Genomic DNA, 288358 nt, shown 5'->3' on the forward strand with positions numbered 1-288358 from the left:
GCTGGTTGTGCTCGCGAGAAAGGGAGGTACTCGCGAGTGGGAAAGTACACGAGCATCAACGCTCGGTAGTGTGAAATAAAAAAAGTAAAAGAGAACGAGAAACAGTACGACAGGAGTATCTCTAGTGTGAGATTTTGGTAGCGGCGAGAACGCCACTTGGAGTATCGCATGCTTTTTGCGAGCGAGTTTAACAACGCTGCATGTAGGACTATTCAGAGTCAAAATAGAATAGTATCCTGAAGAACAATCATTGAATAAAATTTTTCCATTAGAATTACTTTGAGAATTATTCCATGAACGATGTTTAGCGTTAAAATCGCCGATTATAAAAAATTTCGAACGATTTCTGGTGAGATTTTGTAAATCACCTTTAAAATAATTTTTGTGCTCGCGTGTGCATTGAATGGTAAATATGCTGCGGCAATAAATAAAATCCCAAGTTCAGTTTGAACTTCAATTCCCAAAGTTTCAATAGCTTTCGTCTCAAGGGGAAGAGCACGATGTTTGATTCGGCGATGAATAACAATTGCAACTCCACCGCTGGAACCCTGAATCCTATCATATCTATGAACCACGTAATTGAAATCATATTTTAATTTAATGTTAGGTTTCAAAAATGTTTCAGTAATAATTGCAATATGCACATTATTTACTGTTAAAAAATTAAAAAGCTCATTCTCATTGGCCTTAAATGAGCGAGCATTCCAATTCAAAATTTTGATTGGTTTATTTAAAATCATTGCTAAATTTTAAATTAGAAACAATTTTAATTGTAAAATTTATACCTATTTGGATGGCTTCAAACATTGATTTTGCCTGCAACATGGCGTTCATAAGATCGAACATTGCCTGTTGCAAAAAAGAAAGTTTACCTGCCGTAATAGGCCCCAGGCAGTTGACATTAGAAAAATTATTTTCGGCAGCAATATTAGCTGGAGTAATAGGTGTACAATTATTTTCTAGCGTGTTTTGCTTACCCATATTAGCGGTCATTTTCGAACTACCAACATCAGGCGGTAGAATGTCCGAACTACCTGTAACCTGTGCATATGTTAAACGAGTATGCAAAGGGGTAGAAGAAGTGGGCGTTATTGGTGCGCTTGGAGGATTTTGTTTTGAAGTTTGTTTTGAATTTTGTTTACCTTGCCTTGCCTTAACAATTGCTAAACGGGCTGGGCATTGATAAAAATTCGACATATGGTTGCCAATAGAATTCGAAAATTTTTACTCTCTTTCACAGGACATGTGTCCTTTTTGTCTCCACAAATGAGGCATTTTTGGTCCATGTTACAAAACTTTGAACCATGGCCATAACGTTGGCAAACACGGCATTGGGTGATATGCTTTTCACCTCCGCCGAACTTTCGATATAATTCCCATTTTACACGCACGTTATATAAAGCATGTGCTTTTTCAAAAAATTTTAAGTTATTAACCTCACTGCGGTTAAAATGAATTAAATAATTTACGAGGGAAATTCTAGTTCGCTGAATGTTTTCGCCTCGTGATTTTTGTTTCATCAGAATTACTTGGGTAGGGGCTATACCAAGTAATTCTGTCAAAGTAATTTTGATATCATCAACGGTTTGATCGTTGGTGAGACCTTTCAATACGACCTTGAACGGCTTGGCGCTCTTCGTATCATATGTAAAAAATTTATACATCTTTTCAGTTAAATACTGAATAAGACGATTCCAATCTTTCAATGTTTGGGCCAGTAAACGGCATTCGCCTCTTCGGCCAATTTGAAAAGTAACTTTGACGTCGGAGAGAAACGTAGAAAGTTCTCTTTTGAAAATATTAAATTCAGAAGCAATAGTTACCACAATTGGTGGAACTTTCTCCTTTTTTACAGAAATTTCACTTTGAATAGTTTTACTTTCGAACATTTCAATTTCGCCGGCTTCTTGCTCAGGCAGAATATCATATAAATTTTCACTGCATAAGCTAGTTTCAGAAAGAGATGCCTCTCTTTTCCTCCCCGTAGCGATGCGTGGTTTCTTTTTTCGTCCTGCCATTTCAGGTTATACGAAAAAAGTTCAAAAATAATATCAAATTGCAAGTATTGAGAAAGAAAGAAATAGGTAGTCTTGAGAAAGACTGATGTAAGTTAACTTTCAGGTAATCTTTAAAAGACACACTGACAAAACACAAACTTTGAAGCTATAGGCAGTCAAAGATCAGTCCACAAGCAACCGAAAATACGTCTGATCTGTCGGGCCGCTCAAGACGGACTGACGAATTTAATGATATTTTTCCGCTTTCATGTGATAAAAATTTTGAGATTTTTAAACAAGTAATAAAGTTGTTTTAATATGAGTTTTGATGTTCTTGCATTTCTTTCATTATTGATTGCTTTCATTATTGTAGCAATCGGTTGGAAAGTTAGCTACGCGTCCACCACCAACATGTTTTAAATTGTGATATTATGGTGATAACCTTTATACTATTGACAAATATAGAACCTCGTTTTAAACGCAAATTTTCACCAATCAGAGCTGAGAACAAGGCCATAACCATCCAAAATGGGTATTTTTTTTGGAACCGTAATTTTTATCGACCCCAGGCGCCATTTCGAATTCCAAGATAGTAACTTCCTGCTTCTGGGAAACAGTCTAAAATGGTCGAATACCATCCAATATGACAGGCCGAATATTACCTAATATGAGTATTTCCGGAATTGAAATGATACCCAGAAACAAGAAATAGCCCCCAGACTCTATTTTGAAGTTTAAAATGGTTACTAACGTTTTTTGAAAAATGACCAAATTCCACCTAATATTGGTAGTTCTAAAATCGAGATGGTGCCCAAAGAACTTTCGGTTTCCAGAAAACAGCCTAAAATGATCAAACAGGATATAAGTACTTCTGCCACTTTACTTCAACTTGCTCTTGATTATCGCCCAATATTTTTCAATTGAACGAAAATCTGGGCAATTTGGTGAGGTGATATGATTGGATGGAAGGCAAAATCCGGCACTGTTCCTTGTACAACTGGCCATTCATTGTTGATCCGGTGATGAAAATCTTGTTTTTTCGCCACAATTGCAGATCCCCTGCTACCCTCCCGAGCGAACTTGTCAGTAAACACGAATTTAAACCGTTTGGCGACATCACCCTTGCGCTTGGACATATAGAAATTTCGTCCTGGGAACTGCGTGAAATCCATTTTCACATATGTCTCATCGTCCATCAAAATGCAGCCGTCGAATTTGGTCTAGACTTTCTCATACAGCATCCTAGCGCGGCGTTTTGTAACGAGGTTCTGATTTGTCTTGTTGGTGTGCTTGCTGGCGTGGAACGACCGCAGGCCTTCACGCCGACAGATTCGTCGAACAGTGCCGTGAACTTCTTAGCCAAATCGCGCAGGTTGAACCCAGGGTCTTGTCAATCGTTCCACTTCTGTGGTTGCTGTGATCAGCGCGATCCAGGGTTAGAGTTTGGGGGAGTTTGAAGCACTTCACAATTTTTGCATCTGATCACGTCGGATTTTCAACGTGAATGTGCAAAATTTTCTCGCGTTTTTCACGTTCTATCGTCGAAAACTGACTCGAATTTGATGAAACTTTCATAACTATATAAACAAACTTTCCTTATTGCTGCGCCGTTATTGTTTTTTTCGTAACCGCCACTAAAGGCGCCACAGTAAATAGAAAGCTGCGACCAAATATTAAGTGGATCTAACTTCACTAGCTAATATGGGTATTTCCGGAATCAGAGTAATGCCTAAAGTGCAGAAATCGACTCCAGATGCCATTTTGAAATTCAAGACTAGGGTTTGCAATCCCAGGAACGATTTCCCGGGAATTAAAATATTGATTCCCGAGCTCTTCAAAAAGTTTCGCAAGATTCAATATAATATCCCATACAATTTGGCAATAAAATTTTATATACTATCAAAACATGGCGGTCAATATTTACTTGCCGAGTACTATCAATTTATTTGCTTCGGGTATTTGTCGAAAATATTTGCTGTCTCATTCAGTAAACGAAAAATTAGGTAAATATTTGCTTCGTCCCATAGGCGTAGCCAGAGGGGGCAGGGGGGCCGTTGCCCCCCCCCCCCCCCCCCCCTAAATGTTGACATTGGTGCAGAATTTGTTTTCAATAATTCTAATAGCACAAAACGACATCTTTAGCCCATAGAAACATTTGTGTAAAGTAACAGCCAGATCAAAAATAATTGATTGAAATGCTTGCGCTATGTTGCGTGGGATTGCTCAGGTTTTTCAGTTGATCCACCAAGGATATTGCAGCGGCAAAAGTACCGGGCAAATCAGCCTGCATCAACTAGCTTGGAGTATTGGAACCGAGCTGTGACAATTCCTTACCTTGATTCTCTTGTAACCTCACTGGAAACACGGTTCGATAAAGATAGTGCACCTGCCTACGCGTTGTCCTTGCTGCATCCCGCTAACGTAATACGCATGTCGTTGGAAGAGTTCACGCGCAAAACCGAAAATTTCGTAATTTTTTATGAAGTTGACAATTTGGTTGGAGAGGTGGAAGTTTTGTATTAACATTGCAGCAGTATGAGAGCAGATCGTAAGAACTTGGAAGAGTTGAATCTTATAGACCTGCTAGCTAAAGCCCGTTCTTTCTCCCCTGCGACTGAGAAGGCAGTTAAAATTGCACTCGATCTACCATGGATTACGATTGAACGCTCGTTTAACACATTACGTCGGGTGGAAACCTGGCTGAGGTCAACAATATTTGAACAGCGGTTGAGTGCTTTCTGTTTGCTGAGTGTTCATCGGCAGATGGTCAACAACAATCGTTGAAAAGACACATGAACCGCTTCCGGAACGTTTGACGTTTGATGCCCGAAGATTTTATTGAGAATCTTGACGGTGTCTTCAATCTTCACGTCCTTGGGAAGCTTTGACAGGATGTAGTTAAGATAGCGGCTGTGTGAATGGGTATCCAGCTTCCGGAGAAGTAAACCTACCTTCGCCGCATCATTCAGCTGGTCTGCATCGTTCTCGAATAGGTCCTGGTAGCGGTTAAACAACAACGTCCGAACGTCCGAGAGGGACTCCAAAATCTGCTCCGGGGTTTGATACTGACGCTGCTGCTGTTGGATTCCTATCCAACGCTGTACAATTTGGGCCATCTTGTGAATCATATCTTGAATTCCCGGTTGCGGCTTGAACAAAGAATAATCAAATTTTCCACTCTGATGTCAAGGACAACTTTCCACTGGTTGCCTTGATGTAACAATCACTAAAGTATTTATTTCTATTTTTCAAAACACGCTAAAGTCGCTTTTTACGCGGGGGATACGTGCCGTGTAAAAAAACGCGTAAATTTCGAAATCCGTGTAAAAAAAACCGCGCAAATTCCAGAATCCACATAAAAAAAAGCCGCGTAAAAACAACCGCGTGAAAAGCGACCTTAGTGTGCCATTTTTTACTTCTAAAATTTTGAAGAGCTTGCCCCCCCCCCCCCTATTTGAAATTCTGGCTACGCCCATGCTTCGTCCAATGTCGTTCTTGGACAGTTAGTTCACTACTGAGTGAATAGTGATTTCTTTCTTTATCCATTGATAAAAATTAAATTAAATTGTTTAAGAAAATTTGAAACCCGTGAATCAATGCGACCAGAAATAATTAATTTAATAAAAACTCAGTCAGCGTAATTTGGGTCGTGGCCGCGATTTCACACGAAAAATCATCTTTGAGATTAATTACGTGTACAGTACATTCAAATGCTCTGTAACTAACATATTTAGAGTCATATTGAACAGATTATTGATTATTCTATCATTTCCTTCCAGCTTGTCTCGGCCTTTCAAAGAAAACTACTGAGAGGCTAAATAACGTTCTAGTTGAACAATCAAAATTCTCACATGGAATCCTACTCTCTAATTTCATTTTTTCAAAAGGGTTTTTTATGCCAATGAAAACTAGATTTACTATGCAGTTTATTTTTTGAAAATAATTGGCATCGTGTAATGGCATAGTTAATATATTAAATAAAAAGTAGCGAAGAGGCTCTGATGTAAACTTGAATAAGTTTTGTTTTGTAATTCGTTTTTCATGCGAATTGATAATGAAACTGTAAACGATTTTTGGATACTTTTTATTTTTAAACTTTTTTTGAAATCTCATTTTTGCTAAGAAATTTTTTCATTCCCGGTTCCCGGGAATTCCCGGGAAATGAGAATATTGCAAACCCTATTCAAGACGATGGCTTCCGGTATTCGGAAAAAAATGATCGAAATATGAATATTTCCGGAGTCGAGATGATGCCCAGAGATACGTCATTTTGAAGTTCAATATGGTTATTTTCGCCTTGTGGAAAACAGCCTCAAATGAAGAAGATGCTGATTTTCGGTGGCTGCAGAACAGTTCAAAATGACCGAATATCATCAGGGCGCATCGAAACATAACAAATCAACTGAATATTTTGCACAGTCATTTCAATTTACATACTGTCATCAAATCACGATGAACCTTTTCACTGTCAAACAGATTTGAGTACGGGTTTATTTTCCGTCTGGTGTTCATTGCGTTATTTCAAGTAAAACTGATGACTGTCACAATTGACACAGACACTGACGCATATTATGACACATTCGTTTCCTTCAGTGTGTCATTCAAAGCGCTCATTACCATTTTCAATTGACAATCGTTAGATGAGAGTAACGCTGTTAATCTCCGCTTTCAATGGAAAGCCATTTCTTTCTTTGACAAGCCCTTCAGCTGTCAAAATCAATGCAAGAACATTCGATTCATTTGGCTCACTCTTCATTTGTTTACCTGATAATTGAGTTGTTTAGCCAGTTTTTCATATCATCTGAAAGAGCTGCATTTTCTAAGCAAAACGTCAAAAATTTTATAACGTTGTCCTTCGGTTTTAAATCGCGACTTGAAACTGCTCTAAATATACTCGAAATCGCTTTAATGACAATTCGCCTATGTACAAACTGTCATTGAAGCGATTTAGAGCGATTTTCATTTTTTATTGCATCAAATTTAAAAGTATCAGGTTTTGCTCAGAAAATTACGCTCTTTTAGCTGATATATAAAAATCAGAAATCCGTTAATAGCTAAACAACCCAATTGTCAATTGAAAATGACTGTGTCAGGCTCTGATCTAATGTGAATATTTCCGAGATGATATCCGGAGGCCGTAAATTAACCTGAGACATTAACCATTAACCATTTTGAATCTTGTCAGGGCCCCATTAGAGTGGGACAAAAAATAAATGTTAGCTCCCATGCACTTTTCGTGATCCTTATGGGTCCCATAACAAATGTGTAACTTTTCAGATCGATCGGTGAAACGCCCGATTTTTAAAGTTTCCATACGATTTTATATGGGAAAATCCACTTTTTTAATACTTATTCTCTAGAGATGTCAAGTTGGCTCTTAAAAAAATATCAATACATGATATTTGTAGGAAATTTTCTTGGGAAAAACTCTTCTGAAGATCGTAGGGCGCTACGATGCTTGTAGAAACAGCTATTCACCCCAAACTGATTGAATGTCTGACGGACGGCTCACCATTGAAATTTTCCAGCAACACTGCTACAGCATGCTACTATTGCAAACTTGCTTAAGCATGAGAAACAATTTCGCGTGGAATTAATTTTCTAAGTGTGGTTTTTGCTCATAGTATCTTCTGGGAAGCCTCCAAGATAAATTTAAGCGATATCATTTCTCATCACATGGTTGAATTTGCAACAGCAGCATGCTGCAGCAGTATTGCTAGTAAAATTCAATGGTGAGCCGTTCGTCAGATATTCAATCAGTCTGGGGTGGATATCTTTTTACACAAGCAAGGTAGCGCCTTGCGGTCTTCAGAAGAGTTTTTCCCAGGAAAATTTCCTACAAATATCTTGTATTGATATATTTTTAGGAGCCAACTGGACACCTCTATAGAAAAAGTTTTGAAAAAGTGGTTTTTCCCATATAAATTCGTATGGAAGCTATGCGCAAATCGGGCGTTTCACCGATCGATCTGAAAAGTTACACAGTTGTTATAGGACCCATAAGTAACACGAAAAGTGCATGGGAGCGAAAAAATAACACCATCGCTTTTTTCCATATAACCGTGTCCCAGTCTAACCACCATATCGTCTATGTTTTGCTCCGTGGAAGTTCTTGACAGCGCGTCGTTTTCGATACTTTTATATTTTGTATGGTAACCAATGAAGAAATTGATGAAATATGGGAAACACACATTATTCGAATCGTCGACTCCGTGAAACTTCAGAGATTCTTCATTTCAGTTGCGACTTCGGGAACATTTTCGTTGTCACTACCAGCTGAAACGTCTTCATCCCTCGACTTTGCTGAGAAACGACCAATTGCTTCATTCGAATTTTTTTCAACCGACTCGACTTTTTGACGAAATAAAAAAATTTCTTTGTCTAAAAAAGTGTTAGAAATAATGAAAGTGATCTTCTGTCAGCGGAGAGCTGTTATAGCAACAACTGTCAGTAATTAGTAACAAAGCTACCGAAAATCACCGAACAAACAGATCTTTGTAAATTTACGTTTGTTCTTGTAATTAGAATTAAGTAAGGTAGTTAATAAAGTTATAGTACGAGTACAGCGTTAAGTTAAATGAAAGAAAATGTTTTCTTCACCAATGTGAAATCCTGTCTACCGCAAGTGCTGGAAAATACGTTTGGCTGGAAGTCGTTTTATTTCTCCGTTGGCTGAAATCTATCCAACTAACTGCGGATCCTTAACCCTCTAGTGCCCAAATTAATGTTTGAAGCTTTTTAGAAGTTCAACTGAAGACCGTCTAGAGGCGGCACAGGACAATAGAGGGTGAAGAGCTGTCGTAAAGGGCAAGTCGATGTTATTTATACCGATCCAATAGCTGCCTTTGATCATATCGACCATGGTATGCTGCTGAAGAAAATATCCCGATTGGAAGCTTAATTGCGTTTCGTCACATGGTTCGAATCATTTTTGTGTAATAGAACGTTGCAAGTTAAGCTTGGCTTTGTTGTCTCAACTTGGTGTACCGCAGGGTAGTAATTTCAGGCCACCTCTGTTCATATTTTTTTTCAACGAGGCGGCTAGCACTCTAAGAATTAGTTGCAGACTTGCTAACGTCGATGATTTGAATTTTTTCGACGAGTTATTCTATCGAAGATTGTTACCGTTTACTGCTTTGTGACGTGGTGTAAACTAAATTCCTTGATACTGAGCACAGCAAAATGTGAAGTGTTTACATTTCATCGGGTCCAATCACGAATAAATGATCTTGGCACCAAAAACCGCCTTTGAAAGGCATCGTATGGCGATCAATTCTAAAGCCATAGACAACTCGGTTTTATCGCAAAAATTGAACGTGATTTCAAGACCCTCATTGCTTAAAAATTATATTGCTCTCTGGTACGTTTTATGATGAAAAACTGCAAGCGTAGTGTGGACTCCTGGAATTTGAGGTTAGAACGTGTGCTGAGAAGATTTGTCCGTTTGTCCTTTGAGATTTACCTTGACGTGATCCAGGTAATTTGTCTCCTTGTCCGGATCGCTGCCATTTGCTTGGATTCGACATGCTTGAACGTCGCCGCAAGATACAACAGGCATTATTTGTTGCAAAAATTTAAGGTGGTGAAAGAGATTCTCCGAAATAGAAAAATACGTGGAGTCAAAGACGCGCATAATCAATTCGCCTTGTTTCCAGTTTGCCTTCTGCTCCAACAATTTGTTCTAGAACTACAAAAAGTTTCCGAAATAAGAAATAGCTTAAGTTTCTGCAAAATTGATTCGTGAACAGCGGTAGTAATTAAAATTGAACGTTTCCTCGTTTCATCCAACCATTAACATTTGCAGAAGTCACCGCACAAACTTCGGGGCGAAGTTGTCACTTGCGGAGCATTTCACTTAGCACCGTTAGTGAATTTTGATAAACTGCAACTGCCATCCCCGAGGTGGGGTGGCAAAACTTTTCGTTTGCGACGCGCGTTGGACGATTCGTCCAACAGAATTTAGTTCGTGCTGCACCTGATTGCATCCGGTTGCTAGAAGTATTTCCATTACACCCGCAAGTCTTGCCAAGCCCAGTGTAGCGCAAAAACCAAATTTTCACTTCCGCTGTTACTGATAAAGAATGTTAATCTTTTTTCTTATCGCGATTGTGAACAATAAAAAAGGTCTTTACTTATGTCAACTTTTCACTGTATGACGCTTTCCGTGAGTTTACGTGGTAACTTTTCTTATCGAACGATTGAATGAAATTATCCAAAAATGGAAACACAAACTGGCACGTTGAACATTATTTAACTTGAAGATGGAACATATGCAAATGTTAAGTCGCTAACCGGTGGCAGTCAGCGTTAACACTATGGGTGTTTTTATTTCATATTATAGAAAGTTTTCCCACAGCGACGTTGATCTCAATGGAGTGATAAAGAGAGGAAATTGGTAGAAATCGAACGTAATAAAACCGTGACGATGCCGGAGGAAGCGAAATCTAATTTGCACTTCAATCTAAAAGTTAGTTCAGTAAGTGAGAGCGATGAGAAAAATATGGGTACAAAGTATTCTACTTGGGCTGGAATCGAAGACTGGAATTTAGTTCAGAACTGTGTTTACTCTATCAACATATTCCCATGATGAAACTAACTTTTATCCTTGTTTAACAATATAACAACGATTAAATTATATGCGTTTCTAAAAATAAAATAATATCATGTTTGTAGCCAAAATTCTGAGAAGCTAGAAGATGCTATCCTTTTATGAGTACAATCTGTTAAAATCTCCCTGTAACCCAACGTGGACAAAGGGACAACGCTAATAAACCAACTTATCGTTGCTGTTTATTTACTCCGTTGAATTTTACGAACTCTACTTCCACCGTGGATTCATCAAAAGAACAAGTGGCTAGAATACCAGCGCAAACCGACATTGTGTTAGTTTATCGAGGCAGTAAAAAGAAAAAAAGAAAGGCAGCGGAACTTCAATATTTATGGAAGTGCTGTGATTTCTGGAAGAGACATACCGACATTTTTCCCTGGTCATCTGCCGTAATCTGGTGCCCGCTGGCTGTTAAATAATGTGGAGCTGCTTGGGTCGACCAGACAACATGCCGTTTTATTTTTTATCCTAACAGTTGTACCTAGCCGGGGATCCGCAAGTATAAAGAAAAATAAGTACTGATTTGATATCACTCTCTTATCTGCTTTACGCAATGAAAGTATTCTAGCATGAGCATGAGAAGCTGGTTTAGCAGCAAGAGCCAGTCGACCGTTCGGTTGGAATAACTCGCTTTTAACTCTGCTGGGGCTAAAGGGTCTATTAAGCAGGGAGCAAGGTTAACAATGTTAGGCTGTCAGCTTTAATCACCCATCTCGGGAGCAGCCTAGCACTGTGACTTGTCCGGCAGGAAAAGTGAGACCGAAAGGGTCAGGTCGCAAGGGATGAAGCATGGGAAGATTATCACGTACAGTCGGTAGATTACAGCGGGTTGGGTTTAATCTGCCGAAGGATTCTTGCTGCTGTAAATTAGCCCGGTACGATTGAAAAGGGGGAGCATTAAAGGTCAGCGTGGAAATTCGCTTTTTTTTTTCTTTGTACGTTTCAGCTAGGTTTTACGTGATCTTCATCGGCAGCGACGATGCCGTCTTACATTTATGATTTCGAGATAACATTACATTTTTTTCAGTGCAACGTGCACAATACATAGTCTTTTCATTCGTGACGAGTAAGATTTATCATTGAGTCATGCAATGTCTTCGATAGAGAGTAAAGTGTTAAGGTATCAGCGACTGGCACGCTTCTTCATGTATAGAAAACCGTATAGTCTAGGGAATCACAAATGATTATTCCATTATTCCTAGCTTGACTAAGCCGTTCCTACAACAGGGCTTTCACCGATGGTGCCTCTGGAATACATTGTACTGTTACCTATGATTGTATTTATAATGTGAATCACAGTACATTTATAGAGTTTGTTTGAAAACCAAACTATTCACGGTAAACCTTTAATTTATGGTGGATGATTCATAGGTCTGTTTATTTCTCAGGAAAACAAGTTCTTCGATTTAAACGACTTCAGTGCAACACTTTTCAATTTCAATTAATCGATATTGATTTAGTATCATCGATAGGTGTAGAGATTTTTTTTTCACCAAAAATGGGTTTGAGGAGAACGACTATGTTTAAAAGTAACAGAAAATACTAGTTGTTTAAGATTTAAGAAAAATGTTTTAAAATAACTTTGCGGGTCCCGTTTTGCAGTATTTTACGAATTTAGGTTTTAATATTCAAATAATTGAACAGAATACGCATTTTTTTAAGTTGATTGGAGAATGTATTTAGAAGACTACGAGAAAAAAACCGATTATGAAGAAACGTAACTTTATACACAACAATTTCTAAAATTACAATGTAAATTGTGATCAACATATAGGGGAAAGTAGGTAAAGACGGACACTGTGGGTAAGATGGACACTTTTAATATTTCACAAACTACAATGTATTATGATAGTTGAGTGATGCGAATACCTCCTTCTAGTGTGTTAATGCTTTTGAGTTGCATTATAGGTTTTCAGCAAGCAAACTGTCAAATTTGTAAGTAAAACAAAGAATATTTTCGTGAACGCGCAATTTGATGTAATTTTTATTCCACGGAAAATAGTGAAAAACTCGTGAAACTTACGTGTTTTCATTTGTTCACAATAGTAAAGTGAATAATTAGTCTTTCTTCGGTTTTCTAGTGAAAATCCAGCAGATTTTCGATGTTCCGATGAAGAGCTACGATCGTTCGAAAAATTTACAACCAGGTCGGGCAAGACGGACACACTAAGGTAGGGAAAGATGGACACACGGATTTTCCAAGAATTTTCACATGTAGCATCTGTTGTGTACTATAGATGTTCACAAAGTACACCCGCGAGAGAAACCAGCAGATATTAATCTCTGAGCAGTTAAAACAGGCCATATAGGCGGAGAATTTCCGCCTTCATCGAAACCCATCCTCTCAAACTGTTCACGTGATGTATAGACGGACTCTAATAACGTAGAGTAATGTATGGCCATCACTTAACACATAAATCAAAAGAATACTTAACGTACTACATCTTTTTTGTGAGTGTCCACCTTTACTTTCGTAGTGTCCAACCATGTCAAAAAAAACAGCAATTTGTATTCTTATTTTTGAAGACCCAAAACACATAAAACTTGGAGGAAGTTCACTAATACCAAAAATGATTATGAAAACAAATGACCTTAAGTTTCAATTTGTATGACTACTGCTATCTAAATAGCAATACCTAAGTAATTATTTAGATTAAACCTTAGGGTGTCCGTCTTTACTTACTTTCCCCTATACTTACTCATCAATATTTCAATTGACAAACTGGTTCTACAGTTTGTGCTTGTGCTGACGACACAGGAAAACAAGATTTTTTAAATGCGTTTTTCGGGATAGTTTTCCCCGTAACCGTTGTAAACTACGGAATGCTGAAAAAAAACTAGTGTTTGTCAACAAACCTATCATTTAAACTGTACTCACCGCTTATCGGTGAAATACTAACTCCTCACTTATAGATGCCAGATTTTTAAAATGTCAGCCCCTATTTCAATTAACAATTCTTCTATATAAAAACTGTCAAAAGTATGCCGAAAGCATGCTGTGAATATTTCAAAACCGGTGATCTATTTGGATAAATATTTGGTACGTCTTCAATATAATTGATTTAGTATAACGACCAGCGAAAATATTTTTTTTTCACTGTAAACTCACCTAATATTTAAACGAACCCATACGGCAAATGAGTCGTTAAAGCTAACTAGCCGTTTTATTAGACATGTAAATACGAGAGACAGCACACGCGACCGATAATAACTGTTATACAAACAACCACCGCATGCTTCGACGAATGAACGCGCGCCGTCGTACGAACAGGGGAACTCCCGCTCGGCTGGGTGTTTGTGAGTTCATTCGCGAACGACTCACTACCGCCGGTTTCGGTTCGATGTTATGAATCAGCACAGCGAAGCGTAAATCACAAAATTCTAGCACTCCGATGCGCCTCGTGCCGGTAGTGAGCACCCAAAACAAATGGTAACCCATCTCGCGTCGCGTGCGTTTCTTTCCTTCCGGTTTGCATCGCAGCAGACCGCTTGCTTGACCCGAAAAGCAACAGGCCGTTCGGGCTTTGTATGGCTGGAACTCCCGATGCCATGTGGGTGGGATTCTGTACCGTCGTCGCCAGTCGTGCTCTCCCAACCACCCCCTTTGGAATTGAAGCGGTGCGTACGCGGTGTGCTCGTGCCCGTGGATAGATACAGCATAGAACTGCTGCTGGTGGGTCGCCTGCGCCTGGTGCGGTGGGTGGTTTGGGCGGTGTGCTGCTGAATCCTTCGCAGCACAAGAATTGAGTAAAATACAGAAATCTTTGGGCAATTTGGCCAGTAGCCTTGTGCAAGCGGTAGCGTTCACATCGCGGCTTGAAAATCGGGAAAGTTCTTGTTCTACCTTTCCTATTTCTCTGTCTGTTTTATTTCATTGGTGATTTTTGTGCTGTTGAAAAAGTGTTATCAGACGAAATAGTTTTAAAGGTTCAGAAGTTTCTCTATAATTATATAATCACTTTGTGAAACAAAAAAACCGCGTTAGTCTTGTGTGGAAATATAAAAGAATAATATGAATTTAAGAGAATTTATAAAATAACAAGTGTGCTAACGGTGTATCTTTAAAAAAGTTTCAAACGAAGGTTAAAACTGTGAAAAACGAGAACGACGAGATATTGTGGTAAAATAGGAAATAATATATTCAGTAACTTCAATATAGGCAGATTCAAGGTGATGTTTCCCATTTACGTAAAGTACAATTAATGTGTTAACTTTTCCGTTTGGGTGTCTGGTGGAGATATTGCCGAAAGAACAGTTCAAGTTTGGAGGAAACGTTGCTGAACGGTTCGAAAAAGTGCGACAAAGAAAATAGCAAGAAAAAAAACGGCTCTCGTTACTCGTATTAAAGGGAGACTGCATCATTTGGCGACCGAAAGCGTTCGCTGAACTGTTGAAAGCTGGGACGAAGAAATTACACAGTTTCAACGGCAAAGGATCTTTTCAACAGGTTAGATTCGTTCCACTCGAGTGTTCCTCATTGCGATTCAATGCAGTTGGTTGAGCTTCAGCTAACTTCGATTTTAAATTTCAGATTGGTTTCGATTTTAAATTTCAGATTGTGTTTTTCAGAAAACGTGTTGAAAACGTATTATTTTGGATAATGTTTTCGTAAAGTTTACTGGGCCCCTTATTAATTAAATGTTAAAGCTGATAGAAAATAATTTAACAAAATATATTATGTACATTACATATTTTAAGAAAAATAATCAGAGAGTTATGTAAAAAGTGATACGATATTGAAATGTATAGGTTTCAGGTGATACGATATTAAAATGAGTAGTGGCAGTTTAAAAACAACATTTTAATTTCCTAACTAAATTTTAATCTCCTAAAAATAATTATCTCTAAAAAAATCATAACCCATATGAATTCGTCAATTAAGACAAATGGTGTATGCGTAAACTTCCTTCCAAAGAACACCGTAATTGAATAATTCGGTGAACCTGGCAGAGAAAAAAAATTATCAGAAATTTGAAACTCTGAGTGTTAAATTCTATTTCTTTTTGTAATAAAACATCAAACATGTTTATTTTGCGATCATGATCATCATGGTTGCAATAAATTGATTACCTTTCTACAATCAACTGATTTGTGCACCGTGATTTAAACAAACATATTTGTATATTATCAAACTGTAGCTTATAATTTGGCCGAATTGAAAATAAAATATATAAAGACGAAAAAAAAACCTGTTATCGCTACGAGTAAATAAATGTTAGTTATACAATTGTTTGATTACACGGAATACAACTCTAGACAACAAACAAACAGCTCTAAGACGAATTTTTTATCGTTATCGATGTTCAGTTATCGTCGCACATTACAAAGTGGGAGAATCACACCAGGAAATTGCTTTTAGTAATAAAAAGAGCCAAATCAACAGTTGAGTACATCGTTGAACGATTCGTAGAAGTGGAGTGAATTGTCGATGCACCTACAAACCTAACCGAGAGAAGGTTGACATTGCAAGATTAATAATTTGTGGTCAGATATTTCCGATATGTATGCTAAAAGTTTTACTCGAAGATGGCTAGCATTTTAACAAATAAGTTTCGAATTAGGTGTGATTGAAAACAAATTTCTTCGATTGTTAGTCATTTTTTCTTGAGAACAACAACGATTTCTACTCTTCTAAGTATGACATAAATACCGCTTTGTGGCGCTTTGCATATTTTTCGTTTAGTTCAATGTAATAAAATAAAACTCGAGTCGTGGAGCAATTATGATCAAGGGCATAACCAGGGACTAAGATGCCATTGCTAGTATCATGCTTTCGTAAGTTGAGCGACACTATTACAATTTTTTATTCTCATGGCCAAATTAGTAACATAAAAATGTTTGTTTTGTATGATATTTTTTAAAATGAGCCTTATAACAATTCACGGACATGAAAAAAGCAAAAAAAAAAAAATGCTGCCCTAAAGCCAAAATAGTTGCCCCAGAAAGTTTATAGCTTTTTAAAAATTCTTGTGAAATTTGGTGCCTCTAGCCATTGTCAAACCGCGTCAACCTACGTCGAATGGTCGCATAGTATTTGCTCGCCGGGTTCGTCGCTTCCACGTTATGTTTGAAAAAACTCTTCTAAGTCTCTGAAAAAAAATTGTTGGTTAGAGGCACCAAAATTCACAGGAATGGTTTAGAACCTAAAATCTTCATTTTTTTCTAGTTTGAGCTTCAGGACCACACCTGTGTTGACTAGTGTTATTTAAAAAAATAAATGTACAGCTTGCGGTTTGCTCCATCCTCATTTTTCGGTATTAAGCGAATTGGCGATTACCGTCGCTACCCTTTTCGTGAGCTGTATTCAGCCGGTTTTATTTTCACTTTTAAAGACTATGAAAAGAAAACATATTCTTCCATCAACAAATCAATTTGACATTGTGCTAATATGTAGTCAGTATTTATTAGGGGTTTGCATCACACTAACACTATTAAAATCTATCTGGCAAAGCGCCACCAGTCGAATAATTTTAATATTTTCCGAGCTCACGTTTTTCTTTTTATCCGGAGTTTGAAGAGTGCATTTTCAGTTTTAGGGATTTCTCAGAAATGTCTGGAAATTGTTTAACAGGCAACTCATTTTTATTGTTTCGTTTGTTATTTTATTCATATAGTAATCTAAATCTCTATTGGCAAATTAGAATCAGCTTATGTCTACAAATGTGCAAATTAGCTAAACTCCCCTCCCACGAATTAATTTCAAACTTTTTTTACGAATTGAGTACAAGATATTTCATTCCTTGGGTAGATATTTTTTCCCGAAGCATATACCTAGTTCTTATTTGTTTGATTTCATAGCATTGATTAAGAGTGATTCGAGTATTCACAATAATCAAACTGATTTAAAAACCATTTTTGAGATGATGGCGAATCTCAGCAGAATGCGAAATAAAAGCAGATAATATACTACTCCTTTCCTCATCCTCTGTGAGAACGCCGTATCGAATCACCCATTCCCATTTTAATTAGTTCCAATAATATTACTGATTGTAAACGCTGTATTTGAACCTTGGACGGCAGTTTGGTGCTCTTAAAATGGAAGCATTTTTTCCTATCTTTTCAATTACATAGTGATTTATTTTAATTTTTATCAGAGCGAAATTATTTGACTTCACCGGCAGACTTGGTTGGGTTTGGTATTGTAGCAAACAAAGTCAATACGAAATATAGCGGATAATCCGCACTCAGTAGGGTCTCATTCAAATATGAAAAGCTCAAACCAAAATAACGAGTTTTTTTTCTGCGTCCCGAGCTGCGAATACTCTTGAGTCAATAAAACAGAAACTTAGCGTTCGTATTTATACAACGTGTTTGACTCTCGTCGGGGGCGACATTTATTTATAAGGGATAATTTGGGATGCCAAAACCTAATCAAATATTCATAAGTCCCTTAGGCTTACGCGTTGCACATCGAGGTCTTCTGGGGCGATAAACTCTTCGAATGTTTCAGTTTGTGCTTGACTCGAGCAATATTTTGACGGCGATCCTTCTCCACTTCGCACGATGAATTCGTTTGTTCTGTTTCCCGTATCAACATCAATCAATAATAAATCTAATAAACCAAGAAACGGTTTTACGACTGTTTAACCCATGCCACGATTGGGAATCTGGAAATATTCCAGTCACAAACTTATTTGTATGGTCTCGAATATGGTTAATAAACATTCATACCCCGTTTGAAGTTAAACCGAGTTTCATCTGTTCCAATAATCACTACTTAGTAAAAGGACTGGCTAATCATTTGACAAACTGTAGTCGACCCTTTTTTCTGGTCGTGATTTGTTGAATTCGCTTTTTGCTTCCTTCACACATCGAGCGAGAAATAAAAAAAAAAAAACACTGGCAATCCCCGCGCACAGATTTTGTGAATATTTCAAACTCTGTTGAAAGGTTTTTTCGACTCTTCCACCCCGTGAAAGTTTCCCACGTCGTCGACCCAAAGGGGACGGTTGCGGTTCGTCATCGCCGTTGACAGCACTGTCGGCAGGAAAAATTGCTTATCGGTATGAATAAATTATGCCTCAGAAGGATCGATTACACTTTGTTTGAGAAAAGATTTTGCTTTCACGGAAAACCGGGTGCTGGGGCGGTAGTAAAAGTGTTCGTGGGGTTTGTTTTTATAGTACCCTTACCTTCAGCATATTAATGTGTGTTTTTTACGAGAGAGCAAAAAAAGGCTTGGCATATATTCCAGGGATTACACCCCCAATTTTTAGGTTTTATATTCAATCAAAGTTAATCTCGTATCGTACTGTTTGCGGCTCAAACTGCTCCGTCACCACACGTCAATTTCGAGAGATTGCTTCAAAACTGCTGCTCGCTGCAACATTATCCGCAAATTAGCTGCGAAAGGTAACCACCCGACAATTAATCATTGCATCGAGTGTAATGTTTTTTTTTTGCTACTCATTAAGTTAAGCAAACAGGGATGAGCTTTTGCGGTGAGTAATGGTGCTTACGGTCTAAATTGTGTTATCGTTTCGGTTAGGTTTGACTGACACCACAACTGCTGCAGTCATTCCCATAGATTAGTGGTAAGTGGGGTCGCTTTTTCCGCCTAGGTAATTACAGGATGTTACGTGCTTTGAAACCTGCTTCAAAATGTTGCATGTAAACTGGGAGAGCGCGTTTGAAGCCAGTTTTCTCTTCCGCCGGTGACGCCATGAATGAGATCAGGTGTGTAATTATTAGATTAATCGAGTTACGGTGTTGGGTTGAATTTTTTTCTTACTTGAAACGCTTTATGCGAAACATGAGCTCACTCGAAGAAGGGAAATATTGGCATTTCCAATCTTATTTTAGGTGCTCTGATTGAATATAGAAAAAGATTTAGGCACAGCTGTTTTAGCTTGAATCAATCATTGTTAAGTAGAGATTATCTCTTGCGGAAATCGCGAGAGGTTGTAAATCAAAAACAATGAGATTAGAATCCATAGCTTTGAAAGGTTTTTTTTTCGCACCTCATGATAATGAGTGTAAGGTTGCCTTGTAAAACGGATAGCTCTCTATAGAATGTGCATCTCTCCGTTGCAGAAAAATAATCTCAAGTGTGCTAAAGCAAAGCAAAGCTTTGGACCCTTACATTCCGATTCGGAACTCAACCTAATTATACACAGACTTCGCAGCCAACTGTCAATTGCAATGGACAATGGCTAGGTTAGTGCTAGTTCCTGCTGACACTAACAGTCTCTACCGAGCCGAGACTCGAACCTACGATGACTGGCTTGTTAGGCCATCATCGTGCTTCGAGACCAGCTGGGAGGGTGCTATTGGGAATAATATCGTCGCAATCTTATCACCAACTGAGATTTAAGACCGATTTTGCAACTTGGCTTTTATGTTCAAAAGCATTTTTAATTTTTTATGATCCATAACAACTTTTAGTATTCATCAGAGTTTGCACATATTTCACAAAATGTTGACTTGCATTTTTATGATTGATGACTATTAAGGTTCGCCAACGCTTGTCAATATTTTTTAAACCATGATGTTATACATTACACAACGCTCAGATTGTTATACTTTATCGTTTGAAAATCGCGCAGTATTTTTTTTTATTCTGACATAGATCTACGTCTCTAAGAAAGTTCCGCTACAGGGTTGTAAATTAAAAATTTAACTACGTAACAGTGGACGAAATTTATCCAATTTCAAATACCTATCACTCAGCTTGTTTTAACGGATTTGCTTCGTTCTTGCAGCGATCGATTGCAAAATTAGCTACGCATCCATCAAAATTGAGAAAATTGTAATTTGAAGTTTTGGCCGATAGCGGGGGCCTAGTGTGGTTGGTAACGTCTCCGCCAACCACGCTCGACGCCTGGGTTAGAATCCCACCGCCGACATAGGTGTCGATGGTTGTGAGGTGGCGTGATCCACTCACAACCAACCCAAACTGGTCTAGATGCAATCCTAGCCGACACCGGGAGATTTTCTGAGGCGAAAAATCTCTGGGATCGCGCCTTCCATCGCATGAGGAAGTAAAGCCGTTGGCGCCGGTCCGTTAATAAACGGGTCGTGAGTTAGGGACCTGGGTGTGGAGTCGCCTCCCTGGGCGGGAAATAGACCGACGGAAAATAAGCAAGAATAAAAAAAAAAGTTTTGCTGGAATCAGGCTTGTAAATGGTCTTCACTTTTATTCTATTAGTTTCGTTAGTATACGTCGTAGTTGGCATTCACTTGTAAATGGAGAACGACTCGTCGGCTTTTTCAAAACGACGGGGAATAACACTCAGGCACATCGAAGAGACATCAAATGTCATTCATATAGCGCACTTTTTTGGACTATATAAGACTCTGCTCGTAGCTCAAATCAACATCATACCAAATATACTTGAGCAACAGCGTTGCATGGTTGAGTATGTGGCACCTCTTATTATCTGCTTCCATCACGACACGAACAGAATTTTGTCCTCCAGCCGCATAGGTGTAATATGCAACACGCAACACCGTAATAAACTGTTGCGTGGCTGAGAGTTTCTGGCAGTCTTGCTGTCTGATTGATTGTCTTCCTTCCAAGCCGCAACACAATACAACATGTTATTACATACAAACAGACGTGCCCCTCGATGACGATTTCATCTACCAGAAAAATAACAACTATTTGTGCACATTCATTATCAAAGAAAAAAACCGTCAGTAATGGCGCTGGTATTGATTCAAGGGGTAATATCCACCAAATGCTCAAAAAAAAAGGCTTTTTACATGATTTGTATAGGACATTTGAGGTGTAAGGTATATGAATATCATTGGTTTAAGCAACTCTTGGAGAATAGAAAAAAAAAATGTTGCTATTATTTTTTACAAAATGGCGGCTGTGCAGCGATTGTCGTGAAGCGCTGTTTTTTTAAAAATTCTTCCGCGGCGAGAAGTAGAAGTCGTGCCCAACTCCACCAATAACAAAAACAATTTTTTTTCATTATCTTTATAAGTGTCGCTAGTGAAGTATACATGATTATATTTTTAGAATTTTCTTTTTCGACAAAAAAATCAACTTTAATTGTTTATAACTTTTGTTGTTGTTAATCAATCGCTAGAATCTGTGTACTACAGCAAAAAAAATGTATGAAACAGTAGCCGAAATCGTTTTTCCAATCGATTTTTAGTTCATATTTTAACTGGTTTGCAATTGAAAAGATATACTGGTTTCAATTGAAGATATAAAGATATCATGCCAAAACTATGGGGAAAACTTCACCCATTCATTAAGATACTAGGGTTCCAAATCTGTTAAGTGAAAGTAACAATGTATGCATTAAAAACGACACATGGCACCATTCTTTTCTCAGCTACATAAGTGAGCTGATGATTGGTTGTGAATACTGCGAAACTTAACAAAAAATGATTGATTTTAAACTCAACTTATATTCATCAGCTGTATAGTCATCCACTGTAGCCGCAGGATGCCACATGCAGTAGCGTGATATACTGTTGCTTGGCAGCTAGTGTGCTACACCTTCTGCTATCTACTTCTATACGACACGAATTTTGTCCCCCTGTCGCACAGGTGCAATATGCAACACGCAAATATATAATATACAGTCGCGTTGCTGAGAGCTCTGCAGTTCTCTCTATCTGCTTCCGTATGACACAAAAAGAAGAAATCGCTTATCCTTTCAAGCCGCAACATACGTCTTACATTGTTGCGTTGCGTGTGTGAGAACATTATAAGTCTGATGGTTCCGATGGTCGTCAAGATTAAATGAGATTCATTTTTCGCATATCTTATAACATAAAGAATAAAATCTCTTTGCATTTGGCGAACCTGGGATAAACATAACTTGAAACTTTTTCTCAATTCATGGTCACAGCTTTGGCGCAGTTTTGGCGCTGCGTCAGAATGTAAAAATCGCTCTTATATCTCAGAAGCTATGAACATAGTTGAATTCAAATTAATGGGCTTTTAAACCCTTAAACAATGAATTACATAATGCTTAAACATGTGGTTTGAAAGTTATAGAAAGAAACGTTACCCGCAGACTGTTTAAAACTATAGCTACGATCAAAATATGTTGCCTCAACATCATTTCAATTTGATATTGTACTATTTCAATGTTTGCGGCCTTGCTCGGGATTGAAGTTGAAATCAAAAGTCATTTCTATCATAAGTCAAAAACAAGTTAAAATGGCCCTCAATTTTTTTTTAAAATATTGTTAAGTATTTTACTACTTTTTTTATTCTTTTTTTTTTGAGCCATTATAGTTGAACCCGTTTAAGAATTTGTTGTATGTTTCCTCTCAACATTCTGAAAACTTTTGCTTACCTTAGTTCCCTCCCAGTGCTCTATTTTTTTCAATATGCCAACGTCCGTTCGTTATGTACGTTTCGAAGCACTCTTACCGCAATAATAATTCCTCAATAATTCTTACAATGCTTATTCAGATTTACGTATATCTGATTTTTGCCTTTCTCCTAGAAAGGTATAGCAATCACTGGGAAAACCAAAGGTATAAAAGTGGTCCCAATGGCCGAATGTCATATACCACTCGACCTCTTTCGACGAACTGAGCATTTTCTTTATGTATGTATGTATGTGTGTGTGTGTGTGTGTGTGTGTGTGTGTGTGTGTGTGTGTGTGTGTGTGTGTGTGTGTGTGTATGTGCAACTTTTTTTTCTCACTCACTTTTCTCAGAGATGGCTGGACCGATTTTCATAAAATTAATTGAAATTGAAAGGTCTAGCTGCGCCATAGGTTGCTATTGAATTACATTGTAATCGGGTTTTTAGTTTAGAGGTTATGTATCAAAATGTAAAAATCATGAAACATCAATATCTCAGAAACCACACAACCGATTTCAATAAAACTGGTTTCAAATGATCGGGCTGACTTCAGAAACCTCAACTTTTAAATTTCGTTATGATTGAACATATGGTTCAAAAGTTATGTAAAGAAAAGTTATCCTGAGGTTGTTTAAACTCACTCATTTTTCTCAGAGATGGCTGAACCGATTTTCACAAAATTAGTGTCAAATGAAAGGTCTAGTTGCCCCATAGGTTGCTATTGAATTTCATTATAATCAGATTGTAACTTTGTCCGTTGTTCACAAAAATGTAAAATCATTTAATGAAAGTAAACATATTGACATTCGGCTAGCGATCACTGGCTAATTAAAAGGTAGAAAAGTGATCCAAATGGCCGAATGTCACATACTACTTGACTCAGTTCGACGAATCGAGCATTTTCTGCATGTATGCATGTATAGGTGTATATGTTTGTGTGTGGGTGTGTACGTGTGTATGTGCACCTTTTTTTCGCACTCACTTTTCTCAGAAATGGTCTGACCGATTCTTTCTAACTTGGTGTCAAATGAAGGGTCCGTTTAGGTTGCTATTGAATTTCATTGTTATTAAACTTTTAGTTTTGGCGCTGCGTCAGAATGTAAAAATCGCTCTTATATCTCAGAAGCTATGAACATAGTTGAATTCAAATTAATAGGCTTTTAAACCCTTAAACAATGAATTACATAATGTTTAAACATGTGGTTTGAAAGTTATAGAAAGAAACATTACCCGCAGACTGTTTAAAACTATAGCTACGTTCAAAATATGTGGCCTCAACATCATTTCAATTTGATATTGTACTATTTCAATGTTTGCGGCCTTGCTCGGGATTGAAGTTGAAATCAAAAGTCATTTCTATCATTTCACTTTTTGCCTTTCTCCTAGAAAGGTATCACTGCAAAATATAAAGGTATAAAAGTGCTCAAAAGGGCCGAATGTCGTATATCACTCGACTCAGTTCGACGAGCTGAGCATTTTCTGCATGTGTGTGTGTGTGTGTGTGTGTGTGTGTGTGTGTGTGTGTGTGTAACGCTCTCCCAATCTCACTCGATTTTCTCAGAGATGGCTGGACCGATTTCAATTAAATTAATTGCAAATGAAAGGTCTAGTTGCCCTATAAGAACCTATTGAATTTTATTGTAATCTGATTTCTAGTTTAAAGGTTATGTATCAAAATGTAAAAATCACGAAACATCAATATCTCAGAAACTACACAACCGATTTGAACAAAATTGGTTTCAAATGAACGGGCTACCTAAAAAACCCTTTCTTTTAAATTTTATGAAAATTGAACATGTGGTTCAGAAGTTATGAAAAGAAACGTGTTCTGGAGACTATTTAATCTCATTCATGTTTCCCAGAGATGGCTGGACCGATTTTCATAAAATCAGTATCATATGGAAGGTCTTGTTGCCCCATAAGACCCTAATGATTTGTTTTGCAAACGGATTATTACTTTTCCTGTTGTGTTTAAAAATGTGAAATCCGGCTATGAAAAAAACATGTTCCGAAGACTGGTTGGACTCATTCACTTTTCTCAGAGATGGTTGACCCGATTTCCATAGAATTAGTATCAAATGAAAGGTCTAGCTGCCTCATAACACCCTATTGAATTTTACTGTAATCGGACTGTAACTTCGTCTGTAATGTATCGAAATGTGAAAATCACGAAACTTAATTATCTTAGAAACTACACAAGCGATTTGAACAATATTGATATCAGATGAACGGGCTAGTTAAGGTTTAACTGATGAATTATGTTTGAACACGTGGTTTCAAAGCTTGGCTGCCCTATACGTTCCCTTTTCATTCGATTGTAATCGAACTTAAGCAACCGTTATGTTTTAATTTGTAAAACAACGAAAGTCTATTATCTCAAGTATTACACGACTTTTTTGAACATAACTAGTGTCCTACAAACGAGTCATCTCTCAAACTTACAAATAACAAACTTCATAACAATTTGATATGTGGTTCAAAAGTTATGGAAAGAAAAGAAATTCAAAGGCTATTTAAAACTATACCTGATTTGATCAATATAAATGGCCTCAACATGATTTAAATGTGGTATCGTACTAACTGAACGTTCCCGGTATCGCTCGTGATTGAATTGTTCGAAATTAAGAGTCATTTTATTTATTTCGCTATTTCTTAAACACTAACATTACATCAAATTTCATATTTTATACTTTAATTACAACATCAATATTTTAGAACCCAAAGAGTGAATATACCCCTTGATTGGAATTAAGCATTCATGTAAATCTATTTTTACAAATAATAAGTTTGAATGAGAAAGGCTGAGTCTGACCGCTAGGTGGATTAATTTAGGTTTTTTAGTTTCAAATGAAGGCACGTTTATGAATTTTTAAAACTTTTCCTCATTGACAGTTCATTTAATTCAAACTCTCTATTAAATATTTTTGTTTTCATTTCTAGACTGTTGGCAACGTGGTAAAAATAAACTATTTTTTATTATTGATAGCTGTTTCTTATTGAAAAGCATTCAGATTGTAATAAAATCGTCTTCTCGATGTTCGAAAAAAAGACTGTTGATGTAAAAAGTCATGTGACTTTAACTGGAAATTAGGTAGAAGTCTGACGGAGTTTTGTGATAATCAAACGACAAAAACTGCGAATTTGATTCGTAAAATATAAAAAGAAGGCTTTTGATATTGGGTACCGCTCTATCAAATAATTCATTTTTTCTTACTACTCGTTTCTCACTCGAAGTCCATGATAGAATGTAATAATTTTCTTACATGATTGAAAAGTATAGGAGGCGGCTGGTAGATTTTCAAAAGCCATGGGTTGGAATACAGTCCAACAATTCCATTCTATTTGAGTGAATAAAAGGCACGGAATTTTTCCAGCTAACTAATTAGTTGGCTACGGCGATAATTATCCGCAAACATATTTGCATAGTGGCGCATGTACACATAAAATATCCCAGTGATTTCCTAGGGGGGATATTATCTGTGTTATGATAGTGGCCGTGGTTAGTGTCATGTTATTAGCAACTAATTGAGACTTGTTAGCTGGTTGTGGTTCGCGTATTTAAATTATAGATTGAACAGAAAGCACCCGTGAGAAATCTATCCTGAATTTTCTTTCGTTTTGTTCACAAATCAAACCGTGTGTCGAAAAGCAAAAGTTCGTTCAACAATTTTCGACACCCGTTTGACCAAAATTGGCATGCTCATACGAATGGCTGTCCGGTCGGATAACGACTAGAACATAAACACAATCATCATCGTCCTTGCCAGCAGTTTACCTGTTTGCTGCTGAATCAGATGTTTTGGTTGAAAAACTTTTTCCTGTAACTATTCTATTACTGTTACCGGTGCTTCGCCGACGGGGTAGGAGAGACACAGAACCGTGAGAGCGACGAAAAGGTAAAAAAAAAAAAAACGAGCAAAATGGTTTAAACGAGTGCAACAGCAGCAACCGGCTCATCGGGGAGTAGGACAACTTTTCCCGTGATGTCAAACCCGACCAGGTGAAACAACTCAGCCAGTGAAATGTGATTGTTGACTTTTTGATTTCTCACTAGTGTATCTACTAGAGCACCGAGGATAATTCGAAAGTACTGCGAGTTCGAAAATTTTCTACCAGCAACACGTTAAACTTTACTGCCCTGGTAGCGGTTGTAGTAGCATCCTGTTATCCTGTTTTCGAGTTTGTTTATTCGAAGAGCTAATTCACTTGTTAGAAAACAGTTCCGGAAAATTTAAACTTCTGCTAGTGAGATTTTCGGCCACTCGATTTGATTTTGTTTGAAGCTTTTGATGTCATCTCTATTGGCACTACTTATTTCGGCAGTTGGATTCAGCATTGAAAGCTAATTGCAGCCTCAGTCTAACACTCAATTTTAACAAAAAGCAAGTTTTGAGCAAAGCTGCCTTCCTGAAAAGCCGAGCTTTGGGGAGAATGTGGGACCCGTCGCTTCTGGCTAGCGAATTTAGTGTACATTGTCGGAAAGGCTGCTTATCTTGAAATTGCTTCCACTTTGTCTCGCTGGGAAAAGTTTAATGATAATTTAGTTTTCCTGCTGTAAGTTAAACAGTTTATCTTCCCTTCACGCCGGAGAAGTACAGGGGGAACTTATTACGATTAAGAATTTTCCACACAAACTACTCGCCAGCGATAAGAAAGGTTGTTAAGAAGAGAATTTTTCTAAGCATGTTCATTCACGCTGACCTTCTGGATGGTCTTTGATCCTAAGAAATACAAGCCCCACTCCGTGAGCATTGAATTTGTTTAATTCATTCCAGCCGGCAAGGTGTAAGAATTCGCTTTTGAAATATTGTATCTCAGATTCTGGTCTGGTGGCGAGGGTGGCGGATCAGACTACTGATGGCTATTAATATGTCAGAACATCAAAAGTTCTTGGCCACGCGTTGGCCTTTGTGTTGAAATTCCGTGTAGCGTACTTATCACGAAACCATCATCATCACCATCATCGTAATTTGGACGCCTTGTACGGTATAATATTCCTAGCTGGTATCAGTGCTAAGTTTCATTATCTTTGCTCCGTTTCGGTTACTTGACGGTCCTTCTCAACATTCCGAATGTGTGTATAAACGAAGCTGCTTCGCTCCGGTGTCTGCTCGAAATTATCTTTCAGTAGGCGTTTTGAGGGATGGGAAAAGTTTTCCACTCTTGGCTAGAGCCTAATTCATTATCACTTCATCGTATCATCATCATCACTTCTGGCTTAGCTAGTGGGCGCCTGCTTGGAACGGCGTGTTTACTGACATCGTTGATAAACGTGAGCCGTTCTCACCTATCAGTAAGAGTTTTATTAATCGAGCTCCGTTGTCAAACAGCAAACGTTTTTCACAATTCGTTCACGTACAACGCTAAATTGCGGAATCCAGTTTTTTGTGATATATAAATCGCTCGTGTCTTTGTGTTACATCATTTTCAAGGCTCTAGATGATTTGATGATATTGATGATGATTTAGTGATCGCGAAAACGATAACACATCGAATAATCCCTCGTCAATATCATCGAACAAAAAAGGGCAAAACTAAAACCAGCTTACTATGATGCACGGTTGATTACTTTGATTACCATGAGTTTGCGATGTTTCAAGGTTTTTCCTCAGAGTCAATTCTTACTACCATTTTTCTTGTTTACATTCACGCAAGGTAGACAAGATATTGCATCACGTGTAGAAACTCCATGCTTACTACGATAGTTTCTTACTAATTTTTTTCTTGTTCAACATATTTCAATAGGTACAGGTTGCACGGACACGTGAACGGGACCAGACAAAGTGTTATTGCTTTTACTCAATATTAAGGTTAACTAAAGTTGGACATCACGTCTCGTCCTGTCGATGAACATGATAATGCTCGAAACCGGTCGACGTTGAAAGGTACATTTCACAATTCAGCCGTGATAGTAAGTAAGATTAAAAAGTGTTATTGTCTGGTCTCGTACACGCGTCCGTTCAATCAGTGTTGTATTGTGAAGCTCCTTTATTGCTTGTATGAATCGCCGCTCTGATTCTGGGCAGAATTCAAGTTGGAGAAGTTTTTTCAATTCCAAAACAAATATAAATACATACCGTGCTGGATCGAAGCCCGTACAGTAACGAAATCCGTACACCTTGATGTTTTTCGTCAGTTTTAAGCATTATAAAAATGAAAATTCATATGATAGTCACATGTACATGTCCGTTGAACTGTTGGCCTTCTGTTAAATGAAACTATGCGTCAGTAGGCCATGAAATTAAAATATTAAAAATAAAAATAAAAATTTCGTCGAATCGTTAGAGAATTTACTAAGGAAATGTTCTTCAGATAAAAACGTTTTTCAAGTGGAATGTAAGTGTTTTACTTTGTGAATCTTTTTGAAATCGATTGAAACGGTAAGTCCTTGTCATTTTCAAGCTGTATATTGTTTGGTGAATAATGTAAATTGCATTTATTCAGCAAAAACTGTGCCGTACGGATTTTGATCCTTGTTAATCGCCTAAATCGAAATCCGTACAGCGTGTGTATCATGCATGTATTGTTGAGCTTTTACTCTTGTTTTCAGAATATTATGGATGAAAACAAGCATAAATATACGGCAAACAGTTCAGAAAGAGCTGTGACTGAGTTGCGCGAAGGAAAGTCGTACCGGGAAGCTTCGAGAGGTTCCGGCGTTCCGGTGACTAAAAAACATTTTTTAAAAATCGTGTTTTGCACAGAAAATTACACTATTTCAGCTGAAAATTTGTGTAATACTTTAGGAGCCAATTGACTCTCACAATATATTTTTTCGTAAATTTTAAGATAAATTGAAAAATACAATTCATTTTTGTACTTCTATATCTATGCGGATTTTGATTCATTGCTGTACTGGCTTTGATCCAGTCTATATCGCGTGCGTGCGGGCTTCGATACAAAAGTGTACGGATTTCGATTCAGACAAAAAGCTGCATACGGATTTTGATTCAAAACATGTTCTATTCAAACATGTTTTTACCGAGTTTCAGAGTGATTTAAATCATTTTGCTTGGAAATAGTGATGAAATATAAGTAGGTAGACCTATAAGTAAACATGTCTGTTTAAAGCAATATGTGATTTCTTGATTATATATTGACCGTCAAAGATTGTTATGTGCTTGGGTGTACGGATTTCGATCCAGCACGGTACATGTAAGCGATTCTATCTGAAAATACGCGAAATACAATCGATCATCAGATATGAATTAAGCTTTGCACATTTGACATAGAAAAATGAGTATTTTTCTCGGTCTGACCGCTCATGTGCGATTTTATAACAGTAAAACTTTTTTTGAAGTAGAATACTTCTTTCAGGAAGTTCGGCTACATAGGGATGTGAAATGAAAATCTAAAACCGAAAAAAGTGAAAAATATGTCCAATTTCAAATGCTAATAAATCGGTTAGTATTCGATGGATTTCCTTCGTTCTTACAGCAATAGATTGGGTAATCTTCTAAGATTCTTCCCAAATAAAGATATTTGTTATTTTATTATTCAAACTATTGTGCTATTGAAAATAGTCAAGCCTTGTCAAAACGAAAAATTCGTCCTCTGATTGGTCGTTATATGATTGCTTCCCAAGCACGGTCGACAGAATCATATACCTTGCAATTGAAAACATGCTATTTGGCCTATATAAGAGCTTGTTTCAGCCAATGCCACTCATAACAGTTCTAGACAGCGACAACAGCAGTCGTCCTTCCTCAGCAGCAGCACTAGCCCTGTGGTTGGTCACGACGTCTCAGGAGCAGCGCGGTTCTTCTCAGTGTGTGTCGCCAGACTGCCATTATTCCCCCCGTGTTGGGGCAGCATGAAGGAAATCCAATTTTGAAAATCAAAATGCCTTTTCCAAGGCAAATAAACAAGTCATTGAAAGTTAATAATTTTTGACAGCGCAAGCAAAAATTCCGTCGCACCCGTCTAATTCACTGAATGTGAAATAGGTTCCACAGTGCATGTTGTGCATGTATCTTAATTCCCCCAATGTTAGGGCAGCTCAAAGGTTGTAATTAGCAACCGATTTTGAACCTCAAAATGCTTTTGAAGTAGAATACGTTTCTCAGGATGTTCGGCTACATAGGGATGTGAAATGAAAATCAAAAACCGAAAAAAGTGAGAAATATGTCCAATTTTAAATGCTGATAAATCGGTTAGTTTTCGATGGATTTTCTTCGTTTTTGCAGCAACCGATTAGAAAATCTTCTAAGATTCCTACCAAATGCAGGAAATTGTAATTTTATTATTCGAACTATTGTACTATTGAAAAATCTTAAGCCATGTCGAAACACAAAATTCGTCCTCTGATTGGTCGTTATACGATTGCTCTCCCAAGCACGGTCGACAGAGTTATGGACCTAATAAATTGGGAATGCAATATTTGGCCTATAAGAGCCTTCATCAGATATTAAACAGATATTTAATCAGATATTAAATTGAACAACTGGAATTTGAAGAACACAAATGAATATTTGAAGAGATAATATTTTCTCGTTTTGCGCTATAATACAAAGTTAATTATCTTCATCTACATGCATACTCTGACTATTATTACGTGTTTGCGTCGCTTAGTGTTTGGCTACGGTTATGCAGAATGCAAATGACGGCGCGATGCGATACGGCAAGACGAAATGTGTTGAAATGTATAACTCTACTTCGCCGTAAAAAGAACTGTACATTTCACCACGGTAAGGCAAATCGCATCGCGCCGTCAGTCGCGTTCTGTATGACTGTAGCCTTTGTTCCGTTCAATGATGTCGTATTAAATGTGCATATTACAATTCGGCAGCACTTCAACTGCTTATTTGCGCAAAATTTTAAAAATATTCAAAAAACTTCATTCAAAATATCAAACAAAGTGAAATTACAATACTGCCAATGAACGGTCAACGTTTATTTACTAGAAATAATGACTGACACACAAGCAGCCGGGTTAACTTTCTTGTAAAAGTATTCTACATCAACCTTGCGGTCGTGGCTTTGCATTCAACCTTCCTGTGATTTGTTCTTTTGAAGTAGAATACTTCTCTCAGGAAGTTCGGCTACATAGGGATGTGAAATGAAAATCTAAAACCGAAAAAAGTGAAAAATATGTCCAATTTCAAATGCTAATAAATCGGTTAGTATTCGATGGATTTCCTTCGTTCTGGCAGCAATAGCTTGGAAAATCTTCTAAGATTCTTCCCAAATGAAGAGAATTGTAATTTTATTATTCAAACTATTGTACTATTGAAAATAGTCAAGCCTTGTCTAAACGAAAAATTCGACCTCTGGTTGGTCGTTATATGATTGCTTCCCAAGCACGGTCGACAGAATCATATACCTTGCAATTGAAAATATGCTATTTGGCCTATATAAGAGCCTATTTTAGCCGAAGCCGCTCATAATAGTTCTAGACAGCGACAACAGCAGTCATCCCTTAGCAGCAGCAGTAGCAGAGCAGTGGATATCAGCGTTAGCGGATAGCGACCACAGCACAGCTGTGGAGTAGCAATGGATAGCGCACTAGTTGCAGCGGATCTCAGCATCGATAGCAGCTGGACCAGCTGATGCAGGGACAGCGGATACCAATGGCAGCGTATAGCGGCCACAACTGTGGCATGGCTACGAATAGCGTAGCAGTTGCAGCGGCCTTTTTCAAGGCTACTGAATGTTTTTGGAAGAGCATAGTGAATGGTTATTAATAAACTGCAACTGAGGTTTGATGCTGCTGCAAATGCACAACAATGTGATGTTTATTACGATTTGTTGATACTGTGCATAACAAGCGGTATATACACTTCATTAACAAGGATGTAGCGCCTTGAAGAAGACGGTTATGGTTAGACATCACAGCAGAATTTCGACCTTTATACTCATGTCTACCATCGGCAATATCAAACACGCAACAATTTACTTCCATGCGACACGGGGACGGGAACATTTTCTCCTTCCAAGCCGCACAAAACGACACAATACATATTATAGCTTAATGAATTGCCTTAATGAGAGCTCTATCGGTCCGGCTCGAAATAATGTCCACAAGAAATCGTTTTTGTATATCTGTGTTGCGAAACTGAGAAAATCTGTAGGAACTGAAAATAAACTGAAATGAATGAGATGTATTTTTCGTTCATGAGTATTACGCCATAGGAAATAAAATTTTTCGGACGTTGTAGAATGGTATAACTGGAAACAATTTAGCCACACCTATTTTTCCAGTTATATCATGCAACTGAAGTTTGATGCTGCTGCAAATGCACAGCAGTGTGATGTTTATTAAGATTTGTTGATACTGTGCTTAACAAGCGGTATATACGAAACAAATCCGATTTCGAAATGACTGACACGCAAGCAGCCAAGTTATATTTCTTGTAAAAGTATTCTACTTCAACCTTGCGGTCGTGGCTTAGCACACAACCCTCCTGTGATTTTTTCAAGGAGATTTTCAGCCTTAGGCTGGTTCACCTCCGAACAGTAAAACCTTTTTTTTTGTGCGGTGGATACGATTTTTTTAGGTGCCAGTTGAATTAATTGTGTTGAACTAATTTCAGCATCATTATTCAGTTTATCCTGATCCAGAACAAGAGCAAAGATTGCTGTGTATGTGTGTATGTATGACCTTCTAGATTCCACTGTCTGGCAGTGATAGGGTGAAAAAAGACAATGCTGTTGATTCTTGTTTCTGCGTCTGTCTTGTTTTCGGAACCTAGAAGGTGTTAGCTCTACCGACCTTCCAGGACCCTTTGCAGAATGACTGAGTACTTGCAGCGCATTCCGAAGTCAATTTCCATTCGGTAAGCCCCGCCTCAAAATAATATTAGAATCTAATAGATTCTATTATTATTCTCAGACTTTCAATTCATTTGACATATCAATATCAAAAGAATTGACCCGTATTTAATATATATTATATATAGGGTAACTGACGGCTTCATCATGTGATATGTATTGTGGGCAGGATTCAGTTTGCCAAGCTCTACTGCTTTTATTCCACTCAGAAACTCAATGTGTATTAACTTACCTTTGACGTTGAAGTTTTTCTGTTCGCATGAATGAATCACTCCATTAAAAAACTCAAACATTTTTATTGTTTTTTTACAAAATTTAAACTGCCACTTTCACACATTTAGATATTTTTCCCGGCCGAAGAAAACTTTCACCCAACACATCTTCGCCGCTAGCGATATTTGGTTACGATTTTCTCTTGAAATATCAGGGCTAGTATCAAAATATTAGTGACTTTAGTGACTTTTGCATTAAAATAGTGACCAATAGAGTCCATATAGTGACCAAAATATACAAAAGAGGGTTTTGAAATTCATGTTGAATCATAAATCAACCAAAAGTCTAACTAAAATCTGTATCATAATTATTCAAAATGCATCTAAACTATTATTCACTTAAAGCTTAATATTAAATCTAGAATTAGTTAAACTAAACCCTGATCTAAACCTCAACCTAAGTTCTTGAATTTATCATATTTACTTACACTACAGTATAACTAAAATTAATTAAATGAATCACCCTAAAGATACGATACGATTATAACGAAACACATCCCAGAAAACACGAAGCCACGAAGCAGATCAAGCTCCAACTGACTGCTATCATACGGTCTCGATCCCAAACGTACACTGCTGCGCTTGAGTTCCTCATACTCAAACGAGAAAAGGCCGAAAAAGAAGATGATCCCAAATTGAGCTCAGAATGGCCGAAATCGCCTTCTAAAGGCCAAAAAAGGCCGAAATAAGAAATGATCCCAAATTGAGCTCCGAATGGCCGAAATCGCCTTCTAAAGGCCAGAAAAGGCCAAAAAAGAAAATGATCCAAAATTGAGCTCAGAATGGCCAAAATCGCCTTCTAAAGGCCAGAAAAGGCCAAAAAAGAAAATGATCCCAAATGAAGCTCAGAATGGCCGAAATCGCCTTCTAAAGGCCAGAAAAGGCCGAAATAGGAAATGATCCTAAATTGAGCCCAGAATGGCCGAAATCGCCTTCTAAAGGCCAGAAAAGGCCAAAAAAGACAATGATCCCAAATTGAGCTCCGAATGGCCGAAATCGCCTTCTAAAGGCCAGAAATGGGCGAAATAGGAAATGATCCCAAATTGAGCTCCGAATGGCCGAAATCGCCTTCTAAAGGCCAGAAAAGGCCAAAAAAGGCCAAAAAAGAAAATGATCCCAAATTGAGCTCAGAATGGCCGAAATCGCCTTCTAAAGGCCAGAAAAGGCCGAAATAGGAAATGATCCCAAATTGAGCTCAGAATGGCCAAAATCGCCTTCTAAAGGCCAGAAAACACCGAAAAAGAAAATGATCCCAAATTGAGCTTAGAATGGCCAAAATCGCCTTCTAAAAGCCAGAAAAGACCGAAAAAGAAAATGAGCCCAAATTGAGCTTAGAATGGCCGAAATCGCCTTCTAAAGGCCAGAAAAGGCCAAAAAAGAAAATGATCCCAAATTGCGCTCAGAATGGCCAAAATCGCCTTCTAAAGGCCAGAAAAGGCCAAAAAAGAAAATGATCCCAAATTGAGCTCAGAATGGCCAAAATCGCCTTCTAAATGCCAGAAAACACCGAAAAAGAAAATGATCCCAAATTGAGCTCAGAATGGCCAAAATCGCCTTCTAAAGGCCAGAAAAGGCCAAAAAAGAAAATGATCCCAAATTGAGCTCAGAATGGCCAAAATCGCCTTCTAAAGGCCAGAAAAGGCCAAAAAAGAAAATGATCCCAAATTGAGCTCAGAATGGCCAAAATCGCCTTCTAAAGGCCAGAAAACACCGAAAAAGAAAATGATCCCAAATTGAGCTCAGAATGGCCAAAATCGCCTTCTAAAGGCCAGAAAACACCAAAAAAGAAAATGATTCCAAATTGAGCTCAGAATGGCCGAAATCGCCTCTAAAGGCCAGAAAAGGCCAAAAAAGAAAATGATCCCAAATTGAGCTCAGAATGGCCAAAATCGCCTTCTAAAGGCCAGAAAAGACCGAAAAAGAAAATGATCCCAAATTGAGCTCAGAATGGCCAAAATCGCCTTCTAAAGGCCAGAAAAGGCCAAAAAAGAAAATGATCCCAAATTGAGCTCAGAATGGCCAAATCGCCTTCTAAATGCCAGAAAACACCGAAAAAGAAAATGATCCCAAATTGAGCTCAGAATGCCAAAATCGCCTTCTAAAGGCCAGAAAAGGCCAAAAAAGAAAATGATCCAAAATTGAGCTCAGAATGGCCAAAATCGCCTTCTAAAGGCCAGAAAAGGCCAAAAAAGAAAATGATCCCAAATTGAGCTCAGAATGGCCAAAATCGCCTTCTAAAGGCCAGAAAAGGCCAAAAAAGAAAATGATCCCAAATTGAGCTCAGAATGGCCAAAATCGCCTTCTAAAGGCCAGAAAACACCGAAAAAGAAAATGATCCCAAATTGAGCTCAGAATGGCCAAAATCGCCTTCTAAAGGCCAGAAAACACCGAAAAAGAAAATGATCCCAAATTGAGCTCAGAATGGCCAAAATCGCCTTCTAAAGGCCAGAAAACACCAAAAAAGAAAATGATCCCAAATTGAGCTCAGAATGGCCAAAATCGCCTCTAAAGGCCAGAAAAGGCCAAAAAAGAAAATGATCCCAAATTGAGCTCAGAATGGCCAAAATCGCCTTCTAAAGGTCAGAAAAGACCGAAAAAGAAAATGATCCCAAATTGAGCTCAGAATGGCCAAAATCGCCTTCTAAAGGCCAGAAAAGGCCAAAAAAGAAAATGATCCCAAATTGAGCTCAGAATGGCCAAAATCGCCTTCTAAATGCCAGAAAACACCGAAAAAGAAAATGATCCCAAATTGAGCTCAGAATGGCCAAAATCGCCTTCTAAAGGCCAGAAAAGGCCAAAAAAGAAAATGATCCCCAATTGAGCTCAGAATGGCCAAAATCGCCTTCTAAAGGCCAGAAAAGGCCAAAAAAGAAAATGATCCCAAATTGAGCTCAGAATGGCCAAAATCGCCTTCTAAAGGCCAGAAAAGACCGAAAAAGAAAATGATCCCAAATTGAGCTCAGAATGGCCAAAATCGCCTTCTAAAGGCCAGAAAACACCGAAAAAGAAAATGATCCCAAATTGAGCTCAGAATGGCCAAATCGCCTTCTAAAGGCCAGAAAACACCGAAAAAGAAAATGATCCCAAATTGAGCTTAGAATGGCCAAAATCGCCTTCTAAAGGCCAGAAAAGACCGAAAAAGAAAATGAGCCCAAATTGAGCTTAGAATGGCCGAAATCGCCTTCTAAAGTCCAGAAAAGGCCAAAAAAGAAAATGATCCCAAATTGAGCTAAGAATGGCCAAAATCGCCTTCTAAAGGCCAGAAAAGACCGAAAAAGAAAATGATCCCAAATTGAGCTTAGAATGGCCGAAATCGCCTTTTAAAGGCCAGAAAACACCGAAAAAGAAAATGATCCCAAATTGAGCTCAGAATGGCCAAAATCGCCTTCTAAAGGCCAGAAAAGGCCAAAAAAGAAAATGATCCCAAATTGAGCTCAGAATGGCCAAAATCGCCTTCTAAAGTCCAGAAAAGGCCAAAAAAGAAAATGATCCCAAATTGAGCTAAGAATGGCCAAAGTTGCCTTCTAAAGGCCAGAAAAGGCCAAAAAAGAAAATGATCCAAAATTGAGCTCAGAATGGCCAAAATCGCCTTCTAAAGGCCAGAAAAGGGCAAAAAAGAAAGTGATCCCAAATTGTGCTCAGAATGGCCAAAATCGCCTTCTAAAGGCCAGAAAAGGCCAAAAAAGAAAATGATCCCAAATTGAGCTTAGAATGGCCAAAATCGCCTTCTAAAGTCCAGAAAAGGCCAAAAAAGAAAATGATCCCAAATTGAGCTCAGAATGGCCAAAATCGCCTTCTAAAGGCCAGAAAAGGCCAAAAAAGAAAATGATCCCAAATTGAGCTTAGAATGGCCGAAATCGCCTTCTAAAGTCCAGAAAAGGCCAAAAAAGAAAATGATCCCAAATTGAGCTCAGAATGGCCAAAATCGCCTTCTAAAGGCCAGAAAAGGCCGAAAAAGAAAATGATCCCAAATTGAGCTTAGAATGGCCAAAATCGCCTTCTAAAGTCCAGAAAAGGCCAAAAAAGAAAATGATCCCAAATTGAGCTAAGAATGGCCAAAGTCGCCTTCTAAAGGCCAGAAAAGGCCAAAAAAGAAAATGATCCCAAATTGAGCTCAGAATGGCCAAAATCGCCTTCTAAAGGCCAGAAAAGGCCAAAAAAGAAAATGATCCCAAATTGAGCTCAGAATGGCCAAAATCGCCTTCTAAAGGCCAGAAAAGGCCGAAAAAGAAAATGATCCCAAATTGAGCTTAGAATGGCCGAAATCGCCTTCTAAAGGCCAGAAAAGGCCAAAAAAGAAAATGATCCCAAATTGAGCTCAGAATGGCCAAAATCGCCTTGTAAAGGCCAGAAAAGACCGAAAAAGAAAATGATCCCAAATTGAGCTTAGAATGACAGAAATCGCCTTCTAAAGGCCAGAAAGAACAAGAGCAAAGATTGCTCGGCCAAAATTCAGTTCAGTTTATTCGATTCAGAACCCGTAGTCATCTGTTAGTTATGGTATAGGAAATTAACGGGACTATAGTTCTACAACACTATTTGCTTCCCCAATCCGGCAATCCCAACATACGCCGTCTGGTTTGTTAGATCAGGTATCATACTTCGATGCCAGCAGGGAGGTGTTACCGAAAGTAATCTACAACAAAAACGCCATCCCACCGAGGCGCCCTCACCGGCCAGCCAGCCAACGGATACCATTTAGTCACGCAGAAGCCAGTTACGGCTCTCCCCATCCGGTTGCTGTTACGCATTGGCTGACATCACCAGTCTGTGGCATTTTGATGTTTTGATTACATTTTGCCTTGCCCGGCCCTTCCGTCATCAGATTTCTAGAAGATTGTATTAGAACATCCCTCCCCCTAGGGGGAAGATGTTCTCGCAAAGTGCTGGCATCAAAATTCATGTTCGTATCGCTTGCAGCAGACTATTCGGGCAGTTGTTTATTCACGCTCCACGTGCTGGGTCGGGCGGGAACATGTTGGACAACATTTGACCGTGGACCGAAAGTCTGAATACGAAATTCGCGGAGGAGTAAGTTTCGCAGCTAACGACGACTGTTATCGATTAGGGCTCATCAATTCAACCGATCAGTGCTGTTAACCTTACAGGCTGTAGATGGTTAGCTTTCCGATCGGTATGCTTTCCCGCTTCGATTGGTTGCAGAGGTTTAAGGTTAGGGTCTGCAAGTCGGTAGTACGTGAGTTGTTTGCTAAATAACCGCAACACAGCTGCGGCAGGGGACAAAGATATTCTCCGGTCTCTCTGTGTGGTTTGATGGATGTTTCTGGATAGTCAGATATAATTAACCCTTTTCCACTCTAGTTAGCCAGCAGGATGAGTAGAATACTCAAGTTAGATGAGAGTGCAATGTTTCGTCGTGGAATAGGATAAGCAAACAATTTGTACTCCCACTTTCATACTTCGTGTGCTATTGCAATCTAATTTTCCGCTGTGACCTCTGTAATTTGCCCTTCACTGAAACACTTTTGACGAAGTAAAATAAAAGGCCATATTAATGGGAACGCAATCAAGTAAAATTGAATCTAAAAGTGAATTCTCGCGAAGAAGTTTTGAAAAAAATTGCTTCATAAAATTACACAGCACAAAGCTCTAATCCTCTGTTACGGCTGGGTGGCTTGGGCACTAAACAATGGCGAAGTTTTCCACAAAGTGCAGTTACGTCGACAGTTTGTACAAGTATTTTCATACAAGTCAAAAAGTGTCAAAGTTTTGCTCCTGTGCAAAATTCGTCTGATAGCATCATTATTCTTCTGGCGTGAGGGTGCGTGTTACTTCAGTAGGGTGGCATGCTGTGGAAAGTGCAACGAAAGTGTGCCCTCTTCAAATGCATAATATGTCTTTATGGAAAGACTTGAAACTTGTCGTACAATAATTTACATATCTTTACGATAGTAGATTAGTGAAAAGTTGAGTTGAAAATCACTTTTTCCAGTTGAAAGTTCGCTACTTTCAACCAATCAACGAGCTCACTTTCTGTAACTGCAACAGGTGTTATAATATCGTTTTCAAGTGCCTTTCAGATTACCACAACTGCACGGATTTTCAATTTTAAAAACTTACCCAAGATTGTGTTGTAATAGTTGGAAAATCTCTTCAATTCAAAACTTAATAAAAGTTGAGTTAAAAAACGTGCACATTCAACCAATTCTAAGTTCACTTCCGTTTAGATCACTTTCGGCTGCTTACTGGCCTGCAATAATCGATAAAGTTTTCATTAAATTGAATGTCTATTTTAAATTAAATTTCAATGTACAATTTCTCTGTAAACTGTAAACCCTCATCGTTACTATTCGTATCAAACTAGAAAATCTTTATGTACATCTCTACTTGGTAGCTAAGAGATTCAGACAGTCAGACAAAGAGTTGGCAACGATAATTTTTTTCAAGACGTTATATTTCTACTAAATTGCACTGAGATGAGATCTCTACTTTTGGCGTATTTATGAAAAATCGACCCTATTGAGTTGCGAAGGTATTTATCAATTTGAAATCAATTGTTTTTCTTCTAAACTATTGTGTTATAAATAAATCACAAAAAATAGTAAAATATGATGCTCTCGTAGTAATATGTCAACCATGCGGTCGTATCTTGGATACCAGCTAAAGCGTGCAGAGCGTGCACGAAAAGCAACGAACGAACGCAGTAAAAAGTTTGCGACTTTTTCGCCCGCCTGCTTTGGTTTGCGTCAATTTCGTGCGCGCCGTAAAAAGTACAAAGCGAAAATGATTTCCAAAATAGCCCAAACAAGTTTCGGATGACAATCGATTCGTTAGCTGAGATTTTATCGTTTTTCGACAGCTATCAAATCAAAAGAACACGGGCCGGAGGTTGAGAAGGGTTTCCTTCCCGTCCCGTCGTTTCGAATGTTTCAGCACATGTTATTCGTCGGTAGGACGATTTTGTGATTTTGCGGAGCGAACCCCACTAACCGACAGGTTGGCTCAACAAGTGGCTACATGTTGAGTAAGGGCAATTCAGGCCGACTTGGCGGTTGGATCGGGTGCCAGTTTTGGGGTTGAATCGGAGCGAGTGGACTGGCTTGCGGTAGAGACACAGAAATGTGTCACGGATGTCAAGTACAATCTGTCGGAGAGCGGAACATTATTCTGCCATCCTTAGCAAGTGTGGAAGGTGATAGTGATAGTTATGTTGCCGAGCAGAAAGGTTTAGCGGGAAATGTGTCAATAACGGTGCTCTGGTGGTGATATTTATCCGGAGTGCGGTATAGAGGCTTTCCGACTGTTGTAAAAGTTGCGCTTCTCAGCAGAAACCTTCTTTCTCCCTTCGGTTAAAGTATATGGGAAAATTAATGATATAATCGCTGAGGAAGATGTTTGTTTATCTTGGCTGTGTTTGTTTTTTGATTCTAGAACTGACAAATAGTGATAATCTTTTTTGCAACGCTGGAGAAACTGAGATTTTAGCTGGTATTTGGTTTAAGTCTCGAGTTTGTTTTCAAAGTTCAGCATTAGTTTTTCTAGTTTGAATAGTGGCATGAAGCTAGATCCGGTTAGAAGATCGTAGGTGGTCCCTCGTGTTGCTTCAACAGAGGAAGCAAACGCATCTGTAGACACTCCTTGAGCTAGATCTTCCCGTTTACAGTCCCGATAGTCACACACGGCGTACTCCGTTTACCACATGAGCAGATCACTTGCCAAATCAGGTATTCCTTGTGTTTGAATGTTTCTACTTCCTCACTTTCTCCGGGACGTCAAACTTGTGCTTGGCAGAGAAAAACCCTTGATGAGACAATGAGGCTTTGTCAGTATCTGGGTATACAGTAGGGTGGCAGCCTAAAAACATTACCTGTTCAAAATTTTGGCTCAACTAGACATGATTTAGGGGTGATTTTTGACCTTCGAAAATCTACCAAGAGGGAAGTACATGAAACTAGGAAAATCAAAAATTTTCTTTTGATGCCAAATGGCTTAAAAATACATAAAACATCGAGCTTCAATGTTATCTCGAAGAAACAATTTTTGGCCGAAAGTCGACTTTCTGGGGTTTTTTGGGCAATCGAGAGCGTAATATGGGATATTTTAGAATTGATTTTTAAAATGACTCACAACAAAAAAACAAAAATGTAACAGAGGCTGTTAGTTTGTTACGGGAAAAACCTTATAGACTGTGTTTTCAATTTGATCCCGTTAGGTGTTAAAATAATAGAAATTGAAACCGTCACACTGCACAGTGGTTTAAAAGTCGATTTTGACGCGCTAAATTGATAACTCCATGTACGTTGGATATACAATTATGACGTCTTCAGCAAAAATGGTGGGTAAGACCTCCTGCATCTTTCGGTGCTATGAGATTTGTGATTAATCTCCCCATTTAAATTTGATATCACCATTGGAAAGCTGAGAAAAAATGCTTTAAGATACATTCAAAACATTAGGTGAGTATTGAGTTTACCTTGTCATTCTGGTCACTTTTCAAAATCGACCTTCAAACAGTACAACGCATGACGTGCGGCCAACATCAAATCATGCTGAGCCTGTGGTGTGTGTCTGTGTGTAGTGTATATTAAGGGCCATTCATGTTCCTTGTGGACAGATTTTTAAGGATTTTATTACCCGCCCCCTTCCTCACAACTTCTCATATAAATTCTCAACATGTTGTATGGACCGAGGATATCACACAGACCCCCCTCCCCAAAGTTGTCCACGTGGAATGTGGATGGCCCAATGCCTGTGTGACTTTGGGTCTGTTCACAACTTACGTAAAGCAAAAAATCGTATCTTTGATCACTTTTCACTGCATTCACATTGTTTATTTTTTCACTCCCTCGCTCCTCCTTGAGTGCAACGTAATTTGTGTTTAAGCTTCTCTACGATTTTTTTGCTAGAACAAAGTTTGGTTCCCTGTACGGAGGACAGTTTTCGCATGTTTAGTAATTAAACAAATTAATGTTAGATTTTGTTTTTGCTACTGTTATTTACTGTTGTATTCATGCATTAAAATACTATCAACAAACTGCATATATCAAGATGGCTTGACAAAATAATTGTTTTTAATTCTTTTATCACCAATATTTAGTGGTTAATTTGTGAGCTCGAAATCCAATTTGTGGTAATTTGTGGTTAAGTGGTTTCCGAGCAATTTTCAAAAAACTGAGTCAAGCCATCTTGAAACATGATTTTGCTTCAAATGAATCGGACGACGATGATATATACATCAATCGAAAGCTCTTGATTTGTGGTTCACGAAAATGTAATTTTAAGGTCATAATTACTAGTGTTTGTACGGAAATTTGTGTTTTATTGTTCACGTAGTTCTACGTTTTGTTTATTTGTTGATGACGCTGCTGGCCGCTAGTGGCGTTGGCTGTTTGCGGTGTTTGTCATTGCTATTCTGAGCGTGCGTGTGGGGAATATGGTAAATATCGAGATTCGGGGAACTTAGCCAACACACTTGCTACTACAGGTAGCCCAACAGGCGCATAATGGATATGCGTAAATTTGTTGTCAAAAAGGATACCGGTAACGAAATGCAATCCAAATTCGACGGATTATTTTTCGAGCGCACAGAGAAGTAACTCGAGTGGAAACCTGGCCAAAATTATTTTCGCTACTGTTTAGTAATATGTTGGAGAATATTTGAGTGAGAAGTGAAAGTGACTGGTTCGAGTATTGTATCAAAAAGTAACTAAATATCACGTACATAACTTGATGTTTACATTTACTTAGCCTATGTGCAGAGCCGGATTCAAGGGGGGGCCCCCACATTTTTGGGGCCCCCACAAAACGAGAAAAAGTTCTTTTCTCTATCAAAAATGAGATTCAATCAAAAGTTCAATTTACAGTAAGAAAATTTGAACAGACCATTTCAATCTGAAACTTTCCTTCAGTGTTATTTTTTCGCGAGCGCCAATATCACAACCACATCCATAAGATTTCACCTTCGATTCTCTTGGAATGACACACATTAACACACCATTTGAATCGAACCAGCGCGCATGGGAAATCAAGCAGGAAAGAAGATAATCCACAAGTTTTTTTAATACATTGCTGTTGATTCCGAAAATAAGTTTACCTATCCGAATCAGGGATACTAGATTTGCGTTGCAAAATGCAGATTTTCAGAGTCCGTGTGCAGATTTTATTGACCTGCAGAAGTGTGTAGGGGTAAACAGGGTAAGACCGCCCTGCGGGGTAAGACCGCCCACTGTAGTTTTACTACCAAGTTATAAAATAATTGAAAAATTTCTTTAACGTGTCTATCGCAGTATAATTACATAACATTTTGCACGTTTTTCTGTTCTGATAGTGCGCGAACGGTCGCAGAAATAATAAAAAACAACCTTTCAGCTGGCAACCAGTCAATGCGCTATTGTTTTGCGGCAACGGGACTTAAGGTTTTTCAGTCTAAAAATCTATTGTTTTGTTCGTGAATATACGTTTAATCGCTTGCCTGAATCTATCTTCTTTCGGGAATATCGAAGGCCGTGAGTAATCTTGTAATTTTGACTACTTTTTCGGTCAAACATGAAAAGTCGCCCACTATACAAGGGGTAAAACCGCCACGTATCCAACTGCTTGTTGTTTTACTTCACGACCCAAATGCCTCGACACTACAAAGGGAATATTTACAGGATCAGTAAAGCAACTTCAAGCCACATAAGACATCGATGTTAATCGACCATTTTCGATTTGGTTGAAGCTTTTCTAGTAATATATTTTAACAAGACTTATTTTTGAAAAAAGTAAACCTGTGTGAAAATGGTGTTAATGAACCAAAATAATTTTAGAGCCATGACGGTTTGTTTGATTGGTATGACGTCTACGGCAGAATTGAAAATAGTAGTTTTTTACTTCCGAAAAAAATACACACTCTAAAAAAATTTAAAGAAAAGATATAAAAATAGAATTAAAAATATATTTTTTTTTCAAATTTATTTGAAAAAATATGTTTTTGCCTGTAAAATCTACAAAAGGTAAGCTAAAATTTTATGGTTGTTGGATCATGGAGTAATAGAAATATTAATAGCTAAATTTTTGTGAAGAATTTTTATTTTGGTCGGTTTGTTTGGTGTATAGAGTCGTTGATAATTTTGTTCTTCAAAAAAAAAAAAAACATAGAAAATTGAAAATATAAATAAACGAAAGAATAATTATTAGTATTTTTCTATACATAATAAGTCTTCAAAAGAATCATACAGACAGGTTTAATGAGTTTTAATTTTTAGCTTAAAGATAGGTATATTATGAATTCAATATCTTGAAAACCCCCAATTCTGGAAAATCTATCTATTTTGAAAACCAAAAAAGTTACCTAAACATTGATCTGAACTTAAATAATCAGAAAACAAAATAAGTTGAAACTTAGAAATTTTTTTTTTCAGATTTTTCACAGTGTATATTTTATTTAAAAAGAAAAAAAATACCATCCACAACTTTGTCAGAGACACTATACCGATAAAATCAACCGTTTCGGCCCTAAAAATATTGTTTATCCTCAAAAAATGGTGGGCGATCTTACCCCGCTGGTGGGCGGGCTTACCCCGCATGAAAAAGATCTGCACATTTTCAATGAATTTTTAAAAATTGAAAAAAAACTTTTTCAAAATTGAAAAATAAACAAAAATATTTCAGTTCTTATTTTTCAAATGCGGGTGTTGAATAGAAGAACCTCTTAGCGAAGAAAAAATGAAATTGCAGCCGCAACTTTTTTTTCTATAAACAGAATTGCTTAAGGGGGCGGTCTTACCCCGCTTACCCCTAGTTTTTTCCTAGGTTCTGTAGATTATTGCCAGCGTAGCCTTATATTTGCGCAGTCTTTCTCAAATTGTGTGCAAATTTTTGCTTGCGGATCGCATTTTTTTCGAATTGCGGTAGGTTTTTATTTTTCAGATATCAAGAAAAAAATTCCGGATTTCGAGCAGTTGCATACATTTATTTATTTGAGCCTAATGATCTCGAACGCAACTGGAGAAAGGTCTTTATCGAAGATGAAACTGATTGAAAATAGGTTGCGTACGACTATGAAGAGTGAAAAGCTGTCAAACTTAGCATTGTTAAGTTGAGAGTACAATATTCTGAAGGAGCTGAATGTTGATTATTCAATCAATAAGTTCTCTGCAAAAAAAAACTCGTAAGAAAAAATTCTAGCAAATTTTTGGTAACTTTTCAATGAGAAATAAGTGTTTTTAACTCGTACGATAAAAAAACGGGTTTGTTTTATTCTGGGGCCCCCACTGTAAGCTGGGTCCCGGGCCACAATCGTAAATCCGGGTCTGCCTATGTGGCTTAATTAATGTTATTGAATAGATGAAGAAATACGCTCGTATAATTTGTGTTCGCAAAACGGGCAGCGAAACAAATCGAAATGTTTGAATTTTATGATGTAGCAAAATGTCTTTATTTTGAGATTCATTTAATACGCGACTCGTGGAACTACTGGTGGTTCTACCAGATACTATTTTTGGAGGAATTTAATATGAAGTAGAATGTCAATATTTGCATAAGATTCTCCAGCATCTTGGGCAGCTATGCAGTGAAAATAGTATTTTTGTGCCAATCGAGTCCACGCGTTAGGGGTTGAATTTTATTAGGCGGTTTATCTGGTTGATAATGTGTCACTGAAAACTGGTAGGTGTGCAAAAGAGTAAAGGAGTAAATGTGAATACACCAGCATCTCAGTGTTACAATACTGCGATCAGGGAAAACCATCAGGATTACTTGGAATTTATACGGTCATTCAGATAAGTACCAGATTAAACAAATAAATAATTGATATCATCATTGTATTGAATAGGAAAGAGCTGGTCAGTCTGTGCACCGGAGGGGCGTCGGGGCGCTCGCCGTTGTGGCGACTGTCTCACCGAAACGGATAACGGCGTTGTGTGTCTCGGCGTCTCTCTGGTGTATAGGCTGACTAGAAAGAACGCAGTTTTTAATGCGTTTGTGTGCATCAGTTGTGTACCGGTTGAGTGAGACAAGATTAATTTGTTTAATTTGTGACACGAGCTCACGACAATTATATCCTGATTGTGGCTAGCCTGGCATTTTGTGCATAAATTTAAGGCAATTTGGTGAGAATATATGTTTTTTTTTTTTGAAATTTTACGGCTTTGTATGCATGAAGATTCGCCAGTTTTTCTGAAATCTTATGATTCAATTTTTTCGATTTTTCTAGCTTTTGAGCAGAGGTTTCTGTATACTATGTCCCGATTATGACTAGTTTGGCATTTTGTCGACAAACTTAAGAGATATATTTTGGTTAATTTGCATATCTGCATTTTTTAAACTATTGGGGCTTTGGATGCATGAAACTTTGCCAATTTTTCTATTTGATAGGCAACACTCGCATCAATAGCTAATAGAGAAACGGCGTGAAATATCGTACTCCCGAGCGTCTCCGTCGGTAGGCGTGGATTGAGCGGTCGTGCATAATGCTTCGGTGTAAACGCGTCTCCGGCCCGGGAGAGTTCTGCTCATATAAATGTTTTCGAAATGTAGTGTAATATACCACACACACCTGTACGTGGCTTTAATAACACTCTATCGTTTATTTCTGCTTTAAATCGGTTTCAAATCAGGAAATCGCTTTTCAAGAACAGACGAACAATTTACAAGAAACGTCGTTAGTCGACCTGTTAAGCTCAAAGCTAGATGTCCGGGTCACCGAATAACTAGAGACTTCGCGTCGATACCTTTCATGAGGTCGTATTTTCTACAGATTGGTTATAACCGTGTTATAATTTTCGGTATAAAGAGGAACACTTCACGAAGAAGTGATAGGAGTAGTGAGGCGTTAACGTAGGCTCAACTCTCATAGCTTTCGTAACATTGTGTAGTCAGCTGAGATAAATCAATGAGAGATACGTTTCGGTAGTTGCATAATGACTTCATAAACAGATGTTCGAATATTTGAATCTGTCTTGATTGAGTCATAGGTCCGGTATCCTCGCGTGCGCTTTATTTTTGCGATGTTACATCATCAACCGGAATGAGTTCGGATCGCGTTATGATTTCCGTAGAAGATATAATGAACTCGTACGCGCGATATTTTAATTATGAACCCGGTACTAGAAATCAGTGCATCGTTTACCAAAACGAAACCTGCTGCAAACCTTACCCTTCTCTCCCACATCCCAGTGATTTCTCGTGGAAGTGCAGAGGTGTTCTCGGCTTCCAATAATGCGAGTATCACGTCAACATATTCCTATATACACTCCTTCTTTGACCTGCATTCGGATGCGGCCGGCGCTGGTATTGCCTAATATAAAGATTAAGGTCACCAGTTTTTACACATTGAGGATGAATGTTAATCCCAAGCATCATCCATTGGTTCTTTGTGTAATTACAGCTGATCTGGCAATAACGGAGTAGCAACCGCGGGCGGTCAATCATGCTCATGCTCATCATGCTCATGCATGCTCATGTAGCAAAATATCTTTATTTTGAATTTTTATATTTGTTGCTCACAGATTATATGATGGCTCGTGGGACCTACGTAGGTTAGAAAAAGGCTTTTGGACGGAGTGTTATTTACCTGAATTATTGATTCTGTGCATCAAGTTAATTTTAAGTTAACTTAAATTAGTTGAAGTTCATTCACTTAACTAATCTCATTTCATTTGTTGAACTGAAACTCTGTTTTAAGCATGAGGCAGGTATTTGTCAAAATATGTCATGAACAACTTTTTTCAAACGGGTCGCAAATGTCAATCTGGACGTTACCGGCTGAGGTATTTGCGTGGATGTGATGTTATGAACTTCCATTCCCCCGATGATTATATGATCGGATCCCGCGAGATTCGATAATTTTTTCAATAATGAAAACGCTCGAAAATACGTAAAAATCACCAATTTCGAAAACTTCTTAAGAGTAGCTATAAATTTTAACATCAGAATTTTTATCAACCGGTTTATTAGCATTGAACATAAAGAATTCATTTGGTGCATAATATTGATCAATTGTCTTTTTTTTGACGCCTGGCACAACTTGGTTCGATTCTCAAAAAATGCTTGAAAATTTGTCAATGTTTACAGCGCTCCCAGCATATGATAATACCGTTTAACGTTAATCGAGTGATGATATATTGTGAAGCATTTATTTAAGCTGCAGAAAAAAATATAGCGGCACCAAAAAGCGACAAAATTTTTTTTCTTATTTTGGCCAGATTTTTGTTCTATGTACTCCTCTGTGCGACGTTGCCACTAGTAGCTTAACAGACCCGCGGACAGCAGACATCTTCTTTACAACTTTGCTTATAAGTTAGCACATATGCATGAAAAAATAACAGAAGAGCAACATTAAGTTGGATCCCGGCAGTTTATTTGAACATTTGTTTGAATATTTCCGAAACATTTCTCAGAATCTAGGTGATGAAAAGGGATAATTATTGTTTGCCATTCAGTGCGTCTTGAACTGTCCTACAGATCAGACGTTTTTTCGGTTGCTTGTGGACTGGTCTTTGACTGCCTATAGCTTCAAAGTTTGTGTTTTGTCAGTGTGTCTTTTAAAGACTACCTGAAAGTTATTTCCCATCAGTCTTTCTCAAGACTACCTACTTTTGAATTTAACATTTGTTTTACCTTTTTTCGTATCACCTGAAATGGCTGGACGGAAAAAGAAACCTCGCATCGCTGCGGGGAGGAAAAGAGAGGCATCTCTTTCTGACACTTCGAGTGTCTGTAGTGACAATCCTTTTGATATTTTGCCTGAGCAAGAAGCTGGTGAAATGGAAGTTATGAGTAATGAAACTATACAAAATATAAAATCTTTAAAAAAGGAGAAAGTTCCACCTATTGTGGTAACTATTTCTTCTGAATTCAATATTTTCAAAAAGGAACTTTCAACGTTTGTTTCTGACGTTAAAGTTACCTATCAAATTGGTCGTAGAGGCGAATGCCGCTTATTGGCCGACTCTATAAAGGGTCGTAAACGTCTTATTCAGTATTTAACTGAAAAGATGTATAAAATTTTTACATATGACACGAAGAGCGCCAAGCCGTTCAAGGTCGTATTGAAAGGTTTTTTTTTTTTTTTAAAGGGGGGATCTGTTAGTAGCTTAAGTATTTATGATAAATATTAGTAAATAATGAGTATGTGTGTCCAATCACAAATGGTGACTTCTCAACACTGTTAGAAATTTGTAATTTTAATTGTTAGGATTTGTTTGCTTTCGCAATTAAGACTTATCATTCGTAGGGATTTAAACCTACTTGTTAGAAAAGGGGAAGTAAACTTACAACTAACTTAATTGCTAACTTATTGGCTATAAAGAGAGCTTATCGTAGCAATTGAGGATTGCAACGATTTTTGTCGAAAATTGTTAATAATTTTATTTGACATAGCTTCTAATGGTTCAACACCAGTAAGTCTATGTAATTCGAGTGTACCAAACCAAGGAGGACGCTTCAAAATCATTTTCAGAATTTTATTCTGAATCCTTTGAAGCGTTTTCTTCCTTGTTGAACAGCAACTTGACCAGATCGGTACAGCATAAAGCATTGCTGGTCTAAAAATTTGTTTGTAAATCAAAAGTTTGTTCTTTAAACAAAGTTTAGAATTCCTGTTAATGAGAGGATATAAACATCTCGTATATTTGATGCACTTGGCTTGTATACTCTCAATGTGCTCTTTGAAAATAAGTTTTTTATCATAAATTAGTCCCAAGTACTTAACCTTGTCGGACCAACTTAAAATAACCCCATTCATCTTGACAACGTGATTATTGTTTGGCTGGAGGAAAGAAACCCTAGGCTTATGCGAAAAAATTATCATTTGAGTTTTAGAAGCATTGGGAGAGATTTTCCACTTTTGCAAGTAGGAAGAAAAAATATCTGAACTTTTCTGCAATCGACTGCATATGACACGAAGACTTTTTCCTTTTACGGAAATGCTTGTGTCATCGCAGAACAATGACTTTGTGCATCCTGGAGGCAAATCAGGAAGATCTGAAGTGAATATGTTGTACAGGACTGGACCCAAGACTGAACCTTGAGGTACACCTGCTCTGACAGGAAATCTATCAGATTTTGAATTCTGGTAGACAACCTGCAGAGTTCGATCAGTAAGATATTTTTTTAAAATTTTGATTAGGAAAATTGGAAAATTAAAAGTTTGCAATTTCGCAATCAAACCTTTATGCCAAACACTGTCGAATGCTTTTTCTATGTCTAAAAGAGCAGCTCCAGTGGAATAACCTTCAGATTTGTTAGCTCGTATCATATTAGTAACTCTGAGCAATTGATGAGTTGTGGAATGCCCATGGCGAAATCCAAACTGTTCATTTGCAAAAATTGAATTTTCGTTGATGTGTGACATCATTCTGTTAAGAATAATTCTCTCAAACAGTTTACTTATTGAAGAAAGCAAACTGATTGGTCGATAACTTGAAACTTCAGCAGGGTTCTTAATGGGAGTAATTTTTGCATTTTTCCATAATTTGGGAAAATATGCAATTTTGAAGCAGCAATTGAAAATTTATACTAAAAATTCCATTGTGCTCTCAGGGAGATGTTTGATTAGTATATTAAAGATTCCATCGTCACCAGGTGCTTTCATATTTTTGAAATTTTTAATAATTGATTTAATCTCATTCAAGTTAGTTTCAATTATTTCTGCAGGTAAAAAATTCTGGGAAGAAATTAAATCAAATTGACGTGTGACTTCATTTTCAATTGGACTCACAAAATTCAAATTTGAGTTATGAACACTCTCAAACTGCTGAGCAAGTCTTTGAGCCTTTTGTTCATTGGATACAAGAAAACGTTCACCATCTTTTAAAACTGGAATAGGCTTTGAAGGTTTCTTAAGAATCTTCGACAGCTTCCAAAATGGTTTTGAATATGGTTTCAATTTTTCAACTTTAGTCTCAAAATTTTGATTTCTCAGAAGAGTAAATCTATGTTTAATCTCTTTCTGTAAATCTTTATAAATAGTTTTAAAAACAGGGTCACGAGAACGTTGATATTGACGTCTGCGGACATTTTTCAAACGAATTAGAAGTTGAAGATTTTCGTCAATTATTGGTGAATCAAATTTCACTTGAGCCTTTGGAACAGAATAATTCCTGGCATCAACAATTGCACATTTTAATGCGTCCAAAGCGGAATCAATATTCACTTCGTTTTGCAAATCAAGCTCATTATTGAAATTTCTCTCAATATGAGTTTTGTATCTTTCCCAATTAGCCTTGTTATAATTAAAAACAGAGCTCATAGGGTTTAAAACTGATTCATGTGATAAAGAAAAAGTTATTGGAAGATGATCAGAATCAAAGTCAGCATGTGTGATCAAATCACTACATACATGACTTTGATCTGTAAGCACCAAATCAATTGTTGAAGGGTTTCTTACAGAAGAAAAGCATGTAGGACTATTCGGAGACAAAATAGAATAGTATCCTGAAGAACAATCGTTGAATAAAATTTTGCCATTGGAATTACTTTGAGAATTATTCCATGAACGATGTTTAGCGTTAAAATCGCCGATTATGAAAAATTTCGAACGATTTCTGGTGAGTTTTTGTAAATCACCTTTAAAATAATTTTTGAGCTCGCGTGTGCATTGAAATGGTAAATATGCTGCGGCAATAAATAAAATCCCAAGTTCAGTTTGAACTTCAATTCCCAAAGTTTCAATAACTTTCGTCTCAAGATGGGGAAGAGCACGATGTTTCATTCGGCGATGAATAACAATTGCAACTCCACCGCCGGAACCCTGAATCCTATCATATCTATGAACCACGTAATTGGGATCATATTTTAATTTTATGTTAGGTTTCAAAAATGTTTCAGTAATAATTGCAATATGCACATTATTTACTGTTAAAAAATTAAAAAGCTCATTCTCATTGGCCTTCAATGAGCGAGCATTCCAATTTAATATTTTAATTGTTTTATTTATAATCATTGCTAAATTTTAAATTAGAAACAATTTTAATAGTAAAATTTGTGCCTATTTGAATGGCTTCAAACATTGATTTTGCCTGCAACATGCCGTTCATAAGATCGAACATTGCCTGTTGCAAAAAAGAAAGTTTACCTGCCGTAATAGGCCCCAGGCAGTTGACATTAGAAAAAATATTTTCGGCAGCAATATTAGCTGGAGTGATAGGTGTACAATTATTTTCTAGCGTGTTTTGCTTACCCATATTAACGGTCATTTTCGAACTACCAACACTAGGCGGTATAATGTTCGAACTACCTGTAACCTGTGCATAAGTTAAACGGGTATGCAAAGGAGTAGGTAAACTATGCGTCACTGGTACGCTTGGAGAATTTTGTTTTGAAGTTGGTTTTAATTGAGAAATTGAATTTTGTTTACCTTGTCTTGCCTTAACAATTGCTAAACGGACTGGGCATTGATAAAAATTTGACATATGGTTGCCGTTACAATTCGCACAGCGAAAATTTTTACTCTCTTTCACAGGGCATGTGTCCTTTTTGTGAGAAGAGTCTCCACAATTAAGACATTTTTGGTCCATGTTACAGAATTTGGAACCATGGCCATAACGTTGGCAAGTACGGCATTGGGTGATATGCTTTTCACCTCCGCCATACTTCCTATAAGTTTCCCACTTTACACGCACATTATACAAAGCATGTGCTTTTTCAAAAAAATTTAAGTTGTTAACCTCATTGCGGTTAAAATGAATTAACTGTTTTCGCCTCGTGATTTTTGTTTCATTAGAATTACTTGGGTAGGGGCTATGCCAAGTAATTCTGTTAAAGTAAGTTTGATCTCATCAACGGTTTGATCGTTGGTGAGACCTTTCAAGACAACCTTGAACGGCTTGGTGTTCTTGGTGTCATATGTAAAAAATTTGTACATCTTGTCAGTTAAATACTGAACAAGACGATCACGACCCTTTACTGAGTCGGCTAATAAGCGGCATTCACCTCTACGGCCAATTTGATAGGTAACTTTAACGTCAGAAACAAACGTTGAAAGTTCCTTTTTGAATATATTAAATTCAGAAGAAATAGTTACCACAATAGGTGGAACTTTCTCCTTTTTTAAAGATTTTATATTTTGTATAGTTTCATTATTGGTAACCTTCATTTCACCAGCTTCTTGCTCAGGCAAAATATCAAAAGGATTGTCACTACAGACACTCGATGTGTCAGAAAGAGATGCCTCTCTTTTCCTCCCCGCAGCGATGCGAGGTTTCTTTTTCCGTCCAGCCATTTCAGGTGATACGAAAAAAGTTAAAACAAATGTTAAATTCAAAAGTAGGTAGTCTTGAGAAAGACTGATGGGAAATAACTTTCAGGTAATCTTTTAAAAACACACTGACAAAACACAAACTTTGAAGCTATAGGCAGTCAAAGACCAGTCCACAAGCAACCGAAAAAACGTCTGATCTGTAGGACAGTTCAAGACGCACTGACGTATTGAAAGGTCTCACCAACGATCAAACCGTTGATGAGATCAAACTTACTTTAACAGAATTACTTGGCATAGCCCCTACCCAAGTAATTCTAATAAAACAAAAATCACGAGGCGATAACAGTCAGAGAACTGGAATTTCCCTTGTTAATTATTTAATTCATTTTGATCGCAATGAGGTTAGCAACTTAAAATTTTTTGAAAAAGCACATGCTTTGTATAATGTGCGTGTAAAGTGGGAAATTTATAGGAAGTATGGCGGAGGTGAAAAGCATATCACCCAATGCCGTACTTGCCAACATTATGGCCATGGTTCCAAATTCTGTAACATGGACCAAAAATGTCTTCATTGTGGAGACTCTTCTCACAAAAAGGACACATGTCCTGTGAAAGAGAGTAAAAATTTTCGCTGTGCAAATTGTAACGGCAACCATATGTCAAATTTTTATCAATGCCCAGTCCGTTTAGCAATTGTTAAGGCAAGGCAAGGTAAACAAAATTCAATTTCTCAATTAAAACCAACTTCAAAACAAAATTCTCCAAGCGTACCAGTGACGCATAGTTTACCTACTTCTTTGCATACCCGTTTAACTTATGCACAGGTTACAGGTAGTTCGAACATTATACCGCCTAGTGTTGGTAGTTCGAAAATGACCGTTAATATGGGTAAGCAAAACACGCTAGAAAATAATTGTACACCTATCACTCCAGCTAATATTGCTACCGAAAATATTTTTTCTAATGTCAACTGCCTGGGGCCTATTACGGCAGGTAAACTTTCTTTTTTTGCAACAGGCAATGTTCGATCTTATGAACGCCATGTTGCAGGCAAAATCAATGTTTGAAGCCATTCAAATAGGCACAAATTTTACTATTAAAATTGTTTCTAATTTAAAATTTAGCAATGATTTTAAATAAAACAATTAAAATATTAAATTGGAATGCTCGCTCATTGAAGGCCAATAAGAATGAGCTTTTTAATTTTTTAACAGTAAATAATGTGCATATTGCCTAATAATTGACGAAAATCTTCAACTTCTAATTCGTTTGAAAAATGTCCGCAGACGTCAATATAACGTTCTCGTGACCCTGTTTTTAAAACTATTTATAAAGATTTACAGAGAGAGATCAAACATAGATTTACTCTTCTGAGAAATCAGAATTTTGAGACTAAAGTTGAAAAATTGAAACCATATTCAAAACCTTTTTGGAAGAGTCGAAGATTCTTAAGAAACCTTCAAAGCCTATTCCAATTTTGAAAGATGGTGAACGTTTTCTTGTATCCAATGAACAAAAGGCTCAAAGACTTGCTCAGCAGTTTGAGAGTGTTCATAACTCAAATTTGAATTTTGTGAGTCCAATTGAAAATGAAGTCACACGTCAATTTGATTTAATTTCTTCCCAGAATTTTTTACCTGCAGAAATAATTGAAAATAACTTGAATGAGATTAAATCAATTATTAAAAATTTCAAAAATATGAAAGCACCTGGTGACGATGGAATCTTTAATATACTAATCAAACATCTCCCTGAGAGCACAATGGAATTTTTAGTGAAAATTTTCAATTGCTGCTTCAAAATTGCATATTTTCCCAAATTATGGAAAAATGCAAACATTACTCCAATTTTAAAACCGGATAAGAACCCAGCTGAAGTTTCAAGTTATCGAATCAGTTTGCTTTCTTCAATAAGTAAACTATTTGAGAGAATTATTTTTAACAGAATGATGTCACACATCAACGAAAATTCAATTTTTGCAAATGAACAGTTTGGATTTCGCCATGGGCATTCCACAACTCATCAATTGCTCAGAGTTACTAATATGATACGAGTTAACAAATCTGAAGGTTATTCCACTGGAGCTGCTCTTTTAGACATAGAAAAAGCATTCGACAGTGTTTGGCATAAAGGTTTGATTGCGAAATTGCAAACTTTTAATTTTCCAATTTTCCCAATCAAAATTTTAAAAAATTATCTTACTGATCGAACTCTGCAGGTTGTCTATCAGAATTCAAAATCTGATAGATTTCCTGTCAGAGCAGGTGTACCTCAAGGTTCAGTCTTGGGTCCAGTCCTGTACAACATATTCACTTCAGATCCTCCTGATTTGCCTCCAGGATGCACAAAGTCATTGTTCTGCGATGACACAAGCATTTCCGCAAAAGGAAAAAGTCTTCGTGTCATATGCAGTCGATTGCAGAAAAGTTTAGATATTTTTTCATCCTACTTGCAAAAGTGGAAAATCTCTCCCAATGCTTCTAAAACTCAAATGATAATTTTTCCGCATAAGCCTAGGGCTTCTTTCCTCCAGCCAAACAATAATCACGTTGTCAAGATGAATGAGGTTATTTTAAGTTGGTCTGACAAGGTTAAGTACTTGGGGCTAATTTATGATAAAAAACTTATTTTCAAAGAGCATATTGAGAGTATACAAGCCAAGTGCATCAAATTTACGATATGCTTATATCCTCTCATTAACAGGAATTCTAAACTTTGTTTAAAGAACAAACTTTTGATTTACAAACAAATTTTTAGACCAGCAATGCTTTATGCTGCACTGATCTGGTCAAGTTGCTGTTCAACAAGGAAGAAAACGCTCCAAAGGATTCAGAATAAAATTCTGAAAATGATTTTGAAGCGTCCTCCTTGGTTTGGTACACTCGAATTACATAGACTTACTGGTGTTGAACCTTTAGAAGCTATGTCAAATAAAATTATTAACAATTTTCGACAAAAATCGTTGCAATCCTCAATTGCTACGATAAGTTCTCTTTATAGCCAATAAGTTAGCAATTAAGTTAGTTGTAAGTTTACTTCCCCTTTTCTGACAAGTAGGTTTAAATCCCTACGAACGATAAGTCCTAATTGCGAAAGCAAACAAATCCTAACAATTAAAATTACAAATTTCTAACAGTGTTGAGAAGTCACCATTTGTGATTGGACACACAAACTCATTATTTACTAATATTTATCATAAATACTTAAGCTACTAACAAATCCCCCCCTTAAAAAAATAAAAAAAAAATTGTTTGCCATTCCTACTGGTTCTGAAAAATAATCCGTCGAATTGGATTGCTTTCCTTCGAAAGTGCATTTTCGTTACCGGTATCTTTTTTGACAACAAATTTACACATATCCATTCTGCGCCTGTTGAGCTACCTGTAGTAGCAAGTGTGTTGGCTAAGTTCCGCGAATATCGATATTTACCATATTCCCCACACACACGCTCAGTATGGCAATGACAAACACCGCAAACAGCCAACGCCACTAGCGGCCAGCAGCGTCATCAACAAATAAACAAAACGTAGAACTACGTGAACAATAAAACACAAATTTCTGTACAAACACTAGTAATTATGACACTAAAATTACATTTTCGTGAACCACAAATTAAGAGCTTTCGATTGATCTAGGTATATATCATCATTGTCCATTTATTTGAAGAAAAATCATGTTTCAAGATGGCTTGACTCAGTTTTTTGAAAATTCCTCGGAAACCACTTAACCACAAATTGGATTTCGAACTCACAAATTAACCACTAAATATTGGTGATAAAAAAAATTGAAAAAAATAACTTTGTCAAGCCATCTTGATATATGCCAACAAACTTAGGTATGGCATACCAAAGTATAGTATGAATTAGAGATGGTCGGGTATGGGAAATTTGTTACCCGTACCCGACCGGACCCGTCTAATCGAAAATTTTTAAACCCGTACCCGACCCGAACCCGATGCCTGGTTTGTTTAAAATACCCGCACCCGACCCGAACCCGAAAAATATCTATTCCAACAACCCGTACCCGACCCGTACCCGAATGAAAAAAACGCCGAAATTGCTTGAACCCGACCCGTACCCGACCCGTCCTGGAAAAATACCTGGGTACCTTGCACGTTATACGCACTGATTGTCATATGTGGTTTCTCGAGATGGTGGCCGAAGTTAGACAAGAACCGAGGGTGAATGTGAACGAATGTTAATGAACCCAGAGTTCCAGGCGGATGGTCCACTATACGGAAGGGGTCCACGAGGGGCGAGACAGCTTTTATCTGAGTTTCTCTTATGCTTGGGAGTAACTCTAGTTTACTCAATATTACTCCGAAATTTCCAGATGATTCACATCTTCGATTACCTTGAGAACAAGACAAATATATGAGCAGTGAGACCGAGTAACATTCATATTTATATTCGCGGTGGGGAAAAGGTTTAAGGATGGGTTTTCAGAGACACGAGAGTTACTCAGATTTGCTCTTTATTTTTTACGTTTTCCCAGAAAAAGTCAAAGTTTCTCAATTTTATCTGAGTTACTCTCTTACACGGAAGTTACTCTAATTTACTCAATATTACTCCGAAATTCTCAGACGATTCACATCTTTGATTACCCTGAGAGCAAGAAATATATATGAAAGGTGGGACCGAGCAACATTCATGTGTATATTTGCGAGAGACACGAGAGTAACTCAGATTTGCTCTTTATTTTTCAGGTTTACTCAGGAAAACTACGAAACCCTCAAATTTACTCACTGTCTTTCCCCTCGGGGGTCCACTATTAAAAGTGCATGTGTAGTAGAGTTTAAAAAAAAAACGACGAGTCAAAGTTAATATTGTTTTTACGTCAGTTGTTTCATAATATTTTTCTATTGTTGCTATAACATTCAACGGCTTTAATCCAAAATTTGGGTGCAATATCATGAGATCTGATTTTTTTTAATGACTTTTCGAAGTTTGGCATACTGACGTTTTTTGACATATGTTTGAAAAAAAAAAAAATCATTACTTTAAAACGCTTCGCAGCTTCAATGATAGCTTGGATTTTTTTGGCGTCAAAGAAAAAGTTGATTTGTAGTTAGTGTGTATTACCTATTTTGTTAAAAAAAAAAAAACCTTTTTTTTCGCAAAATTTGGTTGATTTCAGAGGTTGTGCCAAAGCTATGCAATTTGTTTCTGTGAGGAGGACGCCCTGTGGCGTTGCTTGTGGTTGAAGATTAAATTCTTTTTAATTAAAAAAGTAAGGGGAAAAGTACCAAAATCAATAAAAATTAGGTCACGTGCTTTATGGGCGGCCTCAAATAAAAAATGGAATAGAGATTGGTGTTCAGCACCCCAAAATTAAGTAAATGCCATATTTTTGTCGCATTTATCCACACTTTTTTTGCTTAGCCAGCCTTTGTATCAATTTGCCTTACTGTACAATGCTCCGCGGTTTCCCTGACAGATATGAAAAAAAGCCCGGCAAAAATTCCAATTAACTCAAAACGGTTGCAGGAAGAACTATTCACTTTCACATTAGAAAAAGATAACACGATGTCATTCCCTTGGTGCAAAGACTGCCGACAACTGTCAGAATGGGTATTGGCCGATCTCTCGTTGAGTGAGAATGGGCAATTTCTTCTCCGATTTTTCCGATTATCGACACTAAGAAAACACCTAGGTTTGAAATGTTAAAAATTAAATTCTCATAATGCACGAAAATTGAATTACCCGTACCCGACCAATTGAGAATTTTTCAAACCCGTACCCGACCCGAACCCGAAGCCTTGGTTTTTAAATTACCCGTACCCGACCCGAACCCGTAAAATATTTTTTGGCGTTACCCGAAACCCGACCCGAACCCGTCGGGTACGGGTTTCGGGTAAAAATACCCGTACCCGACCATCTCTAGTATGAATCAAGTATATCCCGAATAAACTGGAGAAGATTTGCGTATGCCAGCGTAAATAAAGTAAGAGTAGAATCATCACTTTTTTGATCCCTAGCAAATTCTTATCGACGAAAAGGGTACGTTTGCTGAAATTCAGCCAATTGATTAAAGGCTATTCAAAAATTACGGTGCGTGGGTGCACTTACTACCTGAGAACTAGGAATACTGACTGTCTACATCATACGCACACCACAGGCTCAGTATATTGCGTTGATTTCATATTGGACGCGCGTCATGCGTTGTACTGTTTGAAGATCGATTTTGAAAAGTGACCAGAATGACAAGGTAAACTCAATGCTCACCTAATATTTCGAATGTATCTTAAAGCATTTTTTCTCAGCTTTCCAATGGTGATATCAAATTTAAAATCGGTGGTTGCAAACTTGCTCAAAAACACGTTTTTCTGATGAAATCCAAGATGGCGGCCAATTTTTTTCCACTTCAAATGAAAGCTCTATCATTCCTCTTGAAAACGATGTGTTGGTTGCAGGGGGTTCAATGACAAATTCAAAAGAAATAAATCAATAAAAAGGTCAAGAATTGCTCAAAAATCAATTTTTGTAAAAACCGTTTAACTGATTTGTGCCCGAGGGGTCCATCAATATGAACTAAGCAAAGTGGTTTTCTCATTTTTTCGCTACTTTCAATCATTTAGACATAAAAATATCCTTTTTAATAGACCTTATATCACCAGTGGGACGGTTTCAGCGAGAATTGCTCAATGTATCAGCTTTCTAACAAAATAAGATAGTATATAGAACAATATAATAACAAACATTGTTAGAAACAAAAGGTTTTGATAAAAACGAAAAATTAGCTAGACTTGTTTCAGAACTACTTCATTTCAGGTTTCGTTATTATAACTCATTCAGATTCAATTTTGTTATCAAAATTATATGGGAAAATACGAAATTGTATCAAAATATGTTATTTGTATCTCGTGTTGATAGAGTTTTGTAATTTTTTAGTTATGCTCTTCTGATCGGGTAGTCATAGCGCGAGTAACAAAATGTTAAAAGGATAAGTTATTTATAAAGATTGCTGTTTTCTATTCAATAACAGCAAATTTCATTTTAATTGTTTTTAGAACCACCCTAGTGAAAAATAAACGTATCACTCTAATGAAAATCAAATTTAAGAATCTTTAGAAACATTAGACTGAATTACATGTGGTTTCTAGCGAATTGTGAGTCATTTTAAAAGTCAATTCTAAAATGTTCTGGGTCTTAGTCGTTTTTTGAGCTCTCGATTGTCCCAGAATATCAATTTTCGGCCAAAAATTGTTTTTTTTTTTGGGATAACACCAAATCTTGACGTTTTACGCATTTCTAAGTCATTTGGCACCAAAAAAAAAAAATTTCGATTTTCCCACTCCCAAATCATGTCCAATTAAGCTGAAATTTTGCACATGTCATTTCGGGCTAATAAACAAAATTAACAAGATCGGTTTTTGAAATGCGATGATGAATTTTCATCCATAAATCATCGTCACCCTAGTGTACAGTTTCCGGGCCCGTGACACCCTATTTTGCCGTTCGTCACGATTCAGAGCCTACTGCGCTTTGTACGTATGCTCCCGGCTCTTGGCTCCCTGAACGAAAGCACGGTGCTCCCACAAACCGTTATTATCAAACAAAAATAACCATCAAAACGGTGAACGCCAGTTTTTTCGTTATGATGCGCTTCATCTCTGGGTGAATTTTTCAAAAAATCGTTGGTTGCATTTTGGAGTTATGTTAATTCTATGTTTAAATGACCAATATTCAAGCTTCATACAAATTCGACCAGTTATTGGTTCTAGTATCTCAGATTTCAATGGTATTTTGCAGTTATTTTTTTTCTGTGTGAATATTGCCCAGGTGTATTCTATCACTATTGAAATAAGTGAAACGCTTATTATTCATATTCGTGCTTGTGTGTAAGTTTTACCTTTCCATTTCTAGCTTACTGCTCTACTATACCGAGCCTCTGGCCATCGTAACATTATCGCCTAGTTACAGTTTCCTGGGAAGAACTTTCAAACGTTACTCAAACCAGTTTTATTATAATAGGGACTATTTTTTTTAGGCGGAGAGTCAACAGGGGTACTATAGAATTCAGATAAGGAACGGTATGTGATGGAAAGCCGAACCCACGACCATCCGCTTGTCATAGCGGACTCTGTAACCTTGCAGCTACAGAGCTCCCTACTTTGTAGGTATAGGTATAGGTATAGGCCTACCTAAAAGTAATTTTCATAACCAAAAAACAAGCCTATGTTTTGGAAAGGGCAAAAAAATTTGCGCAGCTATCGTGAAGGACGTTTTAAAGTATATTGAGTAAAAATTCCGCCCTCCCCTTTTGCCCACGCCGATGAGATAGAGCAAAACTAACATCTATGTTACTCTTTATATAGTCGAAATGCGAGTCCATGAGGAACAGGCAACCACATTTCATTTTTCGTTCGATGCTCAGAATTTTGTAGGAACGTTTAATTGCACTCACCATTGACTGCACGATTCCCAGTTGTTTTCCGATGTCCCGATGAGAATTTTGATAATTTTCTACATGTTTGCGCAGAATCAATTCGTGACGTTGTTTGTCGGGTGACGATTTTTTTATAATTTTCGAAATACTGACAGCGATAAAAATACACTCCAAATTACTTCTACTCAAATTTTCCGGACCAAATACCGAATGGGTAATTTTCTATAGCGTTTTCTAAGCTTTGACTCACTTTTTACTTTAATAAATACGCAACTGTATTTTGAGAAAATAGTTACCCATAAATCATTCATAGTATATATTGTCCATCGCTAGCAACAAGTACAGCTCGAATACCGTTATGGTCACTCTAATGAATCCATTTTCATCACTCGTGACGATGTGATGAAGAAAGCTTTTTTTTGCCGCTGGAGCGAAAAAACGACGCTCAAGGTTACTTGACCTCATCTCATCGGGAACCCAAGTTGTTTTTGAATCATTCCCAAGGTAGCTTAACGGGTAAATACTAATACCGAAGCAAGCTGTTCCGGCATTAAATATGGATCCCTATTGAGCAATTCATACAATTCAGCGTTTTCGAAGGTTTTCGGCCTTCAACATCGGAAATACAGTCTTGTCAGTCTTTTAGTTAGAGCAGCATTTTCGTAAACTTTTTTTTACCTCTCAATGCATTTCATCCACCATTTTCTTTGAATAAAATGAGACTAGTAACACTTATTTATTTCTGACATATTTGATATTGTTTGACATCTGCGAGGTTCCAAAAGTTCCTCCCTGCTGGTCTCTAGGTACGATGCTGGCTTAACAAGCAAGGATCGGCCTGAATCGTAGCAATAGCCCCGCAATTGTCCTGTACACTTAACAGTTGGCTACGAAGTCTGTGTGTAATAAAGAGAAGGTCGAGTGTCCGAATCGGAATGTAGCACCAAGGCTTTGCATTGCTTTATTATTCCAAAAGCAAGGCATATTTGAGCTCTATGTGGCAAACAAAATTTAGGTAGCGATAGTCGAAGGTAAAAAATATATGATTGGATTCATCATTTTTTGTAACCTCAACAAATTAAGACAGGAGGCCATCATTTCGTGCTAGAGACATAATTTGATTATAGGTATGGGGATTTGGTATTTTTTTAATTGGGCACCTTTTGAACTTTGTAAATTTTCATTTCGAAGCACAATGCGCCTCCATCAATATAATTTAAATCATTTTCTCGAACACAAATTTTATCGACCAATTTTCCAGCCATGGTGTTCGTTACGAACAGAGATAATTCGATTATCTCGATTGCTGAATCACAGATTTGCGAAAGTGAAATTATAATTTGCTATGCTGCATTCAGTATTGCTTCGTTGTCAGAGCGGCTCTAATCGCATTCTCATCTCCGCCATTCAGAAGTTCAAATGAGGTGGCTATCCATCAAAATCAATATGTAATCGCATGGAAAACTCGACTGCACGCTGGCGCGTTTGTGTGTACCGCATATCGACGGGAATCATCACTTCTTTAACGCAAATGAAAACGACAAGTCAATCCCCGGGCAGCAGAGGCATACTGACTAGGAATCAATGAAGAAACCCTGATCGAATCTGGATCGAGAAAATAAATCTCACTAATTGTAGAGCGAAGCTATCTGCAAGTTGGACGTGTAAGAATATGCACCGGGATTTGCTGGGTTTTCTTCGTACTACACACTACGGTGTTTTCAGACATCGTTGGGTTTACGCCGAATGGGAAACGATTCAGTTCAATGCACATTTTACAGCTATCAATTTGGCATCATGCTGGAGCAGCTTTTGGTCCCTCTAACAGTGACGCTCGGCTCTGCGCTGGTAGCAGCAGTGGGTGGCGATAGAAACACTCCAACTTAGTAGTGGCATAGAAATTGCAACAGTATGAAATTGGAAAATGATGTTTGTCAACATGTGGGTTAGATACACTTGTGCCGCTTTCGCTTCAGTTTCCCCTTTGCATTCGTTTCTTGTGGAAAAACGGTTGGGATTTGCGGGTGAAATCAGTTTTTGCTGTGCTGTGGCTTCGTCACTCTTGATTACCATAAATCTAGCAAAACTTTTTACTTTACGATTGATTTCATTCATTTTATTTTCGGGAATTATTCATGTTATGCAAAGCAGAATATTGTTTTATCAATTATCGGTTTTTGGGCATGAGTTGGTCGAATAAAATGGCCGACACAAAGCACTTTGGATCCAATTAAAGTGTAATATCCCAAAACAATCCCAGATAAGCGATTGTTCCCCCTTCGCCGGACAGATGAATGAAACTTTACCAATAAAACATTCCACCAAGCTGGTGTGGCATTTTTGCTTTTCCTTTCATAACTGTGGCAACTCTAGGAACAAGCTACTGACGTGGCAGAACATTGCCGTCCATTCCCTCGCGGCTAACTGATATCATTTGGGGTTAACCGCTGCCACAAACGGGAAGTAATCTCCATTGACTAACGAATGAAATGGGCTCAATTGAGTTCTCGCTTCAGGTTAGTCAAAACCAGAATGACCAAACACATCCGACACCCTTGGATTGGTATTAACCCTCGTAGGGTCGAATTCATGGCGAGTGTCGTTATGTTGTTCAATAGTAGTGAGAAGTGCTGATTTCAACTGAAGGAGTAACCCGAATAAAACGTGCTCGTCATTGGAGAGGATCACTGGGTGGACTCAGTATGGACATGATGGGGTTAATTCTGATTTAAAAGCTTTCAACTTTTCCACTTATTCCACCTAGTTTTAAATGCGTTAAACTCATCACTCGGTCAGTTGGTGACACACTTTTTCCGTACGGCACGATGCTTGTTTATTTTTTCAAGAGTACAACCTGCTGACCGATTCATGGACAAGTGCACATGTGTAAGTGCGAACACGTTTGTATGTGCGTGTGTGTAAGCATCTGACAGGAGGAATCCCATGCCGATGTTGGTGCTCCGGACATACTGTGCTGGGCAACCAGCTGTGCTGTGACCCGTAAGCCACTAAGTTGTTATGTTTGCTTACACTCGATGATTGCAGTTCATTTATTCAGAAGACAAATTTTTAACTCAATATTTACGCTGCTGGGGCACTTGAAGGTGGATTGCATTATGAGCTGCATTCGTAGCTGCTGGAGGTGTCAGCAGGCTTCTCATGGAATGCAATACCCAATGCTAACAAATTCGTTTATAGTTTAGTGCAGGGCGACTATTTGAAAACCACCCAAAACTGAGTACTTTTCACTGCGTACAGATTACAACTCAGGCAAATCCTACATCCACTAAGTTTCATTGAATTCTGATAGGGATAGAGATTGCGCTGGTAATCCCACAGATGCGACAAAAAATCCGTCCAATCAATTTTACACGAACGCTTTTCCGGGAAACTCAAATTCTACTAGAAAATAAGAAGCGTCTCTTTTGTTGTTGTGATTTTCAACATTGGCTTGTGCTTGTTTGTGTCTAAGTTAAAGCCAAAGCAAGGCCGTGTTCTGACAGGATTTGTCTCACTTGATTTTAATACTTTCCTGATAGCTGCTTCTGCTAGAGAAACGGTATCTGTATTGTTGAAGGGAATACACTTTTCCCAGATAGAATTTCACGAGCAAAGAAGTTATTTGATTATCATACCAGTAGTATATTGTTTGAACTTTTGGATTTTGTACGAAGACAACTTACTTAACTTGGCAATAAAGTGTCACTTCAAATTGAATGGTACGCGCGAGGTGAAAAGATACGCCAACAAAAATAATTTCTACGATAATGATGTACGTGATTTAGCATTATTATCGGCGGAATAGGTCGTTAAGTTGTGTGGGATCTCTCCTCACATTGACATAAAAAGAATTTTTTTCTCCCCTCCTTAAGTAGGTACATACTTGTACACTTGCGGTTTCTGCAGAAGCCATAATTTGGCAATTTTCCCTAAACGACAACGTTCGGCCTGAGGTGAATTAATTCCGTCCAGTTTGGTGGAATTATCTGCCTACTACGATTAAAGCGCCCATTGGTTTCACCATTAACTGTTTTGATTTCATCAACCTAGGGATACGCAAATAAACAGCATAATAACGAGAATAATCAAATCAGCACGAGTGGGGGCTATTATGGCGGGAGTCCACCAGGTAAACAGTTTTACGTTTATGAAATGCTCATTTTCGCTGTTTCGCAATATGCTGTTGAGGTTGACAGACCCACAGGGCAGCGGAAAAGATAATTACTGTTTGTCGATCGGTTCCAGTCAAGCCAGAATTTCACTATGTGGAATGTTTTGTTCACGAGCCATTGTCCGCGAGGGGAAAGAACAAATATTTGTGTCTAATTAAATTACACTATCGACCGGAAGTGCACTTTATTTTTGCTTTCGGTTAAATGATTGATTAAGCTGTGTTTTAAAATAATGATAAATGTTGTTTTTGCGCTTACCGAAGCCATCAACTATCCTAAATATTAACAATCAAAATCGTCCCAAAATGCACCAATTGCGAACATGAATCTTAAAATCAGAACTGGTTTCCAGGGTAAATTTTTTTACTGTTTTCTCCGACAAAATCCTGTTATAAGCTGCAATTGAAAAATTAACTCGTAATCAATTCACCATGCCGGAAAGAATAAGAGTCAAGTGTTTGCCTTTAATCATCGGAGCGTACCGCAAAGCGCCCCATACAAAGTCAACCGTAACAAAACGTCTATAAACGGTTTAATTTCGGGAAAGTGAACACGAAATCTGCTTCGACATACCACCCACTAATGAACCCCAACTCGTCGGTTGTGGATTCTCGTCGGTTTACAGGGGTTTCATGGTTTTGTTCAGTACGGACACGCATTAGCAGTAACATAATTGTTTCCACAACTGCGGGTGTCTAGCACTCTCCGTTCGCCGAAGTGTTAAATTAAATTTATTTTATGGGGTAGTGAGACTTTCCACGCGCGGTTAACATATTGGATCACTGATACGTGACTGTTGTCGGGACAGGGTGAAAACACATTATCAGTCGCGAAACAAACGAGAGAGCATTTGGAAAAGTCCCAAACAACTATAAAGCAATGTCTGAATGGTATTTTTATTCTCGACAAACCACCCTATCGGCGGGACGCTTGATTGTCACCTAACATTAAGGCGTCTGTTAACGATGTGCGAATATTTGATTCTGTCAAGCAGCCGCACGTGAACTCGCCCGATCTGATATGTGAATTCCGGGGAATCACGGAGTCATTGTTTGATGGTGATGGTGGTGAAATTTATTGGCGTTTATTTGTTCCACTTCAATCAGTTTATAGCACCATCCACTAGACGGGTCGTTAGTATAATAGTTTTATTTTACAGTATCTGCTCGAAGTAGGCCACTTATGGGTAACTACTGTGATGAGATGTTTAATTGGAACCCGTTTGATACATTTTTCGTCCTGGTGCGCATTTATATTAATGGTTTATTTGTTGACTCATGTATTTGTTATTTTCTAAGTTCACTAACCATTCGACTCAGTTTTGAAGTAGAATACTTCTCTCAGGAAGTTCGGCTACATAGGGATGTGAAATGAAAATCCAAAACCGAAAAAAGTGAAAAATATGTCCAATTTCAAATGCTAATAAATCGATTAGTATTCGATGGATTTCCTTCGTTCTTGCAGCAATAAATTGGAAACCCTTCTAAGATTCTTCCCAAAAGAAGATAATTGTAATTTTATTATTCACACTATTGTACTATTGAAAATAGTCAAAACGAAAAATTCGACCTCTGATTGGTCGTTATATGATTGCTTCCCAAGCACGGTCGACAGAATCATATACCTTGCAATTGAAAACATGCTATTTGTCCTATATAAGAGCCTGTTTCAGCCGAAGTCGCTCATAATAGTTCTAGACAGTGACAACAGCAGTCGGCCTTCCTTAGCAGCAGCACTAGCCCTGTGGTTGATCACCACGTCTCAGGAGCAGCGCGGTTCTTCTCAGCGTGTGTCGCCATACTGCCATTATTCCCCCCGTGTTGGGGCAGCATGAAGATTGCCATCAGGAAATCCAATTTTGAAAATCAAAATGCCCTTTTCAAGGCAAATAAACAATTCATTGAAAATTAATAATTTTTGACAACGCAAGCGAGCATTCTGTGTTGGATCCTAGCAATTTAAATCTGTCGCGCCCGTCTAATTTACTGAATGTGAAATAGCTTCCACAGTGCATGTTGTCTGTGTATCTTAATTCCCCCAATGTTAGGGCAGCTCAAAGGTTGCGATCAGCAACCGATTTTGAACCGCAAAATGCCTTTCTCAAGGTAAATAAACAAGTAATTGAAGGTTAATAATTTTCTGGCATCAACACAAGCAGACATTCTGTGCGGGATGCAATCAAATTCTGTTGTACACAAGCATTCTGGATTTTGGCAATCAAAACTTCTGCTGGCTGTCTGATTTTCAGTGTGAAAACTGCCTTTAACTTTGTTATCAGAGTGCCTGACTACGATTTGGTAATATTGTTTGAATTAAATGTTTACAAAATTTTACAATATTCCTCTTTCTCCCATTCAATAAAACAGGTAATACGATGCCTTCGTCATACGCAAGTTCACCATAACTCCCGCTATCGGTGTAACACAAAGATGCAATCAGCGTCATATCCAATTTTTTTTTTATTTTTATTTTTTTTTTCAACAACAAACTGTTCTTTTTAGGACAACCAAACAAATGAAGATTTAATATTTTCTCGTTCTGAGCATTAACCAAAAGTTAATTATCTTAATTTGAATTCACATGTACATATACTCTGACTGTTGAAACTTGTTTGCGCCGCAAAGAGTTTGTACTTTTCCTGTTCAGTGAGGTCGTATTTATATGTGCAAACTGAAATTGAGTAGTACTTCAACTTCATTTGCACAGAATTTTCAATACTGCGGTCAACATTTATTTACTAGGAGAAACGACTGACACGCAAGCAGCCGGGTTAACTCTCTTGTAAAAGTATTCTACTTCAACCTTGCGGTCGTGGCTTTGCACACAACCCTCCTGTGATTTTTTTGTTATTAAGTAGACTACTGCGTCAATTAATTAGAATTTTTGTAGTATATCCCCATTGCTATACGTACCAAGAGAATAACCAGTCACCAGTTGCTGTGAAATTTACTCGGGCAGTGCCCAGTTATTAGTCCTGTGTAGGTACAAAGAGCAAAAAGGATCCGGACCAACAAATTGCGAGTTAGAACCTTGTTTAGCCAGTAATCAATGTCACATTGCTCTGGAACCCAGTACAAATTGACAAAGTTCATACGACAGACCTTCTCAGTGAGAGAACGCACTCCCAGACAAATTTTGATGTACATTTAGAACAAAGAGCCTATATTGCTGCTTGACTAGTACAGAAAAGGCAAACATTCGCATGTTCATAATTTCTCTTCAGGCTAACGTTAACACATTCGATTATGGTGTAAATCTCTGCTTGAAATACTGTTGTCTAATTACCTTTTGCCACTGATATCTGTACTCCAGGACCAAAGATTCCCGCACCAGTTTTCGGACTGATTTTTGAGCCGTCCGTGAAGAATACCGTTGACCCCTGACTTTGTTGGGAATGTCATAGTTATCCATTGATTTCACCCAGCCTCCGTGTATATTCATCACTGGCCTTCTTGTAAAACATTGCAGAAGAGACCTCTCAATTTTTGTTACAAGCATATTATCAATTTTTGATACAAGCATATTAATTGCATTCAGAGTCGCGGGGGCCTAGTGTGGTTGGTAACGTCTCCGCCAACCACGCTCGGCGCCTGGGCTCGAATCCCACCGCCGACATAGGTGTCGATGGTTGTGAGGTGGCGTGATCCACTCACAACCAACCCAACTGGTCTAGATTCAATCCTAGCCGACACCGGGAGATTTTCTGAGGCGAAAAATCTCTGGGATCACGCCTTCCATCGCATGAGGAAGTAAAGCCGTTGGCGCCGGTCCGTTAATAAACGGGTCGTGAGTTAGGGTCCTGGGTGTGGAGTCGCCTCCCTGGGCGTCGGTGATTGGCCACAACAGTGGCGGAACTAGACCAACGGAAAATAAGTAAGAATAAAAAAAAAATATTAATTGCATTTGGATATTCCTGTAACACTATTTTCATTGTCTTCAGAAGGATCGAAGACAAGCTTATGGGTCTAAAAAATGTGGGATCTGTATTGCCCGTTTTTGGTATAAAGAACATTATTTGGATTTTAGTTCCCAAACATCACATACAGTCGAACCCGGAAAATGGGTTCCATCATCAGACTCAAAGCGTCAGCGGGAGGTTCAATAGTGTGATTCTTGGCAAGTGTTATAGTCGAATCTTTTTTTAAAGGTTTCGAACTTTGGTTAAGTTGAAAACTAGCAACAGTTGTTCAGTTTATTTCATGAACACATTACTAGTAACTTAGCCAGAGTAATCAGCTAAGTAATGTAACTGTAACTGTAATGTATCTAGCTTCAAGTTATAATAATCCCATTGTGATGAGTTTCTAGGTTTCAAAATATTTTGTATCTTCTCATGAAACCTACCAGATTTTCCAGCTCAAAATTTAAAGATATGCATTTTGAAAAATGCACGTCTAAGCACTAAACCTATAAATATGTTGACGTCACACGGTATTCATCGAAAAGGGGTTGCAAAATATTACAGCATAAGAAAACACTCAAAAACAAAACAAAAACGAAGAAGACGTCCCAAAAATTACCAATTTGTAATCACTCCTCACAAACCAATCCGCAGTTCTCGGCAGCCAAATTGTGTTTTGAACAGATAATCAGTGGTGGTCACCGCTAACCGAAAATTTAGCGACGCTAATCGCTAAGTCGCTAACCGGAAAATTTAGCTCGATAATCGCTAAACGCTAAACCCACATTAGCGGAACTTTCGCTAATCGCTAATCGCTAAATTTTTAATATGTAAAAAGTCATATCGCTATATTTATTGCTCATGTTTTGTAAGATTTGGACCACTTTGATCTGTTTTGGTTGAACAAACGAAAACAATTACTTTTTAAAGCTATTTACAGTAAGAGGTTCACGAAACGGTATTCATATTTGATTTTGTGAAAACAAGAATAACAAAAGTTATTTAGCGTGCATCGAAAATAGATACTCTTAGGAATGTTTTCATGAAAATTCAATTATTATCTGAATCGAAAAAATAGAACCAAAGTTCTCATAATTTCAAGCGCATTGCAATTCATCAAAGTTCTTGGTGTGCTTGGAACTCCATTCTAGGGTAAAAAAAAACTGACAAAGGAACTTTCGCAGTAAAGTATGTTCATCTTTCGAAGCAATTTACGTACGCCATCAGCAATTCACAGTTTTTCTAAATATTTCTATTGTCGATTCTAGCGACGCTATCAGTTTCGCTAACCAGCTCAAAAATTAGCGAAATCGCTAAATCGCTAACTGAATTTTAGCGTCACTAATTAGCGAATTAGCGGAATGGTGCCCACCACTGCAGATAATTGATCCCTAACGAACATTTTGATGCATTCACGTAAATTGTTGAATTGACAAATGAAAATATATTGGTGATATCTATTTATCTCAAAATGTACCTATTTTACCGTTGGCTCAGTCGTTAACAACACAATACAACATTCTTAAAATCACTGGAAAAAGCCTAACATTCCTTGTTTTTTGACCTCCATATCAAAAAACCACTTTGGAATACTTAAATTCACTGAAAAATCACAAGAAGGTTGTATGCAAAGCCACGACCGCAAGGTTGAAGTAGAATACTTTTACAAGAAAGATAACCTGGCTGCTTGCGTGTCAGTCATTTTTTCTAGTAAATAAACGTTGACCGTTCATTGGCAGTATTGTAATTTCTTTTTGTCTGATATTTTGAATGAAATTCATTGGATATTTTTAAATTTTGTGCAAATGAGAAGTTGAAGTGCTGCCGAATTGTAATATGCACATTTAATACGACATCATTAAACGGGAACGGAACAAAGGCTACGGTTATGCAGAACGCGAATGCCGGCGCGATGCGATTCGCCTTACCGTGAAATGTACAGCTCTTTTTAAGGCGAAGTAGAGCTATACATTTCAACAGATTTCGTCTTGCCGAATCGCATCGCGCCGTTATTTGCGTTCTGCCTGACCGTAGCCAAACACTAAGCGACGCAAACACGTAATAATAGTCAGAGTATGCATGTAGATGAAGATAATTAATTTTGGATTATAGCGCAAAACGAGAAAATATTAACTCTTCAAATAATCATTTGTGTTCTTCAAATTTCAGTTGTTCAATTTAATATCCGATGAAATGTTTGTTTATTATCTGATGAAGCTCTTTTATAGGCCAAATGATGCATTCCCAATTTACTAGGTCCATAACTCTGTCGACCGTGCTTGAAAAAGCGCGGTATAACGACTAATCAGAGGTCGAATTTTGTGTTTTGACAAGGCTTAAGAGTTTTCAATAGTACAATAGTTCGAATGATAAAATTGCAATTTCATGCATTTGGTAGGAATCTTAGAAGATTTTCTAATCGATTGCTGCAAAAACGAAGGAAATTCATGGAAAACTAACCGATTTATTGGCATTTGAAATTTTTCTCGATTTTTTCAGTTTTAGATTTTCATTTTACATCCCTATGTAGCCGAACTTCCTGAGAGAAGTATTCTAATTCAAAATTAAATCTTCATTAATTCATTTGTTGTCCTTATAAGGACAAATGTTCAATTTATCATTGATAGTGAGGACTAAGGCGCACGGTCAACACAATGAGAAAGGTGTTTTCACATTGAAAACTAGACACGGCTTTACTGGAGGAAGTGTTGGCAAATGCATCTACCGCTAATACCACCGCTATCATACGAAAGCGCGTCGTTTCATGTGGGGAATGTCAACAACGAAAAATGACGCGCGTCTAAGCATAACCCGAACTGTTTCGCCGTGCTGCTCCCATTTACCTTTACATCGGCCTCAGGGAAGTACCGGCTGCATCTGCATCTACCGCTGAGGCTGTCACTATACTGCTATTGGTACCAAAAGCTATTAACTCTTCAAATAAGTGTTATTTGTTCTCAAAAGAACAATTGTTCAATTCAAAATCGGATTTACGCAATCGCATCTCTGTAATATTACCGACAATAATATTCTTCTGAACAAACTGATACAACTGTCCCATTAGGCTTCTGCCATAATAGACGCGAAATGCGACGCGAACCGATTCGCTCAGCTGTAGGTTAATGTACAGCCATCAGTAGAGCTGTACATCAACCTACGGCCGAGCGAATAGGTTCGTGCCGCTTTTCGCGTCTACTATGACAGAGGCCTTCGAGGAAGTTGCTGGCTGATGTATTCACTTCATGCAAGCCCGCTGCTGATGCTTCCCGCTTCCACACTGAAACAGCATTTTAGTGAAGGGAGTGTCGTTGCATCAGCTGACCCTGCTACTATCGATGCTGATATACCCGCTGCAACAGCTACGCTATGCATAGCCATGCCACAGTTGTGGCCGCTATACGCTGGCCTAACTGCTGAGCAACTGCAACGCTATCAGTAGCCATGCCACAGTTGTGGCCGCCATTGGTATCCGCTGTACCTGAATCTGCTGGCCCTGCTGCTATCGATGGTGAGATCCGCTGAAACTGCTACGCTTATCCACAGCCATGCCACAGTTGTGGCCGCTATCCGCTATCTAAGGGAGGACTGCTGCCGTCGCTGTTCAGAACTACTATGAGCGGCTTCGACTAAAACAGGCTCTTATATAGGGATGAAAATAGGAATGAATTATTTTTCGTACGTGGTGGAATGATATAACTTGAAAAATATGTGTGACTTCATTCTGGTTCAGAGCGATCATTTGATAAGCTCCACCTATTTTTTCAGTTTCTTAAGTTTCTCCTCAGTTTCGTAGCACGGATGCACAAAAATGATTTCTTGTCGAACCGGACCGATAGCACTCTCATTGAAGCAAAAAAATAACATGTTTTGTGTCGTGTTGCGCAGCTTCGTTGAAGAAAATGTTCCCGTCCCCGTGTCGCATGTAAGCAGATTATTGCGTTCAGTAGACAGTAGATAGTGTATCCAGCGAATAAACACCGATGGTGCTCTCACACACGCAACGGTTTTAACCCGTATCTTATTGCGGTTTGTAACATCAAGCGATTTCGTTTGCTCGCTGTTGCGTGTTGCATCATGTTGCAACTTGGCAGCTGGGAGACGACGAAATTCTGTTTATGCTGATTGATTGAATCGACTTCATATAAGCTCTGCATAGTCGAACTAACAGCTTTTGTGAATGCGTACTAACAGGGCAGTTTATTATTCAATGTCGGTTATGCTGATCGCAGCCTTTGCGCTGCCCCTACAGTGGGGGGTTTACTAAATAAAGTGAAAATTAGACAACTACAACAGAATTTGATTGCATCCCGCACAGAATGTCTGCTTGTGTTGATGCCAGAAAATTATTAACCTTCAATTATTTTTTTATTTGCCTTGAAAAAAGCATGTTGCGGTTCAAAATCGGTTGCTCATTACAACCTTTGAGCTGCCCTAACATTGGGGGAATTAAGATACACGGACAACATGCACTGTGGAAGCTATTTCACATTCAGTAAATTAGACGGGTGCGACAAATTTAAATTGTTAGGATGCAACACAGAATGCTTGCTTGCGTTGACAAAAAATATTAACTTTCAATGACTTGTTTATTTGCCTTCAAAAAGGCATTTTGATTTCCAAAATTGGATTTCCTGATGCCAATCTTCATGCTGCCCCTACACGGGGGGAATAATGGCTGTCTGGCGACACACGCTGAGAAAAACCGCGCTGCTCCTGAGACGTGGTGACCAACCACAGGGCTAGTGCTGCTGCTAAGGAAGGACGACTGCTGTTGTCGCTGTCTAGAACTATTATGAGCGGCTCCGGCTGAAACAGGCTCTTATATAGGCCAAATAGCATGTTTTCAATTGCAAGGTATATGATTCTGTCGACCGTGCTTGGGAAGCAAGCATATAACGACCAATCAGAGGTCGAATTTTTCGTTTTGACAAGGCTTGACTATTTTCAATAGTACAATAGTGTGAAAAATAAAATTACAATTATCTTATTTTGGGAAGAATCTTAGAAGATTTTCCAATCTATTGCTGCAAGAACGAAGGAAATCCATCGAAAACTAACCGATTTATTAGCATTTGAAATTGGACATATTTTTCACTTTTTTCGGTTTTGGATTTTCATTTCACATCCCTATGTAGCCGAACTTCCTGAGAGAAGTATTCTACTTCAAAACAGGGTAAAATTGCACTTAACCTAATAACATACTTTTTACAGCTGTTTAAAAGCGAAAACAATGCGCACTTCCAAGCCCCACAGTAAACAGTTCCTTCGTGATACAATACAGTAGTTGATTCCATTGTTAGCTTCAGACTACGAAGGACGCTGAGAGGTGAAGAAATACCAATATAATGAAATTTGATTTTTGGTTTTATGACCTATGGGGGAGGGGAACCACAGTGCCTTGGTTATCTTTTTTACGCGCCTACAATAACAATCGTTCAGACGGCTCATTTCCTTTTTCCCTAACCAATCATCACGTTATTTCTATTCTGTTCCTTTTTAAACTTTTAGCCACCACATGACTCAGACAAATTATTCAGATAGGAGCAATGGATGCATTTGTAGAACAAACTCTTGCAAGTACCTGTTTCAAGTTTACCAAATCAATATTTAAATTCGAGCGATGGTAAAATGTCTAATTGGCCAAACTAAATAAAACTGGGTTGTAGGCAGGGGGATGACAACATGCTATCTCTTTCTATGTTGAATGAATGAAGAGTCTTCCTGACTAAAGTGATAAGTATATGGAACTGCCTCGGGGCTTAATTTTCAAATAAAGTCCCGATATATTACCTACTGTCAAACGTGTAGAGTTTAGATAGGGCTGCCATCCCCTTGGTTGTAGGCTAGCGGAATCAGTACATTCAGTAATGCCATGTTTACCATTTCTGGATCGCTTAGTAGGGTTTGGAGTCACCTGAACATCGGTCAAAAAGATTTTCGACCACTAGAAAACCGTATGCTCTTGGAGACATTTTGACGCCATTTTGTTTTTGCACTTCCTACGCTTTCCGGTGGGTCACCACCAGTTGATACAGGTCTTGGGGTGACGTTAATGTCATCATCGCTATTACTTTTGTTGCATTTTGGCGTATCCAATAGGGAAGAGGAACAGGATTGGCTGTCTTGACCGGAATTCATTAGTAAACGGCTCTCCAAAAGTTCCTCTTTTCCTAGGGAATCCACCAAAATTTCTTCTGTGAGCGAGCCGCATTCGAAGATCGTTGCTGGTTCGCTCACTATGCCCACAATTCGGTTGTTTAGCTATTCACGGATTTTCATATCAGCTAAAAGAGTGTAATATTCTGAGCATAACGTGATTTTTTGAAATTTTAAACCATTGTCTTTCGATTTTTAAATAAAGAATTAAAAATCGCTACAATGACAGTTGGTACATGGGCGAACTGTCATTGTAGTGATTTCGAGCAGTTTTAATTCGTGATTTAAAAATTGAAGGACAACGATAGAAAAGTTTTGAAAATCACGTTTTAATGTACATATTATGACAATCGCGTCTAAGTTCGAAGGTAATATAGTGAAAATATAGTGTGTCAAAAATGGTACCATTTTGACTCATACTTAGAACAGTCTCAAACTTCGAACACTTTGGAATAAAAACCACATTACTATGGCTAAAGTAATCAAAAGTATGATTATTATATTTCGTTCCTCGGAATGTGCTTTACCCATTGATGTATAGCTCTTCACTGTAAGACCACTTCCGCGCTATAACAGGTAGCCAAACCAAATCAAATTGCCGCTTTAAATACCTATGGGATTCCATTAAACAAACGAACTAAATACCATCCAAACTCTGTTCGAACAAAAAGTCAATCAATGTGCAGCGAACAAAGCCTGCTTGGGTACGTAAAGCTTCAAATGTATACCGCGTACTAGGTAAACTTTCCCACAATCATATATTACCACAAAATACACACCATTTCACGGTATTTAGTTCCAAATTGTACTTCCTTTGACTTAATTTTTTTTCGCAAATTGTTCGTTATGACTCAACATCAAACGGAAAAGATGGCCATCGATCCGAGAATTGTACAACGATTGGCTCGGGTGCAAAACGAACCGCTGTGCCGTTGCTGTCTGTCGAGATCGGAACTAGTAAGCATTGAGGAAAACCAGCACATCCAGATGTTGCTGGCCGAATGCTTCGGAGGCATTTTGGCAACCGGTCGAAACTCGTCGAAGTTTATTTGCGCCGACTGCTGCCAGAGGTTGGAGACTAGCTATGAGTTTCTTCTAATGACCAGCCGAGTGCAAGATCTGGTGGATAATTACACTTTTCACGGTGGAAGCTGGCCATGCGTGGCTTCGCTCGAGCAACGGGGCAAGTCGCGTGAGAAAAGAATAGCGTCTCCGACCGATACCATGAAGCCAACCTGTGTGAAGAAAGTGCGCTTTGAAGATTCCTTAACCTATGTAAAGTGCTCAACTCCCAACGAATTGTGCTCGGAAAGTGATGCACTTGCAGTTCCGTTTGCTGAGGATCTCTCAGAAGCTGATGAATCACTTCAAACAACGGTGTCCATAGAAGTTTCGGAATCTTTGTTCATTAATACGTCGAGTTCGTCCTCACCATCGCCGGCACCATACAAGCCAAGTCCAGGGCTAATTTGCGATAATGGCGACTTGGATTCCGAGAAAAACCGTACTGAGGATGATGATTTTTCCACTTGTGAGGAGCATTGTATGGTTCAGAAATTGTGCGCTCAAGTTAGGACAATCGAAGTTAGTGATAAGCGTAATGACGAGAAAACGTACCCGCCCGACTGTTTTGAAAACAATAATAACAACAATACTAATAAGAACAATAATTGTAATTTATAATAATTTATTCATAGTTTAACAACACTTTTGTATACCAGATCGCTTTTTTTAATAAATGGAAAATCAAAATACAAACGTTTTCTATCATTTGCTGATGACATATCACACGTTCATCGTCATTCGACATTATAAAATAGCAATATATGGCACTCGATCAGTTGGTTGATTAAAATTTATTGTTATTTTGTTTCATTGCAGTTGTCACCGAAAATTGCCGTACCCAAACCAATCGGCAGCTCCCGGTCGAGGAGCTACTCGACAATAAATGTCAACCGGTTTTACAGTGTTTCCTCGATAATCCGATTTATCACCGCTATCGCTTGCGAAGACCTCTGCGCTGTGGATTAATTAAAAGAAACGAACGAAGAGGCTAACAGTAGTGAGTAATTGTGAGCAAAGAAGAAAAAATGATGTCCCAGCATTTAAATTCGATGCTAGAGCATCTCAAAATGGGCTCACTAATGAACAAGGGCCGGAACAGCAATAACACCGGCGCTGGCGTCGGTAATGGCAGTGTGGCAAATCACATCGGTAATGGGTTTAACAACAATAGTATCGGATCGATGGGGTAAGCATTTTGAACAAATTTGTTAGTGTATTATATAGAAAGAAGATTTTCTGTCACTTCACTTCAAAACAATTGTTCTCGGTCTCCGTTACTGAAATATGCTGCCGTAAATATTCTGAAAACCTGCCTAATCAATTCTATGTTAGTTTATACTAAATAATTTCTTTCTTCAAAGCAAGGTTGCATATTCAATTTTGGGGTGTCAATTCCATTCAATTTGCCGCGTGCCGATAGCTCGCTCCACAAGTACAATTTTCTAACTTGATGTACGACAAACTTGTAGTTCTAAAGTAATGCTACAAGTTTGTTGAAGAAAGCAATGGTCTAACTCTTGTGCCTAAAGTGTGAGAGCCCATATTCAGCGGGATGTTCAGCCAATATTCGCGGTGAATATTATAATATTCAACGCGAATATTGACTGAATATAACACTGAATATGGGCTCTTACGCTTCAGGCATAACGGTTAGAGCATTAGACTATTCTAGAGACTTGTAGTACTACTTAGGGACTACAGGTTTGTCATACATCGTATTTCTTAATTGTATTAATGAAGCGAGCTGTCGGCACGCGGCGAAAAAGTACCCTAAATTTGAATATGCAACCTTGCTTCAAAGTCTTTCTCAGTCGTTTTAAATCTAAACTCTTATATTTTTCAAATTCATTCTCTATCAAAACTTTTGGTGCTATTATTTAAATAGGACTTAGGCCAGAGGGGTGTAGACATCTGGCATCTTTCAAACCTATAATAGGAATTTGACTTAATGTGATTGCTTGACTGCGAATCAATTGTTAAGAACGAAGGAACGTTGTGTTTTCTTGTGAAATTATAAACAAACATTTAGATTGCCTAGCTAGATTCTTGACCTAGTGCGGTCCTGCTAATAATGATTTACCAGATTGTATGGATAATATAATTTTCAATTGTATTGATTGCACAAGTACAACCAACCACTTGTTGGTTTTCCCAGCTTGATGTATAAACTTACAGTTTCAATACAGTATCGCAATTTCACTCCAACAAATAACATATTATGAGCAACTTTGTAAAGTGATAATACACAGATTGAACTAATTAGCAGGATCCACTTAACCAAATGTAGCTTGTAATTGCCGCACGCATCAAGTTATTGCAATATTAACCAGAATGTTTCGCTTCTCGTATTTCCTCCCCAGTGCCACCAATAACAACAACAACAATAGCGTGAAATCTCCCGATAACAACGCCACGATGCTTGCCGACAGCCGCTCGGGAACGGTGCGGACAGGCGTGATTGGTTCGAAACCCACCGGCGATCAGGTGGTCAACAGTCAGCAGAGTAAATCAGGCACTCTTCAAGAGGGAAACCTCCAGTCGGGTGCAAAGTTCGATCCGGGGCGCAAGCGGTACAGTATCGCCGTGCACGGTCAGCATAATCAGCATCACCATCCGGCGTCTTCGGCGGGGATGGGCGGTGTCGGCTGTGCGGCAACAGTGAATAACAGCAACGGCGATACCGGCAGAGGATATCGCGAACTATCGCCCCAATCGTTGCGAATACACCGGAAATCCTCGCATGACATTCGTATCCTGGGAGCGGACGGGGAAATGCTACACAGTCACGATGGGAAACTGCCAGCCATGGTGAAGCCGATGAAGCTGAAATGCATCAGCACCAAAGCTGAATCGTACGACACGCTGCACGGAAGAGCGGCTGATGTGAGTATAATCTCTGATCTCCGGCCGCGTGATGTTCGCCGTGAATGTATGCAGTGCTGTAGTGTGGATAAACTAAGGGCTCAGCTGGTTGCTGAACGCATGGCTTTGCATTATTTGCTGGGAAAATCCACTCCACTGATAACGATCGGGAAATATTGCTGTCTGCAATTTGTTTAGCTACTCGCTAAATTTATCTGTCGGTTGTTCACAGCTTTGCTGAAATTTGATTTTATTGCGTTCAAATGGCTGCTGTTTATCACATCTTATTGAAATAACAACTTTAATGTCATGTTACTTTTAAACCAAAGTAGTTATTTTGCCTCGAAGAAGTTAAAACGGCTTCAATGTCAGTTGAGCAAGATCGCGCCAAATCACCGATGGTCGAATATCGACCATTTTTGATTTGAATGAAACTTTGCACACGTATTTGACTTAGCAAACTGAGCATTTTCCACAGATGAAGCGATTTTTTACACCCATGAGTTACATTCTAAAAGGGCGTATGCCTTTTGGCATAGGTTTTATTCGAAGCATTGTAGCCCAGAAACCGTTGGTCGTATAGAAAAACTGTCTGAGAATGAGTTGTAGGGAATTAAAAATGCACCATAAAAAAATATACACTGTACAAAAAAAATTTTTTTTGACCAAAAAAAAAATAAAAATAAACATTAAATTTCAATTAAAAAAAAAGAGTTGAATTTTTTTTTTAAAGAAACTTGACGTTAATACGCAACTTTTAAAAAAAAGTCCAGGATGGAGAAATGAAAAATAATTTTTTTATGGTAGATTAATTTTTTTATAAAAATTCAAATTTAAACATTTTTCAAAATATATGTATTCTGATGATTTTAAAAGATGCAGAGAGTCATTTTGAATCATAAAACTCTTGGTAGTGAACATTCTAAAGGCATCGGTTTTCGAGTTATTTTAAATTTAAGCTCAATAAATTATTAATATTTCGGAAAATGCACGTTTTTTTAATTTGTCCATGGTTCTCCAGCAAAAACCATACGTTCATTGGAATGCTTCATTAAAAATATACAATTCATTCTTTGACAACAAAACGATTGGGCGAACGGTTCTCAAGAAAAGAGTTAAATGTTCTAAGTGATATAAATATATGTAAGAATCAAATATTTGTTTTCGAGTTTTATTATCTTAGGAACATATTTTTTATGACATAAGTTTGTTCGAATGTTTTATAAAAATGTTTTATAAAATAATATGTTTGTCGTGCAACACTACCTACTTGTTTACTGATAATAACTGTTTGTGAAGTACGCAACCAATAACTACTGGGTCACCTATAATATCTGATTTCGTATATAAATACGATTGCACTATTCCAGTTGTGTTAGTAACAGTTTGCATTTTGTGAAGATGAATAAAGTAAAAATGGAATACACCAAGCCCAAATGCTGTAAACCCTTTCCTGATCATCGGTGCTCATCAAGCTTACGCAAATTAAACGAAAACGTTATTGCGAAATTAAAAATATTGAACAGTCAAGCTCATTTTAATACGTCTTTATCAATTTTTTGATTCATGTAGTTATTGGAATGATAGTCAAGTCACCATTCATCCCTTCGTTGTTTACTATTCAGAATCTGGAACACTTAAGAATATCAGCTTCATCATAATATCGGAAGTACTCCATCATGATACTGTTGCGGTTCAGGTGTTCATTGCCAAATTAATGAGTTTTTTGAAAACAACAATAGAGTTGAAAAAAGCGATATTAATGTCTGATGGAGCTGCCTCACAATATAAAAATAGAAAAAACTTTGCAACAAAATATAACGTCGATGCAGAGTGGCATTTTTTGCGACTTCTCATGGGTAAAGGCCCATGCGATGCAATTGGTGGCATATTAAAACGAATGGCAGGAAATGCAAGTTTAGCTGAAGAACATGAACATCCCATTACAAGCGCAAAAGAATTGTATGATTGTAATAAAAATTCATCAAAAATGTCATTTAGTTGGGTATTATATGAAGAATATGAACAAGGAGTAACAGAATGGAGCAATATTTTCAAAAAATCTATAATGATAGCTGCCACACAAAAGTATTATTCTTTTGTTCCGACTTCAGAAAATAAGATACAAACGAAGCTGTTTTCAAAAGATGACGAATCATTTACTTATGATATATATAAAATATAAGGTGAAACTAGTTCTGTAAAGTATCTATGTCATAAAAAAATATGTTCCTAAGATAATAAAACTCGAAAATAAATATTTGATTCTTATATATATTTATATCACTTAGAACATTTAACTCTTTTCTTGAGAACCGTTCGCCCAATCGTTTTGTTGTCAAAGAATGAATTGTATATTTTTGATGAAGCATTCCAATGAACGTATGATTTTTGCTGGAGAACCATGGACAAATTAAGAGAAACTTGTCTTTTCCTAAATAATTATAATTTTTCGAGCTTAAATTAGAAATAACTCGAAAACCAATGCCTTTAGAATGTTTACTACCAAGAGCTTTTTGATTCAAAATGACTCTCTGCTTTTTTTTAAATCATCAGAATACAAATATTTTGAAAAATGTTTAAATTAGAATTTTCATAAAAAAATTAATCTACCATAAAAATTATTTTTCATTTCTCCATCCTGGCCTTTTTTTTAAAAGTTGCGTATTAACGTCAAGTTTCTTAAAAAAAAAAAAATAAAAAAAAATTTAATTTTTTTTTTTTAGTTTGAAATTTAATGTTTATTTTTATTTTTTTTTTGGTCAAAAAAAATTTTTTTTGTACAGTGTATATGTTTTTATGGTGCATTTTAAATTCCCTACAACTCATTCTCAGACAGTTTTACTATACAACCAACGGTTTCTGGGCTACAATGCTTCGAGTAAAACCTATGCCAAAAGGCATACGCCCTTTTAGAATGTCATGGGTGTAAAAAATCTCTTCCTCTGTGAAAAATGCTCAGTTTGCTAAGTCAGATACGTGTGCAAAGTTTCATTCAAATCAAAAATGGTCGATTAAATTTTCGCGTATTTCCAGGCGATTTGAAATGATTTTGCTCAGTTGCAATTCCAGTAGGTCAAAAGTAATCATCGAAAAGTAAAGACTAATATATTTGTTTGTAGACTTTCCGAATGCTTACATTCTAACAGGTAAAAGGGACGCTGCAATGGATACGGATCTCTCACCGGGGTCGTATGCTATGAAAGTGTCTGGCTTTGCTTTCAATTTTTTGCCATGCAAATAAATTAGGGTCAAAACCGGAACCCTTGGAAGGTAAACTTTAGATCTTAAACTGTCGAATTATACAAATGTATTCAAACAGAAGAATATTTTTGTGCTAGACGTAAGATTATGGATGAGTCGGCAGCCCGTATTTTCATCTCATTCAACATGTAAACACAATTGAAAACAGGAAAAAACGCATATTTTCTTCCTAAACCAATCTGCCAATCCATGGAATGGATTCTTCTTAGTACACTTTAGATTTCTCATAAGGTATAATCCTCGAAAACTCACTTAAAGCACTAAATTTGATATTTTAGTCGGGCATCTGCACTCGAAAACTCATTTGATTCAATCACCTACCTCAGAAAACAAAATTCGCGCATCGTTCTATACGGCTACAACGGGACTCGTTCAGCAGCCAACCAAAGTTTTTTTTCATGACTAGCGGACCACTTTTTATTTTAATCACTAAACAAAATCACTCACTACACTAAGAATACTTTAATCTAAACATTAAACCTCAAATTTCCTAAAACAAGCTTGAATTGGAAGAAATATATGAGATGAATTTATACAATTTCTAAATTTCAACTGTATGTATTTTCATCTGTTTTCACTGCGTTGAAGAAAATCAAGAGTTCTACAGCAGAATTTACAGCACTGTAGTAGTTACAAATTTGGCACGTAAACAACTGCAGCGGATATCTAGGTAACCTACTACGACGGGCTGCGGCTACGTTCATTCATGATAATGTGTTTCATTCATGATTAACCCGTAAAGAACCGGGACGGAACTTGTTTTTTGAAAATGCTCGTTCTCAGAATTATAAATTAATAGAAACATTAATTTTAGCATCCAAATATTTTCAGCAAAACGAGTTTAAATTCACCAGAGTTCGTATTTTCATGGAAACCTGATTTTCTCAGTCTCCCACAGTAGGTTTCAACTTAGCTCTTCAATTTTCAAGCTCTTTATTTCTAGAGTAACGTCTTCTGAATCCAAAGATGCTGAAAGATTTATTCTGGGGGCTAAATTCAGTGGTGTAGTTTTTTTAATCCCATGTAGGGTCGTCTGGCTTCTTCAATTTTTCAATCCCATTTAGGGGTCGTCTGGCTGCACCAAAGCTCGAAGCGAATTCAAAATAGTTCGATTGGAACGCTTTACTTGACCTCTTGGAGCGCCAACGGCAATCTTTGTGTGTTGAATACCCATCCCTGGCAGACTTCTGCGAACGCCCGAGTGATGAAAGCTGTTCTTCTGTCGGTTATGATTTTTATTGGTAAACCAAAAATCGCCACCACATCGTCTAACATAGAGTGGTCCCCGTGGCTCTGTGGTTAGCGATGTCGGTCGGCTAGCTCTCCCACACAGCTGTGATATCGGGTTCGATTCCCGATCGAGTCGAGGATCTTTTCGAGCTGGAAATTTTCTCAACTCAGCACTGGGGCACGGTGCAAAATGTGCCAAAAACAATATCGATAACGAATTCTCTCAACTAATAAACTAGTTGATCGAGACCGGTATTAGCCCCCAGGCTAGCGTGCGATATTGTTTGTTTTCGTCTAACGTAGAAACTGGTACTGACTTGGTCATTTTAACTGGTTTCGTTAGCACAAATTTTGAGAATCCACAAATCATAAGTAAGAGGTGTACATTTCCCTTGGATGAACGTGGGAACGTTCCTAAATGATCCAAGAGGACAACCTGGAATGGAACCGGATGTTTTGAAAGAGGGTGTAGTAACCCTTCTGGACACATTCTCTTTTCCTTGGCGAACGCACACCCTGGATATGCTTTTATGTAACTTCGCGTCCCGGCCCGGCAGTTGGGAGTAAACCTCAAAGGAGACAGGATCGTTGTTGCGTTGTTAACAGACGCGCATTGTTTGAGTCCGTTCGATCGTTTGGTCTATTGTTAGTTACACCGCTTGTATACGGCGCGTGTTGTTTTTCGGTGCGATTCTGTGCTGTGAAAACACGCAGGGAAGCAGCAGAAGCAAGTTACCCGCACTGCCGGGTGTCGGCACCACCATTTGCAGCACGAAGCAGTGACTGGGACTATTGGCTTCCGATAACCTGCAAACAAAGGTAGTTTTTTTGTTTTTTTTTACGTCGTCGGCTGTATATTTGTGTCTGCGGTTTTGATTCCCTCGTCCGTCCGAAATGGACGAAGAAGTACTCGATTCGTGCGATTCTGGAGATGGAATCGCTATAGACAAGGTGCCGTGGGTCGGAAAAACTGCCTCACAAGACCTGATTCATCGGGCAAAACTATACCCGGACGGATATCCGGGCCCCTGGGTTGTCTTTCTTCGGCCGAAAGCTAAGCCATTGAATACAATGCAGATTAGTAGGGATATGGTCTTCAGCCGTGACCGAAATCACCAATGTTCGCCCCCATAAACTGCGTGTTTTAGTGTCAAGCCTCAAGCAAGCGAATGAAATTGCTGTTTGTGAGCTTTTCACGCTGGAGTACCATGTGTACTTTCCAGCTCGTGCAGTGGAGATCGACGGCGTGGTCATCGACTCGAGTCTGCCCGTCGAGAATCTGTTCAAGGCTGGAAAAGGGCTTTTCAAGGACTCCAGCCTTCAACCGGTAAAGATACTCGATTGTAAGCGATTGCATTCGGTATCGCTCGACACGCAATCAGACTGTTTTCGCGTGACTTTTGCCGGGACTGTTCTGCCGAGCTATGTGCTCGCGGACAAGGTGCGTAACCATAAAGAACTGACAAGCAGTTGGGTCATACGGCCACCCACTACGGCAATAAATAACGTTGTGGCAAAAACGGAGAGTAACATGTGGATGATGCTTACGATAAAGGTGCTGAAAAGTGCCTCTATTGTGGGCAGACTCCGCTCGAGCTGTCCGCATGCCCTGCGTACAAACAGCGCCAAGACAAGATTAAACGGTCTATGAAAGAGCGCTCAAAGCACACTTTCGCAGAAACGCTTAAAGAGGCCGCTGCCACCAAACTAGTTTTCCCGAACTTTTTCGAGGTTTTGTCGACTGATGAGTCTGATCTGACGATTCAGTTGGCGAACCTTCCAGAACTAGAAAAAATCTCTCTTGTCCTAAACTTTCTAGGAAAGGTCTGAAATGACATGCTATAAAAACTGAAAGTGCTATTGGAAAGCCGAAGCAAACTCCTCCGGGGTTTGCAAAGTTCAGTTCCAGGAACATCAAATTGCCCAACTATTCCTTCATTTTCACCCAAGAATCAGCCAGAATCTGGACTGCTGAAGTATGCTGATATTGTGGATGGATCCTCGAAGATTTCAACATAACTAACCCTCTTAAAAGTCTTCTGATGGCATTTCTACCTAAAGCTAAAACGTTTTTGAAGCAGTTGACTGGCCCTCCTTGCAGCGATCGTATCCTTCGATGGGTACATCATCCACTAAGGTGGAGGATTCTATAGCGTCAAAGCGCTGTGGAACTATTTTTTGTTTGACATCGAATTGCACATCCCCACGGTTGCGACCATTTGCCTATTCTTATATCATTTATCATTGTTAGTTTTTATAAAGCAAAGAAACGCGGATATTGGCACCGGCTCGTAAACGAAGCGTCAAGGGAGACATCGATGAGCACTCTTTGTAACCTCAATTGCGATAAAATGTTTTACACTGACGGATCACTTCTCAATGGCTCCACTGGCTTCGGTGACTTCAATAATTTAACCGTCTCCTATATCTCAATAATCTTGCTTCTACACGCAAAAGTTGGACTGTGCGTAACCACATCAATATTGCGTCTTTCTAGAGCATCCTTAGTACTGTTTCGGAACCAGTACAACGGATGTGTGTTGTTCATAACGCATTTGGTGTTCTAGCGAATGTTCAATGTATTGGGCGGCTCGAAATCAAAACACTTTTGAAGTATTAACCGGTGCTAGTATTGCCATGATGATTCGTACTGGTATTGGTAATATTTTTCAGAATGCTGCTATCGTTAAAGCAGTGCAAGCAGTAATAAATACTGATGATTTTGGTGATTTTTTTGACTAGGTCAATGCAAATATGAATTGATCGATTCACTAGCATGAATCCGATCATTCAAAAACATCGTCGAATCAATAACAATTAAAAAGACATTGGAATTGTTTAAAACATTTTGCATTTAACGACGACTCTGGTTTTATTCATATGCATTCGGTTCCACGTTACTGGCACCAGTGTCAGTATATTCCGTTGCAACAAGGCTCGCTACTGGCTGTTTCGGTTGCTGACGGTGATTAGGGATGCACGAGCCTTTGATACGCACCGAATCGCGAAAGTTACCAGCGGTTTTTTGAGCGCCCCAAAACTGATCGTTTGCCAAAAACCGAAGTCTACCGAAACACCACGATTTTGTGTATAATATACATATTCTGATTTCGATCTCTGTCAATGTATTCATTACGCAACTGTTGCGTTATCCTTTTGACACATTTGTTGTGCATACTCGATCAGGAGAGCATAACTAAAAAATATCAAAATTCTATCAACGGGAGATACAAATAACATATTTTGATACGATTTTGTATTTTCCCATTTGCCTTCGATAACAAAATTGAATCTGAATAAGTTATAATAACAAATCATGAAATGGAGTTGTTCTGAAACAAATCTAACAATTTTTTCGTCTCTATCAAAACCTGTTGTTTATAACAATGGTTTTTATTATACTGTTCTATGTGCTATCTAATTTTGTTAGAAAGCTGATACGTTAGTAACAAAGTTTGATATGGGTTATGTTATTTTAACACCTAACGGGATCAAAATAAAACACAACCTGAAAGATATTTCACATAACAAACTAACAGCCTCTGTTACATTTTTGTTTCGCCTTTCTGATCGGGTAGCCAGAGCAATTAGTGCGCGTTTTGAGAGGACACATCTGATGATCTAAGTTTGAACTTTTGCGTGACTTACGTCGCAGAATTGGCTGCAATTCAGTGTACCTTAGGGATTATTGACGACAAAATTGTTATCTGTAACTTTGCCGAAGGCGTAAAACGAACCGTTTTGTTTTTAAAAATACACTAAGGTCGCTTTTTACGCGTTTTTTACGCGGATTCCGGAATTTACGCGGATTCCGTAATTTACGTGGTATTTTTTTGCGCGGATTTCGGTTCTTCTTCACTCGGATTGCAAAATTAACGCAGGTTTTTTACGCGGATTCCGGAATTTACGCGGTTTTTACGCGGATTCCGGAATTAACACGGATTTCGGAATTTACGCGTTTTTTTTACGCGGCACGTATCCCCCGTGTAAAAGCGACTTTAGTGTATTTGTTATCATCAATCATCGTGATTAAAAACAAAATACTATTCGCAGAAAATGACATCTATACCTATAAGCTGTGCAAAGTTTCAGTCAAATCAAAGATGATAATGAAAAAAAAAAAACATTAAAATTGGGACATTTTTATGGAATTGCCCTGTTAAGGTCCCGTACACTAGCTGTTTGCTGCTAAATTACTGCCGTGAAGATTTCTACAAAAAGTCTTGCTTATAACTTCAATAATCAAAACAATGCTCAAATTGCTACTAAAACAACCAAAATATGAAGAATAATAAAATACGGAATGGAACGAAACCAGTACCTATAAAGTGTAACGTCATTTATTGACAGTAAAATACAGTAAAATTGCTGGATGTGGCAAGACTAGATAGACATTCGTATGAAAAGTGGCGCTATAAAACTTTTTGCTTTCCAACAGTTTGAACTAGTTGCATTGCATTAGATAACATCGGGCTCCAAAGAGTAAACTATCGTAAACCAGAACATCATTTCACAGATTTCCCAAATCAGGCCTCTGAATGACAAATATCGTCGCGTCGTAATATAGTTACGATTCCAGTTTTACTGCTGGATGTTTTCATTTGCGTGATCCCATGGTTTTACGGTACCGTATGGTGATAATTTTTTCGTTTCGAACAAATCTGTTCGCTGTCGATTTCATGGATATGAAAGGAATAGGAGGCAGAAGGAACCTTTTCCGATTGCCATATCGCTGTGCAAGCTCATCAAATTATAACTTTCGTGAAACGTGCGAGGAAAAGGTTATACTATGGGAACGCAGCCGGAACGTGAGCAGATGTTAACATTTTTTAATGTTTTTTTTTTCATTTGACGAGAGTATTTTATTCCGCGTCCGTATGGTTACAAATGACTCTTTTGTTTTCGCCATGATAAGCAGAAATTTGTGCGGAATCTCGTTTCACGTTGGCATGATGTACAGCTTTTAAAGTTTACGGTGCTGGGTTTACATCCGGCGAATGAGCTATAACCTGATGTAAACGGTTATTTGGGTTCAATGCATTTAATGCATTTTTAAATTGGGAATTTCTTCGAGGGGCCTTATTGAATTATTACGGATAATAAAGGAAAACAAGGCATTCGGTGTTTTTTCTGCCAATTAACGTTGAATGAGAGATGCTTTTAAAATCCATCGGAATTCAAATGAGTATCAATAACGATAAAAACTGAGACAAATGTTGGTCAATGTAATTTGTCTGTTTCACCGGTGAAAGAAGATAAATTATACAAAAAAAATTTTAATCTCCCATAATGTCGCATATAAGTTGGAAAGCTACTGTACGGCTAAACACGCGCCATTGTCCTTCGTTTCGTAGTGCACAATTCAGGCAAACGTGTAGACAAGAAGATCTTACAAATGATTATTTTCTGTAGTCAGTAGCAGCAAATCCTTTGAGTAAAGGAAAAACGCCATGTAGAGTGCCGAATGGCGAAAACAATGCGCTCAAATTACAAAACGGTCCCGCATGTAAACATCGCTCAGTTGAACCCGTGCAACCCGGGAGATCCAGGCTGGGAGTGTAACAAACAAGCTGCACTCTAAATGGCACAGATTGAGACGAGATATCATGTTCTAGTGCTGTTAGCAGCCAGCTGCAGGGCAGGTGAAACTCTGTTTCGACGGAAGTAGTTATTTTCACTAACCGACATTATCGTGAATCTTTACCATCGAGGCTATGGCGGATGGCGTCAGGTGGTGACGGCAGTTGAAAGAGTAGCAGTTCTGTTGTACGCTCAAAAATTTGCAGCATTCATTTGGCAGTGAATTATCATTTACTAAACAGACCGTACCCAGAAAGGTCTGCAGCAGCGTTCGCACCAAAGTTTGAAAAGTTTCTCCATAAGAAACATGCAAAATTTTAAGCGCAACCGTCGTGGGAGTGAACTGTCAGTGCAACCGAGTGTCGGTTGCAGCGTGCGTCGTTGGGGGTCAGGGTGAGGGAACGTCTTCATCTTGACACCTTCTCCGTCGCACAGTAGCTAACGACGCTTTGAAAGGGATCGTGATTAGGCGAAAATTCTTTTCACTCCCGCCACCGAGCGTGCTCAGCGGTGATGATGAATTAGGGTAAGCTATCTTCATATCTGCCAGCAGGCACAGACAGAGCTTGTATCTGGTTGGGTAACAAGCGCATCCCGTTTCCCCTGGGGTAAATTGTTGGATGTTGCAGCTGACTTTTTGGCTAACAAAGCAGATGATGAAAGGTTGGTGTTTGTTTTTATTTTGGCGGAAAAACGTGTTGTGAAATATAGTTAAATGGTGTAAGGTAACTTCATAGTTTGAAGAAATACTAATCATTTTATGAATATTAATAGACTTTGATTTTTCATGAATCTATTGTTGCACTAATGCATCTCTAAAATCCTCATTCTTCTTTTGAAAGTCTGTTGACTATTAGAGACTACACGTTATTGAGAAACTATGCGAATCACTCCGGAGTTAGTGGAAGAGTAGTAGATGTTTACATCACCTGTGGTTTCTTGGTTGCAATAATACCGCCAAAGTGGCTCTATACTCCCATGTATACTGTCGTTGCTTTTTTCAATTATATAGTGTATCACAACTAATTGAAATATAAAACATCAAAAATAGTGACTGCACTTTGAAAAACAAACAAAGTGAAAACCGAAATATCGAATTCGGCTCCGAGCCACTCACCGTCCAATATAATTTTGCCAGAACTGTTAATCGTGCTTTGAAGTGAGCTCCATTATTCACGGCAATTGTTACTGACAATGAGCGGATTTATCGATCAATGCAGGATTAAGCGCTGCTGCAGCTGACAATATTAACAATCAGCACATGCAGCGGGGGTTGGGGGGATACGGATGACAATCAACGGTTTATGGATCCCATGTGCATCTAGGTGGGTAGCAAAAAAATCGAAAAGCATACGGAAATATGTCTCCCCGCGGTCATTCCATCGTCGGAGTTGGAGGAAAAAAATATTACCACAGTCGCTCGACAAATGACAGCAGTTGAATGGAATGAATATTAGAGAGACAACTTGAAGCCACAGTCAGAGCCGCTAGTCACGAGCGCGCACGCCTTCGAACAGACGCGGGAAGCAAGGGCGAAAAAATGACTCCTCCTCGGGAGACTGGTCGCCACAAGAGGCAATCACCAAGGGTTCAAATGGAATGTGGAGTGGAAAGCCCGAGGGAAATTGCACGGATCGACTTTCGCTACTGTGTTCCGTGGCTGTCCAACCAGTGTGCCGAGATACTGGGGCACACGGACGCAGACAACTACGGGAAGTCGTGAGAGTGTGGAATACTTCCGGTGCTGGATTTTCCCACGTTTTTTCACCACTGATAACTAACGTGGTTCAAATGTGGGAGGAATAGTTAAAACGTAATTGCGAGTACGTTTTTTGTTCTCTCGAGGTAGTATTTTGACGAACAAAAAAGTGTTTTAAATTATTGACGTTATTAACACTAGAACTCTGCCGGGGGTATTTTCTGGACCCATTGTTGCAACCGAGGGAAACCTTGAAAAACTTAACCAACTACTTTACTGTGCACGTTTGCCAACTGAATTAATCGCTCGTGGACAATTGATGCTACACCGGAAGGCAGCCTTTGTGATTTCCCCGACGGCCAGTGGGCGACGTAACGTCGCCACTACGCTTGTCATCATTCGCAGTATTGTGGAAAATGCCGGAGGAAAGTACTCCTGCAAGCGACAGGTACCCAGTGGCAGCAGCAACTGGTGCTACTAGCGTGATATGAAAAAAGGGGGTGACAAAAAATATCTAGCAATACGGTTGCCGCTTGAGGGTAGAACTGGGCGGAAGAACCATTCGCGTGACACTTTTATGCGATGTAATGCGATATGAATTCCAATTTTCCCAAGCTTTGCACAATTTGTGTGTCTGCCAGCAGTCGGTTAGTCTGTCTCTAAGTCATCTTCACATGAAGCGTAGGAAAAAAAAATCCAGGAACTCTTTCGCGTGGTATGCGAACAAGCAAAGAGATGCTTTATACGAGAGAAGAAGTATTACAAAGTACCGTTTATATACTGTGTTTAGTTTTTTTTTGCGTCAGTTCTAGAGAGTAGGAGGAAAATAAAGTTTATTCCTGTGAAGAATAACTGCTCGAGAGTTACTGTAGCAAACATTAGTTTTGGCTAGGAAGTTTTATGAAAAATGAGCCTGAAATAAGTTGAAAACATACTGGGAAATTGGACAACCCACAACGCCTCATTTGAAATAATAAATCACCAGAGTATAAAACCATTGCGATCGTTCACCTTTGGTAAGAAGAAAGTCCGCAAGGAGTGGCTTCAAATATTTCGAATTTATGTCACGCAATTCAGGAAGTCGTAACAAATCATAACACTTAAGATAGAGTGACAAAAATGTTCATATTGAATTTTTGTTGGCTGTTTTCTTGCTGCTTTTCGAACGATATTTTATTACGTGCTTTACGATTTCCTGTTCGTCTGAGGTCCGAGGGTAAGTGATGCCAGCATAAATTACAGCACCAGTGGGAATTATCGGCTAATGTTGCGAGTTAACAATTCTCTGCGAACCTTTTCAGAGTATTTCTTCCTAAGCTCGCGAAGCCTCTCTGTCCTACGGTATACGTTAACGGAAATTGACACCCAGCCTCTTGCCAAACAGCCAGTCCCTTCAGAGTAATATTTCAAATCGTGTATTATTGATAAATCTGATGAAGGCAGTTTCTAGCGTCAAAGCAATGCTGGGAAAAAGTGCCTTGAACACAAACAACTCCGCCTCCGACTGTCGGACCTTCGTCAATAAATCGGATACAAATTGGATTGGTCGAGTTGTGAATACAATATACCAGTCGTAAATGTATTTGATTCTTTTCAATCCCATCCCCTTCCACTCACAGCTTTGCAATAAACGGTATCTTACAATGTAACTCCCTATCAAAAAAAAAAAAAGAGAAGAAGATTTATTTCTACGAAACCAAGTGCCAACTCGCTCTGACCAACTGAAGGGTTGGGTTCACTTCTACAATAAATCTATAACACTAATGGATATGTCTACATCGCCAGGTCGGAAGGGTGTCAACCGTAAGTGAAAATTATAAATTGCTACGGAATTTAATTTCCCAACTGAATGGTAAACCAGTCAACCAAAACCAAACCAACACACAGTGGGGCGACTCCACACAAAGGCTGGCCAAGCAAAATAAGTGTCGATAAATGCGACAAAAACTTGGTATTTACATAATTCTGGGGCGCTGAACACGAATTTGGCATCCATTTTTTGTTTGGGGCCGTCCATAAAGCACGAAACCCAATTTTTAATATTTTTTGGCTTTTTTTTCTTTTTTTATAGAATTATATGATCTTTGACCACAAGAAGTGCCACCGGGCGTCCCCATTGAAGTAGAAATGCGTAATTTATGGACGACTCCTCGAACTAAACGAATTTTGCCTAAATATATATATATTTTTTTAAATAAACTAAAACAACATAAGTAATACAAACTAGTTACAAATTGAAAAAGTCATCATCATCAACATCATCTTCCGCTGTGATCGCTTAAGTCTTATGTTGAATTGTTTCCAGAAAATTTGAAGTTCATTATACTTATCAGCAGGAAAAATGTCTTTCGCTGCAATTTTCATTTCTTCTAGTGATTTTCGATGTTTCATTGTTTCATATCTTCTTAATGTTATCTTCTTAATCCGGTTTCTATGGTTGAAACGAGACATTTAAATACATGTATAACACCATGAATTGATAACTTACTAGACATTGAATTAGGTGGTGCCGCTGAAGTTGAAAGCTCCATAAGAAATTCAACGAATTTATGAATTTGAAATCCAAGACACTGGAATGACACAACGTTCAAAATGAATACGAAAAGATGCGGAGGGCGACGACTGTTTTTTGTTTTGAAGTAGAATACTTCTCTCAGGAAGTTCGGCTACATAGGGATGTGAAATGAAAATCTAAAACCGAAAAAAATGAAAAATATGTCCAATTTCAAATGCTAATAAATCGGTTAGTATTCGATGGATTTCCTTCGTTCTAGCAGCAATAGATTGGAAAATCTTCTAAGATTCTTTATTATTCACACTATTGTACTATTGAAAATAGTCAAGCCAAGTCAAAACGAAAAATTCGACCTCTGATTGGTCGTTATATGCTTGCTTCCCAAGCACGGTCGACAGGATCATATACCTTGTAATTGAAAACATGCTATTTGGCCTATATCAGAGACTGTTTTAGCCGGAGCCGCTCATAATAGTTCTAGACAGCGACAACAGCAGTCGTCCTTCCTTAGCAGCAGCACTAGCCCTGTGGTTGGTCACCACGTCTCAGGAGCAGCGCGGTTTTTGTTAGCGTGTGTTGCCAGACAGCCATTATTCCCCCCTTGTTGGGGCAGCATGAAGATTGCCATCAGGAAATCCAATTTTGGAAATCAAAATGCCTTTTTCAAGGAAAATAAACAAGTCATTGAAAGTTAATAATTTTTGTCAACGCAAGCAAGCATTCTGTGTTGCATCCTAGCAGTTTAAATTTGTCGCACCCGTCTAATATACTGAATGTGAAATAGCCTCCAAAGTGCATGTTGTCCGTGTATTTTAATTCCCTCAATGTTAGGGCAGCTCAAAGGTTGTAATTAGCAACCGATTTTGTACCGCAAAATGCTTTTTTTCAAGGCAAATAAAAAATAATTGAAGGTAAATAATTTTCTGGCATCAACACAAGCAGACATTCTGTGCGGGATGCAATCAAATTCTGTTGTAGTTGTCTAATTTTTACCTTCACTTTATCAAGTAAACCCCCCACTGTAGGGGCAGCGCAAAGGCTGCGATCAGCATAACCGACATTGAATAATAAACTGCCCTGTTAGAACGCATTCACAAAAGCAGTTAGTTCGACTATGCAGAGCTAATATGAAGTCGATTCAATCAATCAGCATAAACAGAATTTCGTCGTCTCCCAGCTGCCAAGTTGCAACATGATGCAACACGCAACAGCGAGCAAACGAAATCGCTTGATGTTACAAACCGCAATAAGATACGGGTTAAAACCGTTGCGTGTGTGAGAGCACCATCGGTGTTTATTCGCTGGATACAAAAATCAAATGCGAATTGTGGAATAATTTGTCTGAAGAACATTAGGGAATAGAACAACTGAACTGATAGGGCGTGGCCTATTACGTAGCACCCTTCGGCGATTAAAGAGTGTTTCTGGAAAAACTAGCTAAATTTATTAGTCGGAAGGTGAGCTGGATGGACCGTCTACAACGTTGACAGCAGCAGCAGCAGATATCAGCACTCAGCGGTAACAGAATATATCAGCGGGTTGCGCCTGTGGCTGCCTTCAAATTAAACAAATCACTTGCCCTGTGGTTGGTCACCACGTCTCAGGCCTCTGCCTGAGAACGAACGCCAACGCGAGCGATCGGGCGAGATTTTTGCCGTACATCAGCCGGCACTTCCTCTAATGGAAAAGTTGGATCATTTTGTTCAGAAGAATATTACTGTCGGTAATATTACAGAGCTGCGATTGCATTATATCCGATATGGAATTGAACAATTGTTCTTTTGAGGACAAATAAAATTAAAATAAATTAATTTGAAGAGTTTATAGTTTAGGGTACCAGTAGCAGTATGGTAACAGCCTCAGCGGTAGGTGCAGCCGGTACTTCCATGAGGCGGATGTTATAAGGAAGTAAATGGAAGCGGCATGGCGAAACAGTTCGGGTGTGCTTAGACGCGCGTCATTTTTCATTGTTGATATTATTCCCCACAAGAAACGAAGCGCTTCCGTACGATAGCGGCGGTATTAGCGGTAGATGCATTTGCCAACACTTACTCCAGTAAAGCCGTGTCTAATTTTCAATGTGAAAACACCTTCCTATTGTGTTGGCCGTGCACATTAGGCCTCTGCCAGGCTAAACGCGAAAAGCGGCGTGAACCGTTTCGCCCGGCCGTAGGTTAATGTGCAGCCGTAAGTAGAGCTGTGTAAAAGTATTCTACTTCAACCTCGCGGTCGTGGCTTAGCACACAACCCTCCTGTGATTTTTTTCTCATAAAGCAAAATGTTTGCTTTACTTTTGTATGCAAACGAGTGCGAAGCAAAAGCAATCTTCAAACGGGCTATTGTTAGCCGGAGTTTGACGGTATGAATTTGCTGCTAGTGTTTGACACTTCAATCAGTTTAGCGAATTTCATTATCATAAATTGAAAAGGGCTGAATGTTTTAAAATTGTTTTAAATTTGCAGAAAGTGATAAAGTTTGACATAATTAAAATTTCATAAAAATTTGTTTACTGTTTTCTTGTTTAACACTTATTTTATAAATTTTATTTACGAATTTTGTGATTTTCGCCCAAATTTATTTTTTACCCTTACGGATTGAGTACGATATCATAAATTTTAAATAATAGGGTATCATGGTTATGATTAAAACTAATCCTGGATGAAATTTCAACTTCGAAAATGAAGACTAAAAAAATCTGCCATCGCTTTTTTCACTAAAAAGACAATTTGCGCAGTTTTGCGCTACAGCGGACAGTATGCATTTGAAAGCTTACGTTTTTACCTAAATTTTGAATGCAGTCACAACCGTGGCAAACTGCGGCAACTAAAATTTTAAGCTATTTTTCTACAAAAAATCACGTTTTTTTAAACTTTTCTTAGTGTCAGGCCTGCTATAACCAAATTTCACAATATCTAATGAAAAGGATTTGTTTTGCACAATATTTACAACAACTTTTTCTCTGACGCCAAAAAAATTTAAGCTATCATTGAAGCTACAGAGCATTTCAAAGTTATGTACTATTTATTAAAAAAAAGGCAAAAAAATTCCAGTTCGCCAAGCTTTGACAAGTCATTAAAAATTCAGATTACATGATATTGCTCCCAAATTTTGGATTTAGACACTTGAATGTTATAGCAATGAAGGAAAAATATTATGAAACAGCTAACGAAAAAAAACTTTTTTGGCTGATGGCCAGCGATTCCCCACTGTGCAACACCAGCCCGCTGCACACCTTTTCCGGGCAACTGGCAGCAGCTTCGGTGGCACAAAAGATACGTTTTCCCCTAAGCCCAAAAAAAAGAGAAAAGAAAACGCTTTCACTGTTCAACGACTTGTTCAAACATAACTTTGGACATTACACATCGACTGTCGTCTCTCCCGGTCGTTTTGCCGGGTGGGTTCAAGTATCCACCAGCGGCACATGAGAACATTGCGAGCGCTCGTACAGTGGAGAGCTACTCAAGATGTTTTCCGTTTTACTTTAAAGACATAATGCTGGCTCCCTCTTGTTTTGTTGTCGTTGTTGTTGCACGGGGTCTTGTATCTTGCGGGCATACTGTTGGCGATGAAGTACGATACACCAAACTAGGAACCTACGGATCTTTATTTGAACATTCAAGGGCTCGTAAGCTGATAGCTCACAGGGTGTAGGTAACCGTTGTACGGCTTGAATAGCTCTGGCATGGTCGAGTGCCCCGTAAAGAGCTCCCATCACATAATGCTATCAGCCAGTGGCTAAGTAAGTATTGGTCACTTTCGGATTGATGGAAGTGCATTGCTTTGGTGATAACCCTGTGAATTGCTTCGACAATCGGGTGAAAAAGCGAAATTCTGTCTTGATTTTTTTTGTAAAGAATTATATTTGCTCTTAAATTGAAAGTTATTCAAAGAGTGGTTGAGGGAATTCATTGCTGTGTGTTTCTATAACAAACAATCAACAATAACCATGCAACCCCATTAGTTTTTATCCGGTGCATTGTAGCACACATGTTTTGTATCGCATCGCATCCAGATGAGAAATGTGCCATAAGAGTAATTAAAATTTATTTTTGCAAGAGTGTAAAGAGATAACATGACGAAGTGTTTTAAATTATTAACGTTAAAAGCAGAGAAAAAGTAGGCAAAAAAAAACATTTTTCAAGGGTTCCAACAACTCGAGAACGCTCACCTCACCCATCCTTCGTTCGATATCTTGGGATGAAAGTAGGACAGACAAAAACCTAAAAACGGTTTGAAACTTGTTGATACCTGATATTGATAGTTTTTAGAGCTCAACCAATTGTTTTTATTCTAATTTTTCGAACTGGAGTTTTTCTTACATTGCTTTCGATTATCCTGCTTCGTCAACCCGATCAACCTAGCACTCTGAAGCAATATTGTCTTACTTGGGAACTCAAAGGGAATAGGAGTAGAATTTCAAAATGAACTCTGTTAGTTTCCCAGTAATAACATTTACCCTGCCGCTCATAGCAAGTCCGTCCCATTTGCGTTTTGGCGCTGATAAGAAAACAGCAATTGAAAATCGTAACACTTTTGGTGAAATTTTGCACTCAAATGCTTTTTCAATCAAGACCATCAACAGAATTTAGTACTGCAATGACAATCTAACACTTTTGCATCATAAAATTCACATACACACCGAAATTTGATTAAAATTTGTTGAAAACCATAAGCTGGGACTCACATGCGATTACTTTTAGGGTACGTAGCCAGAATGATAGCAAGTCAGTCCCATAGCCAGCTACGACCAGCGTTGCTAAACGAGCGAGAAGCATAACATATCCACTCCTTTCTGCTTGAGAATTAGATGTGTGCTACGCTTCTCCAGTCGTTCGCACACACACCTTCGAGACACTCTTTATTATTCACGCACTTGCCAGAGCAGCAGCCAGCATACAACCGCTCGCAAATTCTCTTCTATCTTTTTACTCACGCCGAGTACGCGAGTACTCGAATAAGAGTACTTGACTAGGAGTGCTTGAAAAAATGTGCCCGAAAACGAAAATGCTTCGTTCACCGACTCACGCATGCGGTTTGTCAATCGCTGAACTGATGCCAAGCAGTTTTGCATCGTGCACCGACAGCCGAAAGTGGGGTGATAAATCTATATAGAATCGCATGCTTGAACGTGTAGGGTATCGGAATACCTACTCGCAGTGATGCCACATTTTTATCTGTATTTCGAATCTCAGGAAATCTCCTTGGTGATATTTCAATCTGTATAAAATTCTGCATATTTACTCAACATTTGCCTTAGATGAAAAAAACGCAACATAGTTTGTTCATTGACTCATTTATGCACACGCTTACGCGTAACATATAAATATAATGAAAACTCTAACACGCTCAATAGCATTTGAGTTCATTTTCGATTTTCAACTATATCGAAAAGTTCATTTCGCGACCTCATGAAAATCAAAAAAAAACTGTATAGTTCTGTACTATTTCTAGAAAATCTGTAATTTGTATATACAGATATCTGTATGAAAAATACACAAAAAATCTGTATAAGAACTGATAAATCTGTATATGTGGCATCCCTGCCTACTCGTCGAAATATTCTTTTTGCCACTCCGCTTCGTCGTGCCTTGTCACTCCGTATCGTCATAATGCGTTTTGACGGTCTTAATAATCACCTCCGCTGGTTGTGCTCGCGAGAAAGGGAGGTACTCGCGAGTGGGAAAGTACACGAGCATCAACGCTCGGTAGTGTGAAATAAAAAAAGTAAAAGAGAACGAGAAACAGTACGACAGGAGTATCTCTAGTGTGAGATTTTGGTAGCGGCGAGAACGCCACTTGGAGTATCGCATGCTTTTTGCGAGCGAGTTTAACAACGCTGGCTACGACCAGTGATGAAAAACAAGCTACTACAAATCGATGGCGGTGCTAAAGCTTGCGTTTGGAATGAATCCATCGCTGGTCAATTCATAAATGACCTACTCTCGTGCTTCATTAAACAAGTTTTTTGTGAGAAGCATAACACAATGTAGCAACTGCACCGCTCAAAATAAAATTAGATTTTGTTTTTACATTTGATACTACTGATAAATTCGAAATCAGTTTGGGTGTAGGAACTTGTTCTTAATTTTCCTGATAGCGGTCACACGTTCGTGACGGCGGACAGGTTCAAATTCTTCAAAACGAAATTCACGACAATAATTGAACAATTCTGGCCCACGTCTTTTCATAAAAAACGGAAAAAATACGAAAAGTAGCATTTACTAAAGAATGCTTTAACTAACAATACAGTGACACACCTAAAGCGTTCACTGTCAACAAACAACAGCTGAACGAAGCTACTGGTGGAAACTTTGTTATGAAGAAAACATTGTACTAGCTAGAGCCACACGATGTAGAACGCGTAAAATTCAATCAAACCTCCTATCGAATATCACTTGGTACATCCAATTCTAAACCTGAAGACCATAAGTTGTGGTGAATATCACATTTTTCATAATTATTATTGGCTGTGGGGTTAAATTGCGAAGATTTTTGCAACGGGACCGACTTGCGATCACTTTTGCTATGGGACAAACCGACTTGCTATTTTTTTCATAGTTCCTCAGAACGAAGTATTCAAAAATATTTGTTTTATCGAAAGTAGATTTAAAAAGGAATTGATTCCATAAATAAACGCAAAATTGACAAAATTGCAATTGGGACAGACTTGCTATGAGCGGCAGTACCGCTCAGCCACTCCTCCCAGAAGACTTTAATCTTAAATTTCGTTACTTAGCAAAATGAAGTCTAGTATACAGTACACACCGGACAAACATGTCAAAGAGGTAATAAAATCGCCCCCCAACGAGCACAAAGTGGCAGTGACGGGTGTCGCTTCTCTGAAAAATTTCCACCGCAAACAAGCTTCTTGACTTCTTTTCACGCACAGTAGGCTACCGAGTGACGTCACTTATCGCAGGCAAAAAATGTCTGTATGCTTGAACTTCCCATTCTACACGCTAAGGGTAGGCGCTGCATTGCAAAATAAATGTTCCGCCCAGCCTGCTGTGAGGAATTGGAATGTCAGCTGTGCCAAAGTTGGTCATTTTTCAAAACCACCTGTTATAGAAAGGCATGTGTGGGTGCGATGCGGTTGGCTGTATGGATTAAATGAACAAAATCGGTTCAGGAGCGTGAGAATCATATTTCTTATTTTCTTTTCACCAACAGGTGCTGCACTGCAATCGTGAAGTGTGCATGGGTAGCATTATGCATCCCAATATAACGGGAACCGAGCCAAGAAAAGCAGACATCGTTTTGCAGCATGCCAAAGATTTCCTAGACCAGTACTATTCTTCTATTAGAAGGTGAGTCTAATTTATATGAACTCGAGATTGGTTCTCAACTCAGTCACGGCACATCGGCAGTAGTAATTCTACAATACTCGGTAGCTTAACGTAGTGTAATCCGAGCTGAACATCCAGACCGCCATGCAACCACAATACAAAACCAGTGATTGTACAGCAGAGGGCTGCCAGTGGATGTGAATTCCGCATTATCAGGGACATTCAACAGCATGCTTCGGTCGAGGCAAACCGCACTGATGTACTCACCACAAAAGTACACCAAGGATGAACGATTCCGGAAGCGAAGTCGGCACCGGCTTTACCCTCCTCCCCGCGCCACCGTTTATTTTATTTTTTTTTTCTATTTGAATGTCTTACTAGCGGATTTGCTCCCGTGGGCAAATTCTGTACGTACAAGCGGTCGTATGTTATAGCGCATGCTGCCGTACAGTGGGGTGACTTGACTAGGTGCTTTAAGTAATGATTTTCGTGTTGGTTAGATTTCAACTCGAGACATTTGATAGTTAAATGATGGTTAGATATAAAACTCAAATCTTTTTATGGTACAAAATACATCAAAAACAAATTTGAATGCGAATGTCGACTATTGTATTGACTATTGTATTGACTATTGTACTATTGTATTAACACTATATCAAATGATGTGCTTCGAAGAATGTTCTGAATCAACATCTTGAAATAACTTAAACGTTGATTCGTGCCCCGATTTCACAGCACTTTTTGCTTAAATTGCTCTTGAAATTGCTGGGTACTAAGGAATAGATATTTTCAAGTTTCCGGTGTCGCGTCGGCACTGATCCCCAAAGCATTCTACATGTTTAACTGCTGTCTGAAAACTCCACAGATTCAACGCAGTGTTTGGTTTGTATTCTCACTGTTCTAGTCGCTTTTTTCAGTTTGAGGGTTAAATTTGATGCTAGATTTGATGATAGATTTATATTTTGGTGGATTTACCGTACTACTTTGCAATGGTGACCAATTACAAGTCTGGTAGTTCTGAAGTTCTGACGAATGCCCCATGCCTTGATCAATCAATGTGTTCTCTCATTTCGCACAACTTTTGCACAACAGTAAATCGCTTTTAGGCAGTGCGTATCGTTGAAATCACGGCCCACCTTTGAAATGAAACCGGCGGAAACTGGCGTGTACCTTTTGAAATCATCGTTACGTTATACTGGTGAAATAAATGTCTAATGTCAAGAAGAACACCAAGGACCTTTATATGATCGACCGTCTTCAGTTCTAATCTATCGATGCGATAGTTTAAGATAACCGGTTCAAAAATACGATGGAGAGTTATAACTTCGCATTTAGTAGTATGAAATACATTTAAAATTTTTTGACGACAACGACAGTTTTCGATAGTTCGAATTTCAAAAAACAACTTCGAGCCATCTGCCACAGCAGCTTGCAACCATCACCTGGAAGCAGTATCACAAGGGCCCTATGTTGCTTCCTTGGAGAACTCCTGACTTGATAGTAAATTGCGATGAAATACTTGACTTGTTACTTGTTTTTTGCGTAAAATTCTTCCACGTAAATCACGTTAAAGTTTCGCACCATCCGACTTTTGTGTGTAGCAGCCTTTTGGAAAAAGTTGCTAATACTAAAATAAATCATCACTATGATACTTCTCCTGTGCAATGATTTGGAGTCGTTTAATAAATTGAAAATACGCTAGATCATGGTTTCGAAAAAGTTGCCCCGAAATTCAAACAAGTTTCCCTAAACGGATTATAGCTTTTTACCCATTCCTGTGAATTCTGGTGTCCCTAGTAAATGCTGAAGTGCGCCAAAAGACCGCATGTTCGCCGGGTTCGGTGCTACTACGTTTGCTTCCGGGAAAACTCATTTGAGTCTTTGAAAACGTTATCTTTGCTAGGGGCACCTAAATTCACAGTAATGGTTACTTACCTTACCGTACCAATCAGACGAAAGCCGCGGTGGCTTGATTTTGGGCTGTGTTTCGCCAGTTCCCCAGGCGTTTCATCACTCGCAAGTCTCCTTCCATCTGGTCGAGCCATCGTGCACGCTGCGCCCCTCTATTTCTGGTACCGGCAGGGTTGCTGAAGAGAAGTGATTTCCCAGGGTTGTCATTCGGCATCCTTACGACGTGATCGGCCCACTGCAACCTATTGACTTTTACCAGATGTGCGTGCAGTTTATGGTTCATGCGCCGTCGCTATTCTCCGTCGTCCGTTTGTACTCCACCGTTGATAGTCTGCAGCACCTTCCGTTCGAAAACTCTAAAAGTGTTGAGGTTTTTCGCGAGAACCGTTGTTGTCTCGACTCCGTAGAGAACTACCGATCTTATCAGGGTTTTGTACAGTATCGTCGAACTTGACTCGATCGAAGTGTCTTTCGAAAAGAAAAGTAGGCTCGATTTCTAGCCTGGATACGTCTCTGGATCTCTTTGCTGGTGTTATTGTCGGCGGTCACCACACGCAAAAGTTGGAGTGTGCGTAACCAGATCATTTATGAGCGAAATTAGTGCATTTACTGATTTAAATTGGAACCAGTACAACGCATGTGCGTTGAGCATAACGCATTTGATGCTCTAGCGTATTTTGAAAGTATTGCGCAGCTCTAAACCACTACACTTATAAAGCATCAGTCGATGTTCAGAAGGTTGGCATCGTTGAAACAGTGCAACCAGCAATCAATACTGATAAGTTGGGTACTGACTAAATTGAAGAAATTATTGTCTGATCGATTTACTTTCATGAATCAGGTCATTTGAAAACATCATTCAATCATTAACAATAAACAAAAACATGAGATTAGTCTCTCGCTTGCATGTATTTCGTTTTGGACGCATTTATTCGCCGTCTGATTCGTCCGGCTTCGGCTTTCAGTCGAATGTAAGTTTCCTCCGCCGTCACAAAGTTACGAGTTATGATGTCAAAGTTATCCGCGAAGCCCAGAAACTGAACAGACCTTGTGACAATCGTGCCCCTTGTGTTGATGCCCGCCCTCCGAATCACACCCTCAAGGGCGATGATAAACAGTAAACAGGATAGTCCAGCACCTTGTCTTAATCCTCTGCGTGATTCAAAGGGACTCGAGAGTATCCCCGAAACACGCTCGTAGCACATCACTTGCGCCATGGTGGCCTTAATCAATCGGGTCAATTTATCCAGAAATCCGTTGTAGTGCATGACCTCGATCAACTGTATCATAGGTCGCCGTGAAGTCGATGTGATGTGTGGGTACGTTGTACTCGCGACATTTCTGTAAAATCTGTCGGATCGAGAAGATCTGGTCCGTGGTGGCACGGGTTCTCATGAAGCTCGCTTGGTACTGGCCCACGAACCTCTTGATTAAAGGTGATAGTTAAACGACGGAACAGGATCTGTGAGAGCAGCGCTATAGCCAGCGCCTCTCTTCCAAGTTTAAAAAGCTCGCTGGGCGCTGGTGCTTCTACTTAGTTCCTGCTCAGCTTCTGTTTACTGTATCGCTATTCAGGTGTCCATCGTAGTACTCCTTCCACCTGTCGATCACCTCGCTGGTATTCGTGAGAAGGTTCCCATCCACGTCGTTGCACATGTTCGCTCGCGGCACATAGCCTCTGCAAAACTGGTTTGCCTTCTCAGAGAACTTCCGCGTGTCACTGGCACGATACAGCCGCTCCAGCTCCTTATGTTCACGATCCTTTTGCTGGCGCTTCTCTCGCCTGAGAATTGTGGCTATGTCGTTTAGTGCTCGTTTGTAATTGGCCTTGTTCTCTTTCGTTGACTTGCCCAGGTATATCGCTCAGCTCCGTTTCTTCTCATTCACCGCTGCCTCGCACTCCCCATCATACCAGTCGGTTCTGCCACTAGGTGCTTCCACTCCTAGTGTTGTCGTTGCGGTCTCCTCGATAGCTGTGCGAATGCTGCACCAGCCTTCCTCGAGAGGCGATGCACCCCTCAGCCGTGGGTGGTACCGCTTCGAGATGTTGTTTCTCGTTGGTCGGGTGTTCTCCAGGTGGTTTTGTGGATGTTCTTTCGGGTTAGGAAGGTACTTCGTACTGTCAGTCCTGGGGAAGCTGCGAAGTTGACGGATCGCTGGCCGTTATCGTTCATCACTGTTTGCAGGCTGTGCCGGCCAATCATCGGCTTGTATATATTCACGTTCCCGATAACGATCGTGATGACGCGAGCAGCTATCGTAGAGTTTTTCCAGCTGTGCGTAGAATGCTTTTTTCTGTACATTCGTGAGGGCAGTGCACATTGAGGATAGTGAAGTTGTAGAACCACCATAAAGCCGGTACCCAGCTCATTGGTTGTGCCTCCACTCTGGCAGTACTGTGACCTGCGGCCGCAAATCCTTCGTACCTTCTCTTCTTTCCGGCAAAACTACAAGAGCGCGAAGTGGTGGGGTTCCAGCTTATGCAGCAAAATCCGGTCGCTCCCCGGGGCGTTGAACGATATACAGTTCCATGTACCGAGCTTCCAATCGTTATCCTTATTCGTTACCCATTGTTCTGTTTCGTATTCAATTCTTGATTTTTCATAGTAGTTTAATTTTGCTGTTCTAAGCCCTCTAAGGACCATGTCAAATAAGTACAAAAATAAATATAATCGCATTCGATTTTTTTTCCATTAACAGCGAGTACCTACCTACTCATCGCAGTAAGCGTGGAGATCCGACACGCAATTCAATAAACCATCTCACCGACTCTCTTTAACCTCACTTTTCCGACAGTTAGTGGTAACTTTGTTTACGTTTTGGATTTTGTGCTTTTTTTTTTTGGTGGAGCAATCGTATACGTAGTTGTACTCCAACAGAAAAAAGCACAAAGTCCAAAACGCAAACAAAGCTACCATTAACTGTCAGAAAAGTGAGGTTAGTAGGCTAGGTTTTTATTGTCACGGGTCGAACTTACAGAGTTCAGTCTGAAATCCTATCACTGCAATGCCATTTATGAAAATATTTAACTCATTTGTAATGAACCGTTTATCATAGTTAGAAGATTTTGATTCTGCCTCGTTTTAGTGTTTGGTTACTGTTACTTGCGTGAGATTTCGTATGATGCTTCGGATAACCTGAAATTCAGTAGCGGGCCCCGTTCCCAAAATAGTTTTGTTAAAATTTGTGAATTTCACTCGCTTATAACTGACAGCATCCCATGCGAAATTCGTGTGAATTATTATGATGCAAATTCGTTTCACTCTACGGTAATCCCTCCCCGTCGCCGGGCTTTCCGACAAAGCTACTCCAAAGAAAGAGCAACCACTGTGGCTGATTCTCACAGTGCTCTTCTGTTCCGTTCTTCGTTCCGTCCTGTTGTGTCCCGTGCTACGGCTATTGGAGCGTTCAAGTACACGGGTTAGGTGTGTTAGCGGCGGCCGCACGTAGGTGAAAAGTATATTCCCAGCGGGTGTTTGAAGGACTATCTCGTTTCCGGTCGTGTGCATTACCACCTTTGCAAGTTCAGCAAATGTATGTGTAGGCAAATTTGCTCGATTGTGTAGAGTGGGTAAAGGTGCTTACCAGAGCTTTGGCAGCTTTTTTCGATCATCGGCACTACTGGAGCGAAATGAATTGGAAATTCGATATCAAATAGAGATCAACTGGGTCTCGAATCTATTTACAATTGTCAAGCCGATTAAAGTTGTGCTTAAATACGAATAGAATTGTAATTCTAGTCAGAAGGTTGCACGAAAATGTCAGTTTGCCAAATTTGTGAACTTAACGCTAAAATCCTAAGCAAATACAATTTAGCCAAAAGGGGTTATTTGGCATCAATTTCCAAGCGCGGTTCACGAGCAGTGTATTACTCGGTCCTATTGAAGCAACCTTTGGTTTTGGCATGGCCCAGTTGTACGTACGCACTGCGTCGCCAAAACTGAGTTTCAAAGTTGCCACGATACCAACGAAAAACATCTGCCAAAAAAAAAAACTAGCAACAATCTGATGTTCCCATTTGTTGTTAGCGAATAGCTCCGCTCATCATCGAAACGGTTCGAAACCACATCCTCCGGTAGTATCGATCGGCTATCCAATGTCATCTGAAGTGATTACACGCGTGGGGTTTTTTCACGCCTGCCAAAACTGAACTTCACTAGAACATGTTCGCGGGCAGCACAGTTGGTACATCAGTTGTACGGCTAGTGATTGTTGACAGTATAATGATTTTATAATTCAATGTTCAATGGGAGAAAATTAGGAGGTTTCGTTATGCTATTTCAAACGTTTTGCCTGGAATTTTTTTAACATTTTCAACCAGACGAGTTGTAATGTTTTGTTCAAATAAAGTGCAACAAGTTCCACACAATGAAACTCTAGACTGTCACCAAACACAGTGCAGTAGGTTGTTGAGTTCGAAGTTCCACAAACGTATGTCTGCTGTGTAGATTCGCTCACGGATGGTCGGTTGCAATTTGACCCAATCTGAAATTCTATTGCCCTACAATTTTGCCACCCGCATTCACAGGAATTTATCAATGAACTCACCGTTACCCCAGAATGGTACGAACATTTTGCTGTGCAATTGTAATTTAAAAATGGTTTCGTTCTATGAGTGGAACACTAATCCCTCTTCCCCCGTTTGCTGATGCTTGAGCTTCGATTGGTTCGCAGTTGTATGGCGTGTGAATTTATTGACCATAATTTCTATTTCGGTTGTGCGGTTTCATACATTTACTATTTATTTGCGGCCGTTTGAACCGCATTGCGGTTGTTGCAGTAAATGGCCAAGGGAATCACTAGATGCATGTACGAATCGAAATTAAAACGCTCAATTCATCAATCAATCATGTTTAATTTGTAAAGATAATTGCAATTGTGTACCGAGGTGCTGCAGATTGTGGCCGGTGCTAATCGGAAATGTTTGGTTCGTCAATTTTAATGCCAGACATAATCGATTACTGTTGATTATTGTGACTAGTATTTGCAGAGGATTCAATTGATTGATCAACACAAACACGCGAAATATAATATTGAAACGATAATGTTTTCGAGGAGTAATCTGCATTAATAGTTCTTATCACATATTTAAACACATTTAGTTACAATGAACGAAATGCGATTTTCTATTATTCTTTCATTCGCTTAGCTCTGCTTTTATTGATGAACAATTTTAAATTTGTTTTACCTTTACACTCCATAGACTGAAATCTCCCGCCCACGACGCTCGATGGCAGCAGGTACAGAAGGAGGTGGAATCAAAAGGATCCTACAGCCTCACCGAGACGGAGCTGATCTACGGTGCAAAACTGGCCTGGCGCAACTCGTCTCGCTGCATCGGCCGGATACAGTGGTCTAAGCTGCAGGTAAGGCCGCTGGTTTTTTTAGCTTTTTTGTCGTCTTGCCAAGTCTAAAGCTTTCGTAAGATTGTAGCTGAAGCTACTCGCGGGATGCTCAAATTGTCATTGTGATTTTCAAACACGGATTATGGCACTTCTGTCGGTTAGAGTACAGCGCGTTTTGAACACCACTAGGAACAATTCCCTTTGATAGTTTCCGTAATACAAAAGAAAAACAGAGCATCAGGGAAATGGATAGTTAAAGTCATTAATTATTTAAATTGAGAGTCATACACTCTTTATGTAATTAGCACAGACTTTTGCTTGGCTTCCCCGGGAGGTAGCAACATTTTCACTTTTTTTCCGCTCCTGCTTTGGCAAAACTGCTCGGAGGAGGTGTAAATTAAATCAAGTATGGGAAGCAAATTAAATTATTCTCAACGATCGCTTCTGTTCGACATGGCATAGCCACTGCAGAGGCTGGGCAGGATGTTGCGCGTTGCATTTGCCCCGGTGAAGCCGTCCTCCATCCAACGACAGTAAAGTGATTGGTGCAGACATTTTCAATGAGGGTTTCCCAACTATTTCTCTATCTTGTGCTCAATGGATTTTAATCGACGCTTTCTAGTCCCTTTCAGGCGGCACGTTTAATTCAATTATAGTGAACCACCTAGTTTTCTTGGGCGGATGGTGTTATAAGTGCATATTTTGGGGAGCTTGATGTTCGGGAGTGCTTTGGAACAGTGGTAAGTTGTGAACTCATTAGTTGTCAAATTAAAAGCAAATATTTGGCCAACGTAAAATGTCAAAACCTGTTCTAAAAACGAAGCTTTTCGTATACAGCTCGAAAATGGGGACTCCTTAGAGGCGAGAGAAAACGTAAAATAGACTGTATTAGGTTGAAACTCCCACTTTAATGCCAACCATTTCAATCCTTGGCCAGATGAAGCACAGTCGAATTCAAAATCACCAGCTGGTAATAGGATAAATAAATATTACAAATTGTATACCCAGCAGCGTAGAGAAACCTCAATCGGCAGAAAAACCACCTGATGCATGCCCGAATTAATTCATGACCATCTTCATTTTTATTTTGCTTTCGTTGTGCGGAGGCGAAACGTTGGTTTCTTTCCTTTCTCCACCCGCTTTTTTCCCACATTCTTCTTCCGGTGCCAGGTTCAGGCATCCATACTAGGTTTACTTATAGTGTTTTTTTTTTGGAGAAGGGGAGGTCACAGTAGAATTTTGCATCTTATTACCATATTTCGTATCCTGGCGAAAGATTTCCGTTTACAAGTTGCGAGTTACACTCGCTTTGTTGTGCACCGCACTGGCTGTCCATGGTGAATTCTGTCGAAGTCCGAATTACAGCAAGCTGTGTACTGGATAAAGCTGTCTGTCTAGCTTTGGGGTAGCAGAAAACAAATTGGGAAATTTCATGGGAAATTATGTATTTCGGTAAGCTATCGCTCTGTGAGGCGATAGTGCGTGTTGTTTTGAATTCCAAGCGTGGGTATGAAATACTGTTGAGGGTGATATGCAAATATGAGAGTAAGATATTGCAAAGTTCAGACTTGTTTGACTAGTGCATTTCTTTGTGACTAATATTGTTTATCTCTTTTTTTCAATTCTTTTCACGACACGGATCGATGCTGCCGTCTCACTTCCAACCACATTCATGGTACGTTGTTCCATTGAACGTCTTGACAAAACATCATCATCACATCCTGGCGGTGGTTTTCTATGGGCCACTTTGACATTCACTATCACACCTGACATCGTGCCTCGTGATAAAACACGATGCAATTGAAATGCCTGATGCCTGCTGCCGGTTTCCGATTCGATGACAACATTCTGCCGGTTGACTGGCTTGTCTCTCTGGCTGAAGGTTTTTGACTGCCGCTACGTTACCACCACCAGTGGAATGTTCGAAGCAATTTGCAATCACATCAAGTACGCAACCAACAAGGGAAATCTGAGGTAAGTGTACAACGAAGAGTACTGGGGAAGATAGTTAGTTCTGTTGGCTTTGTGTAGAAAGTGATTCACTTTTCAAAAGTAGATGGAAAATTAATCTATGGTTTTCAATAAGCATTTCGCAGGAACACTGAACAAAATGTTAATAATAAAATCATTTGAAATAGTTGCATATGATTTTTTTGAAAGATGTTAAAAAAATATCACTTATTATAAACACTCATCAAGGGTTACAGTAATATAAAAAAGAATAGTTTTCGCTACCTCACGGTCTGTGAAACCTTACATGCGGTTTTTAAGAAACGAATGTCGACTTAACTATTCACTGTTGACTTTTAAACCTTATTAAAACACTAATCGAGAGTTACCCTACTCATTGTCCTGCCCAGAAATATAAATTTAAGGCATATTAACGTAGGAAATCACAGCAACCAGTGCATTTGAGGGTAGTGCGATGATATTTCATATACAACATTCCACGAATAAGCTAGAAGCTAAACCACGAGTGTCGAAGTTTGGTTTGCGCTTTGTGCTTTAGAAAAAAAAGAGCATTGTTGAATGCTTTCTGCCTATGTTTAACGAGAACGACAGAAAGTATCCTGGAGCTTTGTGCGGAGGCTGTTATCCGGCTGTGTACCCGAATTCAGAAGTCGAAAGGTATGTAGGATGTGATCTACCTACTGTCAAATTACTTATTGGTGATGCACCGAGGTGTCACCACGAGGAGAAAAAAACATGAGGGTTGTGTGCAAAGCCACGACCGCAAGGTTGAAGTAGAATACTTTTACAAGAAAGATAACCCGGCTGTTTGCGAGTCAGTCATTTTTTTTAGTAAACAAACGTTGACTAATCAGATCAATCGAATTTGGCGCTTCAATAAGGATTGCAAAATCAAAGCAAAGCCTTGGTGCTACATTCCGTATCGGAACTCGACCCTCTGTTTATTATACACATACTTCGCAGCCAACTGTTAAGTGTACAGAACAATTGCGGGGCTAGCGCTACGGTCCTACTGACACTAACAGTCTCTCCCGAGCTGAGACTGGCTTGTTAGGCCGGCATCGTACCTCGAGACCAGCTGGGAGAGTCAACAAGGATTGACCATTTTCAATAATATTGTAAGTTGCTTGTCATGTTTGGGGCTTGGCAATTTTTAAATTTTGAGATGAAAGTTTTTCGGATGTCGTGCTCATGACCAGTGCTCTAATCAATCCTTTTTTCTACCGAACACAAAAATATCAGTCATTCAATTTCATCTTATCCGTTTTGTGCGAGACTTCGTACACCGTTCGTCTCTCCGAGCTATCGCGTTCAATTTCGTTTTCCGATTGCAAAATAAAACGAACGGGCATTACGATCATCTCTTTTCCTCTCTAGTGTAGAATCCTCGCAATCCTGTTCGCACTACTTTATGACGATTTTTTTCGCATTTTCCTTTTGTTCAATATCCATTGATTTTGAGTGGCAATGAACGACCGGAAAAAAATTCATTTGATCGGCAGTCGCTGTATGCTTCCGATGCGTATATTCTGTTACAGCGTTTTGGTGGCTGGAGACGCTTGTTTTTGTTGTTAATGTTTAGCGATTATGGAAAAGTAAGGTGTTGAAGCTGTTTGATTAATTCTTCATACATCTCTCAAAGCATCCATGGAAATCAAAGCATCGCGTTTGGACATGAGTAGTGTAGTTACATCTGCCAACGCGGCTAGCACTTTATGTTACGCAGCTCGCGTCGCGGCGGTGCACAGTGGGGCGACTCCATACAGATGCTGGCCAAGCGAAAAAATATCTTCAAATCATGGAAAATACATGGTTTTTATATAATTTTGGGACGCTGAGTCCGAATTTGAATTTATTTTTGCATGAAAATGCGTATTTTTGACGCCAGGGAAAATTTCATGTTTTTTAAATATATTATATGAGGATAATTTTACGTCGGTTTCAATCTTTTGGAAAATAAAATGCATGATGCTTGAAAGACTTTCATATGCCATAAAAAACATAAAATATCAATCAGTTTTTAAGAAAAAGAAAAAAAAAATTGAAATATATGCTTCGTGTTGAAAATCACTTATGACTTGTTTTTTTTTTTTTTCAAAGTGACTATTGATTCTTTTTATCGCATTCGCACTTTTTTCCATTTGCATTTTTTTCCATTAGCATTTTTCTCTATTCACTTCCACCTTCATCTTCATTTTTGTGTTCATTTTCAATACAGTTTTAATATCTTCAAGAATGGTTTTCGAAATGCAGTTTCTAACGTCAAAATAATTATTCACTATTTGCTCTGTAGAAATTAGCAGGCGATGTATTATGTCATGGTTTATAATTACACGATTGTTTTTACAAGTGACTGGTATGATATAAACTTAAAACATGATTTTGGTAGTCAGTGCTGGTGATCTAAAACATAAACAATGACTAGTTTTTGATACTTCGTTAATTATCGAAATATTGATCAGTTAAACTTGTAAATATGCCAATAGTGTGATTAATTATGCTGAAACTTGTTTGAAAACGTTGTTATTATCAGACTAATATGAGCCATTTGTTATTATGTAGACGGTTTGCAGTGTACAATTCAAATTTACATTTTTGAAATCCGACATGTGCCGAACATTCGTTGTTTCTCTTCGAAAGAAAGGTACTCTGCGCAACTCTGCGCAAGATCGGACTAGATGCGTTTTAAGGCATTTTTTCCAAGCTATCTTTTAAAACTAGTGCCAATAGTGCCAAACCCTGCCGTCTAAACTTTAAACGCTGTTTTATGCAAAAAATACGTAATTTTTTGATTCTGTCAATTTATACATATATACATTTTCCAATGATGAGGATTATACATTATCCAATGATGAGGATTTATTCTCCACTATTTTATAGACAACTTTTACTTAGACGTCATCAAGATTCAAGTTACTCTTGGGGCTCCAGCAAATTTCGCAACATTGCATTTTTTTCCAAGAAAAACGCTAAAAAACGCTGACTCAGTACACTTTGAAAAATCATAGAATATTCAAATTTTGTCGTTATGCTCTAAAAATTTGGATTCTGTCACTTCAATAGTATACAACTATAGGAAAAATATAATTGAAATGAAATGAAATTCACATTTTCAATTTTGGGTCGATGGCCAGCGTTTCCCCACTGTGCGGTGGTGTACTTTGTCCGAAGCTTATTTAGATTTTCGCATCGCTAAGTACAGGTCGGACTCGAATATATATAGTCTCCGAATTTTTTCCACTATATATAATCGAATTTTATATATAATCGAATCAGAGAAAAAATGTATTTTATTCATTTTACATGAATGTACCTCGATATAAGGCAACCTCGATATAAGGCAACCTCGATATAACGTAACTTTTACCTCGATATAACGTAACTTCGAAAATGCATTGAAATTGAAAATAAATGATACAACAACTGTTTTTGGGGTATGAATTGCTTCAAAAAAATCTTTGAAGTAAGTTTTAAAATTAATGAAACTAATGGGAAAATTTTCCTAAATGGGCATAAGAAAGGTTTATAAATACTAATAGGTGATGGAAAATAGGTTTTTACGCATACTTCAGCAATAATTCGCAGTCTTGCACCAATTAGAAAAAAAAAATTTTATTGCTTGTTGAAATTTTCTCTAAATGGGCATAAGAAAGGTTAAAAAATACAGATAGGTGATGGGAAAATGGTTTTCGCGCATATTTGAGTAACCGCCAACAGTCTTGCATTAATTAAAAAAAAATTTTTTGCTTGTTGAAAATTGTCCTAAATGGGCATAAGAATGGTATAAAATTACTGATAAGTGATTAGAAATAGGATTTCACGCATCTTTGAGTAACCTGTGTATCAATTGATAAAAAAAATTTTTTTTTGCTTCTGAAAATATTTCTAAATGGGCATAAGAAAGGTTTAAAAATACTGATAGGTGATGGAAAATGGGTTTTCGCGCATATATGAGTAACAATTAACATTCTTGCATAAATTAAAATTTTCTTTTTTGCTTCGATATAACGTAACGAAAATAAAAATAAAGTTGCCTTATATCGAGGTATGACTGTATATCTTGTAGTTATTCCTGGTGTAATTGCTGTCAAATGGAAAGAAAAAGTCAGATCAGTATATATTGATTTGTCAACTCGTTTGTTTTTAATTTCTCAAATTTTTGAAAATTTTCAAATTATTCGTTTGTTTCTAAATTTTTTTAATGTATTTTTTTTTATTTTTGAAGTTATTTTTATTAAGGTAATTTAATTGAGGTATTTCAATTTCTTTTAATTTTTAAATTCTTTAAAAAAAATCAAAATTCTTAATTGTTTTTAATTATTTTTAATTTTTTTCCTTTCTATCAAGCGTAACGTATTTTCTGGATGTTCTCTTACGAAATGTTCGCTCTAGATCACATTTGAAATTTAGAAAAAAATTTTTGCTACTATATATACTGCCGTTCTTATGCACGCTGGGACAACTATGCTTGGAATGGCAGTATAATCGAGTTTGAAATTATATATAATAGAATCATATACATATAATCGAGTCAATATACAATCGAGTCTCTATATAATCGAATCCGACCTTTATATCATCGGCCTAACAGATAGATACTTTTGAATTCGATAGTTATCAGGAGGCTAATTTTTAAGTCAATTTGTATGCGGGAAATTCTTTTTCGTTATACATTAATAGTGTTCTCCATACATTGTTGATGATCCTCTTCATGCATCAAACATAAATTTTGAAGTCCGCCTGCTTCGCCTTCGCCTTAATCCGCTCCTGGGTACCAGAAACAACTAACAACTCACAACTAAAATTGAGCTAGTTTCAACAATTCAATTTAGGTGGCCTCTAATGTTTCTGCTGATTTGCAATCTACCTTTATTTTATTTATTGCATCTAAAAAAACACAGTTTGTAAGACGGTTATCAATCAATACATCACAAAACTATCAACTCAATTGTAGAACGTGATTTGTCAGGGCATAAGGATTGACATTTTCCACTATTTATGCATAACGAATCAGAAAAAAAATTGACTGAAAAATTAGCCTACTGATAACGATGGATATAAAAAGAATAGAGTATAGATCGGCTTATCTGATGGGCCAATGATATAAGCGAAGCAAGAATCTGAATAAGCTTCGGAAAAATATAAATTACAGCTTCGCGCAACGCAACATATGGAATAATGCTAGCCGCGTTGGCAGAAGTAAAAACACTACTTGTGCCTGTCGGCGCTTTGCGACGTATAACTACGACGGACTTCAGCATTTCGCATGAAGAAATATTCAAATTATATCTCCACCTCATTTGTCCTCAAGCAATTATCGCTAAACATCAACAACAACAACGACAAACTTCTCCACCAAAAAATAACGTTAATCTGTAAGCAGTGCCCCAATCCCATCCGATACAGCGAAAAAGCATTCATCGACCGTTTTTTGACCGTTCAGACAGCCACTCAAGAACCAGTCAAGAACCAGTAAAGAACGAGAGAAACGAAAATAAAACACGCCACATGCTGCCGATCATACTCTAGTTTGCTCCGTTCAACATACATGTAAATGATCGAGCGAGAGAGTTTTAAAATCGGCTTCTCCGAAACTGCGGTCGCTATCGTTAGAAAAAAAATCGTCACACGAGAGAAAGAGAAATTTTTTTTTTTCGTTCGCCCGATCGTTTCTGCCGTTCAAATCAAACGAAAAAAGCATGTGCATTCATCGCAGTCACAATCAAATTTCGATCCCTTCTCAAGCACTGCTCATGACAGAAGGAAAAGATAATTCAGTACGTTATGAGACACGGAGATGAATTAAAATTTATAACTTTTACAAATTTAAAAATGTGAATTAACTCATTAGAAAATATAAACTCTTCAATCAAGTTTTTATTTCATCCTGAAAAGGATAATTTGTTGTTCATTTTAGTATCGGATAAGATGCCGATCACATTTTTGCGTTATCACTGACAGGGCGAATAAAGTATTCCTTGTGATAGAGTAAACAATGAAATGCTGATATAACACTCAAAACGAGACGGCTCACGTGTTGTCAAAATGAGTCAATTTTTCATTGAATGCATTTACTAGTGCCCACTATCGCACAAAGACTGCATTTCACTAAAGTGCCTCACTGCATCAGTCACTATTGATGCTGAGATCCGCTGCAACTAGTTCGCTATCCACAGCCATGTCACAGTTGCGGCCGCTATACGCTGCCATTGGTATCCACTGTCCCTGCATCAGCTGGCCCAGTTGCTATCGTTGCTGGAATCCGCTGTAACTAGTGCGCTATCCAATGCTACGCCACAGCTGTGGCCGCTTCCCGTCATCGCTGGTATCCACTGCACTGCTAGTGCTGCTGCTAAGGGAGGACGACTGCTGTTGTCGCTGTCTAGAACTATTATGACCGGCTTCGGCTGAAACAGGCTCTTATATAGGCTAAATAGCATGTTTTCAATTACAAGGTATATGATCCTGTCGACCGTGCTTGGGAAGCAAGCATATAACGACCAATCAGAGGTCGAATTTTTCGTTTTGACAAGGGTTGACTATTTTCAATAGTACAATAGTTTGAATAATAAAATTACAATTATCTTCATTTGGGAAGAATCTTAGAAGATTTTCCAATCTATTGCTGCAAGAAGGAAGGAAATCCATCGAATACTAACCGATTTATTAGCATTTGAAATTGGACATATTTTTCACTTTTTTCGGTTTTAGATTTTCATTTCACATCCCTATGTAGCCGAACTTCCTGAGAGAAGTATTCTACTTCAAAATCTGGATATGATGAACACTCATATGCATATGTCAAGGGGCCGTTCCTAAACCACGTGGTCATGAAGAGGGGGACCGGGGGTGGGTTTGTCAAAAGACCACGCACGGGGGTGGGGGGGTTAACGAAATGACCACGTGGTCTTTTTTCCTGACATATAATTTATTGTGTCCACCAATTCAAGAATGAAGCTTTGGCATTTTAGAAATATAGAATGTACTGAAAGTTTATTAATTGAAATGTAAAAAATTCATGCGAATTTTTGGCACTTGACAAATGAAAAGACCACGTGGTTAAAGTCGCAAAGTGGGGGAGGGGGTTGGCCAAAAGACCACGAAAGACCACGGGGGGGTACGGGGGGTATAAAAAGTGATCAAAATATGACCACGTGGTTTAGGAACGGCCCCTAAGTTGCTGGAGCTAACCAATTGAGCAAACGGATCACCGTAAAATCAACAGATAAAAAGGAATCTCCTCACGCAAAACCAAATGAAATAAAACTTTGCCATGAGTGCTTCAGCGTAATTCATCCGGAAACACCTCATCGATGTTCAAAACGGACTATGGCCAAGAATCTGTCTGGCTGGGGGCGATACTGACGAAGTCGATGCCAAATCTCTATACTCTAGAGTTTCCAAAGAATGCCGGTCGTGGGTCCAAATCTGTCTCCACACAACCAAGACTAAAAGAAGTCCTCTCATCCTCAGCACACAAACTTCATGACTTTTTTGTAGTTAGGAAACATGCTTCACGAAAATCAGTGACAATGTCACTAGTTACGCAAATCAACACTTGGTGTATTGTCGCAGTGTTTTTGGTTTGATAGATTACGAGAAAAAGCCCGACGAAACATACTGGATGAACGTTTGATAGGTTCGATGGCGGCTAAGAATCACTAAAATTTATTCTTATGGTTGAGGGTAGGTAGGAAGATTCTGATCAATCAAAGTTCAAGGGTTCCGGAGTTAGGCGCTGTTTTGTTCTCGCGATAGTAGAAAATGTTCAGGAGGACTACGAGAATGTTAGTAAAATTTCAAATTTCAATTTCAGGTCATTAATATCGTAACGGGTGTAACAGCTCAATCGTGAAAAATGAAGATCTGGGTTAAAAGTTTGAGGTATTTTGGACAATCGGAGCCGTGAAAGAACAGAACGCGTTGTGGTATACAGCTGGAGCGAGTAGAGACTGACTAAAATCGATAACAAACTTTTTGCTATAAAGGGTGTTTTTTTTGCTATTTGGTTTTCCGTGTATTCAGATTTGACAGTTCACGCGGGAATTCTGACAGCTGTCAAAGTCTAATGTACTCAGCTTAGTTTGCCATTTCACCATGAACAGACTTACGCCTGAACAACGCTTACAAATAATCAAATTTCATTACCAAAATTCTTCCTCTATGAAAAATGTTTTTCGCGCATTACGACCATTTTATGGTCGTCATAATCGACCTACTGAGCAAGCTATTCAAGCTATTGTGACGAAATTTCAAACCAGTTTTACTCTGTTGGACATAAACCCACCAACACGTATACATAGAGTGCGTACAGAAGAAAATATTGCTGCCGTATCAGCAGAGCCGGATTTACGATTGTGGGGGCCCCAGAATAAAACAAACCCGTTTTTTTATCGTACGAGTTAAAAACACTTATTTCTCATTGAAAAGTTACCAAAAATTTGCTAGAATTTTTTCTTACGAGTTTTTTTTTGCAGAGAACTTATTGATTGAATAATCAACATTCAGCTTCTTCAGAATATTGTACTCTCAACTTAACAATGCTAAGTTTGACAGCCTTTCACTCTTCATAGTCGTACGCAACCTATTTTCAATCAGTTTCATCTTCGATAAAGACCTTTCTCCAGTTGCGTTCGAGATCATTAGGCTCAAATAAATAAATGTATGCAACTGCTCGAAATCCGGAATTTTTTTCTTGATATCTGAAAAATAAAAACCTACCGCAATTCGAAAAAAATGCGATCCGCAAGCAAAAATTTGCACACAATTTGAGAAAGACTGCGCAAATATAAGGCTACGCTGGCAATAATCTACAGAACCTAGGAAAAAACTAGGGGTAAGCGGGGTAAGACCGCCCCCTTAAGCAATTCTGTTTATAGAAAAAAAAGTTGCGACTGCAATTTCATTCGCTTCTTCGCTAAGAGGTTCTTCTATTCAATACCCGCATTTAAAAAATAAGAACTGAAATATATTTGTTTATTTTTCAATATTTAAAAAGTTTTTTTTCAATTTTTAAAAATTCATTGAAAATGTGCAGATCTTTTTCATGCGGGGTAAGCCCGCCCACCAGCGGGGTAAGATCGCCCACCATTTTTTGAGGATAAACAATATTTTTAGGGCCGAAACGGTTGATTTTATCGGTATAGTGTCTCTGACAAAGTTGTGGATGGTATTTTTTTTCTTTTTAAATAAAATATACACTGTGAAAAATCTGAAAAAAAAATTCTAAGTTTCAACTTATTTTGTTTTCTGATTATTCAAGTTCAGATCAATGTTTAGGTAACTTTTTTGGTTTTCAAAATAAATAGATTTTTCAGAATTGGGGTTTTCAAGATATTGAATTCATAATATACCTATCTTTAAGCTAAAAATTAAAACTCATTAAACCTGTCTGTATGATTCTTTTGAAGACCTATTATGTATAGAAAAATACTAATAATTATTCTTTCGTTTATTTATATTTTCAATTTTCTATGTTTTTTTTTTGAAGAACAAAATTATCAACGACTCTATACACCGAACAAACCGTCAAAAAAAAAATTTTTTTTTCAGAAAAATTTAGCTATTAATATTTCTATTACTCCATGATCCAACAACCATAAAATTTTAGCTTACCTTTTGTAGATTTTACAGGCAAAAACATATTTTTTCAAATAAATTTGAAAAAAAATATATTTTTAATTCTATTTTTATATCTTTCCTTTAAATTTTTTTTGAGTGTGTATTTTTTTCGGAAGTAAAAAACCACTATTTTCAATTCTGCCGGAGACGTCATACCAATCAAACAAACCGTCATGGCTCTAAAATTATTTTGGTTCATTAACACCATTTTCACACAGTTTTACTTTTTCAAAAATAAGTCTTGTTAAAATATATTACTAGAAAAGCTTCAACCAAATCGAAAATGGTCGATTAACATCGATGTCTTATGTGGCTTGAAGTTGCTTTACTGATCCTGTAAATATTCCCTTTGTAGTGTCGAGGCATTTGGGTCGTGAAGTAAAACAACAAGCAGTTGGATACGTGGCGGTTTTACCCCTTGTATAGTGGGGACTTTACCCCCAGTGGAACATTTTCATGTTTGACCGTAAAGTAGTCAAAATTACAAGATTACTCACGGCCTTCGATATTCCCGAAAGAAGATAGATTCAGGCAAGCGATTAAACGTATATTCACGAACAAAACAATAGATTTTTAGACTGAAAAACCTTAAGTCCCGTTGCCGTAAAACAATAGCGCATTGACTGGTTGCCAGCTGAAAGGTTGTTTTTGATTATTTCTGCGACCGTTCGCGCACTATCAAAACAGAAAAACGTGCAAAATGTTATGTAATTATACTGTGATAGACACGTTAAAGAAATTTTTCAATTATTTTATAACTTGGTAGTAAAACTACAGTGGGCGGTCTTACCCCGCAGGGCGGTCTTACCCTGTTTACCCCTACACACTTCTGCAGGTCAATAAAATCTGCACACGGACTCTGAAAATCTGCATTTTGCAACGCAAATCTAGTATCCCTGATTCGGATAGGTAAACTTATTTTCGGAATCAACAGCAATGTATTAAAAAAACTTGTGGATTATCTTCATTCCTGCTTGATTTCCCATGCGCGCTGGTTCGATTCAAATGGTGTGGTAATGTGTGTCATTCCAAGAGAATCGAAGGTGAAATCTTATGGATGTGGTTGTGATATTGGCGCTCGCGAAAAAATAACACTGAAGGAAAGTTTCAGATTGAAATGGTCTGTTCAAATTTTCTTACTGTAAATTGAACTTTTGATTGAATCTCATTTTTAATAGAGAAAAGAACTTTTTTTCGTTTTGTGGGGGCCCCAAAAATGTGGGGGCCCGGGCCCCCTGCCCCCCCCCCCCTTAAATCCGGCTCTGCGTATCAGCCAGTGTAGTGGAAGACCGTGAAATGTCAAGTCGACGCCGTTCGCAGCAATTGGGATGGTGTTATTCGACTACATGGAAGATTTTCACGAAAGGATCTTGGTGTAAAGCCTTACAAAATACAGCTCGTACAAGGATTGAAGCCGAACGACTTGCCACAGCGTCGAATTTTTGGTGAATGGGCCTTAGAACAACTTGCCGAAATTCCACTTTTTACCGAAAAATTGTGTTCAGTGACGAAGCTCATTTCTGGTTAAATGGGTATGTTAATAAGCAAAATTGCCACACTTGGAACGAAGAGCAACCAGAGGTAATCCAAGAATCGCCAATGCACTCAGAAAAATGCACGGTTTGGTGTGGTTTACATGCTGGAGGCATCATTGGTCCGTACCTCTTCAAAGATGATCAAAATCGCAACGTTACGGTCAATGGCGCTCGCTATCGCGCGATGATTTCTGATTGTTTTTTGCCGGAAATGGAAGAGCTGGGACTTGTTGACATGTAGTTTCAGCAAGACGGAGCAACGTGCCACACATCGCTCGAATCAATGGACATATTGCGGAATGAGTTTGGTGGGTAATTCATCTCACGAAATGGACCGGTGAATTGGCCGCCTAGATCATGCGATTTAACACCGCTAGATTATTTTTTTGTGGCTACGTTAGGTCTCTCGCCTATGCGGATAGGCCAACAACAATTCCAGCCTTGGAAGACAACATCATACGCGAGATACCAGCCGAAATGCTCGAAAAAGTGACCCAAAATTGTACTTTTCGTATGGACCATTTAAAACGTAGCCGTGGCCAACATATGAATGAAATTATCTTTAAAAAGTAAATGGCATAAACCAATTTATCGGCTCAACTAAAGATTTCATACAGTTTTGCAATTTTCATGCGTCTTTTTTTAAAGAAAAACCAAATTCTTAAAAAATTACTCTTTATAAAAAAGTAGAGTAACCGTTTGCGGTTACTTCAACTGCATTCATGAACCTTTCTTCCATGGGAGTGACGAGACTTTGATCTTAAACATTGTCTCCTTCCGTCGCTACATCTTCTGTTGGGTATGGTCAATTCGATTTATAATACGATGGAGAAATATGATCCATCTAACGCACAATCCTTGACCGCTGCCTAAAGTGCAACTCAACATGCCCAGTTCAAGTTGAACGTATTGAAATGCGGGACAAAAATCAAAACAGCCATTCTATTATTTTTTCAAGTTGGTATGACACGGAAAATGTTTAGTACCGACAACAGCTACTGTTTGCATAACTGACAAATGTCAAATACATAATCGCATAAATGTCTCAAACGCCATTCTCATGTACAGGAGCATAAAATGAAAATTTTCCTAGTATATTATCCATTTCGAAATAAAAGGCTTGAAAATCATATTCAAATAATTTCTAGGCGACGGAAAAGTGACCTAAGTGCCATTAAAATAAGTTTTTTTTTTTTACTTTGAAGTATTTTTTTTGACGATTGATTTCAAATAGAAAATGTCTTTTTTCTCTAAGAATAAAGAAGCATGACCAGCCCTTAACTTCCATGCCTCTTCCGTTGCCATTTTGGTTTTAACTTGAAAACATAGAGTATATCAAAAAATTAATTTGAAAACTAAGATTTTTTAAAAATAACGTGTTATTTGAATAGTTGAAACCACTTCACAGTAGATGCGTTTCATAATCGTATAATTCACGAGGTTAATAAGATTATAGTCTGTGATCATTATAGTCTGTCTCAAATATGTATAAAACTTATCAGCATATAGGGTTTGGTTCAATAAGAAATCCACATTTTCGATATTTGTCTATGGAACGTTGCAGTGTTGCCTTGCACTGTTGCAATTTCCTAGTGAAGCGAAGAATACTGAACATCCATGATCGAACCATGACCAAATATTTCGATACGGTTTTACCTGCATTTCCACAAAATTTATTAAAAATAAATTCATTTTTTTTAAAAGAATAATTTTTTCTCAAAAAATCGCCGATGAAATATTTTTCAACTTTCCGATCCTGGATTCTTATTCAGTTGGTAATATTTCTGGGAAAAAAAATCGGAGGTTTGATGATAATTTGATAACAATTCTTTATGTGTCGGATGAAAGCAGATACCACGAGTGCAGCTCTCTCTGTCACGTAACAGCCTATTACACTGTTGCGTGTTGCATATTGCACCTGTGCGGTTGGAGGACAAAATTATGTTTCCAGTTTGTTCACAAGAACAATGAAATCTGGTGGCCCCCTTTTGGTGTAAATGCAGAAATGCGTCTAAAGGCCGCAAAGTAGTTGCTCGTCGGGTTCGTTGCTTTAACGTTTGTTTACTGAAAGCCTCTGAGAAAGATATCTTTGCTAGGGGTACCAAAATTCACGAAAATGATTAAATAGCGTTAATATTCATTTTTTCCAGTTTGAGCTTTACCCTACAAAGTAATTTACGTAGTCCTACGTCAACCTAGTGGCTGTGTTTCGGACACTAGACTCTACTTATTTTCGAACACGGAATCTTGTCGCATCGAGTTGATTTTGAATACCTGCAGTTATTTTATCTTATCGATGCAAAAATTACTTATCAAATGTGAAACTGGGAAAATTCCATGCATCCAGAACTTTAGGCATTTGAAAATTCAGATAAACCAAAAATAAAGTGAAAAACTCGTTGACAAACTGTCGAACTTGCCAGAATTAGAATACAGTTGTTTTGAATTCGTGTTACGCTGACACAAGATTTGACTGTAATTATCTAAAAATGTTCAACTAAAACGTTTGCAATAAAAAATGGACTGTTTTCCGGAAAGTGATAAAAAAAGCTACCGGCCTTCCCGCAGTCAACCGGAGCCATCGCCATGGCGAACGAAAACATGCGTGCAGGCATGTTTTTGAGTTATTTCTTCGTTTTATTTATCAATTCCGCCTCAGTTTTCGCGACAAAATTGATGGGTAGGTCTTACGCTTCAGGTTTGCACACTAATCCTCGATGGGACGCAGCTTGAGGACGTTGGGTGGGTTCGCCAACTTGGGTACCACATCGATATTCAGCCGCTCCATATCCTCCGACGATCGCTTCGAGTAATGGGTCGACGCCAGATCTGGTCAAAGCACCGCATCTTCGGCCTTATGGTATTTCTTGATGAACGACGCAACTTCCGGCAGGCACTTCGTACTATTAATTTCCTCGTTTACGGCCAGTCCGGAGCGAGAAAAGAGCGGCTTTGACATCCCCTGCTCACTGATTGTCAACTACAGCAGCACCTTATTGGGGAACTTGGTGTATGAAATGAACTTCAGCTCGGTACTAACTTCCTTCGTGGGTGATATACGAAGTGCCCTGCCAGTCGTTGCCATCCAGGGTGAGAAAGGTCTCGTCGCCCATCACCACCGCCACGTCGCAATTTGCCGGGAAAATCGACTTGACCATCTAATTCAGCCACTGCCGCTGCGTCATTGCCTGCAGCTCCGAGGCTAGTGGACGGGACTGCCGCTTCCTGACAGATACTTTTTCACTGTTCGGCCGGTTGCACCGAACTCTCGGCCAAGCTTACGCAGCGATGTGGCCACTTTTCCCTCGATCTTCCTCTTCAGTATCTTCTGGAGCTTCTCGTCGCCCAGGGTCCGGGCTTTCTTTCGATGCTATAATTGATGCTCAATAGTGCCAAGATGCCGTAGATGCCGGGACGAGCGTATTCGGCGTCCGCAAAGTGCCGCAAGATGTCTGTTTTCGACGCGGCGGGGTACCGTTCTTGGAACGGACACACTTCTGATACTCCGTTCGCTTCACTGTTCTCGTCATCACGGTTAGAGTTCGACTGATAGAGCTGTCAACTTTTTTCTGCTGACTCATGGGTTACTATGATTAATGCTGCATGGGTAGTTTCGTCAGTGCACGTGAAAAATGCCAATTTTTGTTAATTTTTCAATGCAACCGTTGTATCAATCACACAAATTATAATCGCCAAATATTGAGCATAGAAAATATGAGGACCGCAATTATTTCATGGTCAGTTCTATTGTCTCGCTCATCTATTCGCCTGTTGTTTCGGACTTGTAAACAATTTATATTGGCCTTCTTTTAATTTCCTGGTCACTTTTTCCATACAAGTGATTGGCACCTGGATGCGGATATCCGTAACATCCTTAATCGAAGGCGAGACTTTGTGCGGAAATATGATACAATAATTCATATGATTACTATGAATATTTAGAACAATTTTTCAAAACACAGCAGTATTGTTACAAAACTCTTCAGTTTTTAGTCATCTGAAAGAGCTGCATTTTCTAAGCAAACGCGATTTTCAAAAATTTTCTATCGTTGTCCTTTAATTTTTAAATCACAAATTAAAACAGCTCGAAATCTGCTGCAATGACAGTTCGCCCATATACCAACTGTCATTGTAGCGATTTTTTATTTTTTCATTCTAAAATCGAAGGACAATGATATAAAATTTATAAAAAAACCACGTTTTGCTCAAAAAACTACACTCTTTTACTTGATATATAAAACACAGAAATCCGTGAGTAGCTAAACAACCCAATTAGAGAATCTTTTCAAAAATTATAAATTTTTTTCCATACGGCGTATTTTAAAAATATTAGTTCATTTTGTAAAATTTGCCTGAACAAGTTAATGCTCTGTATGTCAAAAATTGCAATCAGCATACCTCGTAGCTTGCGACTGCGACTTTGTAGGCAATAAATTCGCGAAAAAAGTAAACTTTTGGATTGAAAAGAGTACATAAATAAAGATTGAAAATGGAAATATAACTGGTAAGCTCGGAATTCAATGAAATGTCTACAAAATATTTGGTAATAATTTAAACATACACGGATATTTTAAAATAAGATGAATGAGTCCGTTTTATACTTCAAATCAGAAGTCGTCATCTAAAGTTGCTACGGGATGAACAAGCAAGAAAGCAATTCTGTCGGAACTAGAGCGTGAAAAATAAAGCTGATTCTGATTAAACCCAACTGCTGTGTTTTTTTGATTTGATCAAATAAAATATAGTCGCATAAAAGTGTGTTGGCCTTTTGGGTAACAAATAAATACGCATCCTCAACGAGCGTCCGGGGTGTTAGATTATATAAATGTCATATCTTTTTTTCGTAAATTAAATTTGCCAAAAAGTTTTCAGATGACCGCAGTGTATTTTCCTAATGGCATATAACTTCTCTTGGATGTTGCATTTACCATGCTTGCGGGCATTTAGCTTTTCAGTTTGCATCGCTAGCAGATTTCGACCTGGAAATATATCGAGTCATAAGCAGTGAAGGAAACTTATGAAAAGAGCGCAACAATGAAGCCAACAGTTTACCGCAACCTGGAGGCCACTTTTCATATCGAATAGAATCCTTCGGAGTGCACCTATTGAAATACCGTGCGTCTGCGGCGTTCTTTTGCCGCCGGACGGGACTGACATGCACTTTGTTTGCAAAGTTCTTTGATGCTATCTGGTGGCTCAGGAAGCTTTCACGTTTTCTAGCAAAAATGGTAAAAAGCAAAGAAAATTCTTGCCACATGCGAATAGAAATGGAGCATGTATTGTGTGCTGCTGTATTTCGTGTGCCTTTTCGACACAATTCTCAAATTGATAGTATGACACAAGCCGGGAGTAATGTGATTTCTGTTCGCTTGCTGTCGAATTGTTCAGTGAACGACTGGGCCATGTGAAACTAGAACCTGTCGCAACGTCAGTTTTGTTGTTCAATCCAACGAGAAAACCAACTTTTTGCACGGGTTTGATGGTCTGGATATTTTGTGTAATAATGGGTTTTGAATAGTTTTCTGCTTACTTCTAATGTAATCGAAATCGTGTGATTCTTCCATTGCAGATCGGCAATAACGATTTTCCCACAACGCACCGACGGGAAGCACGATTACCGCATCTGGAACGCACAGCTCATCTCGTACGCTGGATACAAGGGCCAAGATGGTAAAATTGTTGGCGACCCAGTCAATGTCGAGTTCACCGATGTATGAAATAGACGATTTATTACGCTATCGGCCGAAGGGGCATAAGCCTCCCGTGGTCGAGATCGGACTGTTGTCGATTATTAACCTATCAATATCTATTTGCTTCTCGTTTCATTTCTCGCATCGTTGGAACTGTTGGCTGACCATTGGTGCTGAAATCGGGTGATTAATTTGATAACGATGATGGTCCCTCCGCGGACGGCAGTTTTGCATAAAACTCGGCTGGAAAAGCAAGCGTACGGAATGGGACATTTTACCGCTGGTTGTGTCCGCCAACGGTCACGATCCGGACTACTTCGACTACCCACCGGAGTTGATCCTGGAAGTGCCCTTCAGTCACCCGCAGCTCAAGTGGTTCGCTGAACTGGAACTGCGCTGGTACGCGGTGCCGGCCGTTTCGGGAATGCTGTTCGACTGCGGTGGAATCCAATTTACTGCAACTGCCTTCAGCGGCTGGTACATGTCCACCGAAATTGGCTGCCGAGACCTGTGCGATGTCAACCGACGAAATCTGCTGGAGGTACGACCTGTTGCGTAATGAGTTATCTTGATTGCAGTTGTAATTTTGAGCTCGTTAGATTGAAGTTCCTAGCTATCATCACTCTGTCGTTATTTTCAATTATTGAACTATATAAATTGTGATTATTGATAATTGCAAAAATGCTTCAACTTTCACAACATCAAGTACCAAAACTTTTATCCATGAATATGCATATTTAAAACTCAATCATGATTTTTAACTAACGCTAATGATACAGAACAACATTCAAATTAGTTTCGATTGATGTTATCCATAATGGTAATGATAATTAACCAGCATTCATTACTGTGTAATTAACGTGCTTATGTTCTGTGATGTTCATCCATTCCTTTGTGTATGACACGGTGCAACGGCAATGACCAACGGGTTTGATTTGTTTCACGCCTTGTTCCGATGACACGGCTATACTACGGAGATGATTTGAGTTGATAATTAAACTGATTGGATTATTTTGATTCCAAAGTGGGTTGCATTGAGATATTAGTTTCTATCCATCCACCATGAAGGACAGTATATCAGCTGGATTGGTTGAGGCTAGTCGAAAGAACTGTGTGTAGTAATTTAAAGTGTTTGTCATTGCGTTATTCTGAAACAGATTTCTGCCGAAAAAAAAATCCAAACATAACGACAGTTCTGAAAACAATTCTCATAGTCCATTAGGGTAATTCCGGTGAAACATAAAAACATGTAATCAAATATATTTCCATTATTCTTTTCCGGAACTTTCCGTATCTGCTTGTCGATCGGCCGGAAACCATTTCTGGCACCATCACCGCTGCCAGCCCATCGCGGTGAAAATGGGCCTAGATACCCGGAATCCCACCTCCCTCTGGAAGGACAAGGCACTGGTGGAAATCAATATCGCCGTTCTGCACTCGTTCCAGAGCCTTAACATTACCATCGTGGACCATCACACGGCCAGCGAGAGCTTTATGAAGCACTACGAGAACGAAACTAGGCTGAGGTGCGCATCACAGTTTGTGTGACCGTTTATTTTATTTGTATTCCCCTCCTCGCAGGAATGGCTGCCCGGCGGATTGGGTCTGGATCGTACCGCCGATGTCCCCGTCCGTGACACCGGTGTACCATCAGGAGATGGCTCTCTACTATTTGCGGCCATCGTTCGAGTATCAGGTGAGTTTAAAGGTGTTATTTTGGATTCTTTAAATTTGTGCAAGTAGTTTTTAGGACAGTTATTTATTACATTTTTGTTACATTTTTTTTTGGTTAATATTCAAGGAATCTGCCATCAAAACACACATTTGGAAAAAAGGGCGCGATTCTTCCAAAAATAAGAAGCCACGGAGGAAGTTTAATTTCAAACAAATTGCCAGGTAATTGTTCTACTTTAAATTACAACCTGCCATTCAGCATTTCATGTTCAATACGGAAATGAAGCGCATGTGAAGTTCGCTTCTTGCTGGGATAACATCATGATATGCTGCAGCATACCAACGTAACCAATCATCCCTTTCGTTGTAAATTATTCCCGGGAAATGCCTCGGTTCGTCACAACTTTGGTTCACATGGATCAATATGTTTGACCGAACCATTGGCAAACATACTTGGGGAAGTTATGTTTAATCATTACTAACAAGTGTGGAAACATTTTTGTATCTGCATGCCATTTTCACAGTCCGATTCGAATCGTTCAGAATTAATTAAATGCCGAGTAATTATGCTGGTTTTGTGCCTTCCCCTACGAACCATATGCCGCCAAGTCGATACCGATGGCATATCATATTCCCATCAAGCGCATCTGCTTAACGTAAAAAGATTTCTTATTCGCTTTGGTTATCTCATAATTTCACATTGATTGAGGCTATTTGAATTTACTACCACCTAGCACCTTCTAAGCAGCAGTAATTCACACATTTTGGAAACAGTTTCTGTCGATATATTCGAGATAAATCTTTCACATTTGTAACAATTTGAAACCAGCCATAAAATGCAGCGATTACGGAATGTAAAATTCTGCGCACATCAGTGTCGAATCCATTTGTGTCGAATACGTTTCCTCTGTCGACACATAACGGAAGACTCTCCGACGGATGCAATCAAGTGGGCTCTTTCCGTCACATGCTGTCGCCTGTGTCACCCAATCGAAGCGCATATCCAATGCTCCCGGCCTCCCACTTCGACATCGGTTAGGACTAACTCTGACTAACAGACTCCTTCAGATCGATCGTTTCCAGCCAAATGAAGGAGTCCCACGTTACGACAGAGACGTTTAGACTCGTTAAGGAAACACTTTCCAGCTTCCTTCCGCGTCCCAAAAGAAACAAAGCCCTTGGCGAAAACGTTCATCATAACAATGACAAACCGGATATGTGGGTCATGCGTTAGACGTCTCAGGTGTGTCATAAGAACGCCGCTTTTTGAGGAAAATGGTTCAAAGTACAAGTAAAATTTAACTACTTTAAAAGGAAAGAGACGAAGAAATTTTGACGTTGCACTTTTTCATGTTCACGTTCGTGGTAGCGGCATGTTTCAAGAAATGTATTTGCAAAATTACAAAAGTTAATTATATATTTTTGGCTAACGCTTGCATTAAAAAATGGACGAAAATTGTTGTTTTGACGAAACTACCCATGCAGCGTCAATCATAGTAACCCATGAGTCAACAGAAAAAATTGACAGCTCTATCAGTCGAACTCTAATGTCGTTTTCGTTTTTGCGGTGTAGCTACCCCGCGGACTACACTTTGTCCTATCATTGTTTTTTTGACGTTGGACTAACGTCTATATCGAAGTTAGGCACCTGAATTTGAAAATCTAGTAATTCAACCGGGGAAAACCAGGAAAAAGTGGTCAGGTTTTGAGCGCTTATATATCAGTCATTTCTTTTCAGAATTTCGAGGTTTTGGCATCAACCGATCAGAAATTCTTTTACGGTTGAATTTATGTAACAAAATCACCTATTGTTCGAGATACACTATTGAAAAATTGATAAATCACATCGATTGTCTAAATCATACCGAGCAACCAATCACCACCTCTCTTCACAAGCACAGTCGACACTAACGGATACAACCGATCTGACTTTGTAAACAGTCTCACAGCTTTCAACCAATAACGAGCTCGCTTTCGGTAGCTGCAACAGGTGTTTCAACACCGTTTTAAAATGCTTCTTTTATCATTACCACTGAACAGATTCTAAACACCAATGGCTTGATTGATAGGGGAAATATTGCGCGAAATTGTCATATAATAATTTAAATATGTTTTCGATACTAAACTAGTTAAAAGTTGTGTTAGAAGTCGTGCACATTCAACCAATCACAAGCTCGCTTCTTGTTTGCTCGCGGATGGATTTTTGCTTTGGGCTATATAATAGCCTGTGTCGTCTCATAGCAGTCATCAGTTAACAAGTGAAAGGCCACCAGGCCGGTCTTGTATAATCAGCAGCGGTGGCTGATTCCAGCGACCAAACTGAGCTGCAGCAGAACCAGAGCGGTGGTATCAGGCAGCAGCGGCGGAGGTAGTGGGAAGCTGCATTTCTTCATTCAGTTCGGTGCTCCTTCGATCTGAGTTGGACCCCACCAGCGGTAATCCAATTCAGATATCGTTGGGTGAAAACGTTGGGTGTGTGTGCAGTGTGCACATATCCAAGTATGATGACAGTTCTACAAGGTATGCTACATTTTTGTCTATCCACGCACACAAACAAATCTCGTTATGAAAAATTTCGCGTTTTGTATGGAATTCTGAACATTTTTGGAAATTTCTCGTTTTGTGTTGTTTTATATCTGATTTTTTTTGGTTGAAGAGTGAATCTCCAGTTGAAACACACTAGAAATTGATATTAATTTAGATTTAGTGTGAAAAATTGCGACAATATGTCGAAATAAAATATATAAAAATGCTATATTTCTAATAGTTGGAGCATAATCTTAGTCATTGTCATAGCTCATGACTTTTGTTACTGTATGAAACATAAGCGACTTTATTTAAAAGCGCTATTAGAGTACAAGAAAAAAACGAAAATTGCATAAAGGTTACCGGCAAATTGATGAAAAACAGCATATTTTACCTAAACCGCAGCATGTTTATGTATTCCCCACAAATAAAACATGTTTCAACATCATTTCTATAACTTTTCAGGAAAGTATGTTTTATAAGTTTAATTTAAAATGCAAAATCGTTTCAAATTTCATACAAAATTGGAAAAAGTTCATAACGATCACTAATACTAATACATCGACGTGAATAGCATACCTTGTAGAACTGTCATCATACTTGGTGCACATATAGCGTATGTGCATCTGTATTGCTATGACATTTGCGATGATAGGGATGGCGCTGTTGCGTGTGTATGGCTGGCTATAGCGTGTGTAAGACACTAGCATGTGTAGCATATTATGGCTATTGCGTGTATATCTTCAGCGTGTGTACGGATAGTATTAGCTTGTGTGTGGATAGCTGCTGCGTGTGTAATGATTAGTTATAGCGTATGTATGGATAGTAATAGCACATGGTTGGATAGCTTATGCGTGTGTATAGATTGTTGTATCGGATGTATGGAAAGGAATAGCGTGTGTATGGATAGCTATAGCTACAGCGTGTGTATGAATAGTTTTAACGCGTGTTTAGATAGTTATAGCATGTGTGTGAATAACTATAGCGGGTGTTTATCGAAGATTATTATTGTCATTGAAAATATTAAAACGTCTTAACGAACACAGTTGTGAATTTGATTTTACAGCAGCGATTTTAACTTCTTCAGCCAGTCTTTATTCATCGAGGAAAAATTACTACCTATGAATGATCAACACTTATTTACTAGAAATTTGATTTAGATCAAAACGGGTTCTTTTGAGTATCTTAAGTTATTGGTAAAAAGAGTTGCAAGTTTTCTCAATGAGCATTCATTAAATTTTCGTTTTTGTTTCTCGGTGCGCGGTTTTGATTTTGTTTCTCGCACACAGAGAAAGAAACAAACTTGTCGCTATCGTGAAAAATAACAAAACAATTAGGAATGCTCTAAACCACAACTGAAGAAGTTAAGATATTTTCCTGTCACTCGCCCAAATCTTGATAACAACTACCGAAAAACGTGTGATTGAGCTCTTGCTATATTGAGTTGTTGAACCAAACGTTTTTTTTTTCAAATACATGAAGTTATATGCTGGGCTGGTACTAACCTAGCATGAGTTTTATCGATTGAATGTCAAACAATTTTCAAATTTAAAATTTTCGGTTGAATCGTTCTGGGCTCCAATTTCAGATAGTTTCGTAAAGTTTGCTTTTTGCTTAGATGGGAAAATTTTACCAATTCGCTCAATTAAATGATTGTCTTGGTAGTGCAACAAACAAAGGGTTGATTCGAATATGTATGAAATGACAGCGATTAAATAAAAGATATCCATTCTTTTAGTATATATTATTATTTATAACGTTTTAACGTCTCAGCACCCAGAAATGCACTGTTAGATAAAATTGCAGCAAATACTAGAGTTGCAATTCTCTCTATTATTTGTTTTAATGGAATATAAGAATACCGTAGTCCAACGTCATGCGGTCGTGTCTTGAATACCACCCTCCTACTTTTTTCATTTTCCGGACTATCCCGGACTACCCTTTTTCTGTCCCGGACAGTCCGCGAAAGAAACAGAGTGCAGTTTTGAAGACACAAACACATTCACACGTATGTGTCAAAATCAAAAAAAAAAATGTGGCAAAATCGGTTTGCTTTGATCATCGTTCTTCTCGTGTCAAACATCAGGTAGGATTTTGTTTTGTCAAAACATTTGCGAAATGAAGGAACTTTTTAAGCGTTTGGAATCATCATCGTCCGAATCCGTACAGTAGCACAAACGCGACAAAAACACAATGGCGATAATGACCAAAACAAAACAAAGTGACAGCTACCTCTGGTATTACGCACACCATTGCAACTGCTCGGAAAGTGTTTTTTTTCAGCTGCAAATTGTAGTCCGGGACGGTATAGTCCTGCCGTTAAAACAAATTCGACATAATTGTGATGGCGAAAGCAGTGAAGCTTCTTTGTTCAGAAGTGTGCAGGTTCAAAGAACGCTAGCCCTCCGCGTCGAAAACATCTTGGAACTATTTGACAACAATCGGAGCATCGAAAAGAAGACCGGTTCCGGACGGACGACGACCCTAAGCGACAAGAAGCTCCAGAGGATCCCAAGTAACACGGTTAGTCTTAAATAAGTTTAGGTTATTGATATATAACAAATCTCGTCACTATTTCAATAACGTATAAACTTATATACAACTTGTTAACAACTTAAAAAGCGCAAGGGGCGGAGCCAATATAAAACATATATTCAACTTCAAATGAATTGTTCACACGACTTACATAAAACAACTTTATAACGACTATAACCACCACTCTTACATTTACAGTACCAACAAATGGTGGCCTGTTATTAATAGGTCATAAACAAATTGCACAAATGAGTTGAAATTTCACTCGCTTATGATTGTTTCTAATACATACAAAACAGATGACCCACTAAAATAATCATGGTTCTTCATTTGAGAAATTATCAAGACAATCCATTGATAGAATAGGGTGTTGGTAGAGTGATTAAATACAATAAATCTACGTGTGATTTCAGATTTGTCGTGAATATTCGCCTTGTACTTCGTTAAAATTTACGCGCTTCGAAAATACCACCATATAATAGTAATCAATATCATTTTTTTTTTTCAATTTGAAATAAAGAGAAAAGTAACAGATGAACTCTAGAGGAATGAGCCTCAGGTATATATTTTCGATCGAATTATATTATGAAACGTGCCTTTAGCACAGAAAAATGGTGTTGAATATTATTTATAAGTAAATTGTATAAGTAAATTGAATGATAAATTTATTGATTATAATTTACTGTCAAATTTATTTATGTTTAATCAAACATAAATTCCCTGGATGTTCAAATATTTTATATAGTTTTGAATATTATAACAGTATTTTTGATCTGCACTGTATTTGATGAAGAAGAAATAGTTCACGCCATGAAATCACATTTACAACTGATTTAAAACTGAACTACAACTTTTGCGGCCATTTTACAATTTTGTCTCCACTATACGTTTTGCTGTCAAACACATATTCACCACTGTTGTCTCTTTTGCATTCTCAAGAAAAAAACTAGTTATAAACATGTTATAAATCAGTTTTTACAGCAATTTGTAATGTATTTACAACTTTAACTTGTTATTTCAATATAAAACATCATTCCGATTTAAAACATCAATGCCAGTGAATTAAAACCCAATGTTTCCCCTGTAACTTATTTATGACTGATTTATAACTTTTTCCTTTCATTTTCTCGTGAAAGATGTTGCATGTGTTACTTGGGATGTCAAAAAGTGACAGTCCCGTCCACTGGTTTCGGAGTTGCAGGTAATGACGCAGCGGCAGTGGCTAAATAAGATGTTCAAGTTGATTTTCACGGCAAAGCGCGACGTGGCGATGGTGATGAACGACGAAATCTGTCTCACCCTGGATGGCACCGACTATCAGGGTACTTCGTGTTTTACTTCTCTTACGGGGAAGTAAGCTTCGAGGTGAATTTCGTGTGACACACCGAGATCCCCAAGAAGGTGCTGCTGTGGATGACAATCAGCGAGAAGGGAATGTCAAAGCCGCTTTTCTTACGCTCCAGACTGGCTGTAAGCGGAATAATTTATAGTACAAAATGTCTGCTGGGAGTTGCGACGTTTACCAATATATATATCATTAGGGCGAAGACGCAGTTTTCTGACCAGATCTGGCGTCGGTCCAATACTTGAAGCGATCATTGGAGGAGATGGAGTGACTGAATATCCATGTGCTACTCAAGTCGACGAACCCGCCCAACGTCCACCAGTTGCGTCCCATCGAAAATTTCTGGGCAAACCTGAAGCGTTATACTCACTCCAACAATTTTGTCGCGAAAACTGAGGAAGAATTGATAAATAAAACGAAAACACAGTTACAGGTAGAGTACCACTTCACCGTCAAAACAGTGTAGATGGAACTGAATCCTGCTCGATGAAAATGTTATGTGGAATTACAATTTTTATTTGAAGTAAAACACATTTTCACTGCTTTAATTGAAAAGATGTGGTCATCCTTAAAATGATGGTTGATTTTAAATTTTATAAGCCTGGGAGTTAATCGAATTATGCCTTCTTTTTCCTCTTCTTCGCAAGCAGAACAGCTTGGTACTTCAGCACCAACGCACGTAATTTTCATTACGCAGTAGACGATTATTTGGACCTACCACGAATTAAAGCCTAGCACGACATGAATCAGATTTTGTCTTTCCCTCGCCTCTTTTACCACCACTAGACAATGTATATTGCAAATTTGGATATACGGAAAAGCGATGTGGCGATGACCAAAACAGCTATCTGTATGATGAAAAACACTTATGATTGTTCTAAACACTTACGGAAAAGTCTAACGCAACAAACAGGCGGCGTGGCGTAGTTGATAGAATGGCAGAATTTGAAAAAGAGGATGTACTGCAATGCACACTGTTTATAGGTTACACCTAAAAATTGAGAATTTGTTTCTTTATATTTTTCCTATATCTATGTTAGAGTTGCTGTCATAAACAAAGCTGGATAAACTTTAAAAAAAACTGATTCATGAAGCTACATTCATTATAGACGAAAAATAAAATCGAACATTTGAGAAAGGTCAGTTACCAGCCTACCAACGAAGCTTTCTAATGACCCCTGAACAAGAGCCTTGTACGGCCTTCACGTTGACTTTTCGAATGCAAAATTTAGTTCAGCTATTCATTCTGGTATGCATCTTGATTGATAGCCAAACTACTAGGCTTGACCCATGATTCAGACAAGCAGGAAAAAGCTTTGTTGTGGACTAAGAAAGCCTCAAAAAATTCCGTATTTTTACTTGTCATCCGTTGATGAAATTGAAAGAGATGCTGCCAGAAATAATAAGAACACTAGAATCATTCCACGTCATATACAATGTTACCACTGGCAACTCTTCCCATGGTACACCAACCTAAAGGATACTGTGGTAAAATAATGACAAGCTACTTTAGACGTCAGATAATTTAGATAAAATATTAAAAAACTAAGAATCATTAGAAGAAGAAAAAGGAAGTAAGAGAGATAAAATAATTCTTTAGTGGTAGGAACATTCGCAACGTGTATGCGTAATTAATCACAGAATTCCATTTATGAAACTAAATCTTTGTTGCCTACTAGATAAAAAAGGTAAAACATATAAAATTATAATATCTAGTAATTAAAAAAAGTTAACTTTGTTCGTGGGATAAGTAAACCGTCATCCACTGAATTTATACGTATATTTCTGAAAAATCCTATTAATCGAATTAATAAAATAATATTTGCAGCTTAAAGCATTACGCTAAACAGAATTAGTGCGTTTTACCTATTCGTCCCGCAACATACAATTTCGCAATGATCAGAAAATTCAAAGATTTGCCGGGTGCCACTATTGTGTCAACACCAATTTTCACCGTCCTGAAATTTATTTGAAGCTGTGAAACAGCAGGGGATGGACCAAGTTCTACTTTGAAAGGAAATATGTTCCAAAAATAACTCTTCTTATCTCTCTCAGCAAAGCTTTTGCGAGTGACAGAAAAATAATATATGTTTCAATTAAATAATTTTGAGACGCTAAAAAGTGCCATTGGTGTTTGTTAGACCGACAAATTTGTTCAATATCTTTATTGCGGATTAACATTTGCCGATGGCACGTGATGATTTTAGTTCTCTTATGATTTCTACACACAGTATTATAAGTGCCCAAACGGCTTGAGGTGAAACTGTTAGATCCGGATAGAATCATGAACATGTCCGAACATGCTCAGCAGTGCTATAAACAAGCATGACATGCATATATGACGGTGCTTCCAACACAGACGAGAAATCCAAAATCCAGTGCTGTTGAAGGTGATCTCTGCTAGTCCGCTAGGGACCATTCAAATAATACATAACGCTCTAGGGGGTGGGGGGTATTCAGCGGAGCGTTAGAATTGCATGTGGTACACATGTAAAATTGCGTTACATGGGGGTGGGTGGGTATTGAAAATTGCCAAATTCCGCGTTATGTAATATTTTAATGGTTCCCTATGGAAGGCTGCAATCAAATGAGCAGATGTTGCAGCAAAAACCATATAATGATTCTATTTCAAAATCGTCGCCTGCTACGACTTGCCGCAGCTCTGCTTGCTCTGCTCTTCGGAAGAATTGTTTGTATGAATAACCTGCATAATCGCAAATTGTCAAAAAGTATGAAAAGTTTACTGTACTAAAAATAAAAAATTGACTTTTTTGTGTTAAAAGATAGAAGAATAGTTTGTTCAGCAACGTTGTATAAAATTCAAAAATATGAAACTTTGTTGAACAAATGAAAATCCTTTCTTCTTTCGGTACAAAGTTATAAAGTATATTACATGGAACTTACTTAAAAGTTAGTTTTTTGTACTTAACTTTTGTTAGTTGCATTTTACACGAAAGTATTGTTCGGAGGAATTGTGAGAGCACACAAAACACACATTTTTGCCAAAGATCATATATCTCTAGGACTTTTCCTTACAAAGTTATAACATATTTTAGCTTATTTTTTCGATAACTTCAAGAACGTATAGGTTAAAAAGGGGCAAGTGGAATCATGATGTTAATACTTTTCCTTGAAGTTAAGTTGAAGTACTATAAACTTCTTCTTTTTTATAATCCAGCAAAATTAGAGTACGGCGAGTATATGTTACAGTAGATTTTCGTATATCCAATATACTAACTTATTTGTGTTAAGAGATAGAGGAATGGTTTATTCGGCAAAGTTTTAGAACGTGCAAAAATATGAATCTTTGCTGAACAAACAATATTCTTATTTTCATTGGGTACAGAGTTACAGAGTATTTTCTGTAAAAGTTTCTTAAAAGTTAATTTTTTGCACTTAACTTTTGTTAGCTACATTTTATAAGAAAACGTTGTCCTAAGGAAGCATTTGGGCATACAAAACACACGTTTTTGTTGAAAACCACACATCTCCAGGACTTTTCCTCACAAAGGGAGGACCACTTTGGAGGTACCCTTACTATAACGTGTTGAATTAGTTTTGGACATTGAACATTGAAATTTTTAAATATTCATAGAGCTCCTCAGTTTCAAAAAATATCCCCGAAAAATCAGGTTTAGAGAAATGAAAATTGCTGACGCCTATTTGAAAGTAGATAAGATGCTTAATCTTTCGGTGCCAAAATTATTTGAATCGGATGAAAATTGCAAAAGTTACAATATTGGGATGTCTGTGAAAGTTTCCCCTCGGTTTTATATAGCATTCCAGTAACCGAGAATCTAAATTATCTCATTAATCAGAATTAGTTTTTATAAGGTGAACCAAACGCGCGCTAAAAATCGGAAATGTTACCGATTTTTTTTTTTTAAATATCTGCAGATGCGGATGCGAATGTTCCGCATCTATATGTGGAAATATGCGTATGCATTCCAACGCAAAACAATGCTTTGTAAGTCTGAGCAAGGGCTTAGCATTAAAATGTTTCAAATAGTTCAGATCTAAGATAGGTGCATGCTTTAGCTTGCCAGAGCTGAAAGTTGTCAACAAGAGTCCGATCGAACTTTTTTCCTATTTTCAATGAAAAATCGGTTTTCATCAAGACAAGAATAGGACATTTGCAAAAAGTTTACTTTTTTCTTACCAAAAGCCTGTACAGAAGATTAATGATTTCACATTCGTCGAATTCGAAAGCATCATGGTGGCACAATTCGCTTTCAGTTTAAACTTTTGTCGGGCATCGCGCTGAGAAAAAAATCGCAATCCAAATAACGGCATAGCGTCACATCAACATCCGGGATCATTCACCAGAAATGAACACATCGTTCCGCGGGGGAAATTCAATTTCACTCTATTCTCATGAAGCGCCGCATCGTTCCTGTCGATTTCCTGTTAGTATCCGAGAACAGTAATTTCCTCAAAGGTTTCGCTCTTCTTTGATATGTTCAACATTCGGATTATTGGTTTTTGATGCCTATCTTTTGATACGACTAACAATTGCATTTCTGATGGTCTCTGGCAACTTTGGTTGGGTATTCGTATTCTTAATCGAGTTAAACCTCAATTTGTGTTGTGTTATCTGTGGATTATCTCCAAAGATCTGGTTTATCTCCGGCATTCGAAACAAAGTCGTATGGAATGTCGCAACAGCAACCCAAAATCTTGACTCTGCACATTTCTTCACGACTAACGTACGTAATTCTTCACTGGTAGCAGTACTTTTGCTAAGCACAAGATTGCTCGAAGTTAGCATCTGTTTCCACTCGCTCTGTGGCATACCGCAGCAGCGGTAAAAAGTCGAGGGAAAAATTTCCATATTTCGAACGCACGGGTATCACAGATTTTCCAACTCCCCTCTTTATATACGGGTTTTCTTCTCTTGCAGAGCTGTCAAATTTACATCTAAATTATTCGGACGCGCGCTATCACGGCGCATCAAAGCGACGGTCCTGTATGCAACGGAAACTGGACGCTCGGAGCAGTATGCAAAGCAGCTGGTGGAACTGCTCGGACATGCATTCAATGCACAGGTGAGTTTTTGGGCACTAAACAAGGTCGATCGAATTGCGCTGCGATGCCGTTTTTTTTTGTTTCGGACTAAAAAGAGATGTATTTTTGGAAAACGCTACTCTAGATAATGTCGATAATCTCATAATCAAACACTTCAAGAAGCTGTTTCATGAATTTAGTAATAATATCGGCGCTGTCACGCCACTCGGCGCAGCGTTGTTATTACAATTCGACTACTGTATGAACTTTGTTTCATCTTATTGTGCTTATTGCTTCATTCCGGTTGGTTGCAAATGAGCCAGACTGTCTTAGAGTCTGGCACATGAAAGCGAAATAACAAAACTTTTTTTTTCGCTCATAAGTGTCACGGCTTGGAACATTCTTCACGAGTCTTTCGTACATACAAATTGTGGGCGTTTTCGCATAAGAGAGAGGGAGAAAAAATGTTTTAACTTTAAATCATTATTAAATTTCATGGAGTGCACGAAAAGTTGGGAGAAAATTTTCATGCGTGACGAAACAAATTGTTTACTAGACATATAATAGGATCTATTTCCAGTAAATCGATCTTTTCTTAAAACTGATATTTAGTTTGGGAAGTATCATCAGTGTTTGTTGGTGTCACATGTTTTCTTAAAGGTTTTCATTTTACATTCAGAAAAGTTTTTTTAAACTGTGGGCACGGAGAGAGTGGTCAGTTTCAAAGTATTCAACAGAGTTGAAAAATCTCAGCCTCCTATGTACTAAATTAAATTTTGAACGCTTGATTCAACGGTAAACTTTTTACGCCCGTGGACCCAAAACGTTTAGGTACCATTTTGGCGATTTAGGTATTGTTGTGATAATAATAATGTGCTATTTAAAAAGTTTCGAATATGTGTTGTTCAAATTTCAAATTTGGTATCGAATTCGAACACTCTCGTCTCTAATTGAAATTCACACGAGAGGAGTAAACAGATTAATGATATATCAAACGAATGAAGAGTCATTCGACTTAAAAGATGATGAAAAGTATGATCTTAAGTGTGTTATCACAGTCGAATAAATGAATATTTTTTTATGGTGTTACAAATGTAAAAATGCTGGGGACAAAAAAGAAAATTTTGAATAGTGTTTAATTAAAGTCAAGTGAAAATGTTAAACTATCATCAGACGGTAGTTATAACACGTACACCACGTACGACTGTTATTTAAAATTGCTCTTAGGAATTTCTTTAAAAATTATATTTTGGTAGCTGACTGCCAACGAAAATGGAAAGCTTGAAAATATTCGAACTATTTTAAAACAGCATAGGAAACTGCTCTATTTCTATAAGTAAGCAGATAATTCGCCAATTTTTCTCTCCATAGCAGAACAAGTTTCTATCCAATGGGAAAAAATGTGCACCGCAGAAATTGCTCTGTGAAACCAACCAGCATCGGGTTCTGCTGCATCGCGCCGGGAAGTTATCGCCTTTACGATAGAGAATCGAAGAAAAAACTTTTCCCAATAGAACAAAACATTTCTCTAACTAGTTTTTATTTTATTTTTTCTTTCTCTCTAACACTCTTTTGGGGATCCGAACCCCGTCAACCAGATCTACTGCATGTCGGATTACGACATCTCATCGATAGAGCACGAGGCCCTGCTGCTGGTCGTCGCATCCACTTTCGGCAACGGAGATCCACCGGAAAATGGCGAGGTAAGCTACTGCGCGTCTCCGCCCGGAGTGCATCCACTACTCCTCGCTTATGAGCCCAATTCTTCTAACTTCCATCAACGAAGTCTCGAATTCAGCTTTTTTCGTTGTTTAGTTCCGCTTTCGCAAGTATGAATAATGTACAATACTAAACACTTACATATATCACACGACAGCCACCCATCGCATCCCAGCTTCGGGGAAAGTTACTCGGGTATCGTATCGAGATTTGAGACCGACTTTCTTCCGCTTTGCTCAGAAAACTTACTTCTACTAACTACCTAATTTGCTCGGTGCGCTTATGGAACGCTTAGCTTCTTCATTGACTAATCAATCTTTAAAGAGGAAAGTGTGAGTTTCCTACCAGTTCCGTCTCCGGGGGTTATTTCGAAGGTTAACAGTTACATTTTAAGGAAGAAGTAAAAAGCTAATTTTTTCTGAAGCAAGATAAATTACGTGGTTCGGGTAGTTGATTTTGTTCGGAAAGTGCATATGTCGAACCTTTAACCTTTGAGAGAGTGTCCGACGAAAGTTTTCCTTCGTATGAAAATAGTATCGGAAGACGGAGAGGGTTTGTCGTTTCTGCTTTTCAGTAAACCAAATTGTCAGATAGATACAAGCTTACTTGCTGTGACATAGGATGTACGATGTTTAACCGAGACACAGCGATGATTAGTACTCTGCCATGCTTAAATCCGTGAAGTGAACAACGATCGGATTGTTGGATGTTGCGGTGGCTGGTACCCCAGATGGCAGCGGCAGTAGCTCGCATATAAATCATGTTTGCTAAGTCTAATTTACTCTCTGCTTCCAGCAGAGCACATCATCGGGTGGTTATATTTCACTTCTACTGTACGAAAGATGTCCTAGGGCGATGTAAAAAAACATTTGTAACACCCTTCTGAGTTGATTTGATAAATTATTATGTCTTCCGACCCAAATTAAACATAGATGGGAAGCAATCCGAGTTGAGCATGCTTTAGTCGTCTTTTCGGGAAGGCAAGTTAGTTCTAACACATATCACACACATATCTAAGATTGTATTTCACATTCTCATCACTCATGCTCCGAATGATAATATAGATCAAAAGAAATTTTTTCTGATGGATGGATTAGAAAAAAACCATCAGAAATGAAAAATATGTAACAGTAGCAATAATAAATTTCCGTAAAAAATTAGCTTTCTTGCTAGAAGAAAGAAATAACTTTCAAAACGAGATGGTTTCGTCTTGCGATTCGTTCCAAATTATCACCTGCTAAACCAGAGATAAATCGTACCAAAAAGGTCGGGCACAACGTGTAAAAACGTGTATTTTTGTTTCTGAGATCCAATTAAATTACGCTAATATTTTCTTTGAAAGTATTTTCCACATTTTCTGTTCATTCACGATACGACGGACTTTTCATCTAACATTGTCATACCATAGCCTTTTCCGGTGGAAAGCGTCGTTTTCTTTTTCTCAAGCATTTTCCCTTCATATACCGTGGAAAACTGCGGTTTGGCTTCATACCTCTTCTCTTCTCTGTACGCACAACGTTCGATATGAATGAAATAACCTTTTTGACCGCCACGAACTTCTTTGGCTGTATTTTTCTCCGGTGAAAGTTCTCGTATTTTGAAAATAAAAGATGCGAAATAACTGCACTTGCAACAAAATGACAAAACTAATGTAAACAAACGAACGCAACCGAGAGAGCTTAGAGGATGATTCACGTTTAAAAGGCATCGTCTCTCCAGTGTGCCCATACTTTCTGAGGGACCCATAATAATTTTAATAAAATTTTAAAAAGAAGTATAGAAGTATTGGTATTTGCCATACCATTGATAATTTTGAGTACCATGGAACGGGGTGAAATTGATCAATTTTTATAACAATTTCCAATTAACTAGTTTCATGTACATTTTTCCCGAAATAGTATAATTTTAAAACAAGTACTGGTATGTGCTCCAGTAAACCTCTATGGCTATTGGTGAAATTTCTATCGTCTACTTCATGAAATAAATTCGATAATTCTATAAGGTACTGGTGCTTATTACGGGAGTCACTTCACGGTGAAATATATTTCACTCTCACGCTCACTTCACGGTGCTTATTACGGGAGTCACTTCACGGTGAAATCCGAGTGAAGTGAACAAAATCCTATTACGGGACTCATGTAAGTGAGAAAAACGTCAAAAAGTGACATCTGCCGTGGAATCTGGGTTATTATGAGTGTCATATCAGTGAATGGAGAACGGAAAAAGCGACGTTTCGCGTGGAATTATTTCACGACCATTTTGAACGGTAAAATGATTCCAAGAAGATGCCATAAGTCTTAAAGTTGATTAATTTGTGATCCAATGGTAAATGTTGGATTATTTCTTCAGTAACGAAGCGGATCAAAGTTTGATCCGTGCCTTAAAGCGGTAAATTTTTCATTTTTTTGCCCGATGAAAAAAATGCAAACTAGTTCAGGAAATTTTCGATACCGAAAAAACATTTTTTTTTATGTCGAATGTCTTAGAAATGCAGAACACGTCGAGATCTGGTGTTATCTAGAAAAACGGAAAAAAGCGACTGTCTGGGACTTAGACATTTTTAGAGCTGGGAAACAATCTTATTTCACTTGTCCTATTCTCAATTTCACTTCACTGTCAGGTGCTTATTACGGGAGTCACTTCACGGTGAAATCAGAGTGAAGTGAATGAAGTCCTATTACGGGACTCACGTAAGTGAGAAATACGTCGCAAGGTGACATCTGCCGTGAAATCTGGGTTATTATGAGTGTCATATGAGTGAAGTGGAAACGGAAAAAGCGACGTTTCGCGACGAATTATTTCACGACCATTTTGAACGGTGAAATGATTCCACGAAGATGCCATAAGTCTTGAAGTTGATTGATTTGTGATCTAATCGTAAATATTGGATTTATTCTTCAGTAACGAAACGAATCAGAATTTGATCCGTGCCTTAAAGCGGTCAAATTTTCATTTTTTTTGCTCGATGAAACTTGTTCCGGAAATTTTCGATACCGAAAAAAACATTTTTTTGATGCCGAATGTCTTACAAATGCAGAACACGTGTTATCCAAAAAAAACGAAAAACTCGACTTTCTGGGACTTAGATATTTTTGAGCTGGGAAACAATCTCATTTCTCTTGTCCTATTCTCAATTTCACTTCACTGTCAATCTCACTCCACGGAGGTGATTTTTGTCACCTCACTTGAGGTGGAATCGGGAATAGGTCTAAAAAAGTGAAGTGAGCGTGAGAGTGAAATATATTTCACCGTGGAGTGACTTTCGAAATAAGTACCATTGACAGTGAAGTGAAATTGAGAATAGGACAAGTGAAATGAGATTCCCAGCTCAAAAATCTTCCCAGCTCAAAAATCTCTAAGTCCCAGAAAGTCGTTTTTTCCGATTTTTTAGATAACACCAGATCTTGACGAGTTCTGCATTTCTAAGACATTCGGCATCAAAAATAAATTTTTTTTTCGGTATCGAAAATTTCCTGAACTACTCGCATTTTTTTCATCGGCTAAAAAAATGAATATTTGACCGCTTTAAGGCACGGATCAAATTCTGATTCGTTTCGTTACCGAAAAATAAATCCAATATTTACCATTAGATCACAAATCAATCAACTTCAAGACTTATGGCATCTTCGTGGAATCATTTCACCGTTCAAAATGGTCGTGAAATAATTCCACGCGAAACGTCGCTTTTTCCGTTCTCACTTCACTGATATGACACTCATAATAACCCAGATTCCGCGGCAGATGTCACTTTGCGACGTTTCTCTCACTTACGTGAGTCTCGTAATAGGATTTTGTTCACTTCACTCTGATTTCACCGTGAAGTGACTCCCGTAATAAGCACCACTATGACGTAAATTAGGGGGAAATTGATCACCATTGAAATCCATACATTCTTTCGGCAATGTGCTTTTTTTTCGATATGCTAAAGATAAATGATGATTTCTGCACTGAAAAATATCATTTACAGCTAGTTTGGAAACGAAAATAACGATATTTCAGGTTAAAATTTGTTTATTTTGGTTCACGAGCTGCTTATTGCTAAATTTGCTCTTATTTGATCGTCTTTACACTGATTTCAATTCGGTTTGTTGCAAAAGCTCAAAAACTAGCTCTGAAATTAAAATCTTTGTTTCCTGCGAATTCACCAGTATTTCTTTAATGGTATGGAATAATCATTGTTGAAAATTACATTTTTTGAGCTTTTATCAAACTTTACTCACTTCTTCAAATTTAACGTAATTAACCCTCAACTAAGATTACTTTAAGTAAATTGAATACTTTTTTTGTTATTTGAAAACTTGTTTGATCAAATTTGATTGAGTTTTGACTGAGTTAGAAGAATTTTTCAAATATATGAAAAATTGCACCGGGTATGCAAGGGTTAACTTTGACAGGTATGTGAATCATGCAAAAGTTGCGTTGAGGGACACGTTAACATTTCATAGTGTTGTAAGAGCAATATCTTTTGATTAGTATTTTTATCACGAATTTTCTGGTGATCAATTTCACCCCACTGATCAATTTCACCCCATTCCACGGTCATTCAAAATACAGAACTTTGATGTTTATTTTCATCCACAATATGTTTCATTCTCACAACTAATTCGACATTTATTGTTTCAAGCAAAACACAATATTCAATCGACTCTTGGAATCATTCTCTTTCGCCGACAGGTTACTTTGATGAGAATGACTTTTGTTAATCTCAACTGAACTCCTCTCAATCGTAATTTCCGCTTCGATGCTCATCATGTGGTCGAATGATGTTACTACAATGTCATGGCTATTATGATGATTTCGTTATAGTTCGTACAGCGACGGACGGCTTTTTATTATTATACCTATGCATTTGCTACTCAGTGTTGTACAAGTTTATTTTGTTGAATATCAATTTTTCGTTCATTTCCTTGAACCTAGACGTCTTGAATTAATTTACATCGCCTACTTATGTAATGCACTGTAGTTAGGATTAAAATTAATTCAACGGGGGCAATTGTGCATTTTTATTTTTAATTTGATTCAGCATATTCTCAAGCCAGCTGTGCAGTGTTTGAAAGAGCGAAGCACATTTAAATAAATACCCTCGGCATTTCATCTTTGGCAGGATACTTCAGAACAGAAGCAGAAGCATGTTGCGGGCGGGAGAGAAAAAAAGCCCCTCTCCGTTTATCTCAGCTTGCGGTCAAACCCAGTCGTGATAAGCTTAGCGTAATTTAATCAACGTAGAAATTTTAATTTGTGAAAACCGAGCTCCGTTTCGACTGTTTTCCACTTGGTACGAAAGCGTTGACGTTTCCACACGTACCTCCCCAGCCCGGAGATATACTATTGGGTGTGCGTGATTACGTTTGCAATGATTCATGGCAAATTAACTCCCGTGAACCCTCCAGGGTTTGTAAACTAATCGTTACTGTAATTGGAGTGGAACCAACGGATCATAATATTCACATACCAGGTAGAAGATGGAATTGTGGTGGAAGTAATACGCTAATAACATGTCATTACTAACTGCAGTAACCGCATTACTAATATGGAGAGGCCGCATTATTTTGATTAAACATTTCCATTGGAATTTTTTTTTAATTGATTATATTCACTTATCCTTTGTTTATTTTTGTTTCGCAGGGATTTAGAGAGCACTTGATTTCGTACGCAAAGAAATTGGTCGACCGACCAAAGCCGGTATTTACTCCTATAGTTTTTCCCTTCCAGTTTTAATTTCAGATCCCACCTTTTAACACCGGCATCGAAAATCAGCACCACCAAAGCGCCGTGAATCGGTCAGAAAATAAATAAATCGTTTCGTACACTTCATTTCGCCTCTCATTGCAGCTCTTCGCTCAGGACTTGTACGCTATGAAGCTGCACGAGAGCGGAAACCATCACGTGCATAACGAACTGAGCATCGCGGCATCATCAAAATCCTTCATCAAAGCGAATTCGAGAAGCGATATGAATAAACACGCCCTTAGCCACCGAAAGATTGACCGGTTGGACTCGCTGCGTGGTTCCACGACCGACACCATGTCGGAGGAAACCTTCGGGCCGTTGTCCAATGTGCGATTTGCGGTGTTTGCTCTGGGTTCGTCCGCCTATCCGAACTTTTGCGCTTACGGGAAGTACATTGATAACATCCTGGGGGAGCTGGGCGGTGAACGGTTGATGAAGATGGCTACCGGAGATGAGATATGCGGTCAGGAGCAAGCGTTCCGTAAATGGGCACCGGAGGTATTTAAGGTAGGTTGTAACCCCTAATGAACGTTGGCTGTCGTAACTTTTTTTATGACACCTCTAACCTGCCACCGGTTAAAACAGATTGCCTGTGAAACGTTCTGCCTGGACCCGGAGGAAACGCTCGCTGATGCCAATTTTGCCCTGCAAGGTGAACTGTCGGAAAACACGGTCCGCTTCGCACCGGTGTCTGAATACGAACCGCTCGATCGTGCACTGTCAAAATTCCACAACAAAAAGGCCACCGAGTGCTCGCTGAAACGGAAGGCGATTAGTTTGCACGAGGGACCCCACGGAAGCGAGCGGTCGACTATTCTAGTGGAAATTATAGCCGAGGGGGTGAGTATGAGAGCATATCAGTGTGCAATCACGAGTTGTGCCTTCTGACGAGAAGGCCAAGTTTTGGATGTGGCAGAGTTGATAGTGCGGTGCGAAACGGTTCCAGGGTGAGCAGTGAATGCGCTTTACTTGTTGCTCTTCGTACAGCGTTCGGGTAACTGTTCAGTGAAATAAATGCTTATTCTCTTTCCCCTTAAGCTGTGAGCACCACGAAGTGTATAACAGTTTTAAAAATGTAACGTTGTAAGGTTTTACCAGTGTTGGCAGGATGTTTAGTTGGTAATAACATTGTGCTCTCTCACATTTTGTATTGAATTTTTATGAAATTTTAGATTTTCAATCATATAAAACTTAAAGCATTTGTATTTTCGATTTTTTCTAGTCGGAAACGTTTTTCAAACATTTTGTTTTCTATTTGAAATTAATTCATTTCTTGATATTTACTTGAGCTTAGATTGCGAAGTTTGATCATGAAATTTTCTGAATTTTAAAAGTTGGAGATATGTTCGAGATTATTCTACTTTCGCATTTTTAAGGCCTTGTTTGGAGTCATATTCTTCCATTTTCCATTTGTAAATTAGGTATATGTAAATTCTATTTCCTTATTATTTTCGATTTGAGTCTGAACTGTTTTTTAAAAGCAATATTAATTTTTTGGACTACAATTAGATGCTTTTTTGATTTCTTCTTGCTTTTGAACATTTTTAAAATTATTTTTGAAGTAGAATACTTCTCTCAGGAAGTTCGGCTACATAGGGATGTGAAATGAAAATCTAAAACCGAAAAAAGTGAAAAATATGTCCAATTTCAAATGCTAATAAATCGGTTAGTATTCGATGGATTTCCTTCGTTCTTGCAGCAATAGATTGGGTAATCTTCTAAGGTTCTTCCCAAATGAAGATAATTGTTATTTTATTATTCAAACTATTGTGCTATTGAAAATAGTCAAGCCTTGTCAAAACGAAAAATTCGTCCTCTGATTGGTCGTTATATGATTGCTTCCCAAGCACGGTCGACAGAATCATATACCTTGCAATCGAAAACATGCTATTTGGCCTATATAAGAGCTTGTTTCAGCCAATGCCACTCATAACAGTTCTAGACAGCGACAACAGCAGTCGTCCTTCCTTAGCAGCAGCCCTAGCCCTGTGGTTGGTCACCACGTCTCAGGAGCAGCGCGGTTCTTCTCAGTGTGTGTCGCCAGACTGCCATTATTTCCCCCGTGTTGGGGCAGCATGAAGGAAATCCAATTTTGAAAATCAAAATGCCTTTTCCAAGGCAAATAAACAAGTCATTGAAAGTTAATAATTTTTGACAGCGCAAGCAAAAATTCTGTCGCACCCGCCTAATTCACTGAATGTGAAATAGGTTCCACAGTGCATGTTGTGCATGTATCTTAATTCCCCCAATGTTAGGGCAGCTCAAAGGTTGTAATTAGCAACCGATTTTGAACCTCAAAATGCTTTTGAAGTAGAATACGTCTGTCAGGATGTTCGGCTACATAGGGATGTGAAATGAAAATCAAAAACCGAAAAAAGTGAAAAATATGTCCAATTTCAAATGCTGATAAATCGGTTAGTTTTCGATGGATTTTCTTCGTTTTTGCAGCAACCGATTAGAAAATCTTCTAAGATTCCTACCAAATGCAGGAAACTGTAATTTTATTATTCGAACTATTGTACTATTGAAAAATCTTAAGCCATGTCGAAACACAAAATTCGTCCTCTGATTGGTCGTTATACGATTGCTTTCCCAAGCACGGTCGACAGAGTTATGGACCTAATAAATTGGGAATGCAATATTTGGCCTATAAGAGCCTTCATCAGATATTTAACAGATATTTCATCAGATATTAAATTGAACAACTGGAATTTGAAGAACACAAATGAATATTTGAAGAGATAATATTTTCTCGTTTTGCGCTATAATACAAAGTTAATTATCTTCAGGAGGCTGGCATCACGGCTAACTAATAATACGTGCCCCGAAAGCTATCCGTTTAAGTTATTAATTTATAAGTGAATTAAGTGGCCAAACTTGTTAAAAAGTGTCAAGTTGTGATCTGTGATGCTTTGTCTAAGTGAGAAAAGTGAAGGTTTTGTGAAAAACACAGTGTTCTTTGCGTGTAAATAGTATTTTTTCCTCGAATTGCAATTGAAAATTGGCCAGCTAAGTTGCGTGAGTGTGAGTGCCTACTTTGTGCGTCGCTCTAACTAGCGGTTCGTTATTAACATGCGAAAATGGAATGCATGGCGGTGTGAGCGAAGAGAACAATAATATCTGGCGAGAGAGCGAAGAGATTAGTGTTGCGCTGTGCTTGTCGGCGTTTGTTTCGCTGGCATAGGCATAACCAAAATAAAACAGATGAGTATAAGTTTTTGTATCAAACATTTTAAGAATGCATAGGCTCTGTGTGTAGTGGTTTTCAGCGGGCTTAGGACTTTGCCAGAAGTGTAAGGCTACTGACATGCTGAGGCGTCAAATGAGGCGAAGCGTTGAGCGTTTGAGAAGCGGAATAAACAGAAGCGTTGGGTGAAGCTTCCTATGACATACTGGAGCGAGCGTCGCAAATGCGTTGTGTTGTCATATTCCTAGATTCCAATAGCGGTTTTGTTTAAAGGAAATATTTATTCGTCCAATGAAGATTTTTTTGCTTCTTCAAGCACGGTAAATTACGTTTTTAGTAAACAGAGATTTTTTTATGAAATAAAATAATATTATTGGAGTGAGTTGCGCTACAGACGTAGTAAAAAAAAAAGAAATTATTCTAAATTTTAAACTCGTTGACCCCGAGCAACGTTCAACTAGTTTTTAATATCTGTTAGGATTTGAATAACCAATGAGAGCACAGCTAGTTACTCAGCGGCTTGCATTTTCGCGACCAAAGAAGTTCAGCATGCTAGATTTCTGGCCATTCAAATCAAAACTCAACAATATCAATCAATAATATCAGTGCTATTTTCCCGACGACCTGAAAAATTTTCCCGATAGTATTTTCTATCCTACTTTTTTTCTTTTTTAAGATTTAAGACCAAAGCAAATATTAAGTACCTGGCGATATCAGGTTTAGTCTGAACATGGATTTACTGCACAACCCTCTTCTAAACATTTTAACATTTTCTAAACGGAAATGTATTTATTTGCTTTTTTCAATTACCAAACCAAAACAAAGCAAATATAAAGCACCTGGCGATAAAAGATTTAGTCTGGATATGGTATTACCGCGTACATATGCGCGCGTCAAAACACTACTCGTTCTGTTTCGCCGCCTCTATCGACGCGTCTTTGCCGCTCCAGTATGACCGGTTCGAGCGTTTCATATAGACGTTCGAAGAAGTAGCTCTGACGCTTTTGCGACGCTTTTTGCTTCGCTTCATTTGACGCCTCAGTATGTCATTAGCCTAAATGTGTCATCTGTTGGTGCACAAAGTGTGGTAGCTTTTCGGTTGCGGGTGGAGTTTTTTTTTATATTTACAAACCAGATTGTACGGTGCACTCTCACAGGTCAAAATTGGCAGTTTTATAATATAGTTTCAAAATTTATCATTCGAGCATGACAATGCGGCATGCGATTGATGCATCGTCTACAATTGTGAGTCCTGGCAGGGCGGTGACATTTTATTCAGTTCTATGTTCTTTTTTATGATTTTCCTAGCTTTTGGACAAATGTTGATATACATAAGTAACTTTTATTTAATTATGTTGAAATCGTTTTGGGCGTGAAAATAGTTCACGACAACTGAACTTTGATTGCAATTATTTTGGCATTTTAATAATAAACTTGGAACTCTGTTTTGTTTAATATGCTTATTTGCATTTTTTTAAGTTTTTGGGCTATGAATGCATGGAACTTTGTCAGTTTTTATATTCAGTAGGTGTCTTTTGTGCGAAACGTCGTGTCGCGTATGCGTCGGTAGGAGAAAACGGAGCGGTCGTTCATAATGCCCCGGTGAAACGCATCATCGGCCCGGGTGAGTTTTGTTTATCTAGGGGTTTCCGGAGTGCAGTGGGCACGCTATTGTTTACTTCGGGGAGGTCAGCTCAGTTTCGCGCACGTTATTTTGACAGCGCTCAGTGTAACTATCTTAATACAGCGGTTTCGGAGCTCAATGACCATTACATCGTATAATGCTCGGGTGTGCCTTGTGGGTTTTTTTACTCGCTCTAACGGTTCTTTGAGCTGGTACCAGTAGTTTGCGTTCGGCGTGCGGTGCGTTTTACGAAATTCATTCGTTTCGAGGTAAGTTTTAATAGTTCACGGGATGAACGCGAAGTTTGGTGTGATACAGACTGTTAACGATTGGTTGCCGATGATACCTAGAAACTTCGATTCTCCTATATGCCGATACAGCGATCGTGATGCGGTTCTATTTATATCGTCCTCTGATGGCCGGTTGCGCAGAGACCGAGAAATATCCATATCGGGCGCGAATTTGTGTAGAAAAGATCGCACCATCAACCTCGATGGATCCAGATCAATTCCTTTCCACTAACACTAATTCCTTCCTTTGATACTTGTGGATGATTCAGAGGATTCCTCGGTCTCTAGTAGCAACAAGTATTAAACTAACACTCCCGATATCCCTTCCTCTATTGATCTGCATTGGGCGTGGCCAGCTACGTTATTGACCAGTGGAAAGAAAAATCACCAGGAATTGTACACTGAAAATGGCTTGCTACTCCTAGGCACCATTTTGACGGTTCTTTGTGCAATTTCAGCTGGTTCTGGTCAATCGCGGGCAACACACGGGCGATCAAATATGCTATGCTATGCTATGCTAATACAAAGTTAATTATCTTCATCTACATGCATACTCTGACTATTATTACGTGTTTGCGTCGCTTAGTGTTTGGCTACGGTTATGCAGAACGCAAATGACGGCGCGATGCGATACGGCAAGACGAAATGTGTTGAAATGTATAGCTCTACTTCGCCGTAAAAAGAACTGTACATTTCACCACGGTAAGGCGAATCGCATCGCGCCGTCATTCGCGTTCTGTATAACTGTAGCCTTTGTTCCGTTCAATGATGTCGTATTTAATGTGCATATTACAATTCGGCAGCACTTCAACTGCTTATTTGCGCAAAATTTTAAAAATATTCAAAAAACTTCATTCAAAATATCAAACAAAGTGAAATTACAATACTGCCAATGAACGGTCAACGTTTATTTACTAGAAATAATGACTGACACACAAGCAGCCGGGTTAACTTTCTTGTAAAAGTATTCTACTTCAACCTTGCGGTCGTGGCTTTGCATTCAACCTTCCTGTGATTTTTTTCCATAAGCGTGTTTCCAGTCTCTCAAAATTATATTCAGGATTATTTTCTTTTTAATTTCTTCTGGATTTGGGACAGTTTATCAGCTAATACTTTTCTATGCTTTTTTTCTACTTTTAAAAGACGTTTCAAACTTTTTCAATGTTAAGTTGGGATAATTTTTGATAGTAGCATCCGGCCTTTTCCTGACGTAGGGTAAATTTAAGCTCATTTTTTGAATTTGCTTGTTTTCCTGAGAATTTGTTGCACTGAAATCTAAATTTTATGCATACGATATTTTATATTATACTTTCTGTTTAGAATGTTTTAGTCAGTTTGCTACTCGTAGCGTTTTCATACATTTTGAGTTAAACTTGGCGAATTTGTTTGTTGATTCAACAGAAACTTCCAGTCATATTGAGCTAACTTTTGAATTCTTTTTGTTTCCAGTCCATCATTTGGTTTCTTCGAGCGGCTTACAACTATTTCAGAAATTGATCATTTTCAAGTGAATTTTGGAATCTATTGTTGTGTTTTGCGTTTAGAAGTGTTTTAATCATTCATAACATAATTTGTGTTTATACATTTTTTTGGTTTCCTCTGAACTATAAAGGCGTTTGTTTCGTTTTGCTTTGCCTTTTTCTGTTCTTTTGGTTTTGGAGTCCTCGAATCGTTTTGGAACAGAGTGGTCTATGTACACAAACCTGGTAAATGACAAAGAAAATGACGGTAACTCGTATAAAATGGCTAGTGTCATATATTATACGGTACATACAGCATGTCACATGTAAGATGTCACGTGTAACATTACATGTTACACAACATGTTACATATTACATAATATTTCACAAGTTACATTTTTCGTGTTACATTACGTGTAACATGTTACATATCACGTGTGGCATGTACAGAACAAGTGACATGTTACTTATCACATGTAATATGCTACATGTTACGAGTTACATGATAGTATTACGCCGATTTTTGTACATAGACCACTCTGTTCCGAAACAGAATGGCCATTCTGTTTTTGGCGAAATTTCAACACGGTATAAATCAGCTTTAAAGTTTGATTTTTTGAAATTTTTAAGCCATTGAATATTATTCAAATTAGCAAAGACCTGGTGAAACCGTATCCGGCCGTAACCGAAATCACAAATGTCAGGCCGAACAAACTACGAGTTGTCGTGAATAGCTTGAAGCAAGCAAACGCGATTGCCAGCTTCATGCTCTTCACGAGAGAGTATTGCGTGTACATCGCTGCCAAGAATGTAGAAATCGACGGTGGGTGGTGTTCTCGAGGGGAATCTCACTGTCGATGACATTTTGCGTCATAAGGTGGGCTGTTTTAAGAGCATGATGCAAAATTTAGAGATACTGGATTGCAAGCAATTGCATGCAGTGCCCATCAGACTTGGTATTTGTCTGCACCAGGTGTACCCGTCGGCTCGCACGAAGAGCAGCCTACTCGATTCGTGCGAAAAGAAAAAGAAATTTCTTCGCAAGCCGTGAGCACGCATTAGTTCGTAGGTGCACGTGTGTTATTTCTCGAGTACACGGCGGGTGCACCGTGTAGATGAAAGAAACCAAACGGGAAAACTAATAACCTACGCTATGTTTCTTTTATATTTGAAAAAAATGCTTCAGTCACACTTGTTGAGAAGTAAATTTTTGTGCGATAATGACTAGGAAACAAAAGTATTACAGAGACTCTACGCCGCAAAAATACACACGGACCATTATTTCATCTTTATGGACAGACTCAGTTCTATTCAGGCTCTTCATCGATGAAAATTTAGAAGCACCCTCCGTACGGGAACATCAGAATGTTTTATATGAAAAATCTTCTCAGATTACCTTAGTGTGGATCCCTTTTCATTGTTTCATTCCGGGCAATGATAAGGTGGACAGTTTGGCTTAGGTGGGCGCAACAAACCATGATATTTATGATAGAACAATTGTCTACAATGTTTTTTTTTTTACAATTTTCTCGACAGAGTACGCCTTTAAACTGGCAGATCTCTTCCTTTAACTACGGGTTAGACATCCACTGCAAATTGGGCACACGGATAGTAATCATTGCGTTTGTGAATTGAACCATCATGACAATGAGCACACGGTTTTGGTGACGCTGAACTCTGTGGCACCAGATCGTTACTTCTGGATACCCTCAGAATCTGAGAAATACAAACCTATGTTCCAGTTTGTGGTTTCCTGGATCAAAAGAACAAGACATGAATGATGCCGATTTATGAGTTCCGTAAACCGGGGTAAGATTATGCCAGTGGGGGGTGAGATTGTGCCAAACCCATTGTTTGTCAGCCATCTCATGGCGATCACAAGACCCAACTTTCTTGAATAAGTTTCCTCTAATATTTAAACAAGAAAGGCTAGTCTTCTGTTCTGAATGAGATGGCCGCCAAGTCACGGGTTGTATGATACAATCTCACCCTCACTGGCACAATCTGATCCCAGCTGACGGTACTTGAAAAGCAACAGAGTGCTCAGCAAACAACAAGCCGAACCGCTGATTAAAAAAGAACATGCTAGTTTTAGCTTTAAACTTAGTTTCAATTCGTTCCGCCTTTGAAAGATATTCTAGAAATAAGATTTATCTGGTTGAAATGTTGATAAAAAGGTTTGGAATAAGTAGCAATTAGGAAATATGCACTATTGTTCCAGTGGATAAGCATCTAACAACGTGGACCAGACGTGCTTACTATAGACACTATATATATAGACCTGCGAAGTGAATGACAGCAACACTGGAATCGCTGGTTTTTTATATTGTTGTTATTTGTTTGATACGAATTTTTCATTATGTTCATTTTGGCTCGCTCGTTTGACAGTTGTTTTGGCTCGCTCGTTTGACAGTTGTTTTGGCTCGCTGCGATTCAGTCCGCCGGTCTATATATATATATATATATATATATATATATATATATATATATATATATATATATATATATATATATATATATATATATATATATATATATATATATATATATATATATATATATATATATATATATATATATATATATATATATATATATATATATATATATATATATATATATATATATAGTGTCTATAGTTTTTTTTTTTTAAGGGGGGATTTGTTAATAGCTTGAGTATTTATGATAAATATTAGTAAATAATGAGTATGTGTGTCCAATCACAAATGGTGACTTCTCAACACTGTTAGAAATTTGTAATTTTAATTGTTAGGATTTGTTTGCTTTCGCAATTAGGACTTATCATTTGTAGGGATTTAAACCTACTTGTCAGAAAAGGGGAAGTTAACTTACAACTAACTTAATTGCTAACTTATTGGCTATAAAGAGAGCTTATCGAAGCAATTGAGGATTGCAACGATTTTTGTCGAAAATTGTTAATAATTTTATTTGACATAGCTTCTAATGGTTCAACACCAGTAAGTCTATGTAATTCGAGTGTACCAAACCAAGGAGGACGCTTCAAAATCATTTTCAGAATTTTATTCTGAATCCTTTGGAGCGTTTTCTTCCTTGTTGAACAGCAACTTGACCAGATCGGTACAGCATAAAGCATTGCTGGTCTAAAAATTTGTTTGTAAATCAAAAGTTTGTTCTTTAAATAAAGTTTAGAATTCCTGTTAATGAGATGATATAAACATCTCGTATATTTGATGCACTTGGCTTGTATACTCTCAATGTGCTCTTTGAAAATCAGTTTTTTATCATAAATTAGTCCCAAGTACTTAACCTTGTCGGACCAACTTAAAATAACCCCATTCATCTTGACAACGTGATTATTGTTTGGCTTGAGGAAAGAAGCCCTAGGCTTATGCGGAAAAATTATCATTTGAGTTTTAGAAGCACTTTTGCAAGTAGGAAGAAAAGGAAGAAAAAATATCTAAACTTTTCTGCAATCGACTGCATATGACACGAAGACTTTTTCCTTTTACGGAAATGCTTGTGTCATCGCAGAACAATGACTTTGTGCATCCTGGAGGCAAATCAGGAAGATCTGAAGTGAATATGTTGTACAGGACTGGACCCAAGACTGAACCTTGAGGCACACCTGCTCTGACAGGAAACCTATCAGATTTTGAATTCTGATAGACAACCTGCAGAGTTCGATCAGTAAGATAATTTTTTAAAATTTTGATTAGGAAAATTGGAAAATTGAAAGTTTGCAATTTCGCAATCAAACCTTTATGCCAAACACTGTCGAATGCTTTTTCTATGTCTAAAAGAGCAGCTCCAGTGGAATAACCTTCAGATTTGTTAGCTCGTATCATATTAGTAACTCTGAGCAATTGATGAGTTGTGGAATGCCCATGGCGAAATCCAAACTGTTCATTTGCAAAAATTGAATTTTCGTTGATGTGTGACATCATTCTGTTAAGAATAACTCTCTCAAACAGTTTACTTATTGAAGAAAGCAAACTGATTGGTCGATAACTTGAAACTTCAGCTGGGTTCTTATCCGGTTTTAAAATGGGAGTAATTTTTGCATTTTTCCATAATTTGGGAAAATATGCAATTTTGAAGCAGCAATTGAAAATTTTCACTAAAAAATCCATTGTGCTCTCAGGGAGATGTTTGATTAGTATATTAAAGATTCCATCGTCACCAGGTGCTTTCATATTTTTGAAATTTTTAATAATTGATTTAATCTCATTCAAGTTAGTTTCAATTATTTCTGCAGGTAAAAAATTCTGGGAAGAAATTAAATCAAATTGACGTGTGACTTCATTTTCAATTGGACTCACAAAATTCAAATTTGAGTTATGAACACTCTCAAACTGCTGAGCAAGTCTTTGAGCCTTTTGTTCATTGGATACAAGAAAACGTTCACCATCTTTAAAAACTGGAATAGGCTTTGAAGGTTTCTTAAGAATCTTCGACAGCTTCCAAAATGGTTTTGAATATGGTTTCAATTTTTCAACTTTAGTCTCAAAATTTTGATTTCTCAGAAGAGTAAATCTATGTTTAATCTCTTTCTGTAAATCTTTATAAATAGTTTTAAAAACAGGGTCACGAGAACGTTGATATTGACGTCTGCGGACATTTTTCAAACGAATTAGAAGTTGAAGATTTTCGTCAATTATTGGTGAATCAAATTTCACTTGAGCCTTTGGAACAGAATAATTCCCGGCATCAACAATTGCACATTTTAATGCTTCCAAAGCGGAATCAATATTCACTTCGTTTTGCAAATCAAGCTCATTATTGAAATTTCTCTCAATATGAGTTTTGTATCTTTCCCAATTAGCTTTGTTATAATTAAAAACAGAGCTCATAGGGTTTAAAACTGATTCATGTGATAAAGAAAAAGTGATTGGAAGATGGTCAGAATCAAAGTCAGCATGTGTGATCAAATCACTACATACCTGACTTTGATCTGTTAGCACCCAATCAATTGTTGAAGGGTTTCTTACAGAAGAAAAGCATGTAGGACTATTCGGAGACAAAATAGAATAGTATCCTGAAGAACAATCATTGAATAAAATTTTGCCATTGGAATTACTTTGAGAATTATTCCATGAACGATGTTTAGCGTTAAAATCGCCGATTATGAAAAATTTCGAACGATTTCTGGTGAGTTTTTGTAAATCACCTTTAAAATAATTTTTGAGCTCGCGTGTGCATTGAAATGGTAAATATGCTGCGGCAATAAATAAAATCCCAAGTTCAGTTTGAACTTCAATTCCCAAAGTTTCAATAACTTTCGTCTCAAGATGGGGAAGAGCACGATGTTTGATTCGGCGATGAATAACAATTGCAACTCCACCGCCGGAACCCTGAATCCTATCATATCTATGAACCACGTAATTGGGATCATATTTTAATTTTATGTTAGGTTTCAAAAATGTTTCAGTAATAATTGCAATATGCACATTATTTACTGTTAAAAAATTAAAAAGCTCATTCTCATTGGCCTTCAATGAGCGAGCATTCCAATTTAATATTTTAATTGTTTTATTTAAAATCATTGCTAAATTTTAAATTAGAAACAATTTTAATAGTAAAATTTGTGCCTATTTGAATGGCTTCAAACATTGATTTTGCCTGCAACATGGCGTTCATAAGATCGAACATTGCCTGTTGCAAAAAAGAAAGTTTACCTGCCGTAATAGGCCCCAGGCAGTTGACATTAGAAAAAATATTTTCGGCAGCAATATTAGCTGGAGTAATAGGTGTACAATTATTTTCTAGCGTGTTTTGCTTACCCATATTAACGGTCATTTTCGAACTACCAACACTAGGCGGTATAATGTTCGAACTACCTGTAACCTGTGCATAAGTTAAACGGGTATGCAAAGGAGTAGGTAAACTATGCGTCACTGGTACGCTTGGAGAATTTTGTTTTGAAGTTGGTTTTAATTGAGAAATTGAATTTTGTTTACCTTGCCTTGCCTTAACAATTGCTAAACGGACTGGGCATTGATAAAAATTTGACATATGGTTGCCGTTACAATTCGCACAGCGAAAATTTTTACTCTCTTTCACAGGACATGTGTCCTTTTTGTGAGAAGAGTCTCCATAATTAAGACATTTTTGGTCCATGTTACAGAATTTGGAACCATGGCAAGTACGGCATTGGGTGATATGCTTTTCACCTCCGCCATACTTCCTATAAGTTTCCCACTTTACACGCACATTATACAAAGCATGTGCTTTTTCAAAAAATTTTAAGTTGTTAACCTCATTGCGGTTAAAATGAATTAAATAATTAACAAGGGAAATTCCAGTTCTCTGACTGTTTTCTCCTCGTGATTTTTGTTTCATTAGAATTACTTGGGTAGGGGCTATGCCAAGTAATTCTGTTAAAGTAAGTTTGATCTCATCAACGGTTTGATCGTTGGTGAGACCTTTCAATACAACCTTGAACGGCTTGGCGTTCTTGGTGGCATATGTAAAAAATTTGTACATCTTGTCAGTTAAATACTGAACAAGACGATCACGACCCTTTACTGAGTCGGCTAATAAGCGGCATTCACCTCTACGGCCAATTTGATAGGTAACTTTAACGTCAGAAACAAACGTTGAAAGTTCCTTTTTGAATATATTAAATTCAGAAGAAATAGTTACCACAATAGGTGGAACTTTCTCCTTTTTTAAAAATTTCATATTTTGTATAGTTTCATTATTAGTAACTTCCATTTCACCAGCTTCTTGCTCAGGCAAAATATCAAAAGGATTGTCACTACAGACACTCGATGTGTCAGAAAGAGATGCCTCTCTTTTCCTCCCCGCAGCGATGCGAGGTTTCTTTTTCCGTCCAGCCATTTCAGGTGATACGAAAAAAGTTAAAACAAATGTTAAATTCAAAAGTAGGTAGTCTTGAGAAAGACTGATGGGAAATAATTTTCAGGTAGTCTTTAAAAGACACACTGACAAAACACAAACTTTGAAGCTATAGGCAGTCAAAGACCAGTCCACAAGCAACCGAAAAAACGTCTATAGTGTCTATAGTGCTTACCCCTTCTTTACTGTCACTTTTTTATCCATGCCCTCAAATTGTCACACTAACCTGAGGATCCAAGAAAAGGACATCTTGAACAAATAAAGGATGAGAAGAGCTGGCAAAGAAAAGCTACCGTCGTTTGCAAAAGGCTATAAAAAGCTGCAAAACTAAAGTGGCTAATTAGAGTTCAGTATCCATTTTTCATATTTAAATTTATTGTCATACATCACCCGGACTAACACATACGATTCGCATAGATTTTCTAGGATTCCTCACATTGGATTCGTGAGCGTCCTTGAAAAGGATTCCTGAAAAAGGAATCCTTAGGAATGCCCTGTATATGGCTCTAGGATTCTTGAATTAGAATCGTGAGTGGGAATCCTCCGGATCGTGTTTGCGATTCTTTTCACGATTCCCTCATCGTGTTAATCGGTATCCTGGGAATACTTACTCAGGATTCTCTGCGTGTTAGTAAGGGCAGTTGCATTTGCGCTCAACATGTTATGCCCGATGCGCTATGGTCATATCCATTTGTTCTTCTATTTGAATGCTGGGAAAAATTACCTTGGCTTTGAAAATCAATCACACTAGCCATGGCAATGATATGACGGACGCCGCGTGCCATCGTTCGGCTTTGAGGAGCAAAACTTCGGTTTCAGGTGTAAAACTTCGGCTTTCTCTTTTGCTGATGTGTATCCGATTCGTTTTTCCCGTGCATAATGAATAGGAGTGAGCAGTTGCTTGTCAGGTGTAGCGTAAAATAATTGCGCGCGCGGAGTCCTTTGATTCCCGCGTAGTGCAAATCTCAAGTAACAATCAACATGCTTCAAAGACTTAGGATTGTATTGTTTTCGTTTTATGTTAAGTTACATTAAAGACTTTGATTATAATTTGGTTTTATTTGGTAGCCACAAAATATGATTCGCAAGTATTCTTTACAGCCATCCTGTGCCAACCGTCATATGCATGAAGTTGTATGATAGTCCCTCTGATGACCAAATAAAACTAAAAACCTGCAGACTATAATTGTGGCTAAAATAAAACTAAAAAAATAAAACTAAATTAAGAGAACTAGTTATGATGAAGGATTTTGAGAGCGTTCGAAAGTTTATCCGAAAACAACATGTCGCCTTTAATGAAAAAATGCGGAATTATGAAATTCAATCCTAAATCAGCATTTTGTTTTACAATATTACCGATACCACAGAGTAGTTTTGAAATTCGAATGATAGATAAAGTCATACATTTAACAAAATATGACAAATCATGGCATTAATTCAATCATCACTCTAGTTCAGAGGAATTAAATTTTGATTGAATAGTCATTTTCTACAGAATTACGGCGGCGAGCGGTGATTACGATAAAATTTGTGGCTAGTTTCACCATAAATATTTCACGGCATGCGTTTTTACTTGCACGAAAACGATTCAAATGACACTAATCATTATAGAAAGAACTAACACACTTCTGTTTTCACGGCACTGTCGGAATATAATGTTGGCATTGAGAAATGAAACCAAGATAAAATTTATTGCTTCACATTTAATTTGGAGAATATATCTCAGTTAAAATTTCGAGGCTATTCTATGGCAGGCAAATCGGCCTGTTAAAAAATCTGGTCCTATGATGGAGCGCATATGAAGTTTTGATGACTGCATTAAACCTGGGCCAACTAGCCATGACACATGTAGTTAATAGGTGGTTATAGCCGCGTGGTCGGCATTGAAGGTTTTATGTTTTGGTTCTATCTAGCTCTAAAAAACTCAGATATAACCTATTTTGTTACTTGGGATGTGAAATACACCTTGCTCTTCGGTCGCCCGGAGGAGAAAACCAAGTCTGGTGCCCATCGAAGAATGGCGTATTCAAATTCACCCAAGTTTACTATATTTTTGAATGCAGTGATCATCCGAATTTATCTACCCCTTAATGGGAAAGTAAATTTTCTGTCTATTTCTTAGGTGGATTGATCACCCTTCTTTCTATATTAGAAGATTTGAATCACTATTTCATTGTTCTCACGAAAACAGCAAAATTAAGCACTGTGCAATGGTTGATTTTTAAAAGTCAACTACATATATCTGCGAAGAGTTGTAAAAGTACTAAAATATTAAATTTAAATAGAAAATCATTTCACTCTGACATTTTTTAAATGAATTGTTATATAATGATAAAGTTAGATGAAAAAGGTGATAAAATCGAGGGCAGACAAAATCGTTACGTGATATAATCGGGTGACTGCTGTATATTTAAAATATTTGTTATAATTTTCCATCTTATTTCTGTTCCCCAGATGGCATACGAACCGGGCGACCATGTGGGCATTTTCCCCGCTAACCGAGAGGAAATCGTAGACGGCATCATCGGACGGCTTTCCGGTGTCAGCGATCCAGACGAGATGCTGCAGCTGCAAGTTCTCAAGGAAAAGCAGACTCAAAATGGTAACACTCATGGTTCGTAACGGAAAGCGAAATGTTCTCACCCATTGTTTTATCCGGATGCAGGTGTTTACAAGTCCTGGGAACCGCATGAACGACTACCGGTTTGCACTCTACGGACGCTGCTGACCCGTTTCTTGGACATTACGACACCTCCATCACGGCAACTTTTGACCTTCCTGGCCTCGTGCTGCGAGGATGAAGAGGACGAGAAACGGTTACTAATTTTGGCCAATGTACGTTAAATGGATTGATATTTTATTACAATGACATGATTTTTTTAATCAACCCAGGAATCATCCGCCTACGAAGACTGGCGCTACTGGAAGTTGCCTCACCTGTTGGAAGTTCTGGAAGAATTCCCATCCTGTAAGCCTCCGGCAACGGTTTTGGTGGCTCAGTTGAATGCTTTACAACCTCGCTTCTATTCGATATCATCTTCGCCGAGAATGTACTCTAAAGAAATTCATCTCACGGTCGCTATCGTTACCTACAAGGCTAAGGGTTCGATTGCTCGATAGATGTGTGAAAATGTTTATGGTTAATATTTTTCTTTTCTTTGTAGATGGACAAGGAGCTGAACATTTTGGGGTTTGTTCGAATTATCTGGCAAATTTAGACGGCGAAGACAAGCTGTATCTGTTCGTGAGGAGCGCATCCGGTTTTCACATGTCCAAGGATCCGGACAGGCCAGTGATTCTGATTGGACCTGGTACGGGTATTGCGCCGTTCCGATCGTTCTGGCAGGAGTGGAGTACAATTAAATCGGAATTGCCTGATACTAAAGTAACGCAAGTTTGATTCGATTTTGAAGAGAGCTATTTTATTCCATGTCAATTTCAGATCCCAAAGGTATGGCTCTTCTTTGGCTGTCGCACCAAAAAAGTCGATTTGTACCGTGACGAGAAGGAAGATATGTTACAGAAGGGAATTTTGGATCGTGTTTTTCTAGCGTTGTCTAGAGAGGAGAATGTACCTAAAGTAAGTTTTAATTGCTGCTCTATCTAATTATTAAATGATAGCAAATAATTGATGCTATCCACTTGACAGACTTACGTCCAGGACCTGGCCCTCAAAGAGGCGGACTCAATTTTCGATCTGATCTGGAACGAGCAAGCACACATCTACGTGTGCGGCGATGTCACGATGGCAGAGCACGTGTACCAGACGCTGAGGAAGATTCTAGCCACAAAGCTAACAAAAACCGAGTCGGAGATGGAGAAATACATGCTGTCACTGCGGGTGAGTTATCTGCTAAGTTGAAACTTACTTACCGCGAAAACAAGTCGTGATAATCTATCACGCCGAGCATCACTGTCGAACGTAAGAATTTTCAATTTAAATCGAAATGCGCCAGTCTGTGCCAATCAGGGCAAAACGATACACGTGCCAACCGATTTGAGACCGATTGACACGAAAAATGCAAACTTTAATTCCGGTTTTCGAACGGCTGAGCAGCGTTCGGCAACGATGCACTAATAGAATCACTTTGGCCAAAATCAGTCGGTCACGTGCACAGTTCCGGACGTGCGTTGTCCTTGTGGGACAACGGTTGAGTCGCTGATGCCGCGTCAGCGATAAAACGTGCAATTGGTACGTTTTATTGCTGTTTTATTCCTATTTAGAAACAGTCGATAGAAGTGATCGATGGGGTGTATCTCAGGCAGGGCTGCCAGTTGAATGATTTTGCAATTTGACAGTATTATAATATTGCAGTATAGCAAACAATACTTCATAGTTACATTGCATATAAAATGAAGATTTTAATTGTTCACATTTGGTTCAAACTTTTATTTGATTCCATTGAACAGCGTACAAAAAATAGCAACGTAGTATTTTTTAATTAACATATAAACACCGATTGATTTGCGAAGGGTAACTAACGCTGTTCGATCGATCCTCGTTGGCATTCAAATTAATGGCGTCAGCGAAACACTAGTAGACTAGAATTAGAAGCGCGGCAAACGTACGAATTAACATGCTCAACTTTTTCAGTTGAGCCAGCAACCTCCAACAGTTGTATCTCCGTCCTCAAAACTTCCGTGGATCCCAGCAATTGGGCACTATATAAAAAAGAATATCACTCTCTATCAGTCCAGAATAATATTACCCTTTACATTGTATTTTGGAGATGAACAAGGCATGAGGCTGTGAGCCACTATAATGAAGATAATAAAAGCAAAGGTTCGAATTACGAGCATAAGATGCAACTGAAAAGTACCTTCTCACTACATTGTCGAGCTCGATTGATGGGGCCCGCAAAGTACAATGCATGGCACGTCTCGTTGTTGTCGTTGTTTGTTTTCGTGGAACACACAAGATTCATTCAGCTTCGTCGTCGTTGTTGCCGGTTCCGCGAAACTTGATCAGTGTGATTCCTTCTTACCGATCCATGCAGGCATGCATGCATGGCCGCGCACTGTAAACACTGTTTTGCTGAGTACGGTCGAGATCGACGCCCTGTACCTTCACCACCCCTATAGGGAATCCGAATGGCCGCTGATGCCGGCAATCGTCGATCAGTTCCATCGTTGTGCCGCAATCAATTCTCAATCGACAGTCACGCACGGAATTTCAAGTTTAATTACCAAAAGCGATTGACGGTTAACTACTTTGCAATTGCTTTGGTCGTCCTTTGCTGCTCAATCGAGTTACAGTTGGCTGTTGTTGGAGACCGATGATTTCGTAGAAACTAGCTCAAAGTTCATTTGAAACATTCCTCTTTTACTGATAATATTAACAGATATGGCGATAACCGTTGGCATTACGCGTGCAAAATTGGAATCAACTTTTTGCGAATGATTCATTCCTAGGCGAACAAAAAAAAAACAATCGATCGTTATGACGAGGTTTTATGGTTTTGCTACCCTGTCATGCTTCCCTATTGGACAAAGCGGCACGATTTTGCCAGCCGGTACCAACTGCGAACGGTAAATTGGCCGCTCGTTTGTTGATCCCGCGCAGGTCGTTGATGTTACAAGTCCTTCGTGTATCAGATGAAACGTGCATGCAAAACAGTGTCGTTCGTATGCATTGTTGATCACTGTGTTGAGTGATTCGTGCATGATTGGGATATTTTTTTTTATCTCGAAAAGCAAAAATTTATTGTAGAGATGAATTGCCGTAAAGTGTTTATTAGGTTATGCCAGCCATTGAAGCGCATTGTGTATAAAATAATGATCTATTAATTATTCGAATAAATTCACATATAATACACAATCTAAGCCAAAATCATTTCAATGTGATGTTCATGATTTTGTTGCAAAACTATCTATGTTGATGATCAATATAATCAGTGGATTATTTTTATCACTTTACTTCAAAGTCGTGCATGGAAATCAATGTAGTTCTTTCGCTTTCGGATATAAATTTTATTTTCCTTTTTACCATTGACCTTCGTCAAAAATATTATAAGTATCAAAAATTTAATTATAATTATAATTATTAATTATAATAATATTTTAATTATATTATAAGTATCAAAAATTTAGCGCTGTTAGTCGCTGTTGCGTTAATAAATACTGCGAAAGTTACTTCTGGAACATATGTTTTCTTCAAACTTCGTTCAATTGTCTCAACTGTCTAGAATTCCTTTCTCTAAGACACTACACGCAAAAGTTGAAGTCTTGTACAATCGTTGTGTCTTCCCGATTCGCACAAATGTTGCACAGAAATCGCACAATAAATGTGTGAAACGCATAACGCAACGGCTGTACTGCGAATACATTGACATAGAATGAAATCAGAATATGTATCATATACCGACACTTTATTTCTCGCGTCGAGTGTATTAGTGACTGCTACTCATGGATTATTATTTGCTTCACGAAATGAGCGAGACACCCGTGCTGAACATACTTGATACCAGTGTTGTTAGTCTCACTCATACTGTCGGTGCGTGCTTGCTGCTATTCAGAGAAATGCATGAAGAAAAAAAAGTATCTCGAAAGCGTGTGTGCAAAAGACTTGAAAAGCGTAGCATATGTCTCGTCCTCAAGCAGAAAGGAGGAGAATGGTTTTGCTTCTCGCTCGCTTTGCAATGCTGCTTGATACCAGTTGAAACTGTTTAGGTGTAGTAGTTTGGAGCTGCCAAATACATTTGAGAAACGCTAGAGCATTAATTGCGTTATGCCCAACACGCAATCATTGTACTGGTTCCGAATTACATCAACAATTGCGCTAAAAACGCACAATTTTGTACTGGTTTCGCACCATCCAACTTTTGCGTGTAGTGCAAGTCAGTCCTTTTACCCTAGAATGGGGTTCCAAAGATCATAGGGGAACTGCTCCATTATTCATCTCAGCCCGTATATTCATCTCATTCAACATGTAAACACAATTGAAAACAGGAAAAAAACGCATATTTTCTTCCTAAACCAATCTGCTAATCCATGGAATGGATTCTTCTTAGTACACTTTAGATTTCTCATAAAGTATAATCCTCGAAAACTAACTTAAAAGCACTAAATTTGATATTATAGTCGGGCATCTGCACTCGAAAACTCATTTAATTCAATCACCTACCTCAGAAAACAAAATCCGCGCATCGTTCTATACGGCTACAACGGGACTCGTTCAGCAGCCAACCAAAGTTTTTTTCATCACTAGCGGACCCCTTTTTATTTCAATCACTAAACAAAATCACTCACTACACTAAGAATACTTCAATCTTTGAAATGTTCACCTCAGATTTGCTAAAACAAGCTTCAATCAGCAGAAATATATGAGATGAATTCCTACAATTCCTAAATTTCAACTGTATGTATTTTCATCTGTTTTCACTGAATTGAAGAAAATCAAGAGTTGCCAAATCAGTTCCTGTTAATACGAAAAAATCATACTGGAAATATTGAATTATTCCGACATAATTGACATAAATCTACAGCACTGTGGTGGTTACCTAGGTTACCAATTTTGCTCGTAAACAACTGCAGCGGATATCTGGGTAACCTACTACGACGGGATGCGGCTATGTTCATTCAAGATGTGTTTCATTCATAATAAACGGTGTGATGAATATGGGGGCGTCGTGAGATGAATAATTGAGCAGTGATTCAAGTTTTGAGATGGATATGGAAGCGTTGTGAAAAATGGTTTTGTTTTACAAAATTTAGGATAAATCTAGCTAATTTTACTAAATATACAATGCTGAACGATTCCATAAGAGTACGTAAGCACATTTAGTTTATTTGTTCAATGATTTCGTGGAAATTTGGTATTTAATCCGTGCATGCTTCGTGAATATCGGATTATTTGGATGAATAATGGAGCAGTTCCCCTATAAGCCACAGAAGCATACTGTAGCACAAGCTCAAGGTGATCTAGATTAAATTTTTGAAACGCCAAAAATTTATGCATATTGGAATGCGCTAGAAATTACGGCATCTTTTGTTCTACCTTTTCGATTCAAATAAAATTTGACTTTTTCTAAATATTAGTAAAACAATATAAACAAACATTGAAGGTATTTATTTTACATACAAGCAGAATTATTTTCGTTGCTCCTTGTTTTCTTAAAATCCCTCAGTATGACCGTTTTGTGAATTTTGAATCTCTTATTGTAAATAGCACTCAAAAGTAATTATTTTCGTTTGTTTTTATTAGCAATAAACCTAACCATATGAATCTACGTATCAATGAGCTACCGATTAGCGAAAAATCCGCTAATATGGGTTTAGCGTTTGGCGATTATTTAGCTAAATTTTTCAGTTAGCGATTAGCGTCGCCAAAATTGCAGTTAGCGGTGTCCACCACTGCTAATAGCGCATTTCTTTATTCCACTGGGTCAGTGCAAATCTCCCCAGGAGTAAAGAAACGACATTGCGATTCACGACGCAAGTGAGAAGCAGGTGCCAGATAGTTCTTCACGAACAAAGCCTATGGGGTGGTGTGCTAGGATCTCAAGAATCCACGAACATGGCAGAAGATAAAGTTGAATAGCAGCCGCAACAGGAAATTCAAGATATGATTCTCAAGATGGCCCAACTTTTACAGCAGATGTCGGCCCAGCAGCAGCAACCTCAGTATCAAACCCCGGAGCAGATTTTGGAGTCTCTATCATCGAACATCACCGAGTTTGTCTTCGACTAAGAAAACGGGATTACGTTCGGACTTTGGTTTAACCGCTACCAGGACCTCGTCGAGAACGATGTAGGCCAGCTGAATGATGTGGCGAAGGTACGTCTACTTCTCCGGAAGCTGGACACCCATTCGCACAGCCGCTATCTTAACTACATCCTGTCGAAGCTTCCCAAGGACGTGAAGTTTGAAGACACAGTCAAGATTCTCAATAAAATCTTCGGGCATCAAACGTCAACGTTCCGGAAGCGGTTCATGTGTTTTTTTCACGATTGTTGTTAACCATCTGCCGATGAACATTTAGCAAGCAGAGAGCACCTAACCGCTATTCAACCATTGTTGACCTCAGCCAGGTTTCTCCCGATGTAATGTGCTGAACGGGCTTTCGGCTAGCAGGTCTATAAGGTCCAGTTCTTTCAAGTTCTTACGGTCTGCTCTCATGATGCTGCAGTGTTGATACCAAACTTCCACATCTCCAACAAAACTGTCAACTTCGTAAAAAATTACGAAACTCTCGGTTTTGCGCTTTAACTCTTCCAACGGCATGCGTATTACGATAGCGGGATGCAGCGAGGACAACGCGTCAGGTGCACTATCTTCACCAAACCGTGTTTCCGATGAGGTTACAAGACCCAAGTAACACACGTTACTATAGAGCAGTTGAGATAACTCTCTAATACTAGTTGCAGTTATAGATTTCAGTTGACATTACCTTTTCCATGACATCTCTATCACCAGAAAAGCGCAAAAATTAAAGGCTACTAGAACAAGTACTGGTACTTTATGAAGTATTATAAAACTTCATGAAAGCAAGCCAACTTGTTGAGTGCCAATACGGTGGAAATACGTTGAAAATAGGTTATTTTTAAGTTGTAATTGCTAACTAATCGAAACATCGTTGACGCAAGCGTAAAACTTTCCCCATTTCCCCGAATGTATCATTTCCCCGAATTTTGATTCCCCAAACGTACCGTTTTCCCGAGTTTCGATTCCCCGAATGTAACATTTCCCTGAAATTTGATTCTCCGAGTGTGAAATTTTCTCGAAATTTATTCCCCAAAAGCGCGTTCTAAGCAATACTAGGATTTTCCCCCAAGAAATTCGGTTCATTGTTTCACGATGCAGGTGCGAAATGATGTGTAACTAATTAATCACGCTTTCTTAAAAGGGCATAACATTTTCGTAGAACACTTAGGTCGCTTTTTACGCGGTTTTTTACGCAGGTTTTTTTACGCGGCTATTTTTACGCGTATTCCGGATTTTAAGCGGTTTTTTACGTATTTTCACGCGGGTTCTCTTGACGCGGCACGTATTTCCCGCGTAAAAAGCGACTTTGGTATATAAGACATTCGCGCGATTCTATCGATGCGAGAGCACCGCGTGACCATCTACCCAACCAAAACCAAACAACAAATGTTAACGAATTAATTCATGACGAAACCACGCAGCGAAGGTCGCGCGTCCTCAGAGTTAATTTATGAGTATGAGAGCATGAGAGACATACAAATGTTAATGATGAGTATATGTATCGTGATTTTATAGATGCGAGAGCAACGCGTCCAATCATGAGAAAGCGAATTATTTTGGACCAAGCGAAGTGGTGGGTAGGGTGGTGAGGAGCTGAAATATTAGAAAGTCATCTATTTTACAAAAGCTCAAGGCAAAAATTCATGTATGTATTTACTTGAAACTTTTTAGCATTTTGTATGCTCAAACGAATTTGAATTCTTTAACTACAAAAATAACGAAAGTTTAAATCTTGTGTTTTTTAATAAAATTATCTAAAGATTAACAAAAAATAAGCCAGAGTGAAAATTGGTGTTCCATTTACCTAAGACTCTTCAGCGCTTTGATTATTTTGTTGACAGTTTGAGATGAATCATCGAACTATTGTCAAGATTCAACTAGGCAATTTACCGCTTCGTATGTCCCTATTCATAGGTATGCTCGTACCCATAGGTGTATACCTGATGCGGCTTTGCCGCATAATCGAGGGCAAGGGACTGTGGTGGCCCCCAAGGCCGACACTGCTTCCGCAGCCCGTGCCGGCCGCCGACCCGCCGTCGGAAGCGGCGGCCACGTGCACTTAAACAACTGATCTGTTGGATTTCCTAGGTCTATTCCAAACATAGGGGTGATCGCCTAGTTTACGTCCGAACGAGCGGTAGCGAGTAAGGACAGCATTCACCCCGGGCAATCGAGTTGGCCAAAGGCCACGAGTGTGTTGCATCATATGTAGTTTTTACTGTAAACTTATTTAAATGCAGAAATTGAGCTATTGGAAGTTCTCATAGACCGGAAGATGAAAATAGGGTCAGAATTCGTGAAACGGATCACTAAAAATCGCGATGTCTCATTTTTTCAAATCAATATCAGAAACTTCAAGAGTTTCGCCCGGGAAGTTGATTTTCCAATTAAGTTGTAGTTTCTAAAAATATTTTTGTTTGGACAAAAAATATTTTTTAATAGTAACTATTTGAAACAATATGTTGAAAAACAATGTTCTGGGGCACTGAAAAATCTGAAAAAGATCCCAAGTATTTTCGACCAAATTTCGAAACTGTCCTGGAAATTTCGAGTTGATGATATTTTTTGTTCAAAAGATATGGGGTTTCAAAGCTGGTGCCGCCACGCATTTTCAAGTGAGAAACGCCCCTAAACCCACCTTTCTTCAGTTTTCGTATCAAAATATGCAGCATATTTACCAAAAGCAATAGTATGGGCGCTCTTAATCCGCTGGTGCGTTTTGTACGGTAGTCCTTTAACTAAATTTTGCATTGTTTTTTAGTAAAGAGTGTAGATAGACTTGCGAGTTGTTTGGGCCATAAAGTTTATTGTCTTCGTCGTTAAATCGGGCAAGCCGATTTCTATTTTGACCGTTCCATCAAACTTAGTTTACAAAAACATAAATTACAGTAGAACGTTTCTGTTGTGGTTTCCGGAAAAATAGTACATAGGCGTGGTACACAAATTACGTAACGCTAAAAATCTAGATTTCAGACCCCCTTCTCCCCCTATGTAACGATTGGTAACGTTCGACAAGACTCCCCCCATCTAAAATTACGTAGCGCTGATCAGGCTGACCCACCTCTGAAATTTTGAATTTCGAGCAAACATCACAATTACGTAACTGTTTTTACTACCCCCCCTCCCCCCTATGTAACAATAAGTAATGCAGACTCAACCCCTCTCCCCCCCTTCATGCGTTACGTAATTTGTGTACGACGTTATACATACTTAGATTTTATTGCCGAGAACTCAACAGCTGATAAACTCGGCGAAATGTTCTACAAGTTCTCGGCAGAATTTTTAAGAACTTCGGCAAACGAAACGTCAATACTTGCTGGTTTACGGTAAATCGATATATTTGCTGAATGTTCGTCGAAATATATTGCTGACATTCGTTAAAAAGTTCGCCGAGCTCAATCAGCTGTTGGGAAGTTTGCCGAGATAAGTTAAGTGTGTATGAGAAACATCCTCTGGGAAAATGATACATTCGAAAAATGATACATTATTTTTCGGGGAAATTTTACATTCGGGGAATCGTTTTTCGGGGAAGTGTTACATTCGGTGAAATATTTTTCGGGGAAGTGTTACATACCGGAAAATAATTTTCGGGGAATTGGTACATTCGAAAAAATCTTTCGGGGAAATGATCTTCGGGGAATCGGTACATTCAGGAAAATATCTTTCGGGATAATGGTTTTCGGGGAATTGTTATACAATCTTTTTTTTTTGGTTGTTTTAAGCATTCTAGCCTTGATCACGGAGAACAGACGTTCCTCTTATTTGCAAAGGATGTGTACAAACTTGAAACCGTCATTTTAAAATAAGTGGTAATGCTCCCGTTATGTGGCGCTTGCGTCACTGACAAAGCAAGCATCGATAACATATTAATACAGCAATATTTTGCAGTGCAACTGGAGCACCACAGAACAGATGTCGCCTTTGCCTTTTTTTATTAAAATTTTTACACACGATTTTTTTTTTATGTGAACATGAATGTCTATTCTTTTGATGACGACTGTACTGAAAATTTTCAGTTAATGATGGAACAAAAGGTTACTGCTGTACTGAAAATTGTTTATAGCTATTTAAGGTTGTCCGACTTTTCCTAGAAAACCATTCCCCAGAAAATAAAGTGTCGAAGGATTTTCCCCAGAATGAACCATTCTCCAGAATACCAAATCCCAGAATATACTAGTTACCAGAATTCTAAACCCCTGAAAGTACTAGTTACCAGAAAATCGTTTGCCAGAATGCACCAATGCCCAGAAAACTATTCTCCAGCATCACCGTAACCAGAATTCTGAATTGACTGTTTATCGATGACTGCAGCCCAAACCGGGAAGCGTATGAACCCGGGCGTGGCGGGCGAGCGAGCGCACCGCACGCCCGCGCGAGGCAGACGAACGGGCGGCCCACACCATCACACGGCCGGACGCCCCGGAGTGCGTTGAGGCAGAAGCGCCGGCAGGTCCACGGCGCGACACCCGCGCGAAGCGGGAGCACGACCGCAGACCCGCGACCCGGCAGCCCCGTAGCCCGAGTCATCCCAGTCTTCAGAGCCAATCCTTATTCCGAAGTTACGGATCTAATTTGCCGACTTCCCTTACCTACACTGATCTATCGACTAGAGACTCTGAACCTTGGAGACCTGCTGCGGATTCGGTACAAGCTGTTGAGAGTTTGCGTGCCCCAGTCTTCGATTTTCAAGGTCCAAGAAGAGAATATCGACACAGCAATTTAATACCATGCACTACTAGCCTGTCCAACCATATCTCTCTATGAAAGACTTCCATGGCTAGTATGACTGTTAAACAGAAAAGAAAACTCTTCCGATATCTCTTGTTGGCTTCTCGAAGGAAAGGATTCATGTTGCCATGATTACAAAGGCGCTACCGTTTCCGGTGTGCACGCCAATGCAAACGTATACTCAACAGGCTCCGGAATTGTAACCGGGTTCCCTTTCGCTCGTTTAATACATACTAGTGGATGTTGCATCAACCCAGGTAAACGAACGAACCTCTACAGAGGTAATTTCTGCAGGGGGGGCTGCTCCCAATGTGAACTAGATTAACCGAATTAGGATAAGAAGGGGTATTTTAGATTTTTGGTCAAGGAGCCTCAGAAATCAATTCGCTACTGTGTTTTTGTGGTCGACTTGTGATATTCATTCAGCCAAAAACGATTACTGAAAGTTCTCTGATTTTATGACTATGGCCTGGTGTCAAGCGCTTACTTATTTACTCCATGAAAGAACAAATGTATTAGTTGACAATAAGTTGATTCAAATGATATAAAAACTCAGTTTTTAATAGATTTTCCATGTTAAAAAAATAAAAATGCATATTTCTTCGTTCCTGGATAACAGTTTTCTGGAAAACGGTATTTTCTGGGAAATAGTTTTCTGAGCATTGGTTCATTCCGGATAAAAACTTTCTGGGGATAAGTACTTTCTGGGTAACAGTTTTCTGGTGATTGGTACATTCTGGGATTGTGTTCTCTGGAGAAAAAGCTTCGGTGTTTTATTTTCTGGGGAATAGTTTTCGAGGAATTGTTATACAATCGCTATTTAAAGCCATCATTTTACTCACAGTGGTTTGTTGAAAAACTTTGAAGTCAAGTGGTTTTTCAGATGTATCGGTAAAACATTTACTTAACGTATTTTGTTTCATAGTTCGAGAAAATATTATTATTCTGGATGAATATTTGAAAACATAACTTTAAAAGTTAACATTAATTTTCTTGGTCGAACATAGTAGATGACTTTCTATAATAATTATGCGTTAATTTTCTGTGCTTTCTATTTTTTCGGCAGGATGAAAACCGTTACCATGAGGACATCTTTGGTATCACACTGCGTACGGCAGAGGTACACAACAAATCACGTGCGACCGCTCGGATCCGGATGGCTTCGCAGCCCTCGTAAATATATTTCTCTCCCAAAGTTGCTGCTCACTGGAATGCATCCGGATCTACCATAACACTAGAGCACCGTTTATAAAAAAAACTTGATAAGCAAGGCATAGCGTTTTGCAGTATGACAGTTACATACAAGCACATACACATACACATACACATACACAGAGGTTCACAAGAAACCAGACGCACAGCAGGCATAACTCAAACAAGACAGATAAAAGAAGAGACAGTTTTTATAAATATTTATCTCTATTCCTATCGTTACGAGCACCAAAGTAAAGTCAAAACATAGAACACGATCAGCTAATCAGAATCGATAAAACTGTTTTATTTTGCAAATGAGAGTTTATAAAACACCAACCGGGGTCGCGCATAGGATTGATTCGGAGCGAGCGAGTCTTTTGCAACGAACTGTTGCAAAACTGTACTGTTGATTTTGACATCATATAAATTCATGATCAGCTAATCTCCAAAGTTTAGAATAGATTTTATCAACATAGAAACCAGTCGAATGCTGGTAACATATCCACCAGATCATTACTCTATACATGTTAAATTTCTGACCAACATAGTCGATTCAGGAGCGTTGTTCGAATTGTTCTGATTAGTTAGGCCATACGTCTCGATCTAGAGTTTTTATATTGAATTTTAACTATAATATTTTACATTATCTATTGTACAAAGTTAGTAGAATTATCTATTAATCTCTTTTTTATTCTATCACTTTCAATCTGCTTTAACTGTTTTTTGAAAAAAAAAGATACGTTCGAAGCAATACTCTTTGTTTGTTTGTCTAGCATAAAACCATTACAGAGATCAACGTTATATGAAATTAAACAAAATTGCACAAATAAATTGAACTAATGAAGGCAACTAATAGATTCAACACTGAACATCATAAAACTAATCGCTCAGAGTGGCTGAAGCACGTTGAAATAACTTTGATTCTCGTGAATGTTGAAAATAAATGAAACTGTTTCAGTGCCTCTAAGGTGGCACTTTTTCGATATATCATGCCAAAAAAAAACATGCGGAATGAAGGTAGATTTTCCCAGAATCAAAAACAACAAACAAAACAAGCAAAACAAACATAATCGAAAAGACTTCAAATCTAGATGTGAGCAACTATTTTCGACTATTTATACTCGTAGTTGAAATCCAGAGCAGAAAATGTCCTATTTTAAATAGTTGTAACTTGGAGCCTCTTCTTCTGGTATGATGTATCTTTTACACTGTAGTCAACAATTGTAAATAGTTTCACACAGCAAAAAAAAAAAAGACACAAATTAATTATAACAATTAACAAAAATTCCACTGGTTAAATTTTCAATCGTTCATTGCCGTGTATCGCCAACAGCAAGTACAGAAATAAACTTTTAATCCATTATCAAACTTTCAATGAGATTTTTTATGACATGTCCCTCTAATTCTTAGTGGGACATCCTATGCTTCAAGACGAGCGATAAAACTGTTCGAATCTTCTGCCGATCCAAGCAAACTTTGAGCATTATGAGCATACGTCAGCAAAAATCGTCTTGGAAAAACACGAATCTTGCCATTCTTAGTGAAGTGACGTTGATTGGGGTCAGATTCCTAAGTAAATTAGTGCTGAATCAAATAGTATTGAGATGGAGCTGTGAGATTGGTGTCGCTGTTACTGACAAATTTGTAAGCGTTTGCAGTGTTTGGTAGATCACTTGTTTAAACAGAGGGACAACAAGTTTGCGCCGATGGAGTGCAAAAGATACGCTGAACTCTTGTGACGTATCGGGTGATTGAAATATTTTTTTTATATCTCAAAGTTTTATGTTAATATTTGGACCAAGTTTTTTTTATTGTGAGTGTTGTTTTAAAATCCATTTTTTACATTTGTTACTCTCTTGTTATGATACCGTAATTTTGTGTTCTTTTTCCTGTGTTGCAAACCTAAGATGCGAAGTGATTATTTTGCATCTCCGCTTGCTGTGATTATTACTTGTTTCCTGTCGTTTAGAATGGCGAAGCAAAGCTCCGTTTACATTCCGAGTCATGCATGCCTCGTGCTGCGGTACACTGAAAGCATTTCTATTCCTTATTGCATAACCTTCGCAGTGACCGGCAGTGGTTGGACATATTGCAAGTAAACGACAGCTAGGCACGGAACCATTTGAATTCTCGCTACACAACCGTTATATTTCGTTTGACTATTTCTTTTATTTGGCTTCCTTCGCGTCGGCCACCAATAAATCGGACCGAAGACTTGCTCGCTGCCAACTCGTGTCATAGTTCTACAATGTAGGGTGGATTGATTTCTATGAATATGGAAAAAATCCTAAGAGGATTTCTACACACCCTATTGAATTGTTTATCACTTCCCGAAGCCGGTAGCTTGGTGACAAACTGTGACAAGTCTTTTCGCAGGACCAGGAAGCTCGCCTATTGATTTTTTTACAATGCACGTTTCTAAACCACATATTATATGAAGTAGAAAACCCTTGACATTCGACCTTCTATGCTTTCCATTTACGATACGGCTTTCGCTGTTGGCCTTCCGACTGACGGCATTCCAGAACGCACAAGTTCATGACCTGAGCTGCAATTGGAGAAGCCAACCAACGCGAAAGGCGGAACGAGCGATCTTCGCTGCACAGCGACGACGTTTTTTCGCCAACTATTGTGTAATACATGATTCCCTAGTTTGAGGTACGCAGAGGTCCTCATATTACGGTTGGCAACTTGGTTCGTGGGAAATGAACCCGTCGCGACCGGAAAAGGTGTATTGGTTTCGGTTTCGGCAATTTCGAATTTGCAACCATGCAGAAAATGCCTCCAAATATTCGTTTGGGTGGATTGGAAAGTTGAATGACTGTTGGACCGATATACGATGCTTAGACAGTATCACAGAACAATGGATGCGCCTTGATGTTGAAAAAAGACTTTTAATTTTTTTGATGTATTAATTTGAAATTGATCACGGATGTTATTTTATTGTATATTGTACAGAAAATTTATTCTGATTGTGCTGCTTCAAATTGGCCGAAATTTAATCCAAACCATCGAATGCAATTGATATGTGCGTGTTTACTAAACTTTTCCATAAGCAAAAACAACAGTTCCAATAACAGACAATTGATTGCAAGCAATTTGAGGGGAATCCATGAAGGTAAATGTGCTTGACGCTTCTTTTTTTCCTAGTGCATAATGCTGAGTTATAAAAAAGAAACCGAACACGCGTCAAGCAGACTGGCGAAGTCGTCTCGCGATTGGACAGCGTTGTCGATCACGCCACAAATGACAAAATTTGACCATATTTCAATATTTGGCAGCCCAATTGAAAACTGCTGAACCCGATAAAACGTCCGGCGACGGGTTTCGATTAATTGAAAATAAGCATTACAACACCGCCCGGACAACCCGAAGAATGCTGGCAGTTCAATTAATTAACAACTCTACCGTCGTCGACATGACGACACAAACGAGATACGGCGGTAGAGCGAAGATCAGGCGCCAGCCGGTCAGTCTTACCAGATTCCAGACAGGTTGGAATCCGGAACGGCTCCGATACTAAAAATAAACTCGTTCGCCCGGCAAGTTGGGTTTCTTTCTACCTTTAATAATGTTCCATTTCACGCGGCACTTCTTTACTTTTTCGCTAAAAAAATCCGTTATCTTGCTGTCGCCACCTGTCCGACTGGTTTGAAAGTGATCAATTAGCCTTAGATCTCTGTGGCTGCATAGCACAGAGAGACAGCAGGAAAAAAAGCTTTGGTGCTAAGCGGATGAAGAGCATAATCAGGGCCTACAAATTACTTCTGACTTTTAGATGCAATATTATGCTGTCGGTTTTGTGCAACCGGAAGCTCAAATTGACGCAAAAGCTGGCGCCTGCTTCTACTGACGGGAATGTTGTGAGCTTCTTTTTTTTCTTGATCATGTGATGATGTTATTCAAAATTAGATAAAGGAAAATGAAAACCGGAACGAGTTTCGAGGGATTTCATGACTATTCTGTTGGGCAGTCAATTGACAGCTTGAACTTGATTTGCATATTTTGACACGCCGAATGGCACGAAGTACGAATTTCTATTGTCAATCAATTTGCCAGTGGCGCCTAAAAGTAAAAGTTATTGGCTTCTTTTCGAGTAGATATCAGTTCCTGTTCATCAATCAATGTTATGCAATTTTCGCGAATACTTTTGATGGATCATGGTGAGTAAAAATAGGTTTGCATTATAACACTGGTCGACAAAAGCGAATAAAAGAGTGCTGCCCTAAAGCTCGAAACAGCTGCCCTCGAAAGATTATAGCTTTTGACCCATTCTTGTGAACTTTGGTGCCCCTAGTTATTACCAAAACGTGTCAACTTACGTGAGAGTTCGCATAGTAATTGCTCGCCGGGTTTGTCGCTTCAACGCTATGTTTACGAGAACCTCATTTAAGTTTCTGAAAAAATGTTCAGAGACTTCACTATTCACAGGAATGGCTAAAAACCTAGAATCTTTCTTTTTTTTTAGTTTGAGCTTTAGGGCCACATTTATATTGACGAGTGTTTATAATTATACCGTTAGTTACGCTACGAGAAATTCCGGCGGCGATTGTGTGGCGATTGTCTACATAAACGGTTGAGAAAAAAAGTTTTAATTCTGTATGTTTTGTGGTTTATTTTTCTCTAATCTATTACTCCTTCTCGAGTCCACCACGTGCAACCAAATTTGATTCCACCCGCGCATTTGATACTGCAACGAACGCAGCCATAGCATGAACTGCTGCTTCGTTTATTATTGTTGACAAGCTTGAAATCACGAACCGAACCATTCACCCACTTCGGGTCGACCGTTCATGCGTTCATTTCTAAGCATGTACAGTGTATTATGCCCATCGTCGTCGTCGTCGTTGTCGACCACCCCGCGTATGCTGGCTGGTAGGAAACATAGAAGCTTAGCAGGCGTCGCGCGTTCGTTCGTCCGTGGGGTGAAGCAGCAGGCCAGGCAGCAGCATGAAATGAAGCACGGCCAGCAAGTGTGCGGCGGCCGCTCCGGTTAGTTAGTCCGTGTTGAGATTCCGTTCAACGTTGACGTTGTTTTTCTAGACTCCGGGGCACACACGTTGGCGCCTTCTTCCAACCAACGTTGGTTAAAACATTCGTCCCTCTTCGGGGAGCTTCCAGACTCAGCTAAGCGGTGGCCGTGGTGAGTGCAAGGAACATCCGCGTCCGTGCGATCCTCTTCTAATGAAAACGAATGAGAGAGAGGGAGAGAGTAAGAGTGAGCAATAGGGAGAAAAAGGCTACCCCTTTTCATGGTGGATAGAAAGAGCAAGGTGAAATATATCAGTTTTGAAATAAATTATAAAAGCAATCTGCGGACGACCGATCGCTTCCAGACTTGGAGTGAGTGCAGTGCAAGTCCCACCATCGCCGAATCCCGGCCACAGTGTGGTCAACACAGAGTGATAAGGCAGTTTGCGCTTAATTTGCATACCGGCGCGGAAGTTTACTTAAGCAAGCTATCTATTTGTCTAGGAGTGAAACATAGTGCCTCCTTATGTACTAGCATAGGTACGTGTCAACCGGAGGCGATTTGGGTTTTCGGATAGTGAAAAGTGAAGTGAAATTACAAGTGATTGACAAGTGAGTGAGTCGAGTGCAGTGTAGTGGTGAAGCAACGAACTAAATTTCGCTGCTAGTTGCTTTCGCGAAACTGTTTTCTAGCGCTGAAGTTGCACTGTTCGTGGTCGTGGCGACAGAAAATGGTTTAAATCGAATTTCGCGAAGTACCCAGTTGTCAGTAACTAACCACCGAAGCACGTGTCCCTTCCCCCGAACATTCCTACCCCTTGTCGAAAAGCGAAAAACCGCAAACATTTTATAGAGGTGCAGTGCGGCGCTGAAGAAAAAAAATTACTTCTACTCGATGCATAATTTAAGACCCCTGATTTCGCGGACAGTAAGCGAAAGAAGTAGTTGGATAAGTGAATGATTTTGGCATATTTTCTTTTCTACCAATTGCGATTTTTTTGTTCGGTACGGCAGCTATCGTTTCGGTTATTCTCGCTCACTTGTCAAAATTCGCAAACCCCGCAAGCCGGCATCTCCCATAACTGTGCGGCCCGGCTTGCGCCCGAAAGACCTCAGCTGAAGCGAGAGATTACGAAAATTTAATCTATTAAACAAAATATTACATCAAAGCTGCTGCAGAGTAGAAACGAAGATAAAAAAAAAACAGCACAATTCGTGATATACAATTGCACCGTTGAAACACCAAGCGAAGCGCTGAAGTTGCAGTTGGCATCCGAGGCAAAGGAGTTGTCGACGATCGAGACTGATCTGCCGGGGCCTGGGCCACGACGGCCGAGTATCATCGAAAGCGTAGAGAAGGTAAGCCACACAGCACACAGCAGCAGCGAAATTCCATCCCTGTCTGCCGAAACAAGCGTCGATATGCAGCCGCGCGAGCACAATCACAAACTACGCGGTGGTGCTCCGGTGCTCTGCTTTTCCCTTTTTATTTTCGTTTTGATTAAATATTTATCGATAAAACAACTGTTTCTCTGGTGAGCCGTGAAAACACACTCGAACACAGAAGGAATCAAGTGGAATCGAGCTGTTGTTGTCGGTTAACTCGGGGCTAAGTTTGGTTTTTGCTGGCTCTCTGGTTAGGACAGACTGCCAGAGAAGAAACGAACAATTGTTTTCGAATACCACGGGTGGAGGCTTTACGTAAATTCAATACTTTGGAATATATGTTTCTAGGCATTATTTTGCAATGATTGGTTTTGATTTCCTGCTGTCCTAGTGGTGGCGGAAATTATGTCTTTGCACTCGCGGAAGGTAATGTAAAAAGCGTACGCTTTGGATGGTGAACTTCTCCCGTGATTGAATGCGTTGTGATATTAACGATTGTGGAGGTGTGATAAAATGATACTTCTACGCAAAGTACAGTTTCAATTTTTTTTATTAACTTGTACTTTTGGTAATTGGAGCTACGTAAAAAAATTAAACATTAAAATATTTCTCCTATCGGGGAATCGTTAGACTTTAAATTTTTAGTTTTTACGAGCCAAATGAAAAATAACATCTCTCTGATTATAAAAGAAATTCGCTAAGATGCAAGTTACCACGAAATAAATAATTTTTTTTCAACAGACGGAAGTTATTTAATGAACGTGTTAACTTTTAAACATACTTTAACTGTTAAACATACGTAAAACTAAACCATTTTTCATTGGACAATTTTTTAAACTCAAGAGAGATTTTCTAACCGAGGAAACCATTTTGACATAGCGTTTATTTAAAGCATTTAAGCTCAGAAACCTTTGTTTCTATAGAAAAACTGTCTGAAAATACTGACTGAAAATACTTGTGTAAAAATGTACACCGTATAATGATTTTTTTTTTATTCCAAAATTTATATATCTTTCTTATTTTTAATGACTATAATACAATTTTTATTTCTATTTCAAGCAGTAAATGTGGAGCTGACGATTGAAAAATGTACTAACTGGGGGAATAGTTAATTAGAAATGGACTATATTTTTCGTAAATTTCTAATTAACTATTTCCCCAGTTAGTACATTTTTCAATCGTCAGCTCCACATTTACTGCTTGAAATAGAAACAAAATTTATATATTAACTATAAATTGTATTTGTAAAAAACGGGTTGCATTTTCATTCATTTTTTCTTTAAATTAACTATTATAACTAAACTTTTGGTAAGCAGTTAGAATGAAGAATTAAAAGACAAACTTTTTTCTTGAAGGTTGAATTAAGAGCATTGTTTCAGTTTCCACATTTTTAGGAATAGTCGGATTCCAATATTGCTAAAAAATTTCGCCAATTATACATCAAGAGGCCTATCTTATATAACTTCAGAAACGCATCCGTTTTCGAGTCATTTTGAATCTAAGTTGAGAAAATTCAAAAATTTAAAAAAGAGTTAAATTTATTAGAGTTATTTTTTTTTGACAAATGACAAATTTTCCGTCGGATTCCAAACAATAATAACACCATAACAATAATAATGGATAACAATAATCAATGTTTTGTTGGATAGATAAAATGTTGGACACGTTTGTAGTACGCTATTTTATTTTATTTTTTTCATTTTTTCATATAATTTTTTTCATTGCTCAGCAATAACAATTAATAAAAAGTTTCAAGGACAAATTTACAATGAACCAATCACATACCACAAATAACAAAATAATGGTCGCAGTGATCCAAATCTTCCAAAAAAATCAAAAAAAAAATTATTAAAAAAAAAACAATCACATGTGAGCATGTTCAGCACAGACGACATGGATAGACACCAACCATTCACTGTGACATTTTCTATATCAGCAGAAAAAAACGATGCGTCTATCGTTCCAACAGGTCAATTAATGTTTGCTTCCATAAACTAATTTGATGTCTCGGAGGTGAAGATTTTTCGAAAAATTTGAAACAGCCCTCTTTTTTGAACAATTTGTAAACTTGCTGTTGAAACTTAATTTTTTTTATTCGTGTAGCAATCAAGGAAAAAATTGCGATGCTGCAACTGATAGTGATTAACAGTATATCTCATGGTTATGGTCACCATAAAAACCCTGAATAACTGAACAAGAATTGAACATTTTTGCAACAGTTTTAAGTTATTTTTCACTATATAATCGTGACTGGCATAACCTCAAAATACAAATTTAGAAGAATAAGAGCCCGCGAATGAATTTGTAATATTTTGTTCCTTAACTAAAATTTATTCAGAATCTTTTTTCGCACTTGTTGTTTGTTAGATGATATTTTTTTAAATTTTTAACTAAACAGTGAATGTAACTGTTGGCAAATAAAAAACTTGTCAAGCAACAAAACGACATCTTTTTAAGCTTTATTTTTTTTATTGTTGATTGCTACGATGTTTTGCTGGAACTTTTGTTTGACATGTCTTCTAATGTTCTAATACCTTTGCAACGGCTTCGAAATATTTTTGTTTCCGGAATTATGGAGTTTTTTATTTTTTCCGACTTTACCGATCGCAAACACGTGAACAAATGCTGGAGAGCCAAGTCAAAAGTTAGCGGCACATACTCTAGTAAAATGCTAACTTCGATTGTAGCTTAACAACTATACTTGCAGTTTTGAACAACGAGACTATTTAATACGGTTAGAGAAAAGATCGATCTACAATATGCAACACAGTTTGGGTCAATTGTGCATGTAGTTGTTGAGTAATACGAGTTTGAAGGTCATTTTTCGAGGTAAAATCTGATTTCTCTCTGTCGGGAGTGGGTTATTTTGACAACACACAAACGTTTCCGAAAGCTGTCGTTCAAAATACATGTGTCATCTAGTTCTGAGTGTTGGAACAGCTTTCCGCCGTGTTATCAGTAAAATGCCTCAATCCCCACTGTCGGAGTAGCACAAAGATGAGATCAACATTATATCCGATATTAAATTGAACAACAATTGTTCCTAGGACAACAAATAAATTATTGAAGTTTGTTTTCTCGTTTTAAAATTCAGTAGCACTTCAAGTAATGTAACAAACAGGAATGTAGTTCTACCAAAGACAAACAGACGTATTATTCCGTAGAAAATTTCAAGAAAGATTTGGTTTCTACTAATTTGAGCGACACCTACTGGACATATTCCGCAATAGATAAATTTTCAGCTTTTCTGCTGTTTTGGCAGCATGGCGCGCGACAATTGTTAACTGATTTCAAAGGAAAAAAGCACATCAGCGCCCCCACCGCTACGATGGGAATATTCCGCAAACTGAAACTTATTCGAATCGACCGTTATTTTGATCCACGAAAAAAATATTCGTGGTACGTCTGTTTATCTGTGGTTCTACGTCATCCTTGTGGTCGTGGCTTTGCATACAACCTTTTTGATTTTTTACGCCGTTTTTTTTACACGAGTCAGTTTCTCCAAAAACGGTACAAGATACCGACTACGTTCCAATCGAGTTTGTGAGGAAGAGGGGAGGGGGGGGGTCACAATCGTCAAAAATCTTTCCATATGGCATGTGGATGGCCCCGTTTCTATTTTTCTATTTAATTTTTTTTTCTGGTTTTTAAAATATTCACAATTTTTTGTGTAGATACTGAAAATTTATAATATTGCATTTTGGCCTTTAGACTGACATTTTTCTACGTAAATTTTTTTCACAGTTTTTTCAACTCAATTTGAAAGGTTCTATGAAAATTTGGAACGCACCCCTCGCTTAAAAAACCTGACTGTATATTGAATATGGTAAATTAGTCCCAAATAAGCCATCTTACTGTGGTTTTTTGTGCAACTTCACTAGCTCAGATCCATCACGGAGGAAAAACTACGAAATGTGCGGTCGTTCAAGCTCAAGCTCAAGCTCAAGCACAATAGACACTCGGCTCAGATTCTAAATTTTACATTCTTGCACACAATAATAACAATGGTGGACAAAAGCGATAAAAATTTTTTGCCGGAAAGCTCAAAATAATTGCCCTTGAAAGATTAAAGCTTTTTGAGCATTCCTGTGAATTTGGGTATTTATAGTTAGAAAGTGCGTCTGTTTGACACAGAGTACTTGCTAATTGGGCTTGTCGCTTCTATGGTGGCTTACGGTAAAACCCATTCAAGTCTCTGAAAAGGTGTATTTTCTAGGGGCATTTAAATTCACAGGAATAATTAAAAGGTTTCAATCTTTCAAAGGCAATTATTTTGAGCTTTCCGGCAAATTTTTTTTCCGCCTAAAACGCTTTAATCTTTTATTTTACTCCAGTTTGAGCTCTACGGCAAAACCTGAGTTTACCAGTAAAATACATTAGCTTATAGAAGGTTCGACAGATTTTCGAAGTCTTTCGCCAAAATAGTATAAATATTCGAAACGATACTTTTATCGGAAGAGAGATTAATAGTGCACTTGACAAAAGTTGCGCTACAGCTAAGACATATTGTTTATCCAGGTTTCATGTCTAATGACAAAGTGTGATAATTTTCACTACTGGAGGTGCTTTTATAACTTCTCCACGTCATCGGCTTTATCGGTGCGTACACGTTGATTATGTTTTAGCTGAAGTATCTACTTTTGATTCTAAACACGTGTTATTTACTGATGGGCCTTCACAAGCTTCATCTGTTTCTCAAGCTTTGCAAAACCGACGCCCCGTTCCGCTTTGGTGCCACCACTCGATCCTAAGACTTTTATTTCTATGAACTAGAGCGTGATAACGCACTAGTTATTTCTAGTCTCGTAAGTGCCCTTGATCATAAACGCAGCAGAAGGTTACAATGCGTTGTTAGAATAGATTGAGGAGATTGGCGATTGGCACCTTTATATAACATCACAAAATTTTAATGGAATGAAAAATCAAAAACAACAAGTCGCGGTTATTTCACAAATTTCACGCAGCTTTTTTTCGAGCACCTTACATACATTCCTAATTCAGCACTCTAAAAAGTCAAGATGGTTTCATGAAATCTTTTTGTTTTACATTGCTCACGTTCCGAAGTGTGATGCGTGGAATCGGTGCTACTGGCTAAAGAATGTCTGGAATTCGAAACACAACGATGATCGATAAACGGTTCCTGCTGTCTTGTTGCACTTTTTTCTCTCTCTTTTGATTATGCTTTCATTATCTTTCATCGTTCATCATTACCGTGATACGATGACGACGACGACGTCGTCGACATAACCTCATTTTTTTGGTCGTTGCTTTTGAGTTTTAATTCTGCTCAGCACGAACAGGTTCAAAATTCGAACCTAAATTAATTCCTACGAAAAAACGTCAAAACAAACTGCGGTAAATGCACAAAGTAAAGTGACAAATTTATTTTTCAACAGGTACGGGGTGATCAGGCGTTTCGTCTTTTTTTTTGGGCTCCTCGGATGGTGGTGAAGATGATGACGATGATGGTTATATAGCAAGCACCTGATGGTACACAGGAATTTATCTCTACCGGCCGGAATATGCGCGTGTAGCCTACAGACTGACTGGGTTCTTTATTCTTACATTCGGAGGTTGTTTTTTGTGCCGGCTCTGCATCTCAACCATGCTGGTATAGTACCATAAAAAAAAAGGAATAACAAGCATTTTTGCCGGCTGAATCATCTTTGTTTGCAGGGTATTTTTCGCCAGTGTTGTGTGTGTTGTTGAGCGGAAAACAAAACTGGTTCTTTGTTGAGACTTCTGCGAAGGCATTGTGGAGTGTGTTGTTAAACAGTCGGCTGTTTGTAGGTCTGTTAGTATTATAATGGGGTAGAGTAAAACATGCGATGCTCTTTTAATGTCACCTGGTTTGCTTTTATGTGTACCTTAATTAAGTTGGGATTTTTCATCCAACCGGCGATCCCGCGATTACATAAGAGCACGGCCCCTGGGACCTGAAAAACACACCCGTTCAAGTTCAAGTTTATCAAATCCGGTCCGACTGTGTGTTGCATCATCCTTTCCTTCTGTGCCCATTTTGAATTGCGGCCCCATCCACTATGAGCTGGTTTTCACTCTGGCATACCTATTATAACTGGCTTTATGCGAAAGAAGATCAGCCACTTTACACGGCTTGCCAACATGCTTACTTTGCGTTTGCGGTCGGTGAATTGCTACCGTGCAAGGCGAATATATGTAATGCTAAAACGCAACTCCCCAGAGGAGGACGGACGTCGAGTATTTGTCAAGACATGAAAGCAAGATGTATGCTTCTCGATGCTCGTTCAGCCGTTGCCAGAGTTCATTGATTCCTCGACTATGTGATAATTGCATCGATCTCCTCCTGAAATAAGCCGGTTCGCGAAGAATGAGGGCCCCGATTTTGCGGCCTCCGGGTACGACCCACAGAGCGCGGGTATGTAACAGCACAGAACCAGTAGTAGTGGTAGTGGCGTTTCCCGAACTGGCTGGTAGGAACGAGATGATAAAAAATGAGAAGATGCGCATGACGATGATGATGATGTTCTTGAGTTGACTACCTGTCGCTGAACTGACCCAAGTGATGCGCTTTACATCACATGCCATTCTTGCGTGAATTCTATTCCTGCGATGCAGGTTGACGGAACGAGCGGTGCAATTTCAGGAAGATTAGCTTTTCCACAGAGTCGAGTTCTATACAATTATAGTGTGAGGAATTTCTTCTAATAGCAATTTATTTTCATCCACCAGCCAGCGCTCCTAGCGTTGGAATGTTACACTCATCCGTACCGAGAATGACCGGGCAACTATTTCTATCGCAACGATATTCTCTGCCTGTGGCTACTGGAGGATTATTACACTCGGGAGCAATTACCGCACCGGCTGGGTGCCTGGGACGAAGGATAGAGCATCCAGCTCGGGCGAGAAGAACGGGTCAATGTGACGTGAATAGCAGGATGAAAAATGTACTTTCCTATTTTTAGGATCAATCTAAGCGCACGAACGACAGGTTCGAAGATAATAAATACTGGCCACTGCACTGCAGCGCCACAGTTTACGGTTATGTTGATCCAGCCTCAGTATAATTTTCTTATGCATATTCAGGAGTCACTGAAAGAAATTGCGTCCGTGGTAATAAATTGATTCCACTAGGTAAAACCACAATAAAATTCCGTTGTCTTCGTCGGAAATGGTAAATGATTAAATGATTAATGAGACTTCTATTCCATTGGAGAGTGGCAGTCGCGTTGCTAATTACAAAGGTGACCTTATCGTGTTTTGCTCGTGTTCAGGCGGGAAAATCGCATTCCAGGAGCTCATAGAATTGCGAGAAAAGAGAATGTTAAAGATTTGCAGTCGTGCTGATGAAAATGCATCAAAAGGTCATTAAAAATTAAGCATATTTTTTATGATAGAAATAGCTCAACAGTTATGCGTGAAAAATTGTTGAGCCTATTTTTTTCGATGATTTCAATCTATACTATTTTTCAACAAAAAAAAATCTGTTCGAAAAAAGTTTTCATATGCGGCTGAAAGAGTTCAAATAAAAGTTGGCACGGTTTTATACCCACAATGTTTCATTGGGTTCTAAGAAAGAGCAGCCACAGAATAAACATAAAAAGACGAAGCAAAAATTTAACCGAGATAAAAAACGCTACATCATTAGACTAAAGACAGAGTGACGAAGACCATCAATTAACTTAAACAATTTATAGTCAGGTAGGGTAGGGAACATATTCTAAGCAGCTTTAGGAATCGCCTATGTATTAAGACGAAATACTCGAAATGTGTTGGGTGAAATTCAAACAGAAGTATATCAATCTGTTCTCTATCTTTTTCTCTGTCAGAACTTTTCAGATTGTTAAACTAAGTTAGCAAACTTTAGCAATAATCAATTCAAGTTACCAATCGAGGGACACTATTCCAATTACCCCAAACCTATTTTAAGCAGTTTCTATTTGTTTTGCAGGCGTTTTTTTTCAGCGCCCGAATGGCTGCAATATAGGTCGATTTGTTTAGAATGATGTTTGTTCACAGATTTCTTTGTGATTAACGGTATTTCTTATATTCGTAAGACAGCTAGACAATCAAAGTTTTCGTTTCATTATTGGAATTGTCGATATTGATCAAAATTCAGGAGTTTAAGGCCTGTTTTTTGTTCGACTGATTAAAATAGGCGCCACTGCTTAAATCGTTCCTTAACCGTAGTAGGGAGCAAAAAAAAAGAACGCTGGTCATAGAATAAACTCATGATCATGCGACACCTTAAACTGCCAGGAATTCAGAAACAGGATCAAGGGGAGTGCAATCAAATACTCAGGATCCATTGGCCACTGTCGGATGCGTTCCAGATACTTTACTTAGGAGGTGGCGATTTTTTAACTAACGTTTGCATTTCGGATGCTGATAAAAAAAACTAACAAAAAATTGAGTTTGGTAAATTTCCCAAGGAAGAAAATTCTACGCCCTTGCGAGCGGCCTTCCGGCGATTAACCACAACATTCGCCATGGTGGACGAAAACATGCGTGTAGGCATGTTTTTTAGTTCTTTCTTCGTTTGTCATTCACGACCGCACTTTTTTTAGGAAACCTGGTGTGTGAAATGAACTGCACCTCGGAGCTCACTTTCTTCGTGGGGGAAGTAAAATACGAAGTGCCCTGCCAGTCGTTGCCATCCAGGGTGAGATAGGTCTCGTCGTCCATCACGACCACCACGTCGCCGGGAAAATTGATTTGACCATATCATTCAGTTGCTGCCGCTGCGTCACTGCCTGCAGACATGTGTCCATGTTCGCCAGGTACTTTTTCACTGGTTGGTTAGTTGCATCGACCTTCCGGTCAAGCGCACGCAGCGATGTAGAATCTTTTCCCTTGGTCTTTTTGTCGCTCAGGGTCGTTGGTCGTCAGGAACCGGGCTTTCTTTCGATGCTCTGATTGTTATCCAATAGTGTCAAGATGTTGTAGATACCGGAACGAGCGTATCTGGCGTCCACAAAGTGCCGCACGATGTCTGTTTTCGACGCAGCGGGGTACCGTTCTTTGAACGCGCACACTCCTGAACGGAGTAGGTTTACTGTTTTCGTCATCACGATTAGAGTTCGACTGATAGAGCTGTCAAATTTTTTCTGCTGATTCCAGGGTTACTATGATTGATGCTGCATGAGTAGTTTGGTCAGCGCGTGTTAAGGTAAACCCATGAAAAACGGCAATTTTTATCCATTTTTTTAGTGCGAACGTTTGACCAGTGGAAATTAAATCAAGAGCTCATGAAAACATTGGCACACATGTTGAATTAAAACTCATCAAATGACTCCTAAGGTTGCCTAAGGCTACTCGAAATTTAAAAACTAGACTACATTTGCCACTACAGCTGCCAATGAAAACGGGATATTGAATGATATTAAGTTTAATTCAAAAAAAAACCCTGCAAATAAAGCAATTTAATTGTTGATCATGATTTGATGGTTTAAGTTAATTATTTTTACTTCACATTACAATTTTAAACTTCTTCTTTTTCGAGCTCCACAAAAAAAATCAAATTTTTAGGGTAAATACTAAAAACCTCAAATATTGAGTTTTAGCCTCTGTCACCTAGGGTATCAATCTAGTCGATCATGGGCTGCTCTCCTCCAGTCGCCTTCAACACCTGTGAGCGGGCATTCTCATCGACAGCACACAGTCAATGAGTGCGAGGTCTTCCTCGAAGTCGGCGGCCTCCATTGGGATTCCTGCTTACTATAGCTAGTCATTCCTCCGGCATTATAGCTACATGCTCAGACCATTGAATCTCACCGTGTTTTATCCGCTTGACTATATCCGCCGATTTGTAAAGTTGGTATACTTCGAGGTTCATGCGTCTGCACCGAACACAATTTTCCAATTCGCCGCCAGGGATTTGACAAAAGATTCTACGCTAGAAAACACCAAGAGCTCACCGATCAACCTCCTTCAGTGTCCATGCTAGTTTTGTAGGGGTTTTGCAGGCTGCAGGAGAGTTCATGTTCTTACAGCTTACCTTTTAAGAGGTCCAAAGACCTCTCCTACCGGTCCACGGTTAATATCAATGAACTGATCGTCCGTAAAACCTAAGAGCATGTTGAACAATAAGTTTGACATGTTACATGTGACATGTGATTCGATGTTGAACAATAAGTTTGACAGCTCGTCAGCCTGTTTCAAACTATCTAACGGCACGAAAGCGTCCGATAACTCGCCGGTTACTAGGATGCATGATGTGGAATCTTCAAGGATGAAAAAGTATCAGTCTAATTAGCTTTGTTTGAAAACCATGTTCTTGCATAATACTCATTTCTCTTAACTGAGTCGTACGCTGCCCCGAAGTCTTTGGATAGTGAGTCTGCAAGTTGAATTCTCGAAATTTATCGAAGATTTGTTGCAAGGTGAACATTTGGTCCGTAGTAGAGCGTCTCCCTCGAAAACCACATTGACATTCGCCAACAAAGGGCCAATTCTTCATCAGACCACACTTTTAGCATGATCCAATGGATGGAACGATACAATTCACAGTGGTTCCGTATTCTAAGAAGGGCGGTCATAATATTGTTTTCTTATGTTTTGATTTCAAAACGTCAATCTTAGTGTATTTTTCGATGCTGAATTCGAAAATCACATCTATCTTGTAGTATTTTCTATAGATTCGTGGTCAAGGGTCATCTAAAAGTACTGGTATCTTTTACTATCTTCGGCTCGACTACTATTTTTTATGCAATTTTCCAAACTTTTATTGTTCGATGCCAGAAATTTAATGAGTGTATACATATAAAAAAGTGTGTTTTTCAATGTGTATTTGAAAATTAAGGATATGTTTGGTTCACAACATTTATTTGATATGGTAATACATATTAAGGAAATTACAATGAACAAAAATATAATTCACAAAATGTCATAAAAAGTGATAAAATAAAAATCTTTCTGCGTTCTCGGCTGACCACGAATAAAAACTGTTCTCTCCTTGGTGCTGTTATCATACTTCGATAATAAAAGATAGATCTGCTCTATATCATTTAAGGGGTTATATACCTTTTTGGTTTTCAAAAAACCGAAATTTTTTTTATTGCATTATCTTCAAATACAACATTTTGAGAACATTTTCACAAATTTTCATAAAGATCTGAGCAATAGGAAGAAAGTAAGAGCGATTTGCAGCGCGCCTCGCCACGGCCGCATAAGCTAAACTTGAAACTTTGCACGCGATTATCCCGGAATAGTGTTTTCCGAAAAATGACTCTGCCGTGATTCTGATTGCGGGAAAACTACTGAACCGATTTCCTTCATCTTTTTTTTAAATTTTCGTTATTAAATTCACCGGTCCTTGAACGATCGCTTTTTGACACATACAGTTACATTTTTCCGCAAAAATTTTTTAATGCAATTTTTAGTGCTCAAAAGGTGCATTTATTGGGAAAAACGCTCCCGTTTGCACTGAAAACAAAATACTCATAAAAGCGATCGTTCAAGGACCCGGCACACTTCTAAACTAATGAAATAATATGAGTTTTTTAATTTCGGTTGACCCGCTGAGTCTCTATCAGGATCACCGCAAGCCTTTGCAAAAAAATAGTGTTTCGGGGAAACGGCCATTACTCCAGTAATAATTGGTATATCTCAAAATCAAACGTATTTTTTTGTTGTTGATAAACTGTATTTTCAGAAAAATATCACTTTGATACAATGAAAATGGTGCTATGCACTTAAAAATAAATTCAAACTTACCTCATTTTTCTCGGCCAAGATGGTATATAACCCCTTAACCATGTGGCATATCTTTTTATGCAGTTGCTCTTTGTTCTATTCCATTATTTCCAAGGAACTGATAATTGTGTGCAACTGTAATGCATTCGAGCTTACAATTCATCTAGCTTCAAGTTATAATAATCCCATAGTGATGAGTGTATAGATTCTAAAACATTCTGCATCTTCTAATGAATTCTTCCAGATTTTTCAGCTCAAATTTTAAAGATATGCATTTTGGGAAAGGTACATCTAAGCAATGAACCTAGAAATATATTTACGTAAAAAGGTATTCGTCGAAAAGGGGTTGCCAAATATTACCGCCGAAAAAACACTCAAAAACAAAACAAAAACGAATAATACATCCCAAAAGTGACCATTTTTTATTCACTTCTCACAAAGCAATGGGCAGGTCTCGCAGCCAAATTGTGTTTTGGACATATATACGATACCTAACGAACAGTTTGATGTATTGCCCTTACGTAAATTCGCTTAAGAACATTGTTGAATTGACAAATGAAAATACATTGGTGATATCTATTTATATCAAAATGTACCAATTTTACCGTTGGCTCAGTCGTTAACAACACAATACAACATTCTTAAAACCACTAAAAAAGGCTCAACATTCCTTGTTTTTGGACCTCCATATCAAAAATCCACTTTGGAATTCTTAAATTCACTGAAAAGAGGTGAAATCGCACTTAACCTAATAGCATACTTCTTACAGCTGTTTAAAAGTGAAAACTATACGCACTTCCAAGTCACACAGTAAACAATTCCTTCTTAATACAACACAATAATTGAGGCCATTGTTAGCTTAAGACTACAAAGGATGCTGAAAGGTGAAGAAATACCAAAATAATGAAATTTGATTTTTGGCTTTATGACCTATGGGGGAACCACTGTGCAATTGTTCGCTCCCGACTTTGAAAAGTTTTGTGGGAATGCCGTCCTCTACAGCTGCCTTGCAATACCTTAGTAATCCATGGATGGTGGATACACAACTTGCCCATCATTCCCTTTTCGAGAAAAATACAATGTAAAAAAATGTTTTCGTTAAACAATTGTAAAAAACTTATCATATCATATCATTTTTTTACGAGATGTGTATCCCCCGCGTTAAAAAATTCTGACTATACACTGTATGACAAAAAAATTAAAAAAAAAAACAAAAAAAACTGTTTGAAAAATCTTTAATTTTTTTCTACGAAAACTACACAATGTTAGCTAGTTGTTTGAACTTTGGAGAAATGAATAATAGAAAAGATTAAATCCCATGAAGAAGCTTTTTATTTCTCACATTCTTTTTTTCTAATATTTTTCTCGAGTTTCTAACTATCCCACCTCTCGTATACATTCAACTAATGTCGAATTCGTTTTTGCGACGGTGTTACACTGCCTTGGACTACACTTTTCAGCTCGAAAACGAACAACATAATTTATTTGGTACACACATTTGCGCCTTGAGATTGTAGTCCTTGTTTCTCCACTTTGTGTTGGATGGTTAATCACAAAGCCATTGTTGACCGAAGCAAATGTCCCCTGGAGTACTTCTAGCACACCAGGTATGAAGATTATTTGTCAAATAAAAACACGAGTAGAAAATGCAGACGACAAAATTGCCGTCCGTTTGAGTCTTCTCTCAGAGTTTGCAAAATTCATAAAAGATAACTCAACTTTCCTTCGAAGAGAGCCAACGCGCAGACCGGAACCTTTAGAAAACAAAAAGATCAAGTGCAACGCTACGTTGTCGTTTTGAAAAGGCACAAATTGATCTCGACAAATAATCCATGATGGCGTGTAAACAAATGAATAAACCAGCATAGACGTAGACAAGCGGGGACCGGAAAACAAACATACATTGTTAGCAGGCTAAATCACATGCTTGATGGAATTGTCAATTTCGCTCAGCTTCGGCTTCCCGTGTGTGACTGGGAGAGTGCGCATAAAATTATTGCCAACCGTCAGATTAGCATCTCAATATCGTGGGAGTTCTGCGCTCTAGTCCTCAACGATATTAGCAGGGAAGCTACAATCTTGCAGCGCAAGCAACCGCCGCGCCGTGGCCAATGCGTTATGAAATAGGCACAAGTGCGCAAACATACTTGAGTTGAGAACTCGTTGAGAAGTTCTACTACGATTGCCATTGTCATTTTGATGATGGTCATCGTCGGTTATTTTTTTTTTCTCTTTGTAGCTGTTGTTGATTTTTTTTCTCTGCTGCCTTGTCTTGCTCCGGTAGGATATGCCACCACTATATTTAGCTGCGGCTGCTGAATTGATAAATTGCCCAGTAGTGCTTCAATGCCTCACCGGGGGGAATGATTGCGCAATATTTGCCAAATTATCCGGAGTGGGGCCTATTCCTCAGTCTAGAGTCAGGTTCTTTGCATATCCGGCTCGGGACTGTGGAATAATTATGATGAACTCGACAGCGGTTTCCTGCTCAGTGGAAAATTATGTACGCGCGGAGTATGTTGTTTTAGCTTTTGCTTTTCATAATGCGCCAATTGTCAATGACTATAAATTAATCGCAAACGTTCGTCTAGGAGGGTTAATCATACAACTCGAGTCGATTATTTCTTAGGTGTTTAAGTGGAATTGAACGGTCGAATGCGAGGTACCCCCTCAAGTGTTTCAGTTGAGGATTGTGATTCGAAAATTCCTCCGTAATTGACCGTAACTGAGTACTTTTTTCTACGCGGTAGATATTTTTGGACTTTTGCATACAGGCTGGCCCACAATATGCTACATTAAATATTCAATTGTGGTCCAGATTAGTGTTAGATTTTCGAACTTTTTGATCCTTCAGAGCTCACACGAATAAATTGCAGGTTACGTTTCCGAAGCAGTTCAAAGTGGTAACCGAAGTAATCTAAATGTTGCCTACAATTTTCCCAGCTGGAACTCTCAGCGTGAGTAGCGATAAGTATCGTGCCTAAAGCTGGTGCCGGGTCAGGTTGGGTAACACGTATTTTTTCGTACATTTCAGCGGAGGAACCCCGGCCGGCTTTTGCATAATTCACTGCCCGTGACTCCTTGTAGTGTAAAGTGGTGAACGCTATTGTGGGCCATGAAATGAGTTTTTGGTTTTGGAGAGTTAGAATGGCGCATTTTACCTTATTTCAATTTCCTTGACCAATTTAATTGCATCCAAACGCCAACAACAGGTGTGACTATAAAAAATTTGCATTGCGTATGACCTCGATTTCTTCACTTTTTTTTTGGAATTTTGCAGAAGAAGTGAAGGAGTGAAATATATCATAATTTTCTTAAGTAGCGTTCTGGCTTAGCTACGGGCTTAAAAAACGATTATTTCAAAACTTGCTCTAGATCAGCATTCAGTTCTCGGTATATAGTATTTTCGGTTTAAATTGAGACATGAAAGTATTAAAGTGACGTTGTTGATGACGGTGAGCATGGTAGCTTGTGTACCACTAGTGTTCTTATATAAAAGCTTTTTTTGTGTGAAATCAAGTGCTTTAGGTGATCTAGTGCTAGTGATCCGACGGCAAAATTGGATATTTTAACGGATAAGTAGAAGTGTCTTTGCATGCTTTTAATTTATTCTGTTTTTTTACCGATTTATTTTATACCAGCGCCGACCAACGCATCTATGTTATATAGACGCTACGGCTGCTGATTGAAATTTCATTGTTCTGTTTTTTTTTCATTGTTCATTTGTTTTTACCCTCCGTTGCTGCTGGACGAGTCCAGCGTATTTGTCTGCAGCAGCTTCGGCTTGTTTGCAGCGGGAAGATGGATTGTGGCAAATGTGGTAATATCATTCGCATTAGCGACGATCCAGTTATTTGCGTCGGTAAATGCAAATCTCAGTATCACAGAGTTTGCACGCCCCTTACGAAAATAGCAGCGAAAGTCGTTAATGATAATGAGAATATTGTGTTTAAATGCGTTTCGTGTTTATCAGCCTGTGATGACGGTGGGAAAGATGATGTTTTGAGTGAGTTGACAAAGATGAGAGATGCCTTATCATCTGTCTCCCAGTCGCCCACGAATAATCAAAACAAAATTGAAACCCAGATAAATGTTGCTGTTTCTAACGCGATCGAGACTATTTTGAAATCTGTCAGCGATTCTCTTCGCGAGAGTCTGGCAAACATTGAGACCAGTGTTGCTAGAAAGCTGGATGATTTCAAAAACCATATAGTCTTAAATATCGATCGCGATAGAAATAATGGTCCAATGAACAGAAAAAGGAGTCGAAATGAGAGAACGGTTCACTCTGAATCGGACTCTAACCTCAGTAAAAAGATGTTAATAGGGTAGATGATCCAATAGTTGTGGTAGCACCAATAGTTGCGGTATCGCTTTTAAATTCATCGTTTAAATTAATTAGAGGTGAATTGCTTATGCTACATGTTGGAGAAACAATAGATTAAACATAAGTACATACGTGACTATATCAATATATACTGAAAATATCCAAACTACTGGAAAAAACTGTATTTTTCAGAAACTTACCTGGAAGGCACCCTTCACTACCTATTTTCTTATTTTGTCCACAAAGTTTTTAAGGTATGTGTGTGTTTTTAGTACGATTAATACTCATATAATTATTTTCCCAGATAATAGATTATTATAGAAACTGTTTCACAGGTGAAGTTCGTTAATTGGTGATCATATTATCTATAAATTACTTCCTCCACTATTGGATCACAGGATATACTGTTCTCCTGTAGTTGCGGTATGTTCCGCATTTCTGATTTACGTTTATTAGAAAAGATTATGTGGGACTAATTGCGAATATTAAGGATAAGTAGGTACTAGGGAACATACTTAAATGATGTAACTTATCACTGTGGAATGGGAAGGTTGGGTTCAAAAATTACCACACCTTCCCCTTCCCCCGCGTTTACATGATCGGTCACAAAGTCTGCCGCCCTCAGCCCTAAAATGCCACGTTACTTATGTATGACCTCTTAACCGATGCTTACTCGCTGCTTATGGTCTTGTAATACTTTTGACGAGCCTTTCGCAGTATGTTGGTGTGAAACAGTCAGAAACTAGATGGCTCTTTCAGTAAACACTAACGTAGAAAATGTAGGCGCATACATGGTACGAAGCAGAGGTAATAGACTTTAGCTTTTTTCAAGAGAAACACAAGAGAAAGAGACGTTTAGGAAAGTGTATAAAGTTTTACTTGAACAAAAAAAAAAAAGTGAGTTGATAGGGAAACTGTTATCTCAGATTTCCAAAAACCAAGGTTTATAGACAAACACTTTAGTCGCCTAAAATTCTTCTAAGCATTTCAAAATGAGCGCTATTAGTCTTTTTTATGTCCAACATTGTTTTACGTTGAAAATGTTCCATAAACATGACTGAATTTTCGTTAGAAAAACTTTTTAAATCGTTCAAAAAAGATTTAGGTAAATTGACTATCCAAAAAATCAAAATTTAAATCACTTTTTATTTTTCATGCATGTAGGACTCAAATTCAATTTTCCAATATTTTTATATGAAATTTCAAGCAATTTTCTAAAAGGCATTCCTTTACAACTTTTTTCAATATCAGTCAATATCCAGATACGTTGGTTTATAAAAAAAACTGCTCAAAAACTTCAGCCCTTTTTAAATGTTAGTCTAGAGAAATGTTATAAAAAGCATGCAAAATTGTTTAGTTCAATAAAACCTACATACCCACAAATTCTCACTGAATTCTGCCAAAATCTGTTCAAGTTGGTGCATATTCCGTCTCTTGGTTAACTTCGTGCATGTTTGTATTCACTTGCCAACCTACTAGTCAACCGATTAAAAACAACATGATGAATACTAAAACAATTAAAAACCACTTCAAGCGAGTTAAAAACCTTCATTTAACCAAGCAAACACGAATGTTTTATATACCGCAACTATAGGAGCACGCATTCGCAACTATAGGAACTCTACCGCAACTATTGGAGCAAAAGCGTACAGCATATTTTTGTTAATTTCAAGCCTCAAAACGTGTTTAAAGTCAATTTTAATGTGCAAAACTATCAAGTAGAGCCCATTTCAACAGAAAATAATGAAAAGTACCAGCTAGACTCGTTTATCTTCGCCAAAACATGGCTAAACATGCATAACTCGTGCTTAGCTCCTCCACAATTGGGTCATTTACCCTAGTACGTGATGACGAGGTTTTTTCGAATAGTATACCAACATACGCGAATGTTTTAGCGGGTTCGACTGGGAGTATGTCAAATAAATTACAGAAAAAGGAAAACCGTAAGGCTCGGCCGGTCATTGTGATCAAACCGGTCGAGACTTCTCAATCTAGTGAAGATACTAGATGTTTTTTGAAAAAAACTTTAGATCCAAAAATCCACAAAATTAGGAATTTTAGAAACGGTAAGAATGGCTCGATAATTGCAAAGTGTGCAGTAGGGGATAATGTTGAGGTTGTTAAAAAAGACATTGAAAGCAATCTAGGTGAACGATATAATGCTGTTATTCCCACAATCCCGGAGCCTAAGTTGAAAATTGTGGGAATGAGTGATCGATATTCCTCCGATGATTTCATAGACTTGTTAGAAAGTCAGAATGATAGCATCGGCTTTAAAGAAGTAAAGGTTATTGCCGAGTATGAAAATTCACGCTTCAAATATAACAAGTTTAATGTGATAATCGAAGTTGATCAAGACACTTATAACTGCCTAATGAATGCTGGAAAAGTAAGCATTGGGTGGGACAAGTGTTTTGTACGAGAGGCCATAAATGTATTGCGTTGCTTTAAATGTGGCGAATTTGGTCATAAAAGCACAGAGTGTGTTAATCCTGAGACATGCTCTAAGTGCAGTGAAAAGCACAAAACATCGGAATGCGCTTCTACTGGTTATAATTGCGTAAATTGTGTAAAACATAATAATGCGTTAAAAATGAATTTGGACGCGAAACATCCAGTATCAAGTTCGCAGTGTCCAGTTTTTCGGAGACTGTTTGAAAAAAGGAAAAGCAACATGTTGTCAAGTAAATAGCAGCTGAAGAAAATGCAATGCTGGTTTATCCACAAATTATGTTGCTTTGCGGCATCTTGTGGAAACAAAACGACCAATGTTAGTATTGCTGGCTGAAACTCACATAGTGGATGCATTTGATCAATATAGTATTCCGGGTTATAAAGTTGCTTTTTGCCTTTCACATTCCAGACATACTGGTGGGGTTGCTATTTACGCCAAGGAATCAGTCAAGTTCAACATTCTATCAAACGAATCTGTTGAAAACAATTGGTTTCTGGGAATATCAGTTCAGAGAGGCATGACGATGGGAAATTTTGGAATAGTCTACCATTCCCCCAGTTCGAGTGACCAGCGTTTTTTGGAAATTTTAGATAACTGGTGGGAAAATTTTGTTGATTTGAATAAATTAAACGTAATTGCTAGTGATTTCAATATTGATTGGCTTGGTGAATCGAATTCGAATCAATTAAAGCAATTAGTCGGTTTTTTCAATTTAAGACAAACAGTTTTTCAATTTACAAGAATTTCCAGACACTCTCGTACCTTGATTGATCATGTGTTCTCAAATTTTGATAATGTTCATTCCATTACAGAGGCCGATTATAAAATAACAGATCATGAGACAATTTGTATTTCAATTGAAAACGATCAAACCCTAGAGGATAAAGTTAAAATAAAGTGCTGGAATAGTTATTCGAAACAAGCAATGTCTCAGCTTGTTTCAAGAAGTTTGAATTTTCATCCAATAACTGGAAATTTGGACAATAAAGCAGCTGTTCTAACCGAAAAATTCGAACAGTTGGTACTCTTCAGATCTTGTGCGTTTAAAACGTAAAAGAGATAAATGTTATAAAAATTTTTGTAGAAGTAATGATAACGATAATTGGAACAGGTACACCGCGGCGCGAAACATATATTCACGCACCTTGAAAAAGGTTAGATGTGCATATATACATCGGAAGATCGATCAACATCAAAATAACAGCAAAGAGTAATGGAAAACTTTAAAAAAATTAATGAAAAGTAATAATACATTATCACAGCCCATAACTTTTAATGGTATTGAGGAAAACTCCGCGCGAGTTATTGCAAATAAATTTAACAGTTATTTCGTTGAAAGTGTTCAATCGATCAATCAAAGTGTTGATGTGGTCAATGAACCTGACGAGATAATACAGCCGATCCATAATAACTGTAGATTTGATGGTTTCCATCCTATTACTTTTGCAGAGTTGAAAGATATTTGCTTCTCTTTGAAGAGATCGGCTGGTATCGACAATGTCAACACAAAAGTAATACAAGATTGCTTTCATGTAATTGGACACGACCTGCTGGACCTTGTCAACGAATCTTTACAAACAGGGCACGTGCCTGAAGTTTGGAAAGAATCTCTTGTGGTTCCTATTCCCAAAATTACTGGGATGGATAAAGCCGAAGAGTTCCGCTCCATTAATATACTGCACACATTAGAGAAAATTTTGGAGCTAATTGTTAAAGGCCAGCTAATGCATTATTTGAACAGTAATAATTTGCTAATCCCAGAACAATCAGGGTATCGAGAGGGACACTCTTGTGAGTCTGCATTGAACTTGGTGTTAGCAAAATGGAAAGAGAAAATCGAGGCTAAAGAAACTATTTTTGCGGTGTTTATGGATCTAAAACGCGCTTTTGAAACAATTTCTAGGCCCTTATTGTTGCAAACATTGAAGCGCTTTGGTATCGTAGGGATAGCATACAAATGGTTTGAAAGCTATTTGTGTGCTAGAACTCAGAAGACTCGTTTTTAAGATTCTGAATCAGTTTCCATTGCTAATACAGTGGGTGTACCGCAAGGAAGTGTTTTAGGGCCCATTTTGTTTATAATTTATATTAATGACATGAAGCGAATTTTACGGTTTTGCGATGTAAATTTATTTGCCGATGACACTGTTCTGTTCATTGCGGCTAAAAACCCAAATGATGTTGAAACACTTAAACCAAAATTTACATTATCTGGCGAATTGGTTAAATTTAAAAAAACTTAAACTAAACATTAGCAAAACAAAATATTTGATTATTTCTTCGGCCAACTCCAGACCAGACGTAAATATTGCAATTATTGGTGAGATGATTGATCGCGTGAATGAAGTAAAATATCTTGGAGTAATCATTGATGACAAGTTAACTTTTAAGTCTCACATTGACAACGTCATCAGAAAAATGGCTAAAAAATACGGTATTCTGTGTCGTTTAAAAAATGAATTGACTGTTAGTAGTAAAATTTTGTTGTATAAGTCAATCATTTCAACACATATTGACTTTTGCTCATCCATCTTATTCCTTGCAAATAGTACACAAATATTAAGATTACAGCGGCTACAAAATAAAGTAATGCGATTAATATAAAGATGTAATAGATACACTTCCTCAAGTTTCATGCTGGACGCGTTGCAATGGCTTTCTGTGAAGCAACGAGTATATTTTTTGACAATGGTGTTTTTTCATAAAATTTTTAATAATATGCTGCCTCGATATTTGTGTGATCGAATTGATAGAGGAAGTGATTTTCATAGGTACAACACTAGAAACGCGGAGGACGCTAGAACACCACACTTTTTATTTAGTAGATCACAGAACTCTCTGTTGTACAAAGGAATTAACTTTTTCAATTCGATGCCCAGACAAGTGAAACGTGCAGCAACAATGGCGGAGTTCAAAAGGCTTTGTATTTCACACATAATTTCTGTTTTGTAGACAGATTTCAACGAACTTTTTGTAAATTATGGAGAAGATTGTAATATTTAAGTTTTTTTTAAATTTATCTGGTACACTAAGTTATTATGTTCATTGATGATGATGGATTTTTGTTTGAATATAGCTAATAATATTAAATAGTAGAGTTAAAAAAATGAGTTGACTACACATGTTTGAGCCACGCGCGCGTAGACTGACATAGACAATCTGGATACTGAGTACATCAGGGTTAAACCCCTGAAATTGAAACAAAAGGCATATCGGGTTGATAAGTTGCTTTTTGGTTTGTAATAGTATATATATATATCTTTACCAAGATTTTTAATATTTATCTGTTTTCACGATTGATAACAAAGGGTTGGGAGAAAAAACTGAAAAGGCTTGGGTTTGCCTGTGGACTGTAAAGCTCGTTATCGAGAACTATAGTATCATAGGATCTCTCTCGTAGTTCTGGATCGTTATCCAGAACCAATTCTGATTAGTTAAAGCTCCTAAATGTTAGGTTCGATTCCTAACCAAATCCAGATAATTTTCGGGTTGGAAATGTTTTGGATGAGCCTTGGATCAATGATGTTATTGGAAAATCGCTTTTTATATTTTCAAATTATTGGTATTCTTTTGAAGGGTTACTATGTCTGTATTAATAACCAGTCCGTTATTTGTTTGCCTACTGGTTACATTGTATGTCTCTAAATAATATCTTTCATAGATAAATCGACCAGCTCAAACCGATGTAGGGGTATGAGGTGGGACCATCGTCATCATCATCATCATCATCATCAAGTCAAGTTAAAGTGCTCGAAATACTCGAATTGAACTTGTTTTGTCTTCACAAACGCCAAATTGGCAATGCGTGCTTTTTTTTGGCAGTGTAAAAAAAATTAGTTCACCATCAGACCACGCATTTCCTTCACTTCACTCCGAACGCTACTAGTTTGTGTGATCGATAATATTATTATTACTCCGAAAAATAAGCGTTACTATTTTCTTTTAAGCCTTCGTGATGAGTGACTATTTGTTCGGAACCAACCTTGCCCTGCAAGTTAGCTGCACCGTAAATTGTTTGAAGTTGGTAAATTCTTTCAACAACATTGTCATCAGCATGAAAAAAGGCCAGCAGAAGTGCCAGCATTCTAAACTCGTAATTGTTGACAATTTTCGGCTGGTTTGTTGGCCACTGAAAGTTGCACATTTTAGTGGTTGTTTTATGTTGGGTGACAATGATTTATGTACGGTTTGTTTGGCGCCCTCGGCAGTGGCCTCCCACACGTACCACCCATTAGCTATGGCGGAGCTTCGTTGTGTTCCTCTTTTCGAAACTGAATATGTCGTTTTTGCTGCTGACTGCCAGTAGCTTTTCTTACGTCCGCAATGGTAATCCGTTGCCCATTCTTTGCACCCATCCTCGGTATCCGCATCCGATCCAAACAAACTTACTCTGCTTCTTTCTCTCTCACGCACACTAAAACGTTGGTCGAAGGATCGTAAACAATTTATATTTCACCATGGCATTTTCACCTTGTTGGTTCATAAATTGCATTCTTTCTATTGCGATTCGTGCAGGTTTGTGAGAGGCAAATCGCGAGGGGGGAAAAGCAGTAAGTCTGGGGAACATTTCGACCTATATTTTCACTTTTTTCTCTTCAGCCGTCATCTAACTAGGTCCTACCTATTGATGACTGTTTGCAAACAATTTCGGTAAAAATCAATACCGGCGCAGGTTTCTACGGATTGAGCGAGAAAAATGTTTCTAGAAAATGGCAAGGTTGAATAAAACTTGATCAATTAGTAAATTGCAAATTTATGAATGAACGAAGTGATAAACAATTTATCATATTGTTGACAGTTGAGTCAGTCATAAAACTGTCAGTTAGCGGAGTGATGACGAAAAAGGTCAATCAACATATCGATTCACATTTTAGCAAAAACAGATCGTTGACTTCTTTAATTGTCGATAGTGAATATCGCTGTGCTGAAGTGCTAATCGGCATTGCGTGTCGTTCCGTGTAATGCAAAAATGCGCTATTCTCTTCAAGCCCCTGGTAAAAAACAGCCAGGGAAAACCATTCATTTGTTCAATAATATAGTCCTAACGTTATCACACACCACTTCAAAGAGTACATTAATGTACAAACCGTTGTCGATTGCACGTACCACCGACCACGTAAAAGAAAATATAATACCCATCGAGTCGGAAAATTGCTTCGGAAGCTGCGAATGATTGCGCCTCACTGGGTAGAAAACGATGCGTGACAACCGGTCAGGACGCTGCTGTGCTGCGAACGATGATGACTCGTTGAAAGGTTTACTCTTATCAGAGGGAAACAACGCAAGAATGAGACAGAGAAGAAAAAAACCCGTGCAAAAGGGGATACCGTTGGCGCGTCGTCGGTCGTGGCCAACCGGTCGTTGTCGCTTTGTCACCCGGCAAACCGGTATCGTACACAGTGCACCGACAGTTCCCAGCCGGCTACAGACGCGAAATGGGAAATATTTGGAATTTTTTTACACGTGTGCTCTTCTGAGTTGTTTTATGTGCGGTTTCGGTTTTTTTGAGCTTTATGGAGCATTTCTGTTGTCGCGTCGGTTCCGGATCTTGTTGTAGAAGACAAATCTCTTCAGCTTGGCCCGAACTGACTGCAAATCGCTTTGACTGTTTACATGGTATGCGGCGCGGTGGAATTCGCATCTTAACGGTTGAATTATCTATGATTTGAGTCACTCTCGTTGTTCAATGAATATTGTATTTTGGGTCAGTTTGGACTAATTGGAGAGGTCCGAAATAGAGAAAAAATTAGTAGAAGGGTGGTATCCTAGGCACGACCGCATGACGTAGGATACGGTATTTTTCCATATTCCGATGCTTCGGAGAAATCGTCTTTTGTCGATCCTTCCCGCGCTTCTGGGAATCACAGGGTGTTAGGTAGCTCACTTAAAATCCTTTAAAGGGGGATAGAGGACTCTATTTGATGAAAAAACTCCTTCTACGCATATGCAGAGTTGTTTCCTTTTTAAAGTTTTCGGTTACGTTTGCCTTTAACGAGACCTAGCACAAGAAGTATGATAGCTAGCTCAATTCTGTAGGTTTCTTTGGGAAGCTGAGAGAATTTAGTAATCAATAGTGTCTTGAAAATGTCAAACTAGAGAAAAAAGAAGCACTTAGAAAAGAACAAATGTAAAAATCGAATGTTTTTTGATAACTGAAATGCAATTTTCTCTGAAATGTGTGATAAACATGTTTTTTTTGTAAACCGAATTAAACATTGAAGTCTACTCTACAAGTTGTTCTTTGACACCAAGCACCTAACTCTTTTAGTTTAGCTGCTATTTCACTTTAAAAGCAATAAGCTGCGCCTTCATTTAACGACGCGTCTACGTAAACACAGTGAAGCAGAAAATTGTGATCCTTACAACACTGAATGAAGGCGCAACTTATTGCTTTTAAAGTGAAATAGCAGCAGAACTAATAGAGCTAGATGCTTGATGTCAAAGAACAACTTGTAGAGTGGATTTCATTGTTTAATTTAGTAACCAATAAAATCCATGTTCATTGCACATTTCAGAGAGAAAATTGCAGTTTAATTCTCAGAAAACATTTGATTTCACGTTTGTTCTTTTCTAAGTGCTTCTTTTTTTCTCTAGTTTGACGTTTTAAAGAAACTATAGATTGCAAAATTTTCTCAGCTTTCCAACGAAATCAACAGAAATGAGCTTGCTATCACACTTCTTGTGTCGGACCTCGTTAAAGGCAAACATAACCGAAAATTGAAAAAGTGAATAAATCGGCAGTAGTTGAATTTTGACCATATGCGTAGAAAGATTTTTTTCATCTAATAGGGTCCTCTATCACCCCTTAAAGGGTTTTAAGCAAGCTACTTAACACTCTGTATATCATATTCATATGACAATACGTTGCAAGGATTGAGATGTTCGTTCAAATTTTCAATATATATTCGTTTATTCACTAAACGAAACTGCTTGTAAAACTGTAATACGAAAATCTGGCGTCCCTATGTCACTGGTAGGGTCTTGGGATGGAAATGATAGTAAAATGTTCGAATGGTACCTTTTATATCAAGGTTTCGTCATTTACTTAGTAATAGGACGGAGCGCTGCAGAATAGGAAATTTTGAAAACTGCACCGGCCACGGTCGAGAAATTAACACTCAAAAAAGCGAGAAATTGATTATTGGCTTATTTGCATGGCTTTTATCGCTATCAGTAACATTTCGTAAGAGGAAAAATTCCGAAAGGAGCCGATAATTCTGGTTCTCTGGTTATTTTGGACCAAATTTCCAGTCGTTTTTGGCCCTTTTGCAGCTACCAAGTGCTGATTAACAGCCGCCAGATATATAGGTGAACCCTAGCACGAGATGATCGGTACTATTTTGCCTTTTCTTCCAAAGTTAGATCGGTTGTATACTTTAGTGTCGGCTTGGGAAGTAAGGTAATGATTGGTTGCTCGGTATGATTTGGGCAATCCATGTAATTTAGCAATTTATTCAATAGTGTCTCAATCCGTTGGTTGTTTTTGTTGTAACAACTCAATCGTAGAAAAATTTCTGATCGATTGATGCCAACACCTCGATAATATGGTAAAAAGTGGCTGAAATATAAGCACTAGGGTGGGGAAAAGTGATCGATTTTCCAGAACCAAGTTTTTTTTTGGTTCCTTTTGGAGCCCCAAATAGCCCTAAACTTACCTAAGGTCGATTAGTTTTGTCTCCGTTTGGCGCATTGCATTTCAAATTTGTATGGAAATTCATATGAGAAAACTTACTTTTTTGCATTTACTTTTCTAGAGAGCTTAATAATGCTCTAATAATGCACTACATTATGTTAAAGTATAGTATTTTAGATGCCTAACATCTTTGCAGAAGACACTGAAGAGCTAGAATGTCCCTGAGAAGAGCTATAGTTGTTCAAAGTTGAGTAAGTAGGTCGATTTAAATGCAGAAAATCATGTTTTCTGCCAACATTAGCAATGTACCGGCGCCAGTAGGATTCCCATCTGAAATAACCTGTCGTAACGTGTTTATACACTCAGCTGGATCAAGCAAACAAATTTAGGTCAATATTCTAGGCGTAGGTAGAATCTAGAACGTGTTTCTGAGGTCACTTCTGATGGAAATCTGACTGACGCCGGTACACTAGCAGTGTTGGCAGATAAAATGATTTGCAACATAAATTTCGACATACCCAACTTTGAACAGCTCTAGTATTTTTTTGGCACACCCTAGCTCTTTAGTGTCTTCGCCCAAGTTGTGAGGAATCAAAAAACCTACCATTTGAAGTCATGAAAACTATGGTTTGAGCCATTCTGAATCTTTAGAATAGAAACTGCAAAAAATTTGGTTTTTCCATACAAATCTCCATATAAATTTAAAATGCAATGCGCCAAGCGGAGACAAAATCAATCGACTTCCAATAAGTTCAGGATTGTTTGGGGCCCCAAATGGAACAAAAAAAAAACTTGGTTCTGGCTTTCTGCTATCAAGTTTCGTTTTTTCCATATAACGATTCCCCACCCTAATAAGCACTCAAACCCTGACCACTTTTCCCATAGTTGAATTTCTTGATTATCGAATTCAGGCACCTAACTTCCAGATAGATGTAGTCCTACGTCAATAACACTAGCATGAGCAACCCTGATGGGAGAAACAATGGACTCTCACAGTGATGGAAACGAAACGAATATGATGCAATCATCGTTTAATCTCCACATGTACACATCATGAAGTGTTACAGACCGCGACTAAACTTGAATCCTCTCAACACATAACGAAATGATGATATGGTGCGTAGGTTTCTGGGAGAAAATAAACACATAACTAGACTACATCTGCTCTGAGAAGCGATTCGCTCGTTGCGTTTGTCTCTCCATATGCCGGTCGTTAGGGGAACAAAGAATAGCAGCAGAAGAATATCATGTCGCCTGAGCAGCAGCAGAGGTGTGGTGCGATGAGAAGGAAAGTGTGGGGGAAGGGACTACTTCGGCAGCGGTTGACTTGAGCGAGAGTAGGAGAGCATACATTGTCATTTTCTTTCTTTTTCTGACAAAAAATCTTATTCATGGGTAATAACATAACAAGATCTGATCGTTGTGTAACAGAGACGAATAACTTCAAATACCGAGTTGTGCACATTGAAAACCATATGTTGTGGTGTACGCTAACGACAAGCAATATATCGTAAAAAGGAAAGCAAAGAGAGTGAACCAACACCGATACTTTGTTATTCGCATACTGACGCCGATGTCAACGCATCTTAGGCTTCCTTTATATGTATTCAAAATCGCTAGAGGTGATTTTTTTCCATCGCTGCTCTCAAGTCCTTTTTAATTTAAGACGGCTTAGTAAAAAATATCCTAAAATTACCAAAACATCAAGTGAAAATAGATCCAATTAACTATTATGATTCGGAGCAAGCTTCTCCTTTTTGAAAAGATTACGGAAGACTATCTTGCCATTAACTTTCATTGAATACTAATAAAATAACTTTCTGGAAATAATGTGGTGGGCTAGAAAAGATATAATATGGCAACTGGAGTCGATTTACGACCTCTGGATATCATCTTGGTTCCAAAAATACCCGTGGTGAATGACATTAGGCTTTCTTTTTAGCTCTGATTGTTCAAAATCTGCGTCCAAAACAGAGCTCTGCCTTTTCAATTAGTACAATAGTTAGCATAATGAAATTACAATTTTCGCGTAGCTAATTTTCAAATCGATTGTTGCAAGAATCAAACGAATTCGTTCAAATCTGACTGAGTCATTGGCATTTGAAATTGGGCAATTTTCGTGACGCTCGCGATCTTTTTGGTATTTCAATTTGCACCATTATCGCAGAATGTTGCAGTAAGACGTAGGTCTTTGTCAAAAATTATAACCCAGTGTTTTTTTTTCTAAGCTGGTTTGCGCTACTCCAGTTTAATCGATTGTCTCTGAAAGTTCTTTCTTGAGTCGTATTGACGTAACAAAAATAAGATCGAAAAGAACTACTAGAACCAAGATTTTAAACGAGCTTAAACTATCTATGATATAAGATCTACCGTAATAACTACACACTAACTGTTTTTGTTTCAAACAACAGCCCATATTTCACTGGTTCAACAGTACCAGCTGAAGAAATGAGTTTTTAATTATGAATGAAAGGTCCGTCTCCTTCACCTTCGGTTTGTTTCTCCATCGCCACCTGCCACACTCTGCCAGTCTGCCTATGTTTTCGACGGGCGAATGAATGAATGAATAAATGAGTTGAATGAAAGTTGCCCGATAAGCGACAGTCAGGTGTTCGAGTCGGGCCGATGGATGACGTATCATCATCCCCGATATGTTAAACTAGTTAATACACAGTCTAAACAATTTCGGTATCGAATCACCATCGACCACAGTCCGATACATGGCTGTTATGACAAGTAGAAGGATTTAATCCCTCCCTAGACACCACAAGTGGTGAATCGGCTGCGAGTTCGCATGTCACATGAACTTCGCTGGCTGCGTACGTGACACTGCTGGTGATGTTCATCAGTCGTGTGCTGGTGGTAACGCACATGAAGGAGACGAACGTCGACCGTGTGAGTCACTGGCAGTAGGCTGTACTGAGCATTCAGCATAGGTTTGTAGTATGTGGTGTAAGGTGGAGGGTTATTAGCATTTTCGTAGTGCGGCTTATAGCATTGACCTTGCCCCCGCGTGCCAGACGATCAGGTGTTGATGGTTTTGATGCGATCATGATCATGATGACGGGGCTCACTTTCGGTGGTTTGCGGTACGGGGATAAGATGATATGTGAGTTAAAGAATTACCAGTCGAAAATTGTCATTTCCGTGTTGGCCACTCGGTTGCACTTTTTGAAGTGACCATGTCTTTACGTTGTGTTTGTATTATACTCTACTGATCACTTCAATTCATTAATGACTATGGGCTTGGAAGCTTTGGTTTCAGCTAATCAGCTGGTGGGACCCTTTTTTTTCGTTTTCGACTTCGCATTGCGGTGGAATCCCTAGGAGGTCGTTTTGTCTTCTGCGCGGCTCGTGCCTGTCAATGCGGCATTAAACGTACAATGGAACGTTACGTTGTCGTTCGGCAGCAGCTGGTGAAAACGGGCGCCCCGGCGAATTATGTCATTTAATTTCAATTTCGTTCTCAGGCAATCGTTTTTCTCCTGGGAAGAGGCGCAGTGTGATGCAATAAGCGTGAAAACGAGTGCCCATTATCTGTGCTCTACAATCGCACAGCCTGTTTACTCGGTCAGTGACGGTGACCGCGTGTTATTGCTGAAGCAGTACCGAAAACAGACGAACAACATTTTACAACCTTCGCACGAATTCGTGAAGTTTTTGGCGGACAAATCCCTCTTGATGTTATAAAATTATAATAATAACAAGAAGCATGAAAACCCGAATTAGAAATTAATTAGTTCGTGTTGATGTGACTTTCTAACCAGTCGGAGGTCAATTGAAATAGTTAAAATTCTAGGCTGCTTGAAACAAGAGTGATGGATACTAAAGCCGCGGAAACTGCTATAATAAAAAAGTAATATGATACAAATAGTTAATCTGACAAAGGGTTCATGGCAAATTGTTGATTTATTTCGCTACGCAGTACGGTTTGGTCCTCTTCTTTGAGATTATGAAAGGTACGGGTCTCGAGCACATACACAGTTGCTGAACAATCGTAGTCCGTTTCGTAAGTGCAACTAGAAAACGGTCAACGCCAAAAGCCAGCCTCAAAGTGCAGTGATAAATTATTCATTGTTATCGACGCATATGTTCGGCGTTTCTCCGGCTGTAGCCGTGCCGCAGCACGTCTAAAGGGGTGTAAGGTGTGTGTGGGGGGATGGAAGGGACGAGACGCTCGAAAGCCTCGCGGGTGGATTTCGTACATGCGCGACCCCATCCGTGACAGACAGCGGTGCAACCGCGCGTCGCCGGTGAACGCTCCTACCGGCGCACACTGGGGCCACGTTGGCCTAAAGTCGGGCAAAGTTCGGTGTAATTTAGGCTCAAACATTTTTTCCGAAGTACAAACTTGGTTGCTGCTCTACAAAAATTTCTAAATTTTAACTAATGTACAGCTGAAACGAATACAAAATAAGTTACTTGTGCATTTTTGCTGTTCTTTCAATTCTATCACTTTTCACATCTACAAGCAGATACGCATTTCTACTTGAAACCTTCTTCAGTGCTTAAGTGAAGTACCGAAAAATTTTTTAATGAGTATGTGAGCAGTTCTTAAAGTTTTCTTCGATCACAACAATAAAAGAACAAGAAAATAAAACAAAACAAACAAAAACGAAAATTACTTTTACTTTGAATAATTTTGAACCAAAAAAGTTTTAAGTGGGAGACTTGGGAGTCTGTAGAATCAGTCTAACAGAAACCCAATGTTAATTAAGCCCAAGGTTGTAATTTGCCAACATCGAAATGATTTCCTAAATTTTCTCCCTCTAGTCTCCACCGTGCGGCTTGTATCACTTTATTGGCGTGATTTATTTCGCACTCCAATAAACGTCACCGTCGGGTTGCGGTTGCCCACATACCGCACCACACGGTTCGGTGCGGGTGCTAGCGAGAGTTCCAAACAGATGGACAGATGCCGGACGGACATACCCGGCGATTTGCGATTGTGCGTTGCATTAATTCATCCGTTGGCTGGTTGGGCGGATGACGCAGCCGCGCATAGGAAAGAAGTTATTGAACTGTCAGCCGCCACCAAAGCTTCGCTCGTTCTTCGCTGCTGGCAATTCTTCCTGTACTGATACAATCGGATTGTAATTCTTTTTAACTTTTAAAATAAATGTCTATTGCTACGATGAAATCATATTGCAAGATTTAAAGCTTTTACTTCAAGCAGCAATAATAGAAACCAGATATTGTAATTGATTGTGATTGGCATGCGGCCGCCACAAAGCTGCTACTTCAACAGTGCCTTCATAGTGAACCAGCAACTGTAAATGATACGCATTTTTACTAGAACCTATTCAGTCGATACAGTTTGTAGCTATTGATATTCAGTAATATACACCTAGCTAAATGACAGTATAAAACAATAATCTGTGAATTCATTGCAATTCTTACGTCTCTCGTCGGCGCCCAGCCCAAACTTATCAAACTCCACTATTCAAAGGTCATCGAGAGTCGTGTTTTGCAGTGAAGTTTCGCCCCAACAGATGCAGCAGAAAGCGATTGCTAATATGCAATCACTCGTCGAATTGCGCCAAGCCCCCATTTGTCAACTCATTATTCATCAATTCCCCGACCGCTCGATTCGACTCGACTCGACACGCTCACGGATAAGGGAAGGCAATTGGCGATGATTGAAGTTGGAGTTCGCGCAGGCAGGCAGGAGCGCACAGTCAGTCAGAGCGCGTAATACTATTCAAGTTCACTAACATTTCTGTCAATCGCGCTGTGGGACTGCTAAACCGGGTCGGCTAATGTCGCACTTGGACCACACCTGATTCCGTTATAATTTAATTGGTTCCACCGTCTTGCGGTAACCAATATTGATGTTCTAATTCGTTTTAATAACCTTTTGTTTTTTTGTGTGTTCCCTCTTTTGATTGCAGGCACGCTCTACCCTCATTCGTCGACTTGACCGAACCTTGGAACGGCGTAACACAACAAGTCTCAACGATGAAAAGCTTCGTCGAGCGCCGGCAGCGACTACCGGCGGCGCCGGGAATCGCACTATCAAAGAGCAACTGCTCATCCTTCTCCTCCACTTCGTCATCGGCTGCTCCCACGCTGCTCACACTGATGCTCCTCTGCACATCGATGTCAGTAGTACAAACAGGTAATTAGAGGCACGCATCTGTCTACACAATCTTCCTCCTGCTTGCTGCACATGACCCGCCGCGGCCTCCTGCACAATAGTGACCGGTCGTAGTCGGGTGGCGCTAGAGCAAGTCGACGATAAGCGAAACACTCCCAGCAGGGTAGCGGTGTCTAACTTGTAGCAAGGCGCGTAATTTTGCATCTTGAGCAAAAATAAACATATTATAATCGTATTATTCATCATCATCTCATTGGCATTTGTGATGAATTCCCCCGAGTTTTAAAAACTGAATCTGTTTTGCATATGCGTAATGACAAGTATGGGAAAAATTTCATCATCGAATTTGAAGACCTGCCATTTACATTTCGTTTATTGGCCAAAAAAATGACTTGTGCAAAATTTCAGCTCAATCGGGCATGATTTAGAGGTACTACAAAGCGTACTACGAAATTTTGATTTTTTGACCCTTAGGGAATGGACAACACTAAAGGAAAATCAAGTTGAAGATGCCTAACAAACATTAACATGATTCACATATGATTTGGTGAATCATTCTAATGTGGTATCATAAACATGATTTTTTAATTCCATTTTTGTCCATTTTCGAGGGTCAAGTCATTTGAATAAATTTAGAACAAAATTACTACAACAACTACCAAAATTCAAAAAAATAGAGTCAATCTGATGAAAATTGAGATAATAATTTTGCACTCCAATTAGGAAATATTTGTTTCGAGAAAACTGCTTTTAATGATTGTAGAGCAAATAGTGCAGTGTAGAGAGGACCTATACGTAACCGGTGAGAAAAGCATGAATAGAGTGTCCTACTGTTTCATACTACATGGGTTGAATAGCCTTTGCCCTGACATAGAGATGGCGTTGCAATTCAAGAATCTTTGGGGTTGCCCGACTGTTCCCTTTATATCGAATAAGAGCCGAGGTAACTCTTGTTTTGCTGTTTATTTGACACAGCTTTTGCAGCCAGCTGGTGGTGTGTATGGGACAATGGCGCAGCTAGCGCTACGATCCTATTACATTACCCATCTCTCCCAAGCGACGACTGGCTTGTTAGTCCAACATCACTTCGGAACAATTGTTGATATGAATGAACCGCGTTATCCTAAAAATGCCTCGTTAGTTGCATTTCACAAGATAATTATTCTAAAGTTATTCTCCAGCACTTTTCCTTACAAAGTCATAGCATATTTTAGTTTAACTTTTTCCGATAACTTTAAGAACGTACAGGGTAAAAGTGAGTAGATTGAGACGAATGGAACTTCTAACAATTTGTATCACTTGAACAGAATTTTAAGGAAAAGTATTGACACCATGATTCCACTTGCCCCTTTTTACCCTATACGTTCTTGAAGTTATCGAAAAAATAAGCTGCAATATGCTATAACTTTCTAAAGAAAAGTCCTGGAAATATATGGTCTTTAGCAAAATTGTGTTATTTTGTATGCCCCAACAATTCCCCGTATAACATTTTCTTGTGAAATGCAGCTAACAAAAGTTAAGTACAAAAACTAGAATTTAGGTAACTATTACTATTACTTGCGCTAGCAAGAGGATCGTAAACATGAGGAACTGGAGCAGCTGTATCGTGCCAGTGATACGCGGAAGTTTCATGAGAAGGTAAACTAATCTCGGATGAGAACCTTCTTACGGATGCCAGCGAGGTGGTCGACAGGTGTAAGGAGTAAGGGGTACTGCGATGGACGCTTGAATGGCGATACAGTAAACAGAAGCGGAACAGGAAGCAGCAGATGACCGAGTACCAGCCCCCGATGTTCATGACGTTCTTGGTGAGAATGAGAAGCTGAAGAACAACAAAGCCGCAGGCAAAGACGGACTGCCGAACGACCTCTTCAAACATGGGAGAGAGGCGCTAGCTAGAGCGCTGCAATGGGTCATTTCCAGGATTTGGGAGTCGTCTGCCCCACCTACAAGAAGGGCGACAAGCTGGAGTGCCGCAACTACCGCGGTATCTCGCTTATCAATGCTACCTACAGAATACTCTCACAGTCGTCTATCACCTTTAACCAGGAGGTTCGTGTGCCAGTACCAAGCGGGCTTTATGGGAGCCTGTGCCACCAAGGACCAGATCTTCTCCATCCGACAGATCTTACAAAAATGTCGCGAGTACAACGTTCCGATCATCACATCTTCATCGACTTTACGGCGGCCTATGATACAGTCGATCGAGAACAGCTATGGCAGATCATGCACGAAAACGGACTTCCAGATAAACTAACCAGATTGATCAAGGCCATTATGGCAAGGCGATGTACCTTCTTGTTTGCTGTTTAACATAGCTCTTGAGGGTGTGAGCCGGAATCGAGACAACAACGCTTCTCGCGGAGGACCTTAACGCTCTTGGAGTTGTCGAACGGAAGGTGCTACGATGAAGTACAGATGGACGATGGAGAATGCGACGGCGCATGAACCATGAGCTGCACCTGGCGAAAATCAATAGGTTGCGGTGGGACGGTCACGTCCTAAGGATGTCGGAACGCTGTGAAATCATTCCTCTTTAGAGGCATGGCATTTTCTAAACATAACAATGAAACTACAAATTTCGCGCAGTCATTGCGATTCGAACACTTTCATCTCCTTTGACTCCTTTGATTTCTTTTACGAATCACGATGAACATTTTCGCTGTCAAGCAAATTTGATAAGGGGTTTCTTTCCCGTCTAGTGTTCATCGTGTCATTTAAAATAAAACTGATGACTGTCCCAATTGACGGAGCGTGTCTCTTGAATATAGTACCGCATCATGCCATTTGATGATAGTTTTCACACCGCAAGACGCAGTTAGAACGGCAATATGGCGTCTAATAAATATTTTACGCAAGTTCTGATCAATATTTCGGAGATTTTTTTGCTGTTTATCACTGGCCCTTCGTAGCCAATTCGGGTTGTGAAACCCACTTTTTGCCCTTTTGGACAACTGTCATAGCCATTTTCGCCAGGTTAAGCTCCGGGCGACTACTTACTGTTCTTGTGGCAAGTGGTTCCACTTGAATGAAGAGGAAGAGTTGGAAACAAACAAATATTTTGAACGACTTGACGCTGAAGTAGAATGTAGAAAATTATTTCAGAGCCTTTAAATTGAAAAAAAAACGCCTTTTTAAAAGTAATATGCTTCGAACCGTAAAATGACATTATTCAAGTAGAGCTGAGGCCAAAAATTCAGTCAAGTTAAATTGCTAAATTCAATTCAAAGAGAGGTTTTAGGTTGAACAAATTTTTGATTGATGTTTCACCTCCTATTAGTCAAAACAGGTGTTTTATAAGGCTCTACATTGTTCAACAGTACAATGGTATCACCAATTCACAATTTTCCGCAGTTTAGTGGACGCATAGCTTATTTTCCAATCGATTCCTGTAAGAAAGAAAAAAATCAGTTGGAAACTGACTGAGTTTTTAAGCACTTGAAAGTGGGTTTTCGTGACGCTCTCGATGTTTTCGGTTTTTCTATTTGTACTCATATATATGTTGCGTGCGACGTAATTTTACGTCAAAATATATAATAGGGGTCTTTACATCGAGCTCGTATACGAATACCCAGCCGTAAAGTATGTATCTTCCATTATTCGTTAATAGAGATGAGTATTTTTATGGCTGAGTGTTTGTTTACAAGCTCGAGATAAATACCCATAATGATAATGGTTCAAGAGCGGTAGCCTGTCAGGACTGACTCTATGTTAAATAAATAAGAATCTAGAATTACAAAACAGTTCTATAGTTCTAGATAATCTAAAGTATTTCCTTCAACATCATCGAGCAATTCCTCAAATTCAGCGTCTTCGAAAGTTTTTGGTCAGTCGTAACATCGAAATTACCGTTTTTTGAAGCGACGGAACCAATCACGGAATTGTTTTTCAGTTAGAGCAGCATTTCCGTATTTTTTTTAACTCTCGATGCGCTCCAGCCACTCTTGAATTTTGATCAATATCAGCAATTCCAATGATAAAAACGAAAACTTTGATTATCTAACTGTCTTACGAGGATAGGAAAAACCATTCATCACAAAGGTCTTAACAATCAATATTTGGAAATTTTCAGTTGCTCACAAGTGTAGTTTATTCTTGTAAATTCAACACTTTTCTCAGCACCGGGGAAGAACAACACTCGAGACTGTAAAAAATATGGCCTTCCCAGCTTGTGATCGAATGTAGAAATCCGAATCACTACTGCCACCCCAGAACGAGAGGGAGAGGTAAAGAGAGAGAGAGAGAGAGAGAACGGGAGATAGAGGGTTAGCCAGCCCAACCTGACTATGTATGCAAATTTTAATGTTAGAGCTGCTGGAATGTGATATGTTATTAGATTGGAATAGTTTATACACATCATTTTTTTCGATTAAGCTTCAAATTAACGGGTGGATGACTGTAATCAACTTCGTTAGTTAACTAACTGACCTGGCTGGCCGGGGATACAATCATCGAATGAGCAACCAGTTCCGGATTCACCCAGACTCGGTACCGATGACCGATGAGTGTTTTGTGGTTATTATAATTGTGCATGATGTGCGGCAGAAAATAATAAAATCTCTGGACGTATCAATTTTCTAGCACCTATTCACAGTTGGGGAAATGCATTTGAAAGATTGTTCATACCACAGTTTTGGTAAAATCATTTGTATCGAAAACAACAATGTTGTGGGCTGGATAATTAATTAGTTACCATACTTCTACTTTTTCTAGCTTGGGAAATTTTCAGGGCCACAAGTGTGACCGCCGTCAGCGAACCGTTATGAGTGCAAATATTTTATTTTGTCTTTATCTTTGACGGTGCGTCAAACCATGAACAAGCGAAGGGAAAACACTTGTGCATTTGTTCGTTGTTGTTTTTCTTGCTATGTCTCACCTGCCGGTGCAATGGTGCATACATTTCTGACCCAGTCAGTCGAAAAGTATCGCTTTGCTAATCGATATATATGGGCTCGGTTCATGAATCTGCATGTTTATGAATCATATCGGCTCAGAGAATCGCGATCGAAGAGCACTCCAAACGCATTATCGTTGCTTTCAAACAAAGCCGGGAGAAAACAGTTCTGTCTTCAGCTCTGGTTTAAAGAGAAGGTTCGCATCTTTTCTGCTACAAACAAGCGGCTTTAATGTTAAACTATTTGTCATTGCATTCGCAAACATTTGCATACATTTTCTTGGTTTTTTTACAACTCATCCATACGAACAGAGTGACCTTGAATTATCGAGTTCTGGGTTAAGCTCACAGATGCCGCCTTATTCACCGAGTAAACAATAGGATTTCTCCTACACTACAATTTCTAATCGATAGAGCAAGCATCAAAAATAACCATAATAAGATTCTAATCAAAACATTGTGAACAAAATTCTGTAAAGGTCGGTCAAAAATAGACTCATGCATAGTCAATTCAATGTTGACCGGCCGTTCTAGTGGCTAAAGCCCATGCACAAAAGAAAGTCCGTAATCTGTGGTTCACATCAATCGCGTGTCGCATGTAAGAAGTCGCAGCTCAGGCCCGATTATTCTGCAGTTCAAGGTTATGTACCGGATACGGAGTAGCGCCGAATAATGTGCCTCGTGGTTTTAGATTGGTAAACTGCCAAGTGTCGCATCATCGCCGGTTACTGTCTGCCGCCTGACTGATGATGGATCGTCGTTCCGTTCCTAAGCCTGCAATTTGTGGTTAGTGGAGCAAAGTGCGCGGTGTTCGCTGTCAGTGCTGTGTACTGTAACGCATTGAGATGCCTTAGTGTACGTGACACGTGCCACTGGCGTTAAATTGAATAAGTGAGCGGCGTGAAATTCCGTTTGATCATGTTTACCAGTCGTAAACAAAATAATCAGTCGTTTATTTACGTATAGTCTGGAATTGAAATTCTTTATGCTAGTGATACAGAAATCTCGGACTGTTAGTCTATGCAGGGTTATTCCAACCATGATAAAGAACTAATAATTTTAACCTCTCAGTTTCCCACGAGGTTGAATTTTAATTTGCTCCAGTCTAGACCGGTTAATGGTAAAATTGATTTCCGCCTTTAATTTAACACCCAATCTGTTAATTGTTTAACGTAATTTGCAGCTTCTCGTGATGATGAAGCTTATTGTGCAGGAATCATTCATCCACTAGAATTTGGTTTAAATCTTAACACTGGATAATTTTTTTTCATCAAATAATGTCGTTGGGAAACTACGGGATAAGTTTGATTTCTAATAAAAATCAGCAGTATTAAAAATTTATAAAAATTGTTCATGTCTTACTGCGAATCATGGTTCATGACGAATATCCATGTAGATATTACAACTTTACGATTGGAACAGAAGCAAATATGTATTCCAGCTGGCTTTGCACCTACAATTTGTGCTGTCCATCCAACCTCATCTTTAGTCGGTCAGCTTTTCTACACGCGATAATATTCACATCCGCATCTTCGTGCTTGCCTTCACATGTTGCCAAATATGCCATGACTTTGCAGGTTGTTTCCGAAACGCAGACGGCCACTTCGGCACCAGTCTCAGCTCTAGCCAAGTTTGTTTTCGGCGGTAGCCTCCTAACCTTGCTAATAACGTTCGGTTAGAATAGCGTAGAACATTTCGGTTGTTGTTTTTAAAACCCGCAAGCGTACGAAGCGTTTGTCATTCAAGCGGCGATGCAGTGCATAGAATCGCAGTCTGTGACGGATTTAACCTCAATTACTAGGACACACGTCCGTTTTTGGTTTTGGACAATTAACATACATGACCGTTCACTAATTGAGGCACTGCGAAGGTGGGTTTCAATTGGTGACATATGTTTCGTTTAGTATTAGGAAATAATCAAATAGTTTATTCCGTAGAGATAAGATTTTAGCTAGCACATTGTAAGAAATAATCTTATCATTCATAGATCAAATTGTGTATGTTCTATCGTTTGATCGCAAAAACCAAATCAACAACTTTGGCGCATACGTTAGTATGCGAGATTATGGCAGTGTAATAGCGTGTGTTTCTTGTAATATGTTAGGAATTACACTCGATTGGAACTGATCATTTTGATGGTCCGAAGGGGTAAATTTCAGTAAGAATTCTCTTTCAAGTCTCTCTAATGATAAGGTTACAATATCTTGAATCTACATGTTTATGTGAGTAAGTTTAATCCAACACTAATTAAACATTTCTCTGCAAGTAATGTAGTCGACTCTAGATCCGAAACGGTAAATGGGATTGGTTTATGATTTTTACCGGTTCCGGAGATACTCATTAGAGTGAATTAAACTTGATAGTACAAAGCCATTACCAATTTTTTTTTGTTATATGTGGGGCCTCAAATGATCTTAGATTCATCGGAAGTCGATTGTTTTTTTTTTAGCTTGGCGCTTTGCATTTCAAATTTGTATGAAGGTTTCTATGGGAAAACCTTGAGTATCATCTTAAGAAGCTAGGCAGACTTGATGATTATAAATGTCGCCGTTGTGGCATCGAAAGCGAAACACCGGAACATCTTCTCGCGAATGGCGAGTATTGATGCAACACAGATGGCGTATCTTCGGTAAGGGACACGTAGAACCTGCCGATATTTGGAGGGAAAATCCCGGTGAGGTAATAAACTTCATACAGAGTGCGTTGCCTAACTGGGATTAAGGTGCAATGTAGCAAGGATATCAACTCGCCAAATAGTGATGTACGGCCACTTAGAGTAAGTTGGGGCATACTACAATAGATCAAATAATGATCGCAGTGGTTCAGTCTAGAGGTGAGCATTTCGAACTGATCTAAAGAGATGCTTTTTCAAAATAAGTAAGTGATCTGCCGCTCTTTTTTTTACTTCAAGCAAAAAGCTGATGCTAATTTTGTTGATCAGACACCGCAAGCGAGAGCCATATGAAAGCTTTGCGCCCCTTCTACTGAGCGCAAAGCCGTAGTAGAACTGTCAGCAACCAGCTGCCGCCGGCTGTCTGCTCTGCTATACATAATCCATTTACCAGCCGCGAGAGCAAGAAAAGCATTATCTTCCCACAGTCCACACACAAGTACACGCGTTGGCTAACGCCAAGTACGCACACTTATGGCTGGAAATCATTTTTTTTGCGAATACTACCAGCAGGCTAGTTATTCTTCCGCTAAGTTTAGGATTATTTGGGGTCCCAAAAGAAACCAAAAAACTTGGTTCTAGACAACAGATCTTTTTGCCCTACCCTAATCCCCACATACAGGCTTTTTTCAGAAACCGGAAGTAACCATCTTGAACTTCAAAATGGTGTCTAAAGTTGATTTCCGGTTTCTTGACATTATCCTTGTTCCGGAAATTTCCATATTGGGTGGAGTTTGGCCATTTTTGCTCTCCAAAAACCGGAAGTTACCACCTTGGATAATAATATAGCGTGTGAAGTCGATTGTGGGCAGGCTTGTAAATCGTAGAACAACTTTGCACTGCGATAATCATCCTCTTTTGCTTTTGACGGTGGCAAGGCTCGCTGGCTAAATACATTCTTGAATAAACATGTCAAAATACTCGACTCGCAACCAAGACGTTTTTTCCTCATGTATATTGACATTTGTTATAGAAATGAGAATTACTTACGTGATGAGCGGAGATTTTGGATATTATTCATATCATTGATCTTGTAAAAATACTTCTCAACATAAATAGAGTAAACAGAAATAGGCCAAAATAACATCGCGAATGACAGTGTGCATCTTTTCGATACGCGAGTGTCAATTGATTAACTGTCATTTGCGTGAGAGGCGACGGTTGTTCGGCATTCACGAGCAAATGCCTACTGCGACACACACACTAAGGAAACGAAATCAAATGGAAGTGTTGATCGTTTACAAGCCGGATTTTGGGTCTCTGTGCATCATCTTGATTACGGAAATACCTCTAAGTTTTGGGCTGGTTAGCAAACTGTTAGCGACGCTAAAATTTTGGCGTTTCGCTAGTTTTGTAGAAAAGCAAAAAAAAACCTCTTCAAAAAACTATGAGTCACTGATGGCGTCCATAAATTGCCTCGAATAATAAGCATACTTTACTGCGAAAGTTACTTATGGAACGTATGTTTCATTCAAACAACGTTAAATTGTGTTTATTGTCTAGAATTCCTCACTTGTGTCGTACTGCAAGTCAGTCTTTTTACCCTAGAATGGGATTCCAGTTATCGTACAAGCCACAAGAGTATTCTGAAAAACATGCACAAGGTGATATAGATTAAATTTTTTAATCTATAGAGTCTACGTGCAAAAAAAAATCTATGCTCTTGCAGGTGCCCTTCCGGCAGTTAACCGGAAACTTCGCCATGGCGGACGAAAACATGAGTGTAGGCATGATATAAGTCCTTTTTTCGTTTTATTCATCAATTCATCCTAAGTTTTCGTGACAAAATTGTTGGAATAGATCTTACGCTTCAGGTTTGGCCGGAAATTCTCGATAAAGCTAGGGGACGTTGAGCGAGTTCGCCGACTTGAGTACCACATAGATATTCAGCCGCTCCATCTCCAACGATCGCTTTGAGTAGTGGGTCGACGCCAGAATTGCGCGTTCTCGCCCTTATGGTATTTGTTGATGAACGACGCAACTTCCGATTGCCACTACGTACTATAAATTTCCCCGTTCATGGTTAGTCCGGATCGAACGAAGGGCGGCTTTGGATGATTCGTAGATTTTCAGCCACAGCTTTTTGGAGAAACGTGTATGAAATGAACTTCACCTCGGAGCTCTCTTCCTTCATTGGGGTAGTAAAATACAATGTGCCCTGCCAGTCGTTGCCATCCAGGGTGAGATAGGTCTCGTCGTCCATCGTTCATCTTGTTCAGCCGCTGCTGCTGCGTCATTGCCAGCAGCTCCGAGACCAGTGGACGGGACTGTCGCTTCCTGACATGTATGTCCATGTTCGTCAGGTATTTTTTCACTGTTTGGCTGGTTGCACTGACCTCCCGGCCAAGCGCACGCAGCGATGTAGTCACTTCTCCCTCGGTCTTCCTCTTCAATATCCTTTGAGGTTTCTTTTTGCTGAGGGTCGTCGGCCAGCTGGAACCGTGCTTTCTTTCGATGATTGTTGTCCAATAGTGCCAGGATGTTGTAAATGCCGTAACGGGCGTATTTGGCGTCCACAAAGTGCCGCACGATGTTCATTTTCGACGCGGCGGGGTACCGTTCTTTAAACGCGCCCACTTCTGAACGGAGTAGCTTCTCTGTTTTCGCCATCACGGTTAGAGTTCCTCTGATAAAACTGTCATTTTTTTTCTGCTGACTCATCGGTTACTATGATGGATGCTGCATGGATAGTCCGGCACTTTGTCGGCGATTTTAATTAATTGTAGTGCAAACGTTATTTAAGTTTCCATTAAAACTTTTCTTAAAGTATTTATTTTACATACATGCAGAATCACTTTTGTTGCTCCTTATTTCCACAAAATCCTCATGTGTTTTTTTATGAATTTTGAACCTCTTATTGTAACAGCACTTAAAACTAATTATTTTCGTTTGTTTTTATGAGCAATAAACATAGCTATATGACAATCTTCGTATTAATAAGTTACCGATTAGAGATAGTTCCGCTAATAGGGTTAAGCGTTTAGTGATTCTCGAGCTAATTTTGACAATTAGCGGATTAGCGATCAGCGTCGCTAAGTTTTCATTTTAGGCTGTTTTTCAGAAGCTGGAACTAGCCATTTGGAATTCAAAATGACTTCTGGAGTCGATTTCCGGCTTCTGGAAATCATCCATGGCCTTGTTTTCAGCTCTGATAAGTTGAAATTTGCATTCAAAAGTGCGATATTGGGGCTTATTACGGGAGTCACTCCACGGTGAGATGTTAACCGTAATAGGCACGTTGAAAGTGATTCCTATTTGATTTGCACGTGTCTTTTTCCACCGTGAGATTTTTTCACTTCGTTCTACCGTGAGGTGACATCCGTGATAAGCCCCATTATTGTTGCGTTGAAAACAAGGCTCTACAATTTCCAATAATACAATGGTGACCATCTAAAAATCACAATTGTCCACTTTTGGTGGACGCTTAGCAAATTTTCTAATCAATTACTGCAAGAATGAAGGGAATCCGTTGAAAACTGACTGAATTATTAGCATTTGAAACTGGACAACTTTCGTGACCCTCTCAATGTTTTTGGTATTTAATTTTGCGCCTTCTTTCAAATATGTTGTGTAAAACGTAATTCTATGTTTAAAACCAAAAATTATCACGATTTACATATCAACTTCATAAAATTCCACCAAATCTTCGAAAAAAAATTTTAAGTTCACCTTGTCCTAAAACAAACATTCTTTTTCAATTTTTTTACGCTTATAGTTAGGAGTTTTTGAAAGATTCCTGTTCTCAGGAAATGACTTTTTCGTAGAATGGGGAACATCGACTCGAACAAAACAAAAAAAAAAATATGTAAAAAAATGGTGTTAATCTGATATGAAAATTGAGAGAGTAATCCTGAACGTTGATAGGGAAGATGTTGTTTCGAGAACCGCATTGAAAGATTTTTAAGTCTAGTGGAAGTGGAAAAAGAACTTAAAAGAAACCAACAATCAAGGACGTCTGCTTGGAAGAGATGTTGGTGTGACCTTTACTGTTGCAGACCATGTTAACCTCTGCTTCTTCACAAAATGTCACAGGAGGGAGATTTTTGTCAGTGGGAAAGGTACGTTCGCTCAGGAGTCATCTTGATAAGTGATGCGATCATATAGTTTATATCTGTCTCTATTAATCTATTTCCGGTTTATTCTCTGTTAAGCCCGCATTTCTAGATGCACATTTAGCTTGATCATATTCAGTATCGGTTTAGACCAGCACACTGTACGAATGCTTTTGGAGCCACGCGCAAGGTTGAGCGATCTATTTTGATGGAGCACAAAATTATTTAAACTTCTGATTTGCGACCGATTTAAACTAACAACAATAACTAGGAAGGGCCATGCACAGGTTTGAGGTCTGTGTGCTACATCGCAGTGAAATGCAAGATGTTATACTACACGATGTGGACCCAGTTTGAACCAGCATACTATAGAGAAAGGCCGCTGGGGTCACGCACAAATGTGTGTGGTTTACTTGAAAGAAAAACGAAAGTTATTATATTTTAACCCAACAAACAAAGTTGCAAGTATGGGTTGTCTAGTAAATATAAAATGAGTATTTAATTGTACGGTTCGAAACCGGTTAAGACCAACAGTAAAGATTATGTTGGGGCCAGGTACACGTGTGCGTGGTTTCTATTCAAGGCCGGATTAAGGGTTGTGGGGGCCCGGGGGGCAAGCAATATGCCGAGGCCCTTTTCAGTAGTCAAAATTTCAAATAGGGAACATGTCATACAAAAATAAAAGTTAAAGAAAGGTTATAGATAGATTGTGTTAGTTGTGTCTTAATTCTAGTTTTTTCATATTGTCACGAATTTTTTTGTTGGAAGTCAACTTTTGTGGGGGCCCCAAAGTGTGGTACAAGTTTCTATATATTTGCATAGCTGGAAGTAAAAAATACTTGCTAGAAGAATTTTCAAATAAGAGATTTAAAAGGCATGGTGTTCATTCTGGTGCAATTTTGATAAACATTTTTTCTACTTTGCTTGTTAATCCGTAGCTAGATAGCGCTTCAAGCGCTATTCGGAGTTTTTGACACGTAATCTGAAATAGATATTTTTTCGATAATTTTTTAAATCTTCAAGTGTGACTTCGAAACAAACAAACGAACAAAGGACCTCGAATAAAAAATGCTGCTAATCTTGCTTAGAACGATCCGCTGACTATTTTACTATTCCGGGTAGCAAAGGATTTCACTTTTCCTATCAAAAGCCCTAGAAGTATCATCTAAAACAAAATATCGATTTTTTTAAAACGTTTATAATAATATGACGTCCAAAGAAAAATATTTTATTGCAAGTAGAAAGAGATTCGCACATCTGAAGCATTTTTACCACAGATATTTTATCTTCATTTATAATTAACTATTGTTGCATGTATAATTTTTTTGCAAAAACTGTAGTTAGTCTCATCATAGCTCTATTTACATAAATCTAAAATAATAGAAAAATGAAATGAACTATACTAGAAATAAACATTAGATTTGTAATACGGTGTTTTCGCTAGACTTACTAGGTTATGACAATCTCATAATCGGGGTTTTGCTTTTAATTGAGTGATTTAAAAAAATGCGCTGACATTTTTGAGATTATATTGGTGGTGAACAAAGAAACTGTGTTAAGATTCTCATTACGCTACTTCTCTTGCCATACCTGGAGCTTTTACCTATCTACAGTTTAATACTGGCCGACCAGGTCGCGTTTCACGACGCACTAAAAAACTTTGCGTGACAGCAGCAAAAGCACGCATCGGATCTGATGCGGTGTTATGAATGCCTCGATTGGGCGCGCTAATGCTCACCAATGTTCGCACATTTTCCTAGATTCTACAAACAAAACATCGACTGACGAGATAATTGATTAAATGAGGTCCCATTGCGGTGCGCTGGGTAGGGCAATTTAAAACAAAATACATATATTTATTTCCCACATTGACCGTGTTTACCCCCTGTCTATGCTGTGTTGTCACGCGGCTGAGCACTTGTTGTTTAATATTGCAGATTGAAAGCCCTCGGGAGGGAATAATTTTGTGTTTAGAAACTAGCAGAAATTAATAGGAAAAAAAACTGACACTTCAGTTAACAATACGGCGTGAATTTTAAATTTCCCAGCTAAATTTGAACGGTATGGTTTTCAGTTTCTATTTCTCTTAATCTCGCGAAGAACAAATCATGTTCATGAATCATGTTCGATGTTCAAGGAATAGCGCCACTTTCACTTTCTGTGTTTGCTCGAAATGGCCGACAGCTTTACGATGGGGTAATGTTAATGCTGATGGAGCATTAATGGTTGGCCATTTTTCATCTGTTTTTTTTTTTTTTTTTTTTTACAAACCGATGCAGTTATTCAAACACAACGAGAGCACACAAGCGAAAAGCTCACGCGCACGCGAGTGCACTTGTAAGCCAAGGAGAGAAGCATTATACTGAGACTGAATGCTTTCACTTGTGCTGTTTGTTCTATTTGTGGGTGCTTTTGCTTTCATTCATATTTTTTTCTCTACTTTTTCCTTTACAGGACCGGTGATCAGACCCCGCCGGATGATGCGGGAGATCTACAGCGAGATTCCGGACACGAGTGTACAGAATGTAACTACCAATTTTATCGGTACGTGCTCGCGTGTGATTTTATTACTTCGTAACAATTAATTTTATAACTTTGTTCCTCTACTAGATACGTGTTTGTACGATGGTACGCAGGTTTCTCGGGTGAGCATCGTGTGCGACAAGAAACCAGGATGCCGAGCGATCCAAAAGACTGGGGAGTGCTGTCCAGACTATCAGTGTGGTAAGCCTGCAGGCTGCGGAGACATTATTAAAAGGTAATTGTTCTTTCTTCTTGTAGAGTGTCAAAGGAATGGGAAAACCTACACAAACGGTGAAAAAGTTTTCGATCCTGAGACGCCATGCCGTGCCTGTTACTGTCAAGGTGAGTTTTTACAATTTTGCGATGATCGATGCTGATTGTCCAAGATAAATCTTGGTTCTCAAGGCATTTATAATTCAATAAGAACCTATTTTCTTATAAAATAACAAAAATCCTTAGTTGACCGGACGACTGCTAGATAAACAGTTGAAGGCAGAAATACACACACTGCGTTACAACGCCTTCCTGACGAAAATTGTCAGTACCTTCTTGAACCCTTCCAATGTGCCTTCTAGCATCTCCCACCCTCCACTTGACTGCGCGGAAAGCGCAATCGCGCCGTCTTGAGCTCCGCCATGTGCACATCTTCTTGTCGTCATGGCTTCCAATTTATGTTTGTTCATGTTTGTTGGAGGAAAAAATAAAACAACATACTGCTTGATCAAAACTCGAATCACCAGTAGGCGGAAAATTATACAACAGAAATGAATAGCATGATGCGTCTACACGGAAGGCTATTTAGTGCGCCGTACTGCCGTTCTAATCATAGTAGTCCCAGGTTCTACACAAACCTTATGCACGCTGAGACAACTATGCTTGGAATGACAGAGTAGAAGGCGGCAGTCGACCACCTACTTTGTCAGCAGGCGAAGCCAAAAGGTTCTGGTTAGAAGGCGTCCTCGCGGATGGCGCGATCACGCCTTTTAACTTATATGAAAAAGATGTCATTACGCCGTGTGAGTATTTGGGCCTTAAATTCAAACAAAAATTGGCAACTGTCCATGTTATTAGCAGTGTTTACTTCGATCCGATCGATCAGCTTCTAGGAGGAAGGAAGTGTCCTAATCGAATTTCGTATTATGATTTATATTTCTAAATTCAAATAAGGGTAGCTAATTGATGTATCGATGTCTTATATTGCAGGAGGCGAAATCAGCTGCAGCCAGGTAACATGCTACAAGCGACACGATTGTGAGCCCAAATTCATCACGGGTCGCTGCTGCCCCGAGTATGACAACTGTCCTCCTCTAGGTAACAATTTCAGTTAATTATCTAAACTTTTACCACGACACTGTACCATCTTCTTTTATTTTTTTTTTTAGAAAGCTCCAAAATCACGGAAGCCAGCTCTGCGAAGGAAGAATTCATTGAAGTCAAAGAAACCGAAATCGACGCGGAAGGCCTGCTGGAACGGAATCATCCAAATGGCGCAACGTCAACGACCAGTGCGGCCACCACGTCGTCTTCCGGTGCTGGTAATGAAAGCACAACACTCAAATTACCAATGCCACCGGCAAACAATAATCCGCTGGGTATCAAAATCAAGGAAATCACTAAACCGGAAGAAATTCGCTTGACGGACAATCGACCGAAAATGTCTACAACCACGACGGTGGTGGCTCCGATCGGTAACGACGACGCCGGTCGCCCAACGACAGCTTCGTCCGTTTCCTACGGTGAGGAAGCAAATAATCTGGAACACATGGATATGAACGTAACCGACGATGGAGACGAAGGGGCGAAGAACGCTCGGCACACGGACGAGGACATGGTGATGAATGGTACTGCCGAGGTAACCGAATCAGGTGAAAGTTCAACAGCTGGCGTATCAGATCTTCCGGATAATGTTGAAGGTTCGTCAGATGCTAGCAGTCCGAAAACCACTGCGACAACGTCTTCCACTACAGTAACCGAAAGTGTACCGGAATCATCAACTAAGAAGGAAAATCCCCTGCCAGCGGTGGTGCAAATTGGCGATAAATTAGTCATTGTGGATCACAATCAACCAAAGCCAATCACGGTTATTCAGGTAGAGGAAGTCGAAGGACTACAACGTGGAGAGGATGATATTTCTTACGATCAAGAGATGTTTACCGACCGATCTCCGGACAATCGGGAAAGCTCAAAGCACATGAAACTAAAGAACTCAGAGGAGGAAATGCTGTCTACGCAGGCAGACTCCAGCGTTGCTTATGAGACCATTTATCATGGCGGCTCGACAGAAAATCTAGGCTCGGGAGAAGTCTTCGAAACGCAGCACTTTACGGAAGGACCACCTGAGAGTGCGGAGCGAAATGATACGCAAATGGATCAGCTGTCCGCCAGTAGTGAAGAGTTCATACAGGTGGGATCGTCTTCCGAAAAATCTGCCGCTTTGGAGGAAGAACACACGACAGTCAATTCACTGGCCACAGCAAGTGGTGAGGAAGGTAGCACTACACTAGCAGACCTGCACATATCCGCAGCAAGCTCTGAGGCTTCCGGAGACGAAATTTATGAGACGCAGTTTTACACCGAAGGACCAGGAATTTCCTCGGAAGTAATGGATACGGCAGCAAGCATGATCGTAGATAGCCTTGAACCAACTAAACCATCGAAAGATCTGCCAGCCGACGATATGACAACTCACAGCAAACTGTACATTGAAGAAGATGAACACGATGTCATCCAACCCGGCTTCCAACCGATTCCCGAAGATTTTAGTCTTCCACTGAGAGATCAATCCGTTATGATGGACACCACAGACGAGGTGGATCAGCAAGGTTCTCTCAGTAAAAGTGAACGCAAAGAGGATGGAGAAGCATCGAAAATTCTATCAGAGGTACTGGATTATCGCAAGAACTCGACTATTTCTACCACAGAAGGATCCGTCGAACTTGAGTCGGAAGTAACCAATTCTCCGTCTTGGTTGAAGGAAGAGGCAAAACAGCAGCTGAGGGCCCCTGGTGAACCGCACTTGGTACCGGAGTGGGAGCGAAACAACGCATCCACCAGTGACGCTCAGTTTGTTGATGAATCCAGTGGAGGGGGAGAGTTGCATGTGCTGAAAATGAACTCAGAAGAATACGTTGATACTCCGGAAGGTAGTGGGCTGAGCTCGACAAAAAAAGATGTGGAAGCAACGACTTCAGCTCCCACCAAACTGCAGCAGCACGAAATCGATTCCTCGGAAGGAGGCGCTTCCGAATCGGACAGCATCAAGCACAACCCGAAGAATGATGTAGAGAGCCTCAAGTACGACGAAAGTGACGATAGTACGGTGGAAGATGCCCTACCAAAACAGGCCAAGTCATCCGTTTGAGCACAGCGGCTCAATCGGTACAGGATGATAGATTAATTCAATCAGTTAAGATATTTGAGCGGAAGTTAATAGGCAGTAGCTAAACGAATTTACTGGATGAGTAATTAGTAAAAAAAAGTGTAAGAAGTCTCGCTGCCTAAAGTTGTTGCGAGGGGTTCGAGTAGATGGTGCCAGTTGAATGAAGTAACGATTTTTTTCTCTTCTTGATTAGGAGGTAAGAACTATTTATTATTCCTCTTGTCTGGTGGTGTGAAGATAGAAAGACGCATCTTCATGTTCAGAGTGGGACAAATTTCTAAAACAAAAGGAAAAACAAACACCCTAGATGGCTAACTTTAGTGCCATTATTGCAAACGTCCTTCTAGCGGTCCAGGACGAAAGTAGAATGAGGTTCGTAGACAGTCCCAGAGAGAAGTGCAATCAAAGCTTTTCATTTTTTCGATATTGTCCAAAATGGCAAACTGAATTGAAACTTTGAAAAGTGAAACCTTCTCTCTTGCACCTGTTTGTTAGGATGAATAGAATACTAGTAGCTAGTCAATATGGACTCTAGTTATGACCGGCGCTGAGAGACATGGTTGTACGGAAGAGCAAACATCTGCAATATCAGCACAAATTTATGTACAAACTCTATCACAACTTGTGCGCACAACAAAAACCAAGTCTACCAAACTCCAAAATTCTTCTTTTTCGTCAAATTAATGTCGACAGGAATGGGATAGAAGGAACCAAGATCATTTAGTTGACTAGAGTATCGAATTGAAAAAGATGTGCTGAAGTGAAGTCCCAACCAGCAGCAGAGTCACTGCTAGCCTGAATCTAAAGCGAATTGAATCGTAGATTAAGTTTAAGACTGTTATAGGAAATAGTTGAAGGTGAAAATCGCTATTTATTGACTATTTATAACTCCGCCTGCTGCCGACGATGGGCGGATCCGGGTAGCAGCGATCGAGCGACTTCGCGTCTGCCTCGTGTGTTCATTTCGGAAACTAACTAGAAGCGGCGGTTCTGTTTCGCATTTCCGCTTACAGACGGAAGCATCCTGCGGCCAGCCAGTGGGAGTTCTTTCGCATTTGTATCGCTAGTACTAAGCAGTGATTATTATAATCATTACCCCCTCCCCTCTCCCCTCCTAGTGATAAGTGATGCCCTCTAGTTCGTAGCGCTGTTAGGATGAAATTAACTGAAGAAAGAGTCATACTTGTAATTGAATTTAGTGTTAGTAGTCATTCATCTTATTTTTTTAAATAGAATAAAGTTAAAAATCTATTGGATATATACAATATCATTCCGTGTTTTGCATACATCGTGCAGAAAGGAAGTAATCGGATAAATTTGAGGAATAAATTCAAAGTGAAACAGTGATTTTCGTTGTATTTTTCTTATCCTAGGAGTTGAAAGAATGAACTGATAAAAGCTAGAATAGAATATCAGTCCGAAACTATCAGCGGCCTTCGTGAAAAGCGTCGCGTATCTTATTGATCAACTGATCAGATAACGACCTGGATGCATAACGAAAGGCGAATATAACTGAACTCGAATAGTAGCAACAGCGGCGTTAACCGCAAGATCGCGAATCGATTCAAAGCGATGTTTTTTCGATTCGTTTGGATACACGCTACACGACAAACAAAGCAAGCTACTCTAGATAGTAAACATAAAATTTATCGTTGTGGAAATTAAATTTTTTGTGGCAATTTATAAGATTAATAGTAAAAATAGTGGAGTATCTAATGGAAATTGTTACTAGAAAACAAAGGCCTAACAGAGAACCATTATTGACACACCGTCGACGCAAAGACAAGGCGTACTAAGTACATGGAGTTGTTTTTTTCGAAGGTCTGTTTTTTGTGCTTGAACAACCTTGTTCTATCTTGAGGATACTGTCGAATCTATCTTACAAAATTTTCGCTATAATTTTATGCTGGTACTTGCAGCTTGAAAAGGGATATTTTTCAAATGGTGAATTATTTAAATCATAAAACTGGTGATGCCGACCTTTCTTAAGGCACATCCTCTTGGAGTCATTTCAAATTTATTTCATCAGATTTAGGTACTTTCGTACGAATCTTATTTTTATTTTAAAGGAAACATGTTTCTTCAACTCAACAAAGAATTTCTCGAAAATCTAGCGGGATCAGCCTCAAGAACATTTTTTTTTTGCATTTTCCAACTTTTACGAGTCGAGAAAACTATCTTGAAACTAATTTTGAATCTTTCTCTTGTTCTGGGTTGAAAAGCGATTTGAAGCTTGAAACACAAAAGAAAAGAAGAGATACTTTTAACCCCCCATATGATGCAGTGATGCAAACACTGAGTGATCAGTAGTGAGCTCTAAACTTTCGTTTCGCCATTGCCATTTATCTTGAAATCCTAGAACACACGAATTGAACAAATAGGTCTAAACATCTACAGCTCTAAAAGTAAAATAAATCAGAAAATTCATAACTCAAAGAAATATAAAATAAGATAATTAGCATTCACAACATTATAAATTCAAAATAGAATAGCTCACGTATCATAGAAACAAGTTATCTATCGAAAAATGTTACCTCATTCTGAATGTATTGATTATATTATAGAGAATTCTAAAAACAGGATCCTGATACCACAAAAAGTGAGTATACACGTCTAAGCATTTTTTACTACTGAATCGAACTTCATTCCAAGGACCTTCACGTTTTCAAATACTTTTTTTAGACTCTGTCGAAAGTGTCACAAGAAGAGACGCACACTGAATTTACAGCCAAAAAAACAAACTGTAAAGCGACACGCGAAACTCTAATTTGCATTTATAAGTAATGGCGCTTGAAATGGCATGCAAAGCGAGCGAACGGCGGGAGGATTTGCCACGCAGACCTCCCCCCAGTTGGGGGGGGGGGAGGGGGGTGATTCCACTGACCCTGAGAGAAAGTTAGTAGATCGGAATTAGCCAGGACGTAGCGTAGCGAGTAGTGCTAGTATCGAAATTGGCAATAAACTTGCATTAAACGGACTAGCTGTCCAAAGCTATGCGGCCTACAAACATTTGTCTTTTTTCTGTCTTTCTTTGCATTAGTGCCAATGGGGCTCTGTTGGAGTGGGTGTGTTTCTGGTCACCGGTCACAACAATCCAGCGGTTGATAAAACATGACTGAACTGGACTTCTGAGATAATTATGTATTCCGTCGTTGTGTTAAGCGGTGTTAAACGGTGGTTAAATTTCACTGTGTAACCGGTTAAGTTGCTGTACATGCATACATAGGTTATGTCATCGCATTCGGCCGAGGATCGAAGAAGGAAAAGCGGCCCGAGTTTACCGAGCGTACAGTGCTTCATATACGAATGCAGTCAAGGTCAATACTGGTGGAACACACAAATTATTTTCGTGGTTTAACAGCTACTGATGTCACGTGGCTAGATGATTTATGACCTTTTGTTTTTTTTTTGTGGTTTTTCGCACGGCGTACCTGCGATCGTTAACTAAACTGTTCTAATGAGCAGTTAAAACTGCGCGGTTGTGGAGATTTACGACAGATGCTCAACCGTATAGTTGTTTTTGGAATTGAGATTGTAACGGAGTAATAATAACAACATTGATTCCCATTGATGTGGTCGTTGCATGAACAATTGATTTTCCTGTCACGTTCGTACCTTCTCCGATACGGAAAAGGACCGATCGAACTTTACCGCAGTAACCGTCGATTTTCACTTTTTCTTCTGTCACGAACGATGACGGTACTAGCTTCGGTATCGACTGCATCTTCTCCAGCACCCACTTCCACCTTCATTATCTAATCGGTTGGTAACGTCTGGGCTGCTTTGATGTTGGGTCTACTTGTAACCTACAACAAAACAGTCAGCACAAAAGTTTGTTTGTTAGTTTGTCAGTGGAATGAATGGGATGGCTATTATTTATCGATGTTTATTTGTGACAGTTATGCGATCAAGTTAGATCAACTGATTAAGTTTCGTCTCCGTCAATAAGGTAGACCTTTTTCAATCAAACAATTCTCAGACGTTTTTACGGTTTTCAACCTTCAGCACGCTTATTTAGGTTTTCGAGTTTACCATTTAGGTTTACCAATAATGATAGAATAATCATCCCAAACGCTACCAGCTCACATAGAGCCTTTACAATATCAAATCTATGCTCTGTCTTTTGAAGTAGAATACTTCTCTCAGGAAGTGCGGCTACATAGGGATGTGAAATGAAAATCTAAAACTGAAAAAGGTGAAAAATATGTCCAATTTCAAATGCTAATAAATCGGTTAGTATTCGCTAAATTTCCTTCGTTCTTGCAGCAATAGATTGGAAAATCTTCTAAGATTCTTCCCAAAAGAAGATAATTGTAATTTTAAAATTCACACTATTGTACTATTGAAAATAGTCAAGCCTTGTCGAAACGAAAAATTCGACCTCTGATTGGTCGTTATATGATTGCTTCCCAAGCACGGTCGACAGAATCATATACCTTGCAATTTAAAACATGCTATTTGGCCTATATAGGAACCTGTTTTAGCCGAAGTCACTCATAATAGTTCTAGACGGCGACAACAGCAGTTGTCCTCCCTTAGCAGCAGCACTAGCAGTGCAGTGGATACCAGCGATGGCGGAAAGCGGCCACAGCTGTGGCGTAGCAATGGATAGTTGCAGCGGATTCTAGCAACGATAGCAGCTGGGCCAGCTGATGCAGGGACAGTGGATACCAATGGCAGCGTATCGCGGCCACAACTGTGGCATGGCTATGGATACTATGGATGGATGCACTAGTTGCAGCGGATCTCAGCATCGATAGCGGCTGATGCAGTGAAGCACTTTAGTGAAATGCAGTCTCCATGCGATAGTGGGCACTAGTAAATGTATTCAATGAAAAGTTGACTCATTTTGACAACACGTGAGCCGTCTAGTTTTGAGTGTTATATCAGCATTTCACGGTTTACTTTATCACAACGAATACTTTGTTCGCACTTATCCGATACTAAATTGAACAACAAATTGTTCTTTTCAGGATGAAATAAAAACCTGATGATTAAAGGGTTAATATTTTTAAATTTGTAAAAGTTATAAATTTTACTTTATTACCGTGTCTCAAAACGTACTGAATTATCTTTTCCTTCAGTCATGAGCACGACATCCGAAAAATTTCATCTCAAAATTTAAAAATTGTCAAGCCCCAACCATGACAAACAACATACTATATTATTGAAAATGTTCGACCCTTGTTGAAGCGCAAAATTCGATTGATCCGATTAGTTAACGTTTATTTACTAGAAAAAATGACTGACACGCAAGCAGCCGGGTTATCTTTCTTGTAAAAGTATTCTGCTTCAACCTTGCGGTCGTGGCTTTGCACACAACCCTTCTGTTTTTCATTTTTTTCTTGTCTAAAAATTTGTTCTTAAACTGTTTTTAATTAATTATGTTGAGACGAAGATATTTACAGATTTCATTTTACTATAACTAATAATTCAGATCCGAATATTTTGTTTTATGCAATTGGAATCATTTTGTGTTTCGGCTTCTCTAGCCTCAAGCGCTTTCCAACGATTCTGATTTCAATTTGGGATAATTTTCTTTTTGGCACTTTTCGGCGATTCTGAGCTCAATTGCTGAGCTCAATAATTTTATATTTTGGCTTTTTCTCGTATTTAAAAGCACTTTTCAGCGATCCTGAGCTCAAGCACGAAGCACGGAGGTAGATCCGGCCAGAAGATTGTAAAGCCGTCGTGTTGCTTCAACAAAGAAAGCAGACACTTCTATAGACACTGCTTGAGGTAGATCTCCCCGTTTACAATCCCGGCAGTCACGAACGGCGCACTCCGTTTGCAGTATGAGCACATCACCTCGGCAATCATCTAATGTTTCTGCTTCCTTACTTCCTCTGGAACATCAAACTTGTGCTGGGTGGTGCAAAACAGGTCCGGAAGCTATGTAAGTATGTCTTATGATTCATGATGAAACAATGAGGCTTCGCCAGCATCTGAGTGTAGAGTTTCCGAACCCGTGATTTTCCCAAAATGTTTTGCCGTTCGTCACAATTTTGAGTCTTCTGCACTTTGAACGCATGCAGTCCCTCCCGGTCCCAGTGATTTTGTTCACTAATAGAACATCCATCCTGGCCGCATTTCGCCTTTCGTTCGATGTTCAGAGTTTCGTATTAACATTTTATCACACGACTCACCGTTGACTGCACGGTTGCGAGTTGTTTTCCGATGTCCTGATAAGAGAGTTAAGGTTATTGAAAGTGCTTGCGCAAAATCAATTCGAGACGTTGTTTTTCGAGATAAAAATAGAGTTTGAAATACATTATTGTAAGCAAAATACTCCAAACTACTTGTACTAAAATATTCAAGAAAATAAATATTTGGGCTTAAAATGAAATCAATATCTATTTCGGCCTTAGAAACTCTTTTCGGCGAGTCTGAGCTTGGGAAATTGATAATCAAGAATTTTCAGAGTAGGAACCGTTATTAATAAAACCACGTTATTCTATGGGTTTACCCAGGCTTCTGAATACTCCTCTTCGTTGAAGTGTATCTAAAATTTTGCTCTTGATACCAGTAGCCAGTAAACACGTGCTTATGCATTCAACTCCTAATTTTACTCGGATAACGGCAATGCAAAATTATACAGCTCGCCCGTTTTGATGTTGACAGTTGCCTTAACGGTGAGTGTCTCGGCGTCTCTCTGGTGTATAGGCTGACTATACAGCTCTTAAGAAAAAAAAACATCAAAGTAAGCCATTTTCACAACCACAAACTTAAATAAACACAATACTCGTGTTTTTCCTGGAGCGTATATTATGCTAGTGTAATGTACTGTATGTACGAGTACGATACTATATAACATGGTGTTTGATTTGATTTCAATCGAATGAAAATTATTTTCTATGTACAGGATTTCTTTCAATTTGGTGTTTTTTTTCCATAATTGTTTACTTTCTTGGATGCGCGGATGTACAGGGTGTCACCGTGGAAGTGGTACACGCATTTGAGTGCCTCATTCGCGTCGGAAAGCCTACCCTGTTAACCCTATCCCAGCGAAAAGAAATCAGTTAAGCTGAAATTTTCAAGTATAATTGTTAAACTTAAATCAAAATTTGAATGTCAGGCGATGCTACTAGCAAACCCTAGTTAAATAAAAGTCAGGTGATGCCATCTGGGAATGGGTTAATCAGCTGTGTTTGTTTTGATTGCGACACAAGTTTATAGTTCACTTGTAAGTGATAAAGGCACTGTTTCAATTTTGTCAGAGGAAAATTGCCATAGATTAAAGTAGAGAACAAATCAAGATTTTGTATTTTGCTGGAACGAACAACATATAGATCAGGAGGAAGTTGTTCCATCTGAATTTGAACATTTTATTCGTGTACAGGATAGGACCATCGAACGATTCTAGGAAACTGGCACGGTTGTCCCCAAGCAGAAACCGGGTAAAAACGGAGTGTGCGGACTGCAGTGCTGATCAAAGCTAACCCGTCATAATCCATTCATAACACCATGCATAAAACCTTCAAAAATGACCTATGATACGGAGCTTTCAAGAAACAAAACATCCACGGATTATCACGCAAAAATTTTGCCGACAGAGTCGTGAGATCTCGAATGCTACTGAAGATAATTTTTTTAGATAAAAAATTGTTTACGTTGGAGTTTGCTTTGAATGAGCGGAATGGTCGTGATAATGGAACATGTCTTCGTGATATTCCACCCGATGAAAGAAAAGTAGAACGATTCCAGAATGATGGTGAATCACTGGCAAGGCGCTACACTGAGTTATTTCCAATATTCGAAAGGAGGGCAGCCGTCGACTAGGATACAGTGCCTGAGTTATTTATCCAATCGTTTTGTTGTCAAAGAATGAATTGTATATTTTTGATCAAGTATTCCAATGAACGCATGGTTTTTGCTGGAGAACCACGGACAAATTAAGAAAAATGTGTATTTTCCTAAATTTTAATAATTTTTCGACCTCAAATTAGAAATAACTCGAAAACCAATGCCTTCATAATGTTAATTACCAAGAGCTTTTTGATTTAAAATGACTCTCTGCATCTTTAAAAATCATCAGAATAAATTTTTTTTGAAAAATGTTTGAATTAGAATTTTTATAAAAAAATCAATCTACCATAAAAAAAAATATTTTTCATTTCTCCATCCTGGACTTTTTTTTAAAAGTTGCATTTTAACGTCAAGTTTATTTGAAAAAAAAAAATTCAACTCTTTTTTTTAAATTAAAATTTAATGTTTATTTTTAATCTTTTTCGGTCCCAAAACAATGCTTCGAATAAAACTTATGCCAAAAGACATATGCCCTTTTAGAATGTAACTCATGGGTGTGAAAAATCTCTCCATCGGTAAAAAATGCTCAGTTTGCTAAGCCAAATACGTGTGCAAAGTTTCATTCAAATCAAAAATGGTCGATTAAATTTTCGCGTATTTCCAGATCATTTAAAATGATTCTGCTCAGTATCACTATTGAAGTAAGTGATACCCTTATCATTTATATCCGTGCTTGTGTGTAAGTTGTACCTTTCCGTTTCAAGCTTACTGCTCTACTATACCGAGCCTCTGTCCATCCTAACAATATCGCCTAGTTACAATTCCCTGGAAAGAAGTTTCATATGTTACTCACACCAGTTTTATTATAATAGGGACTTATTTTTGTTAGAAGGAGAGTCAACAGAGGTATTGTAGAATTCAGATTGAAGGAAGGGTACGTGGTGGGGAGCCTGAGAATGAACTCATGCTAAAGTCCTTTGACAACCAAATGGCCTGAATCTACTAGGATTCGAACCCACGACCACCCGCTTACCAAAGCAGACTCTGTAACCTTGCGGCTACGGAGCTCCCTTTTTACACTTAGATTTCGCTGTCAACGGCGCAAGCCAAGCCAACAGGACATCCTCAAAATGAGCAAACTAGGCTGTCATGCCCGAATGAACAGAATACAACCGCAAGAATGAGCTGTAGTGTGCAACCAGTGTTGCCACTAAGTTTTGAATGAGATCTGGTAAAACGACAATAAAAAGGCAGGCAAAAATCTGTCACTCATTTTTCGATAAAATACCTGGCAGAATTGAAAGTGTTGTTCTCGCCGGGTGTAGGTAGGTAAAGGCCAGGCACGGCCCATCTCGCAGTAATGACCTTTTTGCGAGACGACGCGGATGAAATCTGGCAAATATCTGGCAGATTCTAAGGTTTATCTGTTTGTCTGGCGCGCAAACAAAAATCTGGCAAAATCCATCTGGCACAATGGCAACGCTGTGTGCAACACAAAACAGTTTCGTTGCCTTGTGTAAGCTGTAGCTGTATGTGAGCTCTCATAAATAGCTTGTTCTTGAGTCGTCAGTATATTGTCGCTCTACAGTTTTTTTCCTAAGCCTGCAAAACACGTCCAAATACCGTGAATCCCACTAAACATCGATTTGGGTCGACATGTGAGTGATTTGGTTGGTTTATTGCTATTTTTGTGTAAAGAGCATTTGGTATGAGAGTGTAATTTTTTTTTCAGTGCAGAAATGCTGTGAATATAATGTGCCCACCAGGGATCGTCTAACTGCTCCAGAGCTGTGTAAAAAATCTTCGTGTGCCTCGTAAATTCTTGTGCACGTCTTCAATATTTGGAAGGAGTAAGTGACAAAAGAGAGAGAGAGAGAGAGATTTTTTTATCTAAGAGTCAGGGATCGGGTGCTACTCATTTTTTTGCGAGCAAAGCACACGTCGTTGGGAGACTGCACAATAATTTCTAAAGAGACGAGTAAGAGCAGTTCGGATCAAGGTTGTTAATCGATAAGTTATCGTAAACGCCGATGACGATACCGTCTGTTATCGTTATCGACGATGACGCTAACGTCTAACAAACGAGGAAAAGTTTTTTCCTGTTGCCTAGTGCTGCTTCGACTCCACCCCTCGAAGTGACAAAACGCATCCTCACTCAGTGCCTACTTGTTGATCCAATTGCAACCACAGCATACGAAAGACATACGAACATACGAAAGACGTTAGCGAGCTGATAACGTTTGGTGACTATAATCATCGCCGATGACGTTAATGTTTGAAGACGCTATCGCCATCGTCATTAACGATATCAGACGTTATCGATATCAGCGAGGACGATTATCGACTATAATTTATCGTATTAACAACCTTGGTTCGGATCGCACTGTACATTCGTTTACAAAGAGACGGGTAAGTGCAGTTCGCATGTCACAGCACACTTTATTCGTCTCGTGCCGGGGTATCGACACGAATTTTAGGAGGCCTGTTGAGTTCTTTGACTTCACCGATGACATTGATACTATAGCACGAATCCTTCAGAAGATGACGCAGATGTACATCAGACTGCAAGCTGAAGCCGGACAAATTGGGCTGACCATAAACACATCGAAGACTTAGTACATGAGAGAAAGAGGTTCCAAAGAAGACAGTATCAACCATTCATCACGAATTCATATTAGCGGTGATGAAATGGAGGTGATAAACGAGTTCGTGTACCTGGGCTCACTGGTGACTACTGACAACGACACCAGCAGAGAAAATCGTCGACGCCTTATGGCAGGAAATCGTGCCTACTCCGGATTCCGGAGGACGCTCCGCTCGAATTAAATTCGTCATCGCACGAAGTTGATCATCTACAAAACACTGACCGGTAGTCCTCTACGACCACGAAACTTGGACCATGCTCGTGGAGGACCAACGCGCCCTTTGGGTTTTCGAACGAAAGGTGCTGCGTACCATCTGTGGTGGAGTGCAAATGGAAGATGGATCATGGCGGAGGCAGATGAACCACGAGTTGCATCAGCTGCTGGGACAACCACTCATCGTTCAAACGGCGAAATTCGGAAGACTACGGTAGGCTGGGCATGTCGTAAGGATGTCGGACGACAACCCGGTGAAAATGGTTCTTGATAACGATCCGACTGGCACGAGGTGACGAGGCGCGCAGCGAGCAAAGTGGCTCTATCAAGTGGAACACGACCTGCAGGGCCTCCTCAGACTACATGGTTGGCGAGCTGCAGCCATGGACCAAACTGAATGAAGAGGCCTTCTTCGAACAGCAAGGGACATTTTGGCCTGGAGCTGACTGGTAAGGTAAGTAAGTGTTTGTAACAAAAAGATCCGGTGGAAAGGCATCGTATATTCGACTAATTTGATAGTCTGTATGGTTACCTTTGGGCTACAGCACTGCCAATAATTGAAGAATGGCGTAGACGTAAAATCGAGAAAGTCGGTACAAAAAGTTTTGAACGTCCACGACAAGATAATTTAAAATATTCTAATATTGAATTTAGTACATTACCTATTATATATTCTGTAACCATGTCGTTGTATTAAAACAAGAAAATCTGTATTTTGAACACAGTAGCCATTCTTTTTTTCTTTTGTGAATGCAAGGACAGTTGACAAACTCGTGTAAAGTTCGACCAATGTGCATATTGTGTGAATTATATCGTGCCCGTTCTATAATCAAAATGGCTTTAAACTATTTGAAACAGTATGGAAACACAAGTAAAGACGAGAAGAACGACGAGGTTGAGGGAAGATTCAATCGACTGATTTTGACAGATCATTTACGATGCAGTTCTGAATTTTGCCGAAAAGAGTTGAATTCACACGCAAACAAGTTGTTTTCTTCATTCTGTGCCGAACACGCATCAGTATCGGACGTGTTTGGTGATCGTTCCGAAAGAATATAAAACAAAAGACGCGTGAGCAAGTGTTGGCATTGTTTTCCTGGTCGAGTGAAGGTTCAAGGTCGCCCGCCTTTGTGCAACTGTTTCGCATCGTGGCTGTTTGCTGGTGCGTAAGCCGATTTGGCTGCTAAGTGATTTGTGCTACAGCAGTGGACGAGAATCTCAACACAAAGGAGGAAAAAGAAGAAGCCAACAGTTGACAGCGAGTTGTGTCGCTGTGCTGAGTGATCACACACCCGGCTCGCTGCTGGTAGCTGTTTGGAGCTGCTGTATTGGTGCTGCTGGCTGTAACGGCTGCAGCTTCGACCGTTCGGACAACCAACCCTGCTGAAAGGAGAAGTAAAGAGGTACGTGTTCTGTCGGCGCTAGTGCGCTAGATTTAGCGCGATGGATGTAGATCCCTCGCCTCCCGTGCCACCATCCCCGAACCCCTCCGACCCTGTCCCTCCTGCCAACCCTTCCTCTGTTAATTCTCCAGTCCCCCCTCGCCCCAGGCTTTACCCGGACGGATCTTAGGGCAGCTTTACTGTTTTCTTTCGGCCAAAAGCAGGACCGAAATCGAAACCGTTAAACATCCTGCAGATTTCGAAAGACCTGACGGAGGGGTACAAGGCCGTGACCGAAATCTCCAAGGTCAGACCCAACAAGCTCCGTGTCGTGGTCAGCGACCTGGAACAGGCCAACACTATTGCTCGCTCCGAGCTTTTCACACGCGAGTATCGCGTTTATATACCCGCACGAGACGTGGAGATCGACGGTGTCATAACCGATTCGAGTCTGTCGGTCGAGTGTATCTTGGCAAGCGGTTTTGGCTGCTTCAAAAATGCTTTGTGTCACGACGTAAAAGTAAAGATCATAGATTGCAAGCAATTGCGGTCTGTGTCTCTTGTCAACGGCACAAAAGTGTGTAGTCCGTCAGACTCGTTTCGTGTTACGTTTGCCGGATCTGCTCTCCCTAGCCACGTCTCGATCGATCGGGTTCGTCTGCCTGTGCGATTGTATGTACCCCGTGTTATGAATTGCACCACTTGCAAGCAGCAGCCACACAGCCGCCTACTGCTGCAATAAGGCACGATGTAGCAAGTGTGGAGAAACTCATGCGGACGATTCTTGCAGTGTAAATGCTGAAAAATGTATTCACTGCGGGGAAAATCAGCATGAGCTCTCCACATGCCCGGTGTACATGCAGCGCAGAGATAAAATCAAGCGGTCACTTAAGGAGCGTTCAAAGCGATCTTACGCTGAGATGCTGAAAAAGACCGTGACCACTTCTACCATAACATCGAACCCCTTTGATCTGTTGTCCTCTGATGAAACCGATTCTGACGATTCACCAGCGGGAACATATTATGCCAATCCTGGGGCGTCTAGAAAGAGGAAAAATATTTCCTCTCCTAAACTTCCCCGAAAAGGTCCTAAGATTTCCTAAAGTGAAATGAAAGTTACAAACAAACCAACCAGTGCTGCGGAAAAACCGAAGCAAACTCCTCCTGGGCTTGCGAATTTAAAGTCCCAGAAGGAGTTCCCAGCACTGCCAGGAGCATCTAAAACCCCAGTTGTTCCTTTTGCACTCCCAGTTGATGAAACAAACTCTGGATTAGTGAAATTTTCTGACATTGTGGACTGGATTTTTGAAACTTTCAATGTACCCGATCCAATTAAAATTTTTCTTACAGCATTCCTCCCAACAGTTAGATCATTTTTGAAGCAGTTGACAGCGATTGTATCCTTCGATGCCTAATTCATCTGCGTATACGAAGGATTCTATCTCTGTCTTACAGTGGAATTGTAGAAGTATTTTACCAAAAATGGATTCATTTAAAGTTTGAATAAATAGAAACAAATGCGATGCATTTTTCCTTTGTGAAACTTGGCTTACTTCAAATATTGATCTCAACTTCCATGATTCTAATATTATTCGCCTTGATCGAGACACCTCATATGGAGGAGTACTTTTAGGGATTAAAAAGTGCTATTCTTTCTATCGTATTAACCTCCCCTCGATTCCAGGCATCGAAGTTGTCGCATGTCAAATGACAATACAAGGTAAAGAGCTTTGCCTCAATATATATTCCTCCCAGAGCACAGGTTGGGCAACGGTTGCTCTTTGATTTAATAGAACTTCTTCCCTCGCCACGTTTGATTTTGGGAGACTTCAACTCTCATGGTGTGGCTTGGGGTACAATCCTTACAATGATAACCGCTCCTCTTTAATCTATAACCTTTGCGATGACTTCGACATGACTATTTTAAACAATGGTGAAATGACACGTATCCCGAAACCTCCAGCGCGCCCAAGCGCTTCGGATCTATCCTTATGTTCGACGTCGCTACGGTTGGATTGCACATGGAAGGTAATCCTCGATTCTCACGGTAGCGACCATCTGCCTATTCTTATTTCAATTACTAACGGTTCAACTCGCATGCGACCAATTGACATTCCGTATGACCTCACACGGAATGTCGATTGGAAGTTATACGAGGAAATGATTTCAAAAGCGGTCGAGTCGATTCAACATCACCCACCACTTGAAGAATACAGCCTTCTCGCGGGCTTAATCCTCGACGCCGCGTTGCAAGCCCAAACGAAGAAATATCCCGGCGTAACGATCACAGAGCGGCCTCCAACTCCGTGGTGGGACAAAGAGTGCTCCGATGTCTACACGCAAAGATCCGACGCGTTTTTGGCCTTCCAGAAGGGAGGTATACCCGACGACTATATACGGTATTCGGAGCTTAATACCAAGCTTAAAAGCCTGGCTAAAGCAAAGAAACGCGGATATTGGCGTCGGTTCGTGAACGAGACGTCGAGGGAGACATCGATGAGCACTCTTTGGAACACAGCCCGAAGAATGCGGAATCGCGTAACGGTCAACGAAAGCGAGGAGTCTTCAAGTCGCTGGATGTTTGATTTTGCCAGGAAAGTATGTCCGGACTCTGTTCCTGAGCAAAACATTGTTCGCGATGCGTCTCCGGGCCACGACGCGATAGAATCACCTTTTACGATGGCAGAATTTTCAGTTGCCCTTCTGTCCTGTAACAATAACGCGCCTGGGTCAGATAGAATCAAAATCAACTTGTTGAAGAATCTACCCGGCAATGCCAAGAGGCGCTTGTTGAACTTGTTCAATAAGTTCCTGGAGCAAAACATTGTACCGCAGGATTGGAGGCAAGTGAAGGTGATCGCCATCCAAAAACCAGGGAAACCAGCTTCTGATCACAACTCTTATAGGCCGATTGCAATGCTATCCTGTATCCGGAAATTGATGGAAAAAATGATACTCCGTCGTTTAGACCATTGGGTCGAATCAAATGGTCTGCTATCAGATACTCAGTTTGGCTTCCGCCGTGCCAAAGGGACGAATGATTGTCTTGCGTTGCTTTCAACAGATATTCAGCTGTCGTATGCTCGCAAAGAACAAATGGCGTCTGCGTTCTTGGACATTAAGGGGGCTTTTGATTCCGTTTCTATTGACATTCTTTCGGGTAAACTTCACCGACAAGGATTTTCTCCAATTTTGAACAATTTTTTGCACAATTTGTTGTCCGAAAAGCACCTGCATTTTACGCACGGCGATTTGGCAACTTTTCGCATTAGCTACATGGGTCTTCCCCAGGGCTCATGTTTAAGCCCCCTTCTTTACAACTTTTATGTAAATGACATCGACGAATGTCTGGCAAATTCATGCACGATAAGACAACTTGCAGACGACAGTGTAATCTCTGTTACAGGAGCCAAAGCTGCCGATTTGCAAGGACCATTGCAAGATACCTTGGACAATTTGTCTGCTTGGGCTTTACAGCTAGGTATCGAATTCTCTCCGGAGTAGACTGAGATAGTAGTTTATTCTAGGAAGCATGAACCTGCTCAGCTTCAAACACAATTAATGGGTAAAACGATTTCTCAGGTTTTGGTACACAAATATCTTGGTGTCTGGTTCGACTCTAAAGGCACCTGGGGTTGTCATGTGAGGTATCTGATGAAAAAATGTCAACAAAGAGTGAATTTTCTTCGTACAATAACCGGACAATGGTGGGGAGCCCACCCAGGAGACCTTATAAGGCTTTACCAAACAACGATACTGTCTGTTATTGAGTACGGGTGTTTCTGCTTCCGCTCCGCAGCAAACACACATTTGATCAAACTGGAGCGAATACAATATCGTTGTTTGCGTATCGCCTTGGGTTGCATGCAGTCGACCCATACGATGAGTTTGGAGGTCTTAGCTGGAGTACTACCATTGAAAAACCGCTTCTGGAGCCTGTCTTCTCGCATTCTTATCAAATGTGAGGTCTTGAACCGTCCTGTGATTGAAAATTTTGAAAGGTTAATCGAACTTAATTCTCAAACTCGTTTTATGACATTGTATTTCAATCACATGTCCCAAAATATTAACCCTTCTTCGAATATTCCAAATCGTGTCGACTTATCAAATACTTCTGATTCTACTATGTTTTTCGATACATCCATGATAGAAGAAACTCGTGGAATCCCGGATCATTTACGCGTGCAGCAGATCCCCAAAATTTTTTCCAATAAATATCGAAACATCAACTGCGACAATATGTTCTACACTGACGGATCACTTCTTGATGGGTCCACTGGCTTCGGTATTTTCAATAACAATTTAACCGTCTCCCATAAGCTCGGAAATCCTGCTTCTGTCTACGTCGCAGAATTAGCTGCAATTCAGTACACCCTAGGGATTATCGAAAAAATGCCCACGGACCATTATTTCATCTTACGGACAGTCTCAGTTCCATTGAGGCTCTCCGATCGATGAAAGATGTTAAGCACTCTCCGTATTTCCTGGGGAAAATACGGGAACATCTGAGTGCTTTATCCGAAAAATCTACTCAGATTACCTTAGCGTGGGTCCCTTCTCACTGCTCGATACCGGGTAATGAGAAAGCGGACTTTTTGGCTAAGGTGGGCGCAACAAACGGTGATATTTATGAAAGACCAATTGCCTTTAATGAATTTTTCGCATTTGTACGTCAGAATACGATCATCAGTTGGCAAAATGCTTGGACCAGAGGGGAACTGGGAAGGTGGTTACATTCCATAATCCCCAAGGTATCGACGAACCCGTGGTTCAAGGGGTTGGATGTAGGTCGGGATTTCATTTGCGTGATGTCCCGGCTTATGTCCAATCACTATAGATTTGACGCGCATCTCCGTCGTGTTGGGCTCGGGGAGAGTGGTATCTGTGCCTGTGGTGAAGGTTATCACGACATAGAGCACGTTGTTTGGTCATGCCCTGTACACCGTGACGCCAGGTCTAGATTAGTAGCTTCCCTGCAGGCCGAAGGTAGGCAGTCGGCTGTTCCTGTTCGTGATGTCTTGGTGAGCCGTGACCTATCCTACATGTCCCTTATATACGTTTTCCTGAAATCCATCCACGCCCCAGTTTAGTCCTACCCCCTTCCGCCTGCATCCAGCCTAACGACAAGAACACGTTAAGACCCCGGATCCGGAAACAGCAATCAGACGCGCACGATACTCTCAAGGCCCGAGGGAGACAACTCAATATGCCAGTCCGTAATATCTTGGCCCAGCAGCGGAACATGTGCTTACCTATGGCAATGAAAACCATCATACAGTAAACCAGTGCTTTTAATGCAAAATATTATAGCTTTAAGTTACATTTAGTTTCAGCTCGTAGTCGGCAGCGAGGATAAAAAATTTGCTTTTAGTTATTAAGATACTTTAGAAAGTAAGCTACCAGATATAATTGGCGCCGTTAAACATTAAATTGTATTTGTGCCGTGTCAAATGAATTATAGATGAACAAAAAAAAAGTTGTTTTCTTGATTTTGGTAAAAATTCTTCAATTATGGGCAAAGCGATGTCAACAGCCAATAAGTTATCATTTTGAATACGAGGGAAGAGCTGATATTCATTGGATTTTAGTGGTGAGATCAATCGAAAAGTTTAACTTTTGATCGTAAACCTAAATTATATAACACTAAATAAGTTCCATACAACCAAAAATTAATCTGCAAGAGTGAATATGTAGCATGTATCCAATAGACACCACGGATAAAAGCGTTTATTTTACGCTTCCTGTATTATTCTTATAGGAGTAGCAAAACAAATGTTTAATTCATACGGCATAATGGATCAGTCGAAATATTAATGTGACTATTCTAGAAATGAGTTGTTGGAATCTAATGTATATGCATAGAAGCTGAATTGATACAAACAGGTTTATTTCCATAAGAGAACTGCTGATCACATCTGCCGGCCACAAAACTGTCTAACATTGAAATTTGAATGAAAATAAGATATTGATGATGAAAATGTCTGCAACATGGGGTGCAATACTTAAGTGATTAAGAGATTAAACAATATTGCATATTAAGAATGTCAAACAAACTATTTACTGCTTTACACTAATGTCAACTTTTTCTATTACCGGATTTATAAAAGAGTATGGAAAATCGTTCACTTTTATCATTATTCAATATTTTTTATATTGATCAGTGTCATCATAATTTTGAAATCGCCTCTTTTTAAAACATTCACATCGAATTCACTTGATGATTAAAAATAAGCCATATTATAACAACTCACATTTTCGGCGGAGATCAGGTATTTCTTCAGTCGTAGCCGCCGACACGATGCACGTAAGATATTGAAATTTTTGCTCCACAAAAAAAACTGTTCTCAAGCTCGCCTAATGAGAACAGGTTTTTTTTAATCCCATCGCCCACGGACTTCTACGGCAGCATCTTTCTCATTAAGAAACTTGTTATTCACCATAAAACTACAGACATATGCTGCGCTTTGCGACGGATATTGTAGAACGAAAACGGTCTGTGACAGTTTTCGAAGAAGAGGAATAAGTGGTTCGGGATTTTGAAAAATCATAAAACACCAAGGAAATCTAGTGCTTCGTGGAAGTTGCATTTAAAAAAAAACTGATGTGAACAGCTGAAGGCATCATAAACATGTCAATAAAAAACAAAAAACGCTGGAACATTCAAATTCAACATGCTCTGATAACGACGCACAGTTTATGCAGTCTTCCTTCATTAAAAGACGGGTTCTAAAAGATAGCTCAAGCAGCCATACCAGCTTGAACATTTTAACATCTCGAGTTTCCCCTCAAAGTAAACCAGTTTCGAAAAACCTTTTTAATTAGTCCAGTTTCTTAGCTAAGAAAAAAAACTGCGCTATGATAATGGAAAACCATATTGTCACCCATCGTCTGCAAAAACCTGCTCCGTGAGACTTTCGATCCCACTAATCAGGTTCGTTTCTCTCTCTCCCTAGAAAGCATTCGAGTCTCCGCAGTGCGCTCTCAAGCTCGCAAGCTGTGTGGAGAAAATAGACGAAAAAAAATCTCACATCTCTCGGCCAGCACCAACGTGAAGCTCCCGACTTGTGTGAAGCAGCATTGAAGAGACAGACCGGGCGGCCCCCGTGCCACCCCCTTTGCTTCACCCCCCTCAGGGGGTGGCTCCCTAGCAAGTGGGGAGATGTGCACTATAAAAGCACCGCTCCAAGCAGTGTTGACGCTTTGTTGTAGAGGAATTTCATCAGCGGCAACAACACGTCCCTGTTCCAGTGTTCCAGGCACATTTACTGCTTTTGCAAGTGTGCCGCATCCGTTGGACCTGACCGTCTGTGATTTCATCCTTCTCGAACAAAAGGTGAGTTTCCGACTGGACAATCGTAAGGTGACCATAGGTAGTGTATACGTGCGAGAGTGCGAGGAGTTTTTGGTGAAGTACCTTCCACCGGTCGTGGAGCGTTACGTTATCTAAATGAAAGGTCGAACATTTTACGTCAGACGGAGGTGCAGACAATAATGTAGAAAAAGTGAAAACCAAATGAAGAAGAAAGAGCAGTGAAGATTTCTCGGTTACCGGGGTTTCGTTGGTGCACAACTGGGATAGCTATGCAAGACGCATTGAAGCAATTGTGCGACGCTGTTGCGGATTATGCATTATGAAACAAGTCGTGCGTTTTGCGATTGGTTTTACGTGCCGCCAATTGCTCCGCGCTGCGATTGGTGAATGGTCTCTTATTGCATGTTATTTTTCACGCGTTTTCTTGCGATAGAAATAATACGTATCGGTTTGCCGAGGATGGTGCGCGGATACGTGCCCGGAGGGGACACTGTTTGTTGATGATGTTTGATGGCGCCGAGTGATGAAGTGTTGCAAAAAAATGCAAATGACTTATGACTTAAGCTTAACGTTTGACGTTCGAGCGGATACAAATGACATTTTATCTTTGCTTCTTTTTTGTTCAACGGATTAGTAAGAGTGATGTTAAACCTATGGCCATGTTCAAGAACAAAATACCATACGGTTAAGATAGCGGAAAATATCAAACAACCATAAAACATTCTAAAAACCATATTTTTTTCTTAATCCTATTTCTAAAATCCTATCAACCTGAAATAGCTTTTGTTATACTTTAGAAAAGCATGGTTTCCATGGTTTTTGTTGGAAAACAGTTGCCAAAGATTCTATCAGACTACTATGCATTTATTTATATTTCAAAGCGGCAGGGTCATTTTTCAAGGTATCATATACTTATTACTGCCTTCAAAAGTTTACTCAGTTCTGTGTACTCTGACCAACTTCCGTTAGTTAATATTAAACGCTTCCTGTGTAGAGCAGCAGTTTAGAAAATAAAGTAGACCCTCCAACCAAATGTTACCAAACCGGGTCTGCGTAACAACTACAACGCTCATCCGAATCGCATCCAAGAAAAATGCAAAAAAAAAGTCTCTTACGTGAGCAAACTATCTGCACGACGAAACTAACCTTTTTTTCGACCGTTTTCTCTTCCACCTTCGCCGCTAGAGCTGACTATCAACATCAGAAAAAAAATGAAAGCGATTATCTGCCTGCTTGCCGTTGTCGCCGTGGCCCTTGCCGCTCCCCAGGACGGGGAAGCTCTGACGAACGAGGCCATCCGGCAGGCGCAATCACAGCAGCTGATACCTCGTGACGCTACCATCCAGGGCGTGCATCAAGGTATCCAGGTGGCAGCCATCGAGTCGATCCCCGGAAGCCAACGCGTCGACCTCTTCCAGCTGCTCGGTGATCAGGTTCCACAGGAAGTTATCACCAATCTGCAGTCCCAGGTTGACCAGGTCGGTCAGAACTAACTCAGTCGTTGGATGATGACTTCCTTCGAACAGCCGCAGGATTCTTTTTTGCATACTCCGCCAGGAGACGAGTTGGAGCACGGGCTGAACCACGATACGCGCTAGCAGCATGACACTATTCGATCTTATTTTAAAATGCAAACTAAGTAGGCTGAATAACGACATCTCGACAAATCGCGTTAGATTATGATTTTTGTTTCTCTCTCTCACACACACGTACACACTTGAAAGAAGTTACCAGTTGGTAGAAAAGACACTTGTTATTCTTCCACGATAGTGCCAATAATCTTTTTGCGGTCCTACTACAAAAAGATGTGTTTATGTTTCGTTCACCAGAGTAAGTGTTAAGGATTATGAAGATTTTTACAAAATAAAGAAAGTTACGGAAAATTAAAAGAGTCAAAAAATTTATTCCACGCGATGACATTTACGAAGCGATAGAAAGGCGCATCGCCGTCGCCGCCGCAACAGCATCTGATGCAATCTGTCTTCATTTGCAAAGCAGATGCAGCGCGGAACCCGCGAGGTGACCAGGAGAAGCCAAAAGGTTATGTAAATGGTGGTCTGTAGGTGACGCGATGTTGGTTGTTGCATTGTCAGACCTCTTTGAGCAAGACAGGTCAGATAGATAAATGGAGGCTTCTTGTTTGAACGTGGTTCGATGGAATGAAAAAAAAAACGAATCAATTGATCTGGGCGATTCAATGGTACAAACTCTAAGTTCTAATTAGCATTCTATCAAAAAAAAAAAAAAAAAAAAAAAAAAAGAGTGAATTTCAAAATGGAAAAAAACCGCAAAATTCATTAATAAAAAATACAAGGATTCAACCATGAGACTCAGTAATCTTTCCTTCATTTGCTAATTTAGAAGAAAAAAAATACTATTTTTTGTGACCTTTCATTCGAACCGAAACCAAAATTAGCTGACGGCTGATCGTTACCAGCAAAAGGTCAAAGCATTATTAATTCTGAAGGGGCAATGGCTGAAGCCGCATCGACCACACCGGTGAGCTCGCGAGATTTAAATTTTTCAGCATCCGTTTGATCTTGATTTATTTTGGTTTTCCATATTGGAGCGTCCCTCGAAACGGCCAAACCGTTCATTTGCATGCAGCTGAAGGATATTCGAAGCAGTGACTGTCTATAATGCGAGTTTTGGTTTTACGGCTGAACTGAGCGGAATAATTAGCTATATGGCAACGCGTAAGATGAGAGAGGCAAGTTGAGTGAGATAATTAACCGTTCTTGAGCAGTTTGAGCAGAAGATAGTGCTTTTTATGACCTTTTGATATAACATATGCACTTTGAAATGATGCAATAGGGTGGGACAAAAAATAAGTACTAGCTCCAATGCACTTTTCGTGTTCCTTATGGGTCCTGTAACAACTGTGTAACTTTTCAGATCGATCGGTGGAACCCCTGATTTGCGCCCGATTTTTAAAGTTTCCATACGATTTTATATGGGAAAATCCACTTTTTCAAAACTTATCCTCTAGAAATTTCCAGTTGGCTCCTAAAAATATACCAATACATGATATTTGTAGGAAATTTTCCTGTAAATAATTCTTCTGAAGACTGTAAGGCGCTACAAAATTTGTAGAAAAAGTTATTCACCTTAAACTGATCGAATGTCTGACGAACGGCTCAACATTGAATTTTTCCAGCAACACTGCTGCAGCATGCTGCTGTTGCAAACTCAACAACGTGATGAGAAACAGTTTCGCGTAGAATTAGGCTTGAAAGCGTGATTTTTTGCTCATAGTATCTTCGGAGAAAATGCTTAGAATATGAATCCCTATATTTTGATAGTATTCGTTGTGTGATTCATACCCCTAAAAGTGAGAAATCAGCTTTCTAAACACCCCTACGTAGTGAAAAACATTTTCGTGTGGGATTAAGCTTGAAGGTATGATATTTTGCTCACGTTATCTTCATTATCGGAGAGCTTGCTTAAAATATTAATTATTAAGTTTTAATGTAGATTGATTACTCCCCCTAAAAGAGGGAAGTAAACTTTCTAAACACCCACCTCGTGTGACAACTTGGGTTCTGGTGCCAATTCAATAGATCATACCCTGGTGTCTTTCAGAAAGGAGTTTGGTAGATACATAGCTACAATTTGCGCAGATACATGGCCAGCAGGTCACTACGAACCAATGAGCTATACACAGGTGAGGAAGAAGAAGACATTCGTCTGTTCTAGTAGCGAAAAAAGGTAAACAGAAGCAAAAAAAAACTTAAGAAGGCAAAACAACTTTAGAATGCTAAAGTCTCAGTAAAGGCTGATAACATTCAGAAAAACTCTACACTTTCTAACTTTGTAACAAAGGCAACGAAACGATTTTTCGAAATCATGAAAATCTCAACGGACTTTCTTAAAGAAAAACCTGAAAAATGGCAATCAAATAAACAATATCTGGAAGCACAAGAACGCGTGAAGGCAATTGCAGTAGTGAATGATTTTGCAGAAAGGGCCGTGAAGCTTGTCAGCGACTACAACAACAAAATAACAAAAGATCCCGATCATCAGAATTATTTGCTACAAGTTGTCGAATCTCACAGACAACAAAAGCCTCTGAAATATTGAAAGGTGATAACTTTTTTTGTTGAATTTTTGTATATGTTTTAATCAATATAAATTGCAATAATTATCAGTAATAAAAAATTAAGTTGAAGCCAAAGATGTTTCCATTTTCAACAGACAGCGGTTTGCAATCAACACGGGGAACTAAAGAAAAACTTTGAAAACCTACCCTTTTCCAGTTGTTTCGGATCTTTCAGCGGCCCACCTTGGTGCCCGCTCAACCAACATCCCGCCCAAAGATCAATACTCTCTTTTTCTCTTTTTCAATAGACTTCATTTACCATGGTTCGTAGTGACCTGCTAGCCATGTATCTGCACAAATTGTAACTATGTATCTACCAAACTCTTTTCTGAAAGACACCAGAGTCACACGACGTGGGTGTTTAGAAAGTTTACTTCCCTCTTTTAGGGGGAGTAATCAATCTACATTAAAACTTAATAATTAATATTTTAAGCAAGCTCTCCGATAATGAAGATAACGTGAGCAAAATATCATACCTTCAAGCTCAATCCCACACGAAAATGTTTTTCACTACGTAGGGGTGTTTAGAAAGCTGATTTCTCACTTTTAGGGGTATGAATCACACAACGAATACTATCAAAATATAGGGATTGATATTCTAAGCATTTTCTCCGAAGACACTATGAGCAAAAAATCACGCTTTCAAGCTTAATTCTACGCGAAACTGTTTCTCATCACGTTGTTGAGTTTGCAACAGCAGCATGCTGCAGCAGTGTTGCTGGAAAAATTCAATGTTGAGCCGTTCGTCAGACATTCGATCAGTTTAAGGTGAATAACTTTTTCTACAAATTTTGTAGCGCCTTACAGTCTTCAGAAGAATTATTTACAGGAAAATTTCCTACAAATATCATGTATTGGTATATTTTTAGGAGCCAATTGGAAATTTCTAGAGGATAAGTTTTGAAAAAGTGGATTTTCCCATATAAAATCCGATCGATCTGAAAAGTTACACAGTTGTTACAGGACCCATAAGGAACACGAAAAGTGCATTGGAGCGAAAAAATTACACCAACGCTTTTTTCCCATACAACTGTGTCCCAGTCTAATGATGCAACCGTTCCAATTCAAAAGGCGGTGTCCATTGATTGATCTGGCAGAGTTTTCACGATGAAACTTTTTTTTGCTCTTGATCAAACTTATAGTACAAAAATTGACATAAAACAACATATTGCCATGAAAAGATTCGTTTCTAATTATAGAAATACAACCACAGTGAAAGCCTATTCTGCAGGAGAGTTTATGAAAGACATTGATAACCTTTTACCAAATACAGGTTTCAGTGGAAGAACATCTATGTTGGACGATGTCCTTTATTAGAAGACACCACGTAAAAAGTCTAGTTTCCTGGTTTATCAGCATTACCCTTAAAAGGCACAACTGAATTAAGCTTAGAAGCTAAGTACAATCTATTTTTTTTTTAGTATACGATGATCATTTGTTTATCAAAACCTATGCATCATTCGAACTTCATAAATAATAGTGACAATAGTATCAATTTGTCGACCAAATGACGATCGTATGCAAAGCCCATCAAGGTCTCTTTAAAGAACGTTTGAGGTGTTTTGCAACTAGCATCTGGCCTTATTAGACTGAATATATCTTTTTTTTTTCTTCACCTATCGTTTATTTGACACGGCACAAATACAATTTAATGTTTAACGGGGCCAATTATATCTGATGACTTAAAATCTTTAAGCAAATTTTTTATCCTCGCTGCCGACTACGAGCTGAAATTAAGTCTATCTTAAAACTAGCATAGGGGAAAGTAGGTAAAGACGGACACTGCGGGTAAGATGGACACTTTTAATATTTCACAAACTATAATGTATTATGATAGTTGAGTGATGCGAATACCTTCTTTATAGTATGTTAATGCTTTTGAGTTGCATTATCGGTTTTCAGCAAGCAAACTGACAAATTTGTGAGTAAAACAAAGAATATTTTCTTGAACGCGCAATTTGATGTAATTTTTATTCCACGGAAAATAGTGAAAAACTCGTGGAACTTACGTGTTTTCATTTGTTCACAAAAGTAAAGTGATTAATTAGTCTTTCCTCGGTTTTCTAGTGAAAATCCAGCAGATTTTCGATGTTCCGATGAAGAGCTACGACCGTTTGAAAAATTTACAACCAGGTTGGGCAAGACGGACACACTAGAGTAGGGAAAGATGGACACACGGATTTTCCCAGAATTTTCACATGTAGCATCTGTTGTGTACTACAGATGTTCACAAAGTACACCCGCGAGAGAAACCAGCAGATATTAATCACTTAGCAGTTAGAACAGGCCATATAGGCGGAGAATTTTCGCCTTCATCGAAACCCATCCTCTTAAACTGTTCATGTGATGTATAGATGGACTCTAATAACGTAGAGTAATGTATGGCCATCATTTAACACATAAATCAAATAAATACTTAACGTACTACATCTTTTTTGTGAGTGTCCTCCTTTACCTTCGTAGTGTCCATCTTACCCACCCCAAGTGTCCGTCTTTCCCAACCATGTCAAAAAACAGCAATTTGTAGTCTTATTTTTGAAGACCCGAAACACATAAAACTTGGAGGAAGTTCACTTATACCAAAAATGATTATGAAAACAAATGACCTTAAGTTTCAATTTGTATGACTACTGCGATCTAAATAGCAATACCTAAGTAATTATTTAGATTAAACCTTAGGGTGTCCGTCTTTACCTACTTTCCCCTATAATTTTCAATTAATGTTTTGTAGTTGAATGGTCGTCTGATGATCGTCGAATGGCCATGAATATGCAGCATGTATGGATTTGTTCTGCTAAGCCACGATGTTATGAGCTGGGACATGGGCTTGTAATCCTCGGGTCCTGGAAGTATTGTGCGGGGTTCAGTTGCTGGTTATGGTTCGTTGTTGTTGTTCGCTGTTGTTCAAGCCAAGATATCACGAAAGGCCTCGGGTTCTCAGGTCCTGGCGGATTCGTGTGGGGTTCAGTTGATGATTCCAAAATCGAGGTCTATGACGTGTTCCTGCCGTTTTGTTGAATGTGGATGGAAAGGAATGGGACTAGACTGGGGCGTGGATGGATTTCAGGAAAATATATATAAGGGACATGTAGGGTAGGTCACGACTCGCCAAGACATCACGAACAGGAACAGCTGGTCCTCTACCCTCGGCCCGGAGGGAAGTTATTAATTTAGACCTGGCGTCACGGTGTACAGGGCATGACCAAACAACGTGCTTTATGTCGTGATAACCTTCACCACAGGCACAGATACCACTTTCCCCGAGCCCAATACGACGGAGATGCGTATCAAATCTATAGTGATTGGACATAAGCCGCGACATCACTGGATATATCTTGTCTAATACATGAACGAGAAGAGTATGTTAGTTCGCGAATTTAAACCAGATATTACTAATTGCAAAACCGTCAAGCCCCTAAGCCTAGAAGAGGGGTCCATAATGATCTGTAAATATCACGCTTTTAATGCCAAAGTTTTTAATATTTATATTAGCTTATATATTAGCTTCAACTGAAAATTGTCCCTATTTCAGCCTTGAACTAAGTTAGCAGTAACATTTGCATTAAAAAATGGCTTTTTTTTATATGACGGTGAAAAAAAACTAAGATATAATTGAATTTGATAAATTTCTCATGGAAGGTAATTGTATTGCCTTATTTCCACAAAAAATCTACGCCCTTGCGAGCGGCCTTCCGGAAGTTAACCGGAGCATTGGCCATGGCGGACGAAAACATGTGTGTAGGTATGTTTTTTTAAAAGATTGTTGGAGTAGATCTAACGCTTCACGTTTGCCCAAAAATTCTCGATGGGGGACGTTGGGTGGGTTCGCCGACTTGGGTACCACATCGATATTTAGCCGCTCCATCTCCTCCAACGATCGCTTTGAGTAGTAAGCCGACGCCAGATCCGGTATCTGGTATTTCTTGATGAACGACGTAACTTCTGGCAGGCATTTTGTACTATAAATTTCCCCATTCATGACCAGTCCGGAGAGACGGAAGAGCGGCATTACTCTCTTACTCTCCGTCTTTATTTTAACCAATTTAAGCTCAACATCTTCCAAAAGGAAGGTGTTTTGGTTCTGGTGGTAATATCAAGTTTCTAGGTCGTCAGCCCAAATTCATCAAGCGACACCTCAAACGACTTGGAACTAAAACTAGTTCATTGGTGGCCATTTTTACTGTTAAGGTCGTCTTTGACCATTTAAAAAGTCAAAAAAGTCATGAAAAAACCGTTCATTATTGGAATGGTTCGATTTTGGCAACAGAAAAAATTCTGAGGTGTTGCCAAAATCGAACGGGGTCTGTATTTTGATTATTTCTTTGCAGCACTCTATCTTAGAAGAAAAAATATTCTCTTTAACATTCACAATGGTCCAGAAACCAAATTTAGGAGAAAATTTGGGTCTAGAGCTCTATAGCAATGTTTTAGAAAAAAACTTTATTTTACAAAGTTACTTAAAATTATTGGAGCTATAAAATTGTAAAACAAGGTTTTCGATCTACGAAAATAAAAAAGTTAGATACTTGATTTTCCCCTGAATTTAGTTTTTGGACCATTGATGAATACCTTTCATTCTAATACAGCGAATTTTCTTTAACGCGCTAAAAGGCACCCTTCTATAAAATATTTAATTGAGTACGATTTAGTAGAAATTAAACTTCCTTCTATATCTATTTGTCTTGTTGAAGTTGGCTCACTCACCGATCACAAAGCGGCAAAGATGTCACATAAATTTTTTTCCTGTAATTACAAGCTCGTGGAAAAAATATCGATAACGAATTACAGTTTTAGTAGAAAATGTATATTCACAGAAAATTTGAAATTGACATAGAATTTTATGAACATGTTAACATTGAATTCAGGTCAATTTAAACATTTTATCAGTATACAGAATCAATCAGAAAAAAATTTGATCAGTTTCAAGATACCAAAGAACAACGAAGATACCATATTTGAAAGTTATATGTCCGTTATCTTCGAAAATAAACTGGGCTAGAGTGATGCACAACATTAGCCTCAGCAATAAATGTTTGCATAGCGTTGTTCAATTACAAGTAAGGTTATGGAAAGTAATATTTTCTTGCAAATGCTAATTCAAAAAAATTTCAATTGAAAAATACAAACACTAACGTCGGAACTCTAATATCAAGATGAAATGAATTTGGTTTTTCTCTAAACCGCCACCGCGTGATGCAACTAGTATTGTCATATTGGACTAAATTCATTTTAGCTAGTAAAATATAATCATCAGTACAGCTCGTTTAACTACCTATTCAAAGATCTTTACGGAGCATTTTGGTTTTCTATTGTCTTTAAAATACCTTATATTTAGTTATTTAAATAAATCTAAAAAAAGGCAGAGTGTAGAGTTCAAAAATAAACAACGCATTTTGTTGTCCCCGGCGGCGCAGCCTATTTTGCGACATCCGAAAAATCATATTGAATTCTGATTATTGCTGCTATACGAAACAAGAAGAAGAAGAAGACAATTCAAACGGCAATTCGATTGTGTTCCACGCCCCACTGTGCGTCAACAGTGGCAATGTAGTTTTCACTTGGCTTGACTGCACAAAAATGAATATCAAGTTTTCCTGCACTGATAGACGACGAGTAACCAGCGCTCTGTTCATACTTTACTTGGTGCAGTACTGTTGCCTGTGCCATCATATTCTCCTTCAAGACATCAGCTTTATTAACATTAACATATTTGTTAACAGCAGAACGTAAAACTGTCTTGTAGTGGAGGTGGTTACGAACTTTCCGAAAAAGCTTTACCTTCAAGACATCAATTTAGTCTAGGCTGATGGAAGCTAACATTAGTTGACCTATTGGGACGGGGAGATTCTGTCAAATTTTTTTTTTGCCACTGCTATACAGGATATCACTGCAGGCAGTTGGTGTCTATTCATGAAGTCTGTGCTAGGCGTGCTCGCATATGATTGGTACATTGTTGGTGAAAATTCGACCTTGAAACTTTCATTCAATTTTCACTGTTTAACAATGAAGTGATAATAAAAATTGAAGAATCACAAAATTGTCCATCATTTTATCAATCCAACGACATATCGATTATTGTGGTCCATCATGTGGTTGCATCAGTATAACCGTTTGAAATCTTTCATTCCGTCGTTACATCTTGGTTTTAGTTTTCGCGGAATGTATCTCGGTATAGTGCGGTTAGACGTAGTCCTACGTCAAAAGTGAAGTGAGTGCGAGAGTGAAAAATATATCACCGTGGAGTGACTCCCGTAATAGGCACCATTGTCTCTTGCTGCTACCCACAATCGATCATTTCGCGCATTGTGTGGCTGCCCAAGGACAAATAGCTCATAAAAAAAAATTGGCCAGATTGCGGCAAAAGTATTATTTTTGCTTTATCATACCGGTTTATATGAGAGGACTGGAAAATGCCGCAAATTTTACGCTTCTTGTAGGTTTCATATTCAAGATCAGTTGCCGATAGATATATTCAGATTGATGGTAAGTTTTGTTAAGAGCCCAAAAGAGGCCTTGCCTGGGGACAATTTGGCGGATTCATATCCTTTCGTTGGATTGGTACCAGGCCACAGTTTCCTTTGAGTAATGTACTAATGCCGAATCTGGCCCAAACAGTACTGGGTGGTCATGTTGACGGATCATGGCAGCAGACGCCGTTTGAGACACTCTCGGGCGTAATCAGTGGTATCCATTGTATCTGTTGTTACTAATAGCTCGGAAAGCATGCCATACTCACATATGCCTTGCCAAACCATTGCCTTTCTACCGAGCTTTTCGGTGAATTTTTTACTGTCTCCGCCTCGTTAACAGTCCATCCTGAACCGTGACCGGAAGCGATTTGTAGGCAAATTTGGCATAGGTCTCATCGTCCATTATTACGCACATCGATTTTCCACAAAGTAGTTGATCATACAACTTTCCCGCTTGTTTTTGACTCCGCTTCAGCTTTTCTGCTTCTTCGTTAGACCTAATCTTACCTTGGCACGATAGACGGTACTGACGGTGTTCGCATCCCGAACAGAGACACGGTTCTTACTAGTGTAAAACTTTATGATCCAAGGTTCCGTTTACCGGACCTGGTTTCCACCCAGATTTCGGCTTGTCCTGAGAGCTGCAATTTTCACCATATTTCTGAAGCGCGTTTCGAACCGCTCCAATGCTTACACCTTTCATTTTTGTCAAATGACGATTTACGTTTTTTCGGGGAAATGCTTCGCATTGTCACGAAAGTGATGAACACCGACGCAAACAATGCACAGAATTCTAAGTTTAACTGTAAACGAAAGCAATAGTAAACAATAGGAGATCAGTTGTTTAAACATCTCACGGACTGAGCAAAGACATGTCAAAATCGTATTTGGACATATTGAAGCACCCTACATTGTGCAAGAGCAATCATCGCCTAATAATCGCTTTACTGCGGCTTTCCGAAACAACTTCATCGAGCACCAAAAACAAAACACAGACTATCAACACCATGCGTATTTGTGACTGTGAGTGCATACTTACTTTACTTTGTGGGCTAACGGACCGTTCACCGATCTAGGGCCGAACGAATTAGAGATGTCCAGCTTCTTCTGTCTTGGGCAGCCGTTCTTCAGTCTCCTCGTACCCCAGCAGATCGTGCATCTTCTTCCACCGCGTGCGAGGCCTAGCACGGAGTCGACGGCCTCTTCATGGTTCTCTACTGAAGATAGTTTTTGGCGGCTCTCTCGTCAGGCATTCTGGCCACATGTCCAGCCCACTGAAGCCTGCCCCGCTGTATTACCTTCACTATATCAGCATGTTTGTATACCTGGTACAACTCGTGGTTCATGCGTCGGCACCACACTCCATCTTATAGTTTACCGCCAAGTATCGATCGCAGAACTTTACGCTCAAAAACTCCGAGCACTCGTCGATCAGCTTCCTTCAGTGTCCATGCTTCATATCCGTAAAGGGCCACCGGAATTATCAGCGTCCTATACAGCGCTAGTTTTGTGCGAGTTTGCAAACTACGGGACCTTAGCCAGTTACGTAGTCTGTAGAAGGCCCTGTTCGCAGGTGCAACTCGTCGTTTCACTTCACGGCTCATATCGTTGTCACATGTCACAAGCGTGCCAAGATAAACGAATTCGTCAACCACTTCAAATCGTTCCCCATCAATCTCCACCTCAGCTTCAACACCACTGGGACTCCCACACTCTCTGCCAGCTACCATGTACTTCGTTTTGGCAGAGTTAATGACAAGTCCCAATCTCGCTGCTTTCCTCTTAAAAGGTACGAAGGCCTCCTCCACGGCCTTACGCTTGATACCGATGATATCGATGTCGTCCGCAAAACCAAGAAGCATGTGAGATTTCGTGACATTCGTACCGTTTCTTTCCACGTTTGCTCTTCGTACTGCAAATCGAATAAATTAAACACGGTGTATTTCTTGTCATGCCGTATCCTTTTTTCCAAAAATTTCTGTGAAAATGGATTTCTCCTTTTCCTCAAGCGTTCACATTTCATCTATCGTGTAAAACAGCGGTCCTGGCAGTTATAAAATTATGTTTGACAAACTTCTCATCCTCCATTATCACACAGGCATTTTTTTTTGCAAAAGTCTACAACTTTTTAATTCTCGGTTTACGGGATGCAGCTTGTTTGGACTCCTTTTTGGTATAAGTTGCTATTCGAATGTCTTCTAACCAACTGTCGATTCAGATGTCCCTTTTTAACGCATACTTCTTCTTCTAATCGTCCCCAACATTTTTGCGGTTTCCCGGTAGTACTCGCATTTCGAAAATAAACTATTAAAATTGTGTACAAACTAATGAAATCATTCGAAAACAGTTTTTTCCGCTTTTTCTGATTTCTGAATTGATCCAGAACCAAAAATTGAAAAGTGCATTGAAATATTTCATTACCCAAATTTACCGCGTCATTCAGTGACTACTACGAACTGGCATCACTTATTCCCTGCAATACTTCCTCTACGACAGCTGTCAAGTGCGTTTCTCTCTCCGCTCTCATATGGTTGCGCTTCGCACGTTGGCTCCGTTGTTTGTCAATATTATTGCAATATAATTCAGTCGCACTCGCAGTCGGTCACGCAATCATCGCAATCAACAGTTTTCGAAAGGTATTCGTTCTTATATGGAATCGCTATTTGACAAAAGACGTTTGATGAATTTTCTGTTTTTCGCGTAACTTCAACGGTGGCGATGCTTTCGATGTAAATGAGCACAGTTTGAAACGCAGTGCACGCCGCAGTCGTTCGGAACGGCCCAGGCAATGTTTTTGAATGTATCAGTGAAGGTGAACCATCTAGTAGGTTACTTGCGAACCAGTTGCTTTCCGACTGGAGGTGGCCTCACCAAATCGTACCAACGAGGAAGCAGCACCAAAACTTCCCAGGACATAGAGTCGCCTTGTCGACGTGGTAGTTATCAGAAAGACAGCAACAACAAGAACAACAATATATACCAGCATCCGAACTCGGTTGATTATTGTCAGCACCATCATCGACAGCGGCAGCATCGTCATCATCGAAACGCAGAGACAGTCACGTTCACCGATCAATATCGGCTGCCACTGCAATCCGCAGGTCAACGAGGGCAACGCTCCAGTGAACAAGTTCGGTGAGTTTTTATGTTGATCTCGTACGTGATGTACTACAGGTTGCAGGAAAAAGCACCGCACCGTCGAGTTATATAAGTGCACCCTGCCAAATCTGGCTGAAACGGTGATTGATGGTTTGGTGGTGATAAAAATAAACAATGTGAAAGTTTTCATCTTTGTTTTGAGTTAGATTTGCTTCCACATCGGAAGAGTGGAACCGTTTTGAAAAAAATTGCGGCGCATCATACCAAAGTTGACCTGGTAGCATTGATAGCATTTGGCACAGCGTCGTAAACAATCGCCAACAGGGTTGATTAACTTCTATGCAAAGTAGTAAATGCTGATGCGCATACGTCATCAAATCCAGATGAAGCTGTAGAGAAGCAGGTGGAGGGTTGAGTTAGTATACTGATGCAGTTCTTTTATGCTGTGAGGTTGCAAACGTTAAAATATCATTTTATTTCCACGAAAATTTTGCGTCTACAGTGGCAAACAATCAAATAAATTAGAATGCATTGTTTTATGGCGGCTTTTGTTAGTGCAGATATTTGAGTGGTGACACATAAACTGGTGTTTGGAATAGGCAACACCCTCTTAGTTCTGTGAAACTGTGTGAGCTTTGTAATATCGGTAAAAATTAAAAGATTTGCAAAATTTTGGTCAAATAATAAAATGTGTTTTATTGCTGAAATTGTATGACTCACTCGTGCCTTCGTTTTCCAGAAATTTTTCCACCAGTGAAATCAGCATGGCATCCGGCAGTGCAAGTGACAAACCCAAACATACGAACCGTTTGATTCACGAGAAGTCACCCTATTTACTGCAGCATGCTCACAATCCGGTCGACTGGTATCCGTGGGGCGAGGAAGCGATCGCCCGGGCCAAAGCGGAAAACAAACTGATTTTCCTTTCGGTGGGCTACAGTACCTGTCACTGGTGTCACGTGATGGAGAAAGAATCCTTCGAGAACGAGGATGTGGCGGCGATTATGAACGAAAACTTTATCAATGTTAAAGTGGATCGCGAGGAGCGTCCAGATATTGATAAGTTGTACATGACCTTCATACTACTGATTAACGGCTCTGGAGGGTGGCCTATGTCGGTTTGGCTGACTCCCGATTTGGCTCCGGTAACGGGAGGAACGTATTTTCCGCCGAAGGATCGCTGGGGAATGCCTGGATTTTCGACAATACTGCTAAAGTTGAAGATTAAATGGGCAACGGATAAAGAGGATTTAGCCGCTACTGGTCACTCGATCATCGAGGCCATACAGAGAAATGTAGAGGAAAAACATAAGGAAGAACCGGAGCGAGTTTACAGTGCTGAGGAAAAGTTCAAGCAATCGCTCGCAATTTACAAGCGCAATTTTGATCCCGTGTGGGGAGGATCCCTAGGAGCTCCCAAGTTTCCGGAAGTGTCAAAATTGAATTTAATTTTTCACCTGCATTTGCGGGATCCTTCCAGTCAAATTCTTGGTGTGGTGCTAAACACACTTGATAAGATGGCTGCCGGAGGCATTCATGACCACGTTTTCGGGGGTTTTGCTAGATATTCTGTGGATAAGAAATGGCACGTACCGCACTTTGAGAAGATGCTCTACGATCAAGGTCAGCTGCTGATGGCTTATGCGAACGGTTATAGGACAACGAAAAAACAGCTCTACCTGGATGTGGCCGATTCGATTTTCAACTACATCTGCAAGGATTTAAAACATCCAGCAGGTGGGTTTTACAGTGGCGAGGACGCTGACTCGCTTCCGACCTGGGAAAGCCAGGATAAAATTGAGGGAGCGTTTTATGCTTGGACTTTTTCTGAAGTTCGCGAGCTGTTCAAGGCAAATTTGGATAAATTTGGTGAGCTGGGAAAGGTGAACCCGGTCGAGGTTTACACGGAGCACTACGAAATTCAAGAAACAGGAAACGTAGAACCAAGCAGCGATCCTCACGGGCACCTTCTGGGTAAAAACATTTTGATTGTTTACGGGTCGATTCGTGAAACAGCAGATAAATGTGAAACAACACCGGAGGTGGTCAGTAACATTTTGAAAATTGGTAATCAATTACTACATGAGGAACGGGACAAACGTCCCCGACCTCATCTCGATACCAAGATCATATGTGCCTGGAATGGACTTATTCTTTCCGGGTTATCGCAGCTGGCTTGCATCAAAGATGCACCCAATCGGGCGCACTATCTTGAAGTTGCTGGCAAACTTGTGACTTTTATGCGTAGCAATTTATTCGACGCAAAGGCGAGAAAACTACTACGTTCCTGCTATGGCGATGAAAGTGACGAAGCAAAGTCGTTGTGAGTACTGAAAACTAAATTTACCTTATTTTCTTTGTCGTAAAGATAACTGTTTGCGTTTTAGAGAACATCCTATCTACGGATTCATTGACGACTATGCTTTCCTGATCAAAGGTCTGATAGACTATTATCGTGCCTCGTTAGACAAAAGTGCTCTCTGGTGGGCTAAAGAGCTACAGGAGATTCAGGATGAACTATTTTGGGATCAAACCAATGGTGCTTATTTCTACTCGGAAGCGAATTCCGCTAACGTTGCAGTTCGACTGAAAGAAGGTAAGAGCGAAAGTCACTTTTTTGTAGTCAAAACGTTGAAAGTTTCCTCTGTTGAAGTAGAATACTTCTCTCAGGAAGTTCGGCTACATAGGGATGTGAAATGAAAATCTAAAACCGAAAAAAGTGAAAAATATGTCCAATTTCAAATGCTAATAAATCGGTTAGTACTCGATGGATTTCCTTCGTTCTTGCAGCAATAGATTGGAAAATCTTCTAAGATTCTTCACAAAATAAGATAATTGTAATTTTATTATTCACACTATTGTACTATTGAAAATAGTCAAGCCTTGTCAAAACGAAAATTTCGACCTCTGATTGGTCGTTATATGCTTGCTTCCCAAGCACGGTCGACAGGATCATATACCTTGCAATTGAAAACATGCTATTTGGCCTATATAAGAGCCTGTTTCAGCCGAAAGCCGCTCATTCTTCGTCTCACGCTTGGTGTATACAGACGTGTTTGTTACAACAACTGAAAGTTTTAGTTTACCTATCGCATTCGTTTATTTTACCTATCGCATTCGTCATACAACAGTACGTTGTCGTGTCCCAACGAAATGGGAAAAAAGGGTTCCAGTAAGGAGCAAAACAATAAGCGTCCTCGTGACCCTGCTGAAAAGGATGATGGAATCGCCAAGAAGATACTAGCTGCTAACAAGTTTGCATCGCTGGCTGACCAAACTACCGAGAAAACGGAAAAGAAGGAGAAAATGCCGCCTTTCTACGTAAAAGGTTTCCCGCCTGGACTAAGGCAACACTTCAATGAACTTATCAGCAAAGGGCTGATAGCTACCCTGAGGCTATGCACAGACGGTTACAAAATCGTCGTTCCATCCACCCCACATTACAAGGCAGTAGAGGTTTACCTGAAGCAAACAAAAGCGGAGTATTTTACTCACGATATTGCAGCTACAAAACCATTCAAAGTTGTACTGCGTGGTTTACCGGAATTGGAACTGGACGAGTTAAAAACGAAGCTTGTCGCTTGCGGCCTAGAAGTGGAAGCCGTATACAAAATGATAAGACACAACAAAGCCATCAAGTATCGTGATTAGTTATACCTGATCCACCTGACCAGGGGTTCAACTACACTGAGCACAGTGAAAACAATCACCGCCCTATTCAACATAATCGTGCAATGGGAGCGATACAAACCGATTCATCGCGATGTCACGCAGTGTTCCAATTGCTTGAACTATGGACATGGCACAAAGAATTGCCATATCAAGAGTCGCTGCATGGAATGTGCAGGTCCGCATCGAACAGTGGATTGTCTTGTTGAGGAAGCCGAACAAATCAAGTGTCTCAACTGTGACAAAGAGCATGCTACGAACAGCCGTTCCTGTCCAAAACGAGCAGAATTTATCAAAATTCGAAGTGAAATTGCAAATCGCCAGCGACCGTCGAATAGAAAAAGTGTACAACCTAGCGTTACACCAACCTCGCCAGCGACTTCAAGTACGTTGCCGTTTCCACCTCCTCCAACTGGTGGTGTTCCTAGCCGGGACCCCCCCGGATTTTTGAGTTATGCACAGGCTGCCAGCATGCCCCCAGCAAGTAGCAATTTGTACTCGATGGAACAGCTAGCTACGCTGTTTCTTAAACTCGATCAGCAAACAAAGGCTTGTCGCACCAACCAGGAACAGATTGCGGTCATGATGACTTTTTACTACCGTCATGGATCCATTCTTTCGAATCCTTAACTGGAATGCCCGCTCTGTGGCCAACAAGAAGTTTGAACTTCTACATTTTCTGAACACACACCACATCGATGTCGCTGCAATAACCGAAACACATTTGAAGCCGAACATAAACTTCTGCCTGCCGGAACACTCGGTAGTCAGACTGGACCGCACAACCTCAGCTGGGGGCGGGGTTGCAATCGCCATAAGGAGAGGACTACCATATAAATCACTCCCGAGATTGAACACAACCTTTGTCGAAGCTGTAGGAATCGAAATTACCACCACTGATGGACCACTCACATATATTGCGGTCTATTGTCCGAGGCAGTCTCGACGGGCAAATGGAACCACGGTGAAATTGAAGAACGACATCCAAAAGCTGTCTAGAAGAGGAGGCAATTTCGTCATCACAGGTGATTTCAATGCTCGCCACTCCGCTCGGGGTGACTCCAGGTGCAACGCAAATGGTAACATCATCGTAGAAGATTCCGAAGCTGGATATTACTATCCCGCTCATCCGGAATTGCCAACTTACATCTCTCCTGGTGGTGTAGGCTCTAAGCTTGACATTTTTCTGACCAACATCACCGATCGATTTTCGATTCCGAAAACCATAACAGAGCTCTCCTCGGATCATCTTCCGGTCATCGCTGAGATTGGTGCTAACGTAGAGCGGCGTCAAGTTCAACAAAGAAGAAATTACCATCGTGCAAATTGGGTTCAGCTGCAGCGGTATGTTGAAAACCATCTTGATGCGGACATCACTTTGAACAGCACTGGAGACATCGATCGTACTCTACAGTCCATGATAGACGTCATCCAGGAAGCAGAGTGCCGCTACATCCCATCTGTTCCAGTGACACGTCAGTTTGCGCAAATCGACGATAACACCAAGCGCATAATTTCCTTGCGAAACTCGCTGAGAAGGCAATATCAACGTACCCGCAACCCTAGGCACCGATTCTACGCTAGACAGCTGACAAAAATCGTTCAAGAACGTCTGGAGAAAGTGAAAAACAGACAGTTTGCAACCGAATTACGTAATTAGCCCAACTGCTCACGGCCATTTTGGCGTGTGGCTAAAGTGTTGAAGAACAAACCAAAACCCATTCCGCCATTAATAGTGAATAGTGAAACTTAGCTAACTTCCCGCGAAAAGGCTTGTGCTATCTCTCAGCATTTTGCCGCTTCCCACAATCTTGGCCGTGATATTGTGAGTGGAATCGAACCAACTGTCAGTGAATCGATAGTAATTCTGGCCCGCACATTGAACGTCAACGCAAGCAAGCATTCTGTGTTGCATCCTAGCAATTTAATTTGTCGCACGCGTCTAATTTACTGAATGTGAAATAGCTTCCACAGTGCATGTTGTCCGTGTATCTTAATTCCCCCAATGTTAGGGCAGCTCAAAGGTTGTAATTAGCAACCGATTTTGAACCGCAACATGCTTTTTTCAAGGCAAATAAAAACATAATTGAAGGTTAATAATTTTCTGGCATCAACACAAGCAGACATTCTGTGCGGGATGCAATCAAATTCTGTTGTAGTTGTCTAATTTCACATGATGCAACGCGCAACAGCGAGCAAACGAAATCGCTTGATGTTACAAACCGCAATAAGATATGGGTTAAAACCGTTGCGTGTGTGAGAGCACCATCGGTGTTTATTCGCTAGATACACTATCTACTGTCTACTGAACGTAATAATCTGCTTACATGCGACACAGGGACGGGAACATTTTCTTCAACCAAGCTGCACAACACGACACAAAACATGTTATTTTGTTGCTTCAATGAGAGTGCTATCGGTCCTGCTCGACAGAATGTTCACAAGAAATGATTTTTGTGCATCCGTGCTACGAAACTGAGGAAAAACTTTAGAAACTGAAAAAAGAGGTGGAGCTTATCAAATGATCGCTCTGAGCCAGAATGAAGTCACACATATTTTTCAAGTTATATCATTCCACCATGTACGAAAAATAATTCATTCCTATTTTCATCCCTATATAAGGGCCTGTTTTAGTCGAAGCCGCTCATAATAGTTCTGAACAGCGACGACAGTAGTCCTCCCTTAGCAGCAGCGGGAGCGAGCAGTGGGTACCATCGATAGCGGATAGCGGCCACAACTGTGGCATGGCTGCGGATAAGCGTAGCAGTTTCAGCGGATCTCACCATCGATAGTAGCAGGGCCAGCAGATGCAGGTACAGCGGATACCAGTGGCGGCCACAACTGTGGCATGGCTACGGATAGCGTTGCAGTTGCTCAGCAGTTGGGCCAGCGTATAGCGGCCACAACTGTGGCATGGCTATGCATAGCGTAGCTGTTGCAGCGGGTATATCAGCATCGATAGTAGCAGGGTCAGCTGATGCAACGACACTCCCTTCACTAAAATGCTGTTTCAGTGTGGTAGCGGGAAGCATCAGCAGCAGGCTTGCATGAAGTGAATACATCAGCCAGCAACTTTCTCTAAGGCCTCTGCCATAGTAGACGCGAAAAGCGGCGCGAACCGATTCGCTCGGCCGCAGGTTAATGTACAGCTCTACTGATGGCTGTACATTAACCTACAGCCGAGCGAATCGGTTCGCGTCGCTTTTCGCGTCTATTATGGCAGAGGCCTAATGGGAAAGTTGCATCATTTTGTTCAGAAGAATATTATTGTCGGTAATATTACAGAGATGCGACTGCGTAAATCCGATTTTGAATTGTACAATTGTTCTTTTGAGAACAAATAAAACACTTATTTGAAGAGTTAATAGCTTTTGGTACCAATAGCAGTATAGTGACAGCCTCAGCGGTAGATGCAGATGCAGCCGGTACATCCCTGAGGCCGATGTAAAGGTAAATGGGAGCAACACGGCGAAACAGTTCGGGTTATGCTTAGACGCGCGTCATTTTTCGTTGTTGATATTCCCCACATGAAACGACGCGCTTTCGTATGATAGCGGTGGTATTAGCGGTAGATGCATTTGCCAACACTTCCTCCAGTAAAGCCGTGTCTAGTTTTCAATGTGAAAACACCTTTCTCATTGTGTTGACCGTGCGCCACAGTCCTCACTATCAAGGTAACACAGAGATGTAAGATAAACACTACATCCTATGATAAATGGAACAATTGTCCTTATAAGGACAACAAATGAATTAATGAAGATTCAATTTTGAATTGGAATACTTCTCTCAGGAAGTTCGGCTACATAGGGATGTAAAATGAAAATCTAAAACTGAAAAAAGTGAGAAAAATTTCAAATGCTAATAAATCGGTTAGTTTTCGATGGATTTCCTTCGTTCTTGCAGCAATCGATTAGAAAATCTAAGATTCCTACCAAATGCATGAAATTGCAATTTTATCATTCGAACTATTGTACTATTGTACTATTGAAAAGCCTTGTCAAAACACAAAATTCGACCTCTGATTGGTCGTTATACCGCGCTTTCCCAAGCACGGTCGACAGAGTTATGAACATAGTAAATTGGGAATGCATCATTTGGCCTATATAAGAGCTTCATCAGATAATAAACAAACATTCCATCGGATATTAAATTGAACAACTGAAATTTGAAGAACACAAATGATTATTTGAAGAGTTAATATTTTCATGTTTTACGTTATAATCCAAAGTTAATTATCTTCATCTACATGCATACTCTGACTATTATTACGTGTTTGCGTCGCTTAGTGTTTGGCTACGGTCATGCAGAACGCAAATAACGGCGCGATGCGATTCGGCAAGACGAAATCTGTTGAAATGTATAGCTCTACTTCGCCTTAAAAAGAGCTGTACATTTCACCACGGTAAGGCGAATCGCATCGCGCCGGCATTCGCGTTCTGCATAACCGTAGCCTTTGTTCCGTTCCCGTTTAATGATGTCGTATTAAATGTGCATATTACAATTCGGCAGCACTTCAGCTTCTCATTTACACAAAATTTAAAAATATTCAATGAACTTCATTCAAAATATCAGACAAAAAGAAATTACAATACTGCCAATGAACGGTCAACGTCTACTTACTAGAAAAAGTGACTGACACGCAAGCAGCCGGGTTATCTTCCTTGTAAAAGTATTCTACTTCAACCTTGCGGTCGTGGCTTTGCATACAACCTTCTTGTGATTTTTTTTTAGACCATGATGGAGCCGAACCATGCGGCAACAGTGTGTCAGCCCATAACCTCCTGATATTAGGCGATTATTTCGAGAGTGAACCTTTCCACGATAAGGCTAAAAAAATGTTCAACTATTTTTCGAACGTAACTCCCTTTGGTTATGTTTTGCCGGAAATGATGTCCGCCCTGCTGCTGGATAAGCATGGTCGTGATATGCTTGTAGTTGTTGGTAAGTAAACAACAATACTCTACTGTAAAAGCTTTGATGTAACTGTTTTTGCTTTGTTAAGGTCCGGATGGACAAAAGGCAAATTCCCTGGTGGACGCAGTGCGGGAATTCTACATGCCAGGACTGATAATCGTGCGCTTGAACCCAGTCACACCGGATCAACATCTAGCCGGTAAAACGGTGAAGAGTTTTAAAATGCTGCAAGATGCCCCTACCGCATATCTCTGCCACAACAAGGTCTGCCAGATGCCGGTCACAGAACCGGACCGACTGACGGAGGATCTTCTGGCGAAGTATTTATTCGACTATACCGAATATGAGAACTGATTTTTCGAGGCCTAAGGTTCTTCGTGCGCTTACTAAAGTACTAATTGTTTTGTTACTAGCTATGCAATTCGAAAGAGGAACTGGCGGCCGTGTATCGACGAGTAGAGCAGGAGTTGTTACGAAAACGGAATCAAAACAAATGTTACATAGATATAATTTACTTGTCGTACAATTGTAACTGCAGAGTTTGTCGTGAATGTTCGTTAAAGGGTTTTTATAACTGAAAAAAAAAACAAATTCTAAATCTCATAAAAAAAAAACAATTAGAACACCGAAACAAGAATATCATTGCAACCGCTATCATAGTAATAAGCAATTTTAATCAGCAATTTCTTCGAACGTTACTATACAATAACCATTTTAATCAAAGCATTATTACCCTACTGTTAACAGAATACACTACCCTAATACATAGGTGAATAGTAATAAATCAGCTTTAAAAAGCGCACGAAAAAAGAGCAGAGTGAGGGGGCAAGCACCGTTGCCACAGAGTGAAAATACTCTAGTTGAACTAAGCAAACGACATGTGATCTAGTGATAAAATGCGCAGGTGGAGGAAAGACAAACGAAACTAGTGCCAATATTTGGACAATGAACACCCCGGAAACGGAAACACGGAATGGAATTGCTACAGTGAGGTGCAATATATGCGTAGGACAAAGAAATGGCAGTGATCGTTTCGATTTTGCTTTTAATTGTATTTGGAACGTCTGGTAGCGCCGCAAGTAATCATTTAACTAATATCTGCATTACTAATAAAGCTAGAGAAAAGTCCAAAACCAGGTGTTATTTTTTTCTGGCCGAAATTTCCTGCTGATTTAATCCTCTTGCTAACTTCTCTTTACATCGTTTTTCTATTGAGGATGATGATACTTTAACTAAACGGTCTTTTTGTTCTTACAAAGTTAAAAAAATCTCCGATAAAGGAGAGAGGCATGGAGTTGTGATCTGATAACTTTTCACAAATATATTTTAGACAAAAAGCTTTTGTCACTCTGTTTAAAAGTCGTCCGTCTGTTCACGATTCACTGTATAGTACGGTGTCTTAAAATCTATAAAAATGTAATGTGTGGGCGTATTATACTTTTTGTCAACATTGTCGAAAAGAAAAAACTCAACTTGGGGGATGAAGCGGGCTTTCATAAAACCCTTGATCGGTACAACTTCTCGAAACTGACAGATGTTGGAACGTAAATTTTCCTTATCCTAAATCTTAGGATAAATCCAGTGCTCTGGAAATCTTCTCTTAGTTAAGTCAGAAATATCAACTAACTACTACAACCTACCTCCTCACATGCAGAATGTCATCCGGACGCCAAAGATTAGGGGGTTTTTCGGTTGCTTTAGTTCTTCATATCAACCTGCAAGGGAAAGAAATGAACCGCAATTTCAAAATCCATCATGTACAATCGATCATGTATTATACATATATTTATAGCAGTTACAACAGTTACGGGGGGTTTTTTTATTACTGTTCCTTCTCAACCTTTGGCGCAGCCGCGTCACGGGAGTTCTTCGAACAGAACCTATTATCGATTAGAGTGTGTTCTGTCATGCATAGTCTGTTTGTGTCTGTTCTATTTTGCCTTGTTTAGTTACGTTTTTGTTAGGTGTACTTCCTCTTTCTACAGGCTTGTCTAGATCCTTCTACTTACAGTCTACGCTCTAGCTCTTACTAACCGATAGCATCATCCTCTATAATTTAATATAACATTTTGCATCTTCCACTTATGTCCACTAGAGTCAATTTGTCACTTTCGTTACTAGAGTTCTCATCGAATAATTTCGCTTGTGGTACAAAAATACTGCCGCATATGTATTAACTATATGAAAAGCACCGCTCACTCGTATCAAACCGAAGCTAATCATCGTAGGTACCAAATAAAGTTCAAACTGCGAAAACTTGATGAGAGCGGTATGCCTGACAAGCATGGCTGAGTTAGTAAGAAGGTATTGTCTTTTCTGTACGAACAAACTTAAGAGTAAACAAAAATCACGCTAATTTGCAGCGAAAGCAAGGCTTTCGTACCAACTACAAATTATTTAAGACAGCAGATACAGAAAGAAAACTCTATGAACTTTCTTCGCTTCACCTATACGCCATTCATCACACGCGTAATTGGGTTTCTTGGACGGAAAACAGTACACTTACATCTTCATTATCGTCATCAGCACTCTATTGTTGATTTCGGAGCAAAACGGAAACGGAAAAAAAGGTTAAGCCTAAAGTGTATTCCGACAGACAGCTCGCCATGATTACACTTAGAAATTTGTCATTTTTTTTTTGAGCCAGCTTTTCCCCTAGATTGCCATGCCGTTACTCAGTTCAACGTCGTCGTCCTTAATCTACGGGTATTTTCAATTACTTACACGATTCAATCATAATATAATATCGCTCTTCATCTGTAGTAGGTAGGTAAGTATTTACAGTTTACGCGCAAACTCGTACTTGTTTTCACTCACTTTCTCAAGCAAACGCCCTAATAATCACTAGCAGTATGCATTTGCTTTAGTCTCCTCTACCGGTAGATTAGTAGTATTTATGGGTAGATTTTATAACGCTTAAGTGTTAGTTAACTAGTAGTGGGAGATGAATTTAGAAAAAAATATTTGACTCTACAAGTAGGGATTTATTTAAGCAGGGGGGTTCACGAAAACTTTTGCCACCAGGGAGTACTATAAAAATGGTTCCGGAGAATTTGGAAAGGATCTAAAATCCTAAGAAAACGTTTGAAATTATTGACAGAGAAAAGCAGCCGAGCTAATCACTCGAATCAGCTGCTCGGCATGCTTGGCAAATTAAAACTTAACCGTTATGTTTACGTTCCAATTCGGACCTCATTCGAGCGGCGTGGGTTCCTCGGGAAAGCCGGACACTTCGGTTTGCTCCAATATCGGGTTACCGTCACATTGATAGGATATTCGCAGGCGCATTCGAAGCGTGGCCTACAAAGAATGGGATTTAGTATCAACTCGGAGAGGTAATTTTTTTAGGCTTACCTTCGCAGTGCTCGAAACTCGCATTTCTTGCGTAATGGTGCCACCAGGAGGTAGTGTAGAACCGGAGGGCGAAAGCATCTGCAGGGAGAAACTTCTGGGAACAGCCGCCTGGAAGAAAGATATTTCCTGTTCTAACCAAAAATCAACCATTTTAAATAACTGAACACTCACCTGGAATAAGTATTGCTCCAAAGTGGTGAGTGAATTATTCACAGCAGTCATGATAATCTGCAAGCAGCCTCCACTTTGCTTGGATAGCAACTGAACTAGCAGACCATCCTTATCCAAAGCTGTCAATGTTTTAGAGTGCTCCTGAAAAAACGAAGAACTCCTAGTTATATATTGACTCATTTCGCGAGCTGCAATCGCACACGAACCTCATTATTATTGATGGACGAAAAATCGCCGAACAGACCGGTACTGTTTCCTAAGGGAGAGGTCACACCACTTGTTGGAATTGTCATTGTCGGTGCTACCGTTGGCGATGTTAGGTTGGAATTCAACAGATTTTCCAACCCACCGAAAGAGGAAGAGCCGGAAACCAAAGGAATGGTTGGAGCCGTACTCGTCGAGCGAATACTATTCTCATTCAAGCTGTTCAGATCCAAACCGACACCGCCAAGGGGCGCAATCGCTGCTGGTGGTGTACTGACAGGTAAATCCAGTCCACCGAGTAGGTCGAGCAAATCCTGGTTGTTGGAAGCACTGGTAGTCGGAATTTTCCCATTGACAGTGGACGAAATTATCGAGTTGGTCGAGGGGATCAGCCCTATACCGTCTACTGGATCATCACTGCCGCCAAGTAGATCTAGGAGGGCATTCTAAAGAAAGAGAGAGTAATGGTAATCTATACTCACAAGAAGGTGTTTTTGTAGGACTTACGGAATCTGATCCGATCTTCGTGGTAGTACTAGAAGACACGAACCCGCTCAATTCCACTTCGTCGCCACCGCTTTCAATCAGATCGATACTGTTGGAGTGCTCGTCGTAAATGCCACCGTTGTCGTTACCGTTGGTGAGTGATTTCTGTATCTTCGGCATTTTCTCTAGTAACGCTGGACGAAGATGGCTGTAGTCACGAAAGAGTTGGGAAAATTCAACGCCACGTTGCTGCAAATCAATGTTCAAATGGGTACCGAACGCTTCGATGATCTGTTGGGCTTTTATCTCCCTGTTGGATAGAAAGTTCGTTGAATGTTTTTTGTTTCAAATAAAAAATTGGGTAACTTACTCCTCGCTGGTTTTAATTCGAGTGCTTAGTTTGGCCAGCGATACGAGCGCATACTGCTTACTAGTCGTCGAAACCGAGGTAGACCACAGTAGTTTCTGGTAGAGATCCACCAAGTCACTCTCTGCAGGAATTTCAACATCTTTTGTATAGAGTTGGGCAGGAAAGAAGCGAGAACAAACAAACAAAAACTACGTTCTACTACGGCTGATCTACTACTATTGTAACTATAATTCGAAAAATTACCTTCCAGGCGTTCACTACTCAACAGTAAATCCCCGTATTCGCCGATTGTCCAAACAGCCACCTGCAACAGAGGCTGCTTGTCTTCGAACGAATTGGTAATGTTATGAAGAGAATCCCACAGCCGAAGACCAATATAGGCTTGCTCCTCCGGTGGACTGTTCAGAATCAGCTGAATTGTGGAAGAAGTGACGTCGTCTCGAACGTAGTTACCGGCCTGTAATGGAATTTATTATATATTTGAGCGCAGCATAAAATTAGTGAAGAAATTTACCGCAATCAGCACGCTCAGCAACGTATCCAACCGCCAGCGGATCGACGAAGCGTACCGTTCGGCCACGTGCACCATTCGACTGCTGCACTGTGCCTTGAACTCGGCGTCCGCCTTTTCTAAGAAGATCAGCAGCTCCTTGGACATCGCGCGGATGTTCTGCGAGTTGATTAGTGCGAAGGAAAGTTCCATCGCCCGGCGTCGTATCGAAACGTCTGGATCCTTGAGGCACTCCAGAATCGTGCTGCGATGCCGCTGAACAGCGGAAATGTCGGCGTGCACCGTGCGGAGCAGTGTGTTCAGCGCGACGTAGCGAATGTTTTTATCACTGTTCAGCAGGAACCGGCCGAGGATATTCACTGCCAGCACGCGTAATCCGCCCTCGGATCTGTTGAAGCAGGGAAAAGAAAAAGCGTTATAACGTTATATAAGAAGGAAAAAATAGATACGAGAAATATTCACCCCGTCTTTTTCTAATGTTTCTGAAATAGCTGAATCGAAATCTAATTTTTTTTTCATAACATTTGCAAATTAATAAACTGAATACACTAAGGCCTTTTCGCGATGGATGCGTTCCAAATTTGTATGGACCGCGTAAAAAAAGATTTGTTTTAATTGAAAATATAACGAAGGAAACTGTCCTAAAATGTTTGAACTTTCGTTTGAATATGATAGTGGTCAATTCAGTAACCAAAATGCAACATTTTTAATTTCCAGCATTTACACCAAAAATTTTCATTTGTTTACAAAACGGATGTATGATTATTCTTGGCATGAGACGTGATTGAAATGAGGTCGATATCTTGTACCGTTTTTGAGTAATGGAGAAGACTATCTGCGTAACCCTGATTGGTCAAAATCGTTTAACGTTTTGACGTAGAAATACGTCTCTCAGGAAGTTGGATTACATAGGGGTGTAAAATGAAAATCTATAAACGAAAAATACAAATATGTCCAATTTAAATTGCTAATGGTTTCCAGTAGATTTCCCTTTGTTTTTGCAATTGATTGGAAAATCATCTATGCATTCGCCCAAATGCAGAAATTTGTTATTTGATCATTCGAACTATTGTACTATCGACGTCTATTGGTTGCTCAAGGTTGATTTTTCCTAGTACAGTCGACAGAATTATATACCTAGTGAACCGCGCATGCACACTTCGAGCTATATAAGAACCTGTCTTTGTTTAAAACAAACATTTTACAAGTAGATGGCGACTAGACGAGTCCTGATTAAGTACACTAAAATCTTTTTTACGCGGGTTTAGGTATTCACACGGTTTTTTGCGCGGATTTCGAAATTTACGCGCTGCGTATCCCTCGCCTTTAGTGTAAGGTATTCGAAATGTTGTTAATTCGACTTCAGCTCCATGTTTTAGCACGAACTGAAAGAAAAAAGCCTTCGAAAATACGCGGCATAAGAAAATGTTGAGGAACTGAGTGTGGCGGCATCGATAACAGAAGACACACACAACACTAAAACGCATGAGAAACTTGAAAACCGTCAAGCCCTTATTATGCAAATAGTTGTACTATTGAAAATGAGTAAGCCTTTAGAAACGCAAATTTCGAATTATCTGATTGGCCCCTATTGATTGCTTTTCCTAGCGCAAACGAATGTTTTATTTGGGATATATATTAGAGTTTGTTTCTGCTCAAACCAATCATTTTACTAGTGAATAGCAACCAGGATGGTCCCAGCTAACTAACAACAGTGGTCGCCTAATGATTTTCCTTAATGCTTTCTCTAACACAATCGAATGTACTATTTGGGCTATATAATTCTGCTTCTGTCAAGCCAACCATTTTACTAGTGGATGGCAACCAGGACGGTCCTAACTAATAGCGAATTTCTTTATTCCACCAGCTCACCTCGTTTTGACCTGAAAGCGCACTAACTGCTGTCAAAACCCTTCTTTATTCGCTCGATATTGACCCAGTTTTGACCTGGAAGCGCCTGCAAAACAGACAGGTTCGCACTGTGATTTTCGTCAGTTTTGCGAGTGGGTTCACCAATACTATTACATCGTATCTGTCAAAACGGTCAAAACACGCGGGTGATGCTGAAAACAACAGAAAAATGTCTTGTCGTCTGTGCAGTGAAATCATGGAACGTAGAGAGAAATAATTGCTGCAGCAAAGGTATTTGTTATGGAATTAATGGAATCGGATTTAGATTTGGATTCCGATTCCGATTCCGAGTTCGAAAGTGCTTTAATCAGAATTTTCAGTAAGCCATCGAAAACAAGCAGGAGTCGGGTGGCGAATTTTGGCGAAAATATACGGATGCGTTTGTTATTGTTGCTGTTTTTCAAGCTGCAAAACCAAAACACGACCAAAACAGAAATCTTTAAATGTCGGCAATAATATCAAAAATGATTTGTTATTGTTGTATTTAGGATTGGCATCCGCAATACAAGAGCTACCGATCGGATAACATTTGTTTTTCACGCTTCTGGATCCGAGTTGTATCCAAGTTGCGACCGATCGAATATACGTAAAGCTGTCATAAGTTGAAAACAGACTTAAATCAGCTGATCGCAACTGTCTCGTGGATTGCCTTATTTATGTTTACATTGCACATGGTCTCACGCACACCAACGCAAGGCTTTAGATCGTAGATCGAGATCGTTTTTTTATTCCACCCGAAAGTTGGCACTAACCCCGTGGAATAAAGAAATTCGCTATAAGTAGAAACAGGTAGTACAGTAGCGGTAGCGGCAGCGGATAGTTGCAATGGCAGCAGCGTCTAGTAAAAAGTTGCCTCTGTGTAGTAGCGGTAGTGGCAGTCGCATTGACCACAGTGAAAATTTCTTCCGTATTCTGGCAACACGCAAACAATCAAAGCCTGTCGACCGTCAAGTTTCCGAGATGACAACAGCTTTTCTCTGTTATTAGAAAAATGCCTTATTCCCACTGGATAGCACATAGGTGCGATCAGTATTGTCCTATACAGGGCTGTCATTCGCACACTCATTGCGCTCATTGTGTTAATTTTACGTCAATGCACAACGAGAACGGTACCTACACATTTTGACAACCAACAAGAACAAAGAGAAAGAGCGAAAACGAAATGACTTTGAAAGATATCACCAAGTCAGAAATATTTCAAGAGAGGGAGAAAGGAAAAACACTTTGTGCTGTTTTTTTGTGACACATTGCGTGAGAACAAAGAGCTTCAGTTTGAGCAGTTTGCGTTGCGTTGCGGGTAGAAAAAATAGCAGAGAAAAAGAAATCAAGAAAGGACCATATACATTTTTATGATTTCATTTGAACACGATTCTGAATAACGTGAACCTGTTACTTAGGACATATTACGCACGTCCAGACATGTTTCTGTCCCGGTATTCATATACAATCGCTACATGCATTCACTATTGATACCGTTCATTAGGGTGGTAATGACTTATATGGGAAAAAATTGTCCATCGTCGCATTTAGAAGTTCGTTCAGTCGAAAAGTGATACTTTAAGCGATCTATTTTCTCATTTTTTGTTTTTGGATAACACCAGATCTCGATGATTCATGCACATTTAACAGCAGAATTTTTTGATATTCAGAAATTTATGAACTACCTGTGCATTTTTTTCATTGGTCAAAAAATAATGCTTTCGTGTTTCCAAAGTCAGATTAAGCTGAAGTTTAGTATGGGAACTTTTTTCGAAGACAAAACAATTGAGCCCTACTTCTCAACGAAATCCGAAAAGTCGATTTCTATTGCCACCCTACTGTTCATGTACGAGACATATTGCGGCTATCCCCGGGAAGAAACCATTTTTAGTTTTGAAACAAAACCCATTCAGCAGCTTCTAAATTATTTCAGTAGGAGTCAAATGAGGTACAAAAACCCAAAAAAAAATTAATACTACAATCGTTCGTTTGCCAAATCCGATAATCATTGCCCAAAGTAAGATACAATGTGTGGTGTCGCACATTTTGGCGAATGCACAAAGTTTACTCAGTCGCATATTTTCGGTGCGAAAGAAATACAAAAGAGCGAATGGGGAGAAGAGAACACAAACGAAATATCGGGAGTGGCACGCACGGTTTGATGGCAAATGTGTTGTGTACAAATTTGTGTGGTTTTGTCTGCACTGAGGTGAATTCCAGCTCTGATATGCTTTATTCAAATGAGCAACAAATTTTCCCTTTGAGTGGCGGTAGTGGTGGTAGCAGCGTCAGTGCATTGGCCGGAAATTCTTTCAGTGAAATAACAGAAGGATTGTGTGCGAAATCACGACAGTAAATTAGACGATTCAACACTAATAAAATACGTCTCTGGAAATAATGTGTCCCTAAAAAGATTCAAAATGGCAACTGGAGTCGATTGACGGCCTATGAATATCACCGGGATGATCCGGCATACTCATACTTACTTTACTTTTATAGCGACAGAGATCCTATGCCGAACCCAGAATACACCTCCACAAAATTCGGTCTTTGGCTGCGCCTCTCCAGTCTCCCCTTTCATCGTTGCTCGGGCATTCTCGTTAGAGTAGGCAATCCCCTCACGAACTGATCTAAAGAGCTGATTCTTCAAAGTGAGTGAGTGATCTATCGCTCTTTTTTAAAGAGCGATAACTCACCCCTTGCTTCAAGCAAAAAGCTGAAGCTGATTTTGTTGATCAGACACCGCAAGCGAGAGCCGTATGAAAGTTTTACACCCCAAGCGCAAAGCGGCGTGCGACACTGCAATAGAACTCCCAGAAAATAGCTGCCGCCAGCAGCCTGCTCTCAATGCATAACCATCCACCAGCCGCGGGAATAAAAAATAAAATCTACTTGCCACAGTTCACACACAGCACACGGGCTGGCTAACGCCGGGACGCACACGAAAAGTAGAACGAAAAGAGCGAAAGAACTGGTTCACTGATCTTTTGAATCTATGCAGACAATCCGCTCGCGAGCTGATCAGAAAATCAGTTCTTTATAAGATCGAAATCTTCTGATCGCGAGCGGATTGCCTGCGAGCTGAACAAAAGAGCCATCGGAAGAACCAGTTTCCTGAGAGCGGAAGATTTCGCTCTTTCAAAGAACTGAATCTTTTGATCAGCCTGCGAGCGGATTGCCAGCTCAGTGAATCAGTTCTTTCGTTCTTTTCGTTCCACATCCATTCGTGTGCGTACTCGGCGTTAGCCAACCCGTGTACCTGTGTATGGACTGTTGTAAGTTGTTTTTTTGCATGCTCTTGCGGCTGGCTGGTGGCTGGGTGATGGGAAATGCAAGTCATGCATATCAGGGCAGACGTTTGGTGGCAGCTTGTTTCTGGGAGTTGCGCTTGGCAAATCGGGTGTAAAGCTTTCACCTGGCTCTCGCTTGCGGTGTCTGATAATTAGCTACACTGATAAAAACCAAAAATTATGTAGGAACGAAAAGAGCGAGTGAGCTGTTAAAAAGAATTAGTTCATCTTAGTGAGCCGAACCGCTCTGATCCGCTCACTATAGTGAACCATTTTTCCCACCTCTAATTCTCGTCGAAGTCGTCGGCCTGTATTCGGTTCTCTGCTAAAGATTATCTTTACCGGCTCCGTGTATCATCAGCTTAACAATTTCAGCGTTTTTGTATACTTCGTACAGCTTGCGATTCATCCGCCTGCGCCACATCCCATTTTCTAATTTGCCACCGAGAACTGATCGCAGCTGGTCCCGAGGTACGATGCTGGCCTAGCAAGCCAGTCGTCGTAGGTTCGAGTCTTGGCTCGGGAGAAGACTGCTAGTGTCAGTAGGATCGTAGCGCTAGCCCCGCAGTTGTCCTGTACACTAAATAGTCGGCTGCGAAGTCTGTGTGTAATAAACAGAAGGTCGAGTTCCGAACCGAATGTAGCAAGGCTTCGCTTTGCTTTTTGTCCACGATTAATGTCCGTAGAGCGCCACCGGGAGGATTAGAGTCCTGTAGAGCGCAAATTGCGTACGGATCTGTAGGTTACGGAACCTCAGTCTCTTCTCCTCGTTGTCACATGTCACGAGTGTACCAAGTTAAACAAATTCGTCGACCACTTCGAAAGTATCTCCCTCCATCTCCACCGCAGCACCAACACCCGCAGAACTACCATGCTCTCTGCCAGCCACAATGTACTTCATTTTGGCAGTGTTTTTGGTAAATCCAATTCTCGCAACTTTTCTTCTGAGAGCCGTAAAGGCCTCCTCAAAAGCTCTACGGTTAAGACCAATGATAACAATGTCGTCCGCGAAGCCCGGAAGTATGTGAGACTTCGTGATAATGGTGCCGCTTCTCTGCACACCTGCCCTTCGTATTGTTGGAAAACCATGTTCAAGCACAATTTGCACAGCTCTTTGCGTTTTACTGTATCGTACGCCCCCTTAAAGTCTATAAATAGATGATGTGTCTGCAAGTTGTGTTGTCGAAACTTGTCGAAGATCTGTCTCAAGGCGAACATCTGGTTCGTTGTAGATCGTCCCGCTCGAAAAACACATTGATGTTCTCCAACAAAGACTTCCTGCAACGGCCTCTGTCGCTGGAACAGGATAGGGAGAGAATTTTATAAGCGGGATTGGGGAGGGTTACAGTCGAGTCTATGTCCCTTATTGTAGATAGGGCAGTCTGTAGGTCGTTGTTACTCAAACCATGCTCTTAGGATAATCTGGTGAATTGCTCTAGACAGCTTTGAAAAGTTCGGCCGGTCGGCCGTCCTTCCCAGCGGTTCTTTGGTTCTTCAACTTTTGCAAGCATTCTTCACCTCGTCCAATGTTGGTGGACACACAGCTTGCTTGTTCTCCTCAATTGCTATCCAGCTCCCCTCGACGGCTCTTCTATTTTCCTCACCGTTCAACACCACTTCAAAATATTGTTTCCAACGCCAGGCCACTCGCGATTTATCGGTAATCAGGTTCCTCTTCTTGTTACTACACATGTCAGGAACTGGCACGGTCCGGTTCATGATTCCGTTAATCGTTCTATAGAAGCTTCTCGTTCCGTGCCTGGTGAAGCATTTCGCTGCCTCCGCGAGGACACGATCGTAGTGCTCACGTTTCTCACGGCTGTGAAGGCTCTTTTCGGAAGCTCTTGTCTTCTGAAAAGCCCTCGAAAGGACCGCATCTTTGACGTCTGAAAAGTGCCGGCCGTCGATCAGTATGTGGTCGATCTGGGGGAAGCAGGCCTTCTCCAACAACTCAGCGGTTTATGGCAGCAAGCGAAGACTTCTTGCCAGCGTGGTTTCGTCCATACTTAGGTATGGTGGGCTCCGGACAATCTAGTCCGGAGGATGTGCGACGACCCGGACATCTGGAACGCGGTCTGTGCGGCCGCCTCTCAGATTGTTCTGGAGCTGCAAGGTGTGTGGCGGGTCAACCACCAACACGCCAGTGGTAGCTAATTACCAGTCTCCAGGTAGTTAGCTAGGAGGTTATAAGAGTAAAGAGGGTGCATCACGCACAAAAGCCACTCCCCGACGTAATACTTAACCGTCGTTCCGGGAAGACCAGGGCTGGAGACTGGAGGGGTTTTAGTGGGTCGGGACAGGGATCAGTAGGTGTCTGGGCGAGTGTAACTACCCCAGCATCTCTCCCCTAGTCTCATCCCCACACCCTGAGTTCTCTTCTCAGGTGTCTGTTTGCAGATTTCCCCGCCACCTTTAAAAAAAAAAAAAAAAAAAAAAGGCCTCTCCATTGGAGTGTCACCGGCAGTACTTACATAAGCTGAAATTTAGCCATTTTTCAGGAACCGGAAATCAACATCTTCAATCGACCTCTTGAATGTTTTCAGTGTCACCGAATTATTTCCACAAAGTTATTTTATTAGTGTTGGATAAAAGTTACTGCTATTGATGCAATGCAAATAATGTGACAAACAACATATGTAGTTCTACGTCAATCTTGCGGTCGTGGCTGTATGTACAATTTTTCTGTAATTTTCATTTTCAATAGTATTATATTTAACCATACTAAAATTATAATTTTACGTATTTGGACGGGAGCATATTTAATTTTCTAATTGATTGCTGTAATAACCAAGGTATTTCGTTGAAAACTTATCTAGTTATAAGTACCGTAAACTGGGGTGACTTTGATCACCGGGGTGACTTCGATCACTGTACCTCTTTTTTGAAAATGTGGTAAAAAAGCGCTCGTAGTGCTTGGGATTTGTCGTAATCCTCACTGACTGTGTGGATATATGTTCGATTTGCTACTATTCATGCATTTCCTGCTATTTGAAGAGTGTTTTTCATGCTAAAATATTAATTGAAACAAAGTGTATTTTTGGCGATTTTTGTTGCAAACAAACAATCGGTTGCAATACGTAAAGCTTTTTTATTTTGTTCCCAGATTAGTTCCTAAGATGAACAAATATTATAACAATACATTTTATTGTTATTTTTGCAAGTTTTTCCTCGAAGGCAATGTTGAGTCACAATATTCTCCACAGCGTATTACATATTTCTTCTTAACAAAAACCCAAGACGTGAAGTAACATGCAAATTTTGACAATTTCATAAGTCATATTACTCGTCGACTAGTTTTTAATGATTTTAGACCACCTTTTCTCTCAGTGAATAATCATTCATATATATTCTAAAAAATTTGTAGGAATCTTGGACATTCGCCATTATAAACTGTTCACGTAGAATGTGAATGGCTCCCAAATTGCTTTCCATATTTATAAACCCGTTTAAGACGTTTTAGGCTGTTCAATTTAGTGAAAGTAGCAAAGTGTTACTCCAAGTTCATCAAAACAATGAAGTGATCAAAGTCACCCCGGAATGATAATCGAACTGCCAAACTGCAGCAAGAACAACATTGACATTGTTGAGCTTATTCTTACTGTCGTTGAACGATCAAAATACGACAGATTTTTGACAATTTACGTATTGATC

General features: G+C 39.2%; 5 protein-coding genes across 19 annotated transcripts in view; 4 read left to right on the top strand and 1 right to left on the bottom strand.

The window, feature by feature from the left end:
• The first annotated feature begins 14394 nt into the window (after positions 1-14394).
• Positions 14395-178189, top strand: LOC129729392 (nitric oxide synthase). 2 transcript variants are annotated; one of them, XM_055687941.1, is made up of 23 exons: positions 14395-15052; positions 78569-78938; positions 80113-80635; positions 102073-102209; positions 109303-109465; positions 111327-111418; positions 128141-128282; positions 128488-128802; positions 129606-129787; positions 129843-129957; positions 130063-130157; positions 141242-141386; positions 142944-143048; positions 148690-148746; positions 148897-149301; positions 149380-149634; positions 164650-164797; positions 164861-165030; positions 165088-165298; positions 165360-165580; positions 165638-165775; positions 165845-166036; positions 176694-178189. In XM_055687941.1, exons 2-23 carry the CDS (start codon positions 78778-78780, stop codon positions 176802-176804), a joined length of 4083 nt encoding a protein of 1360 aa, XP_055543916.1. In that variant the 5' UTR covers positions 14395-15052; positions 78569-78777; the 3' UTR covers positions 176805-178189. The 2 variants fall into 2 exon arrangements, with proteins under 2 accessions (XP_055543916.1, XP_055543917.1); XM_055687942.1 differs by lacking the exon at positions 148690-148746.
• Positions 178190-215158: 36969 nt separating this feature from the next.
• On the top strand, positions 215159-234229 carry LOC129729396 (uncharacterized). The gene is made up of 6 exons (XM_055687945.1): positions 215159-215384; positions 229435-229524; positions 229591-229704; positions 229762-229845; positions 230707-230814; positions 230886-234229. The coding sequence occupies exons 1-6, from the start codon at positions 215225-215227 to the stop codon at positions 232862-232864; spliced, it is 2535 nt and encodes an 844-aa protein (XP_055543920.1). The 5' UTR covers positions 215159-215224; the 3' UTR covers positions 232865-234229.
• Positions 234230-252039: 17810 nt separating this feature from the next.
• On the top strand, positions 252040-254069 carry LOC129730731 (uncharacterized). The gene is made up of 2 exons (XM_055690285.1): positions 252040-252201; positions 253366-254069. The coding sequence occupies exon 2, from the start codon at positions 253392-253394 to the stop codon at positions 253671-253673; it is 282 nt and encodes a 93-aa protein (XP_055546260.1). The 5' UTR covers positions 252040-252201; positions 253366-253391; the 3' UTR covers positions 253674-254069.
• Positions 254070-265259: 11190 nt separating this feature from the next.
• LOC129726492 (spermatogenesis-associated protein 20) lies at positions 265260-275564 on the top strand. 5 transcript variants are annotated; one of them, XM_055683274.1, is made up of 6 exons: positions 265260-265385; positions 265493-265884; positions 266588-268171; positions 268236-268444; positions 274249-274458; positions 274520-275564. In XM_055683274.1, exons 2-6 carry the CDS (start codon positions 265538-265540, stop codon positions 274783-274785), a joined length of 2616 nt encoding a protein of 871 aa, XP_055539249.1. In that variant the 5' UTR covers positions 265260-265385; positions 265493-265537; the 3' UTR covers positions 274786-275564. The 5 variants fall into 5 exon arrangements, with proteins under 5 accessions (XP_055539249.1, XP_055539248.1, XP_055539251.1 ...); XM_055683273.1 differs by having other exon boundaries at positions 265311-265884; XM_055683276.1 differs by lacking the exons at positions 265260-265385; positions 265493-265884 and adding an exon at positions 265960-266263.
• A 625-nt stretch (positions 275565-276189) lies between these two features.
• Positions 276190-288358, bottom strand: part of LOC129726490 (AP-1 complex subunit gamma-1) — a 51877-nt gene continuing 39708 nt past the window's right edge. For 8 of the 10 annotated variants that reach the window (XM_055683266.1, XM_055683265.1, XM_055683272.1 and 5 more), the window contains 8 exons: positions 279531-279915; positions 279260-279473; positions 279017-279155; positions 278668-278956; positions 278163-278606; positions 277957-278097; positions 277786-277893; positions 276190-277731 (listed from right to left, as the gene is read on the bottom strand). In XM_055683266.1, coding sequence (XP_055539241.1) covers positions 277624-277731; positions 277786-277893; positions 277957-278097; positions 278163-278606; positions 278668-278956; positions 279017-279155; positions 279260-279473; positions 279531-279915 — 1828 coding nt within the window. In that variant the 3' untranslated portion in view covers positions 276190-277623. The remainder of the gene's footprint in view (positions 277732-277785; positions 277894-277956; positions 278098-278162; positions 278607-278667; positions 278957-279016; positions 279156-279259; positions 279474-279530; positions 279916-288358) is intronic. The other 2 variants (XM_055683271.1, XM_055683268.1) reach the window with 1 other exon arrangement.

Source organism: Wyeomyia smithii, chromosome 3, assembly GCF_029784165.1.
Source record: "Wyeomyia smithii strain HCP4-BCI-WySm-NY-G18 chromosome 3, ASM2978416v1, whole genome shotgun sequence".
Lineage (NCBI taxonomy): Eukaryota > Metazoa > Arthropoda > Insecta > Diptera > Culicidae > Wyeomyia > Wyeomyia smithii.

What these genes read in the sequence shown, in the direction of transcription:
- LOC129729392 (XM_055687941.1), top strand. Translation starts at nt 78,778, where the DNA reads ATGATGTCCCAGCATTTAAATTCGATGCTAGAGCATCTCAAAATGGGC. An exon ending in GGCCATCGTTCGAGTATCAG is followed by an intron (nt 129,958 to 130,062) that starts GTGAGTTTAAAG and finishes TTAATATTCAAG; the next exon opens with GAATCTGCCATCAAAACACA. An exon ending in ATCCACCGGAAAATGGCGAG is followed by an intron (nt 143,049 to 148,689) that starts GTAAGCTACTGC and finishes TTTGTTTCGCAG; the next exon opens with GGATTTAGAGAGCACTTGAT.
- LOC129729396 (XM_055687945.1), top strand. Translation starts at nt 215,225, where the DNA reads ATGAAAAGCTTCGTCGAGCGCCGGCAGCGACTACCGGCGGCGCCGGGA. An exon ending in GATGTCAGTAGTACAAACAG is followed by an intron (nt 215,385 to 229,434) that starts GTAATTAGAGGC and finishes TTTCCTTTACAG; the next exon opens with GACCGGTGATCAGACCCCGC. An exon ending in CCGTGCCTGTTACTGTCAAG is followed by an intron (nt 229,846 to 230,706) that starts GTGAGTTTTTAC and finishes CTTATATTGCAG; the next exon opens with GAGGCGAAATCAGCTGCAGC.
- LOC129726492 (XM_055683274.1), top strand. Translation starts at nt 265,538, where the DNA reads ATGTTTTTGAATGTATCAGTGAAGGTGAACCATCTAGTAGGTTACTTG. An exon ending in CGCTCCAGTGAACAAGTTCG is followed by an intron (nt 265,885 to 266,587) that starts GTGAGTTTTTAT and finishes TTCGTTTTCCAG; the next exon opens with AAATTTTTCCACCAGTGAAA. An exon ending in AGTGACGAAGCAAAGTCGTT is followed by an intron (nt 268,172 to 268,235) that starts GTGAGTACTGAA and finishes TTTGCGTTTTAG; the next exon opens with AGAACATCCTATCTACGGAT.
- LOC129730731 (XM_055690285.1), top strand. Translation starts at nt 253,392, where the DNA reads ATGAAAGCGATTATCTGCCTGCTTGCCGTTGTCGCCGTGGCCCTTGCC.